General features: G+C 43.3%; 8 protein-coding genes and 1 long non-coding RNA gene across 14 annotated transcripts; 5 read left to right on the top strand and 4 right to left on the bottom strand.

The window, feature by feature from the left end:
* Positions 1-2,268: 2,268 nt before the first annotated feature.
* On the top strand, positions 2,269-12,652 carry LOC309696322 (uncharacterized protein). The gene is made up of 5 exons (XM_082517509.1): positions 2,269-2,372; positions 6,391-6,518; positions 8,475-8,609; positions 8,698-8,922; positions 11,800-12,652. The coding sequence occupies exons 2-5, from the start codon at positions 6,392-6,394 to the stop codon at positions 12,078-12,080; spliced, it is 768 nt and encodes a 255-aa protein (XP_082373635.1). The 5' UTR covers positions 2,269-2,372; position 6,391; the 3' UTR covers positions 12,081-12,652.
* A 1,678-nt stretch (positions 12,653-14,330) lies between these two features.
* On the bottom strand, positions 14,331-33,719 carry tfe3a (transcription factor binding to IGHM enhancer 3a). Its single transcript, XM_082517508.1, has 11 exons — positions 33,372-33,719; positions 31,167-31,265; positions 30,997-31,056; positions 30,711-30,882; positions 30,121-30,300; positions 24,387-24,485; positions 20,602-20,722; positions 19,363-19,419; positions 17,966-18,041; positions 17,489-17,636; positions 14,331-17,385 (listed from the first exon to the last, which is right to left on the bottom strand). Exons 1-11 carry the CDS (start codon positions 33,512-33,514, stop codon positions 16,984-16,986), a joined length of 1,557 nt encoding a protein of 518 aa, XP_082373634.1. The 5' UTR covers positions 33,515-33,719; the 3' UTR covers positions 14,331-16,983.
* A 3,176-nt stretch (positions 33,720-36,895) lies between these two features.
* On the bottom strand, positions 36,896-80,087 carry fgd1 (FYVE, RhoGEF and PH domain containing 1). 2 transcript variants are annotated; one of them, XM_082519560.1, is made up of 18 exons: positions 79,584-80,087; positions 55,635-55,958; positions 55,351-55,549; positions 54,474-55,272; positions 52,956-53,045; positions 52,542-52,690; positions 52,306-52,462; positions 51,985-52,123; positions 49,595-49,653; positions 47,880-48,026; positions 47,696-47,788; positions 47,258-47,337; positions 47,072-47,102; positions 45,241-45,342; positions 45,001-45,129; positions 44,441-44,599; positions 44,133-44,279; positions 36,896-43,359 (listed from the first exon to the last, which is right to left on the bottom strand). In XM_082519560.1, the coding sequence occupies exons 1-18, from the start codon at positions 79,726-79,728 to the stop codon at positions 43,084-43,086; spliced, it is 3,225 nt and encodes a 1,074-aa protein (XP_082375686.1). In that variant the 5' UTR covers positions 79,729-80,087; the 3' UTR covers positions 36,896-43,083. The 2 variants fall into 2 exon arrangements, with proteins under 2 accessions (XP_082375686.1, XP_082375685.1); XM_082519559.1 differs by lacking the exon at positions 79,584-80,087 and adding an exon at positions 63,917-64,218.
* LOC309697570 lies at positions 72,619-82,819 on the top strand. Its single transcript, XR_014273856.1, has 3 exons — positions 72,619-76,792; positions 82,270-82,341; positions 82,730-82,819. It is a non-coding gene; the product is annotated as an uncharacterized lncRNA (long non-coding RNA).
* Positions 82,136-87,431, bottom strand: LOC309697567 (uncharacterized protein). Its single transcript, XM_082519563.1, has 11 exons — positions 87,345-87,431; positions 86,849-87,225; positions 85,800-85,973; positions 85,562-85,719; positions 85,258-85,456; positions 85,054-85,150; positions 84,801-84,972; positions 84,478-84,530; positions 84,244-84,370; positions 82,712-82,902; positions 82,136-82,281 (listed from the first exon to the last, which is right to left on the bottom strand). The coding sequence occupies exons 2-11, from the start codon at positions 87,118-87,120 to the stop codon at positions 82,240-82,242; spliced, it is 1,485 nt and encodes a 494-aa protein (XP_082375689.1). The 5' UTR covers positions 87,121-87,225; positions 87,345-87,431; the 3' UTR covers positions 82,136-82,239.
* Positions 87,432-90,855: 3,424 nt separating this feature from the next.
* mecp2 (methyl CpG binding protein 2) lies at positions 90,856-118,566 on the bottom strand. Its single transcript, XM_082519561.1, has 6 exons — positions 118,410-118,566; positions 102,445-102,631; positions 102,108-102,316; positions 101,788-101,981; positions 101,544-101,680; positions 90,856-98,811 (listed from the first exon to the last, which is right to left on the bottom strand). Exons 1-6 carry the CDS (start codon positions 118,439-118,441, stop codon positions 96,391-96,393), a joined length of 3,180 nt encoding a protein of 1,059 aa, XP_082375687.1. The 5' UTR covers positions 118,442-118,566; the 3' UTR covers positions 90,856-96,390.
* Positions 118,567-124,803: 6,237 nt separating this feature from the next.
* Positions 124,804-138,834, top strand: irak1 (interleukin-1 receptor-associated kinase 1). Its single transcript, XM_082518359.1, has 15 exons — positions 124,804-125,139; positions 128,968-129,135; positions 130,720-130,866; positions 130,955-131,028; positions 131,143-131,319; positions 132,697-132,761; positions 132,926-133,037; positions 133,546-133,667; positions 134,496-134,700; positions 135,505-135,573; positions 136,130-136,217; positions 136,308-136,402; positions 136,680-137,304; positions 137,415-137,513; positions 137,604-138,834. Exons 1-15 carry the CDS (start codon positions 125,028-125,030, stop codon positions 137,681-137,683), a joined length of 2,238 nt encoding a protein of 745 aa, XP_082374485.1. The 5' UTR covers positions 124,804-125,027; the 3' UTR covers positions 137,684-138,834.
* A 76-nt stretch (positions 138,835-138,910) lies between these two features.
* On the top strand, positions 138,911-159,163 carry hcfc1b (host cell factor C1b). Its single transcript, XM_082518358.1, has 32 exons — positions 138,911-139,068; positions 143,496-143,708; positions 145,713-145,861; positions 146,160-146,320; positions 146,403-146,605; positions 146,802-146,886; positions 147,889-147,995; positions 148,195-148,374; positions 148,460-148,783; positions 148,871-149,016; positions 149,248-149,418; positions 149,511-149,735; positions 149,838-149,951; positions 150,256-150,454; positions 150,765-150,880; positions 152,083-152,221; positions 153,049-153,215; positions 153,376-153,541; positions 153,662-153,939; positions 154,186-154,311; positions 154,417-154,500; positions 154,582-154,648; positions 154,745-154,881; positions 154,961-155,137; positions 155,210-155,408; positions 156,074-156,229; positions 156,728-156,933; positions 157,019-157,126; positions 157,213-157,398; positions 157,493-157,802; positions 157,888-157,948; positions 158,507-159,163. Exons 2-32 carry the CDS (start codon positions 143,528-143,530, stop codon positions 158,544-158,546), a joined length of 4,968 nt encoding a protein of 1,655 aa, XP_082374484.1. The 5' UTR covers positions 138,911-139,068; positions 143,496-143,527; the 3' UTR covers positions 158,547-159,163.
* Positions 159,164-163,826: 4,663 nt separating this feature from the next.
* On the top strand, positions 163,827-197,135 carry ccdc120a (coiled-coil domain containing 120a). Of its 5 annotated transcripts, none has more exons than XM_082519554.1 (12): positions 163,827-164,059; positions 189,309-189,447; positions 189,689-189,874; positions 190,028-190,145; positions 190,237-190,364; positions 190,710-190,823; positions 191,041-191,182; positions 192,882-192,938; positions 193,716-193,812; positions 193,981-194,771; positions 196,080-196,356; positions 196,942-197,135. In XM_082519554.1, exons 3-12 carry the CDS (start codon positions 189,827-189,829, stop codon positions 197,045-197,047), a joined length of 1,878 nt encoding a protein of 625 aa, XP_082375680.1. In that variant the 5' UTR covers positions 163,827-164,059; positions 189,309-189,447; positions 189,689-189,826; the 3' UTR covers positions 197,048-197,135. The 5 variants fall into 5 exon arrangements, with proteins under 5 accessions (XP_082375680.1, XP_082375682.1, XP_082375681.1 ...); XM_082519555.1 differs by lacking the exon at positions 163,827-164,059 and adding an exon at positions 180,974-181,221 and having other exon boundaries at positions 189,309-189,432; XM_082519553.1 differs by lacking the exon at positions 163,827-164,059 and adding an exon at positions 180,974-181,221.
* Positions 197,136-203,750: the final 6,615 nt, after the last annotated feature.

The raw sequence follows: 203,750 nt of genomic DNA, 5'->3' as shown, positions 1-203,750 counted from the left end.
CCAGTTAATAAGCTTCACTTTTTTCTAAAAGTTTCTGCTTGTTTTTATTTTAATTATCAAAACATCTGCTTCGTATTGCTTTTGGTAAACACAGCAGTGCTGCCACAGCATCACTTCAGTCATTCATGGGTGTTCAGCAGAGCTTCTGGATGTTTTATATTCTTTATTTTTAAGCATTTTTATATTTTATAATGTCAATAAAAAGTTCCCAGAAAAAGAAATAATTTATTTCTAATTGTAAATATGTTTTAAATTATTATGAACACTTTAATATCTGATTAATAATAATGATTGGAATTTTTTTTTTTTAAAGTAATTTCATTACACCAGAAATTACAATCAAACATATATAGATGTCCAGATGGCATCAGCTCGAGGGTCGTCAGGTCCTGCGCGGACCAACTGTGTGGGGTGATGGAGCACCTCTTCAACCTGAGCCTGAGGTTGGGAAGAGTCCCACAGCTCTGGAAAACCTCCTGTGTTGTACCAGTGCCAAAGACTTCACGCCCCAAGGACCTCAACAGCTACAGGCCGGTGGCTCTGACATCCCACCTGATGAAGACCCTGGAGCGGTTGGTCCTGGCTCAGCTTCGGCGCCTAACAAGCTCATCACTGGACCCACTTCAGTTTGCCTACCAGCCTGGCATTGGAGCGGATGATGCCGTCATTCACCTCCTACATCGTTCCCTCGCTCACCTGGAGACCGCTGGAAGCACTGTGAGAATCATGTTCTTTGATTTCTCCAGTGCCTTCAACACCATTCTTCCCTCGGTTCTAAAGGACAAGCTGGTGAACTCTGGAGTGGACCATCACCTCACTACCTGGATCCTGGACTACCTCACCGACCGACCACAGTATGTGAGGACTCAGGGCTGTGTGTCGGACAGGGTCGTCTGCAGTACGGGGGCCCCACAGGGAACGGTTCTGGCTCCGTCCCTCTTCACCATCTACACTGCAGACTTCTCCCACAATTCCACCCAGTGCTTCCTGCAGAAGTTCTCTGATGACTCTGCAATAGTCGGCCTCATCACTGATGGGGACGACAAGGAGTACAGAGGTCTGACCCAAGACTTTGTGGACTGGTGCCAGCTGAACTACCTCCAGATCAACGCCAGTAAAACCAAGGAACTGGTGGTAGACTTCCGCAGGCACAAGCATTCTCCACTGCAACCACTGAACATCCAAGGTATGGACATTGAGGCTGTGGACAGCTACAGGTACCTTGGTGTTCATCTGAACAATAGACTGGACTGGACTCATAACTCAGACGCCCTCTACAGGAAAGGGCAGAGCAGGCTGTACCTGCTGCGGAGACTCAGGTCGTTTGGGGTGGAGGGCCCACTCCTGAAGAAATTCTATGACTCTGTTGTGGCTTCTGCTATCTTTTATGGTGTGGTCTGCTGGGGCGGCAGCATCTCTGCTGGGGACAGGAAGAGACTGAACAGGGTGATCCGAAGGGCCAGCTCTGTTCTAGGATGCCCTCTGGACCCAGTGGAGGTGGTGAGTGACAGGAGAATGGTGGCTAAGCTGTCATCCCTGATGGACAACATCTCCCACCCCATGCAGCAGACTGTGACAGCACTGAGCAGCTCCTTCAGTGGGAGACTGCGGCACCCACGGTGTGGGACGGAGAGATTTCACAGGTCTTTCCTCCCCACTGCTGTCAGACTCCATAATAAAGACTTTAACTGATCAAGCACACACATCCATACATATGCAATAATACTAAGTGCAATAATCCTTTCTGTCATCGTTGTATTTTCACTCAGTTGTATATAGTATTTGTATTTGTATTCTATTTTTATCTTATTGTATATTTATTTTATTTTATTCTACTGTATATAGTATTTTATTCTATTCTGTACAGCTGTGTACTGTATTTATTCTTATTGTATTCTAATTTTTGCCTCATAACTTTTGCACTGTCCACTTCCTGCTGTGACAAAACAAATTTCCCACGTGTGGGACTAATAAAGGTTATCTTATCTTATCTTATCTTATCTTATCTTATCTTATCTTATCTTATCTTATCTTATAATTTTATATTATTCTGAACATTTTCCCCAGGTCATCTGCTGATCGTGGGAGCTCTTCATTTCTACAGAGCTTCTGGAAAATAATACAGAGTTAAACAGGGGCCCAGCAGCTGACTGCTGCCCCAGTGACCCTGAAGAGGAGAAGCCAGCCCTGCTGCGTGTGTGTGTGTTTGTGTGTGTGTGTGCTTTTAAAGGAAGCGGAGGAGGCGGTGGTCTTCACACACATGTGAATGCTGCACACAGAAAGACAGCGAAGTGTTTATTCAGACGCGGGACGACATAACTGACGAAAGAAAGAAAGAAAAAAGAAAGAAAAAAGAAAGAAGGAAGCTGCAGGTGAGAAACTTCTCTTTATTTGTCTGTTTTCTCTCTGCGATTAAGTAACTTCCAGGATTTGATATTTAATAGTTTTTTAAGGTGTTTTAAAGACACCTGCATTTCACTGAAGTGTGTAATAATAACAAGATGGATACGTAAATTTATTTAACATCTCAAACTGAGAAATCATTTGAAAAAACGGGAAATAAAATATCTTAAACAGCTGAGTAAAGCTGTTGTTTTCCTGATGTACATCACAAATTAAACAGCGAATACATCATTAAGGCAAAACAGAGGCTGGCTTTGGGCTCTTTATGTGTATGAATGTTTGCAGCGTTCAGGTGACGCCTCCTGCAGACTCACCTGAAACATAACTGTACCTGAAGCTGGGAGCTAGCATGAACTCATACTGACGTAATCCATGATTATTAACCTTCAGGTGATACTAGAGCAACTAAAGTGACTGTGGTCATCGATGTCTCCACTATATTATACAGGTATATCATTGTAAAGGCTCTTTAAAAGTGTTTCTCATGCCCATATAAGTTTCCTTCATCTATGACAGACGCTCTGAAAAATTTCTGAAATGTTGTTTATCGCAGTTTTTCGACTCATTTCCACGAGCTGAGCTGCTTTTATCGTCACTCTGGGTCTTGGTGTGTTAGCCATGGTTCACTGCAGAACATCACAGTGTTCTGATTAGAGGTGGAAAAGTAAACTCAAAGCTTATAAGGTTTTTTTTTTTTTTTTAACAGATTTCACATAACCTATCCGTATCCTTGCCACACGATTGGCCACATTTCTGTAAAGACATCTGTAACAAGTTGTGGGAGAATTTGAATCCAGCTCTCAAAGGGTTGATGATTTTGGATTACACTCACCGCTGTTACGCCGTGATGTTTAAAGGATGTATGTCATCAGAGAGTTTCAACTTCGGTGTTTCTTTCATCGAGCTCTGATGTGAAACTGTGAGCAGCCAGCGTGAGATCATGTTGTTGTGCTTGGATGGGTGGTGCAGTGGTTGGCCTCACAGCATTAAGGTCCTGGGTTAAAAACCAGCAGCTGGGGCCTTCTTCTCGTGTCTGTGTGGCTTCCTCCCTCAGACACGCGTTCTATTAACTGGTGAATCTAAACTGGCCACAGGTTTTAACGTGAGGGGAAGGATTGTCTGTCTCTTGGTGTTAAACTGCCGACCTATCCAGGGTGTATACCTGCTCGCTCTGTGACAGCTGGGACAGGCTCCAAGAGGTGAAGAAAGTAGATGGGTGGATGTTTATATTACAGATATTATGATACTGTAAATATTTGTGTGATTGTTCTCTTGGTATCTGGTTGCAGAGTTTCCACCTCCTTACAGTCATAAGGAGTTTCACTGATATTCATTTAACCACAATAATTGTGAGGTGAGAGTCTGATGCTGTCTCCAGCCTCGTCGCTGATCATGCAGTCTTTTGATTATTAGCAGAGCGGGACTTTCCCACCGTCCTTGGAGAGCCACATTCATATTCACATCATGGCTGGACTGAAGGCTTTTAAGCACCCAGTGCGTGCCTGGATCACTGAGTTACAGACCACTGCACATGGATGTTTCTCACACACACACACACACACACACACACACACACACACACACACACACACACACACACACACACACACAAGCTCGAAATCATTACAGAGAGCGCTGGAGCTCATGGGAAAATCAGAGAAAACCCACAAAAAGTCTAAAAATATCTGCTGATAAATGATGCCACTCAAGCTTATTTAAGATGCTTTTTATAAGGTTAATATTCTGTTTGATGCTAGTGTCCTTTTCCCATCTCTCACTCTTCTCCTCCTCCTCCTCTGTCTTATCCTCGCCTCTTTTTTCTCCTTTTGTAACACAAAAAGTAAAAAACAAATTACAGGTGTAGGATTTGCCTTGAAGAGAAAATTCTGCCATTGTTTCTCAAAGATTTGTTTTTTTCTGTGCAATAAAAAATAAGATAAAAGCTCATAAATAAATAGAATAGAATTTATTTTGAACATGTAAATATAAAATAACAAGAAAAACAAAACAAAGACATCCAGTTGTCATGAATATCTCTATATCCAAACAATGTTTGTGCTCATAAAGGAGCAGGATGAAGTTTACACCTGTCTGTTTTACGTCCTTATTTCAGATTCTATAATTTGTAAATTAATGAGTTCGACATATTTTCCCAATACACATGTTTAACTACATACAAGCCTACACTCATATACACTACACACATAAAACTATTTAAGTTCACAAACCAAAACAACAAACAACATTTTTACGTTGCTAAACACCCTGTGGTCAACACCCCAATAAATCTCTGTGCCTCGTGAAAATAACCTCTTTTATATTTGTTTTATATGGCGTTGTATCTATGCGACAAATACCTTAATACCTCGGTTACTCTCGCCTTGATCTATAACAATGAAGACGAGGCTTCAACAGAGCATAGAGCAGCTGATTTACTCTTTAAGACATCCCCTCTTACAGCAGGAATCTTAATCCCTTCACATCCAACTCACTTTTTTTCTATAAAAAGACTAAAAACTCGGCAGCATTTAGACTTTTATGGTGAAAACAGTGTTTAGAAAGCCGGAAGACATTCAAGAAGCTTGTGATGGCAGGAAAGGTCAGCTCTCCCAGTAAAGCTGCTGTGGCAAAGTTGAAACTGCTGGGATGGTGACGCTGGTTTAAAACCAGGTACGGGATCAAATTCAAAGTACACCCGGGGAAATCAGCTGATTTTTAATTTTGTTTGTGTGTATTTGTTTGTTTTTTCACGTTTGTTGAAGGCATTCAAACTTTTACCTTCATAAAGTTGCAGCCTGAGGAGAGAGGCCACTGCAAAGACTCCTGGGATGTTTCACGTTGATGTTAAAGTGTTAACTTACGGGGTCAATGCCCATATTGTGGTTATGTTGTGTTGTTGTTCATTTATGATGTGAACTGCGGTGTTTTCTTGCTTCTGGTTAGGTTGAATGTGTCCACCATGTCTGAGGCTGTGGCAATTAATGACCTCTGGTCACTTTTCCTGCTTCTTCATGCGCGTTACTGCTAACACACCTGCAATCTTGGAGGTTGAGTAGAGTAGAAAACACAGGAGTTTGAAATGCAGACTGAAATCTCTGTGTCACATTTTGTTTTTCTTGTTGAGTTCGTCACAATATTTTTTAAAAATTTGCAATATAGGCCATGAAAGTACACAGAGATTTTTTTAGCTCTCAAGATCTGTTTTTGAGCACCAGTATCATGGAACTAATCATAGTTTCACCAGAAAAAACAGTTTAATCTGTGACATGGAGGAACACACAACAGTTATTATAGTTTAACTGAAACTAAACTAACAACTAATATTTTCAATATTAGACCTGAAAAATGTTTGAACTAACTGAAACTTAACTAAATTAAAAATAATTAGACAAAACAAGTATGCTAACAAGAAATTCTACCCTGGATGTTTGATAGTTGTTTTGCTGATAATTCACTGGGGAAAATCTCTAAAAGTGCGCTCTGGGTACATTTTAAAGGCCTGTCTCACCAAAAATAAGCCGTAGCAAACGAAACGTCTCCTTCTTCCCGACTCCTTTATGCCGGGGTCGTCCCTCATGTGCTTAAAAATGAAAGTCAACCAGGAAGAATAACACAAATTAATAAGCTTTTAAAGTTTCCCTTTCCTTACAGGTACTTTCACTCCCTGTAACTCTGAATACGTCCCTAGTATGGATGTGAACATTTCCATGACCTCAATAAATATTATTGTACAAAAAAATCGTCTAAGTGGAACTTTGGGAACTATTCTCAGATTTTATTTATTTAAATGAAATTAATTGGCAGCAGAGTTTTAAAGGATAGAAAAGACTCAGTTGAGTCGAAATGAGGAGCAAAATCCAGTTCAAATCTGTATTTAAATGCTTCCACATTCAGTTATCTGTCTAAATTTCTGTTCAGTGCTGTTAATGAAATTCTCCCTGATCAAATTAGTCACAATTATTCTCTATGCTTTATTTTCTCTGACAGGATGGATGTGACATCACATTCTACTGCATCTAACGCCACTGAAGGCGGCGAAAACAAGTCGGAAAACCAGTCAGAATGCATCGTGATCCAACCGACAGCCAACGGGACGCTCCCGCATCACAGCACAGGTGAGACAATTAGAAGGTCTGATGAGGTGAGACAGGATGAACTCAGGGGCAGAGACGGATGTGTAAACATTAGAAAGTCCCAGATAACTTTAGAAAAAAGAAAAAGAAAAAACTGCAGCAAGACAGAAACCATTAAGAGACACAAACAGGAAGAGATCTGAGCCATGTGGTGAAGAGAGACCGTGGCATGTCTCAGACAATGGCAGGAAAAATTGGCAACGAGCAGTGGGAAGAAAACAAAAGAAAACTGATCACAAATAAAACCTGAAGGACACTGTTTACCAGCTGGATGACCGGGTGGGAAGTATTCAAGAGCAGCGGTCCCCAACCCCCGGGCCTCGGACCGGTACTGGTCCGTGAGTCGTTTGGTACCGGGCCGCGAGAGTTGAGGCTCAGGTGTCAAATGTATAGTTTTCAGGGTTTTTATCGGTTTTCAGCGTTATTTTGTTATTGTTTTTATCATTTACTCGGTTTTATTGGTCTTTTCACGTGTGTTATGAATAAATCTTCTTTTTTTCGGTACCGGTACTAGTTTTATTTTGTTGTATTTATCCGCGACACCTTAAAGGCCGGTCCATGAAATATTGTCGGGCATAAACCGGTCCGTGGCGCAAAAAAGGTTGGGGACCGCTGTTCAAGAGAGTTACCTCGAGTCTGAAATGTCTAATCACAGCTATAAGAGGGTACACTGAAGCCAGTGTGGAGAGCCAAAACGACAAAGGCCTTGTCAGGATGGCTCCAAAAGCAACTCTACTGCAAAAATAAACATTTTACAGCCTCAACAAAATGCATTTTGGTCTGTTTTTAAAAAACAGCTAAAAACTCATCTTTTTAAACTTGCTTTTGGTTGATTTTGATTTTTAGGTTTTAGCTCCTGTGAAGCACTTTGTGATTTTTATCTTGAAAGGTGCTATATAAATAAAATTTTACTTACTTTTTACTTACCCCTAGTTTTGAAACAGCTGTATGGGGTTTAGTTTTCTTACAGCACCACCGTGTGAATTTTACTGTTTTACTTTTGTCCATGACGCGCTTACCTTCAGGGTCATACTTCACATGAAGACCAAAATAGTTCCAAACGCCAGATCTGAATGAGGGTGCAGGAGGTTCAATTTCGGGTAGAGTTGAGGCAGTTGCCATGTTGTAACGAGCTTAGCTTCTGTCTTGCTAGCTTGCGCTGCGCTCAGTGGATCTGCACTCGACAGTGCAGCCTAGGCGGAGTAGTCGAACGCAGATCCACTGAGCGCTCAACACAGACAGCATCGTCAGAAGAAACATGGCAGTAGCTAACAGTAGCTAACACTAACAGTGACGCCTCAAAAAAGGGGTCCAAATACCACCGAATGACATCACAGCAGCTACTTTCATCTTTCATATACAGTTTGTGCAAGCATCCAGCTGTCAGCTGCTGAATGTGTGTGACTGTGTGTGTGGGCGGGGCTTAAGTGGGTGTCTGTAACCTCAGTGTAGCAGAGAGTTTTCAGACTACCTCCATGTTTCTAATGGCATCACAGAGCCTCTTAAACTCTGACCTGAGGTCAGTTTAAGAGCTTCCGTCTGGATACGCATCCTGTCTGAGAGGACTTCCTGTTTCAGAACGCCGCTGCTCTACTTTTCGCCCTGAGATGAGACTTAGAGGCTGGGTTTCCTCCCACTCAATAAGTTTGACACATAAACAAACCAAAAAGGTCAGTTTCCCCAAAATTCTCCAAACAAGAAATTCCTAAAAGAGCAGCCATATGAAGGTTTTCTGGTGCTTCGGTCTGAGTGGTTTACAAACAAGAACAGATTCTTGTTAGAGACACAGCTGACTGAAGAGGTTTGCAGCAGGATCAATAAGGAGAAACACCAGGCTGAACTAATGTAAAGACTTCCTGTGAATCAAAGGTTAAGGTAAAACAGTCCGCCCTCTCACCTACACCCAGCTCACCTGGAACCGCTTGTTTCTTCCTGCAGATGAAGCTCCTCCCCCTGCCTCTCATAGGTCAGACCCTGACAGCAGTGATGACTGTTCGACAGATGGCTCCTCCACCAATGACGTCTCTCGTCTCCTGCCCGCTCAGCCCTCATTGTCACCGTGGAAACAGAAAGGTGAGTAATTGTATCTGACCGAGTGTGATGTGGCTCAGTTTGACGTCTTCTGTGATGTCACCCGTGATGTCATGTCTCTGTTTCTCAGGTGTGGACAGCTCATCGTCAACATCCCCTCCCCCCGTCTGCACTCCTCCATCTTCCTCCATGAAATCTCCTCCTCCTCCTCCACCTGCCTCTCGGTCATCCACCTCTAACAGACATCATCATCATCACCACCATCAGAGCACCAAGCAGAAGCGTTTATCCTCCACTAAAAGCCAAGCCTCCTCCAAGACAGACGCCACCCACATTAAGGAGGTCGCTGGAGATGGTGAGACAATCAGCTTTATAGTTTTATCGTTGTGATATGTATCCGATAATCATTTTTTTAAAAGGCTTTAAAAGAAGGCACTACCTACAGGCTGCAGAGCTCATTACAGCCAGCCTGCAGCCCTGATGGTCCTCAGACAATCAGAGCCGTAAGTCCTCTTCGTGAAAAGGGTCCTTTAGTTCATCCACTCCCTAAAACATGCTGTGTTGTGCCTCCTCCTTTTTTATCTTCTATTATCTTATTAGTACACTGCCCATGAACAGATGTAACAGTATTTATAGCACAAAAAATAAAGGAAAAAATCCTCTTTAAATTAAAAGCATGTTAATGTTGGGACGGTCTCCTTTCTCTGAAGTATGGTGGTACAGATGTTCAGCCACTGGTTTGTGGACCATTTTGCAACTTTGGGTTTGGTGGTCATTGTCCTAGTTTTTATAACCAGAATTAATTGTATCTGGATGAAATTGGCAGGTGAAATGTAGCTCTCTTTTTTTAAGTCGAGCTTTTGAAAGTAGGACTTATTAGAAGGAGTGAATGTAGGTTATGGCATTAAAGCAGGGGTGGGGAACTCCAGGCCTCAAGGATCGGTGTCCTGCAGGTTTTAGATATCACCCTGGATCAATGAGATGCAATGAGAGGCATAGTTCGTTACCAGTTCTCTGAAAAACACAAGACATGTTGAGGAGGTAGTTTTAGCCATTTAAATCAGCTGTGTTGGATCAAGGACACATCTAAAACCTGCAGGACACCGGCCCTTGACACCTGGAGTCCTCATGCATTTCCCCCAGAAAGCCAGAAGAAGAGCATAAGCATCACAGGTATTGGCAGTTTTTTTACTGTCTGAAGTTCTTTGCCTAAAGGACCAAAATCAGATCAAAGAGTAACACATACTAGTGGTTTTTCCACTGCCCTATGATGACAGTGCACAGCTGGTGGTGCAGATGTTTAAACTTTAAGCCAACAGAACCAAAGAGCAGCTTCATGGCTAACATGTTTACTCCTCCTTAATCTTCCAAATCGAGATCTTGTTTTATTTCATGATAAATTCATAAAGGTGTTTTGTTGGAATGAAAATACATTTGGCTTGATGCGTAAGGAAGAATGCAATTTTTGAAACATACTTTTTATGATAGTTTTAATGAGTAGCACATTAAACTACTGCCAGATTAACAGGAAGGGCTGCTGAAGAGTCTTTGTAGGACGATAACCGTTCCAAACTGCTGCTGTGAGCCGACCTTTGCGCTCTAAATGTGATGGAACAAAAACAGATCACATATCAGAAAAATGAAAACACTCCCATCTCTGTGTTTATCAGCCGTGCACCTCCAGCATGGAGGTTTGCTTATCTCTGCAGAGCACACACGGGCCGATGAACCCTCCTGCTCCTCCCAGCATCAGGCGCTCTGCTTTCTACCAACCGACTCCCCGCAGGATGACAGGGTGATAGCAGCGCCCAGTGGTCATCAGATCTGTTAGAAGCTGCTTGTTTTCTCACAAAGTTTAAATGCCAGAACGTCCTGACTCTGCTCGTATGAGGCCACGTGACGAGAACTTTCTTGCTGCTTCCTGTTCATAACGGCTAAAATTCTGATTCCTACTTCTGATTCTGACAGTAAGAAAACCCACCGCTTGTCTTTACTCTCAGCTAAAAACTGTCTGCTTAGATAAAAACCCTCAGATGAAACTCAATAAACAAACACACAAAGACAATAACGTGCTGAAAAATGAAGCTACAATATTTCAAGAATAGAGTCACAATGTTGCATGAAAGAACAAAAAAAGTCATCATCTCTTAAATCTGTGAAACTAAAAGTCATCTAGTTTCATTTTTTAGTTTTTCCAGAGTTTGTATGCAAAAACATTGAAACAATACAATGTGAAAAAAAGTTACATGGAGAAAAAGTTGTGTTAATGTAACATTAAGCCACTTGAAATTCATTGAAAATGAATGTTGTTAAAGATGTTAAAGAATTAAAATAATTCAATTACACTTATTTTCTGTCACCTGTATACAATTACAATGTTCATTCAATGTGACAGTTATTCGAGGATATAAAGGATAAATGTGTCATGCTTGGTATAAAGGAGGTATCGAGAAAAGCCATTTAAAAAGCCAATTTAACCAGGTCAAACTACATTAAAGGCACATGGGAACAATGGTTAAATAAAGAGACGATTTAACAAAGAAAAGGGGAAAAACTACTAAATACAGAGAGGTTTGATTGGGTAATTCGACACAGGTGGAACTAATTAAGGTGCCGCAAACAATCTTGAAAGGAAGAAAAGCAGGAAATAAAACCAGAATAGGACACATGAGGAAACTCAACTTTAAAGTGAAACAGGAAGTGAACAAAACACATAAATCTAACACAGAAACATGAAGATAAAAGGCAGCAGAAACTACAAATATCAAGGGCAACTACAAAACTAGCTAATATAGTAGGAACTGTGACAAGATAGGGATTATGTTGACTTTTGATTCAATTCAGTTCAATTCAATTGAGGTTTATTTATAGTGCCAAATAACAACAACGGTCACCTTAAGATCCTTTATATTGTAAAGACCCTGCAATACTACAGAGAAAACCCCAAAACTCAGCCCAGCCCCTGTGAGCAAGCACTTGGAAATCGTGGGAAGGAAAAGCTCCCTTCTAAGAGGAGGAAACCTTGGGCAGAACCAGGATCAGGGAGAGGCGGCCATCTGGCACAGCTACTCTACTAGAATTCAAGAATGAGAATGCCGAGCACGAAAGGAGTATTAGAGGTCATTTGAAAGAAAACGTTGAAGTTTAAAAAAAAAAAAAAAAAAGGTAACTGCTAACTGATCACCTCAGTGACTGGTCACCTGACTTCCTATCCAATCGGTTGTCTTTACAGACTGTTGCGCTCACTGTCTCCTCGCCTGTCTCTTCTGCGAGCTGCTGTCCATGTGTTCGGCTGTGGGGGACTGTCTGGTGTGTGGAATGGGCGGGGCCGGGTGCTGCGACGCTGCGGCTGGCGGTTGCTGCTGCTGCTGCATGGAGGCCGCAGGGGAGGCAGCCTGCACCGAGGAGGCGTGTCAGGCAGTGTTGGATTGTGGGATAATTGAAAATTGCTGCGGCTCATCCGACTGCTTGGAGATCTGTTTAGAGTGCTGCTCCATCTGCTTCCCAACATAGAGCAGCCAATCAGCGAAGGACTACAAAATGATGTCAAGGTGTGCTAATGATGTGGACTCCAGCACACTTCACTGACCAGGAGGCCGATTACAGACTGCACTTAACTTTGCCACAGCTGGTTTTGTCTGGTTTGGTTCTCCAAGTCTACAGGAAAAAAAGATTATTTTGAGTTTTGAAAAGACACAAGTGCCTCTGAAAACACATGATCACCTCAGGCATCCTACGACTCCACAGACAATCACAGATAAACTGACAGAAAAGCAATCTTCAACGATTCTGAATAATAGTTTAGGACATTTGTCTGATACCAGAATGTTAAATGGGAATATCTGACAGCTTCTCATGACAGTAAACTCCACATCCGAGCATTTTGTACTGTTGAATGACAGCCAGGTGGACTAATCACACACCCTGCTCATGATTTGTCCTGTGTTACATTGTCACAGCTCCTGGGCTTGCTTAGGTAAATGATTTCTAACCTTTATCAGAGTTACAGTAGTTTTACATTCTCTGAATTTTGTTTTCCTGCTGAGCTGTTGAACACTGCACAAATAAAACTGAGAGTTTCTAAAGCCAGTCCCATCGTGTCTCTGATTGACAGCTCAGCGGGGGGGAGCAGGGCCGGGTGGAGCAGGAAGTAACTCCTGTGGGGACAGGAAGCGGGTGTGTTTGTCAAAGCAGCGTGCCAGGACGTCCAAACAGGAAGCAGGAAATCACTGGAGAGACAATGGTACCTGACCTCTGACACCCGGGACAGGCCAACATCAAAGAGAGATACATGCACACGTTTGTCCGTTTGTCCTAGTGAGCACTGTGATCAACGTACCGCTTTCCCCGGCCCCTGAACCAGAACGTGGATCTAATCTGACCCTTTAGACAGCCTCTGGAGCTCTGACCCACACTTTTCAAAGAGTGTCCCCATTTTCCAAAATGTCCTCACAGCATTTGACCCGGATCATTGTCCCCACAATGGTAGTTAAACCAGAATAAACACATGGTAACCAAAACATTTGTGACATTTTCCCACAGACTGCTTCTAGATTCAAACATATCAGTGTTTTTTTCACTGGTAGGTTGATCCACATTTGCTGCTGTCAAATCCACATGTTTATATAAATCAGGACCTGGAGCCAGATTTATATAAACATGTGGATTTGAGTTTAATTAAACTCGAATAAATTTTAATGTAGGTTATAAAATTAAAGGTTAACTGTTTTATCTTTACTTTTTGTTTCACCTCAAACATTCAGCATTTTTATATAAGTAGGTTTTTGGCTTTGTAATAGCCTGCTCGTAAAACTATAATAATCAAGATGCATTAGTTTGCTTGACTAAATGATTTGATGGTGAATCAATTTTATATTCTTGTGGAAATTTGTATTTTACAATTCAATTCAATTAAATAAAACTTTATTGATCCTGAAGGTTGACCCCGAAGGAACTTGGGACATGCTTCAATATTATCCAGAGCATTTTCAGGGACAGTAAATTTAACACAAGTCATTTATTTAAATATTTAAGGCCAGTGAACAAATATTCCTGCATTTATGAATTTTTGATTGCTTCTTTATCCACATTACACTAAATCCCTACAGCCACTCTTGTGGGTGGTGGAACCACAGGAGAGCTGGCCTCAACTGGCCTCCAACCCACTCCACTGAGGTCTTGTGAATCACACTTCATCTGGATGAGGAGGCTGAGGCAAATCTAGGACTTGAGAGTTTATGTATCATGCCTCCTATGATTTCCTGTGAAATCATTGTGCAGGGAGAAGTTTAAGTACAATTTTACTTCCGGGACATTTTTGTAATGGAGGGTTTTTTTGTTTTGTTTTGTTAACAATGCTATTATAGAAATTTTACTTCATTAAAGCTCCTGAGTACCTCTTGAATAATTCTTCCAATTTCCTGGCATATAAATGGATGTTTGTTATGGACTTACATAGACTGGAATGATGTTGTTTTGTTAATCAGCAGAATGGCTCCCCCTGCTGGACATGAACAGTGTGACTCCTGTCTGGTCTAAGTGTTAGATGCTGTAAAGAGACTGTGTTTTTCTCTACATATTACTTTATTGTAACAATTAGCAGCTTTCAGAACACTTGCACACCTTTTGCTCAGAGTTTTCTAGATTATTTAAAACAATTATATTATTACTAGTCTTTACAAAGTTATAAATGTTGTGAGATTTCTTGTACAAAAAGAACTTTTTTGCAGTAAGTGAGCAAACACAACACAGAATGAGACAAACTTCTGTTTAATGATTTATTTCTCTATAAAAGTTGGCATGTGAACCTTGATGGATCTATAAAACAAACTGTTAACTGAGAATAAACAATGACAAACTATATGGTTGTAAACATATGATAAACATAAATGACATAAACATAGATTTAAAAAACAGCAATCCCTTTATGCAAGAATCACCTGATCCTCATAACTGAACACCTGACTCTGCTGATCATTATTCAGGTATTAAATCTCATTTCTAGCTGGATACAGACAGGTTTTCTCTGGCTTACACCTAATGCAACATTCAGAGATAATTGGTATCGCAACAATAGTTATCAGCTTTCTTCGTTACATCAGCCTTTCTTTATCAAACCGTGAGCACAGTAACGCGTTTGGCGCGTCATTCAGCACCAATCAAGCGACACTGCCTTCTTCTGTGAAGAAGAACGGGTCACAGAGAGCTGTGAAGGATCTGACAAAACTTTAGAGTGGCTCTCTAAATAAAACCAGAGAGGCATGCTGTCGAATACTGCTAATCTGGTTCCTTCCTGTGAATATACTGTTTATCTATCTGCCAGAAATCGCTTTGACCAAATGTAAGTGCAGTTCACTTCATTTATTAAACATTCTCTGAGATAAACACCAACAGGACTGCAAAATTACCCTGGCAGAAAATCAGGACCAAGCATAAAAACATATTTGTATATTTCCTGTATCAATAACTGAATGCAAGTAGGTTCATACAGTCTGTGTTACTGTAACTTGCATTGCTAACAATCCATAACAGCCCAACAGGTTTTACTGGCCACATCAAGCTCAGTGCTTTTTTCCTGTAATTAAGTTCCTCTTTCCCGTCTTCACCCTTCCTCCATATTTTCCCTGGTATGAAGGCCTGGTTCTGTTGCATATTTTTTTACAGTTATAAAGGTAGGTTTTTTTCCCTACTGCTGCCAAGTGCTGATCATAGAAAGTTGATGGCTTGTGAACTCTGTAATATACAATGTATAGTGCCCTGAGATGGCTGTAGTTATGAATATATGCTATATATATTCTTTCTTTGTAGTACACGGCACAGATGACATTAGCAGGAATTAATACTATTGCTTGGCCATGATTTAGTATCACCTGGGAAATTCAATGAATGACATCAGCCCAATAAATGGCCATTATCAACTGTAATAAGTCACTTATACATGACTAGTCGGCACCCTCCACCACCTACTCAAAGTCTTAAAAAAAGTATCATCCAATTACTGATAAATAGAAGAAAACAAAGATTCCAAAGGTGATCTATTAGATGTCAGATAAACAACAAAAACCAGCATTTTAACGTGGTTAATGTTGGTTTTGGAGCCACAAATGTGGCAAACAGTAACTGAAAATGAAATAAAACTAGACACAAACACAAAGATCCCACATGGCACATGAACCGCAGTCTGCAGGCTGTTGTCTGCCATATTTAAGGGAGCGATGTTGGCAGCCATTTGGGCTGATGTTGTGATCGTGCAGTAATAAAGTAACAGAGATCAGCAGAGATCTCATTTATCTTGTGTCTTGGTGTCTCTGTTCCCACATCTTACTAACTTGTCTGCAGTCAGTATTATTTTTCCTAACCAGCATCACCAGCAGAGCACCTTAAATTTCCAACAAAACCCAGACACATTTACATCGGCGACTGTAACATATGAGGAAATCGTTCCACAAACAAACATAGCTGCTAAGATGACACGATTTTAGCTAGAGCTAATTACATCAAGCACAGATAGCAGCTAGCTCTGTACAGTAGCTAACTAAACTAGCAGGTAGGAGAATATGAACAACAGTATGTAACTAGTTAGCTTTTAACGCGAGCACGTTTTAACATTAACAGCTAACTCGACAAGTTCTTGTTTGGTAACCTGTCTGTTATAAGATAGGAGGGTTCCTGAAGACAAAACACCTGCAGCTAAGAGTTAGCTTACAATTAGCCTCAAGCAATGGAAACTGTAGCTGGTTTAATTGAAGGCTAACGATTATAAACTCATCAGCAAGAATTGATTGAAGCTTAAAATGTTAATTTGGCTGCTGTATGAGAAGAGTCTCAATGCTAATAAAACATAAAACTCTAAAGATGAAACAAACTGAAATGAACAGTTTTCTTAAGGATTGGTGGCCGATTACAAAAGTTTCCCTTCTTTTTGCTCTGGACATGGTTTCAATCAGGCAGCGCATATATTAAAAATAAAACTGAATCAAAGTCCTGAAGCTATGCAGACTCCTCTGATCCAATAAAAATCTCTACTCAGTTTTCCAGCACAGTGATTATAGATTCATTTATATTTACAGGAATGAACTGAGGCACAATCAATGTCTCAGTATTTTGACTACTTTATAAAACCTCGTAAATCCACATTTAAGTCACTTTGAGTCTCAGCAGTTCAGGTGAGTGCGTGTGAGGAACCTGAACACAATTTTGACACTGGGGTTTGCAACAACAGCTGTGACAACAACACTTCAGGACAAAGGGGAGTCCCCTGGAAGACATGCTGATGGTTTCTGTTACACTGCATCACCTTGGTGTGTTTTTTGCTTTGTTGATGTCACAGATTGAAAAGCAGTTCCCTAAAAAAAAATTAAAAATGAAGTCCCGCCTTCAGTTCTGGCCAATCAGATCCCTGTGCGCGATGGGGTCATCAAAGATCCTCATCCATGCTGAAGCTGCTCCTTCTGCTGCTGGTCTTCGAAGCTCCGCAGGACAGCAGAGGGTCGGACATCACTCCTGCCCCGCTCCCGTCCTCCATCAGGAGGCCCCCCAGGCCGTTCAGGTCAGTCAGCCCCATGTCAGACATCAGGTCTGGGGAGAAAACAGTGGCGACTCCCTGAGGCTCATCCAGGTCCGTAAAAGTCAGAGCATCCAGACCCAGAGAGGGAGTCACCAGGGAGGAGGAGGAGGGGGAGGAGGAAGAGGAAAAGGGGTGAAGCAGTGGAGGAGAGAGCAGGGTCTGGGGGTCCAGAGAGGAGGAGGAGGACTTCGGGGGAGGTGAGTTGGAGGAGGAAGAGGAGAGGCCATGGACGCGAGCCTGAAGCTCCAACTCCTGCAAAACAAAGAAATTAGAGTTTGTGAAGCTGCAGCTACGTCCATGTGATGGACAAGGACAGTAAATCAGACCACCACCACACCCCGCCCCCTCTGCTCACCTGTATGCGGAGCATCAGCGAATGGTTGGTGCTCTCCAGCCTCCTCTGCCTCTCCTCCATCTCTCGGGCTCTGTGCTGTTCCTTCTGCAGCTTGCGGATGTAATCCACCGACGCCTTCAGGATGGTTCCTTTGTTCCACCTCGTCTCACTAAAACACCAATCACATTCAGTGCCTCGTTAACACACGGCAGGATAACGAGGTGCTGCTGCCAACACGTACAGACATGAGTGCTGAACTAAAAGTAAAGTCTATGTAACAATATATATCAAATTTCAATTTCAAATAAAACTTACAAAGATTATTTAAATGGAAAAAGTCAGCTGTATCATTTTAAATAAGCCAACATCTCACTGATTAATCAAGTGCAAAATCTGTGCCATTGTCTCTGTAGCCTCTTTATGTCTCTGCTTTTGTTGTACTACTGGTACTAGCAGGAGTGTAAGTGTACAGAGTGTGAGTGTGCAGCGTTTACTAACGGGTCAGAGGATTTAGGGATCAGAGCTCCGAGTTCTTTGATCCGGTCATTGATGTTGAAGCGCCGCCTCCTCTCGACTGTAGGAACACATCGACATTATTTTAGCGTGCAGATGTCAATGCATTCGGCAGGAGTTATACAACTCTGCACGGGAAAAATGTTGCAATAAAAGCAGCAACAGAAGCATTTTGAAACCAAAGGTGACAAAAAACAGGAATAAGAATCAGACAGTCAGCAGATCTCAGGCTTCAGTTAGGACAGATACGTGCCTTCAAATCATCTGCATCAAATTTGAATTTTTACATCAAATATCAAAGTTTTCCTTTAGCAATACTGATTGTTTCTGACCCTTAAAAGTTCACTTCATGGCGTCACGCACCTCCCCCCCACCCCACCTCCAACTGGTGTTTTTTTTTTTAATGAAATGCTCCCAGTCACCAGTTTCACTTCTTCAGCTATGAGAGAACAATCAGATGAATGAGGCTGGCTCCGAAAGTGAGCCAGTTCTCTTTAGACTTCGTATGGGGGCGGGAGGATGCTAGGACTTCCTTCTGCTAACTGGAGTCAATGAAGTGGAAGCCTAAACTGTTTGTGCTTTTGGAGCATTTAAATTATACTATGTGACAAATATACGACTTACTGTGAAGTACGGATCATCCAGGAGGTTTGTGATATAGTTTTAGGGAGTCACAGTGTTTTATCAGTCTGTGCTGAGCTGATATCTCTGCCTGTGCAGGATACCTGCACACTTCATTGATGCAACTTCCTAACAAAGCTCAGTGTTCACACTGACAATAAACTGGGCTTCACTGCAAACTCTGAAGCCCTCAACAAAGACTGCTGAGGATCTTTAACATCTGCTGGATGATGCTCAGGATGTTTTATGAGTCTGCAGTGGCCACAACAGACTCAATAAACAGATCCACAGTCCAGTAACTTTGTGGATGTGGAGGTGACAGAAAGGACGTGTTAAAACATAGAACGTCACACCTGTGGCCACCTCCGCCTCGTAACACCGTCATGACTTGTATTTTGTCTATATTGAACATGATATTTATGATGTGAATATTTAAACTGAATTGAAGATTTAGTAGTTTAATTTGTTTTTAATAATCTTTAGAGTTTACGTTTCTTACTGCTTTTCTTTTAAGACACGTTTTCCAGTCGGCTCAGACCGACCAACATGCTGCGAAGTAGCCAAAGATTTCTCTCTATAGTGGAGCGTGCACGTGTGTCGGCACAAGTATGTCAGTCAGTTTTGTAAAACTGAAGCATGTCAGGAATCAGAAACACCTGAAACCTGCAGGTTCACATCTACCTCTGAGATCTGCTGAAAGAATGCCACACAGTAACACACAAATATTTTACTGGCTGGTGGAGTAATACTGCCGTACTCACTGAGGTTGTGATTGTCCTTCTTCTGTCTTTCTTTAATCAGAGCTTTGGACTCCACCTCTGCAACAACAACATCAAAAATCAATCGCAATCAATATTCGATTGATCAATCATGAGTTCATCGTGAGTGACTTTTCTCTGCTGCAGCAACAGCTGTCAGTTCTGTTTCATGTGTTTTTTTAATGTCGCTTGTTTTGTAGCGTAGAAACAGCAGAATGTCAGTTTCAGCTTGGACAAAAAGTTCATGTTGACTGAACAGGAAGTTGGAACTGATGATGTGGGAAAATACGAGTGGCTGCCGTGGCCGTGTGTGCGTGTTCAGAGGAAGTCGTGATGTTGACTCATCAAAATTAAGAACACATTTTCAGCCAGGAGGAACAAGAGGGAAGCACAGAGGGAAACACAGAGCGAAGGGCCTCGCTCCCGGCACGCTGGAACGATGCAACGCGACGACAGACACAAATCGTCGTGAAGGAGCAGCCAATCACAGCAGCTCACTCCTGCAAGGAGTCTGTGTTTTACAATGCTTTCATCTGAAAAGCTTTCACGTAAACTGTGTTTGTGGTCACTGTGACGCCCCCTGCAGGTGATTTAATGCACTCGGAAGACCTCAAAGTCTAATCAGAGGCTGCATATTTATAAGTTTCTGTCTGCAGCTCGAGCTCCTGGAAATCACGTATGGTGAAAATGCTTCCTTGTCCAGCTGACAAACATCCTCTTTGATGAGAAGTCTGCAGGTTCACAGCCTGACTGATGCATAACTGCCAAGTAGCAACTCCAGGGCTGAAAACTGAAGCCAACACAGCAAAGCCCAAAATTGCCGTTCCCCTAATGACCACTTAAAGCTGGCTCTAAAAGCAAGTAAACCCTACAGACCTCCGTGTTGAAATGTCCAGCTTCAGAGCAGAAACAAACATCTTTACAGCCTGAAACAACAAATGATGTTGCTGCGAATTGCACTCGCTGAAATGGAATAATACTGTGCAGTGTGGTACTACCCTTCTAGCATTTTGTTCATCTGTTAGCGCCAATTAACAGCTCGCTAACCAAGCTTGCTAGGTTTAAAACTTAGCACTCCCTCCTCATATCCAAGTATGGTTGCTTCTGGCTCCAGAAAGATAGCAACCCAACGTGATGAAGCTAAAGCACAAAATGCAGAGTCCACAAAGCCCAACTGTCCATCATCTTTCATCGACAGTCTATGGTATCTGGTAACATGTAACCTGAGTGTGTGATATTTACCAGTCAGCTCTCTCTTGACGGCATGCAGGTTGGCCGGGCAGCTGTTACTAATGGTAAGCGTAGGCATGGTGTTCCCGACGCTGCCACCATACCCGTCCAGCAAGTTCTCAGGATCAGGGAGCTGCATGGACCAATCAGAGCACAGAATCAGATGAGTGACAGGTAGATTATCCCCCCTCCTCCTGTCAACAGCGAAGTCCAGAAAACACACATTTATGCACAAACACACACACGTCACTCTGGTGAGTCTGAGCAGCTAACCTGCTGTCACAGAGGTCAGAGGTCACAGTTTCTGCAATCAGCTGCGGTTAGTCAAACCACCACCGTGGATGGACTACTGAGCAACTGGACACTGAATCAGGAGCCTCCAGTTAAGTGTTCCGCGACAACTTTAAAACCACGCTGAACTAAAACTGTTTTTTCCTGAGCTCTGTGTAGCCGATGAACTGTGGAGCAGAAATGAAACGTGTGCTGGTTTAAGGTCTGACTTTTCTGTCAGCTCTCATCAACTAAAGTCAGAAACTGAGGAATCTGCTGATCGAACAGGAAGCTGTGCTAACAACTGGCTCGCAGATAACAGGGACAGAAACAGAAACCAGCTCCTCCCGGCCTGGACGGTCTGTTTGGGGACGAATCTCCTCTACGGGCACATTTTTAAGAGCTTCATCAACATTTTAGCTTCTTTATATTTTCATTTGAGATCAAAATACAAAAATGACAGTAAATCAGGGCCTGGCTATGAGTTTTATTTCATGCTATTTTATACAAATAACCTAAAAAAAATGTGACAGACTAATTTATTTATTTATTTTTAACCTTATTTTATTGTCATTTTAATTGTATTTGGTTACTCTTTGGAACTAAATCTTTACTTACTATAATTATGCTGAAAAATGTACTGTGTCAAAGTTTACCAAGAAAAGAGATTTTATAGCGACATTTGAGGTTCAATCGTATCTGAAGTCAAAGGTTTCCAATCATCATTTCCACTTCTTGGACTCAACTAAAGTAGCTGTGACTGCTTCCGTCCAAATGATCTAATAATCCACACTTTCTTCTGACTGGCCGGCTTCCAGCAGCCTACAGAGGGGCAGCACTGAGTGCTAGCTGTACTTGGTGGCTGTGCTTTGTTTTTTGTGCGTGACCGCATAAAATATATAATATAAAATAACTCGAGCAATATGAATCTCGTTCATAATTAATATGAACATCAGGCTTTGTAACATTACATATATGACAGAAAATACTGGACGAGTGGAACAATTCCTCTTTAAACTGGGATTTACTACAAATTCAGTTCCCTACCACACAAACCCAGTTAGAGATATCATTAGTTTATGGGTACCCTCGATTTTAACTAAAAGATTTCTTAAAATATGGAATCAGAGCGCATTAAGAGCACAGCCAAAGCTAAAACAGCCTGAAAGAGGAAGAATTGCAAATCTCGCCAGACCACAATACAAACCAAGAAGTTGATCTTTATTAGAGAGGCGGGTGAAATGAAAGCTAACGGCTGACATAATTCCAGCACAGAGAAAAGTATTAATTTAGATTAATACATTTTAAATAATAGCCGAGCACTTTCTTTTACTGCAGCGACTTAAACTGTAAGTCAGACAACAAATCAGCCGCTGAGTTTATCTTGTGTTGCAGCCTGTTGAGCAGAAACTTCAGTTGAATGAATGCTGACTGACTACCGTGCGTATCGGCACAGCCCTGCAGCTCAGAGCTCCTCTTATCATCTTTCTAGGAAACGCCAGCTTTCCTTAAGAACTCAAATTTAAACAGCAGGCACTTTCAAAAGAAAAATCTGATTCTGGGCACCAAAGGGAGCAGGAAACATCTGGAGGCTACAGCCAAACTGCAGCAGATTTATAGAGAAATTACAAGAAAGGTTTCCAGAGAATGAAAAAAGTTAGGATTAAACAGATAAGCCTATAAAACATTTAAAAAGCAGCTGAGAGTGATGTGTTTAAAGTATAAAAACAATGCAAACCAGCAGACACGGCATCAATCTGGATGAATAACCCAGTTTTAATCGGTTTTCTCTTTAAGGCGACTATGCTGCATTTCCTCAATGAGCAGCTGCAGTCCAGAGGTCAGAGGTCAAACTTTCCCCAAACTCAAAAAATACAAGCTGGACATTTTACCTCTGATTTAATCCTCCTCTTCTCATGGTCGGGCAGTAACACCAAAATCCTCATCTTGCTAATTGCACACAAACACACATGCAAACAAACACACACACACACACACACACGGACAGACACACAGCGAGTCGCTGAGCTGCTGCTGAGCTTCCCCTTTCTGTTCAGACAACTGTTTAAAAATGAGGAAACGTCTCTTTAAGAAAGAAAGCAAAAAAAGAAAACTCCCAGAGAGCTTTATTATCTGCCTGACACACGCACCGTGTGTCTCCACCCACAAAAACGAGGAAGTCTGGAAAGCTGAACTGATACTCTGTGACAGCCTCTTCCACCTCCACTGTCACTGCAGCTTCACACATACGAAACATCTACATTTCCTCCAGGTGATGGCCAGCAGGGGGCGACAGAACCCACACAAAAAAGTCAGGCTGTATTTAGATTACCTTAATTCTGCCTTGATTCTTTGCCTCAGTAATGTTCCTGATGAGTTTTCTAATCTGACATGTTGTCAAACATGTGGCTCGGGGGCCAAAACTATCTCACCAATAGGACAAATCTGGCCCACAGCAGCTGTACAGCAGTCATTCATAACACCAAAGTCTTTCAGCTGTGAGGACAGGAGTGAAAATATTTGGATAATGAATTAAAACTGAAGTTAATTCATTTAAATGAGCTTTAACCATGGAGTGAAATAGTATTATTGTTTGTTAAAACTTTAAACCAGAATGAAAGCCAAGGGCTGACGCTGAAATGAAACTGGGCCACTGAGCTGCTCACAACATTGCTGAGATCCTGATTATTTAATATGATAACCCACAGACTTAAAAACTTTATTAAAGACTTAATAAAATATATAGAAATATACTGAAATTTCATCAAAATAAACTAAATTAAAAACATGTGTGAACTGAATTAAACATGAGTCAGCCTGCAGGGAAGTGAAACTGGACTTTGTATCCGAGTATGTAATACCAACGTGTACCACAGGAGAGGTCAGCCAACCAGTGTATCATCCATCCAATCTGCCCTGAGCACAACATGAGAAACAAAGGAAGCAGCAGCCGTAAAGGACAGGCGTTTGAGTGAATGGCACATCAAACAGTGACTGAAGCACCTGGAAAGAACTCCTTTTCACCACCAGCACAAACTCTCAGAAAGAACCCACGCTCGATTGCAGAGAAGAGATCAAATCTAGAGCGAAACAATAACAAAAACCGGAGTAGTTTTCCACAGCTACACTAAAAGCCTCTGATATAAAAAGCTGCCCCCTGGTGGTGAAAGCTCAAGTTACATTTTTGCAGAGGGTAATTTTAAAAAGTTCCTCGTTAATAACTGAACAAGGGAACAGGGTTGTATTTCCCAATGTGACCTGATGGGGGCAGTGTTGCTTGAGCTCAGACACGATCATCAGAAGTGGGTTTGGTTTGTTTTATTGTTACAGTAACACGTCACAGCTCCAGCCGGTGTGGTGTTTTCCTTCATGTTGGAGGGTATTGAGGAGGCGGATGATGATGATGATGATGATGATGGGGAGGAGTTTGTTTCTGTTTGTCGGTTAGTCATCACGTCGTTTAAAAGTAAAACCAGAGAATGCACCGTGTGATGTTTTCGAGTGTGTTTGTGCACGTGTTGCGTTACCGTGTTGGCGAGCTGCAGCTCCGAGTCGATCAGCGTCAGAAACTCGTCGTTCAGGCTCGAATCCAGGCTGATGATGTCATCAACGATGATGTCTTCTACCTGAATGAACCAATCACAGAGCAGATGAGCATTGTGTCACCTCGGGTAATTAGTGTGAATGCTATTTAAGCATTAACAGTATTAACAGTATAGCTCCTTTGATCGGCTCCATCACCTAGTGGGGGTGGGGGGTCATAGTTTGATCCCGCCTTCACTGTTGTGATTGGTGTGGGGGTAGGGACAGGCTTAGGGCGTCGGGGGGGGGGGGGGGGGGGTTCCCCGGAGGCATCTTCCTTGGGGGGCTCAACCCGGGGTAGCGGTCATGTCCGGTTGGGGGCTCTTTTGGCTCTCGGGTGACTGTTTCCTCGTGGCTGCGTGCAGGGGGCTAGGGGAGGGTCTGTGCTGACGGACGTGGGTTACTTACCTGGTAGCCTGTCTGCCCCTGGGTGGGTCCGGGATGGGCGTGAGGTTCTGGGGGCGCTCCGTCTCTGGGCTGGGGCCCGGGCTGGGCCTCGGGGCCTTGGGTCCTGCCCCTCCCTTCCTTCCCTCCCCATCTCCAGCTGCCTCCCTCTTCCCGCTCCACCACAACCAAATCAAATCAAATCAAATCACTTTTATTGTCACATCACATGTGCAGGTACATTGGTACAGCACATGTGAGTGAAATTCTTGTGTGCGAGCTTCACAAGCAACAGAGTTGTGCAAAATACAATAATGTAAACAAGCAAAATACAAGAATGGCTACATCTGAAACTAATAAATATATGTACAATATATAATAGTATATGCATTTCTGGATGTGTATACTAAATATTTTTCTACGTGTGTGTGTGTGTGTGTGTGTGTGTGTACACATATTTTACAAATTAAATAGAGTAAACAATGAATAGAATATATAAAATAAATAAAATATATAAAATATACAGAGTTGAATATGTGCAAAACAGTGGCATTACTGTACAGTATGGAGTGCATAATGTTGAAGTTCCAGTAGTGAAGCTGAGGTGTCTATGACGTGTTCAGCAGTCTGATGGCCTGATGGAAGAAGCTGTCTCTCAGTCTGCTGGTACGGGACCGGATGCTGCAGAACCTCCTTCCTGATGGAAGCAGTCTGAACAGTTTATGGCTGGGGTGACTGGAGTCCTTGATGATCCTCCCCGCTTTCCTCAGGCAGCGCTTCCTGTAGATGTCTTGGAGGGAGGGAAGCTCACCTCCAATTATCCGTTCAGAGCACCGCACTACTCGCTGGAGAGCTTTGCGGTTGTAGGCGGTGCTGTTGCCATACCAGGTGGTGATGCATCCAGTGAGGATGCTCTCAATGGCACAGTGATAGAAGGTCCTGAGGATGCGGGGGCTCATGCCGAATCTTTTCAGTCTCCTGAGAAAGAAGAGGCGCTGCTGCGCCTTCTTCACTGTTTTGTTTGTGTGTACTGACCACGTAAGATCCTCAGCCAGATGTACTCCAAGGAACCGGAAGCTGCTCACTCTCTCCACAGCAGCGCCGTTGATGGTGATGGGGGTGTGTACTTCTCTGCACCTCCGGAAGTCCACTATCAACTCCTTTGTCTTTGCGACGTTGAGGGTGAGATGGTTGTCTTGACACCAGTGGGTCAGGGCGCTGACCTCCTCCCTGTAAGCCGTCTCATCACCGTTGGTGATAAGACCCACCACTGTAGTGTCGTCCGCAAACTTCACAATGATGTTGGAGTTGTTAGTGGCTGTGCAGTCGTAGGTGTAGAGTGAGTACAGGAGAGGGCTCAGTACACACCCCTGTGGAGCACCAGTGTTCAGTGTGACGGGGGATGAGGTGATGCTGCCCAGTCTGACCACTTGGCGTCTGTCAGACAGGAAGCTAAGGATCCAGCTGCAGAGGGAGCTGCTCAGTCCTAGATCCTGCAGTTTCCTGTCCAGCTTCGAGGGAACGATGGTATTGAATGCTGAGCTGTAATCTACAAACAGCATCCTCACATACGTGTCTCTCTTCTCCAGGTGTGACAGGGCAGTGTGTAGTGTCAGGGCTATGGCATCATCAGTGGACCTGTTGTGGCGGTATGCGAACTGTAGAGGGTCCAGTGAGGGTCCACACATGCAGGGCCTTGGAGTAGGGGTATGTCACCAGGGTGCAGAGGAGGCTACCCCCCCGTCCCCTTCTGGCTGCCTCTGCCTCAATTTTATCCCACAACTTAAGACATTCACATTACTCACACTCTCATTACACATACATATAGGATCTTTGGGGTGGGCACAATACACGGAGTCCAAATTACCATCAGGGTGTACACCCCACCCCTGGCGTCGTTGCCCACCTCTCAATTTTGAATACACTTAGACATTGAGGGCTAGCAGGAGGGACCATGCGCTTACCTGCTGCTCTCTGGCAGGTACCTCCATGCCCTCCTGGGTTTTAAATGCACCTTAGAACACACATGCATCAACACTACAATGAGCGGGTGGAGGGAGGTTTGGAGTCTTCTCTCACCCCCGTTCTCTGCGGCCTGCTGGAGCGGGGGGGCTAGGAGGAGGAGTTGGCCGTCCGACTGCGGTCTGGGGTGTGGGGCCTCCCTGCTGCTGCAGAGTCGGGCGGTCTGCCTCTCCCCACCGCAGGGAAAAGGGTAACACCACCTGGGTCTGGGTGCAGTTCCCCCCCTCCAGGGGGCAAGGGTACCTAGACCCAGTTCTTAGAGTACGCTTGGGGAGTGTGATCGTGTGTACAGCGTCTCTTTATGTCTGTCTCCACGTTGGTTGAGTGTGGAGTAATTGCATATGAGAGCATGAGGGTGGGAATGGATGTTTGTGTCTGTGTGTGCCTGTATGTCTGTGTCTATATGTCAGGTTGGGTATCAGACGCCACCTCTCTGTGGACACCTCAGGCCCTCCAAGGTATGGAGGCCTATCTCCACCCACCACCACTTCCCCTGCCAGTGGCGGACTCCCTCAGGTGTCGGTGCGTTGGTGGTTCTTTGTGTCTGGGGGTGGGCGTCCGGGTACACACCGGCTCACTCCTTGGCGGCCGCTTATCGGGGCCTGGAGCCTGGGGCTCGCTCGGGCCACTTCGGAGGTGGGGTGCCCCCGGCCTCTCGGCCTGGGGCTCAGTCACTCAGGCACAGCTGGCTGCCGGCGGAGCTCATGGGCGCGTCACTGCAACTCCCCCTGGCTTCTGCTCCGCGGCTGCTGAGTGAGCCCTCATCTGGGACTCTCCTCAGCTCTTACTGGGACAGTGGCGCGGCTGCCCCTCTGTGGGTCTTCCTTGGTCTCTTGTGTTCTGGGGACCTCTGGATGTCTGGAGTTTTGATCTCCTCCATACCTGCTTCATACCCTGGAGGACGGGGCTGTGGCTCCCCCACACCCTCTAGCAGATCATTACATGGAGAAACCTTTGGAATGCAAGCATGCTGATCCACACAGGTATGCACACAGGTGTACACACGGGTATTCACAGACGCGGACTACAGCTTTCTTGGCTGCTGCCTCAAAGCACATTGTACGCTGTCTATCTTGCGTGCTGCACAATATCGTTTATTATTTAGTATCTACTGATATCTACTGCTAGCTAGTTTATTGTGATGGTGCCGTTTTTTTTTATTATGTTGCTCTTTGTTGTTTGCTTTCTCTTCTGTTTTTTTTCTCCATACAGGTGACCCAGGTGTTTTTTTTTTTTGTTTGTTTGTTTTTTTTCTTTCTTCCCCCCCTTCTCACCGTCTCTTCTCCCCTTTGGTTTTCTTTCTCTCCCTCTCTTTCTTTCATTCTTTCTCCCTGTCCTATCCCCCAGTCATGTCTGTCCCGTTTGTAGCAACTGAAAACAAAATAAATTCATAATTATAATAAAGGTCAATCAAATGGACCAATATGGCAAGGCCATGATGATCCACTTGGTAAAATAAATCCGCTTGGCATCTTTCTTGGCCTTGAGACAACAATTCTGATGGCTATAGATCCAAACGGGACACAAAAATAAATAAATAAATAAATAAATAAATAAATAAATAAAGCATTAACAGTATTGAGATCCTAATCTTCATTATTATACACAATTTGAGTTAATCTGGTTCAGCTTTGCTCCACTGGTCAATGTAGAGTCTGCACACCAGGCACTCTTTAATGTCTTTTGCCACTTCTTTCTTGGTTACCATGGTGACACCTCTCTACTTCTATATAAATACACATATTTCGTGCTGAAAGCTGCATATTTGTGCTCAGCGTCAGGAAACATCTAAAACAAAGTCACGCCCTGGTCGCTCCTCCTGATGATGAAATCAGTTTTTGCTGAATTATGCCAGAAGTCTCAAACCCAACACCGTGCCTCAGAATACCATATTTTACTTTTCTGGCTGCAAAGAGGCTTTTTTTTTTTTTTTTTTTAAATTAAACTAGTTTTTAAAAATCTGTTGATCTCTGAATAAAAAGGGAGGATTTTGTGTTTTAAGGTGACTCATGTTTTAAAACTGACTCAGATCCTCTGGAAGAGTCGACTCAGCAGACTCAGACGGGAAGGCTGCTGCTGGCTGACTGAATGAATGAAAACAAGTGAAATGCTCCTTTAAACTGTCACTGCAGGTTTTCTTCTTATGTCTCTATTTTGCCCTCTCTCTTCCTTCCTGCTGCCTTTCATCCAGAGATGAATCAGACCCGGGGGGACGATTCAGTGCTCAAAATGCATCTGGAGGAGAGAGGAAGATGCTGAAATGTCTTCTCAGACGTGACACATAAATGAGGCGTGAAACACGGCGAGTATAGAAGCTATGGTGGGAAATAGAGATGCTCTTATTGTATGTTGAAGGGATTTAGATAAAGCTTTCAATGATGGATAAACAGAGAAATGAGAGTTTCAGAAGCTGTCACTGTGTTTTTGTAGAAACCCAAAGCACATGACAGCCTGTTTACCTCATTGTGTGTTTCTCACTTTCTAGGTCTGGGTGTCAAAGCACAGCAAGCTAGAAACATTTTTACATAAGACACAGGAGGCGACAGCACTGATATGCTTTGATGTTATATAAGGTGTTTCTTTAGTAAAGCTGTACCTGTGTTTGCATCTTTCCTCTCATTGCACTCTCCACGTTGCAAAGCCGGGACTCAGTTCTCCCTCAGTAACCTCAAGCTCATTCTCAGAAATCCCCTGCAGCTTTACCTTTGTAATAATCACATGTGTGCCAACAGTCAACACATGTGTTTGCTTATGTTTTGTGGAAATCTATACAGAGGAAATGGCTCCTTTTAGAGCCACCAGACTTTACTTGCGAAAACAATCATTTTACTGTGCACAGAATGGGATTCACTCTGAGTGAGCTGAGCATGTTATTTCAGATCCAGGCTAACCCAGCAAAATACCAAAGGCACACACAAACTGCAGTTCCTCTAGTGGCCACTGGAGGCTCAACCCAACAGTGAGTCAATCTCCATGAAAATGTCGAAATTTACAGCAGAAGTTTACAACCTGAGCAAACACAGTTTTGGCCTCTCTGGATAGTTTGTTTCATAGCAACTGTACTGTGGGTCAATTCTTTCATAACTCATCCAACTGGATGCCAGTAAGACAAACCAACCAGTAAACCTTCTACTTCTGATTATTTTCACTTCATTTTTCTTACAGATGTTTTTAATAAGAGTTGCTGATACAAAAATACCAAAGTATACTTCACATAACACGATTCAGTCTAAAAATAAAGCCTGTTTGTTTGTTCACATATTTATTTCTTACTTCCTGTTTGGGGCTCCCGTCCATTGGCTGTCCAGGGGTGGAACCCAGCTGGGGGGAGTGGCTTGCCACTGCAGCCTGCTGCTGATTGGCTGTCTTGGTGGTGGACAGGTACTGACGGACCTGCTGCCTCTGAGCCTGCTGGATGTGATACCTGGTGGGATTCTCCAGGTGAGTCTGCACCTGAGGGCCAAGAGTGAAGATTTAAAAGACTTAAAATGTTGCAAACGATAACTGTTTACATATAAAGCTAGCAGGTCGCGTCCATACATAGCATTTTAGCACATTGTTGAGATTTAGCCAATAGATTTTAGGGAAAGGACTTCAAATTGCATCTGCTAATCAGTTTTCACAAAAGCAAATAAGATTTATAAGCTAATAAATCATCAGACAATAACAAACGGCTATCTGAAGGGTGTGCTATGACGCGCTGATTAAAGGGTTAGCCAGGTGTGTTTAGCTTTAAATACTTTTTATATTTGTTTGCATATTTAAACAATAAATGTAGTCAAAGTCGATATTTAATTTTTTTGTGCAGTACGTTCACTGGCGTCCATTTTCTGACACCTCTCGTTTCAGTTTACTCCACGCACCTTTAGCACCTCCACAGGGACCTGAGCAGGAGGTATGCAGGAGGAGGGCACCGAGACGCAGATGGGCGAGGAGGAGTCGGAGAAGCGAAGAAGCTGCTGTTGCTTCTTCTGCGTCTCTTTATGCTCCTCCTCCAGAGCCTGCTGACGCATCAGATCCTGACGCATCAAAACCCTACAGGAGGAGTAAGGAGGTGGACGTTATCGACAGTGCTTGTGAGAGCGCCCTCTGGAGGACAGAGAGATGAGCGAAGACAGGAACGAAAGAAGAAGTGGGGGAGTTGTATACCTCGATGACATCACTGACGGCAGTGAAGAAGATGAAGAGGAGGGAGCTGCTGCTGATGAACTGAAGACAGAAATGACAGCACACTTTAGTTATCATAATCAACAGGTGGTGTAGGTGGTGTTGGAGGAGTCACCTGTAGAATCCATACTTTGAGGTCAGAGCTGTGTTACCTGATGCTGATTGGCTGACTCTTGATTTCATAGAAGGTGTCGCAGTCAGATGGCAGCAGACCGTCGACCTCGATGTCAGCAACGATCCCAGACTCCACTCTGAGGGGCAGAGACAGAAATCAACCAATCAGCAGCCTGAGAGACAGACACAATTATCCAATCAGCATTTAAACCAGCATTTTTCAATGTACAGGAAAGAGAGACAATACATTTGATGCAAGAGCCATCGTCATTTCCACCTTGTTACAATGATTACATTTAAATTGTGTGTGCGCTCCTGCTTATCTGATGTTTACCTCCAAGTTTAACAGCTGTTGTTAAACTTCAGTTTGGAAATAAACGAAAAAAACCCTGAGACATGGCAGTAAAAAGTCCAGCCTTTCACCACAGTTATGAATACACTGCAGCGTTTGTTTGAGACTCACTTCTTAGAGTGATATAAATATTTTTATACAGAGAAGTAGAATGTGGAGGAACAACATCTGTCAGCTGTTAGGCTTTACCACTTCCTGTGTTTGGGTGCATGAGCATGAGTGCTTGTAAGGCTGCTTCATGGGGACCCAAATCAGACTGAAGACTTGTGAGGACATGTCTGCTCTGTGGATAAGCTTTATCAAGTTGGGACAAACTTTGACGTCTCACAAACCTTTAAAGAAAGACATTTTCAAAATGGAGACAAGTTTTGCAAAGTAGGGACATTTGGCCAGAATGGGGACGTTTTCATGAAAGTGTGAACAGCTGTGAGACATTCAGACAACTCTGGAAAATGGTGATTTTTAGTTGCAAAAATGGGGACATTTACACAAAGTGGGGACATTTTACGGAATGGGGATGTTTGCATGAAAATGCGAATCACTGTGAGACATTCAGACAACTCTGGAAAATGTTAACTTTTTGCCGCATATTTTTGAAACATGTATTTATTAATGTAAAGTGGGGACATTTGTGAATTTGGAAAGATAGAAAATTTTTAAATAACAGGATTTTAAGGGCTTGAAGGCTTCTTCGATAATGGAATGTATGGAAAACCTTTCAGTGTACATTTTGCAAACATATTAGATTCTGACATGGTGGGGACATTACAACAGGTCCTCACTGTCTGCAACACATGATGTGACTGATGGTCCTCACAAAGACAGAGGGACAAACGAGTGTTTAGAGAAATTCTTCTGCTGAGTCACTTCCTGCTGTTCCATGCTCATACACAACCCCACCCCCACCATAGACACATACCAAGACCCCCACCCTTCTCCACTCTCCTCCCCTCAGACAGTTGGGAAACACTCCTGCTTTCTCTCTCACCGCCAACATCATTTCTGTGTGTGTGTGTGTGTGTGTGTGTGTGTGTGTGTGTGTGTGTGTGTGTGTGTATATTGTGAGCTTAAGTGCTGCTTCTGTGGTAAGGGCAAGCCAAGACTGAACATGTCATGGCGCTTAAACCTTTTCCAACTATCATCAACACAAATCAAGAGAACACAACAAACTCCATTCATGACTTCAGCCATTTAAAGTTTTTCTGCACCTCAGAAAACCAATCGGAAGACAACCTTTGAATTTTTAGGGATGGCATATGACATATGTATTTAAAAATAAATATAGATTATACACAAAGGTGAATTTTCTTTTGTGTGTGTGTGGATATTTTATATAAGTTGGGGAGGACTAGGCTGGCCCTATCTGTGTCTCCTGGGAAAATAACAGGAGCTGCAGCAGCTCCATAGATGACTCAATAGATCAGCAAGCAAAGAGGATCAGAGGTCGAAGGTCAGGCAGTGCAAACAACAACTTGATGATCATCATTATCCCATCACACACACTCAGCACTTTACACGTTCAGAGCTGAGGTACTCGGAGAGCACTTCACACCAAACTTCATTCATAAACTGTCAAATTTAGACTTTACCTGGCTACAAAATAATAGTGAAACGCGTTTTAAACTCTTCCAGTTTTACAGTTACACCGAAGTATTTCATAGGAGGCTTTAACAGCACCAGTCTGTAATAAACGTTAAACAGTAACTTGTTTACAGCACAGGTCATGAGTGTAAGGGGGGAAACTGCACGCCTGAACTCTCCCTGCAGTCTCTTTCACGGACATTATTCTTTTATTATGAGTTAATACCATAGATTTTAACCCAGGAGCTTCTCCCCGCGGCACGAGTAACGGTGTAAAAAAAAAAAACAGAAAAAAAACTTCCTGACTCACCGGACCACGTTGAGAGTTTCCGCCGGGTCTAGGATGACAAACACGGTCTGCGGCTGCAAGACGCCGGCCTCCGGCTGCTCCGGCTCGGCTCCGCTGCAGCTCCCCTGCTCGCTCCGGACCTGCTCCGGGATAACGGCTGACATCTCTGCGGACTCCGAAGAAGAAAAGGAGAAGCTCTTTATCTCCCAGCAGCCACTGCGAGATCAAAGTCTCAGAGGGGCAGCAGAGGAACCTCGATCCGGTCCAGACCCTTTGACTCCACACGGAGGAGAAGACGAGGATGATGAAAACGAGGACGACTCAGGTTCAAGTTCTCAGTAAAGATGAAGAGACAGACTGAATCACAGACAGCTGTCAGCCCAGAAAAACACCACATAGAACAGACCCACACTTCCGAGTAAATAAAACTCCGCAAAACAGTCGAGTAGGTGCATTCATTAAACAGAACCTGCAATATGCAATCTGTGTGTCTATGCCTGTCAGCGGATTGAAGATATTTATCTCCTATAGATCATCTATTACTCCAGTAATTCGTCCATAAAAGTCAATTTATGCTAAAACATTTTCCCCGAAACGTATGAATATTTTGGGTGATTTTAAACCAGGTGAAACAAACATATTTGCACATATTTTCTAGTCTGGTGCCCCATTTTTATACTGGATATTTTTTCTTATAATATTTATTTTGTGATATTTATTTGTTTAAACGAAATTTAAATTTAACGAAATTAGATTACTGATGAAATTATTTTAGTTTAATTTGTCAATTAATTAGTTAAAACCTAATTATTTGTAATATCAAGTATAAAAGGTTCAGGTCCTTCTCCACAAAATTAAATTAATATGTAAATTAACAGAAAAAACCCCAACTGTGGTTATTAAAAATAATAAACAAACCAACAAAAACTATTTTAAATTTTGCAGTAAAAATAGTATTGATTAAAAAAATTACTAAACAATAAACAATCTGATAAAGTGTCTGTGAAGGTTCTCAATCATCCAGGTCGTCGTAGTCAAAGGAGCTTGCAAAGAAAAGCGTCTGGACTTCTTTAAGTTGCTTGAAGACGTTTCACCTCTCATCCGAGAAGTTTCTTCAGTTCTAAGGTCAAATGGTGATAAAATAATGATAAAATAATGTTTTGTTTTGTTTTTTTAAATTGAAAAACGTTTTCATGTATTTTCTACTCGTTGTATTTCTATGTTTGGATGGGGCAGGTCTGAGCGGCTGGACTGATCTCCCGCTGACCAATAAGCTGCTCCGCTGCTAACCGCCAGCCAATAGAACTGCTTCTTTGCTTGCTGCCTTACCAATCAGGGGCTGCCGCTGAAGCTCGGCGCTTACAGAACAGAGGAGCAGCCGCCATTTTGTTTGTTTTTATCTCAACTGTTACGGGAAGCGGTAGTGGGGAGGGAGCAGGGGGGGTAGGGAGGAAATCCCCCGGGTGACGTTAGCCTAGCACGTCTTATCAGCCGAGCTCAGAGTGGCAGGACAGTGTCCAATCAGAAGGCCGGAACGACGCGAAGCGGTCAGGCGGGGAAAGTTAAGAGAAAATGATGACTAAATCTTACATCAGCGTAGGATGACGTAAGAAAAACATTTACAGTCTCTTTAAAAAGAGACTACAGCTCACCTTAAACATGAAAGTAAATTAGACCCGAAAATTAATAAATTGAGAGAAGTCCAGGTATGCTCTCTGCTGCTGGAGGTCACCTTGTTTCTAGACATGCAATCACAACAACTGACACTGCGTCATCGCTGTCCTGCTACATCTAATCAGAAGTATTGATTGGAGATTTGTTTTGTAGCTTGAAGTCAGTCTGTAATTGATTTATAGAAGCACATTTGTCTTATTAAAATAATTTTTTTTAAATGCACAATTTTGAAGTTTTGTCTGGAATTTTTCATCAAGTAGGATTTTCTATCCTGATTTTATGACTTTTTCAAGATTTCATTTTTAACCTTGGAGTTGCTTTTTGTCATTATATGATTTATTTATTTTTATGTGGTCATCCTACAAACAATGTAGCATGCAGAAGCTGCATGTTGCATATAATGATGCGATGAGAATCCTTTGCAGGATACCTAGAAGTGGTAGTGCCAGCCAGATGTTTGTAGCTGTGGGTGTTTGGACTTTTAAAGCACTTTTAAGGAAGCTAATGTTCAATTTTAGAGAACGACTGGATGGTTCGAGTAACAGTATAATTTTAGCACTGAGTGGTTCCCGTTACTCATCCAGTCTCAGAAAGCACTGGTTAAAGTGCTTGTGTATTTATTGATTTATTTTAAGTAATTGTGTTTTATGTATATTATGGTTTTATATTTTTACAAATGCTTTATATACTTATTTATATACATATATATATTTAATGGTTTGTACCTTGTGTTGGGGGGGGGGGGAGTGTTGTGTGTGTGTGTGTGTTTTTTTGTCTTGTTTTTATGGACATGAAGTCTGCCAATAAAGATTGAATTGAAATTGAATTGAATTTATTTAAAATGTCTGATTTCCACAGTGACATGATTGCGTCATGCAGTGGCTATAGATTTGTCAGCAGATGTCCATCGTGTGTCGAGAAAAATATCTTCACCCCTTTGTAAGCTATTATGCAGGATAGGTTGGATCCATGCTTTCACGTTGTTTGGACCAAATTCTGACCCTACCACAGAAGAAATCGAGACTCATCAGAGCAATTTTTCTATTATCCAGTTTCGGTGGGCCTCTTTTAACGGCAGCCTCGGTTTCCTGCTGTTATCTGACTGGAGTGGTGCGGTCTTCTGCTGCTGTAGTCCTTCTGCTTCAAGGTTCACTATCAGAGATGCACTTCTGCAAAACTCGGTTGTAACGAGCTGTTATTTGTGTTCCTATCTAATCAAAACAGTCTGGTTATTCTCCTCTGACCTGAACATTTTTACCCAAGAACTGACACTATTTTCTATTTTTTTAGACCGTTATCGGTGAAGCGATGGTTGTGTGGGAAAATCCCACCCAGAAATGCTCAGACCAACAACAATGCCACATTTAACATCACTTCACTCCCCTTGTTTCTTCATTCTGAGGATCATTTTGAACTCCAGCAGGTAATCTTGACCATGTCTAAATGAATTGATTTGCTGTCACGTGATTGGCTGATTAAATATTTTACTAACAAGGAGCTGAGCAGGTGAACCTAATGATGCAGTCGGTTAGTGTACATTTAATTTCTACAGCTAATGTGACGGGTCTGGCTTAATTAAGCACTTTTATGAGCTGACCTTTCACTAATATAACAATTAATATGTATATAATTCATCTTAATAAACTTTGTAACATTTACAACTCAATTTTTATTCCTTTTATTCACTTGTTGTATTCAATGTTTTCTGTTTTCAACTCCCTTCGCTGTATTGCTCTTTGTCATCACTAGATGGCGCTGTTGTTTTTGCTGTTGCTTCAGCTGTAAATATTTGCCCAACATTTCAATAAAGTTTTCTGAATATGTCAGCAGTAGTAGTGACAACATATGAAAATCCAGACAGACATTTCACATCAGTTTTTATACTTTTATTTTATTTATAACACTTGTCATTTTATCTTCTTACAGAGGGGGCATGATGGGAAACAGACATCGACAGCATGGAAGGCAGTGGCCGGCCACTAACCAATAACCTGCAATCAATCAATACTCAATCAATAATAACAATATACTTCTAAGTACAACATGAAGGAGAAGAATACACAACGGTGCTGCTGTTACACCAGAGGTGTGGGAACGTCAGCCATTAACAGTCCACAGCACAAACGCCCCTGTGATCACATCAGAACTGCCCCAAAGAAAACAAAAAAATTAAAATAATAATAATAAAAAGAGCAATAAAAGCAGTAATAACACCTTTGGAATAAAATAACAAATAAATATAAAGCTGCAGACTGAAAGGCTAAATACTGACACCCATCTGAATTGGCACAAAGAAGAGTTCAGAAGCTGTAAGGCAAAAATCAGAACTAGAGGAGTTTTTACACAGAAGCCAGTTTCTCTTCTTTGGACAGAATAACTGATCCTAGACCAGCACCAGCATTTCACTGCTCTGAAACTATAAACCGCATCAGGGGCTGAGGCGGATACAAATATTTCTTTAAACTGCTTCAAAAACTAAAATAGTTCAAACCAAGCATGCTTGGTTTGAACTATTTTAGTACCCAAAAAAGTACCCATTGTTTTTAAACTGCAGTTCCTCACCTGGCCACTTGAGGCGGCCTACAACAGTGAGTCTCCCATGTTAAAATGTCTGAGTGTACAGCAGAAACAAACATGTTTACGCCCTGGTCCACAACATGGGTTTGGTCTCTGTGGCTAATTTAAACCTTTATAAAAACTGTAGTGGGGTGAACTTAGTTATACTCAAGTTGTCAGTATTAGAGGCGTCCCTACTTTGATTGGCAGAAGAATCTCTACAAAGACGTTACAGCCAACAAATTCAAATCCAATGAGTGAACCAAATTGACAGTTTTCATGTAATAAAATTATCTTATACATATTATGACTTGTTTTTTAAGTGAAATTGTACTACTTTAATTTGCTATTTAGCATTAATTATCCAGTATCTATGGATTCCACACAAACCAATGGCTAACTTCATGGTGGCTATGTCCATCTTTATATACTGTCGTCAGAACCAGTGAGGAACAGTTTAATCCAGTCTGCAATGATCTCTGGCAACAGAAAAGATTCAGTAAAACTCAAACAAAAAGAAGCAACTTAAGCATTGACCACGCAACACATTTTTCACCACATCAAAACAGTTGATGATGATGGGAGCTATATAAGGCTGAGTTACTGGCCATTTCCTTCCATTATCACTGCTTTGCATGCCAAAAACACGCTAAAAAACACACTGTAGCAACCAGAGCCACGTGCAGACTGAGCACCAGATAGCGAGGCGGTGAGGTAGAAGCTAAAGAAAAGCTTCCACATTTTGAGAGGAAAGTTTGTGTAATGCAGAATCACGAAACGCTTCCCAGAGATTCTGCTCTGGTTAGCATGTAGCTTAGCACAAACTGTGGAAGCAAAGGGGAACTGTTAGCTTAGCTTTTCCAACCTATTCATTTGCATTTTACATTAAGAGAAAGCAGCTGCGTGTCATTAGCTCGATAACTAACACAAGTTTCATGATTTTGACTGATTTTTGATGAGTAGCTTGGCCTTTAAACTGTGACGGTCCAGCAGAAAGTGAAAGGAGGAGCAGGAACAAGCACATCTTTGGTATTTTAGCTTTATCAGCGACCACCAATAACTGATTAACAGTCTGTTAACGAGGCAAAGCAGCTGCATGCAGCCTGTTGCAATTACTCTTCAACTTCTTTTAACTTTCTTCACTTGTATTTCTTCCTGTCCAATTTTACAACTTCCACCATCTTGAGCAGAATTTTGATCAATTCTGACAGAAAACTTTAGAAAGCTGTCCTGGAAAAGCGTCGTCTTTTAAACTCCGCTCAAAGATAACCACCACATCGACATACTGCACTCCTCTCTACCAGCCATCTTATAAGTTTATCCACTGCCAAACCAAAAAGAAAGTCACTATCTAGAGTTCAATAAGCAAATGGGCAAGAGCCATCCTCTGTATAATTAGTCCAGTGATTAATATGAGTAGCTTCTTATTTTTTAAAAACTGTGTCAGAAGACGTATCCTGGGTCATGGAAAACACGTTACTTTCTTACTAGAAGGTCAAATTATTGCTTCAAGCAAAGGAGATACTGAAAATCATAGAACTGGGTTAAGAATTATCCAGAAAGTGTTGAACCATCATCTTTAAAAAAGATACGTGGTCTGAAAAATGTGTTGAACGATTGGGATCGGCTGTCACTTTCAACGTTTGGTGAACGTGTAAAAAAAATCTATTTCCACACGCAGTGATTGGGACAAAACATCTGTGTCCCCTTAAGGAAAACAATTATTGGTGAAGCTAATTGAAAAGAATGGCTTTGATTTGTTAGGGAGTATGAAGATCAGACTCTGGAGCACTGGACAAAGGTCATGACGACTATGATCTGGGGTTTCTTCAGTTGGTCAGGTCATGGTTCAGCAATGTTACGTGACCTAGAACAGGTCAGCTGACCACGTCAATGATTGGATTTGCCAGGATGCATCGGGCTCAAATCAGATTGGCCACCACAGAGTCCAGACCATAACCGAATCTTTAAGACAGGGATTCGAATCTTCAATCATCAAAGACCTTGCTGTCAATAAATGACCACAACTCTGGATGGAAATAAGTGTTGTGACAATGCACAGGTTTGTCGACACAAACCACAAATTTAAAGGCGGTCCAGAAAACCATAAGAGTGTGTGACGTTTCTTTTTGGCCGGGCAGTATTTTCTTTTCCTTTCTACGCTAACAGGTTCCCCCTGCTTCCAGTGCTCGATCTCACAGCTACAGACGTCACTGAAACGTCAGGTTGTTCCTTTAACCTTCACCCCATCAGTCCTCGAACCGTCTGCGTGGCTCTGGCTGTGCGGAGGAACAGCAAGCGTTAACCTTTTAACCTTTACACAGTCACATGACCTGACAGGGTCACGGGAGAATAAATTATATATTTACAAAATCTTTACTTTGTTTTCTTCTTGCATCAACTTGCATCAAGCAAACATCAACACAATCCAGACTCATAAACACAGAAATATCCAACAACAAGTCGTTTCAGTTCATCGTAGTGTAACAATAATATTCATAATATCTGCTTTTTTTTCCACTATCAAAACACTTTGTCCAAAATGTGTTTATAGAGACAGAGAGAGAAATACTGAACCACTGCAAGTCAAAATAAGAAAAACAACAAAAGCCTTTCGTTTTTCTTTTGATTTCTGTTCAGATCGGCTCCATCTAATCGCTGGATTCATTTCAGGAAACAAAATACCGAATGGGTCAGACCCAGAGAGACGTGAAGGTCCGCAGTCCGGTCCAGGACCTGTTAGAGACTCTGTCCTTAAAAACATCCAAACTTTATACATCCAAAAAACATCATCGTAAGAGTCCTTTCATTGGACGATTATTTCCATTATTATTTTTTATATCGTATAAATCTTCTGGTCAATAAAAGTCAGAAAACGTCAGTTTCTCAGAGTCCAAGTCTTCAAATGTCTGAATCAACAATCTAAAAATCCAAAATAGTCATTTTACTGCCATTAAAAAAAAAAACACAAAAATCAGACACTGGGAGCAGCTAGAAATTCAAAATAAATCCTTTCTGCTCCACATAAACATTTTCTTCTTCCAAATTATATGTTTGACATTTTGCATTCACAAAAGCAAAGTATTTTGGAGGTTGTAGTTTAACAGGACCACATGACTTACATACCTAATAATTATAAAAACTGAATCATATTTACACGAGAACCTCCTCGAAAGGCTTTTCTTTCCTGAATGCAAAGTGTTACATTAAAATGTTGCCGTTTGTACCGCAGTCAGATTAAATAATGAAACATTAACAGAACTGTCTATTAAATTTAGGACATTATGTCAAAATCAGAACATGTGAAGTCAAAATGTTTATTTTTAGTCATTTTAACTGAGACTGTATCTGCATCAGAAAGAGTTTCTTGGTCAAAATCAGGAGATACAAAGTCCTTTCATACCAACCTCTGAAGATCAAGAGCAGAAAATCCTAATTTCAAAAGAAAATCTGAAAATCAATCATCAACATTTAACTCATTATTATTAATAATATTATTATTGTGCAGAAGACTGAACAGTTAATAACACCTCTTCAGTTGTTAAGCATAAATAAATACAAGAAACTTCCAGTTTGTCTGATTCAGCTTTTTTTTTTTTTTTAGTCGGACTGAAGAAACTGTTTGAACTCTGAGAAACAAACATCATCCTCTCAGGAAATAAATACATGAAAAAATATCTCAGACTGAGAAGTTTAAATAAAACTTCAAACGTTGAGCTACTTTCTGCAGGTCTGTGAGGAACAGGATCAGGGATTTTTTTTAACTGCAGTTCCGGACTTTACCAGCAGAGGGCAGGAAAGCTTCAGCTAAAACCTCAACAGCAGAGGCTGCTGCGGAGGAACTGCTGCTTTCCTCCAATTGGTTGAAAAGTTGAAAGCCAGAATTTCTTCACTGGGGTAAATTGGCGGTAAAAATCCAAAAGTCATTTAAGTGCATTGATGAAGGAAACATCGGTCCAATTCTTCCTTTGTGTTTTTCAAATCTGCTGTTCCCACCATCGACCTTTTTTAGCACAGCTCAGCTTCTTTTTTAACGCAGGGAGGAAACCTGCTGCTTATTCACATCCTCACCTTACATTTGGGATTCACACGTCTGACCTTTGGAGCCTGTTGTTCTCAATCAGGACCTGAGTCACACTTCCACAACCAATCAGCTTTCATCTGACTATAAGTGGGAGTTTAAGGATGCTCGGATTACTCGCTCCTGACATTTTCTCTGTTTTGTCAGATATTTGTGTTTATACAAAATAATAACTGTGTTTTGAATCTTCATATGGATTTTTTTTTACTTGCAGTTTGTGGGTTCTTCCTCTGCTTTATGCTGGAGCACATTCTGCATGTTCTGTGGATGCTCAGGAGCTCATAGAGGATTAATCCAGCCGGGAGACGACATCAGGAGAAGACTAACGTGGTTCTGAAACGTTGTTTTTGCTGTTTGACTCAGACACATCACACTTATTTAAAAGTCGTTTCCATTTCCTGTGACGCCTGCTGAGGAGCTCAGTTCTTCTACCAGCTTTTCCACCAGATCTAAACGAGGATTTTATCCCACGCAGGGTTAAATTTCTCAACATGAGTCCCTGGAAGTAACACCTCTGATTACTTGAGGAAATGTGACTTTATTTGCTCCCAGTCACCAAACCTGTTACAAACCAGCGAGAGACTCTCACCAGAAATCCGGTTACATGAACTTAAAGTGTGGGCGGCGGAGGACTTGCAGTGGGGTTGGTTCGATGTGCTTTATTGTTGATCAAGTCCAGGAAACGTCCAATCAGAGAGCTTCGGGGTTTGCAGCAGCTGAAAGTAATAACGCTTGTCCTTATCAATTCATGTGCGGATCGTTTTTATACTGAATTTTTATTTATTCTGTGAAGTATCAAAAAGTGGCCACAAACAAGAGGTGGCGTCTTCTGGTTTATCTGCGCGACAGCAGGGAGAAAAATGTTGAATTGTTACTATAATGACTTAAAAACCAGCGAATGAGCGGTGCACGTGCTCCTTACGGCTCTCATCGTTTCACTTTCGGGTCTTTGTGGACGAAATATTTCAAATAGGACGCGACGGTGATGTCATAACTCCGGATGAAGCTGAGGCTCGTGGGAGTGCTGAAATCAAGAAAATGGTGACGCAGGACACTCGAATGAGTGTGACGTGATTGTTCAAAGGAGACACAACTGTCAGAAGAGGCTCCGCCCACTACGCCGATTCAACACTGGTTAGAAAAAGGTGAAGTGAGACAGAGAGAAAGAGTGAGAGACGCCAACTCGTGTGGACAGCCGGGAGGAATCATGCAGACGAACCACGCAACTTTAAATACACAGAGAGAGCAGAGTGTGTGTGTGTGTGTGTGTGTGTGTGTGTGTGTGTGTGTGTGTGTGTGTGTGTGTGTGTGTGTGTGAGAGATATTTTAGCTACAACAGTTTGTTTTCTTTTCTGGTTTCCAACTGATCCTCATTTAAAGGCCCCCATCTTCATCATCGCCATCATTCCTTGTCCTACAGAATCACGTGTTTTCTTCCTCTGCCACAGCTGCAAACTCCTCCCCCTCCTCCTCAAGACTCTCCACAATTGGTCGGTGGAACTGAAGCTCCTCCCCCCTCCCAGCCCTGGACAGGATGTCCATCCATCGCCGCTGCAGCTCTTCCCCGTCGGCGCTGAAGTAGAGGGTCAGGTGGCTCTGGGAGATCTTGAAGGCGTGGCGTCGCTCCAGGCGGTCACATGACTCGGGCAGAGAGACCTCGAAGCCAATCAGAGGCACGCTGCGCTGCGCCTTCACATCCTGTGGGAAAAAGAATAAATTGAGTTCATTGAGGGTGTAATTCGATTTCATCCCAACGTCAAAGACCAGACCAGTCAGAACAGAAACTGGAAGCCTCCATCACCATCATAATTTTCTGTCTGCCGTGTTCTGATTGGTTGATAATGTAAACAAAGAGTTATTCCCTGACCAGAGTCACACAAAGTGGAGGAACTTTTAGTGTGATTTTGCTTTTCAAAGCTTCCTCTGTGACCTCACAGAAGTATGGAAGCTTTTTTTGCCACTGCAAATAAATCATCCATAAATCAAAATTATGGGATATTATCTCCAAACTTCATCTTAGTAAATCCGACTTCTGAGAAATAACTTGAAATTCTGACTTACAGATGGCAAAAAAGGTTTTCCTCAGTGGCAGGAACAGGCTTCCATACAGAAGGCACCATAGGACGAGGTGCTGATGTTCCAGCAGGACAGTGTTTGCTAATATTGTGGCTGTAATCAATAAAGAAGCCTGTAGGGGGCACTAGCAAGGTTGCAGATTGTCAATGCCACCAGAGAGCTTCTAATACAATCCAGAACTCCCAGCATTTCCTGTTTTGTATAGAGCGCTCACAAGAAAAGGACAGAGGTGAAAGGAGGTGCAGCTAAAAAATTTAACTGTATCTCCATTCCCATCCAGGGATGCAGCGACCTCTACTGGATCCCTGTATGAACTGCAGCCGGTTCCTGTTCAATTGGATTAACAGGAAAGCGCCTTCTTATATATTTGACATGAATGTAAATTTATAGCGTACCTGTGGAGCTCCATAGATGTAGAGCACCAGCGGCTCGTTCTCGGGGATGACGAACCAGGCTTTCTGCCAGCCCCGCCCTCCTCCTTTCTCCATGTGATGCAGAAAACTACAAATCACACTGTTCTCTGCTGCCAACGAGGCCTGTTTCTATAGCAACGAGAGATGGATGAGAAGAGAATCAGCTGTCTGCGACACTCGACCTGTCGAGCATCTTTGAAAAGAGAAATCCTGAAATGTGCAAGCGGCTCCATCCGTGGAGATCTGACAGAGGCAAACGCCGGGTGATGTCAGAGCGTGGTCACACTCACCTCCAGGATGGAGCGCCTTCTGTGGCTGCTGCTGGTCAGCCCGGCGGGAGACGGCGACACACCCACGAGCGTGGCGTAGCAGTCGATGCACACGCGGTTGGCTCGGTTGTTGTCGTACGACAGGCGAGCGCGGAACTCCGAGCATTTCCCACAAACCACCTGGAGTCGACATAGACCATCACACAATTGGTAACTATGACAACGCTGTGTAAAGTCTGAAAATGTTGTTGTGCCACAAACGTCTGGCAGACACGTGCTGCAGATACTACAAATATCCAGGTGTTGGGCTACGACAGATGTTCACATCAGCTCATGTATGACATATACTGATATGCTGGGTACAATAAATGTGAGCAGCAGGTGGAGGTGTTGTGGATGCTGCACATGTCACAGACACTACAGATGTGGGCTGGTGTTGGGAACAGTCTGAATGTGGAGAGCGTTGTAACACATCACACTGGCGTTGCAGACGCTGCAAACATCAGCTGGTGTCGTCCAGTGCTGTGGATTTTAAATTGTCTGTAGGTGTTGCAGACAGATGTTATGGATGAAGAACGTACGTGTCCACAGGCTTTGCAGTGGTGGCGCCTCTTGGTAATGGAGTTAAATGGCTCCTGACACTTCATGCACAGAGTCACTTCCTTCTCTCTGATGGGAGTCGGAGCTCGTTTCCCCAGCTCAGCACAGCTCTGAGAGGCAGAGACGGGAGAATATGAGTCACAACTGAATGATTTCTGGGATTTCAAGAACTCCACTCTTCATGTCAGGGGGTCAATTTTGTCGCTGAGTGTTTGTGTTACCGGAGAGTGAGGCGGCGTGGAGTCATCATCTCGGAGTGAACAGTTCAAGTGTCGGAAACTCTCCATCGTCTGCTCGTGCCTCTGGATGGTCGCCTGGATGGCCTGAATGTAAACAAAGTAAAGGGTGGATTTCATTAAAAAAAGAAGAAGAAAATCCTTCATTACTATCAGTCAAGTTGAAATTTGTCCTAAAGCAGCGGGCCACATACAGCTGGCTTTGGGCCAGAATGGTGAAAATCCTCTTCCTGTCACTTTATCTTCACATTTAATCCCTGTAATATCTCAATATAACAAATTTAAGTGTGATTTCAGCCTCAGTCTCAGTATTTTTGCATAATACATAAATGCTGCTGTAATTATATATAATGAAAGAAATCTGTAGGTACAACTTTTGGGGGTTAAATTGTAAAAACATAAATGTATAAAATTACAGAAAAGTTCAGGCAGTTTGTTACCGAGACTATCCTGTAATCATATTGTATATATTATATATAGTTTATCTGATACTTTAGTACTTTGGTGCATTAAGAGCAGCTGTGGGAGACATCTTTGTGAGTTGGACAAGCTGTAAAATCCATCCATCCATCTTCATCCGCTTTATCCGGGGCCGGGTCGCGGGGGCAGCAGCCTAAGCAAAGAGGCCCAGACCTCCCTCTCCCCAGCCACCTCCTCCAGCTTATCCGGGGGAATACCAAGGCGTTCCCAGGCCAGCCGAGAGATATAATCTCTCCAGCGTGTCCTGGGTCTGCCCCGGGGCCTCCTCCCGGTGGGACATGCCTGGAACACCTCACCCAGGAGGCGCCCAGGGAGCATCCTTGTCAGATGCCCGAACCACCTCAGCTGGCTCCTTTCGATGTGGAGCAGCAGCTGCTCTACTCTGAGCCCCTCCCGGATGGCCGAACTTCTCACCCTATCTCTAAGGGAGAGGCCAGCCACCCTTCGGAGGAAGCTCATTTCCGCCGCTTGTATCCGCGATCTCGTTCTTTCGGTCACTACCCACAGCTCGTGGCCATAGGTGAGGGTAGGGACGTAGATCGACCGGTAAATTGAGAGCTTCGCTTTTACACTCAGCTCCCTCTTCACCACGACGGACCGGTGCAGCGTCCGCATTACTGCAGCTGCAGCCCCAATCCGTCTGTCGATCTCCGGCTCCCTTCTCCCATCACTCGCGAACAAGACCCCGAGATACTTGAACTCCTCCACTTGGGGCAGGAACTCATCCCCGACCCGGAGTGGGCACTCCACCCTTTTCCGGCTGAGAACCATGGCCTCAGATTTGGAGGTGCTGCTCCTCATTCCCGCTGCTTCACACTCGGCTGCGAACCGTTCCAGTGCGAGCTGGAGGCCCTCACCCGATGAAGCCAACAGAACCACATCATCTGCAAAAATCAGAGATGAGATTCTGAGGCCACCAAAGCGAAAGCCCTCCGCCACTTGGCTGCGCCTAGAAATCCTGTCCATAAAAATTATGAACAGAACCGGAGACAAAGGGCAGCCCTGGCGGAGCCCATCACCCACCGGGAACGAGTCCGACTCATTGCCGGCAATGCGAACCAAGCTCTTGCAACGGTTGTATAGGGATCGAATGGCCCGTAGCTGTAAAATCCATTAAAAAATTAAGTCCTCTTTTGTATTGTCCAAAGATGTCTGTTGGGCCAGATTGGAGTCTTTTGCCAGGCCGATTCTGGCCCCCAGACCTTATGTTTGACCCTGTGCCTGCTTCACAGTACTCGCCACTGCTGACTGAAAGCACACCACGAGCCCATCAGGTCCGCAGTTTCTAACGTGCTAGTATCGGATCATCTACGCCCGCTGCATCAGCACCACTTACCTGGATCCAGTCTTTCTTCTCCTCCTCCGTCCTGCAAAGCCAACAGAAAATCAGTCAAATCTTCGAGGAGCAAAACTCGACCTGAGAAACAAACTTCAGTGTGTTTTTATCCTGGGAGACAGATTCTGATTACAGTGAGTCCTCCTGCAGGACTGAGTGTGCTTCTGTCTCTGTAGGTGTTTGTACCTGGCCTGCAGCTCCAGGGATCTCTGTTTCCCCGACACCAGGAACGTCCTGGCGACAGCGACGCTGCTCGTCTCCTTCAGCTGAGGACACAGGCGGGAAATTCTCTGTTAGCTTGTTAAAAATATTCAGGCTAAATCTGAGCACGCTCATCATCATCCTCTCTGATCTCGCTTTATCATTGTTAGTTCTATTCGACGGTTAAAGCTGAGGTGGATGCACGTTTTAATACCGCGTGTCTGTGTCTCTGGAAGACAACACAAAACCCCACCAGGCCAACTTTATGAAGCTCGGACACTGAACGAGTGCTCGTCTAGTTGTTATTAGTCTGTAGATCACATTAATATTCTTGACTTTACTGAGCGCTTAAGGTGTTTGAAGGCTGAATGCAAAAACACTGAGTCTAACAGTGTCTTCAGTGAGAAAAGCCGGAGAGCTCACCTCCATGCCGTCCACGTCGATTCGGGCTCGGACGCTGTACTTCTGACCAATCAGACGCAGCTTCGGGACGCAATACAGTAACCTGTCATTGAACTGCAGAGAGAGGCAGGTGTCGCTTATTACTGTTACTATGACCCTATGAACTCTGTAAAGCACTGAGAAGGAGACACAGACAGGGAAGTACCAGTATCAGGTATCTGTCCTGCGTGGTCCCGTTCTTATTGGACAGCTTGAGGATGTGTCCCTCTTTAATGAGCTCGTTAGTTGGGTTAACAATGTCTTCTTCTCCTCCCAACAACTCGTACACCTTCAACAGCTTCCTCATTCGCTCCTGGCAGAGACATAAAAGAATCACTTAGCGGTTCATGTTCCTGCCGATGCTACATAAGGGTTTTAGGGCATTTTAAGTTCACTGGAAACCTACATTTTAGATATAAGATACAAAAGGCAAACTGTGAGATTACTAGGACAGCTGTGGAGCCTGAAGGCAAAGTTCTAGCGTTTCCAGCGAGTCGTCAGCCGGGAGACGACCTGACATCCTGAAATGAGTTTCTCTACAGGAAGTCTGGATCCCCTCTGAGGTGACTTTACAGATCAGGGTTCGAATGGAGCGCTTTCAGTTTAGGTTTTAAACCTAAAACCCTAAAACACCATGTGACACACGAGCTTTGAGACATCTACATCATCGGTGTGATTTTCTTTAAACCCAAACTCCTTTTATGTTTTTGTTTCAGATGAACAAACTGTGAGCACCAAACTGCAAAACAAGAGCCAGATGTAGCAAAAATGTTACATCTTATTTCATGGTTCAGGCTTTACAGGGTTAAAGTGCAGAGAGGGCACATACTACACATATGTACTGGTCTGGAGTAATCTGCTATCACTGCCTGATGGAAAACACTGTAAAAATATTTGATGTTTGGCTGAAAGGAAACAGCTGGAGTCTGGCAAATCACAGCAAAATGGTTGAAGGAACTGCCCTCTTCTTCTTCTTCTTCTTTCAGCTGCTCCCTTTAGGGGTCACCACAACTCTATCCATCTTCTCTGTGGTCTTCCTCATTTCCTCCTGCCTGGCAGCTCCATCTTCAGCAACACGTCCACCCTCCCTCCTCTGCACATGTCCAAACCATCTGAGCTTTGCCTCTGACTTTGTGTCCAAACCCTCCATCTGAGCTGTACATCTCACGTTTCTAAGTTGGAGGAAATGCAGTATATGAAAAATGTAAGCATGGTAACCGTGATCGGGTCTGGACCAATGTCCAGAAGTTAAGCTCTGTCTAACTGAACGCCATGAGCGGCTGTAGTGTATTCTTAGTATTAGCTTCCCTCTAAAGCTTGTTTAATGCCACTCACACGTCCTCGTCTGATTATGTCGCGTTTTCTCACTGCCTCCTGCACAAATCTCCAAAAAGCTGTCAGCTGAGTGAAACCGGCTCACATCAGCAGCAGCGGCTTTCCTTTAATCAGTCACAGCTGATTAGAGACGACGGCAAACATCCCGCTGAGAGGAGGTGGAGAGGCTCAGACCTCTGAGTCATTACAGCAAAAACCAGCCTGAACTCCATGAATCCACATTTCTGCTTCTCATGCTCTTGTTTACATTAACCATACTAATCACGCCATCGCTGAGAGACCTCTGCAAACCCACCTGGGTACCCGACGTTCTTCAGGCAGACTCGAACCTGAAGTATAAACCAACCTTTGAAGCAGCAGTCGTGTTTACCAGGAGCTTCGGGCAGTTAATGAGCGTAATCAGGAGAGTTTAATTAAAGATGAAGTAAAAGTTGAGCTTTAATCTATCCCGGGCAACATTTATCTGAGTGATGTGGTGTGAACAGCGGCAGACGGGGGTGATTATGGCTCACAGCTCCGGGTGTCGAATGTGTGAGAGTATCTTACCATCTTCCTGATGGCAGCGTTGGAGTGTTCGGCTGCTGTGGCGATCAGCTCCAGAGACTCTGCAGGAGAGAGAGGACAGTTACATGAGCCAGTAGCTCAGACACACAGAGACCCAGGAACCAATGAGGGCGAGGCTACCAAATACTCTGGCTTCTAGCTTCTCTGTGCAGCAGCGCTCCCTGAAGCCCAAAGTTTGCTCCGTAGAAGGAGCTGATGAACCCAAACTAAAGTCTGCAGTTACACTATATTGCCAAAAGTACTTGCTTGTCTGCTTTCACACACACGAAGTCGAGTAGTGTCCCATTATTATTCCATAGAGTTTAATATAATGTTGTCCCACCCAGAGCTTCAACTCTTCTGGGAATGCTTTATGAAGGTTAAGGGGTGCTTATCTGAATTTTTAATTGTTCTTCTAGACGAGCATTTGTGAGGTCAGACACTGATGCTGGACAAGAAGACCTGGTTCACAGTCTCTGCTCTAATTCCTCCCAGAGGTGTCTTGTTGGGTTGAGGTCAGGACGCTGTGCAGGCTCTCTCGCCCATGTCTTTATGCACCTTGCTTTGTGCACTGGTGCGCAGTCATGTTGGAACAGGAAGGGGCCATCACTCCAGAGACCATTTCTCCATGCTCTACAGTCCAGTGGTGGTGCTGCATCTGTTGCTTTGCATCGCACCTGCTGATGTAAGGCTCAGCTGCAGCTGCTCGGCTGTAGAAGCTCATTCCATGAAGCTCTCCACGCACTGATCTTGAGCTAATCTGAAGGGCACACAGAGTTTGGAGGACTGTAGCGACTGACTCTGCAGAAAGTTGGTGATCTCTGTGACCTTTCTGTGATTTTACCTGGCCTACAACTTCATGGCTGAGTTGCTATCGTTCCCAATCACTGCCACCTTGTTATAATACCACTATCAGCTGATGTAATTTAATTTGAGGAAATTCCACGACTGGACTTGTTGCACAGGTAGCATCCTATCAAGGTACCACGCTGGAGTTCAGTGAGCTCAGAGCGAGTTGTTATTTCACAAATGCTTGCAGAAGCAGTCTGCATGTCTGGGTGCTTGATTTTATACACCTGTGGTCCTGGAAGTGATTGGAACACCTGGATTCAATGATTTGGATGGATGAGTGAATACTTTTGGCAAGATAGTGTATCAGAATTATTACATAAACTGTTTGAAGTGTGATCAAAAACATTCAAAAGCTTTACTCGATTCATATTTGCCTGATCTCATATTCAGGTTCACGCTCTGGTACAACTCTGGCCTGTTTTCAGCACAGCAGCTCTTTTAGATCTTTCAGATCTTTCATTTGAAGTCCTACAGTGTGTGGAAACAGCGATCCTTCTACCTGAAGGTTTTATTTTATAGCCAAAAAGTTCTTGTGTTTTCGTTCTGCTCTGAATCGGCATGACAGCACCACGGTTCAGATCCTCGGGCACCTCAGGACGTTACAGCTCTTAAACTGGAAATTTCAACTGAAAACTGATCAGTCACAGCCAAACATGCAGCTCTTATCAGTACCGGCGATCCTTCGCTCTCAGTTTGAAACAGAAGCCTCTGAACATGTCTGAGATTCACGGTGAAATCACAGTGCAAGCGCTCAGAACGGGACTTCCTCTAGGGATCTAATAATGTCCGAGAGGACGACGCTGCATGTGCAAACAGCCAAATCTAATCTAACTGGGCCTTTTGGTTTTCACTGGCCTGTTCTTTAAGGTTTTTAAACACACTTGATCGCACACAAGTGTCTCTGTTTTATAATCGAAGAACATTTCAAGACTAGAGCCTGGAACATGTCCGAGCTCTCATTTTTAGCCTAAACCAGTGTTTTTAAAATATTTTGTGCTCAAAAACAAAGCTGACGTTTAAAGACACACCTGTAATCAGATACGCCGTCTGGCATGTTGACAGTTCTTTTGATTGTATCGTCTTGTGGGTTTGGGCTTTGCAGGAAGCTCCATCACATCAGTTATATCAGGCTTCCTGAAGTGTCTGTTTAGCTTGTTTTGCACCACATTAACCAAATTCCCCAGCAGATGATGCACTCAGTCAGAGAGCTGCTGACAATTGCTTTTCTTTTTTTTTTTTTACACTTTTGTTGAGGTGCTGCATCCTGCTCGTGGGTAGCTGTGATTTCCTCCACATATTAAAGTGGTTCATTTTTCCTACTCATAAATTCAGTTATCCTTTTCATCTCGTTTCTAGCAGAGAATTTCTGTTTCTACAGGTTAAGGACTTTAATATATAACAGAATAACAGGCAATGATAATAGTAAACTAAAGAAAATACAATATATTTTTGTCTAGATTCTATTAATAATGCACGGTTGACACTATTTGGTGGCCTAGAGAACTCAAGGCAGTCGTGTTTTTGTGCGTTTGTTTTCATACTCTGGGCGTCCCTGTAGTCCGGGGCGTCCTCTGGCAGCCTGTGGAGGTAATCTTTGAGCAGCAGCTCATAGCGAGGAATCCTCTGAACCGGCTCCAACATGTGGTGCTGCAGAGTCAGGTTCCCACAGCGCTCCTCCCTCTGCACAGAAACATCAAGCACACGTTTGTACACAACAACGTGTGATGATCTTAAACTAATGAGCCAAAACAGGACGCCCTGAGCAGCCTGGAGGCTGCAGACCTCTGAAGGTCCCTGTGGTATCTGGTGCAGAGCCGTCAGCAGCAGATCATTTATGTCCTGTAAAGATTTGGATTATGTACCTGTATCTCCTGAACGATGGTCTTGAACTGAGTCGATCTCTCCATCCAGATGTTCACCAGCTCCATGGCTCGGTCAAAGTTCTTCACGTACTCGCCGTACATCTTCAGGAAGGGGGCCAGCTTCTGTAAGATGTCACCGATCCGCGGGTTTAAGTCCCTGTGGGAACAAAGAGGAAGGGAGTGAGAGGAGCTCCTGAGGAGGAGCAGGAGAAGAGGAAGAGGAGATGGAGGCTCACCACTCCTCCATGCGTTTCTGCAGCGCCGGCAGCAGGAACTGCTGGTGGAAACAGTAGATTGAGCAGATGTTGGAGAAGATCCCCAGAACGACATCACAGGGGAAGGAGGAGCGAGACCGAGCCTCCTCCAGGAGTCTGGCACAGAAAACCTGTGGGAGGAGATGGCTTCAGTCGGGCTGATATTTCTCACAACAGGAAAAAGTTCACACCCGCCAAGCCTGCAGTGGGAATACTGTGGGGTTTCCATGGCAACAGTGACAGCTCAGTGACGTGAAAGTCGGCTAACAGACAAACTGATTCTACCAGGAGGAGACGACCTGCGAGCGACTGACAGCTAGGTAAGCTAAGCCTAGTGTGGTGGGCAGCTCCTCTTCCTATTGGCTCACAGGCTGAGGAGACTCACTCTCGACTCACCTGGTCCAGCAGGTGGAGCTTTGAGACGTAGGCAATCTCTGTGTGCAGCAGCTCATTGGCGATGTTGAAGACCCTCTGCTGGACAGACATCTGGACACAGAGACAGTTAAACGAGTGAGTGCACAGTAAATATTTTCCTCTTTTAAAGGCAAAAACGCCCAAACCTGGAGAGTTTTCATTCATTCGCATTGTTATTATCATTATTATAACATTAAACGATATAGCTAGGTTTAGGACATAGATATAATAACGATGTTGAATTATTATGGATGGCATCATACAATAAAGACGGTAGCATTACTATGACTGTAATGCTCTAAATACTACTCAACGACCTTGAAACCTATAAACTACTTAGGATACCAAGATTCATACATTCAAATATTTACTTCAAATAAAAGTAGTTTCTTTTTCTGTGTATTTGCAAACAGTGTGACTGCCTTTGATTTCCATTCAGTTGTAAACACCCCAAATCATTTTTAACATATTTAGCACTAATTCAGCCACTTAGGCTTATGATTTATAGATCCCTGCTTACCAATAACAATTCAATTCAGTTTTAAATCACAACAACAGTCACCTCAAGGCGCTTAATAGTGTAATGTAAGGGAACCTACAGTATTACAGAGAAACTCAACAATCAGACGACCCCCAATCAGCAACCACTTTGGCGACAGTGGGAAGGAAAAACTCCCTTTTAACAGGAAGAAACCTCAGGCAGAACCAGGCTCAGGGAGGGGCGGCTATCTGCCGCGACCGGCTGGGGGTTGTTGTGGTAACAGAAAACACAGATATAATAATAGTTACCATAAATATTTGGTGATGATATGAGCCGAACCACATACAGGACATTGTTGTCATTACATCTGTTCTTCCTATTGCGCTTCTAATGGTTCACACCGTTAGTAATTAAATTTGTTCTCATATTTAAATATATTCTCAACTGTAACTAAACTAAAGCAGGTGTGGAAAAAACCACCCATTGGTGGGTTTTTAGTAGCGTAAGTAAGTGAGATCATAACCAGAATTGAATGCATTAGAAATACTTATTATAATAATATAATTTATTATGTTATATTTTCCCGTGTTTTTATATGCATTATATTAATACTTATATTATATTTATATTTTGATCCTGTACTATTACTTTAATAAAGAGTCTAAATGCAGATATTCAACACAAACCAGTGTTTGAAGCCTGCAGCTGCGTCGATCATGTAAAACATCTGTATGAGGACGCGGGCCTGCACATGAACCTGAAACATAGCCCCGTGTTTTCCAGATCAATCTCCTCTGTGTATTTATTGACCCCTGTCGACCTCTTTAAACTCCCACATGTTGTCCAAGATTCCTATTGGTGGAACAGTTATTTCCATGAAAAGTGAAAGCGTCTGTTCTAAAACCCATCTTTTTGTAACCATTTTCAGTTTCATCCAAAACGAAATTACAGATGTGTAACGGCTCACGAACATCAGCCTGAGGATGTAGACCACATGGTTAGACCACCTGAATCCTCACCTCAGCAGAGTCCTGTCGGTCTGTCTTGGGAGGGGCCAGCACCAGAGTTAGCTCCGCCTCCTCCTCCTCCAGGTCGCTGTCTCCCTCCTCTGAAAACTCCCTCCTCCGCCTCGCACCTGCCCTCGGGTCCCCCTCTTCCCCCTCCCCCTCACCTCCCTCCCCAGCATACGAGGATGAGCTGGAGAGTCTGGGCAAAAGGGCGGGGCTGCACTGATAGGCCACGCCCCCATCATCCACACCCGCGAAGCAGAGCTCCTCGCTGTGCGAGGGAGAGCTGATGCTGTCGATGCCGCTGTCTCGATTGGCCAGCTTGCCGTCCGTCTGCGAGGAGGGGAGGGACAGACGCTCGGAGGGCAACTCTGATTGGTCAAGCAGTGCCGGCTGCAGCTGCTGCTCCCTCATTTCCACGGCAACCACATCATCCTCTACATGTTTCTCTGAGGGGCTGTAACCCGACTCCATGGACAGACGCTTGTGATGGTGATCGTCCCGGCAAGCAGCCGCCAGCTCTTCATCATCATCGTCTTCATCGTCATCAACGTCATCGCCATTATTGTCATCTTCCTCATCAGGTAGATCACCCACTCCCCCCTCATCCTCACCCTCAGGCCCACCCTCATCCCCCTGTGTGATGTCGTCGTGGCTCGTGAGCTCACAGGACGGCTCCTCTTCAGGGAGGGGCGGGGCCAGTGATGATGCTGGTGATGAAGGTCGGGAGGATGACAGAGAGGAGGGGGGGTCGGAGAGGCGGGGACACAGCGCCCCACCGGTGATGTCAGGAACCACAATGATCTGTTCCCTGTAAACAAACAAACAATAAACAAACAGAAAAGACTCATATAATGACATCACTCCTCCTTAACCAATCAGAACTCACCGCTCAAACTTCTCGATGAGTGACAAGACACAGGTGGGGGAGGCGGTGCCGTCTGCACGAATAGGTGGAGGTCGGCCTGCCCGAGGGTCCGCTGGGAGGGGTTTGCAGGGGGGTGTAGGTGGGAGGGGCTTTTCTGGTGCTCGGGGGCGCGGCCTGGAAACCCCTGTCTGCTGCTGGAGGTGGGGGGGTTTCGGTGGCACTGTGGAAGGCGGAGTTACAGGTGAGCGATGACCTCATGGATGTGTTAAAAAAAAAAAAAAAAAAAAAGTGAATCAAATTCTTACCCTGAGGTTTAGGTCCCGGCAGCGGCGGCCTGCTCTTGCTCGGTGGTGTAATTGTGGTAGCTGGCAGCTCCGGCGGCCCCGTGTCATTCACCAGCAGGAGCCCATTCGCAGAGCCACGGCGTTCTGCTAGCTCTGCCCCTCCCTCCAAGGAGGCGGGACCTGATGTGGAAGAGCTTGGCCCCGGGTCAGAGCTCGGCCCCGGGTCAGAGCTCGGCTGCTGCGAAGAGTCGGCATCCAGCGCCCCCAGGTGGCCGCACGGTGAGCAGGACGGCTCCAGAGAGAGGCTCTTAGTCAGCAAGCTGGGACTGGAGGAGGAGGAGGGACCTGAGGAGGAGGGGACAGGTAAAAATATACAAGGGTTTGTGTTAGGTTGTTAGCTAAAAATATTTGTAAAAAAGGGATTTTGGTTAGGCTTTCTGTCTGCAGATCCTGAAGCTTCATCAAACTCTCGGCAGGTTTCCTCTAAATCCAGGAGACATTTTCTCTGCTGCTCTTTGTTTTCAGGAGCTTTTACTTCAGCTGTCCTTCACACACTAACAGCCTTCGTATTCAATCAAAGCCAAAAAACTTTCTTTATTAGATTTGTTAACTTCCAAAGAAGCGAGGAGACGGGACTGACTCAGCCGAATGTGTTTGTGTGTTTCACTTATTTTGCTTTTCACTTTCTTTTTCTGGCTTTTATGTTCCACAACTGTGTCTTTGAACCTTTGATTTTCAGTATTTTAAATGTGGTTTATATTTTTCATAGTATTGTTGGCTCTTGTTTTATAGATCCACATTCCTCAGACGGGGTGTTTTTATTGACTTTTTATATTGTTTTTGTATTCCATTAATTATTCCATAAAGAAAAGAAGTCATAAATACTGGACCGCACTCTTTATAATTTGTGAAATAGGGCACTGGCCTTGGTGGCCCTGCTTGTGCCTTGATGGTTTTATTGCTGTTTTATCAAAGTGTATTTATGACTTCTCTTCTCCAGCCTTTGACGATGACTTGACCTCATGTTTCTTTGTCCTGCAGTTAATTTATTTCATTTTTAGCTTTGTGCACAAACAGATTTATTCTGTTTGTTTGTTCTTGTTTCTGTTTGCTTATTTCATGCAAATCATCTTAATGTTTCTGTGTCAGAGCCAATAGTGACTGCTGCCCTTTAGCAACAGACACATTTCCTGATGGTCAACAGTGAACTTGATTGGCGATAACAAAGGAAACCGATGGGTTGTTCAGGCTTGACTCTCTCCGTGTCGCCATGGTGTGTCCATGCAGCTTTCTCAGGGAAGTGATGCAGTGTCACCCGGCTGTGCATAATAAACGACCAGAAGAAAAAGGAAAAGTGTGTAAAAAAGGATATCCACAGAAATCTATTTGATGTTAAATAATGAGTCCTTAGTAGAAACCAGGTCTACCCAAGGGTTAAGTCTTTTCTAAATACTTACTTTATGTTGTAAAGTAATATTTGGGATATTGAACTAATTACCTCATGCTTTATATAAATTGGTCCAGTTATCCTTACTTCCAGGTCTGAATAGTGAAGCCAGTGTGGATGTGTCTATAGGGAGGCGTATTCTCTGTCTGCAAAAACAAACCCAGTTGTGTTGCCTCTATGAGAAAACGACCCTTCTGCTCTTTTGATTTACGAGCTCACTAAACACTCTCCGGGTGACTTTACAGCCTCAATCGTGAGTTTAAAGTCTTATTAAACAGAACACAATGCTCGTTTTGTAAGTTATGGACCAGTTGAGACTGAAATAGAAGGTCAACAAGTTTTGCTTTAGGGTGGTGCTAACTTGCAATAGTGATTGATTGCAGTGTCGCTTACTTTCTCAGTCACATCCACCCCTTGCTTGTCCCTTCTAGTTTTAAAATGTCATGATGGTGAAATGGTAAAACCTCAGTGACCAGTGGCTGACAGCACAGCTGGTCATGAATTTCATAATTACAAACAGTCTTTAAATTATTCATCATCTTAAAAAACTTGTCTGGCAGGGTTTGGCAGGATGTAGTATAACATAAAGGACTTTCAGCTGCTGCCTGATTAACAAAGAGTCGCCATGGTGGGTAGCTCAGCATGTTTGATTTTGCAGATTTTTATGCCAGATGTCCTTCATGATGCGATCTGAAAAGTTTCATGTTTCCCACCAGGATCGGAGCTCTGAGATCTTTTACCGTTTAGGTCACTGTGTAAACCTCTACATTACTATTAAACAGCTGAAATAAAAACATGTTAACAACTCAAAGAAAGCATAAAGATGGACAGCTGCCGTCACTTAAAAGTGAAGCCAGTGGTGAAGCGCCTTAAACCTGCAGTCTATTAAACAGCCACCAGGGGGCGATAGCTGTGGATGGCAGAAGATTTCCGGTCCTATAAAAGTCTGCTGTTAAACAGCTCTTTGCTCTGACCTCAGTCACAAAGTCTATTTATATTAAGTCTATGTTGTACATTTTCATAACGTAAAGAGTCAGAAAGGAGGATCCTCATTGGCTAACAACCTCTGAATGAGAAGCCGTTTCATAGGTTGTTACATCCCGTTTCAAAACACCAAGAAGGCGATGGTGAAAACACTCAGCTCAAGGCTTCATAACAGGACTTCAGAAACCGTTGGGTCACAACGGCTACATCCATCTTTTACACTGTCTATACAGCTGCCAATCACCAGACCAGTGTGGTGCACAGAGATGCTACAGTAGAAACAAGAGAACCAATCAAAGACTTCTACATCTAAAAAGCCTCAAAAATAAGCAAAAACGTGGTCGAGTCCAAACACTGATGGGTACATCTAACATAAGTCTGCTACAACAGGGCGACTAAAGGAAAGTCCAATAGTTTCCAGCAAATATTGAACAGTATTTATGATTGAAATCCCCCCTCCCTAGAGTAAACATCCGTTTTTTTATACAGCCCAAAGTCTAGACTTAGAGATTTGTATGTGGTATGACTGATGCATTCCTGCAGAGCATGTGGGTTTGTTGAGCAATTCCACATTTTTGTTTCCTCCCGGATTTAAAAAAAAAAAAAAAGGTCTCTAAGATCTCTAAAGTCTCTAAAGCTGAATATTTACCCAATGAATAAATTGTTTAATATTTCAGTGGAGCACGAAATTAAAGTTAGCATACAAAATTAGCCGTTTGAGTGAACAGAGTGGCCTGTGATGGAGATCTACACCCGGCCTGCGGACTTTTAAGATGACGTTACGTTTCTCAGATGAAATCTCTGAAAGCAGAGCAGCAAAATTATGAGTTGCAGGAGCTGTGAGTGTGTGCAGTACACACAGTAATTAAGTTATATACGGCAGGGAGTGTGTGTGCAGATGTGAACGTGATGGGAGGTCATGGGAAAACATCAGCATGCTGATGTGGAGCAGATGGCGTCTCAGTTGTTTAGAAAGCACCGTTAAGAGCAGCAGTCATTAAATCAACAGACTGGAAAAGATTTACTTCAGGCTAAACTGACCACACACACCATTTCCCACAATTCCCTCCAACATCGGCAACAACTTCCTGTTTGAAACGATCCCGATGTTCCGCTCATCGTTGAGGGAGTTCAACAAACCTTTTACGCGATTTTGACCTACAGTCAAAGTCCTTCTAGAAGCAAGCCTCGCCACTTGGCTGCCATTTTGAACACCTCAGGGCACCAATCTGGGCAAATATGTTGAAGCGTTAGCTCAGTTAAGTTAAACTTCAGCGCTCACCTGCACATACAAACTCCACGACCAGCCAAAAAAGTTCATAAGATTTTCTTCTCCTTTTGAAGTTCCTTCAAAACTCTTGGAGCGCTCCGTCTAACGATGCCTCTGCTGCAGTGAATTTCTTTGACTAAGAAGGTTCTAGTTTTGGGGATTTTTTAAAAAGCTGAACTATTTGGCACAATTTGGTCTGTAGGTGTTTCTGTCCTGGTTTCAGTCTCCGGTCGTCTAGGTAGTGGGGCAGCACCTTAGGCGTGGCCACCATGTTTGGATGACGCCTTGGAAGTCACTCTCTGACCTCATGAATCCACGATTTCACCACAGAAATCAAACTTTAATTGGGCCCAGTCGTGGGTTTCAGGTCATACTCAACAAAACATTCAGCCTATTTTATAAATTATGGTCATTCTAAGAGTTAAAACATTATCCAGGATGTGCTAATGACTGATTGGGTAATGACTTTCAGTCACCTAGTACCCTCTCTCTCTCTCAGTTAGCTCCGCCCCTTGCTCATCACATCAAGGTTTAAAACAATAAGAAGACAGAGAAGACTTCAGCTCGAGGCTTCATGAAAAGGTCCTGACTAACCGATTGGTAACATTCTGCTGTCCACCGACGTTCACGCCTTGATTTTGCTCCTCACTCAGACCTGCCAACACCCTCAGTCTTCCCGGGTTTCTTCAGGCTCGTTTCTGCCGCTTTTATCACAGATATTTTTCTTTCAAGGCCATCGGTGAGTGTAGCTCGCCTTCATCCTTACACAAGCCCCTCTTCACCACAATGGACCAGCGCAGCCTTGGCATAGTCACAGTGCAGAGCTCATGCAGATACAAATATAATTGACTTTATTACTGAAATTATTTGTGAACCTTTTGGCTATGGGTCGCTACCCGTGAACATCCTCAGACTGCACTACATTTGGTAATCAGAGTTAAATTCTCAAGGAGTTGAACCTCCAGATTAGTAAACATGCCTTCCCTCCCTCCCTCCCAGCCACCCAATCAATAAAAACAAGCATTGACAGACTCAGCCAGAAGCTGATAGCCAGTATATTGTAATCCATCTCTTTTCTTTCTCTTATCTAATCCAAGTTTGGATCGAGCGTATCCCTGCTGTCATGAGGCAAGACTCAAGATAGGAAAAGGTGTCTACCTTCTTGCATGTCTTTGGACAGTGGGAGGAACCCAGAGTACCTGGAGACAATCCATGCAGTAACGAGGAGAACATGCAAATTCAAAACCCGGACCTTCTTGCTTTGAGGCAACAGTGCTCGCCACCACGCCACCCCCAGTTGCTTAATCCTTGTAAGGGTTTGGTCTGTGAGTTGTGTGTGCAGGTAGGTCAGCTGCTGGAGAAAAGCTTTACAGGTCAGTCTATCATCACTCACAGCTGGTCAGAGACAGGTGGGTCTGTAAGCTGATTAACGGGTTTGTAGGTCATCTTTTTTTCAGCACTGTTGATACTTTTTGACATGTGAACAGTGAGACACAAAATCCTCAGTTTCCATTTTAAATGAAGCTCACGCATCCGTCTGCCGAGTTTCATGTTCTGCTGCGGCGTTCTTTTGAGTTACTCGTGTCGTTGTTTTCATTGGTTGGATTGAACTGATGTATATTTTTACTCTTCAAGCTCCTTCATTTGACTTTGAACATTTACAAATATAGCCCTGTAAAAATCCAAAGGAACATCCACCTCGCCGTGATCATAAAAATCATATCTAAATATATACCCTCCCTGTCTAAAACCAAGTACACCTTTGTTTAGTAACATATTTAGGAAGAGCAGCAGTTTGTTGTCATCTACCCAAATCCTCCATATTCCAAGCCAAGCTTGACACCTTAATAAAACCTTTAACAGCAGAGATGTTTTATAATCCATGTCTGGAGTGATGTTTCAGACCAGAACCCTAAAACAGGGCAAAGCATCCAAAACTGACGTTTTTTTCAGGGATATGGACTCTTTAAAGCTAGATGTGACAATATGGTACGCCGAAGGTTGGCACCTAGTTGCAACACAGGCCAAGAGCGTGGTTGGAAAGCCGCTGGCAATGCCAGCCACTAGGGAAAAAACTGTTTTACCCAACTGTCTGACAAGTGGCTGCTGGAGGTCGGTGGCAATTACTCAAAACCGGGCACAATGAGGACGATTCGCCGAAAACCTCGCTGCTTTGCTCACTAGCAAACTGTCGTGGTTGTCGGTAGTTGTCTACCAAGCAGAGGTGAAACAGCAAAAGGTACGAAACAAACCGGAAATGGAGGCCATCTTTAATTCAAAGTTTCACTACCGCTCTGTGACAAGTTGGCAACTTCAACACAAACTGCAGGGAATCTGTTAGAGCCAAAACAATCACAAGGAGGTTTTTGGTTAGAGAACTGAAAACTACTTGGTTATAGAAAATAATACCTAATGAGAAGCCAACAGTTTCTTTATAATTATTGGTTAGGACTGAGAGCCCAATGCCATCATCGGTGTAACCTGGTGCATCGCACATCAACCCCACAGGAAACCTTTTGGTTTCTCTGAGATGCCAACAGTGACAAAACTGCAGTATTTGATGTCCTGGGAATGAGAATGGTCTGAAAGCTGATTCCTGCTCATACTTTTGTGCTCGCTGGCTACTCAGCGAGAGAGCGCTGGTGGGAATTCAACAAACAAAGAGACAAGAGAGACAAACTTGGGTGAAGTCCTTCAAAAAGCCAACAGTGTGGAGCCTGACGTCAGTGAGCAACGTGTAGGTGGAGCGATGATTGTATGAAAAGTTGGAACAAGAAAGGGAACAACAGCAGGTGACTACAACGAGGAAGAAACCCATCACAAAATGGCTACAAAAGAAAGACGGTTTTCAGTTTTAACGCAGAAGTTCTTCGTCTATGTCAGACTCCTGTCTCAGCAGCAGGGCGAGCTAGAGGAGCAACAGCAGCACAAAGATAACCTCGAGCAGCCCACGTATTTTTGGCACTGCCCCCTTCAGACAAAATGCAAATACATCATATAGAGGGCGGCCGCAAAGCTCTGCAGCGCACCTACAGACCATCGGCACACAACCAAACAGGAGCCTGGGATCGTACCACCAACCTTCTGATTAGTAGGGAACCCACACCTGAGCAAAGATGGGGGCTCTGGAGGTCAGTGTGGGTTTCAAGTCATCCCTACGAGTCTTATGGTTATTATGGAGACTGGTGAGGCTCTTTAACAGGTTTCGCTTATTGCTGGCAAGGTTTTTTAAAACAAACAAACAATTCAAATGCAAAATCAAGCACATAGATGACTGAAGCTCCATGTAATTTGGGGTGTGGCATAATTTCAAACAGACTAAAGTTTCTAGTCATTTAAGTCAGCGATTCATAGGGATGCTGGATGCCTTGATCACCAGGAAATCGCACTCGGATTCAGTCCAGGGCAGTTCTGTCATTCCATAGGTGTTTAATTTGATCGCATCAGAGGCCCTGGGAGTTCTAATATGTGTTGGAAATTGGAATATTCATATTAAATACAACTCTTAAGAGACTCTCTCCAAATGCCTGGACAACTCTAAAAAATGTGAAGTGAACTGGGAATGATGGATTCATTATTAACTCATAGACAGACGATCAAAGACTGCTGTATTCAGGCTGGAGACCTATTGAACCACTCAGCTGTTTATTTAACTTCATTTTGGGGTAATAAAGAGAAAAAATGCATTCTTGAGACTTAACACAAGCTTTCTAAATGATATGAAATGTAAGGAACTCATAGAGGTATCATTTAAAGAATAAATGGATAACAATAATATTGGGGACGTGTCGCACAGAGCTTTAGGAACATTTAATGCTCGACCTGCCCATTCTGCTGAATTCACCTTCATCATTTTACCACTATGAGGCTCAGTGTGTGTGTGTGTGTGTGGAGGGGGTGTGTCCGCGTCTGTCTGCAGAAACAAACCAGCTCAGACAGAAACTCAGATCACACCATCTCCATCCTGCTGTGCAGCCACATCAGCCTGGGATGAACAGCCACATTTAACATCGATGGATCAGGAGCCCATCAATAAATCTCACACACACACACACACACACACACACACACACACACACACACACACAGCGAGTCTGGCTGTGATGGACTGGCTGTGATGGAGCCTCCTCATTGGTTCCTGTCTGTCTGATGTTTCTGATTCAGTGTGAGTGATGATGGAATAAAGCAGAGAATCGATCAGATGACATGTGTCGGATATCGACACATGAATGAAGCCTGTTTCAGCTGAGCTGAGAGCAGCAGCAGCCTCACATCTGGCAGACGCAGTATCATGCAGCCATACTAGCCTACATTCACTGCAGCGAGATGTCGGTCAGTGTGTGCGCGTGCACGACAGCCGGAGTGAGCGCGCGTATGTCACCCCCAAACACCCTCCCCCACCCCCACCTCCCCCATCATCAGGATTATTCTAGTGATGTAAAAAAAATATTTATCCGAATAAAATAAAGGCAAACGGGACGCGCCGAGCACGGCGAGGCTGCAGCCGTGCGTGTGCGCGCGAGCCCGTGCAACGCCTGTCAGCAGGTATATGGAGTGTGTGTGCACGCGGTGCAGATGTATGTGATGCTGCCGGAGACTCACCCCTGGTCAGGCTGCTTCTGTCCATGTACATCGCGCAGCAAAACACAAATCCGGTCATTAAAGAAAATGTTGGTGCGGGGAGAGAGCGGCTCTCCCGGTCCACAGCAGCCGAAGAAACCGGGTCAGAGCCACGCACACGCACGCACATACACACGGGAACCCACCGGACCGGCTCGGACTCACAGACACACCGACGGTCCGGACCGACCGCAGACCTGCAGGCTGCTGCTTCGGGATGGATAAGTAGGTTAGATCCGCTCGGTTTGATTCAGGGGGCTGCCCGGTGTGTGAGCGGCGGGCGGCGGCACAGCGAGTGGAGGAGGGGAGAGAGCTAGTGAGATAAGGGGGAGGGGGGGCTCTCAGTCCTCCATTTTGGTTTCCATGACAACAAATTAAGAAGATACAGAGAGGGGGAGATGGGGGTGTGATGGTGGTGGTAGTGAAATGCAGAGGTGGGACCAAGTCATTGTTTTGCAAGTCTCAAGTAAGTCTCAAGTCTTTATCCTCAAGTCTCAAGTCAAGTCTCAAGTAATGTCAGGCAAGTCAGAGTCGAGTCTCAAGTCACTGGTGTAAAAGTCCGAGTCAAGTCACAAGTCTGAAACTTTGAATTTCAAGTCCTTTCGAGTCTTTAAAAAAAAAAAAACAACGAAAAAATAATGTTGCAGTTATGCTAAATGTAAATATTAGACCATGTAATTTTAAAATCTGTGTTTTTCTCAACACATGACAAAATAGTGAACTTAGAAAATATACACAAATTGTGAAACTGCACCTCTTTAAAATGCAGCTCAATTAAACCTAGCTCCAAGAATAATTTTCACCGACATTTCTGAGATAAGCTGCATGTCATTCTTGGATGCGGTTGTAGGACCGGCTTTAAAATCGCATGACAAAAATATCATACACATTAAAAAAACTGTATCACCAACGTAGCCTGGACAACATTTGCTAGTTAGATGAAGTCAGCTATCTCATCGTAGCATATTTATATGCATATTTATAATCATACGGTTCTTGGAGTGAGTGCATACACTCATGAAGTTTAGTAACTTCAGGTCACTGCAACAAGTCCAGGTACAGTTTACCGACGGATGGGTGCAGGACCTTGAAATGCACCGTGTAGAACGAAAGACCATCGTACGTATCATAAGTTTACCAGTCTCACAAATCGTCGTCATAAATACACATTCCTTAACCGTTTATTAATAGGACCTTTGAGCTCAACGGTAATTAATTAGTAGTGGAAATAATTTCTGGTAGCATCACAGAAATGTAGCAGTGACAATAATATTGTATGCTGTAATCGTACTGGGCAATTAGTGATACAAAACAACTGTTTTATCCTGTGAATAAAAGTATATGTTTTTGTCAATGTACCATAATAACAGAAGCGAAACGCAATATTGTGTCAGGACAATTCACTATTTATGCACAATAAACAAAGGAGCATAGCGCGACAATTTCTGTTCAGCGCCAGACTTGCTTGTAACCTATATCACCAGTTATGTTATGAAAGTGACGTATTAACTACTAAAAAACACTGACCTTTGTGTAAATGCTTGGAGCAGACTAACCTGTGAGCTGGAGGGTTCTGGGACGTTATATTTGACCTTTGAATGGCTGCAATCCAGGCCATCCGTCGCGTCTTTGTTACTTTGGAAACATGGCTTGAACAATTTCTCTTCAACGACGTAATCCGATAACAACCGATCTCTTTACCCGTCGGCTTCCCGTGGCTGTCATGCGACCGGCTATTGCAGTTAATAATACAACGGCTTCTTGTGTTTCTTTTTATCGCTGTATAACTGATTTTAATTGAAAGCCTGCGTGCGCTAGTACCGCTTGCCACGAGTTCCCAGAATCCTTTGCGGTTCTACCCGTGAATGACGTCACATTTTCAATCTCTATATAATATGCATGTTAGATTTTGTATTTGGGGTAAAATATCAAGTCTTTTCAAGTAAACCGGTTCAAGTCCAATTCAAGTCCCAAGTCATTGGTGTAAAAGTCCAAGTCAAGTCACAAGTCTTAGAACATTTTTTCAAGTCAAGTCTAAAGTCATAAAATTAATGACTCGAGTCTGACTCGAGTCCAAGTCATGTGACTCGAGTCCACACCTCTGGTGAAATGTGTAAATACATCAGACTGATTGACAGGCGAGGCCTGATCACGTGGGTTTATGGAGCGGAGGCTACAGACAAACTGACTCAGATTAATGTGAAGCTGTTTCTCTTTCCCTCTTTCTTTCTCCCCTTCTTTCCCCCAGTCAAGTCTGTCCCGTATTCAGTAAGTGAAAATAAAATAAACAATAAAAGGTGAATCAAATGGACCATTACGGCAAGGCTGGGATGGTCAGTTTGGTAAAGTAAATCCGTTGGGCATCTTTCTTTGCCTTTAGACAACAATTCTGATGCAAAAGAGCCAAACGGGACAGGCAAAAAAACAAAAAAAAAAAACCCAAAAACATTCATCATCTTAACTTTAATTTAATGGACCAGTATGTCATCAGTGTTTAAGAATTCTGAGGAAGTCACGTAATTTCACCCTTAAATGCTACATTTTGTTTTATGGAGGCATTTTCACTGCATAAATCAATTTGTGTTTACATTTTTTATTAATAACAAGCATTTCCACCACACGTAGTTTCACTGTCTGGAGAGACACCAGAGACTTTCAGAGCACCTCTAAACTTTATCTTTACATTACAACAAGATGCTAAAGTTTTGATGATTTAGATCAACAGCAGCTAGCTTAACATTTTTCAAGAGCTTCCAGAGATGTTGTGTTGTAGTGGACTCTCCTCATTTGCCAATGCATTCTCATCCTGGTCCATAATACAGATACCTGCACCTAACCCTTATGTGCCCAGGTGTCCTTTGGTGGTGGTGCTCTGATGTAGCACCAACACTGTTGTGTCAATATTATTCACTGAAGAGTAAAAGTCCTGATTCGCAGACCTACAAAGTGCACATTAAGATGCTGGATGGATTGGAAGCAGTAGCTTTAAAAAAACAAAACCATCAATGTCTTGTGTGTGTTGCACTTTGGTGTCATCATGTATTTGCTTTTTACTTTTACTTGCAGAAAAAAAAACTTTTTTAGGTTTAGGTGGCAAAAAAATAATAATTGTGGTTTGTGTTAAGACACACCCCTTCACGTAGTAACCAATGGAAACAGTGGTTTCTATGTGACTGCAAGTCTCTTTATGTATGTGCATCCCTTTATGCCGAGGTACGATGTAAGATATGTAGCTTTGCAAGCTCAAGTACAGATCAGCTGATTGGATACATAAACAAATGATCTGTAATCTAATTGGGTAGAACACCTGGGAAATGCATCGCCCCCCAAACGACAGCAAATTTAAGTCTGCTGTCATCTCATAAACTTTGAACATAACTAGTTTAACTAAAAAGTGTAGGTTGCTTCTGTTTTTTGTTTTTTTTTTTTTTATCCAGGTTTGTCTTTAAGAAGGAGGGGGAGGACAGGAAATGAATCACTGAGAGCTCAACTCAGTGTATGCACCCACAAGGGCTGCAGAGAGGAGAAAACAAGCTGAAATTAGCATGTTTTTGAAGTAAATTCCTCCATCCTGTTCCTCTGTCTGTTTTCGCTTAATAAAACAAGTAATCCTGACCAACAAAGAGTTGATCTAACTCAACCCCACAGCGAGGTCACTGGATGATAAACAAAAACAAACACACCCCTGTTATTAAGCTGCTGACACACAGACAGACAAACAGGCTGATCGAAAAGGATGTACCCCCCGGGTCTTCTGGGACTAAGCTTAAAACAGCACACCCACATCGGTGTTACATAAAACAAACACACCCTACTTACTGAGGAGGACAGAGGAGGAGAGTCACAGCTCTAGAGTAACAAATCAAACACACCCTCAGGTTAATGTGCCTTGAGACAGTTAATCTCCACCCGTCTGTGGAGACTGAAAGACAAATGCACCCAAACACACATAATAATGGATTGGATTTATATAGCGCTTTTCAAGGCACCCAAAGGGTCCACTATTCATTCACTCTCGCATTCACTCACTGGTGGAGGCAGCTATGGTTGTAGCCACAGCTGCCCTGGGGCAGACTGACAGAAGCGAGGCTGCCATATCGCGCCATCGGCCCCTCTGGCCCACACCAGTAGGCGGTAGGTGAAGTGTCTTGCCCAAGGACACAACGACCAGGGCAGAGAGCCCGGGGATCGAACCGGCGACCTTCCGGTTACAGATACGCTTCCCAACCCCCTGAGCCACGGTCGCCCCTACATTACTATTATTATTATTATTAAATTCACCCAAACACACATCAGAGAGGAGAAAAAAAAAAAAAATCAAACACACCCTGTTATTTTCTGGCAAGTGAGGAGATAAAGCTACAGACTGACCTCTGACCTCACACACTAACACACCTCCCCTCCCCCACAGCAGCAGTGGATGACCCGGTGACCTACAGAGACTCCAGTTCCCTCATCCATGCCCCCAAGGACAGATGAATGGACAGAGAGCATTCAGCTGCTTTAAAGCTCAAGCAATGGAACAGCTGACACACTTATTTATTTCTATTTTCTTTGGGGGGGGGGGGTGCTTTTTTAAAACAGCTGAAAGTAAAGAGCCAGACAGGAAGTGAGGGGGGGTATATGTAACACTGGTCGATGGCGGATGTGAACTAGCATGAACCACTACAGTTTCTAAAAGTAGAAACACTTGAAATGGCAGTGCAGTCAATAGAAATTGTTTAATTAAGAGTAGAGATACTAGAAAGCGGGAATAATATCACCAACAGAAAAAGTAGAAATAGCAGAAAAAAACAGAAATAACAGCAAATAGTGACAGATAACATAAATAAAAGTAGAAATACTAAATCAAATGAAATGACAGCAAAATTACTAGATTTAACACGAGGCTGATACATTTAGAAATACTAGATTACAATAAACAGAAACGGTACAAATAAAAAGCAGAAATTACAACACAATAAGTAGAAACAGATTTTTGGCAGGAGGTGTTACGCAATATAAATACGCCTTTTATTAATTCCCGTCACTGTTTAATTCAGTATAAAATTGTACATAGGTTACATTATTCAAGGGAAAGACTTCACAAAATGTACCCAGACTGCTCTCCTCTCTGTGAAAAATGTATGATACATTATGGAAATCTGTTACATAGTTTTGCACTCTGTCCAAGGCTTCAGGGTTTTTGGTGTGACATTTCTACCTACCTGTCTAAGATTCTTAAAAACAAGACTGAGCCAAATCCAACAGTAATTTTCTTTGGGATCTCCAAAGAAATACAAAGTTTACAACATTCTCAAAAAAGGTTTATATCATATGCATTGATTATCGCAAAGAAATTGATCCTGCAGCTTTGGAAAGGCAAAGAGGTTCCTGTGTTAAAGATGTGGCTTGCAGAACTCACAAATACTCTTCACCTTGAAAAAATAAGATATACCATGAATGACAATGTGAAAGTTTTTGAACTAACTTGGCACTCTTTATTTGCGTATCTTGGGTAAATATAAATTTTTGGCAGTCGGGGGATTGGGGCCCATAGAGGTTTTTTTCTTTGTTTATTTGTCTGTCTTGTTTTGTTTAGAGAAAAAGGAGGCATAAGTTCTACTAATTTGTAACAACTGCGATACCTGCTTCTAATAAAACATATATTTACAAAAAAAACAAAACAATAAGTAGAAACAGTATAAAATATAAGTAGAAATAGTAGAAACAGCACAATCAGACATAAGTAGAAACATTAGAAACAACAGCGCAAGAAAGATAAACAGCAGGAAATAAGTAGAAACAATGCAAACAACAGCAGAAAAAAGTAACAATCAATAACAACAGTAGAAGTAAATGTGGAAAGATTAGAAACATCAGCAAAAATAACAGCACAAGTAACAGTACAAATAGAAACAGTGTCAACAAAAAAGCTCAAAGTAAAAATGAAAAAATGACAAAAATCAATAGAAACAGCAGAAATACCAAAGCCAGAATACGAGCAGATGAAAGAATAAAGAGCAGAGGACGTTCCAGCAGCACAAGCATGAAGTAGAAACTTGAGAAGCCAGAGGGGAAAAAAAACAACCACAGAACTAAAAGTAGACAAAAGTAAAACTGAATAAAGACCATAAAATGTTTTCCACACTGATAGAAACAACAGTAAGTCCCTTTTTCCCTGTTTAACTGAACAGTTTGTTTCTGCACGTCAAACTGTGTGTGATCAGCAGAAAAGTTAAAATCTGACAAAATCATTAAAGTGGAGGAACAGAAGAATCATGCAGAGGCAAAAATAACTGATGATGTTAACAGTACACTAAAAAAATTAGAAGTTGGCTTCACTTAAAATTTCACTTAATAAAATGCATGTAATGTCACTGCTTGAAAATTGTGGGCAATACTTGTCTAGTTCACTGAGTATGCAGACCTATGAACTCAATATAATATGAAAGAACTGCTTTATTTGACCTCAGTTTAGCAACTTTTAGATTATATACATTTTGAAGCTGTTATGGATGCTCTAGATTTCTTTTTATGAAGCTAAGAGTACTGCTGTGCACAGACTGTACAACAGATGGGTGTAGCTACCTTGATGTCACCCATTGCTTTCAGAAGCCTTCAGATTAGCATTTCTGTTACAGCCATGTTGGACACATAAACTGGCTAACAACTTGTGCAGTTTCATGTAATTCCACAGATAATCCTCGATTCTGAAACCTAGCATAACTAATATTTAGAAAATTAAGTTATTTATTTATTGAATGAGACCCAAAATGTGTCACTGAACCCATAAACTCAACATGAAAGTGTTTACAGAGGTCAAAATTAAAAGCTGTTTTCCACTAGACTTCTATAAAGCCAGAGGTCTTTGTGCAACGACAGCCGGTTCGTCTGGTGGCTTTCATACAGAATCACGATGTAAGGCACTTCTGCACTGGCTTGGTTTTTTCAGCATGGAAGTTACGTCCATGTTTTATGCTGTACATGGTTTTGCACAATATGTGTTAAAGAAAGAAAGTGGCTTTATTAACATTAGAATGATCCAGGAGTCTTAGTCTCTAAATCTACACTAATCTACTGTGACAACTAAGGATGTGAAGGAGATATACTTGGACTCTTGTCTTATACATGTAGAGTTTCTAATGCTAACTGGGTGTCCTGGTACTTTAAAGCACCCACATGCTTGCAGCAGACAAAATAATCACTTTCTTTTTCTTTTCAGGAGAAACAGTTGTAGGCAACACTAAAAACAAACAAACAGAAAAAAACCAAAAGAAAGTACAAACTGTCGTATCAATCTCAGTTCTACCTGCAGCTTTCAGTATTTCATTAACCAACTCTTGTTGGTTCATAAAAACGTTCATTTTAACTGTGTGAGGACTTGCAGTGTCATGATGCATTTCCAGGAAACTGTTTTCCACCCTGAATCCAGGTGTAGAGCCTCAGACAGCGTCCCAGAGTGAAGCCTAGACGCTGTGTCCCCCACAAGGTATCAACTTAACATAGGTCCCCGCAAAGTTACTTGTACCGACACACACACACACACACACACATTTATCATTCCCATTCACCCACAGAACTTGATGTATTTTTAACCTTCAGCTCTTCATTCATATCTGCTCATATCTGCCTGCACACGTCCTGTTGTGAGGCATGTCAGGAGGGGGGGGGCGTGCTTAACATTTAAACTGTCTGCAGTGAAGCTGCAGAGGGACACAGATCACTGCTCTGTCTTCACTTACTAACATGCATGTGACACATACCGACATGTTCATCTGTCTGTGTATATAACAAGCTTTCCCCAATCAGCTGATTCTGGTCCAGCTTCAGTGTATCCATCCGTCATTATACAAGAAATCGTTCCAGCACATCAACCGCAGTCTTCAGTGTCAGTAGCAGTTCAGTGATGCTGCAGGAAGTGGACAGAACCAAGCTAGGAGTTTCCTCCTGCTCCCAGTCTTTGCACTAAGCTATGTTAAACACGCACAAGCTGTAATACTGACACCAACACTGTCTGCTGTGTAAAGCCTCATATCTGGAGGAACTATTCCTGTCCACGTTAAAGCCTGCAGGTAACATCAGCTGCTTCTCTTCTCCAGCCGCCACTGATCCTCGTGCTGATGGAGGAAATCAGCTGCAGGGGCCTCATTCACAACCGCGGCGAAGGCACAAAGTAAGGAAGGCCTAAACGAGGCACACACTGCTTCCCACGCTAAAATTAGAGACTGTTTAAAAACAATAATTAAAAAAAAACCTTGAGAGGAAAATGTGTGCACTAGTAAGGAAACTCAGACCCATGCAGACAAACATTTTAGACTTTACACTTCATTTGTACCTTGAAGGTCTTGCTGGTTCCTGGTATTAAAAAGGCCCTCAAACATTGCAGACAAGCATTTTAACTTTACACCTATCATCATTATTTGAGCCACTAGATGGCAGCGTCACTGGAACGTATGTGCGTTTGTGGTCTGAGACAGAACCATCACAGACGGTAAAAGCAGTAACTTTTCTTTTTTTATGAATTATAAATTCCACATTTACAAATGTTTGAGGAAAGTTTGTTTTTTGACAGACCTTTCACAGAAAAAGCACCAGATCAGCTACTCTGACCTCCTCTGTTCTCTTCGCTCCCTTTTTCATGCTTATTTGAATCCAACTTTACAGAAAAGAGAGGGGGGGGGATAGCGACCCTCAGCCACTCTTTCTCTGCCACGTTGTCTGTGGTTTCCCGTCTCGCTCGCTCACGCCAAACTTCAACACTTTGACTAATGAACAGGAGTGGTGACATGAACCTCGGAGACACACGAACAAACACTTTGTTCTCCTTTTGAAGCTCATTTCTTTGCCATGACTGGCAGATCAGGCCTGACGTATGTGATGTGTGAGCAAAGACGGCAGCCTGCTCAGTCTGAACTAAAAGCCTTGAATATTCTCAGACAAGTTACAGGTTTTAATCGGCCCCCAAAACCCCCGAAATGACCCAGAGAATAAACATAAAACTCAGGAATACAGAGGACTGGACATAAACAGAAGCTCTGGCAAAAGAACGAAAGGACTATGAATACAAGAAGAAGTGTTGGGTAACAACAGGAGAAGACAATCAGGTAATCAGACACAGGAAGTAAAACCAACACGGGACATGAAAGAAAACTAACCCTGAAAAGTAGGTTAGAAGCAACTCTAAACAGCAACAAGCATAAACTAGAACTGAAGCTTAATAAAAACTTCAGAACTAACAGTAGAACAGTAAATAACTCCTGAATAATAAATAAATCTAAAATCCAACAACTGAAGCTCAAAATGAATAAAATGATAAAGTAAAATCAGGAATCAAAAACCAAACCTAACCCAACGAGCCGAAGCCTAAAGCGCTGGAAGAGCAGGAGAGCTGCACGCAAATTAAAACATAATAATAGTGAACAGGTATACAACACTACAACACCACCACAAAAAACAACTTTGGTGGACTGCAGAGCGGAGTCGCGTTATCAGTCCATTAAATATGGCTCACATACACCAAAGTCTTCGAGCTCAACTTCATGATTCATTGGTCAGAAATGGACAAAAAGTCATAAAACTTAGAAACTATGATGGTTAAAAGTTTGTTTTGTATTGTGAACATTTCAATTCAATTTTATTTATTTCTACAGCGCCAAATCACAACAGTCACCTCAAGGCGCTTTATATTGTAAGGTAAACCCTACAATAATACATACAGAGAAAAGCCAACAATCATTAGACAGTACTGCATGAAGATGTAAAGTATCACATCATATTTGACCTCAGTTTTTCAGGGTTTTTTAGTAAAAAATAAATAAATAAAAAAATCACATTGATAATGCAGAGATCTGAGAAACTCCCAAAAGCTGATATCAAATATAATACAGTTTGCATTGCTTAGGCCAGCGGTCCCCAAACCCCGGGCCACGGACCGGTACCGGTCTGTTAGTCGTTTGGCTGCAAGAGTTGAGGCTCCGGTGTGAAATTTATGGTTTTCAGGGTTTTTAATCATGATTAAATCATTATTAAATCATGACTGGTGATGGCAGCTACATTGTAGCCACAGCCACCCTGACAGAGGTGAGGCAGCCGGACACTGGCGTCACCGGGCCCTCTGACCACCACCAGTAGGCAACGGGTGAAGTGTCTTGCCCAAGGACACAACGACCAAGACTGTCCAAGCCGGGGCTCGAACCGGCAACCTTCCAATTACAAGGCGAACTCCCAACTCTTGAGCCACGATCACAACATCTTTAAGGCCAGTCTGTGAAAATATTGTCTGACATATTCCGTGTTGGTTTGGGGACCGCTGGGTTAGATTACATTTTAAAAAAATATAACCCTATTCCATTAAAAGTATATACTGGCGTTAGCTGCACTGGCGGAGGGTTGCGCTCTCAGACTGCTTCTGGTTTGTGATGCGTTTGAGATGCGAATGATCATACAGGAAGTTGTGATGCGCAGGTCCAGAGTTTGAAGGGATAAGATGAGATGGAGATGACACTTTGCTGAAATCGTGTAATCTTTCCATGTCATCTTCAGCTGATCCAGTGATTTCCTCACTGATTACAGCTCCAAGTATTTTAACTGTCTCACAGTATCACTATCAGGAGGTCCATCATTGCGTCCAGTCCTCTTCTTGAAAGTTCTGCTGGGACCTAGCCGTCTTATTGCTGCCTCATACCCAGCATGCATTTCAACATTAAATAACCATCAGCTGGCGGTCTTCGTTAGATAGACGGTTAAAAGAATTTCGTTAAAAACTTAGAGTCAGTATCTGCTTGACGTACTTCTCGGATGTGTTTGTCTGTAGAAACATTTCCAGAAACAAAAACTTTGTGTTTGAGAACTCTTTCATGGTTTTCGTGACATCAAAGGAAGGTGATAGTTGTCACAGTCCACGCAACGAATTATTCTTTACATGTACATCAATGTCTGTGTACACTGTAACCAATGATCTGACAGAGATTTCTCACTTAGTAAGAGATGATTTGACCTTCTACGTGAAAACGTCAAACATCCTCCACGGTTCAGATTTCGCCACCACGCTGCGACCACCTTTCACAGACATAACGCTGCTGTTTCAACCGCGTTTGCAGTGACACACGTAAATTCATTTAGGAAAATAAAAGCGCAGCCACAACTCCAGATTGCAACAGCAGGTTTGTTTGATTCATGCAAGTTTCTGCAGATGTTGTGCTCTAAACATGAAGTATTCCCTCAGAGTGCAGCTGCTGCATCCCTTCACCACTGCTGGGAAAATCTCTCATGATCGTCTGACAGCAGAATGAGTCATTACTTTAGCAATGAGTTCCGCATTAGCTCTGCAACAGCTACTGCAGCAACTCTGGGACCCTAAACGGGGTTCATCAGACCGGATCTGGACCTGTGGGAACCCTTAGGATACTTCCCATCTTTGTGTGGACTCTCAGTCATCCCACTAAGCCTGAACCTGGCTTTAACCCCCCAAAGTCAGGCCTGAACTCTCAGGAGAGGCCCAGATTAAGGACTGGACCCCGTGTCCTCAGAGCGATACAGAAAACAGTTGACACGCCGAGCTGCTGTGGTTCTGTTCCCCTGATTGAATTATTCTACAAACAGCACCACATGACAGCTTTCAACCACTGAAGCTAAACGTGGAGGTGTCATGTGACCTGTCTGACCTCAGCTTCACCAGAGAGCGAGCGAGCGAGCGTCACATTTAATTAGATTGAGTCTAATGTAATGAACTATGTCTCTCTGACCTTCAGCCACAAACCTCTGGAATCCCAAAGACCTGAGCACGAACCACATGCTGCTTTGGTCGGTTGTTCATGGGCAAGTTTCATAAAGCAAACAATCAATAATACAATCAAATCAGCTCCCAGATAACGAGGCAGCAAAGCAAACACAGCCTGAGAGAGACCCCCTCTCTCAGGCTGTGCAGTCTGGGCACCAGAACGACCCGCCAGAGAGTGCAGAGCGGCTCACTGGATACGGATCGCTTTGCATAGTGTGGCAACAGTTGTATTTTAACCCAAAACATGATATTTCTCTAACCTAACCACGTGGGTTTAATGCCTAACTAGAGCTGGGCGATATGAGATTTTTTCATATCACGATATGTTTTTTTCATTTCAGGCGATAACGATATCTATCACGATATAAGCCAAATAACTATATTTGTAAGATTTAAATGTGCCGTTGCTCACAAGTAAAATGTGAAATAATCAGCAGCTTGTTTTTAAATATTTATTTCCCATAATAAGTTCAACAGGGTAGATGTACTTAAGGAACATGAGACTTTTTCAGATAAATAAAGGCAAATATTGCAAACTACACAAAAGGCAGCCGCTAAAGCGTTTAAGTTTCAAAATAGAACAAATGAAACAGACTAAATTGTCAATTCCACTTAGAAATAAAGTATTAATTCTAAAAATAAATCTTAGTTTGTTTTACAGAAGAACAGACAAAACTGACTAACTTTTGTCAATATCAAATAAACTGAGAACTAAAAGGAAATTCTCAATCTCTCCTTGTTGTATAGCTGAGCTTTTCAAACAGTTTTAACAGTTACTTTAGTCTGACAAAAGCCGAATGACGAATTAGCGCTTCCAGTCAGAGACTGAGGCTACGTCCACACGTACACGGGTATTTTTGAAAACGGAGATTTTCCGTTTTCGTTTTAAAAAATAATCCCGTCCACACATAAAGGCAGAAATGAAGGAAAACGCTGCTATGAACATGCCAAAGCAGCAGGTGGCGCTAGATTCCTAACCGTGCAGAAATGTTGGCCAATCAGAAGTCTAGAAGCCTCGGTGGGAAAAAGTAAACAAAGCTGGGGCATAGAAGCAGAACCGAGTCGTATGTGTGGACGGACAGTAACTGTGTGTATATGTAAGCATTTAAACACTGCAGAGAGTAGAATTAACAGTAACAGTATTGTAGAAATTCATTTCACCGAAACAATAACGTGGCGCACAGTGTGACGCATGCACCAGTTTACTGTATTTCCAGACTTGCTTTCGGCACAATTTACAGTGCACGCTACTCTGTTTTTTGTCAGACTTGAAATAGCCGAAATACCTTCACACTACGGAACTTCTATGGCTCTCCCGTTCGACAATCTCTCCGGCGTTGGAACCATCATCTGTTTTCTCTTCGGTCACGCTCGGTTGATTTTTCTAGTCGGCACACTCATTTCCTCCATTATGCACTGGCTCCATTACCCGCTGGCTGCTTCCCAAACAAACACGTGCGGCTTGGCACTTGTGCTGTACGTAACAAGTCACGCGACGTGACGCTGCGGCTGTGATTGGTTCGGCTCTGCGCTACTGAATTTGGATCGGCTGACCTTTTTTTTTTTTTTTTTTTTTTTAAGAGAACAAGAGCGGCGAGGTCTATCGCGATAGCTTAATTTCTCTATCGAGTAAAAGTTATATCGCGATACATATCGTTATCGTTCTATCGCCCAGCTCTATGCCTAACCCAGAATATTGTTAATCAGCTCATATCAGACCAGATACATGAAGATTCGTATGCAGAAACAGATTCTGTTGTGAGACTGTCCGAAAAACTTCACATGGTGCATGACAAGGAAAACACAGATAAGTATAAAATAAAAATACTGAACTATAAATGTTGCACCAGCTGCAGGACAGTATAACTGCACAGAATATAAGCTAGTTCCTGGACGCCTCCCACATGGAGGCTGGGGCAGACCCAGGACATGCTGGAGAGATTATGTCTCTCTGCTGGTTTGGGAATAACTCTGTGTCCCACCGGATGAGCTGGAAGAGGTGGCAGGGGTGAAGGAAGTCTGGGCTTCCCCATTAGACTGCTGCCCGTACCCGGATAAATGGCAGAAAATAGATGGATGGATGGATGGATGATCTACAACATATGATGGATATTTAATTGTGACGGCTTTCAGAGTGTGCTGCTTTATGTTTAAAAATAAAAGCAAACTGTCATACTTTTGCTGCTCAGAGATTAGAGCTTTTATGTTTCTGTTTGTTTAAAACAGACGAGCAGAAAAATGAAAGTAGAGGCAGGACATGGAGCTGCAGAGACCAGCCGCAGCATCGCACCAATCACCACCATGACTGTAACTTTCACTGCGGGCAGCAGCGATGAAGGTTAAATAAACTCATCCTGCTTTCAGTGGCCATTCAGTGAGTCTCTACAGCCATGGCTCAAGTTTAAATGACAAAGAGACAAACACTCAGGCTTCTGACGGCAGACCTGTGTGATGTCACAGAGATGACATATACCTAATATGGTCATCTCAGGAGCAGAAGCCCCACCAAACACTAAGGACGCCGTGGTAATTTAGCGCTTTGTGAATCACCTTGTTGGTGCAAAAATATTATTTTGTGCCTCTCAGATGTGTTATCTTTGGAGTTTTTTTAATAAATGTAACTAAAGAAATGCAAACAAACTGTGTTCTTGTGACAGGCAGAGAAAAATATTTCAAAAATTTCCAGAATTTGGTGTAATGTGCTGGAGCCAGACCCTGAACTTCAACAGGTAACAAACTGATGAGGAGTCAGTCTGCAGAGTCCGTTTGTACCTGTTAATGTTTCTACAGGAGAATCACCATGGCGATCTCATCTAAGTTTCTTTGTGAAGGTTTTCATCTTTGCTTTGCGTTCATACCTAAATACTAAGAGGAAGCGCTTATGCGTGTCCTTATTAGGACACGTGACGGCAGCCAAAGGTTTATATTGTTAAGTGCTGATTATGACGCAATTCAGGTCATTTTACGGAGAAACTGGAAAGTAATGTAACAAATTACTTTCCCCAGTGAGTAATTAAAGTACTGCATTACTTTTAAGAAAAGTAATAAGTAATGTATAATGGCTTGAGTAATGATCCCAACAATGCTGATGTGTAGACACATCACTGGTTCGTCCATTGAGTTGGTGACTTTTTATGCTTGAATGAGTCACAGGTCAGTGTTAAGTGGTTCCACAAACAAACAGCCTCTGAAACTGGTCAGGTACAAGGATCCGACTGCAAATAACTGAGAAAGTCCAAAGGAAAAAGTTTTAAATACTTTCAGAAAGCCTGGAGAAGTACTGTTCAGAACCACTTTTTTTAAACTACAAGGAAGAAATTTTGGCTCACTGGAAGCAAAATGTGAAGAAATGAGGCCGACGCAAGACTTCTGCACAGCACTTTAAAAATTCCAGATATTTTATCTTCTCGGAACCAGCTGCTGACACCATCCCTATAAAAATGTGCAATTTCTGCTGAGTTAAAGGCACTTTTTGTAATTACCCTCTGCAGAATGCGTCAAATAAGATTAACCTCCAGGGGGCAGCATTTTACCAGATGTGTTTACAGATGTGTTGTTTTTTTCCCCCCCTTCTATTCTTTTGACATTTCTTTTTACTTTTTCCTCCATTTCCTTAAGAGGCTTTGGCATTTCCCACGCTGCCACTTTAAACAATGTTTATGATGACTCACCTGTAAAGGTTACGGTGAATCGCTGCACCATCTTGTGGTACAGTCTGGCATTACATGAAAGTACAGCCCAGCCCTAGTTTAACTTCAGCTCATTGCTCAATAACACAACATGCAGACAGAGCTGTGGTTAAATCTGGAAGCTTTCAAACATTTTAAAAACACATACATTCACAGTAAGTGCCTTTAAACAAATACACAAAAGCTGCAGTGCACTCACCTGTCCTGCAGGTGGCGCTGCGGCTGCCATGTGGTGGCGTGTTGAGGTGGTAGGAGAACCTCATGGTGCTGAACTGACTGGAGAAGGAGGGAGCAGGAGGAGCAGGGAGGCTGAGCAGAGTGCTGCGAGGTCGGTTCAGCTGCATGCCTGCACAGGTACGTCACTGCACACCTGTACGCAGGTCAGGGTTTATTCAGTTCATTCTCCACTCATGAGATTTTTCCTTCTCTTTTCTCTTTTTATTTTAAAATATGAGTGTTTGTTTTTGAATCAGTCACTTTCTGCTTGTTCAGAGTCAGTTTTGCTCTCAGAGAAATCCACACAGGCGCACTCGGCATCGGTTATCTGCTTCACTCTTTTCTCCATTCAGGAAAATGAACTTCAGCTGCGACTCTCTGGTGGTTCACTCTCTGGCTGAAGCCATGTGGAGGTCAAAAATGTCTCACCCTCCTTCATCCTCCCCCTCTCGCTCCCATCTTTTCCTCTTTGTCACTCTTTCAGGAATCTAAACGTTACCAGTCTCCGTGCCTCCATCTCCACGTCACGTATCCGCAGAAACAATCAGAGGAATCCGGCTGATGTGGTTTTCAGATTAAAAACCTTCCCCGGGTGTGCCGACTGAGGGTTTCTGTCAGTCCAGCTCCTCCGAGATAAAGCTGAGGAACAACTTTTGAGGATCCAGAAACCTGAAATCAAACACGTCTGTAGGAGCTTTAGAGCAGAATGTGCAGACTCAGCTCTCCTCCTGCTCGAGTGCCTCCACTTTTTCTGATTTCTGCTCCTCCTGCTGCTTCGGTTTGACTCCCTCTGAAGACTTTTTGCTCTTTCTCTTCAGCGTCAGTTTGTCCAAACAGACAGACAGACAGACTGGCTGTCGGTTGGCCGTCTCTCGGCAGCTCCAGGCTTTTGTGTGAAAGTCTGATCTGAGCTGCAGACCGACACCACAACTCCTCCTCCTCCTCCTCCGTCCAGACATCTGATCCCAGAGCAGCTCCCCTCCTCCCTCTCTCCTCTCCCTGTGGTCTGGTTCTCATTTTCTCTGTTTTCTGAGGCTGAAATTTGAAGCAAAAGGAAAACTTTGGAGAAAAATTCCAGCAGGATATTTTAAATTTTTCCCCTTTACCAACACCAGAGTCTGAGCTCCACTTACTCTCCACCACTCATGACTCTGCTTTTTCTCTTTCTAACAGAAGCACAGATTCAAGTTTCAGGATGATGTGAGCAGCAGCTTTCAACCACCAGGGGGCTCCAACCCTTCATTCCACATGTCCCTGCTGCGCTCGGAGCCTCAGTCTGAGATCGTAACAAAGGTCACATTTCAGTGGTTTTAAGATCCGTCCACAGACGGGAGCAGACTCCCAACATGTCAAAACATTTTCTTCAGGCAGAGCAAAGATCTGCTGCCACCTGGTGGGACATGCTGACATATTTAAATATCCTGCTTATTATTTTGCTTGATCAGCTTTCCGCAGCATATGCTGCTCTGGCCTCTTTTCTCATGCTCCGTCTGAAAGCCTCTGTTTTAGCTCCCGTCACTTGAAAGGACTGAATCTGGTCTTTTTGGACTCTTAACTGGGAACTTGAAGCTTTAAGTGCTTTTTACCCATCATGCACACACATGGGTTTCATCATCAGTGTCGTGCATGTGGAGTCAAACCACTGACCATCTCCATGAAAATTGCCAGAAGAAAGTGGATCACCCTATGATGTCCATTCATTCTAAACTATGCCCGGGTAATGTCAGGGGTTCTCTTGTGTGACCAACAGTAGCTGTTACTGTGTCTCTGTATGGATGCTGGTGCAGCGTGTGAATGACACACAGCCAGGACACACTGAAGAGATCATCTCTTGGCTGGTTTGGTATTACCAGATGAAAATTGCTTCTGTTTCTGCCGGTTTACCATGTTGGCTAAGGTACTGCACTCCACACCAAGTGTTTTTTTACTGTTATGAGTGCAGTATCACAAAGCTGTGGATTTCCCTCTCATCTACCTTAGAGACTAGATGAGGAGCTCGTTCAGGAGAGGAAGAGTAGAGCTGCCAGCAGCCAGATGAGGTGGTTTGAGAATCCTCCGAGGCGCCACCCAGGTGAGGTATTCCAGACATGTCCTAATGGGGATCGGGGGGTGAGGTGTCTCTGTTGCGGACCCAGGACGCGCTGAGAGATTAGATCTCTCGGCTGCCTTGTGAACACCTCACTGTCCCCTCAGACGAGCTGGAGGAGACGGCTGGGAGGAGCGAGGTCTCGGCTCCTCAGCTTAGACTGTTGCTCCTGCAACTGTAGCCATACTTGACAGTTTGGATGCACTTAAGCACTCAGAGCGGTGAATACAAGTAACAAAGTATGTGATTTGGGACACAACATGTGAGTTTATCAAAACTCTGAAGTTCAACACAACCTTCGTACCAGAAACTACCTTTGCCAATTTTTTACATGCACTAAAACAAAAAACAAAAAACAACGTGTGTGCCGTAAACTCCAATCAGCTTCATCTCAGAAAACATTTCAAAAACAGACATTTTACATCTCATCACTTTGAGATGTTTTTTTGTTTTAAATCTAAAAACATTTTATTTAAATTTACGAAAACAGACAAAAACAAAAAAATAAGTAAAATTATGTTTCCAGTAGAAAAATGAGAACATAAATGATGAGTCAGTGAATGTCCGACCTTCTGCTCCTCAGGCTGTAACGAGGCTGAACATCAGGGTGGTGATGAAGAGGAGGACGGACAGGAGAAGAGACGCGAGAGCAGAGGTCAGCATCACAACAAGGAGGGAAATCATGTTTCTAATGTTTACATCACACAATATTCCTAAAATGTCCAAAAACAAAATGTTTTTCCAAAGAAAATGTAAAAACACTAAACATCAAAAAATGAATAAGAATAGTCAAATCAGGCCCACAGAACGTGAACATAATATTCTGATAGTTGATGTCATGTTTAAGAGAAAATAAAACGCGACATAAACTCTGGTTTCTAATCGATCAGATTCACAGCTCGTCGATATTTCCCAGTCCGTGTTTGCCTCTGTGAGTTTCCGGGTTTACAGAATCAATATTTAGCTTTGAAGAATTTTGGTTGTTTAACCCTACAGATCAATACTCGATAATCAGCCCTCCCTACCTGTTTGTCCTCCACCAGGATGCTGTACACCAGCGGGGAGGAGGGGGGAGACCGAGGACGGCGAGAGGATGAGCGACGAGGACGCCTGCCTGGACTCTGACGCACTGAGGCGTTGTGGGAACCGTTCCTGAGGGTGGAGTTGGCTGATGAGGCGTTCTCGGTGCTGCTGAGGATGCTGTCGCTGCTCCAACCTGCAGCACAAAAAGACGTAGAAGAAGAAACCATGTGGACAGCTGTGCCACATCTGCATCTCGCTAATTAAACTCAAACTGTTTAAGTTTGAAGCTAATTGACTAAACTAACTCTTTAATTATAGATTATTGAGATGTCACAGCTGACATACGTAACACCAAAAGCAGTTACGATAAACTCAGCTTAAACTGACTCTAGGTTCACTTTCACACAGACTTCAATACAACTTTTGAGTTATTTCGCCCCCTGCTGGTCATCAAGAAGGATGGTTTTAGGCACATCCACACCCGCATCACTGTTTTAGACACAGAAGCTTCAACACCAAAGAGCCACAACAGCCACAGCGCAACTTCAAACAGCTAATAAATCGAGTAGTTTTGTTCTTGATATAAACAGAAGACAGAGTCAGTGGTGCAGAGATAACAACTTTCTCCTGAACACCTCCCAGGCAAAAGAGCTGATCATCGACTTCAGGATGAAATAAATCAATAATTAAGCCTTTAATAACGAGCAGGAACTCCGTGGAGAGGGTCACAGACTTCCAGTTTCTGGGAGTTTAGATCAAGGACGACCTGAGCTGGGCCAGAAACACCACAGAGCTGTTTAAGAAGGCATCGCAGAGACGCTACATCTTCCAGAGGCCGAGAGATTTAAAACATACTGTTCTGTGTGTGCTTTTCCCGTGGGACAGAAAAAGGGACATCATTGACACTGGACGTCCTCTCGCTACTCTGGAGGAACCTGCGTAGTTACTGCTGTCGGAAAAACACAAATTCAACATAATAACATGATAAAGGATCAATCTCACTGTTAGCATCAGACAGTGTTGAAGTGTCCTCATGAATGTGCTCTTTGCACTAAACGAGTTGTGTAATTTGGGAGAATGGAGAAAGATAGTTTGTCTCCTTTGTCTTTATCTCTTATATAGTTTAATATCATTTATACACCATTTTTATTATTGCTGCGAGTGATCATTGCGCTCCTGATTGCACTTAATTTCACTGTACACGTTACAGTGACACTAGAGTTATTTTATTCTTTTGTTGCATCAGTATTTGCAAACCAGAAGGATTGCAGAGGAGCTTAAATGGCACACTTTATGTGACGTCTGCCAGCTGGATGTGTATCAGCTGAGCCTGAACCAATGCTACAATGGCCAAGAACAAAGTCGGAACTTATTAACCATTTTCCTTCCTCTGTGAGTGTGCAGACTGCAAATCCAACTGCAATCAGATTCAGTCCTGACACAACACAGACAAAGACAACTTTCTCGCCCTTTGGCAGATGGATGGATGGATGGATGGATGGATGGATGGATGGATGGATCAACAACTACTGACCGAAGTGCGAGAGGTTCGATGGGTCTGAGCCACCGGTGGTGGGATATATGTCCTCCCTGTCTTCCTCTTCTCTTCTTTCCTCCTTCCTCCTCAGCATCTCCTCTCTTCTTCTGCTCTCTGATCTCATCTGGAAAACACGACACAGCTGATCTGGAACCAGTGGAACGGACTCAGAGCGTAACCTCTCCTCTGCTAGCAGGCGTGTACACCTGAACTGTCTCCTGATGTTCTCACCTTCACAGGAAGCTGATCGTCCTCTGCCGTCCTCCGTCGCTCCCCTAAACTCTCTGCAGACAAAGTTTTCTCTTCAGTAAATTATCTGCGCCAATCAAACTCACTGGAATCTATGAAAACCTCCAACCAGTTGAAGACATCCACTGTGACACCACCAACAGCTAATCGAGCACCACCATGTTGGCTTTTTTGGATCTCAACGTCCCGTTATGCATTCATAAAGAAATCACAGAAATAACCTGGGTGGCCTTCATAGTGCCTACTTCCATCTTTTGTATACAGTCTACAGTTTTCCCAAGTGTCTGCCTGCTGGCTGAACTCACCTGCATGCTGCAGCGCCTCCTGCAGGCTCCTCTGAGTCTCTCTGAGCTGCTGCAGCACCTGCAGACTCTGCTGCACCGGGTCCCTGTAGCGCACACACACCACCAGCAGAACACACACTCCAACACACACCATGAATCGCCTCAACGCACTCACGTACACAGTGAGCAGCTCCTGAACGCAGGAAAGAGTGATGAATGTGTGCATCATGTCAAAGGTTAAAGCATCAGGTGAAGCTCAGGTGAGCATACTGACCATGTGTTGGTGCTCAGGATTATCAGAGCTCAGCACAAACTGGTAGATCTTTCTCTCCAGGTAGAAATTCAAACATACTAAACTCAACAACACCAACCTAAACACACACACACACACACACACACACACACACACACACACACACTATCAGTTACACGTTAAAACCCAGCTCTGTGCAAAGGCGGGGAAGGGCGGTGGCGTTACCTGGCTCTGGAGGAGCGTGGGGTGGAGGTGATGAGGAAGGAGGTGCAGAGGGCAGCGGCGTTGTAGCAGCAGGAGCTCAGGCTGTGAGTCTCCATCAGAAGGAAACTCTGCAAAAAGGAAACTCTGTTGAAGAGTTCGGACAGCGCCACCTGCTGCTCCCTCGAGGTGCTGCTGAGCTCTGAGAACACCGACCGCAGACCTGAGCAGGGGACAGGTGGAGAGAGGCGGAGGAAGTGAGTCTTTCAGGTGCTTGAAACATTTCGAAGAGGTGTCTGTGTGTCTCAGGCCATCAGTGTGCGTTTACCCCGTGTTGAGTCTCTGAGTGTGACTCTGAGCTCCTCGCCATTGGACAGGATCGCCTTCTGCGCCTGCAAGGCAGCACTCTGGGCCTCGATCAGGTCCTCAGCCATCAGCCTGGTGGACTGAAGCTGCTCGGCTACACCTGCCGAGCTCTCAGTCAGCCTGACACACACGCACACACATCTGTTACACACACACATGCACTTCCTCACCTCAGCATGATGTCATCTGTGCTTGCTCACCTGTAAATGGTGTTTTCTGCTTGGCGCTGCCAGGCCTCAGACTGCAGGAAGTGGCACATGGAGTGAGTGTGTGTGAAGAACTCTGTGTAGCTGTTAAACGCCACTGTGTCCATGCCAGCTGTACATCTGCTGACCTCTGACCCCTCAGGGCATGCTGGGAAATCCCTGCCTGAGCTGACAGATGGACAGACACAGGTTATGGTTAAACTGAAGTATCTGCGAGGCAGCCATGATGACAGCTGGTTTAAACCTGTAAGGAAAGGTGACTCGATGCCTCCTACATTACTTCCTTTAGCAGAGGATACAATGGACTATCTTTTATCAGAGGAAAGGAGATGATGCCATCTGACAAACTGAAACTTTGAGTCCAAACTGATCATTCATGAAAGACTCATCACCTGTGAAGCACTTTGATGTCTGATGTTATAGAAGATCAAAATAAAGACAAGGGGGTATACTTTTTGAAGTGGTTGTGGCCTTTGGGGCACAGACGTCTCTGATTTCTTTATAAAAGGAAAAAGTTTACCTCTTAACATCTGCCAGGTCATTGGTAACACACCCACGGTTTGAGCAAACTGATGCCTCAGCTTTAAATGATAGTGGTGGTTGGGTTAGTCACTGAGGTGAGGTTTAGGTTTAGGCTTCCACCTTAAAACAATTTGAAGTAGCGAGTGAACCCAGGAACCCCAAACTAAAGATCCAAACATATCAAAGTACATATGTACTCCCCCTTTACAGAGAAATTTAGCCTGTTGGGAAGAAATAAAAATTTAGGATATTTACAGATTTAGAATATTTAAAAGCGGTTCTGGGATTTCCCTCGTTTTTTTTTCTTCCAGCTGTACTGCAGCTCTTGAATCGGCCACATGATGGAAGTAAACGAATGCGAATAGGAGATACAAACCCAGAAAATAGCAGAGTGCTACAAACACCAGCTGCTTCTTTTAAATGCAATCTAATCAAAAATATGATTTTGATCGGGATTATTTAATAAAGGCTCGCAGTGCAGGACAGCAGCGCGAGGAAACACCTGTTTTTCCAGTTGTTACCTGCTCAGGTGACAGTGGGTGAACCGCAGCGCGATCAAGCTCTGGCTCTCCGACGTCAAGTCCCTGCAGCTCGCGTCCAGGTGCTCCAGAGCTCGCGCCCAACACTCTCCGTACCGGGACTGAGCCGCGAGGGTGCGCACGCGCCGCAGCTCCATCCTGCCGCGCTCAGAATCCGGAGCCGAGGAGGAAGAGGAGTGTCCGGGACCGGCGGAGAGTCCGAGCAGAACCGAACCACTCAGCAGCAGCAGCAGCATGTCAGCACGAGCTGCCATCCTCACCTGTCTGCAGGTCGACCATCAGCCAATAAGAGAGCGGGGTTTTTACCCGCATGGAGGTTAACGGGAGGTCACGAGATGTGAGTTTTCTGATCAGTTTACCTTTGATCCAAACAGACGAAGCCCTTTATTTATTTTGAGTACACTTTGTGAGAGTTTGTGTTGTTGGTACACAACTTATTTAAACTTTAACAATGAGACTCTTGTACTCTGAAACTCACCCACAACACCATCACGTCATCATGGGTTCGATTTTAGCCCTCAACCTGAAAGCATTGGACTTTTGTTATCACCCCTCTGGCCTGGTGGTGTGGACATCCAACTGCGTGAAGCAGAAATATTGTCCTTAAGGCAGGGGCGTATGCCGTGGGACGGGTTGGGGACCGAGAATAGGTAAACGCCGCTCCCTCCACAGGAATTCAGAATATTTGATAAAAAATTCCCATCTGGGAAGCAAAACTTTATCATGGTGGACAAGTTTGCAATCGTTTCTCTGTTTGGCGTCTTCCAAGGTAAACTGGTTCTGTGTGTGGTTCAAAAGACCCTCTATGAAGAAAAAGCTGGACCACTTCGCCCTGCCCGGTTAGGGTTACTGAGGACCCCCCCAATTACTAATTAATTGATGTCTATATTACTTTAATGTTGTAGCTGAAATAATAATAATAATACATTTTATTTAAAGTTAGCTTTCAAAACACCCAAGGACACTGCACAGAGCAAATAAGACAGGCATAAAAACAGGAAATAAACACAATAATAAAATAAAGTTTAAGAGCATGGAGAAGTTATATAGAGTAGGCATCTTGAACAGGTGGGTTTTGAGGGTGGACTTAAAAAGAGGGAATGAAGGGATGTTTCCGAGGTCAGGGGGCAGAGCGACTAAAAGCCCTGCCCCCCATGGTAGTAAGACGAAAAGAAGGAACAGAAAGAAGACAAGACGAGGAGGATCTGAGGCACCGGGATGGGATGGAGATCTGTACCAAATCAGAAAGGTATGGTGGGGAGAGAGAATGAATGGCCTTAAATGTATAAAGAAGTATTTTAAAATTAATGTAAAGTTTAACTGGGAGCCATAGGGGGTAGGGGTGATGCGGTGGTAGAGGGAGTCCTAGTAATAATACGGGCAGCAGAGTTATGGACACGTTGAAGCTTATTGATGGATTTTTGTGGCAGGCCAAATAAGAGTGAGTTACATGGACGAGAATGACAGCGGCATGCTGAGTGAGGAAGGAGCGGAGGCGATTGATGTAACAGAGTTGCAAATATGCTGAGCGAGTGACATCATTGATGTGCGAGTCAAAGGATAATGTACTGTCAAGAATGACGCCAAACAGATTGAAACTGACGAGTTATTGATAGTAACAGAAAAACAGTTGGATAGCGATAATTTGGAGTCAACCAGGAGAAGTTCTGATTTGTGACTACTTTGAGTAAAATGAAATGATTTGATTATTCACACTGCTCTGTAGCTTTATGTATAATATTACTGCACCATAGATAGAGATTATTATTATATTTTATTATCTCCAATATCTACAAAATAAAAATAAATGGTATGGCGCATGAGGAGCTGTGCTGTCGTGGCAGCGCTTGCTTGGTAAGGTCTCTCAAGGTCAGTCTGATGGTGATTTAAGCAAACTTATTAAGAAAAAGTCCAAGACCTCAGCCTGGAGCCATGGGTGCCGTCCAGGTTCTGCCCAAAAGAGTCCCATTGGGACATGACCACTGTGCCACCGACCCCATTCTGGCTACACTTCTGCTTACAGTTTGTGTTCAAACTCATGTTTTTGCTCTTGGACTCTACTGGAGCAGCTTTTCATGATCCAAAGTTTTAAAAAGGTCCTTATTTATGTTTATTTTCTGGGCTGTGATGCAGTAAATTGGTCTCCTGTCCCTTTAAGATAACTTTACTCTGTTTGGCTGCCACTCACAAACAGAAGGTCTGCACAGCAGGTGGGTGGGGCTTCTCCGATCTCTTTATCATGTATACAAGAATAGGAAACAAAAACTGTGTTTAGAGCAGTCTGAAGGTTACTTGTAAATACACTAATCTCGTTCTTTTAAATTTTGGTCACGAGTAATGTCGACGTCCAGCATCGCAATAATAAGAAGGAACTTGTGGAGAGAAACCTGAGAGTCATAAGTAACTGGACATGAAATTACATGTTTATTGGGGAGCTGTGAGCTATTAGAGCTCAATCCTCAGAGAGCGTCACTCAGTATGAGGAGGACAGACGAGGGCAATCATGACTCAAGCATGACTCCGGTGACGGAGGAAGTCCCCAGATGACAAAAAGCCAGAACATCACAGAAATTAGGGAAAGTCCAAGATTGCAAAATCGCTGCACATGCCCAGGCAAGCTTACTCAAAGTAGTCAGAAAATGATGTGGTTGATGCTCACTTATGCACTATTTTACTGTTTGCTGACTGAACTGGAGACATTTAAAAACAAACAAGACAGAAAGAATGAGAGTTAAACCAGTCGCTCTAACCTCGAAATGAAAACATCTACAGTAGTTAAACTGAAATCACACCTCAGATATTTAAAGGTTAATTTTCTGTATAAGTATTAATTAAATGCTTCGGGAGTTTATAAGTAGTTTTATTCGAACCCTCGTAGTTTTATAAGCATATTTTATATTTCTTTAAAGTAACTAAAAACTTTTAATAAACTCGAATCTCGGCTGTCTTTATCTCAGGTCACTCCTATGTATGACAGAGAAGCTGTTTTTGATTTAGACGGCCCTCAATCGACACAGGTCAAAGGTCAGATGACAGAGGAGATCTTGCTCTTTAGGCTGAAAAAGCCAGGGCTTTTGCTCCCTGAACTTTGTCTCTCAGGTTGCACAGTGTGACATCACAGACTGTGCAAACAGCCGAATCTAACGAGGCGTGATGTCAGCAGGTGGTCTGAATCCGGGCTCGCAGCTCTGCTCGGTCACTCTTACCTTCCAGGTGAAGACTGCGACATCTCAAACATCAGAAGCTCGTCTTCTCTACAAACATAGACTGCTCCACACGTGGCTCCTTTTAGCTGCTGCTGTGCAGCAATAAAACTAAATGTTTAGGTTTATGTTCTATAATCTAACGGTCCAAGTGTTTGTTTTACACAGCTGTGAAGGCCCCGTTAATGCTGAATGACATGTAAAAGTTTCAGAGCAGGGGGGTCAGAAATACAACCAAAGAGCCGGCTGAAGGAAGCGTTGAGTTACAGGTTGCTCCAACCCAGGACTCTGAATTATTGTTACTTTCACAGCTTTTTGTTTTGTGGTTGTCCTCATTGGGATTTTTAATCACGTTTTGTAAATACATGGTTAATTCATTTTTAAAAACTTACTTCTTTAAACTGAAATACATAAATAAATGTTTTTTAAATAGCTTATTGAGCAGCATTATTACTAGTGTAGTGGAAGTAGTCTGGGTGCTTTGCAGCGTTATGAAGCAAACAGTACAAGAAAGGAAGTCCTTCACTGGTGAGCAGCTAAAACCCAAAATCGAGTAAGAAGATTGTTGCAACACAAGGTGAAGGCATCAAATTCAAAATAAGCTGTTACCAGATTTCTCAGGTTTAACATGTGATATGTCCTGTATGTGCTCTTTGGAGTGATAGGATAATCGACACTCCTGCAAGAGCCACTGTGAAGATGAGGATGTTTCAGCCATTGGCTCCTCGTCCTCTGAGGTGTTTGTGTGAAAAAGAGAAGCTCAGGCAGTCAAAGAGACGACACAGATCAGGGGACAACAAACGCTTTTAGTTAGAAAGAAAAATAAGAAAACAGGTAAAAACTAGTTTGTCTACAGCGACAGTGTATTGGAGTTTCCACTGAATTCCAACCAGAATAAAAGCAGAATATTCATCCTCAATATTAGCAACTATGAAGTCACCACACACATCACTACTAATCTAGAAACACAACATGGCTTGGCTGACATGGTGGCTTCTGGCAAGACGCACAATATTATAGGCACTAAACTCTGGAACATGCAATATGGTGGCTGGTTACTGTAGTTTGTGCCGGGTCGAGTCCTGTGGAGTGAGTCCGATTACAGCGGGACGTTTGATTTCTGCAGCAGCGTGAAGGAAACGGGTTCGCTGCTCTGGGCAGACTGGGTGGCGCCACCTACGCAGAGGGAGGCTTCGTCACAGCGCGAGGACTTTACAGAGCGAGGCACGTTTATTTTGTCCAGGACGAAGACATTCAGATTCCCAAAGAGAAAGGGTTATGAGAGAAATTGGGCTTCCTGACAGGATGTTTCAGGATGATCTAAAAAAAGGAAGATACTTTATAATTCTCACGGTTTTAATTACTCTTTTAGTTCACATAAGTTTGTTTTCTGTACCCTTCAGCTTGTTTTATTTATATTTTCATGAATAAATTTATTTTTAGAATCAATAACGACGCACACCATCCTGTTAATGGGTTAACACCTCGATTCCATTTTAAAGGTACTTTTTGTAGTTACCCTTTGCATAATTTAACTCAGGCTTGCACCACCAGGGGGCAGTGTTTTGACAGTGAGTGTGCTCTAAGATGCTTTTCTGTTTAACTTCTTCTAGTCTAGTAAAATTTATATTGAATTTTTAAATATAACCTGATGAATTCCAAAATAGGGTTAACTGTTCTTTTTGGAGTTACCGTTTAAAAATTTTATGAAACCTTTCATCACCAGGTAGGCAGCGTCTTACAGGTGAGATGCTTTCACAACCATAGTATATTTGTTTAAACATTGATCTTCTAAGCAAAAGATCCTTGGTGTGATTCGAGGAAGAGACACAAATCCCTTTGGGGTTGTGTCAGGAAGGTAAAACAGGCAGAGATAACTGCTGTGAATGAAGAAGTAGCTTATTTATGCGTTTTAACATTAAATTCTTTTTAGCCGCTCCTTTTTTTTAAGGAAGCTTTGCCCTTTTCTAGGCCACCTGTGTGAAGCAAATATGTTTCTATATATATATATATAACTTGCGTACTTACAGAAAAAAAAAGGCTACATTGCTGCACAATCTTGTGACATTACTCAAAAATACCACCTGTTCTTTACTTCAGTTGGTATCTCTTCATCCAAGTATAAAAGACTTTGGAAACATTCAAAAATTAACTAAACAGTAATTTTCTTCAAGTACCTTTAAACAAAGAGTACGGAGGCTTCAAACAAGCGGCAACCTCCAGGGCTAAAAAAAAAGACAAGCAAACATAGGTGAGCAAAAGTTAGCAGCTAAACTTACTGAAACGCAGTGAAGGCAACAACCTGCCCAAAAAAAAAAAAATGCAGTTCTATATTTTTCTTTTCATTCAAGCCTCTCTTATTACTGTTGTTTTTTAACATAATTTTGTCTCCTTTTATGTCCTGATTTTAAAGTTTTTGTTGCTTATTTTGCTGCTGTACTTTTCCTATTATATTTTCATGTCACAATTCAGAGCTGCACACTTAAAAATGAACTTCTTCCTAGTCCCCCTGGCCTTTTTTAACTTTTGCATTCAGATTGCTTTGTTCTTTTTAATGAGTTGGAATTTTACATCTGTGAGTTTTTATATCAACATGTCCAATACCCAAAGGTCTCCGAATGGATCCAAGCATGCTCATTATTAACCTTGATCATTTGGTTATGTTTTAAGGCGAGGAGGAGACTAAAACTTCAGAGTTAAGAGAAAAATGGAAGCGTTTGTGCTGCTCCTCAGCTGCTAATGCTCAATCAATAGTCAGGTCCCGATCAGATCACGCGTTTTACCCAAGTCTGATGTTTTGAATGCCTCCAGTAAACACAGACTGTACAAAAGAAGAGAACATAGTCAGTGCCGGTCTGCGAAGCCTTGGGTTTGGCATTGTGGTGCCAGAAGAGTCCAGATTCGGAAGAAGCTTATGTGCACTTATTTGGCGCCTTTCAACCTTAGCAGGTCTAGAAAACGGCTTACAATCTGCTTGTCATTCACACATTCACATACTCATCTACAAGGTGCTTGCCTGCCATCAAAACCAACTCTGGATTACAGTGTTTTTGCCAGGGATACGAGGCCTGGGATCAATTCACCAACCCTGAACCATGGCAGAAGGTCCAGGAAGGTGGGTGGTAGACTCGTGGCTGGTCAATGATACGGTAGCCACGAGCTAAAGCATTCCCTTCATACTATTTATTTATATGAGAGGGAAACCAATTTACAAAATCATGGTATGTTGAGGAAAACTTCAAAGTTGCAACTGAGAGCATAACCTCATCAGGAAAGTGCTTACTGAGGACATCAATGAAGTGAGAAGTAGGGTCACCTTCTCACTGGCCTCTAAACATTAGGACTTGGAGTTCTGGCCATTAGTAAGAACACAGATTTAAGGCACTTTCATAATGGTTCCACTTTTCAGACTGGGCAGCACCGTCCTTCTTTTATGCAGTCTGTGCTTGGAAAACGAGGCGCCTGGTTCAGTTGTGACAGTAGAAAGTAAGGATGGAAAATTTGACTTTTTTCTATACTGCTAGGATCCTTCAAAAAGACTCCAGGGTCTAAATTAGGTTCCAGAGAACTTAAAAGGTCTCTGCTCATGGTGTAGTACTTTCTGAAAGTTAAGAAACTCTGGAGTGAGGCTCAGATTGCTTAACATTTGTGGTTGGCCAACCCCTGAGGGAATGCAACCAATCAGTCTTAGTCATCTGACAGTTATCTGTCCCGCATGTAAAAATCAGCACGCTTTCTTTAAGGTGAAACTGTCGGTAACGGTTTGTTTAAACAACACTGATGCCTGGTTCAATGGGGGCATCAGAGTAGTGTTCAAGCAACGTCATAAACAGAGGAAATAATGTATTTTTTGCTGCCAGAATCTGTGTGTGCGCCAGTAATGCAGGCTTCATCCTGCACAGCGATGGAAAAGGTTGAAAACTTTTTGATAAAGCTGTTCTTCTCTTTCACCTTGACCCCCAACCAATCACAGCTGTCCCTCCCTGAGCCTGGTTTCTGCTGGAGGTCTCTTCATATTAAAATTTAGTTTTTCTTCTTCCACAGCTGCTCATTTGAAGGGATCATCAAATCGTTGAGGTTCTCTTCGTAACATCTGCCTTACAATATAAAGTGCCTTAAGTGTTGCTACATAAATAAAACGGAACTGAACTGAAACTGAGATGTGAACGCAGCAGGGATGTAACCTTGTCATGACTTTTTTCACAGCTGCTGCCATGTCAGCGGACTAATCTGTCTTATCTTTGCAGAAAACCAGCAGTCTGAAGCAACATTTTACTTCCTTGAAAGAAGTTTATCTGAGCCTAAACCTTGTTCATGTTTACGGATTGTGAGTGTTCATATCATCAGATGTCTGAGTATGATCCTTACTGCAGACTCAATAAACAGCAGCAGAACTCAAAGGTTAAATTTCTCCAGAGAAGCTCAGACAGCCCAGCAGCTGTTTGATAAAAACATAGAGTAGCTGCTTTTCAGGGACATTGATAACTCAGAATGAGGTTGTTTTACTACTGTTGGAGAGTTAGAAATATATATTTGTTCAACACTTTTATCAGCAGGCTGCCTAGTGTTTGATTTTGCTATCACATCTCCTTATTAGGGCTTAGTCAGATCTATCTGAGCTTTTGGTAAAGCTGAGTTTCCCAGTTTTTCCAACATTTCTGTAAGTTAGAAACCGTTAAGTAGAGTAGCTCTGATGTGACATGCGCCCAGCATTTGGAAACATAGCCGTCTACTGATAACAAGACTGGCAGCACAAGAGTGTTAGGAAAAGAAATAAAGGAATAAATATAGAGTACCTCTGGAAATATAAGTTAAATAAATGCGGCTCTTATTTGTACCACATTTTTTCTCTTTGCTTCTGTTTTGCAGATCAAACGACCAGAGGTCATCCTGGACCTAACTTCACTAAGTTCAAGTCCCCCTAAGCGCCCTCTGAATCACTCTCAGAAATGAATTTGCAGACTTACAGCTAAGATTTCAGCTCAATGAACAGCTCTGCCCATCTTCGGCACAACTACACCCACGTGAAACTGAACCAGACCTCAGTCCAGGTTTTAGACGACAGTAAAACCTGGCAGGGTTGACCTCTGCGTAGGTGCGCTCTGGTTGAAGGCCTGCAGGGTCTCCGAGCGACATGCAGGCGGTTGATTGTACAAACTGGAGGAGTGCAAACTGTTCCAGATATTCAACACGAAGACACAATAAAAATAAGTAATTTCCCACTCTTTCATTAAGACTAAAAACTAAAATAAAGCTACTGTGAAAGTGGGTTTGGTTTGACATTAAAAGTGCTTCCTTTGGAAACAAAAGACTACGGAAAACAGATTCATCCTGGAAGAACAACTTGCTCTGTTGGACATACTTGGAAAAACCAATGAGGAGGCTTTTTTTTTTCGCCAAGCAACTGACTCTGCTAAGAGGAATCAAGAACTCCTCACACTGTTCAGACATTTTAGACGGTATTCAGAATGACTCAAAATCATGGCCGAGTACAGTCACGAATTGGGTATAAATACTCACAGATTAGATTCACTACTTGTAGGAGGCATTCTGAAAATGGATGGAAAACATTAGTGCCCCCTCTCCGTTTATTGTTAGCTTAATGGAAAATGGGGACGAAAACAAATGATGAGATTTCCGAGAAACCAGTTTAAGGTGCAAACCGCCGCCTCACATCATCTCTGAGGCTTTCAGTCGAGGACTAGTTTCAGTAAGGGACAGTCAGTCAACAGGAGGAGTTAAGAGCAGGTTAAAAGTCAGGGACTGTCAGTCAGCAGCACAGCGATGAGTAAGGGACTGTCAGTCAATAATATCAGACTTTAAAGCTGTATAACAGAGACAAAACAATAAACTATCAAAATACTAAATAAAAAAAACAGGTTATATTCCGGAAGCAACGTTTCGTTCAGAGTAATGTGTTGTTAAGCGTTGGTTTTTAGTTCCAAACTACTCCCCCCCCCCCCTCCCCACGGAGACTAGCGGGACACAACAGCTGCCTTTTGATTATATATACACACACACTTTTTATCGGTTTTTCCTTTTCATTTGTTTTTCCTAGAAAAAAAGATACTATCCATTTTCCACTCGAGGTGTCCCTCAGCGCCAGGTTGGTTCTCTAATCCAGAACTTTACAGAGTCTCCAGACAGAATCAAACAGAGAACAAGCTGCGACAGTCCTTCCAGCTCTGTGTGACGCTTTCCTTCTATCTGTAAACGGTGTAAAAACCATTACAAGGACATCCCAGTCATACTCCTCTTCTGCCTGGTGCTGATTCAGTCCGTCAGGCTATTGGTAGACGGCAGGTTCATCAGTCCAACCAATCAGCTGACTCTTTCGCTGACAGCAGTCCGTGACTCTACGGTTTCTTCTCGGCTGGGACAGGGAACAGCAGATTGCGGGACAATGTCTCTGAGCTCCCTACCCTCACCTGCTGCCTCTGGCTCTGCCCGGAGCCTAGCCCTACCATCTGCCCCAGGCACGTGACCAGCCCCAGATACTCCAGGAGGTCCAGGAGGCATGGAGCTGGGAGGCCTCGAGGTGCTGTTTGATCCTCTGTCTCCTCCTAAAACCTCTCTGCTTTCAGATGGCATGGCTGGCTCCCCTCTCCCCTCTGTCCTAACCCCTTCCACGCTGACGTCTCGGCTCGGGATCAGGCTCCCTCTGCCAGGCCTTGTGGTGCTCAGGTCTTGTGGCTGTTCGCTCTGGTTTTGCTGAGCAGGGACGAGGTTGGTCCTGGTTAGGCTGGAAGATGGTCGGCTGGATGAGAGGTGCTGCACGTTTGGCCTGGTAAGCTGAGAGTGTGGCTGGGAGCGCAGCTGTGGTTGGATCCGCTGAAAGTGTGGTTGTGCTTGGGACTGGGGTTGGGACTGGGGCGGCCTAGGCTGGGAGAGAGATTGACTGGATTGTGGTCTGTATTGAGTCTGGAGTTGATGTTGTGATGGGGGCCTTGTCTGTGGTTGCACTTGGTGTCTGGGTTGCAGGTGAGGTTGAGGTTGGGCTGAAGTTCTAGACTGGGCTTGTGGCTGCATTTGGGTTTGAGGTCTGGGCTGGGATTGAGGCTGCATTTGGGCTAGGGTCCTGGACTGGGATTGAGGCTGCATTTGACCTTGGTTTCTGGACTGAGGTTGAGGATGAGTTTGGGTTGGGGTCCTAGCGTGGAGTGTCGACGGCATTTGGGATGGGGTCCTGGATTGGGGTGCTGATTGTGATTGGGCTGGAGTCCTGGATAGGGGTTGCAACTGGACTGGGGTTCTGGATTGGGTTTGAGGCTGCGTTTGGCCCGAGGTTCTGGGCTGCAACTGAGACTGAGGTTGGGCTGGAGGCCTGGATTGGGACTGACTCTGAGCTTGAGTTGGGGTCCTGGCCTGGGATTGAATTTGAGGCTGAAGTGACTGTCGGGGCTGGGGCTGAGATTGTTGTTTGAGCTGGGTTTGGAGTTGAGATGGGTGCCTTGACTGGGTTTGAGGTTGGGGTGCTGTGGGGGATGTAGTTTGTGGATGTGGATGCCTTGTTTGGTGCGGATGGATGTGCAGGATGGAGGGGCACTGAGGAGGATGTGACTGAGGTTGCGTATGCTGACTCTGAAGCTGGGTTCGGTGTTGGGTTGAGGAATGAACAGGTTGTGAGGGAACTTTCTGGTTGGCAGCCTGAGGCTGACTGTGGGTTTGGGATGGGGGCTGTTGGGGCCGTGGTTGTGTCAGGCCGTGTCGGGTAGGAGAGGACTGGGGTGCTGGGTAACGACTCTGGGCTTGGGACTCATGGGGAAACTGGGGCTGGTAACGTGGTTGCAGGGTAGGATGTCGAGGTTCGGGCAGGGACTGTGGTGCAGACTTGGACTGCGGTCTGGGAAGAGCTTGCTGGGTGTGCTGCGACTGTTGGGAGGTGAGCTGAGGCACAGTCTGAGGCTCAATGTCAGGCTTGGACTGGCTAGAAGGTGCTGGGTGTCCAGAGGGTGGAGGAGGAGGAGAAGGTTCATCCAATGTTGAGACAGTGGATTGTTGGTGGCGATGCTGATGATGGTGGTGGTGGTGATGGTGGTGCTTGTGAGGTGTTCGCTCCTTCCTTTTGTGGCTTTTTGACGGACTAGTGCTACTGCTGCTACTGCTACCCCTTCCACCCAATCCCCCCTCTCCTCCCTTATCGCTTACATCTTCACCTACTTCTTCCCCTTTGGTTACACCATCACCTGTTGCCTCTCCTGATTTGTCCTTGTGCTTCCGCCCTTTATGTGTCTTGTGTCCATGTGGTTGGCTGTCATCTGAAGCAGAAGGCTGCTTCTGTGATTGTGACTGGCTCTGCTCAGAGGGGGCGGGCTCAGGCTCTGAGCTTGGACCTCCTGCCATTGTACTGCTCTCCTCCTCGGCCGCTGTTGACTTTCCAGTCTCTGTTGTTGTAGCCATTGGAGTCTGCACACTCTCCCTTTCCTCCACTGTCTCTCTCGTTTTACGTTTTTTGATTGGCAGAGCTGTTTCCTGGACAACAGGTTTGGTGGAAGACTCCTTAGCTGCTCTCCGTTTGGCCTCAGCAGCCAAGATGGCAGCTGCAGCGTAACTTCCTGCTGTTGAGCTACCAGAGGCTGATGCAGCGGAGGTGGATGCTGTGGCGACTGATGCTGCTGTGGAGGCTGACGCTGGTTTCCTGCCCCGTTTCTTGGGGGCAGTCTGTGGTGGAGGCGGAAGTTCTTGTTCTGATTTCCTCTTTCTGCCAGGGCGGGACTTGGTCACCAAGGCAGGAGACACCACCTGCAGGGGAATTGCCAGATCAACAGGAAAAACCTGCATTAGCATTGTTGCTGGAATTATAAAATCATATTTAAGATTTTAAAGCACTGACTAGACTGCTTCCTGGATGTCTCCTAGGTGAGTTGTTTTGGAAATATCCAAATAGTAGGGACTCCAGGGTAGGCAATAAACATGCTGGAGAGATCATGTCACTCAGCTAGCTTTGGAACACCTTGGTGTCCCCCTTGAAGAGCTGGCTGAGGAGAGAGAGATCTAGGCATATCTGTTTAGACTGCTTCCACCAAGATCCAGGTCCAAATAAGAAGCAGATAATAGATGGATGAAAATACTAACCATACTTACTGCAACCACATACTACAGTCTATCTACTTTTACTCATCATTTACCTCTGTTTGTGAGGTGCTTCTCCAGGTAGAGCCTTAAGTTTCGAACCATGAAAATCATAAACACTAGTGCACAGCCAAGTCCTCAGTATCCACTCTCAAGACATTCTTGGCAGGACTACTGCCAGTCAAGATAAGTGTTTTATTTTTAACTCCTAATGAAAGTCTTTTCTACCTTCCAGATGATTTGTGGATCTCTTGTGTTGATCAATTGCTTAAGACCTTATTTCAGTGTATGTTAGCTGTTTTGCCCATCTTCAGGACACAACTCTACGAAGGTAAACAAAGTCTTCCATGAATTCCCTTCCCATTCTTTTCACTGGGATATTCAGAAGGTCTTTGTAAAGATGGAACTGGAGACACACACAGGATCCTTAGCCATGTCTCTAACTTTGCTACAAATGAGGATTTACAATCTTTCATTTCCTGTAACATGATTTAACTATCTCTAAATAGTTATTTGCAGGCTAAAGTTGATCAAGGTAAAACCTTGGGTTGCCTTTATTTGCTGTCACGCACAAAAAGAAGAAAAAAATACAAGCTGCCACCAGCACTACCCCTCAGATTCCAAGTAGATACACCTATGGTCTCAATTTGAAAATCCTAGATTATTTCCGTCTTGAATTATTGAACTCACAAGATTTTAAGAAAACTTGACCTTGACCTTGAAGTCAAGATCACTGAGATTTGAACTTGTCCAATGTACAGGCAGCTATGGTATCAATTTCAAAATCCTATGTTGCCTTGTTCTCGAGTTATCACACTCACAAACTTTGGTGTCCATGCTGCCCACCCGCCCGGCAAAATGACGGCAGTACTAGGGCTGCCACGATTAGTCGACTAGTCACGATTACGTCGACTATCAAAATCGTCGACGCGTCGTTTGAAGCTTTGTAAGATCACAAAAGACGCAGGAATAAGTGGCAGGATTTAAGAGTGTAATAACGGACTGAAACAGGAGATGGCAGCACTGCATGTACAAGGATGCCAGCTGCCGTTAAACCCAGAAGAAGAAGTAGCTCTGTCCCAGAATTCATAGCGCAGCCCAGCTCAGTTTCCAACAATGGCGGCAGCTAGTTAGTTTTAATATTACTCTTATTATTCTTTCTGGGTCACAAAATAAACGTTTAACATATTTTCATGCGAGAATGTAGCTGTGTAAACCTCAAATATCTGCTCAGTTTATCAAGACACCACATATTTTCAAAAGCGCTCCGACGTTTTCGGAGGCGTCTGTTACCCACCAGCTTGATAGCTAGCCGGGGGCAAAGCTCACTAGAGCCCGTCAGAACACCGGACTCCCGGCAAATCGTTTTCAAACCCACCGCCATCTTTCGCTACTCAGGTTAAACATATATAAGTCACTTAGATAACTTAAAAATGTTATTGTTTGGCTTTTTTCAGTATTTTATTTGTTCCTGAGTAAATTGGTTTGGCTGAGATTAAAGTTATAGTTTTTACACAGCTGAATAAACGTCAAGCAGACAACTGATTATCAGAAGTGTGAGATGCTGGAGAATATACTCTGGTGTCCTGTTATATTTTAGATAGCAAGGAGCAGACGGCGGAATTTATTAAACTCCACTGAAACAATCTGCAAATTTCATTAAAATTTAATAAACTATCATCTTGTATTTATTTTTAGTTAGCACATACCATAAACACTTAAAGCTGTAAGCTAATGATAGTTATATAAGAGCAGATGCTGCTGGTGCAATAAGCTGTACGTTTTACGTCCAATGGATGATGATCTGATTAGTCAACTAATCGCAAAAATAATCGGTGACTAGTCGACTATCAAAATAATCGTTTGTGGCAGCCCTAGGCAGTACCCATCAGCCTTTCACAGCTGAGGGGTAAAAATTACAGGACGCCTCAACTATCCTTGAAGGTAGTGAGCCAGAATGGCAGGACAGTATGACCCAATGTTACTGGTTGGGAGTTGGGTCTTCAGTCTTTCCTGTCTTGCCTGATATAGGATGCTCTTTACATTACACCTGTAGGTCAAAGGGGGACCAGTTTGACTCTCAAGAGCTGCTTTGAAGGTTACTGAAAAACACAAGTTAATCAACCTCAACAAAGTGGTGATTCATTGGATGACATTATGGTGTAGAGGTGTGATCATTTTAATCAAAATATCTTTAAATGATTATGTTTATACGTGTGAACATCAGTTTTGGAGAGATGCATATTTTCTCCTTGAAGCATATTTCTGTTAGCTTTCCTGGACAGAAGAAATGAGGAAAGTTGCTTAGGAAATGCATGTTTGAGTTATTCAGCTTACTGCGACAATCTCAACACTGTGCTTCTCGAAAATGTACGAACGACTAAACGACAGAGCAACCATACCTTTGAGGTGGTGGTCGTGGTGCCAGTGGAGGTCTCTGCTTTGCCGAAGGGCATCTTGACCAGCAGTTTGCCCGGAGTTTTCTCAACCACACGTTTCATTGCCACTCCTTCTGTAGCCTGCCTCATCTTCCCACTGCCTACAAAAACACAAATAGATACACAATTACAGAAAAAATAAATACTCAAATAGAAATACTCAGGAACAGCTTTCCAGTATAACTTCTAGAATCACATCATTTAGTACCTTTGGGCCTCCCACGACCACGCCCCGATGGTTTCACCACCTTTGGTTTCTTGGGTGGGCGCTTCTCACGGCGGGAGGGGCTCCCACGCCCAGTAACAGTAAAGTCAAAATCATTAGGGTCGGTTGTTGTGTCACCAACCTTTTGGAAGTAGGCAATAAGCTCCACCTTGGAACGAAACGCTTTCCCCTCCGAGCTAAACAGCAAAAAAAAAAAAAAAAAAAGCAAAAAAAAAAGCATCACAAATGTTCATTTGGGGGTTTTACTCCTCTACATCCTGGAAAACGAGCACACTGTCAGGGTGGCTCAGGGCATGGCTTACTTGATTAGGTAGACATCAAACTTCCCAGCAGAGCGTCCAGACTTTCTCTGTTTCAGTTTGCGGGTCCAGCCTTCGGGCAGAGATGGGTCATCATACAGCGGCCCTCGGTCCCGAATGATGGAGCGCCGCTGCCTGGAAGATCCGGCAGACTCGCTACCACCTGCAGACTCTGACCCTGGCTCTGAGGGACCGGCCACTGGCTCTGACATCTGCAAGGAAAAGGTGAGCAAAAACTTGTCCTTCATCCTGAGCAAAATGTGTCATGATGTTCAGCAGGTGATGAAATTTGTCCCTCCATGATTCCACTGTTTCTACTAACTTCTAATGCAGTCTTTACCTGGGTCTGTTGCTCCAACCCTGTCTGTGGCTGCTGTGCTGTTGAGGTTGAAGCTGAGGCCATGGTCTCCGTCCCCCGCTCAGCATGACGACGTTCCCTGCGGGGTTTCTTGGTCTTGGACCTGTCTTTTTCCTTCCTTGGAGGCTGGGGTTCAATAGGTCCTTCATCACCTTCTTGCCCCTCCTCCCTGCACAAAAAAGAGAGAAAATCATACTGTTGACATTATGACCACAACCTGTTAACTGCAAGAATCCAAATAACTTCATAAATATAAGTTCATCCACATAGAACACTTTCAGATCAGTGTTTGACTGAATCAGTAAGAACACGTTAGGCTTCCTTTAGCTTCACTCTAGGGCTGCCACAAACGATTATTTTGATAGTCGACTAGTCACCGATTATTTTTGCAATTAGTCGACTAATCAGATAATGCATCCATTGGACGTAAAACGTACAGCTTATTGCACCAGAATGCATCTGTCAGTTCGCTGTTCTCACCAGCTCTAGTGAGCCTTGAACCCTGGTTAGCTATCGAGCTGGTGGGTAACAGACGTCTCCGAAAACATTGGAGCACTTTTGCAAATATGTGATGTCTTGATAAACTAAGTAGCTGCCGCCATTGTTGGAAACTGGAATTGACTGGGCCGCGCTATGAATTTTGGGATAGGTTGGGCCACGATGGATACACCCGACCCATCCTTCAAATCTGGGGAAATGAAGAATGCATTTTTTGGCCGCGTTTGGGGGAGTCTTCGAATTTGGACAGGCGTGCCACGTCCCTGTAACGTAATTGACCTACAAATGCAGCCTCCGAAGGATGCGGCCGCTAAATTTGGACACAGCTATGAAACCCGGACACTACTTCTTCTTCTTTGGCGTTTAACGGCAGCTGGCATCCCTGGACATGCAGTGCTGTTCTTCTGTTTCAGTCCGTTATTACACTCTTAAATCCTACTATTTATTCCTGCGTCTTTCGAAATCTTACAAAGCTTCAAACGACGCATCGACTATTAAATTAGTCGTTGACAATTTTAATAGTCGACGTAATCGTGACTAGTCAACTAATCGTGGCAGCCCTACTTCACTCCCATCAAATGTTTGCAGAACATTTAACTCCAAAGATCCTTCAGACCTGATATTTGAGTTTGAACCATGTAAAAGCTGCATGAAGGCAAATTACGTGCCATTTTTCTAACCGCCAATACAAAGCTCTGACAGACTTCATAAAATCTAAAGCAGGACCTTCTTGAAGTAGTCAAGTGTCAGTGATTCTCACTGTATTACGTTCTTTGCATAAATGGTTAACAAGACCTGACCCTGGACCATTAATAAGCTGTTGCAATTTTGGCTGAGCAAAAAGTAGTTAAATAAGAAGTGTTATGTGTTTGCCACATCCATGGAGGACAGGTTGTGGTGATTGATTTAGGAATGAATTCTGATTAATTCCAGCAAATTATGTATGTCAGGGCATCTGTCCACAGACTGTTCCTTAAAAGAAAATGGGTCAAGATACAACACGACACCCTAAAACTCACAAGTCATTCCACCTAATAATGTTCAATGAAGACTAAAGATAATGGTTTAACAATGTCCAACATAAATGTTGTGAGAAGGCCTGTAGCGAGGAAACCAAGCAGCAATCACCGAGGCTAAAAATGAAGTGCCAAAACCTCCACTTCCTCTAATGGCCAATTGAGGCTGATTCTAAAAGTGAGACAATCTTCATAGACTCTAATGTTAAAAAGCTTTGGCTTCAGTGGATATCTTTACCAGCAGCACCGGCTAATCAAAATATTGTCACTACTTGCTATACACACACTATAGCTGCCACACTATAACTGCCAAAATGCTAACGCTTCATTTAATGCCTTTAAATGAAGAACCTGAAACCAATGGGTAACAAGGTGACTACGTCCATCTTTTATGTACGGTTTGTGAAATCTTACTTATATAGTACCTTGCCTGACCCTTTACTCCTAGTTCTGATTGTGTAGCACTTTGTAGACGTCCCTGTGCAGCACTTATCTCGCAGACAGCTACAAATGCTCTCTAATGCCTTTATTTGGCTATTGGTGATTTGGTCTTCTATTTGCTAAAGCTAAAGCTGGTGAGACGCTGTGACTCCCTCTCCATAATCCTTTGTCTGTTTGCTAAATCTGACTGGTGTTTGTAGATTACAAAAGCAAGCATGCGATCGCCTAAATGTTAATATAAAGTCCAACATCAGTGACACATGTCATGGTGGCTACTTCCATCAATCACTGAAAAGGAAAAAGTGGGCACCCAACATTATACATTATAACATTTTTATTACTTTTAAGACTTATTCTGTATTTATGCAGAATAAAGCAAATTCCAAAGGATTTACAAACTTTTTCCTGCAACTGTATGTAGTGAATGTTGGGATATTACACTATAAACCATGCATGTGATTGATTGGATCAATATCAGATTTCGGACCTTTCCAGAAATAAAGCCCACGTTAACAGTGGAGCTAAACGGGGTACAGACCTTTTTTTTTGGTGATGGATGGTAAAACTCCCTGCCTTTGTGTGTGGACCTCATAGTGAGTTTATCAGCTCAAGCAGCCTGGTGCTCTTATCCGGTCTTTAAGTCGGACGTCATTAGCCGTGCCTGGTCCCAAACTACGCTGCAGGTCCCAAAGTCAAACGAACACTGCGGCATCACTGAGAGTCGAAAAAGTGTCTAAATATGTCCACCTGTAATAAAATGATCAGTGTGGCTGCTCTACCAGGTGTAACAATTAAGTTTAACATCCAGGCATCCATGAAATTTTTTTTATAAAATTTAACAGAGTTAGAAGTTTGCAGGGAGTAAGCTCGCTAGTTTCCATCTAAATACAATACAGCATGTTGTGACTGAGGGATTTCTGAAACAAATTAAGACGTACAGCTCTGCTATCACTTCCGACACAAATGAAGACAGAAAACTAAACAGCAGTGATGTTTATAGGGTTACTGAAGTTGGACTAGCTGGGATAAAATGGCGTGCTACGTGATCACTAGCAACACAGCTATCTTAGCATAATATAAACAGTGAAGCTGGAGGACAAAAACTAACTTTTTCACTCGATTAAAGTTAACGTGAGGGTTCCTGATGGTCAGGGACAAATGCAATTAAGATAACCTGTATTAGTCCCACACGTGGGAAATTTGTTATTGTAATCGCATGGCAGGATGCTATAAACGGACCAAACTTCAGTCAGAAGAACAACTGAGATAATCCATCCACAATACGAGGTTAGTCATTAACACACTGCTGCATGGGCTGGGCTGTAGATACATCTTACACAAAACTGAGGTGTGTTAAAAACTGAGCTTTAAAATAATAAGGATAATAGAAACCAAGAGAGGCCGACAGTGATCACTGAATGTTTTTAGGGGCTTGTAGATTAAATAGAACAAAATGCAAAGCATTAAAACCTGTTAAAAACACAACAGCCTTATTAAACACAGAGTGGTTTGGGCCCGGAAGCAGGACTCATCACGTCATCACTTAAAGACAGGATTGTGAAGCAATTGCAGGAAGTGCTGAGTTACAGTGACTGACTACCCCTGAACGCACCAACAGGAAGTCTTCAACTCACGCTATGGTTCGTCTTTAAGTTACTGTAGGTCACTGTGGTGTTTTTTACCCACTGCAGCAGCTTTGTAACAAAAAGAGATACACATCTAATGTTAGATTAGATAAGCATGAGCGGTGCATTTCCCCCTGATGCTTCTTGAACTTAACAAGTTTCGATGTAGTTTGTGTCCTTTGCTCAGCTGAATACAACTACTTTATCTAAGAAAGCTTTGGATCAGCTGCAGCACACATTTTCAGTGCAGATTAATCAGTTTTTAATTCCCTCAGTACACCAAATTAGTTTTTAAAGTTATATGAAACTGTGATGGTTTTTATCTTGCTTTGACCGACCATCTTTATTTGGTGCAAAACGATGTTGAATTTCCTGTTTTTCTAACGGGGAGCAGAGGCTGTTTCTCATCATAAGTCTGACAGCTGGAACAAGATTAACCTTACTAAATAAACTCTGACAGAAACCAGAAGAGACCAAAATCAGAGTCACTGGTGGAACTGACAGCAGAGGATAGATAGCTCTCTTCTGATTAAAAGACTAATCAGAATTTCTCATTAATATTTATGTGTTAAATGATTATTTCAGCAGCATGAGGGCTGAAGACGACTCGGACCGGTGTTTACTTCACATTTCCAGTTAAATGTCACATTGAGACTGAAAATGTCAGACCCAACAGAATGCCTGTGTTTTCTTAAACTTTAAATCAGTCATTTAAAAACTTCAGTTCATAAAATGAATAAACATTGCTTCTGAATGCATGAAAACAAAAGCTCTGAGGTGGTTTTGAGACATTGAAATCTGTAATAGAAAATTCTTGTCTTAAATTGGCTGCATTCACGAGCACTTCCTCTTTTTCATATTCTCCTTCTCTTCTGCTTTAACCTGACAGATGTGTACAGATGGGTGCAATTGTTCTGTTTCTGAATGTTAATTGCTGGAACTAGATAAATCTGTGTAACACCAACTACTTTGTCTTTGCTGGCTATAAAATAAAACCTGCATGTTATAAAAACAGATTTATATATAAATAAAATATTAAAGTATCTGTGTGTTGTGTTTGGGTGCATTAGACATTCAGATTTCAATCACATTTATGTAAAAGCTTATCTGATTCATTATCTGCAGCACAGCCAAACTTATAGTTCACAAAGTCTATACATTCATGTGTTAACTTATGAGGAGACGGATGTAAACTATATATACCGTATTTTCCGCACAATAAGGCACACTTAAAATCCTTTAATTTTCTTAAAAATCCACAGTGCGCCTGATAATCCGGTGCGCCTTATATATGAATTCTGGTTGTGCTTACTGACCTCCAATCGATTTTATGTGGTACACGGCGCTCAAAAATCTGTCAAAAAATGTTTTAGTACCACTTTGCTAAGCTATGAAGCCGCACCGCTTGATGGATTGTTGGATCAGGTAGTCAGGAGCTTCGCGGAGTAATCTGGGTCCAAAAACTCCGTCTGCTTCAGGTCCTAAAGTCAAACGAACACTGCAGCGTCACAGAGTTAAAACTGTCTAAATTCTTTCATCTTTAATAAAATGATCAGCGTTGCTGCTTTACCAGGTGTAACAATTAAGTTTAACATCCAGGCATCCGTGAAAACAGAATTTATTAAATTTAACAGAGTTAGAAGTTAGCAGGAAGTTAGCTCGCTAGTTTCCACCTAAAAATGATATAGCATGTTCTGACTGAGAGATTTCTGAAAGAATTAAGATATTCAGCTCTGCTACCACTTTCAGCATAAATGAAGACAGAAAACTAAACAGCAGTGACATTTGTAGGGTTACTGAAGTTGGGCTAGCTGGGATAAAATGATGTGCAATAATGACGTATAATGACGTGGGATATAGCGACACAGCTATGTTAGCATAATATAAACAGTGAAGCTGGAGGACAAAAACTAACTTTTTCCCACTTGATAAAAGTTAACATGAGGGTTCCTGATGGTTAGGAACAAATGCAATCCCAAGGCAGGATGCTATAAACAGACCAAACTTCAGTCAGGAGAACAACTGAGATAATCCATCCACAATATTAGTCATTAATATACTGCAACAACATGGGAATAAAGCAGCTGCAAGAGAATTCAACATTAATGAATCAATGGTACGGAAGTGGAGGAAGCAAGAAGAATGAGTTGAGTCAAGTTTGACTTATCATACTGTTTAGTTACACTTAATGCGCTTTATAATCCGGTGCGCCTTATGGTCCGAAAAAATATAGTAAGGATTTGCTGGAGAGAGGAACAAAGCACAGGAAGCACAGGTAGGTAAACAACAGAACACCATCCAAAAAGGCCAAGCCAAGAAAATCCCAAAATACTGAAAGTCAAGTGAGTAAAAGTCCAACAAATATCCACAAAGAGGAGCATGAGGAAGAAAGACACAGACAATCTGACAAAGGGGAGGTCAACCTCAGTGTGTAGAATACAATACAACTGAGCAACAAACAGGTGAAACTACCAGGTGAAGGCAAGTAGAAAGGAGGGAAAACAGCAAAAGTGGGAAGGAAGCCCATGAGACACCTGGGAAAAATTGACCCTTCAATATAAAACAGGAAGTAACAACATGAGCACTCACAGAGCTTAACTCTATTAAAAGGGTGTTGTACAGCTCTTACTATCCCCTTTCATATGATATATTACTCGATATGGTTTCTTTAATTTTTTTTCCAAGGTAAACTTTGACCTGGGTCAAATACTTAGCCTAGGTACTAGGTACTCATGTTCCCCAACGCCTAGTATACTGTTGTGAAGTTTGAAGACAATCCATAAAAAAATTGAGGGTAAAATAAAGTTTTTACCCAGGCCTTGACCTGAGGCACACCAAAATAAAATCAGCTCGAGCTGTTATTGATATCTACTGTCACACAAAATTTGAAAATGATATCTTGAAAACTGGATGCTAGACTGCTAACAGACACACAGACAGACAAATGGAACCTATTGCACAGTCCCTCCCTTCAGGGGAAGAAACATGAACAACAGAAACATGAACACTAAAGACAAACAGCAACAGTGTCTCCCTGGTCAAAAACCATAGGTTGAACAGTTGTGATAGTCACGACACTGCAATAAAGAAGTTAAAGGCATGCGTCTATTTTTAACACTACACTTGACTGACAACTAATTTGGTTACTAAAGCCACACAGTGACCTCTCATACACAGACCAGTATTATCAACACCTCTTATTTTTTTCATGTAAACAACTTTACATTAAAGGTTGTCAAACCGTCATGTGAAAATTCTGACTCAGTTGCTGCATGGTGAACTTAACATGTGCAGGCTATCACAATGTCAGCATTTTAAAATCGGTTACTGCGTAAGTGGCTAACAGTCACCTCAGTAAGATAAGAGCAAGAGGTCAAACGTTTGATATTTTTATTTGATATAAGGATATAAAATGCACAGTGTTTATAATGGCAACTTTTCTTTTTTAGAACGTCTAGAGAGGTTGAAAAAACACTTTGGTGAAACCTTTGTTTTGGTACTGTTTCAGTGGTCAAATGCTTAGTCCTATTCTGAAAGCAACACAAACTGTAATAGCCGAGATTCAACAACCATGGACATAAATCAGTACATATTAGACCACACAAATCAATAGAAGTCAAAAGTATTTCACAAACTGTTAGGAGACTGTGTTAAAGTATTAGCTGGGTAATGAGAGAAGGTGGGGGAGGTACAGGAAGAAAATAACAGCAGAAGAAAACTATAAATGAATGGATACCACGAAGACCATGATGAGGCAAGAGTAATCTTAAAACTAATCTTTTTTGGTCTTCCTGTCATTCTACCACTTCCTTTCCTCTGCTTCTTCCTTTGTCTCGCCAACCACCTGCATGTCTTCTTTCACATCAATAACCCTCTTGTTTGGCCTTCCTCATCTCCTCGTTTGCCTCATAGCTCCTCCACAGCATCCAACTCCCATTAATTCTCAATCACACTTTTCTAATTTCCAACAACAAAGAACCTATAAGCACCATCAGAACTTTAATATTTCACATCCTAATGTGATGAAGCTGGAAGAGTTTCTCCAAAAGCTCAGTTCAGATGTGACAGACAAGTCTGAGCAGCTGACTGATTAGTCTGATCTTCATGGGGCTTCAGGCTGCGATGTAAACACAAAAAACAAAAAGCGCTTTTGGACCAAGTAGTTCTCTAGGTCCTTTTGGGCAATCTGGGAATCCATCTGCTAGTCTGCTGACTTAACCCCTGGAGGCCAATATTTTAGGTCCCCCAGTTTAGCTGGAGGATATCCAAGCCAAGATGTCCTCTTCCATCCAACGGCTATTGTTTACAAACTCAGAAACATAAAAAACTAAATAAAAATAACCTGATAAAAAGTTAAACCGTCATCAGAAAAACCTGTTCTACCCTGTGATTGGTGAATAGCGATGACACTAGGTTTTAAAATCTGATCCCCTTATTCTCCTTAAAGACCATTTTAAATGTATTTATTTGATGTTGAGTCTTTTAAATTTAGCCTTGCATATTTTTTGCAGTGGTTATTATGTCACATCACTGAACTGCACTAGCCTGCATCTAGGATTACCCCTACTAACTTTATATATGTTGCTAAGACTCACATTTTACTTTAATTACTTGTATAAAAACATGAATATTTGTTTACATGAACTGTATGCTGAAAACTCTCAAATGTCTTGTTTATATCCAAACTGTGAAACACTCTGTGATCCTTACAATTAAAATGAGTATCATCATTATTATTCTCAGTAAGGCTGTGGTATTTGTGATAGAAGCTGGAATGAATGTTGGTTAACCTCACTTACATACTGATAAATGAGTCAGCCTGTAGTGAACATAAGTAGACGGATATCAGCTGAACAACAAAAGGTAAAAAAAATAAATAAATAATTTTTTATACATATTTTCACTAACCCCTTCAGAGTCTTTTTAGGTTTAAAAAAGTAAAATACATTACCTAACTTAAATATTGCACTTTGTGTCGCACTGGCAGAGACTAGGCATTGGTAACTATCTTTTTCTTAGTCTATGAAAATAGGAAGATGTGAGTTTAATGACAAATTGCACCTAAATTAACAATTGCTCTTGCTGGTTAAAGCCAGTGCTCAGAAATGCTTACAAAGGTAACTCTGATGTACATCTGAGAGGTTTCTTTTTTCCTTTTAACATTAATAAACACATTCTTAAAATTGGCCAGATGCTTTTAGTTTACTTTACTGTTAATTCTGAACTGACATCAACCAAATAGTTTTAAATTTGGTTTATATTTCCATTTTAACTTCGGTAGACACAAGGCAGACATGGTTAAAAACGTATCATTTTCTGACGCAGAGCAAACCACCAGTGCAGACAGGCCACTGCCTAATGAAAAGGGAAAAAGCATGGGAAAAGCTACCCATCATACGACTTCAGCTAGACCGAGGATGTTCCTTCAGCAGTCAGTTGGTGGGAATAGTTTGTTAATGCTGACATGATGCCAACACTTCAAAACAGCACTATATCTGGACCAGAGGCAACCAGGCTGTTTGAAAGGCAATGGAGGCAAGGTGTATGGAGGTATGTGGAAATGGAGTGTCAACACGTCACATGACACCATGCTGAGTCCAGATAATGCAAATAGGCTAAAATAACAAGAGTCAAAAAAGAACCGGCTGGATGACATATGGCAAAAGCGAAGGCCGAAGTAAAAGCTGACCGGACAAGTCATGGAATGAAAGTCATCACATACAGTGTGGTTTTATTGAGCATTTAGGCTAAATAAGGTCTGGTTTTCAATATCAGTCCATTACTCTAGATTATGTTCTATTTTATTGCTAGAATTTAGAGTCGTTTCATACAGCCAGTGTTTTACCTTTTTTACGAACAACTAATATCATCCCTTGTCCAACAGTGCGCATATTTTTAAAAAAAGGTAGTATTTCTTCCAAGAATCTAAAGTAGTATTACACAGCTCCTACCTACTGACTTTTCAACAGGCATACGAAACCAGAATCAGCCAGCTCCAAGGACATTCAGAGAAGGGATGGGCGATGTATCGAATATACTCGGCGTATCGCGAGTTTTTTCACGTACAATGGCTAAAATGGCTTTATCGTAAACATCGAGAATAAATTGACATAGAAATATTAAGCTGTCTGCCTGTAATTCAGAGGTTTTTTCTCCCACACGCTGCAAATGCACCATTCGTCCTCCCCTCCCAACCAGAAAGTTTGCTACCCACACTGCACTGAGCATGCTTGTTTATATACTACCAGATAGGGAAAAATATGACGACAGCGGGATTTTCAGATGAGGAAGGGAACAAGACGCGCTTTCGTTTGGATTTCACAAGGAGATTGTTGAACAAAATGCATCAATTTGCAAAACATGCCCTAAAATTATTGCTGCAAAAGATAGCAGCACCACAAATTTATTTATTGAAAAGTCATCCACTGCAAAATTAAGGATGTTTTACACTGAATGTCAACGTCCCCCCACACGCCAAAGAAAACATTAAATAAACCAGCTGTGATACCTGGTCTTGGTCAGTCGTTTCTATGGTCACTATCTAGACTTTTGTTTCTGTAATTTGAGGTCACCACATTTTTTTATATTACTATTTTTATATTTTACAGTCATTTTTAGATTTACTATCACAGTATTGTCATTGTGAAAAACCTCTGTGTGCAACTGATGGTTAAAAAATGGTTAAAACAAAACATTTCAATTCATTCAGATTTTTTGTATTCAAAGAAGAAAAAAATATTGAATGATCCTTTTGAATGAGTATAGCAGTGCAATTTTAAGCACTATATAGTTAAAAATAACATTTGTTTTTGGAGGCTATTTAAACATATCACGATATATATATTGTATTGTGATATAGCCAAAAAAATATCATATTCGATTTTCCTCATATCACCCAGCCTAATTCAGCGTGTGTGATTTCACTGAGTCTGCTGTCTATCGAGCCAGAACAGCAGACAGGAATCCAAATGTGAACCTGTTGTCTGTTCCTGAACTTGAAGACCACCATCCACCACACGACACCAACCTACCTACAATGTCCTCTATAATGCTCAGGTTGTTGAAAGACACATTCAGAGATGAACTGTTGTTCTAATAAATTAACAGAGGAGGAAACTTTATTGGCAAAGAAAGTTATCAAACCCTCAAAGGTGCAAATACTTTCGGATTCATTACCCTTATCACAGACAACTATCCAGCACCCGAGACGAACCTGGGGACTAAAGCTACGTCTACACTAATCCGGTTAAATTTGAAAACGGCGTTTTCATCTAAAGACGCTCCATGTCCACACTATCGTTTTCAATTGTTTTCATCCACATTGAAAAGGCTGTTAATGTACTGCGCATCCGTGAAACGTAAGATGATTGACTTGCGTCACTTCCATATTTACTTTCCGGCTCTTTGAAAAGTCGCAGCAAAATGCAGAGGAAAAGTGCCCAGTTTTATCTGGAGCTATATGGAGCATGTACAAACTGACATTAACCTTTAATAGAGCTGTCAAAATTAGGAGCAAACAAAATGACTCCTCTACAATGTCGTCCGACATCTTAGTTGAATTCTTCACATCACTGCATCATATGACTAAAATGCGTCATCGTTTTCGAAAGCCTCCATCTTGGCAGTCCACACGGCGATGCGAAAACGGCTTTTCAAATTTATCCACTTTGGAGAGCGTCTTCAAAAAGTTCAGTTTCCCTTGACCAAAAACGCCGTCTCGGTGAGAACGACAGGCCAAAACGGAGAGAAACAGATGCATTTTCAAATGAAAACGTATCAGTGTGGACATGGCCTAAAACACACACACACACACACACACACACACACACACACACACACACATATATTAATTTCAGTATATTTTGTTGAGATGATATGGTATTAGGAGCAAATTCTAAATTTGAATATTAACAGAAATTTGCTCTTTGTTTAACTGTTACATTGGATTTGATACCAGGTATCATAGCTGAGGAATATCATACTGAAGCTGAATGAAAATACGTTGGAGTTTTTTGGTTTTGCTTTTTTCCTTTTCAGGCTTTAATACTTGTGAAAACATTCATCTGATTTGAAGCAATTTAAAGAACATTATGTGCCTTGTATATGAGAAGCTCTGAACTAAAATCAGTCCCCTACCTCCAAACCTGTGGTTTCCACAGGCCTCCAAATCTGCTGTCAGAGATCACATAACCAATCTTTCTACGTTAACCTGAGCTCCACTCCCGAGAGTCCATATTTATAGAGACATGTCATGACATGTCTCTATAAATATGCTATGAATATGCCATTAAACAGTTTTTTTGTTGTTGTTGTTGTTGTTTTTTGTTTTTGCTTTTGAGAAAACTAATACAGTAGGGGTTGGGAATGTTGCATAACTCCTATTAAGACATGAATATTTCCACTGGAACTTCTTCAGGAATCTCTGAGATGGTCAGGTGGGAGGCACCTGGTAAACTGACATGGAGTGACCCACAGGTTGTGTCTGAAATTATCCACTGATTCATTCTTCTTACTCCCTGTATCGAAAGTTGCTCTGGTCATTTTAATTATGCTGTCACAACATGACAGATCAACATTAGCTAGATTAATATATATCCAGGTGTATTTCTGTCATAAATTATATCATACTAGGGCAGGAAAATATGGCCAAAAATATTTATCACGATATATATTTGAAAATTTGCGATAACGATATAACTGACGATACCACAACTTTATTAGTGCAAAAAACCCCATCAATTTATTTTCACCTAAACAAGCAGCTGTTTATATTAGTTTAGTTCATTAGTTAGTTCCCCCTAGTGTTTGCTGCTTTTGTCATAAGGCGTGCAGCTATTTAAAGCTACGCCGATTGTTTGTTGAGTCAGCGTCTTGTCACCATGCTAGTTACAAACCAATTCTGGTTCATCTGTTTCACTCAACGATCCGCTTTTGCCCTTCTCATTCTCCGCTGCCGCCATGTTTTTTGTACAATGTGCGTATGAAAACAAAGGCACTGCGCATGCGTGTTTTACCCATATTCTATCGTGATATTTCATTTTTTTAACATTGCCTAAAATTGTACTGGTATTACCGTGAAAGGTATAATATGGCCCAGCCCTATATCATACAGCAGTATTTTCCTTAAATTAGTAATTACACCATGAACATCTAACACTGGTTGTTATTTTGAGATACTTCAAGTGCATAAATAGGCTGTATAAAGAATCACTATGAAATGGTGAACTCACCAAATATAGAGAGCTAACAGAAAAGCAGCCTGAAATCAGACAAAATTATCACCTTGTTGCACTTTCACTCTGACATTTGAAAACAGTTGGACACAAAAGACAACAAAAAACATCCAAACATGTGTGCTGACTCAGCAGGGATCATAATAAATGTGAAAAGTTGAGAATACTTATTTTAAAATGCCACAGAATGTCTGATAGTTGAACTGATGTCAAGCATTCATCTGTGTTTTTCATCATAATTCAATGCAGAAAACATCAGACTGCAGGAAGTGAAGTGCATAACCTCAGAATTTCCTGGAGGGCCTTCAGACCCAGGGGTGTGTCCAGAGACGGGGCATGGGGTGGCACTGGCCCCCCTTAAGAGCTCCTTTGAAAACATTAGCTGCAGCTGTAAAATTTAAGATGTAAGTCAAATAAATAACTTAAATCCCTAAAAATCCCTAAACACTGAACACAATTCTTAAGACACACATAGTTTTGGTTGCACTACAGCTGCAACCAGTAAAATGCCATGACTGTAGTGATTCAAGTATTTATCCCCTGACTCATTCATCAAAGTACGCATTCAATATTTTAATACTTTATTTAAGACCCTTTTTTTCCTCTGCTACTGTGGGTGAACATTCAAGGCTTCGTTGATCCGGGATTTATTTAAAGTTTATCTTGAATGTGAACTTTACTTTCACGCTGGTTCTTTTGTTATGACAGTAATATAAAATCCTACAAAGCCGGTCCACATATATGGATGTCAGTAAATTATTTCATTAGCACAAGTAAGAAATACTCCCAGACTGGCATTTCTCATTATACAACTTTAACAAATGAATTATATTTCTTGCACAGATTGGAAAAGTTCTCATTATGCAAAAACAAACAGATTACATTACTGGACTATAATTACTGAACCAATAATATGTGTATATCGTTTTAATGGGAATGATTTTAATTAGTGTGGATGCTGATTCAGCAAATTAGTCTTTAATTGATTCAAATGGTCTAGCTTTTGTCAGATTGGTGTCATTTGGTGAGTTCAAACTGAATATTCCAATTGGCTGATTCAATTAGAGCCTATTCAAGCCCCGTTTCCTGATTGGTGAATTACAGTTCAACAGGCAGCTGATGTGACCAGAGTAAGCAGAAAGAGCCAGACAACCACAGGCTCTCACTACAGACATCTACAGCCAAGTCCTAAGTAAGATAAAACTTATTCAGAAGTTTGTCAGATTTTCCCAATAAAAATTTTCAAAAAATTTTTCTAAAATAAAAAACTCCAGTTACTCACAGGAATATTGAACTAAAGCATTAAAGTGTTCAAAAAGAAAGTCACCAGTTATTTAATTACAGAAATTTACCAGGCCACTTTAAATGTGTCTCCAATTACTTTAGGAAATTTAAAAGTATGCATTAATGTGTGCTATTTTCAAAGTAAAAGCTTCCTGGATAGTTTTAGAAAGTTATCAGCATAGTCAAAAATAATTTTAGAAAAAATTCAAAATAAAAGGACACTTGCATGAAACATTCACAAGAAAGAAATTTGTCTGTTCACGGAGAGTGACTTTTTTGTGCTAGCGCAAATATGAGACCAGTGTCTTTCAAAAGGAAGTATATTCTGTGTCCGCAGTATGTATGTTATCCATACAAAACAACACATCAACATGGCAACCAGGACAACAGAGCTTTAAGAGTAGCAGTGACCGTTTTAGCCCCAAACCTAACCACTTCATATTATATATATATATATATATATATATATATATATATATATATGTAATTCACCAATCACTGTAATTCACCAATCATATTATATATATATATATATATATATATATATATATATATGTATATATATATATATATATATATATATATATATAATATGAAGTGGTTAGGTTTGGGGGCTAAAACGGTCACTGCTACTCTTAAAGCTCTGTTGTCCTGGTTGCCATGTTGATCTGAGCCACACCCACTAATGTGTACTAATTAGTACAACTGACTATTAAAACAAGCCTACAGTTACAAAAAAAAAAAAAATCACCCTACTCATGAGTTGTTATGACAGGAGATACTATCCATAATAGTCTACAATGTATTTTGTACCAAAGTCTAAATATGATTTTGAATGCTGTAAAGTTTGGCATTTTAACACTGGACTCTAAGGAGATGGCCTCACTTTTGGACAGGCTCAAGTGGCCATTGGAGGAACAGCAGCTTGTAGCATCTCTTCCTGCGAATGTTTTTGGTTTTTCTTCAAGGGGGTGGGCATGGCACCCAACCCCCAAACTTTTAGACACACCGCTGGATGAGTAGGAAACCCATGTGTTTTTATTTTGATAAATTCTGCCATTGTACAATGTGTGTGTACATTTAGTGCATGATGGCAGTGATGCTGTTGAGAGACAAACACTTCAGTGAGTGTTGGTGCTGCTGAAGCTGCAGGTGGAACAGGAAGTGAGCTGCTGAAGAAACTAGGACACACAAACACACGCACGCACAGGTGATGGGTTCTACTCCCGTTCTGCAGTTATAAACATGTGCAAAAAGTGGCAGACACTCTGTATCTATGTGGCTCAGCGGCACTAAGGCAGCTGGCCGCTAACAGGGTAATGATCTGTTTCAGCCCGCTTTGGGTAGGTGGTTGGGTGGAGGCTGCGAGTGCAGTGAGGGAGGTTAGCCCAGGTTACTGGTGAGCGGGGTTAACCCGGGTTAGTGATGAGCAGTGTGAACAGCCGGACCCTCCTCTCATGAGAACACTGTGTTTGCTAACCAGCTAGCAACCGTTAGCTCCTGCCTGTCAGACGGCGCGCGGGAGGAGGGGTGCACCGTCGCCGCTAAGCCGCGGCTGGGATATTTGTGACAACTCCCCGGCCTGACTTCCAGGAGAGTTGTGGTAAAGTCGGAGCGGCCCGGTAGTGCGCGGAGGACGGGCTAAGCTAAGGCTAAGCTCCGCAGCTAAAGTACAGACTGAGCAGTAAGTTGGTGACGTATTCCTGCTAACCCCGCTCCGCCGCGACAGGCCGGGGTAAAAATCAACGCACTTTCACTTCGATAAAACAAACGACAGAAATGGCTCTCAGCCGTCGGAGCCACGGTAGCGGCGGCACGGTAAGGGAGGATAAATGTAAAAAGCCACTTACAGTCTCTCCTCTCCGCTCTCCACGGCGGCCATTTTTATTTAAATAAATAATTTTATATTAAAAAAAAAGCTCCAAACATCTCTGCTCCCTCCTGCTGCACCCCGCCCCCTCGGACTCCATCTCCAACCGCCGTCAACCGCCAACACCGCGAGATTTGCTCCGACATGGGGTCAACAGCACGGTGCAGGGGCGGTGTAGTCCCGCGAGAAGACGGTCAAAGTGAGACGTTCTCGTACCGCTTTGAATATATCTGTAAAAATAACAAACGTCAAAATATCAGCGTCAGTAACGCAAAAAATATATGCAAAACCGATATAAAATTAAAACAATACATTTTAAAGTATTTAAAGTAAGTATTAAATATGTAACTGTTTACAAGATACACTGTTAAAATGGTTCAAAACAATAAATACGCCAAATCTTAAACTTTTATAAAATGTCTCATAATGTTTTTTATTACACTTTATTTTATGTAAATATTTTCTGACACACATCTACACTTTAACTCACGCCTCCAGAAGAATTTCTATTGCAACGGAAGACAGGGAGGCATGCTTAAGGTCTCCACTTTAGAAGGAGCTTTTTTCCAGAAGTTAGGTCAGTGCCTGTTGTGTCAGAAATCTAAGGACTTTCTGGTGGATGCTGACGGTGAAAGAAGCCGTCAGGTTAAAGAAGGAGGCCTTTGGGCTTAGTTCAGCGGTCCCCAACCCCTGGGCCTCGGACCGGTAACGGTCCATGAGTCGTTTGGTACCGGGCCGCGAGAGTTGAGGCTCAGGTGTGAAATGTATAGTTTTCAGGGTTTTTATCGGTTTTCAGCGTTATTTTGTTATCGTTTTTATCGTTAACTCGGTTTTCCTGGGTCTTTTCATGTGTGTTATAAATAAATATTTTTTTCGGTACTAGTTTTATTTTGTTGTATTTATCCACGACACCTTAAAGGCCGGTCCGTGAAAATATTGTCTGGCATAAACCGGTCCGTGGCGCAAAAAAGGTTGGGGACCGCTGGCTTAGTTGATCTGTTGGATTCCTGAAACACTGGAAAGGCACTGGAAGGCTAGAAGAGCTGAGAGTTTGGCTGGTTAATAAGCAAAAGTGTGGATGTTGGAGACGTTTGAGACAGAAGAACCTTTGGTTAGCCTGAAGGAGCCACTCAGGAAGGAAAACAGAGAGTTTCTCAGACTGTTTGCAGCCATGGAGGATAGTTTTTGACCTGGGCTTGGGATGTTCCTCAAAGTGCATTAGAATGAGAACGCTGAAGAATCCCTGAACGGTTCGATCTACGTTCCAATCCTCACCTATAGTGATGAGGTTATGACGAAAAGAATTACATCACAGATAAAAGAAGCTGAAATTAGTTTTCACCACAGAGTTCAGAGAAGCCCCCCCCCCCAAATCATCATCAACAGCGCTGCTGTGGAGAGAGTGAACAGCTTCCGTTTCCTAGGTGTACATCTAGCAGAGGATCTCACATGGTCAGTACAGGTCAGTACACATAAACAAAACAGTGAAGAAGGCGCAGCAGCGCCTCTTCTTTCTCAGGAGACTAAAAAAGATTTGGCATGAGCCCCCGCATCCTCAGGACCTTCTACCGCTGTGCCATTGAGAGCATCCTCACTGGATGCATCACCACCTGGTATGGCAACAGCACTGCTTACAACTGCAAAGGTCTTCAGAGAGTGGTGCAGTGTGCCGAAAGGATAATTGGATGTGAGATTATCTCCCTCCAGGACATCTACAGGAAGCGGTGCCTGAGGAAAGCGGGGAGGATCATCAAGGACTGGGGAAAAGACTGTCTTGAATACCCTGTTGCTGCCACAGTGACCCATCTTAACCCTTTATTTAAAAATGAAGTGAAAGTTGTTAAGAGTAAAAGCTTTTTTGGAGGCTTGTTTAGCACACATTAAAACCAGATTACCTGCAGAAGAGCCAAACACAAACACAATGCCCCGGCAATCTGGCTGCACTGTGGGTAGACCCACACGGTCCATTATTGGCAGCCCACTGTAGCAAGTACTAGCATAAAATGAGGGCACATCTGGACCCCACTGTGGGTCTGCAGCATACCCACGGTGTGGACCCAGGTGTGCCCCACATTTCAGACTGAGACCCAGTGGGCTGACTACCTGGCCACCACAATCCAGGGCACATTACCACCGCCAACTGGTATGGAGTGTGACTCTTAATTTTTCAATGAATATTAAAAAAAAGCAAATTTTAGCCGCTTCCTTAAGTATAATTTCTGTCTTGAAATTGTGTCAGTCTGCGTACACATTTCCGTTTGAACTGAGAGGGGTTTTCACTCACCACAGATGCGCTCCTGTGCAGTTCTCCAAAATCTCCACTATCCGTAGGCGTTGGATCTGCCAAATCCTGATTGGTTGATAAGTGGGCTGGAAGAGGGAAGAGAGCAACAGCGGCGTTCACCAGGAACTGGAGACACACAAAGCAAACACTGAAGCTCAAAAATAAAGCATGAAAAGCACAGATAGTGTCTGCAGTGGACACTTTTTATTATTTTTAAAACTTGATTTCATTTCAGCTCTTTGTAACTTTGCCCTTTTCCTGGGCTGGCAGACAGACCAACAACAGCTGACGAACCAACAAAGAGTGAAAGTGACCCACAGGCCAGCTGTACCACATATTTTGTGTGCTGCCTCTATCTATAACAGAGCGTGCTGTAGGTAGACGGGCCATCCTCGAGCTGCCAGCGGCCTGTGAACGCATTCCCTCTGCTGAGCCATAAATTCCACTTCATTCACATGTAGTTTGACCTATCAGCCTCGACAAAACAAGCGATATAAAGGCATAAATCAATACAGTTCCAGCCATTAACAATTGTGAAGCTGTTTTGGAAACTACTAAACAACTTATAACCAATCCCCATCCCAAGGTCCAACCCAATATATATTATTGGCTGTGGCTACAATGTAGCTTGCCATCACCAGTGTGTGAATGGGTGCTTGAATGTGTGGATGACTGGTTGTGTAAAGCGCTTTGGGGTCCTTAGGGACTAGTAAAAGCGCTATAGAAATACAGACCATTTACCATTTAAAAAAAAGATACTCAAAATTAGGCAAGTCCAGTTGTTTTCAAGGAATTAAAATAAATGATAAAAAACTGCCACATCTGTAAAAACTTATTAGTGTTCCCTCTGAGTCTGAATTAGATTTTTTCCAGTTTTTATAAAAAAAAACCAACATATTTCAGCCAAAGTGATGTAGCTGCAGGATGAAGAGCTTTCAAGGACAGCAAAATTCTACAGTGCACCAACAGTGACTGCATGTATAAATGAATGTAAACCACTTCACTGTGGATCCACTTGCCCTCAAAGGGGTGAAAAAACCCAACAACAATAAACTCAAATCCTATCAAACAAATAAGCCTGACTTGAAAATATGAAAATTGGACATTCTCTGATATCTTTTACTTCTTGCCTGTGTGGACCTATACAGGATAAACAACAGTTTTGCCTGTTGGGGTCCCTTTGTGGGTTTTCTGTGGGCAAACACACTATGGGTTGACCCACAGAAAACCGTCATGGGGGCCCTGTGGGCCCTGTGGGCTAAAAACACCATGGCACCCACACAGGATGACCACAGGGGGGCCAATGAGCGTTTTTGGTGGGCAAGCCAACTGTGCAACGTCACCCATTTATGTAGTATAACATGAAACTAGTGGTCAAGCCCATAAAGTCAATGAAATCATTCACTGAGGTCACAGGGCGGGGAATTATAGGGACATTTTTTTCACAATGTGCTTCCACTTGAGTCGCCCCCTGGTGGTAATTATGAACATTGCAGATTTTGTCTTTAACATGGACAATATCAGAGTCAGAGAGGAGGAAAATCCAGGGTATTCTCATTGACTAATGACCCCGTGGCATGCTCACTTTCACAGTCATATCCACGCCTCATAGTTTCAAAACACTAAGATGGCAAAAACACTCTGTTTGGCTTTCAGCAGTGGGTGGCGTAATGGGGGCACATTTTTTAGTCTTTTTTACCAATCTGTCAAAGAGGTAACTCAGAGAGCCAGACAACCGTTCATGCTCATGATCACACAGTCAATTTAGAATCACCAGTTAACCTAACTCAATGCATGCCTTTGGGCTGTGGGAGGAAGCGGGAGCATCCGGAGAGAACCCATACGTACATGGGGAGAACAAGCAAACTCCATACAGAAAAGCCCCAGACTGAATCCAAACCCACAACCTTCCTGCAATGAGGCGGCAGTGGACTGAAATGACAATTATGTAGGGACCTCAGCATTGGAGGGGACCCACAAAAATTAATTCATGCTAATTTTTTGAATTTGTCTCAATGTCCTTTAGGTCGAGTCAAGACAGCCACATAAAGGCAACGAAGACCGGAAAACAAAATCTATCACCCCTATTTTTTATTTATTTTAAACTTTTTTCATGCAATTAAGCATTTCAGTTCACCAGTGTCATGAAAAGAATAAACTGTGTAACTGTAGTTTATAGAAAGTACCTTTAAAAAACAATCAAGAAAAATCCTTAGATATGAGAGCCCAGCTGCACAGGGTGAACATGAATCCCTGCGATCTTTATGCAGTCTCATACCTGACGGATTATTAATCTGATGACAAAACCAGATTCTTAAACCTGGAATTTTTTCAAATATCTCCACTGAGGTCAGCAAAACTACCAAGCTTCTCTGTTTTTCGCCGAGACGTGACCCAGTCCTTCGGTTTCACGGTTCTACTTCATGCTGTTATTCTAGCTGTATGTGGTATTAATAATAACAGTTTGCTGTTGTTAATCCTTTGACACAAACAAACTGAACTGAGCTAATGAAGCATTCAGGCGTTTCATTCAACGACTAACATTCAAAAAAATAAGGTGAGAAAAAGGAAGTGTGAAACGTGTGTGTGTGTGTGTGTGTGTGTGTGTGTGTGTGTGTGTGTGTGTGATGTAATGCAATGCAATGCAATGCTTCACATTTGTCATAGTTCAGACAGGAAAATGACTCATTTTAGTCAAAGCCACAAAGAAATACTCACTTAGGACTTCCTGTAGTGAAATGAAAGTCATACGAGGTCTTTACACACATCAGTCCTGCAGGATGTAAAACAAGTATAAAATGTGGTAAGCATAAAAATTAATATAAAATAAGTTAAAATATGATGAAATCTCTTAATATATTACAATAAAGTGTGTCTTTCAGGTGACATAGCTCAATGCATTGCAGGAAACATTAATTGCAATGTGAAAATGACATTTTATAACCATAATACATCTACATGTTTTCAAAACTCTGTTTGTATTTGGATTCCATCACAGCAATCTCAGCACTGACCAAAATAACTGTGGTTTAAATCAAGCAGCTCTAGTTCTAATAATATCCTATTTTCTGACTGATAGTTAAAACAAAAAACAACAACAATCTGGAGTTTGTCATGCAGGAAATTATATTTAACCAGGAAACGGTCACAGTGGAGAAGCTGACACTTTGCATGTAAGAATGACCGATCTGATGTAATACACTGTTACAAATCATGGTATAGAGAAGAGTAATATTTGGATTTCCTGGTTATTTTTGGTGATTTAATAATCAAAAAGTACATTTTATGCTTGAGCAATTATCATTAACCCCCCAAACAAAGAATTTATATTATTTTTTTTACTGAATTTTTACTGGGCTTCATAAATAAAAAATAATACATATAAACAAAATAAATAAAATAAATGGAAATTTGGCCAAGCAAAGACTCGAATTTGGCCCCACTGGGCAGCTTTTGAAAATGTGAAGGAATAAATTTCGGACTGTTAACTGCATTTTTCTACGTTTTACAGCTGTATTTTCCACAGATAAAGACCTCTCCCATGGCCATTTATGCTTAACCAAACTAATTAGGTAATAGGTAAAAAATTAGAGTGATAAGAGATGTTGCTGTTTTTACTACTACAGAAATGTCTGTTTGTTACAAAGGATGCACAATTTTGCCAAATTTGTACCATTTTCTGCAAAAAGCTTTCTCTTTTATAATATCAGGATAGTCGATAAACTACCAAAACTTTTTTTCCAGTCATTTTACATTTTATATCTTTATGTCTTACAATTTAAACTCGGAGTCATGCTGACAGATTTTTTTCATTTACCACGACAGCTTTTCTTTATCATGTAGAAAACCTGAGATGTCCTTTTATCTGTCGGTCCGGTCCTAAGACATCTCGAGGATTAAATGTGTAATTAAACTGATTTAAACTGTCAGAAAGGGGAATTTCACTGGTGTGGTCCACTTGTGATCAAATGGGAGTGTATGTGGCTCACGAGGTAAAACATTTGTTCAAAAAAAAAGAAGTAAAAAGTGAAGAAAAAAAGTTTTAAAACAGTGCATTTATTTGGGCTTTTATTTCGGTAGTACGGAGCGGAAGCAGCTAGCTTGTTTTAGGCGGAAGCGCTGAAAGACTCAAACCTGTAGTTTGAGAGAGTTTTTGAAGTGATTGAACAGGTTCGTTCCGGGCGGTTCTGATGTGATCCAGGTCCTTGTGTGAATCTGATACCCTACAGACCACCCAGAGTTCCCCGCGGTGGCCGCTGTCATCGGTTAGCCTATTAGCTTCAGCGTGGACTAACTTGTAGGAGTTAGGTAAAGATGTCGGGAGGAGACCCGAGGGCCGTATTGTACTACAACCTGCCCGCCTCCGTTGACTGTGAGTTCTGCCGCATCATGGACGGGCTGTCAAACCAGGACTGGACCCGCTTTGGTGAGTCAGAACCCGAACTTTGACTGAGAGCTAAAGGCCAGCAGCTTGGGGTAGGAGGGACGGTGGAGTCCACCGTTAATTGGGTGGACTCCAAAATAAACTCTAGCGTGTTTATTCTGTGTAACAACTTTAACTGCTGCCATGTGAAATCACTACAGAAAATGAGAATTAAACAAGCTGTGAGAGCCTCAGCTGTGATCCATCCTTCTCAGTCTGCCCTCAGGTACAGGCTTACCTGTCCCAACTATTTCCACAAAGTTGTAAAATATATAATACTATTAATAAAAGATTGCTTTAGCGTGAGTGTCAACTGAGATTAAATCAGGTACAGTTTTCTTCCGATATTAGGTCACATTTTGACTACAGTTAGCCTAAATATAGATAAATTCACCGGTGGCTGTTTTGAGGAAGTCTCTGGTAGACGTTATCTGTAAGTGCTCTTGGTTAATATTGAGTAAATACGGAGCACAAGAATGTGACAGAAACTGAAATGCCTGTGTGTTCTGACGCATAATGAAATGTGATTAGAAACAGTTTGAGGTTTCTCAAAAAATCCAGAAGTTTTCAGTTTTACTGTAAACTCTCTTAACTAAGGTTGTGCGGGTTTTATTTGACTAAAAATTAGGTAGAGCTCTGTTATGTTGGTGTACTATATTGAGCTCAGGTGACTTGAAAATCTTAAGTTTTCTTCGAATGAAATACACTTTTAAAGTTTTACATTGTATAAGCAGCATTTGGTGATGGTGGGGAGGAAGACCTCTGGCAGCTTCTCTTCTACTGAAATAGAAGTTTTACAGAAAAACGACAAAGTAAAATTTAAGCATTAGAGAACATTCACAGCTGTCAAAGTGGAACACTGAAAAGAAATACTAGAGCAGTTAGAGTTGGGAGAAAAGATGATTTAAAAAAGATTTAGCTGTAGGGCTCAGAAACTGTATACAGATGATGGAGCCAGGCATTGTGATGTTATTTTGAAGCCTCACCTTTAGTGTTTTGGCCACCTGCACCTTTTCTCTGATATCACCATCAGTTCCAATTTGCATCACCCTCACAGTGATCCCCGAGACATCGCGCCTTATCCTGGTCAATATAAGCCACAAAGTTTAAAATGGTAAATGGCCTGTATTTGTATAGCGTTTTATTTAGTCCCTAAGGACCCTAAAGCGCTTTACACGTTCAGTCATCCACCCATTCACACACACATTCACACACTGGTGATGGGAGCTACATTGTAGCCACAGCCACCCTGGGGCGCACTGACAGAGGCGAGGCTGCCGGACACTAGCGCCAACGGGCCCTCTGACCACCACCAGTAGGCAACGGGTGAAGTGTCTTGCCCAAGGACAGAACGACCGAGTCCGAGCTGGGGCTCGAACCGGCAACCTTCCGATTACAAGATGAGCTGCCAACTCTTGAGCCACGCTCGCCCCTAAGGAAAATCAGTTTTTGATACTCGTTTTTTTGTTTTAACCGTGAAGGTTGGCTTGTTGTAGCTGTCAAAAAAGAGAGACAAAGTACCACTAATGTGGGCTGTTCTAGCTCATATTTTTTGCTGTTGCTGGTAATTTCATTTTTGCCCTGCTGTGGAGACGGCAGAACAAGCACTTCTTTGAAATGAAATGAAACCAGTTGTTAGAACAATAAATTGCCATCGCCCGTGCTTTTTTCCTGTTTGCTCCTTTGGTCTATGTTGGGTTTTTTGCACTTCCTCCTTGTGGTAAACTCTGGTCATTTTTTTTTTTCCAAACTGAAAAGCATCGGGCCCAGTTGTTGTGTATCCCACCCACATCAGGTGATGGAGTTGTGGTTTGTGGTGGACAGCACGTGCGTTGATTATGTCCTTGAAATCTTTCAGACGAACTCTAATGCAACACTGCAGATGAAGCACGAGTCACAAGTGTTAACCAACAGATAAAGATGTTAAAAAAAAAAAGGGGCAAATGTTGCACGCTGAATAAGACAAATAAGATCACATGCCTCAACATACAGTATGTGAGGTTACATAAGTATTTGGAGTAATTTTTTTTTCTGTATTTTTGTGTTCTCGCCTCTGTACACTACCACGGTGAAATTTTAAAACAATCATCAAGATGTGATTCTGGTGCAGACTTTCAGCTTTAATTCGAGCGCTTTTAAAAAAGAACTGCGCTAGCTTTCAAGGAGTTACAGCCATTTTTACCCCTCAGCCGTAAAAGGCGGACGATCTGATATCCTCGTGTTGGTGTTGTTCCCTCGTCATCATAAATAATGTTGTTCCAGGTTCAACTATGCAAGTGACCAATCACCTTCTCCTGACGTCATCCGCGACCTCAAAAAACAAACGCCTTCAAAAAATCTACTTCACTTGCGAGAAGAGAAACCGCTTCTGTAAGGACAATATGTATAATGTTTACCGTTTATTAAAGAAAAGAATCCTGAAATTCAAAGAATTCAAGTTCCTGGATCGGCGGACAGAAGCGGTTTCTCTTCTCTCAAGTGAAGTAGATTTTTTTTAAGGCGGTATTTTTCAAAGGCACAAAAGGGGGACGTCACAACTATGTGATTGGTCACTTGCAATGTTGAACCTGGAACAACATTTATTATGATGATGTGGGAACAACACCGACACGAGGATATCAGATCATCCGTAAAAGGCTGATGGGAATTGTCATTGCCCCGACCAGGCGGGTGGCGTGGACACCCAAGTTTATGATAACGTTAACTTGAGAACAAGGCAATGTAGGGTTTTCTAATTGATACCATAAGTCCATCTACTAACAATCTTAGACGAGCTTGAATCTCAGTGACCTCAAGGTCAAGGCCACAGGTCAAGTTTTCTTTAATCATTGCATTCAGATGATTTTCAGAAGGAAGTCATCTAGGATTTTCAAATTGATACCATAGGTGCACGCTAGTGATTCCTGAATGTCTCTACTTTGCGAAGAACCAAAACAAATCTTCTTTTTCCTCATTTCTTCTGGAACGCCCTAATTTCCAAGTTCCGACATCTGGATTCAGAGGTATCTGGAATGCAGCATCATGCACAGTTTTAGAGGCTCAAAAGTGATTGGACAATTAACTTGGAGGCCATGTCTTGGCTAAGGGAGGCTCGTTCCTTTGTTATTTCATGACAAACTAAGACGATAAGAGATCTGGAGTTTATTCAGAGCGTTGAAATTTGCATTAACTCTCAAAAAGAGGCACAAAGAGGTTAATGAGGGAAGCATTATTAGGCTGACAAACACAAATAAAGCTGTTAGAGAGACAGCAATCGGCATAACAGAATGGATACACTGGCAACACCAGAAGGCCTGAAAGATCACAGAGGACCGCTAAAGTGTCACAAAATTATCTCTGAACCAAGAAAATCACAGAGTTATCTCCTTGGTTCAGAAGATCTTCACAGCATCTTACAGAGTCAGAAACATCCTGTGTTAGGTCGATGTATCGTTGTCAAAGTCTACAGTAAAGGGATGCCTTTCTTGTACACAAACCACTGGTTACACTCAAGAACAAGAAGGCCAGATCTGAGGTTCCATGAAAACATCTGTTAAACATGTTATGGTACGGTTGTGTATGGCTACCAGTGAAGCCGGGTCACTAGTTTTTAGCAGAATGATGAACTGTGACGTGTACGAGGAAATTCTCTGTTCGGATTCAACCAAATGCTGTTTAAACTTTAGGTTTTAATATTTCACATGTTCTGTTTGTGCTGTTTTTATATTATTGCATTTTATATCTGTGATTGTTTATAGCGAGCTAGTTTTTGTCCTCTGAAGTCTGAGTGTCTGTAAAATCAGTTTACTTCATATTTCTGCAGTTTTTGATTGTACTGTTTCTGTCTCACAGCCTCGGGGATGCTGATGGATCAGAACGACGTGCGATTGGCTGAGAGGCAGGAAAGGCGGACCCACTGGGTGATGGTCAAATGCTCGAACAGGAACGTTCAAGTCGGAGAGCTGATCGACCTGCTGGAGGATCTGCAGCTGTTACGCCCCCGTGATGTCATCTTGAACTGTGAGTTTACCTCCAAACACTCATGACCTTTGACCCCGAGGGATAGTATATTAATGTTAATGCCACGGTGCACAAACTGGCTGCAGTTCAGCCGCGGTGCTTGTGAGATGGCCCTCGATGAATAGGAGTCAATAAAGAATTATTTACACCTGCATCTAGAAAAAAAAAGACCATATATTAAAAATTCTTAAATATATTTGTTCCCAAGTGTCTTTTAAAAAGGAAAATAAGGTTTTAAAATGTGTTGGATTTCACAGATATATGCTGTAGGTGTTTACAGCTGATCACAACCAACATATGGTGCTTTGTTTTGTAAATGTTTTTTTTAAGTTGTTGGGTTTGCTCAGAGTTGTTGTCCTTTAGTTATCACTTCATCTTGAATATGCTGCCTGTTAGGGCTGCTCGATATAACGATATATATCGGATGACGATATAAAAACGTCTTTACGCTATTGTTTGTTTTCATGTTTCTGCAAGACTATGCAAAGATAAGAATAAACTTGCCTCTTATCTTTGTGTAGTCATACCACATTAGATATTAATCTTGGACAAACAGTGCTAAACAAAGCAGCATTCGCACAATAAAACCAGCACCAAAAATGAATCAATTATGAGTCTGATGAACAACTGTTTCCTCATTTCGACATGAGAAACTGTTTCTCTTTGTTTCCTTTGCCTTTCATGGAAGTTTTTATCAGTTTCTCAATCTTAGACTCTGAATTTGCTGTAAGCGAGCCAAACCAGGCTGTCATCTCATATCTAATCAAACTTTCAAGTACTGAATTACAAAAAAATACCCATAACCACAGAGCTCACTTCAAACAGCCTGAGTCTACAAACACAGTGGAGTCTTTGAGCTAATTTTTCACATTTAAAAATCAACGTATTCTTCATGATTAAAGAATTTGTCCATATAGATACTCAAGTACTTATATGTGCTCTATTGTACAGACATCAATTGCCACTGGGTCGTGTGCACATATACCCTTTTTTTTTCTTTCAGTTTTATCACTATTCAAAATGAGATGATCACAGTTACATCACACTTTGAAATCACTGATATCCCTGTGGGATAAAGACGGGCAGTCACCTGCATGTAGGATATATTATAATAACAATAACGGGGTTATCAAATTCTTTGATGAGAATTTGATAACCCCATAATTAGTCCAGTTACCTCAACAGCCAGTAGTATACAAGGTGAAAAGGAGAGGGGAACTCATGGAGATTGAATTGTTTAACTTGTTGTGACCGGCTTGACAAAAGGGATAAAAACCAATTTATAATTAAGGCATTTCTAAACTTAAGAGTTTTTGGAGCTGCGGGTGTGGACGAACAGTCAAATGCAGAACTAGAATCAGCAGATGGAATCTGATCATAAGCTTTTGAATCTTCTGAATGCTTGCTTATTAAAAGAGTGACACTTAGCACAGCATCCTCAGTGCTGTACCCCTCCCTGGTTTGATCATATTCTCCTAAAACACTTCATCACTATACGTTAGTGCAACGTGCCTGAAGTCCACGTTTTCAGTAGAACCTTTTGTATAGGACTGACTTTTTCTCATTCTGTCTCTCTGTCTGCAGGGGTGAGAAGTCTGGACCTTTACTCCTATGTTCCTGCTCCTGCTCGTCATCTTCCTTCTTCATCTCCTTTTTCTGACTCTCAGTTTGTCCCCCCTCCCAAAAAGCCTTGGGCCACGCCTATGCAGGACACCTGTAGACTGGGCTCAGGTAACACAGCATAAACAGACATTTACGTATGTCCAGTCGGCTTGTTCTGTGACGCTGATGATGTCACTACTTTATTCTGTAAATAAAGGAATAGGAGGTCCATTACCCAGACCTGCATCGCCCCCCCCGGGCCTGCGCTCTGAAGTGCAACAACGTCACCAGGTCTCTCTCTCACACGCGCATACTTGCACACACATTACACAAGGTTTGTTCAACAATCAATACAAATACATCACTACAACAAAGCACGATGATGGTGGTGATGTCATCCCCCAGCCCCAGGTGATGGTGGCGGTGAGCAGCAGCATCGCAGTGATGCGCCTGTCATATGAAGAGGTGTATGCTGGGACAAATGGGTTCTCCCCCTGCCTGCAGATAGGGGAGGGGGGGTTTGGAGTCGTGTACAGAGCGACTCTGAAGGACATGAAGTGCGCCGTCAAGAAATTCAAAGAGGTCAGCCAATCACAATGCAGTTCAGTCTTGAGGAGTTTTCAGACAGCGAGCGGTTTTCAGGCAGCAACAGGACTGGTACAGAAAAACTCTGCTTACAGTTTACGCTGCAGTTCGAGTAAATGTATGCACGATCCCAACCGTCTGATTATTTCTGCGCTCGAGCTAGAAAGTTAAAACTGTCGGGCACCAAAGAAATAAAAGGAAATGAGATGAAATACAAAAAAGTCAGAAATGGTGTTGCACACTTTTATTTTGAGGAAAGGGCCCTTTAAGTCTTTATGTAACCAGAGGAGTCGCCACCTGCAGGCCATGAACAATGAAGTTTAAGCAACACAAAAGTTGGAAATAGATCAAAAAGGCTGTGCAGGCTTTTGTTTTGGCTTGTCACAGCTACGGACCCTATAAAAGATGAATGTAGCCTCCAGGCCATTTGCCATTGGTTAGTCAAGTCCCCATGACGACACCTCTAGCTAATCGTTTTAATGAGTGAGTAGTTGTTAGCCAATTAGAGTATTTTTTGATTCTTTATTTTACAAAATGATCTTCATGTTTTATTCAGTCTGACCTGGAACTAGTGACTGAGTCAAAAATGTTAAGACGAAAGGTCACAGAGCAGAAGAGTCGCCCCCTGCTGGCTGTTAGAAGGCCAGTTTAGGTAACTTGTACATTTGGTTGACGTTTTAGAGCGACCTGGAAGTCCTGCGATGGTGGTCAGGTTGGGTGGTTCCCTTCTAAAGCCCGTCTCCACACAAAATATGAGCTTCAATTTTAGCTTCTGGGTCTAAAAAGTGAAGCCATCGTAGAGGTCCTAAAGTGAGTCTGTGGGAAGACGGCGCTCTGTCAGGACCATAGTCGACACTTTACTGCTGATGTTATCATCTCAGCTTCTCGTTTCAGTCACACTTAATGAAAAATTCAGTCCATTTTGTAAATTTGGGTCATTCTAAGTGTGAGAGAGGATTTTCCAGGAAATGCTCATTGCTCATCAACATGTGTGTGACGGTGAGTGTGCACATCCTGTATCAAAACAGCAACATGGTGTCAGCAAAATGGCTCATCTCGAGGGTTCAACGGACTTCACAATCCAATGGGTGCTGTCACGGTAGCTGCCAACATCTTTAACGTACAGTCTATGGTTTTGTCACAGACAGATTTTTAAAAACAACTGTCATTTTCGAGGTTTTTGCCGCCATGGAAACGGAGACAAAATTAGTCTGAAAGAGTCTTTTGGCTCTTTTTAGAAAAGTTAAAAGAAAAACATCGACTGATAATTAGAGAGGGGTCGACCGCTCACTGTCTGAAAAAGCCTTCTCATTGGTCCATTTTACTGCCAGGAAGTAGATTGTGATTGGTCAGAATTGCTGCTGTTTTTGACAGGACGGGCTGCTGGACTGGGCTCTGCTGAAGAAGAGCTTCCAGACTGAAGTGGAGCAACTGTCAAGGTGGGTGAAGTTCCTCAGTGAGATACAGCAGATTTCATCTGTTCTGATTAAAGTCACATGGTTGTTATAGTGTGTGTGTGTGTGTGTGTGTGTGTGTGTGTGTGTGTGTGTGTGTGTGTGTGTGTGTGTGTGTGTGTGTGTGTGTGTGTGTGTGTCCTCCTCAGATTCAGACATCGCAACATTGTGGATCTTTTAGGGTTCAGTGACGGAGGAGGGTCATTGTGTCTGATTTACAGCTACATGGAAAACAGATCTCTGGAGGACCAGCTGCACAACGTAACACATACACAGATGCACACGGCTCAGATAACTCCAGGGTTTTCACAGGTTTTCCCAGGACTCGGGTGCTTTCTGGGTGTCATAGGTGGTCATTGCTGGGTCTTTTCAGTGTTGGCTTTTGCCATTATCGCAATATTATTGCAATATTACCGAAAGAAAGCTGGCAACACTGAAACCTGATACACCCAGTGTATCGGCCTTCATCTGTTGCTCCAAGTAGATGTGAATAAAAGATTGTGATATACAAATAAATAAGATCCACTGATGGGAAGTGATTATAAATATGAAAGGCTTGTTAAATAATGATGGTAGCTCTTAAGTGTTTATTAATCACCTTTACCTCTTCATGTGCATTCTCCATGATGCTCTGTAAAAACACTCAGTCCTGCACCCGAGTTTCAGTGCTTGGGGAAAACCCCGCACACTACATAATTTACAAATGTTTATTTGTTTCGGAGGGGTGTTTATTTCCATGGGTGTGTTTATTTCCGTGTGTGTGTTTCAGGAGTGTGCGGTGCTCTCGTGGCCTCAGAGAGTCAGTGTTGTTAAAGACGCATCAGAAGCTCTGCAGTTTCTCCACTGCCCCCCTGAAGGCGAAAAGCTGCTGATCCACGGAGACGTGAAAAGGTGATCTTCACCCTGGAGCTCTTCAGTGTATTTATGAATCCATGTGTTAAATAGATCAAAGTGAACAGCTGTATTACAGTCTTTTATTTGACATGAGTCACTGAAAAGTGCAGAAAGCAGAAGCTATACTGGATTATTTCCAGCAGGAAGAGAGAAATGACTGGAAACGATGAGTAACTAATCTGAAAGTGAGAAATATTATTTCTGCTTATAGGTCATAAATTCCCTTATCAAATTCCAGCCTTGATGATGAATTTATTTTTATTTATGTTATTGAATTGGAAGCTGCGCTAGTACCTATATAGCACTTTTCTCATTGAGCAGTCGAAGCACTTTTTACTACGAGCTACAGTCTTGCTTGTTCATACACATTCAAGCCCCTCTTCTTCCTCTTCTGCTATCTGGAGGTCGCCATCATTTTTGTTTTCCTCTGAATTGTGTGTAAAACACGTCAGCGTAGGCAGACCGTCGGGTAAAGTTTCAGTTGAAATTCATGCCTTCATTTCACAGTTCATACAAAGGTCACAGGAAAAAAACATCAAGATAAAGTTTCCGTTGAAGAAGTAATGAAATGATTTGCATGAAGTGTATTTACCGCCACATTTACTCATTTATCACAGTTGATGTGGTCCACCTGGTTATAAGGCTGAGTGATGTCAAAAAGTCATCTGTGATGTGTTTGTTGTTTTTTTTTTTGTTTTGTTTTTTAAAAGTCTGTTAGTGCGAGTATTTGCACTATGGCGACGCACTGGCAAAAACACAGCCTCTGCTTTCACCTGGTGTGTTAACCTGAACTCTTTTTCTTTATGTGCATCGGTTTCTCTCCAGCTCCAACATTTTGTTGGACAGTCACATGACGGCGAAGCTTTCAGACTTCGGTCTGGCTCGGTTTGTACCCACCGGCACCTCGGCAGCTAGCACGACATCCGTGGGTAAAACGACAACAGTGAGAGGAACGCTGGCTTATCTGCCGGAGGAATACGTGAGAGGCGGAGAGCTGGGACCCAAACTGGACGTTTACAGCTTCGGAGTGGTGAGATGTCGCAGGGCCTCAGTGCAGTATGGGAGGACTCTGTGTATTCATATAGTCCTAATTATAAAAATATTTCTGCTTTTCCAATAACGTTTTGTAGTTTGGTACAGAAACAGGCCCATTTCTATTATGACAACAGTGGAAAATTGTGTGAAACATGTATGTTTTTAATATTATAGGACTTGATTTTTAATGCAGTTAATTCCTAATCACTATGATGTGATGCTTCGATGTGGACCATGGCTAACCGTTGAGGAGTAGCAAGATTTACAGCTGCAGGCCTCAATTTTGATTGTTCCTCTAGAAAATATTTTAAACACCACAAAAGATGTAAACAAGAAGTTGTAGATTTTGAAACCGAAGCACGGAAGTAAAAAAAAAAAAAAAAAAAAGTACCTGGAAACAGAAAGACTTCAAGTATGACGGCGTTATCGTTTGATCTGTAATACTAGTATACTGTAAAGCATAATTTGCACCCTAAGCTTCAAGCTTTTCCATAAATACGTTTGAAAAGCATAATTAAATACACTAAAACATCAGCCATTAAACCATAAAAAATATCATAAACATAATAATTTGTAGGTGGTTTTGTTTATAAAATAAGTTACAACCATCTATTAGTTAGAGAAACATCTTCGTTAGTTGTAGGCAAGTTATAGAGTTGGCAACAGGAAATATCCTGTTTTAGGAACTGACGTGAAACTGAACATTTTTATTCTGAGACCAGAAAACAGAAGAGAAACACAGCAAGTGTCTGAAAATGGTGCGTGTGTGTGTGTCCACACATCCGTGTGTGTGTTTCAGGTGCTGCTCGAGGTGCTGACTGGACGTCGAGCTCTGGAGAAAGATGGGATGGGTCGAGACAGATACCTGGTAATAGCACACACCTGCTCACACAGTTGATTTGCATATTGGGTTGTTTTGAATCTGAACAGCGCGGTGGCACGGTCGTGAGCACTGTTGCCGCACAGCAAGAAGGTCCTGAGTTCAATTCCATCATCAGGCCGGGGTCTTTCTGTGTGGAGTTTGCATGTTCTCCCCGTGTTTGCGTGGGTTCCCTCCGGGTACTCCGGCTTCCTCCCACCGTCCAAAGACATGCAGCTTGTGGGGATAGGTTAATTGGATAATCCAAATTGCCACTAGGTGTGAATGTGCGAGTGAATGTGAGTGTGAATGGTTGTCTGTCCCTGTGAGTAGGCCCTGCAACAGACTGGCGACCTGTCCAGGGTGTACCCCGCCTCTCGCCCTATGACAGCTGGGATAGGCTCCAGCGACCCTGAAAAAGGATAAGCGGAAGCGAATGGATGGATGGATGAATCTGAAGCTTTGGAAAATGGCAGAATCCTTCCAAACCCGGCTGGTGTGTTTCCTTGCCGGTAACCTGGTCTGTTTGAGTCGGGCTTACCCTGGTTTTGATTCTGGTTTGCAGAAGGACCTGGTGGAGGACATCAAGGAAGGTCCGGGTGGCTCAACTGAAGCAGTTTGGAGGAAGCATCTTGACAAACGGCTGATTTCAGGTCAGTGTTTGAGCTAAGACCACAGTCCCTGTCCTTGTTGTGCCTGCTCCATGTCCTTCCTGTTACCTGTTGTGTTCACTTTCGTTGCAGGGGGTACTGCTGAGCTTACTGGTAGCCTGCAACTGGCGGATCTGGCCTGCAGGTGTCTGGCAAAACTCAGGAGGAAGAGACCGGTAATGAAAGATGTAAGAGCCAGCCACACTCACTTGGTTTCCTCTTAAACAGTTTTGTTAATCTGGACTTTGTCAGATGTAGTTTCAGTCTCTCCAGACCTCCTCAGATGTAGTTTCAGTGGTTGCAGACTTCTTCAGATGCATATCCTGTCAGTTCAGACTGGTTGTGGTGCAATTTAATTTAATCTGGACTTCTGTGACTGCTGCTTAGAGCACTCTGGAGTTCCTCAGGGCTCCTGTTTGGATCCTCCTGTTTTTCACCTCAGTGTGTTGTTTTGTTTTTTCATAGGTGTGTGCATCTCTTGAGGACGTATATAAAATGGTGAGGGAGCCTCCCTACCAGTCCTTCCCCAGACCTCCCCGCTCTCTGGACTCTAATATACAACAGCTTTCCAAAGAGCTGAGTAAACTGGGACCACTGGAGGATACCTACCAAGTGTCACAGTCAACCAAATTTTCTTCCTCTCCCTCTTTGTTCACCCTCGCCACTCCTGACCCACTTCACTCATCATCATCTCTTCCCCCGTCATCCATTTTCCCTCCTGTGTCTTCCTGTTCATTCGCTGGTCCATGTGAAACCGACGAGAGTCGAGGATTCTCCCAGTACGACCTTCGCTCTCAGCTGAGATCAAACGGGACCAGCTGCAGGTCTTTATCTCCTTCCACCAAAGCCCAGTATCGCAGTCCAGCTAGGCTCACAGAGGTTGAGTGCAACCAGCCTTCGGTGCCCACTGAGGACCAGTACAATTTCCCTCCCCAGCCCAATAGCACCAGTTTGAGTATAGCACCCGGAGCACTGAGAGGGGCCCCAGCAGGACCAGAGACTAGAGGGCAAACCACGGCAGATGCAACTGCAAGGCTCTACGGCTTCTCTCCTGCAGGGTCCCTGAAGTCAACATCTCCAGAGCCTTCAAGTATGTGAGCAACTCATTAAAGGACCACACCTTAGTTTCTTCAGACATTATTGAACACCTGTCCTAAACTTTTCTGAAACTGAAACTAGATCCATTTCCTGTTTGTTCAGTTCAGATAAATTCCAGCAAACAGCGACTCCTGGAGAAGAAAACTCAGTACGAGGAAGGAAGGATTCGTACTCCTGAGCTGCTGTCATCTGAAAACATCTGTATGTAAACCACACTCAGGAGTTTTTATGATACCTGTTGGTTTTGTTTGTTTTTGGTTCACTCATTGTGTTTCTCCTGTGTCTGATCAGATGAAGAGAAGAGTTCTGGGGACATCAGAGGACCAGAGGAGAGCGATGAGCTGGATTATCTTCCCACTAAACACAAGTGACTGCGGTTATCTATTATGGACACAAAGTAGAGGACCAAAGATGGACAGTTTCTGGAGTGCAGCTGTGGATTTCATCATCACTAATGTTACAGAAAAAACTGCTGGATGGTGGAGCTGCTGGTGTGTCACATTTCAGACTGCTGGTGAATCTGGGTTTCATAGATTTCTCCAGCTGTGCATTTACCAAAAAACATCACTGGGTTCAAACCAAGTGATGCCCATGTCAGCGTAACGCAACATTCCTGTTGTTTTCATCCAACTGAAATTATTTATTCATTAGTCTGTAATAATTTTAAAATTCACATGGAAATATTTTAATATTTGTAATTGTGTCATAAAATTCTGAAAACAGAGTACATGCTATATGCTTTGAATGCCGCAGAGTTTGAGACGATGTTTTATGTTATTGAGTGCCAACAAAAACCTGCATCTGATTGATGGCTGTTGTTGTTCAAGGAGCAAGACAAAGATAACATCAGAACGTAGCCACTGCGATCTCACAAGTTCTGCATTTTGAAGCTGTAATCTTATTATCGGCGGAGCCAGAAGATGTCATATGTGGACAGGAGGGTGAAATGTTATCAGGTACTGCTATCTGGCTTTGATGGAAAACTGCATCTATACACTGTACAGGTGGAACACTGAGACAATGCTACCTGTGAAATACAATATTAAATTTTCAGTCACCAAAACTGAAGCACAGAGAAAATATAATCAGATGACAACATTTTTGATTTGGAGCAGCCTCTAAACATGTTTATGTCTTCTATTTCTTGTAAAATTGGGCATTTTAACATTGGACCTTTTTTACTAACTTCAAAAACTGGCTTAAATTTGATTTCTCAGTGTTCCTTTTTTCTGTCTTCATTCATCAGTTGCTTGTAGCAGATGTGCCCTTAGCCTGATCCTGGAGGGGCCTAACTGAGTTCTTCTTCCCCACTATTACTTAGCCTTGCTCGCAGGGGATTATCTGATTGTTGGGGTTCTTGCCCTAACATTTATCTTACAGTATAAAACTCACTGAAGCAACTATATAACACTGAAGATAATTATTGTTAATTAACTGGTTTTACTAGTTCTTCACTTGAGACAATTTATAAAAGTAGTTTGGCTGATTTAATTAATTTAATTAAACAAGTTTTTAAAACCCAGTTGTTTCGTTCATTGATTTTAGATTGCTTTAATGACATTTAGTTTCCATTTCTACTGAAAGACTGTAGCTGTGTGTTTGTGTATGTCCTGAGGGGTGCGCTATTGCGCCGTGAAGTTGGGGAGGAAATGGCGTCTCTTTGAACGGCATGTCGAAGATGAAGATGAGCGTTTGAAGCTACTGAAAGATTGCTGTGAGTTCAGTCTGACTGTACACGACAGAATCCGCAAAGTGAGTAAGTACTCCAGACCGGACCGGGCAGGACCGGGTCGAATGCTACTCGCGACTTTTCAGCCTGTTTGAGCGGTTAACGGTACTGCCGCCATGTTTGTTGAGGGAAGGGACGTCAGTGCTAACAGCCGTTAGCATAACCAGCTACTTATTTAATGCAAGCTCGTTATTGAGCTACATTAACCGTTCCAGAGCTACTCAAGCCCGCGGGCTAAAGAATCATTTTTAACAGGAAGTTTGGTGAAAGCTCCATCAGTTAACCACTATTAACTTAGCAGATGCTAATCATTAATGAAGCTTCTGTGCTGGCTAAGCTATCCGTACGGCTACCTGCAGCTCTTTGTGGTCATTTCAGCTAATGTTGGACGCTATCTGATACAACGATGATAATCTTTGGTTAGCACGAGAACGGTCTGCTAACAGCACATTAATAAAGTAGACTAGCATTAGCAGCCCTGCAGAATTGCTAACGTCTGCTTTTACGCTCAGTTTCCGGATCAGAATGGGCAGATAGCCCGCCGGCTTCCCGTAGAGAGAAAATGGTTTTGTTTTGGTTAGGTGGACAAATACTTGTTTCACCCAGGGGATCTAAAATGTCTCATAGAACAGCTCCTAAACGTTTTGATTTTTCTCCAGGTTTAATTTACAGTTGTGATAAAGAAGATACGAAATAAATAAAACATTATACAAGTTAGCCGGTTAGCTTTGTGAGTGCAAGCTAACAGCTTTATCCTAGCGGTGGGTTTTAGCATTAGCTAGCAAATAGCTGTGGCGCTGGATTCCACTTATGTTGTCATGAATGTTACTGAGCAGCAAATAAAAGTGCAGCCAGGTGCGTCGGTTACCTGCCGAGCTAACCGGAAGCGGAGAACAGCAGGTGTACCGGAGCTTTTAATTGTTCCGACGTGAAACAGCCCGTGTAAGGTTTCAATGGGAGTTCAGCTGGCTGTGTTTGGATTGTCCACTTGGTCACAGCAAGCACTTCCATGTTTCTGAAACAAACAGCAGAGCATTAGCAGGACACGGTGAAAACAACGATACTGATGTTGTTAAAGTATATGTGTCCAAAAAATAAATATCTAAAATACAAATCTGTGTAAAGAAGCTCAGCTGTAAATTTTACACTATAGTAATGTAAAAAATTCTCTATGAAGTTAAATGTAATAGATGCAGGACATAATACATGTGTGTGAATGAGAGGGAGAAAGGTGTAACAGTGAAACTGCAGCTTGATTTGAAGGTAGATGAGTTTAAATACCTGGGTTCAGCCATCCAAAGTAACAGACAGTGCACAAGAGAGGTGAAGAAGAAGGGTGGATGGAGTAAGTGCAGACAAGCGTCATTGGGAACTCGTGACAGAAGGATAACCGAGATTGAAAGGGAAGGCAAGGCTGAGATGTGCATTCGAGGGATAGAGGATATATTGGACAAAGGATGCAGGATGAAGATAGAACTGCCAGAGAGGAGGAAACGAGGAAGACCACAGAGAAGATTAATGAATGTAGTGAAGGAGGACCGTGCTAGCAATAGGGTGAGATGAAGAGCCATAATTTTCCTAATAGAAAATTAACAGTTAATTACACAGTGATGTGGTACAAACAGTTCAGGGGTGGTTTCATATGAAATACTTAGCAAAGCTTAGGCAATGGGGTGAATTTGATGCAGCTGATGAGAATGTGCCTGTACAAGTGAAAAATATTTCAGCTTGAGCAAAACGTGCTGCTGCTCGGATTATCCTGATTTTTAGGACACTGGAAGTTTCCGGTCAGTGATGGTCTAAGCTGATAGATGTAGGATCTTCCGTATGGTGTTGTAAAACCATGATAGTGCTGCTGTAGAATCCACAGTCTTGTGTCAGCAAGAATGAATTTTATTCGTAAAGTTACAGGACATAGACTAGATGTCCTGGGTGGAATGGGTAGAACTTTTCAACCTATAATCCTACATCTGTGGTGGAGGCCGCTGTTGCCATGGAAATGTTTAAACCTATGATCATCAGGTTGCTTTGAGAGTGTGAAACTTTAGAAACCAGAAGAGTGCTGATTGCATCAGGTGCAAAGCTCTGTGCCAGATCAATAAGGAGGCGATACTTAAACATAATGCAACACAAACTACAAAAATCCATTCAAACTGTTATTGTACAACATATTAACCATAGAAGCCCTACAACAATGAAAGCATCGCATTTAAGGGGTTTACGGCCATTTGCTGTGGAGTCTTGGATTTGCAGTTAATTATGTGATGAGTGATTCCTTATATAATTATGTAATTATGTACACAGTTTTGAACCTTGTCTTTTTTTCCATTTTCCTTTTTTTTTTTTTTTAATACTAATGAAATCTTTTTATGGTCAAAGGTCACCTCTCAGCTGGTTGTCTCGGTTCAAGGATTAAAACTCTTTGTAAAAGGATTTCCTGAAATAGGAAATTCAATTCTGGAAACAGAGACCTTATAAAAAAGTAGCTGTTGAGCTCTGTTGTGACATTTACTGTAGAGAATGTCAATAGCGCTGCAAAATGGCTGATTAAATATAGCGTGTTATATAATGGGCGAGGTCAGGGTGAAGCTATCCAAGTGTTCACAAAGTTATTTTTAAAAACAACTTCATGTAAACCGTTCCTTAATACAATTTTCTGTGTTTATTTTGCAGTTAGTCTGTTAGTTTTTTGGTGTGTTTATCACAGAAGCTCCGGTGGGTTGTTCTGTTTGAGTATCTAAAAACGTCGATGCTATATTGGGTCTGCTTGGAGGGACCCTCCGCTTTGACTGGTTGTTGTTAATGGTAGATGACGGCAAACTCTCAGGGCCATCAGGCAGAGGCAGGCGCGGCACCAGGCCTTGAGAATTTGGGTCACGTCCTGTTGAAAACATTCACGTTGTGTGGCATATTTAACTCTTTCACCCATAAAAACAGCATTTGAAAACCACTCCAGTAGGTGTCTAAGATGGAAGGTTAGGGTGTTTTGACTAAATTCGGGCCAAACGTTTAGTTAATGTAATTATAAATTTTAATTAAATATAATGTGCACTGAAAAGTGTAAGAATCCCAAATTTGCAGCTTTTCCTCTCTGCAAGGTTGAAATTTGTGTTTTTCTGTTGGGTGGATGAAGCAGCACGGCGATGGCGTCACTTTTAGCTCTGGGCCTTTTACGAATCCCTCCAGTTTTTTCGGGTGACACAGTCAGGGGGGAAAATCCCAGTTTGGAGGTGAAACATATTTATGCTACCTGTCAGCAGCAATGCTGTTTAAACAAACATTCAACAACCAGCTCAGTCAAGTCCACAACTGTCAGTTTTCCTGTGTCCAGAGCATCATCAGTCACCCGACAGGGAGGCAGCCAATCAGAGCAGGCCAGAGCTCCAGGATCTTCTGCATCCTGACTGGAACTGCTGAGTTTAAATGCTGCAAGTCATTCAGGCACAAATAATGACTTAAAACAGTCATTCAAGCAAGTTTTACACATTTCTTTCAAAACTCACACATGAAGGTTAGCTTTTTTTAATTCATCTTTTATATTAATCTTTTATATGCCTCCGGACTCCAGTGTAAAAAATTATTATCTAAGAAGGTAATCAAATACATTCTTGTAATAAGTACACAATAAATTTAAAAAATGCAGTAATAAGATTAGTTAGTTCCAGGTTATTTGAATCTGCCAGCGGTTTTCTGTCATTTGGGGTCTATATGAGCAGATGATGGCTGAACTGATCAAAGTTTTTGATTCTGTATTCAGATTGTAAAGTGATTTTGAATTTTTCAGCAGACTTTTAGAAATGAAGTAATTATTTTTTAATTAATATTTATTCCCACTATTGTAAATGTACAGATTAAATTAAGTTATAAAGTTTAATACAGTAGACTGAAAGCTGCTCACGGAGCTAATAAGTCACTGTTTTGTATACAGAGGTTACTACTGAGGACAGGAAGTTGTCTGTTAGCTGCTAGCTGTTAGCCACCTAGCTTACTGCCATTTTCAGCGGCTTCTGCTAGCAGCAAGATGGCGGCTCCCGCCCCGGCCGCTCTGCGTGTCTGATAGCAGCCTGCTGCCTCCGGGGCTCACAGCGCTGCACGCTGCAGCCGTATGCTCATTTGTGTTAGCCTGAGCTGCTATTGGCGGCTTCCTCCCGTCTCCAAGCAGCGCCTACTGGGCTGGATAGCACCCCAGTGGTCTCTGTCTGAGCCCGAGTCTGCGGCTGGATCTAGAAAGGAAGGCTTTTTTATATAGTAGGTCCAATAAAAGGGGACGGATCCGGGTTAGACCGCAGCTCACAGAGCGGCTCTTTAATCCTGGTAGCAGAAGCTAGTTAGCCATACAACAACGTCAGGGACATTAGCCGGCTAGTTAGCTTCTGGCGCTAGTTAGCGGGCTAATGCCAGCCGCATACCGTTTTAAACTCGCGACTGAATTTTGATCTTTGTCTGTCATTGAGGACCGAGAGGAGCGCACCAAGAGAACAGCCCAATGGAAGCCAAACCGAGGAGGCCAGCGGTGCTACAGCCCCGCTGGAAGCGCGTCGTAGGATCGACTGGTCCAGTCCCACGGCCCCGGCACGGACACAGGGCCGTAGCCATTAAGGAGCTGATGGTGGTGTTCGGCGGGGGGAACGAGGGGATCGTGGATGAGTTGCATGTCTACAACACAGGTACGATTCATATGCTCCATGTGTCCAAATAATTATGAATATGGTCTGTGTGGCTGCATGCTAAATTAATTTATATGCTATCTCGAAGCTAACTGTGCTAAAGAGCTAAGAGAGCGGAGATGTGTTCTGCTTGTGACTAATGAGGCTGAAATGCTAAATAAATAATAACCCTTAGCCTGCTAGGCTAGGCTACGCTAGGCTAACCTCAGACTACCAAATAAAACCTACTAGCCCCGCTCCGCATGCTAACAAGGTTAGCAGACAGCTAGCGGCTAACCGGGCGGCTCTGGCAGAAGCACAGAGAGAAATGGCGCGTTTTTACTGAAAACATTGCTGACGTCACATGGACACACCCCCACGTTGCTGCAGAAAATAAAGAAAAACACTTTAAAAACAAGCCAGTTTAAAGACACTTACGTTTCAAAATTAGTTTTTAGTGTTTTTGTATTTGCGTCCAAGTGGTTTGTGGGGTCGTTATTTGTTTAATATGGTTGTCTTTATTTTATCGTTCTCTATCGTGGTTCTGACCTGCAATCGACTGCGGATAAAAATCTGCATATATCACAAAATTTTACATATTTACGACTTGACTAAGTTATTCCGTTTACATCGGGCATTTTTAATAAAATAAGCAGAAAGCAAAGTTACTATTTAAAAAAAACAGTTATCTAAGAAAATCTCCAAAAAGTTGATTCTGTTCATCGGGACTTAGCGTTTTGTATGGTACTCATGGCTATTGATCAATGGTCATGAGAATTTGCATGATTAAGATTAAGGAACTGACCTCCCAGCCCATTGTTCCCTCAGTGGGCTGGTTTCAGTCATTATGCCAATGTACTGTTTATAATGATTGGGGAAACCTGCAGTCAGCTGACACAGAAGAAGTCACTTGGTTGAGTGATGAAACGTTTCTCCCACAAAACGCTACATCCAGATGAACAGAATCAACTTTTTGGAGATTTACTTTCCTGGATGATTGAGAATGCATCAAGACGTTATCTAAGAAAACTTAATTGCTGTGTGTGAAGATTGTGTTGTTGATGATTTCCTAAAGCTTTAGGTTCAAAGCACAAATGTATTTTGAGCCAATTGGTGTCAAGCGTATTTGTACTGTTTTATTTCCTTAATAACATTCTCTGGGGCTGCTGTTCATACTTGTTGAATGTGTTTCTTTCAGTTGATGTAGATTTAAACGTTTTTGTATGTAGTCTGTGTTTTCATGCCAAGTTCACATCTCATTGATGTGAACTTGCAGGCTGCAAATGTTCCAAATCTAAATGAGCTTTTTTCAGGAAAACACAAGTTCTAATAATATCATTTCTAAAGTTTGTAATGGGGATTTCTCTCATTGTCCCTGTTTAAATCTCTTGAAATATTTGTATATTTGTCATGAAAATTTGTCACAGTGATCATTAAACTCTGTCAATAACATAATTTAATAAAACTTTCCAGCAAGTGTTAGACCAAACCAATGACCTTGTTAGGGTCTACCATGTAGAGTGTGTAACTGTATGTTCCACGTATCAAATCTCTCTGACTGAACATAAGACTCGAGCGCCTGGATCATCTTCCCATTCGAGCTTTTCAGTTTTGTCAGCGCACTTTAACCACAGTTTGCTGTTAACCAAAAGACATTTTGCAAACATAAAAAGAAAAGGTGTTGTGTAGCAAGCATGAAAAACCTCCAAACTGCTGACACTTTGCTGTCAGCTTCCTCCACACCCACTAACTGCTGTCCTGCAACAAATGAAATATGGAGAAATTAAGCAGGTCCCGTTTTCTGAGTGGGGGGTTGATCCGATGTTCCAACCAAATATTAGATTCCTGCATCCCTACTCGTAGTGTGTGTGGTGTCAGAGCATGTGTTAAGAGGTTCAGTTCAGTCTCCCAGATTTCACAGTGACTCTTTTAATGGTCCCAACTGGGTCGAGAAGTTACATTGCTATCATGAAACACTGAAAATCAGGAACATCCTGAATAACATCTGACCGATCTGACTTTCAGCCACCAATCAGTGGTTCATCCCTGCAGTCCGTGGTGACATCCCCCCCGGCTGTGCCGCCTATGGCTTCGTGTGTGATGGGACGAGGCTGCTGGTGTTCGGAGGGATGGTGGAGTACGGCAAATACAGCAACGACCTATATGAGCTGCAGGTCAGTGATGCTACTGCAGGGAGCGGGGTCTCTGGATGGTCAGACGCTAACTATCACAGATGACGATTAATGGTGTAGACAGCAGTGTGTTAGCCTGTAGGTACAGAGCTGATTAGCATGGCTACGCTTCTTTCTGTCTTTCTTTCTTTCTTTCTTTCTTTCTTTCTTTTTATTCATTCATCCCAACTGTAAATGTAGTAAAAAAACAGTAATGCAAAGTGTCTGCAGAGCCTGTAAGTCTTTATGAAGCTTTATAAAGCTCATGAAAGTTTCACTATGTAACACCTTATACCTTCAGGCGAGTCGCTGGGAGTGGAAACGTCTGAAGGCCAAAGCGCCAAAGAATGGCCCACCCCCCTGCCCCCGTCTTGGACACAGCTTCTCTCTGATTGGAAGCCGGTGCTACCTTTTTGGTGGACTTGCCAACGATAGCGAAGATCCCAAAAACAACATCCCCAGGTAGGAAACGTCGGGAGCCAGAGCAAAAAAACTATTGGTCCAGATACAGACCTTGAGCCTGTTCTTTGACCTCTGCCCTCAGATACCTGAATGACCTGTACTGTCTGGAGCTGCGGCCGGGCTCCAGCGTGGTCGGCTGGGAGATTCCAGCAACGTCCGGCCCACCACCACCACCCAGAGAGAGTCACACGGCGGTGGTGACGACAAACCACGGGGCCAGCAGGTTAATCATCTACGGAGGCATGAGTGGCTGCCGGCTGGGGGACCTGTGGGTCCTCGACATAGGTGAGGTGGTGTCATTGCTGAGTGTTTGTGTAGTTCTGTGGAGATGAGGGTCCTGGTTCAACAGCTGTTAAATTTACAAAACATCTGGTCTGAAGTAAACAGAGCAAAAAAAAAAAAACAATCAAAAAATGGGACACTCGAGTCCAAAAAAAGCTGTACTGACTTCTCATTGGTTCCTGTCTTCTTCATAACACAGACTCTCTGGTGTGGAGCAAACCAGGCCTCGGTGGGACGGCCCCCCTACCTCGCAGTCTGCACTCCGCCACCACCATCAACAACAAGTACGCGCAGCCCCCCACACACACGCACGCACGCATCCATTCAAAAGACTGGATTCACTTTGAGATCTCCTTGTTTATTTTTGATTTGATTTGATTGTATTTCAAATAAAGTGTCAGCATCCCAGAGCTTTTTTTTTCTCTCTTGAGGACTTTAAACAGCAGCGGTTGAAGGGACAGCTCTGCTATCTAGCCATCAGGTTGCCACTGTACTGAACTTGCATATCGACAGTGTGACTTTTACTATTGTATTAATTGCAAAAGCAGAGGTCACTCACCACACGCCTGTCGTAAAGGCCTAAGAGCCTTTATTATAATAACTTTTCTGTCCCTGAATGGCTCTTTTTGTTGGCAGTCACACAGTTGTTGGCTGATTTTTGTTAACAGCCCAAATTTGAAAGAAGCCAGCTGAGGTGGTCCTGGTGCTTCTATCTGGAGGTTATCTGGGGAAACCTGGAACTGGGTGGGAACACCGGGGAATACCCAGAAGTTTCTAGAGATATTGAATATATGATCTTTGAGCACTTCAGGTTTCAATAAGAGGAACTGGAAAACCTTTCTGTGGAGAAGGATGTTTGGAGTACGCTGGTTATTCAGCTGCTGTTGTGACTGAACTTTAGACGAGGAGCAGATAGATGCCAGAGTTAGGCTGTGTGACGGAGAGGAACTACGGCAGGTTAATGTGTGCGTTTTAGATGTATTTTGGTTACTTTGGTGACGGAGTAATCTATCATCTTGAGCACTGCTATAACTGAAGAAAAGTGAAATCAGTCTACTTGATGAACTTGGAACTTGTGGGAGAACTGAAGGCACACAGGAGAGATTATGTCAGATGGCTTGGAGACACTGTGTTTCTGCTTAAACTGCTGCCCTTACAATCTGGACCTGCATAAGTGGCTGAAAGTGGATGGGGGTCAGATATCTAAACAAGGACTCTTAAGTGATCCCAGACGTCTGAGCTGTATTCTACTACTGCACGCTGAAATCCCGACTGTTTTCTTTCAGGATGTATGTTTTTGGAGGTTGGGTTCCTCTGGTGATGGATGATGTTAAAGTGGCGACTCATGAGAAGGAGTGGAAGTGCACCAACACACTGGCCTGCCTCAACCTAGGTACAAATACACACTCAGATACACAGCAACACTCACAGTGGCTCTTCACATGTGTGGTGCTGAGTGCTCATGTTCATGCCGGGTCATGTAAATTATATTGCTGACATAACAGATGTTCTACATGTGCATAAATAACTGAAACTAAAGAGGAATTCATCACACAAACGACAAAACTGTGAGTTCACTTGTCTGCCTCCAGACACAATGTGCTGGGAAACGGTGCTGATGGACACTTCAGAGGAGAACATCCCCAGAGCTCGCGCAGGTCACTGTAGCGTCGCCATCAACTCCAGACTTTATATCTGGAGCGGCAGAGATGGATACAGGAAGGCCTGGAACAACCAGGTGTGCTGCAAAGACCTCTGGTACCTGGAGACCGGTGAGTGCACTAGCAGAGGTGTACTAGTGCTGTTTTACCTGAGCTGACAGTCTGACCTGGTATAATTTGTCTGACCTGTTCTCAGAGCGTCCCTGTGCCCCCTCTCGGGTGCAGCTGGTGCGGGCAAACACTACGTCTCTGGAGGTGAGCTGGGGGCCGTCACAGACCGCAGACACCTACTTGCTACAGCTGCAGAAGTACGACATTCCTGCCACACCTGCGGCCTCCTCACCTGCCACAACCCCTTCCCCCACTATTGCCACACCTGGAGCCAGCTCCCCCAAAAGCTCTGCCCCCGTCACAGCAGTACCAGCCAACCAAACTGTCCCCCTGTCCGGCATCACACTCGTCCCTACTCCCACTGCATCTGTAGCTGGAACCCCGTTGGCTGCAGCTGCTAAAGCACCAGGTGGGTCTCCACACTTGCACAGGTAGATGTAGTGGTGGTCGAGCAGGTACACATGAATGTCCCTCACCTATCTTTTTGTTTCTGCAGCAATCTTGAAAGTGCCATCAGCTCCAGGTACAACAGGTGGAGCCTCCATCGTCACAGTGAGACAGGCCATGCCCAAGTCGCCAGTTGGTGTGACGACACTTCCTGCAGGTGTTCGTATGGTGGTACCTGCTCAGCCCGGTCAAACGGTAAACAGAACTTTCTTATGAGCTTTCACCTCACCTCCCACCCTCCTCAGTACAGGTGTCACACTTCGCTCTGCACTGTTTCATGTCGTCCATGTAAGCGTGGATAATCTGGTAAAACGGGATTTGTTCCTGTAACAAACACTTTGTATACTGTCATAAACTTTGATATGGATTATCATTCATATTTTTCAAATGTTCCTGTTATCATGGCTTAATCCTGTCTCCCCTCAGCCAATCGGCAGCAATCCTCAGATGAGTGGCATGGCAGCATTGGCGGCGGCAGCTGCAGCGACTCAGAAGATCCCTCCATCTACAGCAACGGTGCTGAATGTCCCCGCAGGAGCAACCCTAGTGAAGACTGTCGCTGTCAGTCCAGGAACGAGCAGTCTGCCTGTCAAAGTGGTAAAGATAAAACTCGACTTGACGCCTCCAAGACGCAGGATTACATCAGAACACGCGGCAGGTGACGTGTAACATCTTGCTCTTTTTCTCAGGTGAGTAACGTGGCCACGGGAATGTTGAAGACGGCTGCAGCCCAGGTGGGTGGGGCCTCTGTCTCCAACCCTGGGACCCCCAGCAGGCCAATCATCACGGTCCATAAGTCGGGCACGGTGACCGTCTCTCAGCAGGCTCAGGTGGTCACGACGGTGGTGGGTGGAGTCACAAAGACCATCACTCTGGTTAACAGTCCACTGAGCATGGGAGGAGGCGGGACACTGGTGAGTGATGTCAGCTGCAGCGCTGGTTTAGATGATAATTTATCTGATATCAGCATGTGGGTCAGAGTGCTGTTTATGACATCATCCCTCCCTCTGTATCAGCTCAGTAACCTCAGCAGCCTGGGCAAAGTGGTATCATTGGTCCAGACCAAACCAGTTCAGAGTGGTGCCGTTACGGTCCAGGCTGGGAGCAACGCAGTAACTCAGATCCTCCAGGTACTGGTCCCAGAGTCCTGATGAGTTTGAACCCCCTCTGTAAACGAATACTGAGACACCCCTGACTTCAGTTTCAGTTCTCACTGGGACGATTAATAAACAATGTTTAGAATCACCAGTCAAATCCATTTAAAAACTGCTTAAAGTTTGGGAACTCTTTTTCTTTTTTTTCTTTTTTTTTTATGTCATTAATTTATCTGCATGGTGTTATACAACGTTAAATGTAAGTTTCTTCTCTGACTAGAATTTAAAAAATTTAAAAAACTCAGTAACCCCGATTCTTCCTCCTCCGGCTTCCTGTCAGGCTAAGGGCGGTCTCCCTGCAGGAACCATCCTGAAGTTGGTATCGTCTGCCGATGGTAAGCAGACCACCATCCTCAGCACGGCACAGGCTGGATCCTCAGCAGGGAAACCCACCATCCTGGGCGTCGCGCCGGCAGCCTCCAAACCCGGAACCACCATCATTAAGACCATCCCAGTGTCAGCTTTGCAGGGAGGCGCAGGTACAACACCAGCACACACACTTCAAAGCCTTACATGATTTAAAGAGCCAGTAACACATCCAATAGCCTCACTTCAGTGTTTCAGTGTTGTAGGTTCTGCCTGGTTAGAACAGTTGTTTCATTGGTAAAGGAGATAAAAAAGCAGAGAAACCTTTTGCTGCATTAAGAGAACTCGACCGGCTCTTATTACGACTGCCACATTGGGGTCATTTCACTCCCCCAGGAACATTCCTGAAAGAAAGTCGGACCACTGTGAGTCCAGTTTAATGTTTAATGTGGTGGATGACTGAGTGAAGCTCCTCCCTTCCAGGTGGAAACAGTCCGATCACCATCCTGACTACCAAGATGGTGACTCCAGGGACCGCTGGAAAAATCCTCACCACCGTGCCAAAAGTGTCTGCAGGTGGCCAGCAGGGGGTCACACAGGTAATGCACACACACACACACACACACACACACACACACACACACTGTAATGCGTGAACATGCAGACAGTAAAATTCAACTTTATTTCTAACACTAATACAGCAGGCTGAACGAATCAGACTGATGAGACTTGTTGGTTATAGAATATCAGGAAAAAAACTTTAAGCTTAGAAATCTGCGAGAAACTGTCAGAAAACAATCCTCGGAAGTCTGTGTTGGTCGTGTGTTTGTTTAATAGACGGTAATCTGATGTATTCCATGTATCAGCCACATTAGATGCCACATCAGTTACATTAGACACCAACCCACAAGTATTCAATTAAAAAAATTATACCCAATGAGACACTTGAGGCTCCTTTACATGAACCCTCTGTTGCCACATCGCTGTCATCTTTATGCTCTTTTATCATCAGGTTAAAGTGGCGTGTACAAAGTGCAGCAAGGAGGCCGCAAAGCTTTTCTCTTCAGTTGTTCATGTTATTGGCTCACAGTCACCATGATCCGCCTGTCATCACAGTTATTATAGTTTTGTTTTTTCTCATTTAATGTTTTTTAATTGATTACACATTAAATTTTAATTTGTGATATTGATATTTAAAATGGCTAAAACTATTAAATTCAGTGCATTTGTAGCTCAACCCTCATCAGGCTGGTTGTGCTGACAGGTTTTAACAAAACTGTTAAATATTAAGACTAAATATATTTTCTTTTCCTTTTAGTTTTCTAGTTCTAGGTCATAAAGTTTTGTTTTTTCCAAAAATCTAGTACTTTTTGTTTTTTCAGTTAACTACTTTTTCTTTTCTCCACTCTCAGGTTTAAACTTTATTAATTTTTTAAAACTGTAATAGCCCCAGTTCAAATACTGTACAGGCAGTGAGTTTTTGTGTTTGTTTGTTTTTGATGGAAACCCTGATTAACAAAGCTGTGTCTATTGATTTATTTATTTTTTTGTTCTAAGACTGTTTTCACACCTGTAGTTTGTTTACTTTGGTCTGAGTTTGTAAACTTGTTGCTGGTTTGTTTTGTTTACATCACTACAAACCACATGAGAATATTCAGTCTGCTCATTGGTCAGGTGTGTCTGGGGCGGGACAACAAGAGTAAATACAGGAAGATGATGCTGTGTTCTGGACTATAGGAGAACTGGAGACTTCTCCCACAGTAACTAATGTGTGTGTGTGTGTGTGTGTGTGTGTGTTCAGGTGGTGTTGAAAGGAGCTCCAGGTACGCCGGGCACAATCCTCAGGACCGTCCCGATGAGCGGAGTCAGACTGGTCTCGCCAGGAGGTGTTGGCACCAAGCCCGGCACAGTAACCACGCTGGTTGTCAAGGGAACCACAGGTAACCCACCTGCACTGACCCTCACAGCATGGGGATGCTGTCGCTACGAGGCTACAAACTAATGCCTGACAATGTGTGATTTGTCACGTTTGTTTTGTCAGTGCTGCAGTGACATGTCTACCAATCACACTCATATCAACTCCCATTAGAGCAACATTGAGTTCCTCCAGACTCTAATGGCACCTTTTTTCTAATAACACTCACAAGCAGTATACACAGGGTGTGATGTTGAAACAGCTGTATGACGTAGTCCTCCTTATCAGCCTGAAACATTTTGAATTTTCACACTTTGTGTTTTTGTCTGGCATTATTGACGTGTCTTTGTTGCCTCTGCTACTATATGTGTCTGTGCTTTAATATCCAGACAAACGCCTCCTTTCACTGCATGAGACGTTCTGTTTTTGGTATGAAGAAGATTATGGGACATAGGCCTCTAAAGAGCTTGACTTTTCACACTTAAAGCTGTCCAGTGGGCTACACTAGACCCTTTAGTGGGTCGGTTCTGGCACCAGGGCTGCATGATTAAAACTTCTCTTCTACACTAAAAATATGTTACATGTATAAAATGTCTCACCAGTGAAACATTTGCATGCAAACTACAGCAACAGCATCCATCCTACATTATCCAAAAGTAGCAGGGTTAAAAATCTGAATCAAATTTGAGGTCAGAGATGATGACGACCAGCTGGCTCACGATTTTGCAGCAGCGATCATAGTGCTGTCCAAAATGTTCCAGCGGCTGCTGCACTGCACCCCCGCGAAGTCTGTTCAGTGTCAGTGGACATGTGACCAGTCCAAACACAGCACCTGTGATTTTACCTCTGCAGGTGTCTCCAATCTGGGGACGGTTACAGGAAACATCTCCACTACCGTGGCAGGAACCGCCAGTGCTCAGGTTAACGCCTCCTTGGCAACGCCAATCACCACCCTGGCAACTGTTGCCACACTGGCTGGCCAGGTCACGACAGCCACAGCTGCCACTGGACCTAAGCAGGTAATTCATCAAATACTGGAGAAATACTGGAATACTTTACTGTAGTACTGCAGTTACACTGGACAGGACATGAAAAAAACTATCTAGCAGAACTTGTTTTTAGTATTTACAGTTTTCTTTCTCCATTATTCTGTAGTAATACTGTAACTTCTCTCTGTAGGTGACTCTCATCACAACACCAAGCGGTGCAGAGGCTCAGCCGGTCGTCCAGGATCTGCCAGTCTCTATCATGGCTTCTCCTACTTCAGAGGAACCTGGAAGTACTACGATTACGAGTACAACAACTACTGCACAGGGCGAGACTGGGGAAAGTGCAGTTGCTGCAGGTACAGAAACCAGTACCACAAGTATTCTATTTAGCTGCTGCACGAAATAAACTGTAATGCACGTTGAACTACATGATCGTTGTTTCAAAGTTGTTTATGCTGTTATTAATGATGCTGCAGTGACAATGGTCTGCTCCAACCCGCCCTGTGAGACGCACGAGACAGGGACGACCAACACCGCTACCGTCGCCAGCGCCAACATCAGCGGTAGCAACCAGGTGTGCTCAAACCCTCCCTGTGAGACGCACGAGACGGGAACGACCAACACCGCTACCGTCGCCAGCGCCAACATCAGCGGTAGCAACCAGGTGTGCTCAAACCCGCCCTGTGAGATGCACGAGACAGGAACAACTAACACTGCCACGGTGGCCTCAGCGAGCATGAGACAGGAGCTGCAGGTGCGTTCATGGAGTCTAATGCCTCTTTTTTTCTCTCCGTAGTACCAACTCAACTTGAGTCGACTCTCCTCAGTCATTCCGTTACAATTGAGGACCAGCTCACTGTGCATGTGGTTGTTATAGGAGCGCATAGTCAAGTCTGTAAAACGGTTTAGCTAACAGTGCAGGAAAAACTCAGTCCTGTAAGGGCTTGCAGGGTTTTTGCTGATTCTGTATGACCATCATGTTCCCGCTTCTCCTCCTCAGATGAGTTCAAACCAGCCTGCAGCTCAGCAGTCAGCTCCACCTGCTGTCATTCTGAACACCTGCTCAAATCCACCGTGTGAGACCACCAACACCGCCACCACTGCTGGAGTTGGTGGGCTCCAACAGGTTAGAGAGCGCTTGACTCCTGACACATGCAGGTTACTGGTGGACAGTCATTGGTTGAAGGTGTGGTGATGTCTGTAGTTAAACACCAGCTGTTTGTGTCTGCAGGTGTGTTCGAAACCACCATGTGAGACCCACGAGACCGGGACCACCAACACTGCCACCACTGCTGGAGCTGGAGGGCTCCAACAGGTGAGTCAGCTGATCAGAAGGTGAGTTGTGGCAGGTTAAAGACTTACAAACAAGAGTAACGGTGCACGTTTCTGGTTTCAGGTGTGTTCGAATCCACCATGTGAGACCCACGAGACTGGAACCACCAACACCGCCACTACTGCTACAGGTAACCTGCTCACACCTGACTTTTTGAAGACAAAGAAAAACGAGAGCTGAAATTCTCAGCAGGAACTGACCTCATTTCCTGTCCTGTGGTCTTCAGCTCAGCAGGGTGGAGACAGCCAACAGGGGGAATCCACAGAACCTTCCACATCTGAGCCCCCCTCCACAGCAGCCAATCAGAGCAGAGCTATTACTACTGTTACACAGGCCACGCCCACACCAGGACCATCCATACCTGTAAGAGGCAGACACGAGGACACACACCCGTGGCATCACTATTATGACACATTACACCAACATGTCTGTGCCTCTGCAGGAGATCTCGTCGTTGGTCGGACAGCCACGGGAGGAGTCCTCAGAGGCTGTTGCTATGGACACAGCAGCAGATGAGGGGGATGAGCCTATGCAGACAGACAGCCAAGCAGAGGATGTGATGTCATCAGCAGCGGCAGTGTTACACGTTCATGTTGAGGGCGGTGATACGGCAGCACAGGTAAGACGTCCACACACACACTTGCACAAACACTCACCTACAGGCAGCTGATTGGCTTGTCCCCACCCTCAGATGGCGTCCTCAGACGGTGGTCTTCCTCAGGAGTTGATGTCGTCTGAAGGGGACGGAGGCGAGGACGTCTCTGGGACGACGACAACCCTGATGGTGACAGGGGCGCTGATGCCGGATCAGCTGGCTGTTACCACGGCAACGGAGGAAGCGGCCCAGCAGGCGACGATACAGGCAGTACTGCAGGCAGCGGGACATATCGGTGAGAAGATGTCATTATTTTAAAGACTCGTCTGGCCGTAAGTGGACGTAAAAACTCCATGAATATGAAAAGCTGTTACTTCACTTATTTCAAACTTGTAGTTTTTTCACCAAAAGTGATACTTTCACTACCACTGCAGTTTCACAACGTCACAGCTTCATTAATGTCTTGGTTCTGATTACTCTGCTCATCCCATAAGAGCACTAAAAACCAGCCAAAGATTTCAAACAGCTGGAGCTATATCTGTGTCCTTGTATGTTTCCAGTTCCAGCTGTTTGCTCTTTGGGGTCAGGGATTTGATAAGCCAACTGCAGTGTTTCCCAATTCTCCCCTTTATTTGATCAAGCGCCTCCTCGGGAAACATTAAGAGTTCAACGGCTCACTCCCCTTGCTAGTTTCAGGTCATACTGATTAAAACATGAAGTTCATTTTGTATGCTACAGTTTTTGTAAGAATCACAGAGGGGGGATTATCCAGGATAATCTCATCAGCTAATGACCTGCCGACCACAAGTCATTAGCTGATGGGTGTGCGGGTTCACAGTCAGGTCCACCACTCACTCATCACATCTCAGTGTGCAACAAAAGTAAAGGTTTAAAAGCAAAATGTGTGGATCAAGTGTGACATAGTTGCCTTCATGACAGATGTTATTCTGTCTTGTGCAGGTGACGCTGAGGGCTCGGAGCAGTCTATTCCCATCGTTCTGACTCAGCAGGAGCTGGCAGCGCTCGTCCAACAGCAGCAGCAACTGCAGAGCATCCACCAACCAGAACCTGAGCCTGAGCCAGAACCGGAGCCACAGCACAGCAGCATCCCTACAGGTACACCTGCTGTCAGAAGTCTAAACTTAGTGTCATTATTGTATATTTAAATGTTGTCATTGTTGCTAGGCTGTTTGTTTTAGCTACAAACGAATCTCTACGGCCCTTACGTCTATGAATTTAGGCATGAAAACAGAAAAAAATAAAACTGACGAGGAAATAAACAGATCAGTTTTCACTTGCAGTAAAGTAAATGGATCCCAACTCTGTGTGAGGAACAAATAAGTCACCTGTGAAGCTTTCAAACTCACCTGTCCATGGATAGATTCTCATTCAACGTCATAGAGCGTTAGTTAGGAGACAATCGAAGGACAGGCACACCAAAAATATTTTCTTCATTTCTAAGAGAACTGAGTTTGGCTCTTTTTAAACTTGATCACTTTTAATCTGCTCACAGGACTGATAGCTGATCAATAACTGATCAGACCTGATCAGCTGATGACTTTGCTGCTGCTTAGTTTATGAGCCTTATAAGATTTTATGTCTTGTGTTTCCCAGAGGGCCTTGCTCCCGCAGACAGCCTCAACGACCCGGCAGCCGACACGAGTAACGGACACGAGCTGGCATCATCGGCGGTAACGAGCGCTGTTGCGCGATTGGCCAGCACGTTTGGTCCCGCCCCCACTCTGACATCAGGGCAGGTGAAGAATGAAGCACCTGCCGCACTGCCAGAGGCCCCCAACGGCATCGCACCGACTGCGCCGGTGAGCGACTGAAAAACAGGCTAATGACATGCTAACAAAACCGTAACGTCATGCTAACAAAAGGCTAACTGTGTGCCCCCTGCAGGTGAAGACGTCGGTGAAGGAGGATCGGTGGTTCGACGTCGGCATCGTTAAAGTCACCAACATGGTGGTCTCGCATTACTACGTCCCCTACGACGACAACACACCTGACGTAAGAACGCCGCCTTTAAATAAAGTTTTATTCAGTTTACAGGGATGTTCCTGTTGATCATGTCTTTGATGACGCCAATCCTGCAGGACGACTCGGGCGTGGTCCCAGACTACAGTCGAATGAGAAAGGTGGAGCTACAACCGGGGACAGCCTACAAGTTCCGTGTGGCAGGCATCAACATCTGCGGCCGTGGCGCGTTCTCAGAGGTGTCGGCATTTAAAACGTGCCTGCCTGGTTTCCCCGGAGCACCCTGTGCCATCAAGATCAGCAAGGTGAGATGCAGGCTTTATGGCCGCCAATTATCCTGCAGTGTTACCAGTAGGGGGCGCCGAACCTCATGTTTTCATGTGACCTCTGCTCCTGCAGAACCTGGACGGGGCCCAGCTGACTTGGGAGCCTCCCGCCGTCACGTCGGGGAAGATCACGGAGTACTCCGTCTATCTGGCCATCCACTCCAGCCAGGCTTCCTCCTCCTCCTCCTCCAGTTCAGGTTCTGGTGCCACCCAGCTGGCCTTCATGAGGGTCTACTGTGGCCCCAACCCGTCCTGCCTGGTCCAGTCCTCCAGCCTCGCCAACGCACACATCGATTACACAACCAAACCCGCCATCATCTTCCGCATTGCAGCTCGCAACCAGAAGGGCTACGGTCCCGCCACGCAGGTCCGGTGGCTGCAAGGTGAGAACCACCAGGACCAGGATCAGGTGTGCTGATGTTTTTCAGAGAAAAATGGAGCTCATGTTTGTTTTTCTGTCTTCTGTAGAAACCAGTAAAGACCCCAAAGCAGCGGTGAAGAGACCAGGATCAGGACCCGCTGCAGACCTGTAAGGACATCTTTGACACAACTTTATTGTTCTATATTTCAAAAACAAAAGGGAACAACCCAACATTCATTTGATCATGTGAAAGTGTACCAGTCCATTTTACTGACTTTACACAAGTAGACTCCGTTTGTGTTTCTCAGACGGTTTCCTGTTCTAAAATATTTTAGTTGTCTGTCATTTTTATGCAAAAAAAAGAGCGAAGCCGACTCCCTTCAGTTATTTTCATCGTGATTTTAGACTTTAAATATCAGCCTCAACGCTTCGACTGCAGTACATGCTGCCCCTCCACAGGGCTGTAGTCACCATGACTGCAGGCCGCCTGACCTGACGGAGCGGATAACAGAAAGATCCTGGATATGTTGAAGTTTCCCAGCAGGAAATTATACTGTAGTGACTAGAAGGGAAGAAATTACAATAATTAAATTAAGCTTTTTTTAAATTAAGTTTTTTTTTGTTTTTTAAGATAAAGAAGGATTATTCTGAGCTGTGAGTCATGCAAAGCTGAAACGAGTAGAATCATTCTTTAAATCTCACTGAACCTCTTTGTTTTGTCCCTAGTAAATCTGCTGGACCAAAGAAGTTCAGAACCGACCAATAGGAGGAGTCGACTTTCTCCTGAAGACTGTGATTGGTTACTGTTGCTTGGTTGCCAGAACCAGGAGGAGGCGGGACTCTGGAAACAAACAAAACAAAAGACTTGTAGGATATTTGTACATTTTTTTTGACCAATCAGAACTCTTCTTCCTTTGTTGTTTCTTTCTGCTGTTGTCATGGAGACAATGTTGGACAGAGTCAACAGCATTTCTCCAAATGGGATTAAAATTTGAATTTATTTGAGTTATATGTAGGTAGCTCTCTCTCTCTCCCCCTCTCTCTCTCTCTCTCTCTCTCTGAATGTCTCTCGCCCTCTCTCTGTCTGAGGTCGTTTTAAAGGTCACAGTTTATGGTGCTGTTTGTGGGCGGAGCCTCTGCAGCAGAGAGGGGCGGTGTTTAAACCAGCTCTATTGTAAATTATTTTCTCCCTGTAGCGTTGAAATGTTTTCATTTTTATAAACGTCTGTTAGGTTATTCAAAGTTCTTCTTCTGTGGTTTCTGTTTCTTCTTCTGTTGTTCACAGCATTCACAAATTGGTCAGTGAAGGAAACTCGAGCTGTTTGAAAATCAAACCAGATGTTTGTGAATATTCTCAGAAACAATAAAGATTTTTAGAACATTTCCTGCTCTTCGAACAGAAATCAGTGATTTCTCCACCTGACCCTTTCAGAATCAGCTGATTTGTAATCTACTGTAACTTATTCATATCTGAGCAGTGTAGCTTTTATGTCCCTGATGTCAAACATATGGTCTGGCAGCTAATGTTGGTCCTTCGAAGGGTGTTGGATGGCCTTGAAAAGAAAAAAAGTGTAAACTTTGGAGTTTTCTATTAAATAAAATAGGATCGTATAACAGGAGTAGGAACTGTTAATCTAATCTGAGCCGAAGGTCTCGGTCACCATCAGTTTTCCCAGTTTTCTTACATACCAGCCACCACCAGGCTACACCAATCCAAGTGCTGGATCAAGCATTAAACATAGTTTGGGGCTTTTTGAATCATTTTTTAATTTGTATCTCAGAAAAGACTCAAATTATGCAAAATAGTCTGCAGTTAAGTGTTTGCAGAACATAGAGAGGCTGATTGAAAGGAAGCCTGGCTCCAACAGCAGAGCTGTAATAATACAGAGAATTATACCTCCTTCAAAGGAGGAAGTCCGGCATGGATATTGGTTTTTGGTGTTCAAAATCTGGAACAAGAACAAACAAAATGTGACAGACACAAACAATCAACAAAAAGTCAACATGACTATTTAAAGTACTTTGTTTCATCTGTTTTACCAGGACGAAGAAATATTGAATTGCTTTTGAAGTAGTGCCTAAACCCGCCCTGGGAAAGAAGACACAAATTATACTGTAAATACTTTTACAGTATAACTGCGTCATTTTTACTGCTGGAATGGTTTATTCTTGCCTAACCTCAGGAAACCAGGAAAGGAGATTCACCTTTAGAAAGTTTTGTTTAAACCGTGATTGTGAAAGGGGTGAAAAAAGGCTCCATCGTTACCTGACTTGTTACTCGTGCCTACCTTTAAGTATTTGTAGGTAAACATGATTAAATTGAAATTCAGTTTAATTACGGGGCATTCACAGCCTTACTTGTGGGCCTTATTATATAGTGTTACATTTTTTTCCTTTTTGTTCATCACAACTAAAAAGGTATACTGTAATATTTCTAGCACAGTCATGAGGAAGCTGCTAACGTGAAAGATGATGACCATCAGTGCCCTCCATAATGAGGTTAAGCCACTGAAGGTCACTGCTGAAAAGGCTGGCTGTTCACAGAGTGCCGAATGGAAGCATATTGATGGAAAGTTGGGAAAAGTGTTGCAGGAAACAGTGATGTCAAGACAAGTTTATTCAAGAACGGTAGAACTTCACAAAGGGTGAAGTCGTTCCATAAAGAGCCGCCACACAGACGTCTTTAGGACAGGAAGCACACCTGTCACATTCCAGATACTCCTGAGCCTGAGACCACATCAGGAGTGTCTTGGCCTGGCCTGAGGAGAAAAAGATCTGGACTGTCCTCTTTTCATTGAAGTAAAGTTTGCACTTAATTTGGAGATCAAGATCTGGAGCTAGAATAGAGAGGCACAGACTGAAGTCTTTAATGTTTCCACAGTCTGATGGGTTGGTCTGCTTGATCGTGCCGGTGGTGGTCGGTCCAGTGTGTTCTATCAAGTCCAAAGTCAACAAAGATGCTAATTTCCTTTTCCTTTTTGGGCGTAAAGCACCAAAACAGCTACCTGTGTTTGAGCGGGCAGTCAACTCACCTGCCTGACTTGAGCCCCTCAAAGAATTTGTGGAGTATTTTCAAGAAGGCGAAACATCTGACCCAAAACTACAGCCGAGCTGAACACCTCCATGTATCACCACACGGGTGCAGTGATTTGTGGTAAAGGAGCCCCAAATGCTCTGTGTGCATACACAACTGATCAGAAGTTTGACATTTCATAATGGAGATCCTTTTTTCAATGATCGTAGGAAATATCATAATTCAAGATACTAGATGTCTGAGCCATACGCGATAATCATCAAAATTTAAACAAAATAAAAGGCTTAAAATGTTTTACTGTGAGTTTACCTGTTTTAATTAAAGTATAGCTGCTTTAATGAAATGAAATGTGTTTTAATTAAAGTATTAACTACACAACTTTTTACAGTATTCTAATTTTTTGGAGAGATGCACTCTTAAAGACGAGAGCCTGAAGAAGAAGATGCTTCCTTCCTCCCCACAACCGCTCACAAGAGATGGCCGCTCCTCCCTAACCCTGAGCCGGAGGCTCCTTCCTGTTGAAAGGGAGTTTTTCCTTCCTACTGTCACCAAAGCGCTTGCTCACATCATCAGACGCTGAAAGTCAGTCAAATAGTAATTGGAGTACAGTAGAGAGGAAGCAGCAGCGGATTTAAACATCATCTGAGCAGAAATCAGCGGAAACAGGAGCAGCTTAGCCTGAAGCCTCGTTGTGTTTCTGCACATGTGGGTGGTGGTGGTGGTAGGTGGGGAGCTATTCTTCTGGATTCGTCCCAGCGGCAGGATTATTCTCTGAATTAACCCTTCAGATGTGCTGCTCCGAGTCAAACTGAGATGCTCGGAGAATTTAGATGCACATTTGATTCACAGTTTGCCAGATGTCACCAGAGTTTCTGTTTCCACGTTTTCTGCAGGTCACCTTCTGCTCATATTCATGTTTTTAAATATTGCTCACTGAGTAAAGTTCAACCTAAAATGATTTGATGGGTTTTTATATTTTTTCAACAACATATTTATATGATTAACAATCAAAACACACATTTAGGTACGTACGTATTCAGACAGTATTTGTAATTTTGGCTCTGTAGACCATCACAGTGGATTTTAAATCCATCAGTCACTGAATTACTTTAAAGCCTCTAACAAACAGGGCGGACGGTGTTCAATAATGGCTTTAATCCTCGTTCAGGAAATGCAGCAGTTTTGTTAAACCCCTGGAAATAAAGCTGGAAGTCTGCACTTCAATCACATCTCGAGTGTTTGACTTGAAACTAGAGATCCAGCCTGTTACAGAAAGCTGGTTTTCATGACTTTATCACTGAGTGAAGTTGATTTTTCGTGATCCCTGTGGTTCACGTAAAGGTGAAATGACTTGTTTTCCTTTGTGTTTTCAAGCTTACATATGATTTTTCTTCACCAGCTGATCACACAGACCTACTGCCCCGGCCTCCGTCAGAGCTGGAGCTGTTCCAGCATTCATCATGTGGAATGGGAGGGTTTCCATCAGAGTGATCGTCCCTGGCTTCAAGTCTCTTCTGGCACACAGACATTCATCTCAGTAAAAGGAGGAAATGTGAAGAGACTGCACTGGTTGTGATGGAAAGTGTTCATATCATTTTCACTGATGCCTACAAGAAATCGGTATTTATGTATACAGTCTCTTGGAACACGTTCCAGCTTTTACGTCAAAGTCAAATGAGAAAAGGAAGCAAATTAAAGGAACACTTTTGCATACCTGACAACATCAGGGCATGCTCCTAATGAGGCTTCAGAGGTTGGTGTGTGGGATCTCCTCCCAGATCTGGACCAGGCCTTCTCTGAGCTTCTGGACAGTCTGGATGGCACTGTCCCAGAGGTGAACTATTGGATCTAGAGGATGCCGGGGTCTCAGCCCACCCTCATGAAGTCTGTTGCTGATTGTTTTGTGAGAAACGTTCTCACCGGTGGCCTGCTGGAGGTCATTTTGTAGCTCTGGAAGTTCTCATTGTTCCTCCTTGCACAAAGGAGCAGATACTGGTCCTCCTGATACATTAAGGGCTTTCCACAGCCCTGTCCAACTCTCCTAGAGTAACTGTCTGTCTCCTGGAATCTCCTCCATGCTCCTGAGACTGTGCCACAGCAAACCTTGTGGTAATGGGTGAAATCCTGGAGGAGTTGGACTACCTGTGCAAGGTCCAAGTATCGCTTCATGCTACCAGTAGTGACGCTGACCCTAGCCAAATGCTAAACTAGTAAAATACAGAAAAGATGAAGAGGGTAAAACCATTCCTGTTTTTGGGGTTGTGTCATTGTTGCTCCGCTGTTGTTAGTTTCATTAATGCCAAAGCAGATGAAACTAATTAACAACCCTCTGACCACATCAATATACCTGGCAGTTTAACTGACCTGATGCTAAACTCTGATTAAAAAGTGTTGCAGTGTATAACACTGACAGATGAGCACTGGTCAAATACGTTTCATCGCTCCGAAAAGAACAGAGCTGGAGACAAAGCAGTTATTTTAAGGCTGACCACTGTTACACATTATAGAACTGTCCAACAGTGCAGTCTTATTAGTCAGACACAGTAACATGAATAAGAACAATTAAAAGGTTTTTCTTTTCTTTCTTTGAGAAACCAGATGAGTCGCCCCCTGCTGGTCACGGAAAAGGAAGGCACTTCATCCATCCTTTATATCCAGTCTATGACCTTCACTAAGACGTTTTTTAAAACTTAGTTTTTGGCTGAAACGTGTTTTATAAATCAAGTTGTGAAAAAAGCGTGGTGTAAGCAGACTGATGTAGGTGTGCGGATGGCTCTACATCAGATACAGTTTCCTCTGATTATCGTCGCGGATGGGAGGTGAAACATAAACTTAAAGAAGTCCAGAGGCTTCTCTTTCCAAGCTCCTTAGACTACGATGACCTGGATGACTGAGAACCTTCACAGACACGTCGCGTTGTGAAACATGAAGGGACCTCCTGCTGGAGTCGGGCGAGGGCGTGCGCATGCCCGCCGCATGGTGCTGGCGTCGTGAGCGCGCCTCGTGCTGCTGCTGCTGATGGAGCTTCACTGAGCACAGAGAGTGGCCGCCGTGTCGAGGAGGAGGATGAAGAGTGATGAACAGAGTGTCGACCCTACATGACTGATCGGATCGCTGCACGCGCGAGGCGACCGTCGGCGTCATCAATCGGCGCGCAGAGTCCAGCTGATGTGAGGCTGAGCGCGAGCCGCAGCGGGAGACAATCAGCTGAGCGGCACCTGGACGTTGTGACGGAGGAGCTGCAGGTAAAGGGTCAGGCCAGCAGGTAGGAGCTGTCACCCGCCTGCGCACACGGCCCCGGCTGGCTCCCCGCCGCTCCGCCAGACTCCATTCAAAAAATCGCTGTTTTTAGTCTGCATGTCTGCGGGCTGCAGCCGAGCTGCACGAGGCGGTGCCGCGAGTCCACCTAGCCTCTCTTTAACAAATCGGGTCACAGTTCAGAGGGCGGCGGCGGGAGGAAGGCTGGGCCGGGCTCGGAGGTGTGCTCTGCAGCTGTGCCAGGTTTTTCCGCAGAGACAGAAAAATCCTGAGTGAGGCTGATTTTAACACCGAAGCCGCTGCGATGATGAGATCTGACAGCAGTGTTGTTGTTGTGGCTGCGCGTCACACCCAGCGCCACGTGCTGCCGCCGCTGCTGCTCCTGCGCGCGATGTTACATATCGGTTTGTAATTATTTATTAATAATTATCTAATGAAAGGTTGGAGGGTTTTCCCAGTTTTCCTGCTCAGGATCATAAAACACTGACTTGACGGACAGACCCAGGGTATAGTGTGTGTGTGTGAGAGTGTGTAGGTGTGTGTCTGAATGTGTGTGTGTGTGTGTGTGTGTGTGTGTGTGTGTGTGTGTGTGTGTGTGTGTGTGGTATATGCATGTTTGTACATATATGTCGGGGTTCATCTCCTGTTTTCTCTTGAAACCAGTCCCTGTCTTAAACATACATTCTCGCGAGTAGGGGGCGACTTACCTGGTTTCAATGGAATAGAAGTCTATGAGAAAACTTCTCCACTTCCTACCTGATCTACGAGCCCAGCAAACACATTCTTGATGAGTTTATTGGCTGTATCACTAGCTTTAGGTCTTAATAAATAAAACATGATATTTGCTTTGTAAATTACAGCCCCTGAAAGGAGCTGGATGTGCTTTAAGCCATAAGGACATAAAGACAAAATCATGATAGGGCCTCGCTTTGAATATCTAAATTAAAATGTGACACACGCAAAAAACCTGAATTACTCCAAAAGTTATTTTAGTTAACCAAAACTAAATTAAAAAATAATTCTGAAGAAAATATCTTTAGTTTTATTATTTGTTACTTTGGTAAAATCTGTTATCTGCCATATATGTCTACAATACTGAGAGTCAGCTGCCATAACTCTGCAATAAATACAGTAATAATTCAAACAGAACTATATCATAAAATGTGCAAAATAAGAAAAAGTTATGAAAGCTTTAAAATAAATTTTTACGGAGTACAAACATTTGCATCTGAAATATAATGAAGTTGCAGCAGAAACCGTCCTAACACAGAAATACTTAGAAGTACATGAAAACTGCACCTCTGTAAAGTACTTTCTCCTTCATGCTCTCATCCAATGGCGTTACTAGTACTCTCTACAGTACTGCAGGTGGGCGGAGCCCCCACGGCTGTGATGGCGGTAGAACCATTATTTTGACCTCCTTCTTTCTTTTCCCTTATTTTTCCTCCCTCGGATGTGCTCCCTGTGCAGTCGCTTTGGGACACACACACACACACACACACACGCACGCACACACACACACACACACACACACACACACACACACACACACACACACACACACACACACACAGCTATTCTTGCTGTCCTGCCTTGTGTGAGGCTCAAAATGAGCCTTCGGGGAGCCACTGTAAGCAGGGCTGGTCCACATATAGACACAAATACTGGTTTGTCTGCCTGAACACAAATCTGTGCATCCTGAGGATGAACAAAAATGTCACCAAACTGAAGGAAAACCAAAGTCATGTCAGTTAGATGTCCTGATGTGTTCCTGGTTTGTTCAGAGTATAAATTAAAACCAAATAGACCAATCAGAGAGGAGGTAGATCCGTGCTGCAGATATTTTTTCCCAGACTCTTTATTAACGTTTATTACAAACAAGCAAAGAAACAGTGTCCTGCTTCAGTGTTGATGTAAAACTGAGATCAGAAGTCCAGCAATGAGTTCAGGAGCAGCTCGGTGACTTCATTCATCCGATGTGAGGAAAAAACTCAATGAGTGTTGAAGCAGATTAATTTAATCTGAGGAGATTTTCTCACATTAACTCAAGCGGCTCAGAAGTGGATTAGACTCCTCCTGAAGCTTAGGCACGAGCTGAAGCCCACAATGAAACAAAAACCAGAGTGAAGAAGAAAGCCTGACCTTAACACAACTGACATGCTGAGGCATGACCTGGAGAGCTCTGTTCAATTAACACATCCTAGAAATGTCGATAAACTGAAAGGAACAAATCAAAGTTTTCAGTAAACTCTAACAGAGGCTGTAGCTGCTAATGGAGCTTTATTCCTTTTAAAAAACTGTGTGTTTAGTCAGCTACAAGCTGCAACCTCCACATCAGAAACATGAACTGCAGTTCCTCGAGCAACACATGAGGCTAGCTCTAAAAGCAAATAACTCCCCATATACTGTATATAAAAGATGGACGTAGCCACCTTTGAATTACCATTAGTTCTGGAATCCGGATTTTGAAACCTCAGTGTTACTGGTTGAGATCATGTTGGTCTTTTAGGGCAGGAAGTTACCATATTTACACCACAGGGTGGAGTGAAGCTATTAGCTAAAACTAGTTAGCTTAATTAGCAAGCTGCGTCAACAAACTGTACGCGTACGATGCAGAGATAACCGTTAATTAGTTCTAATTAACCAAAAATGAAGCATAAATGCTTTGGATGAACTGTACCACACAGCAGGACACTATGTTTGTACAATAAATGCATTAAAACTGCAGTGAACAGGCTCCATGCAGCACCTCCAGCTAGCTGCAATATAGCTATGTGAACAGTGATTAGCCATGCTCCCTAGCTTAATTACACAGGTGTATGAGAGGTAAAGAAAAAAATTACACCTCTTAGAGTTGTTATAATGGGGGAAACTATTCAAATCACTGTACTGGGCCTTGATACTTTCTGCTGTTAGCACCACATAACAGGGACATGCATGTTAACATTACTGCATATACATCCAGCTCATGTAGGACTTCTAGCCTCAGCTAATGTGTAGACCTCGTCTCTGCTTCTGCCTTTAAGACACAAAATGTCAGTGAAACAAGCAAACAAACAGTAACGGAGACAACAAAGACAAAAACCGGCCTGCATGATCACGCAGCACTCCGCCCTGTTGTCCTGATTTTGTCATCACTACGGGCTCCGATGCTGAGGCATCAACATGTTGAGTCCACTCACAGGCGGCGTGACAGTGGCTGTGTTCAGCTTTTACAGATGACATTAGATCACATTTTGAGTAATCAGTGGGGAAATCCTGGTGATTCCAGCTGGCTCACTACACGTTTACGAGTTTGCAGATTGACTGTGACACCGAGTAAGCGACTTTATCTTGTTTCGTGGATGGAAAAGCGTTGCAGCAGTGTAGTGTTGTGTAGAAGTGTTGGTAGCAGGCTGAGATGTGTGCAGGACGCTTATTTCTGAGAGCAGGATAATGGGAGCTGAGGGGGACAGACTTGTTGTTTTGCTGCAGGAGCAGATGGATGTTTGTGTGTATGTGTGTGTGGTAATCGTTGGTGTGTGTTTCCTGGAGTTTGAACTCTCTTCTTCTGCTGTTTGTCTGTTTCTGTGCTCGCTCCATAAAGCAAATTAAAACTGAGAGAGAGAGAGAGAGGAGGATTAGAGGATTTAACGTGCTGGTCAGAGCTGAACATTAAATCTGATGAATTCAGATTTTTCTCTCAGACTCACGGCCCATGTTTACTGTATTAATGAGGACCTTCAGGCTGCATGTGGAGCCGGTCCTGCAGAACACCAAGTCTGAGTCTGATCACTCTGACGGGCGTTTGCACCTGCACAGAGGTCGGTGTGTCCACGTTCGAGTCCGGTTAGGGTCAGCTGAACCAGCCTTCAGCTGTGTGCTTGTTTTAGGAGAGCCTTGAAGCTTCTGCTGGAGACAGTCAGCAGAAAGCAGGCAGCTCGAGGCTTCTGCGTTTGTTTTTCACCGACAAGAAGCTGTCAGAGCAAAGTGATGCAGAGACTTTGCAGCATAGAGCCATAGAATAAAATTTCACCCAATTCTTTCTTGCTTTTGTTTAGATCTTTTTCTTCTTTATATATTTTGCTTTTCCTCTTTCTTAATTTTTTTTGTGGCTTCTTTCAAACTTTCTTTTGCATGTTTGTTCCTGTTTCCTTGATTTTTCTATTTTTCTTCTTTTATTGATTTTTCTTTGTATACTTTGCTTTTTAATTTCTTTACACTTGTTTTTTTCTTTTCGTTTTGCTGTTTTGCTCCTTTTTTCACTACTTTTCACTCTTTCTTTCCTCCTCTCTCTCTGTTTTAGTAAAGCAGCTTATTCCGTTTCAGGCTCATGGCGGCATCGAGGGAGCCGAGGCACTCAGGCTCCTCTCTCTCTCTCTCTCTCTCTCTCTCTAGTAGCCTCCTTCAGCTCCTCTTAGGGGATCCCCTGCCACTCCCGGCTCAGCGGCAAGTGTAATCCCTCCTGAGAGTCCTAAATCAGCCGCGGGCACCCCGCGCAGGTGGCTGGAGAGAGTTATACTTGTGGTTTTATTCTTTCAGTCATTACCCAAAGTTCATGAACATGGGTCAGTGTGGAACATGAGCTGACATGACTCGCCTAACCGAGCTTCCTTTACCTTCTCTTTATTTGACCTTTAACCTTTTTATCCTGTTTAAAGTTCCTTTTTGATGCTTTGCAGTCGTTTCTGTGTGAACTGATATGTTGCTCAGAGAGATTCAATAAGATGGCCTTAGTTTATTTAAACAGGAAGTGATGTCAGATCCTCTGCTTCCTGTCCTTCCAGATGTCACCAATTCACTCGGACACCACAGATGTTTCAGATGCATAAAGCATATAGTCATGTAGAAGAGTGGTCCCCAATCCCAGGCCAGTCAGTGAGTCGTTTGGTACCAGGCCGCGAGAGTTCAGGCTCGGGTGTGAAATTGATGGTTTTCAGGGTTTTTACCATCTTTACAGTTAACTCGGTTTCCCTGGGTCTTTTCCTGTGTGTTATGAATAAATCTCCTTTTTTTGGTGCCTGTACTGGTTTTATTTTGTTGTATTTATCCGCGACACCTTAAACGCCGGTCCATGAAAATATTGTCGGACATAAACTGGTCTGTGGCGCAAAAAAGGTTGGGGACCGCTAATGTAGAACATCTGCAAACATCTGGTTTGAGATTAAATGCTGTTTCGTTGATTACATTATTGATTATAATGCAAGGACACGCGGGGAGAAAGGAGCAAATGATGCAGAAGGTTACGGTGATAGGCGGGGATACGGAAACACTCATCAGCTGATCGAAGGTGCACGTAGTGTGAAAAGTGAAGGTCACGTGGAAGCGCATTGAACCTGCCTTCTTTCCAATGACCAGCAGGGGGCGACTTGTCTGGTTGTAAAAAGAAGTTTGATTGTATTGAAGTCCATGCAAAAAAGACCCTGCAGCTTCCCTGGTCTCTTTGAACTCAGTAAATTCTTTTGGTCTAGTTTATGGTCCAAGTCGCTTGTTTCAACTCTTATTTATTACGACACGAGGTTTGTGCTCTAAATTATGGTCCTCATTAATCCCAAGAAAGACAATAAGGTTTGGTATGCTTTAGGGTCAGCCGCAATGAGAGTGCAGCATTAATCACGTCCACAGTAAAAGCTGAGAAAAATTTTCAGCTTGAGGTTTTGAAGTCATGACTGTGCCTGTGTTTGTTTCTTATATTCAGTTTGTGCAGAGTGAATGTGTGCTGCAGAGTGATGGGTAACAAGTAAACTGCTCTGAATGCGATCAGGACTTCACAAACCAGAAGTCCTCGGCTGTTACTGAGCGATCTGCAGGTGTGATGGTATTCATCTCTTTGCTGTTGCTCCTTCTTCTATCCCCAGCTCACGCCTTCATCGCTGTCAGCCGCAGGCAGCAGTGAAGAACATTTCTCAGGCTTCATGTTTGTATCTGTGGCTGTTTTCCGTTTTCCTCTCTCACGTGCAGAATCTCTTGTCTTGTCTCAAGCATGGTCAGAGTAGAGGTTCTTCCTGTGTGTGGATCTGTCTTACCTGCACTGTTCTCACATGGGCAAATATCAGATGTGTTAAAGGCAGTTTAATATGTGATCATATGTCAGGTAGTCTCTAGAAGAGGTCAGGGCTGCAGTGCATGTGTGAGCCAAGAGGGGCAAGAGTTAGACCCCGTGTTTGCCCAGAAAGGTGCAGGTTTCAGTGAAGCACTCGCTTTACTACGCTGTCATTTCAACGCGTCCCCCAATTATTAATTTTAGTTGTTTCCATGTGTTTATTTTAGATTAGCATGTAGCATGTGTGAGCCAGACGGGAAGCAGAAGTTTGTCCTCCATGCTGTCCTGAAAGATGCAATAAAGCTAATTCAAACTGGATGAGCGTGTTGACAGATGGAGAGAAGAGCAGCGCCTCTTCTCCTCACTAGCCCAATTAGATTTAGCTAAACTTTGCCTTCACCAGTATCTTTAAGTTTCTGGCAGGCAACGTCTTCTACTACTACACCCACTCATGAGGACATCACCGTCATTTATCCTTAAACCCTGCCGATGTTCCAGGTGTCAAAATACCAATAAGACCCAGTGACAGTGCTGACAGACTCCACACTCAAGTCCTGTTAGGATCAGCAGAGCTCAGCCTTTCCCAAAGCTTCAGCAAGATTTAAAGAGCCTTCAAGCTTCAAGGAAACACCGTGGTGAGTCTGGTTCTCCCGGGAGCAGATGATGCAGGTTTAAAATCAAAATATTTTGGGTCAAAATGAACAGAAAGTTAATTCAGGAAGATTCAGGGCAGCAGTGCATGTGTGAGAGCAGCTTGGAGGGGCAGGAGTTTGTCCCTGAGTTTGTCAGCTTCAGCACCGAGCCCACGCGCGCTCCGGCAGTTCAATAAATGTTATTCAAACCGGATGACAGTGCTGACAGATGGAGAGAAAAGCAGCGGCACTGAGACGGCTCTGCTGGCTTCAGTTCAACACGAAGATGTCTCAGATTTTATTGGATTTGTTTTATAGATCCGAGTCTTTTCTCACTGACGGGAAGCAGCGTTTGGTGCAGGAATGTTTTTTTGGGAAAACAGACGCTGGATGGGATGATTTCATCCCGACAGAAACCGTCTCCTCCGTGTTTCCTTTGTCTCTCCTGTTGAACTGATCGGAGAATTGTGTGTGCACGGCGCTCTAGTTAACGCCGTCGTGTCCCTGCCTGTATCAGCATTAAAGCCATGTGATGATCTCAGAGAGCGAGGAGGTTTGGATGCTGCTCGGCTTTGTGAAGGACGCGTCCCGCAGCTCAGCCCGGCCCTCACAGAGACACAACAACACACGCGCCCTCCAGAGAATACACACATGTAGTATTGATGAAGCTGGTGCCTCTGTGCCTTTGAGCCAAACACACACTGATTCACACACTCAGCACCTGTGTGTGTGTTTCTTACAGTGCGTGTGTTTGTGTGTGTGTGTCGAGGATGAATGTAGGTCACGCTGCTGATTCTCTGCACAGCAACAATGCACAAAATCCCAACTCTGAATACTTGCAGTGGATTGGTTGAGAGATCCAGCCAGGCAGCCAATAACCTTTCAACCCCCAGGCACTGTCTGTGTGTGTGTGTTTCTGTGTGTGTGTGTGTGTGTGTGTGTGTGTGTGTGTGGATAAATTTCAGTTTAAAAACCGTGGTAGTGAGGACACCTCTGCCTGACGGGGTCAGACCTTTTTAAAGACTCTTTTCAGATTCAGAGTTAGTGTCCTGGTTTTATCCGCTGAACGATACAGCGTGGCGTTCAGGTGATGTCGCAGTGACATCGCACATACAGCAGCTCAGAGGGCGGAGCCACGGATTGACACAGAAGACCATTTACAACTCCCCGAGACCCCTGCTGTGACACACGTCCAATCAGAGAGCTCAGCCTCTGTCTCTGTGCTGCTGCTGGTGAGGTTACAGGTTGACCTGAAAGTAACACAATCACAGGTCCTGGATCAGTTTTTCAGTTTCTTGGGTCAAACGTGCTCGGAGGACGGCCTCAGATACTTTTTCTTTATCGTCACAAGTTATATATCTCTTCAGTTCAAGCTCTGTAGCAAAAAAAAGAAACAGATTTTATGTCATGAGACGTCAAGTGTGTTTTTTTATCCATTTCTCAGCAAATTGTTTGAGTCTCCTAGAAAACCCGAACATATTTGGTGAAGTTTGGTTTTAGTCATTGCTAACTTGTCTCGCTTGTACAACTCATCACTGCTTCAGTTTACTGAATTCTCAGAACACAATAAAGCAGTGTATGCACAGCGTCAATGTCACCCTGCCGTGACTGCCTGATGCTGACCGAGGCCGGGTGGGCTGTTGGCAGGCTGCGTGTCCCAGCTGTTCCTGCAGACTTGCATGGACCAGGAGCACCACCTCTGATCTGATTACTCGTGGTGCAAATCTGACTCGACAGAGATGAAATGCTCCAAGCTGTATTTGTGCCATTCTTGCAGCAGCACCCCGCCCTGTGGCCCTGTCAGAAGGACGGTGCAGGCGTTCGTAGATCAGAAGCATATTAAATCTCTTCCTTGGCCAGTGTGAACGCCTGGGACTCTCCCGGTCAGCATGTTCATTCCAGCAATTCCTCAACTACAGATCTGGACAGTTACATTTTTTCATTGCATACTTCATATTTAGCATCCTCTTTATACACATATTATAGTGTTGGTCTATAAAATCCAAGCTAAGCTAATTAAATCTGCAGCATGCTGGTCCGGTGGTTAGCGCTAGCACCTCACACCACGAAGGTCCTGAGTTCGAATCCAGGCTGGACTTTTTTTGCATGCAGCTTCTTTTCTGTGAACTCTGGCGTCCTCCTGGAGTTCAAAGACGTACATGGCGTTACGTTCATTTGTGCTTCTAAATTGAACATTGGCGTGAACAGCGACCTGTCTGCGGGATGTACCCGGCTTCTCAATCTATGATAGCTGTGATAGGCTTATCTCTGCTGTAACATTGGACATTTTAACCTGGGACCCTAAGACAACTTATTTGGTTTTGGAGTCTGCCTCAAGCGGCCAAAGGCGGAACTGCAGTTTTTGGTACTCGGGCATTAGCTACTAAAGGGGGGCTAGATGGGTCCAAATCAATTACTCCAAATATCTATACTATTGATACCAACGCTGGTATTGATATTGGATTGATAGTAGTGAGATATGATCGATATTTTGTTTCTATCCTTGAAGTTCAGATGTAGCCACTGAATTGTGTTAAATAAATATAAATAAAATAAAATATACCTCAAACATACACTATGAAAAATGGAATTTGGAGAAAATTAGTTTTATAAAATCACACTTTTATCTATTCTGATATCAGAGCAGATTCATCTGAAGAAACAAAAACAACACACACACACTGAAGTACACTGGTCTGCTGTTTTATCTGCAGTTTCATATCTCATCTAAACATCAGCTGTTTGAAGTTCTCTCTCTCTCCCTCTGGGTCAGAGTCTCTCGCCCGCTCTTATTTTCTACCCCCGGCGGTGTCAGACACAACAAAACAGAGACCCTCGTGGGGAAAAAAGATGAGGGTCGCGTCCTGTCACCAGTGTGCAGTGTGTGTGCATTTCCAGCAGGGGGCAGCGGCTGCATCACCTCGCCCTCTCTGACCCCAGTTAGTGCAGGGAGCCTCAGGTGTGTTATGGGAAATGTAGTACTATGATGACCTGACCTTCACAGACAGAAATGTAGCGCTCAAAGCAAATGAGGTCCATCTGCTTCATGCAGGAGACACTAAAGCTGTGCAAAGAGTTTATAAATAAAAATGCTTTTAAATACCAAAAACCACAGAGTGACACTGATTACAGCATTTCTACAGTTAGTGTGAGGTCACGGCTCCTCCTTCCCACAGCATCTGCATGTGTGCCCTCTGTACCCTCTGTGTGAATCCAGTTTCTCATCCACGTTCTGTATTTAGACGCTCAAAGTATTTGAAATCTCCGCAGTGAAGCCGGTGTTTATCTCTCTCTGTCTCTGTGTTTAATGAATACTCTCTCTGCTCCTGAATTAGAAGCCGGCTCTCAGCAGCTGCCCTGATTGGTCGGTGCCAAATTCCACTGTGTTGATTCTCCAATGGACCAACTTAACCACAGCTCCCCATAAACCACCTTTATCCAACAGTGTCATCTGACTTTTCCTGTTAGAAACATGCTCAGTTCAACTTTGACAGACCGTCGAAAAGCAATAATACAATTCAGTGTAACGCTTAAGATTCTTCTACAGGAAGCAAAAAGTTGCTTACTTGTTTTTATCTCATCATTAACAGCAATAAAAAGCATCAGGTTAGAGTGGCAGGGGTGTTAAAATTGGGGAGGGAAAAAATAATTTTGTGGTTAAAGTCAAGAAAAATCAGTAGAAAACCGTCTAATGTCAGTCAGTGGTGTTCTTCACTCTCAGTGGTAGTTGCTCAAGTTGCTGACCTGAAAGTTAAGATGTTTACCTCAAGTCCCGCCCACTTTGTGTTGTTATTTCACCAACAGTTGCTTAAAGTGGCCAAATATTGTTTACTTTCTCACTGCCATGTTGCTCCGAATCACCTCCATTGTGCTAGTTAGTCAACATCAGCTAGCTTAGCTCTGTCAGCCACACTATAAACAGAGTTTACTAAGAGTGTGGCTAAACTATCTCTGACTGTTTGGCTCAACAAAGCAACATGTGATTTCCCAGCAGGGGTGAAGGGGATTGGCCACCTCTGGTCCACATGAGCCTAGATCTGCTAAATTATTTTGATCCCTGGGGGGACTAAAGATGTACCCCCAGTCCTGGTTTTTAGAGCTGCTTGAAACAGTCTACAGAGCAAAGAACAGTTAAGGGCCCCTTTATACCCACCGAGTGGTGAACAGCACCTTACGACAAAGGTTATTCCAAAGTGACGCCATATTCACTGAAATAAGAGACTTAGAGCTTTTTATTGTCATTGTCATTATTTGTATCTTAATTGCCCCTTGGGGATAAATAAAGTGTCTCTGATTCTGATTGTGCAGTTTCTTGCACAGCAAATTTGGGTAAAAACTCGAGGAAAAAGGGGGTTCCCATACCGGGAGTCGAACCCGGGCCGCCTGGGTGAAAACCAGGAATCCTAACCGCTAGACCATATGGGACAAGCTGCAGTTTGTGCACCAATACTTGCCAACACTTATTTGTTGTGTGAGATATTTTCTAAGCGGTGACACCTAACATCCAGGAGAATCTAACGGCAAACGAGATGATACTGGGAAATCATCTGATTTGTCATTAAGCCACTAAGCACCAGTGTTTCAGTGTGAAAACTACTGTCAACCAAACAAAAGAGAAATTGACTCACTTCGAGAATCAGTAGACTTACAAAAGATCCTGGACATACTTGTGCTGCGTGACTTGCCTGATTGGTGACATCGAATTCCCTCCAAAGGTGAGCTCTACAGCTTCGTCTTGTTGGGCTGACAGAGAGGAGCAGACGCACTCCTGTATGAACGAATGAATCCTAAATAAGCAAATGAAAAGTCCAAATAATCTATTAATAAGGTGCCGATTTACAAGCACAAATCCAGCCAGTTCATTTCAATAATCACCAATAATCTACCACAAGCAGCTCAGATTTGTTAGTTAAAAAACAAAAAGGCCTGATGAAGGAGCAAGAAACTAAAATAACATAATATAAACATGTTTTCTCTCTGAAAGCTTCAATCAATGGGAGGTAGCTGAAGGAGAACCAGTTTCTTCTGTTAGAAGTGCTAACCATTCTGATATTAAAAGGCACTGTGGGTTTTTCATAAAGGTTTCCTGATTAAAAGCAAGTCTGCCATAAAAACCTGAAATCTGTGTTTAACAGCTGACCCGAGACTTTTTACTGCAGGACTCTGAACGAGTTAGCGTGTTATTAATACAACTCCACGTGTGTAAATGTAGCTCTGGTTTTCTTTTTCTTTTTCTCCTGCATGCTGTGGGCAACACACGAGGAGAGCTGACACAGATTCAGACGTCATTTTAACAGGTTTAAGTCATGCTAATTGCTGCATTTGGACAGACATGTCAATATGTTATGTAACAGACCAGTGCTAGAGCAGATTTATGATGTTGCAGAGCCCTGTGTGCATGTGTGCGTGTGTGTGTGTGTGTGTGTGTGTGTGTGCGCGCACTGCTAAGTAGAGACTCTGCAGTTCTCATTATGGACCGATCTCTGTGAATCACCCTGTAAACATCAAACTTGCTGTGAGTAATAAGTAATAAGTATTCATGGCACATGTGCAGTTACTGGGGAACTAATTGTTTATTAAAACCTAACAAAAGTCATTTCACAAAGATGGCTGTTAATCTGTTTCTTAAGATTTTGCTGTTTTTTAGCAGCTGTTAAACTTGTTAGTGAACGTTAAAGCATCAACTGCTGGCCTGAAACAGCTGAAGCATGTTTTTCCAATCAGTGTTAACTCTAACTCTGCACCACCGTCCTTCACTTTTAGATTTCAGCCTGCTGTAGAATCACGTTTGATCATTTGATAAAGCCTTTGACATGTTTCATGTTTTTTTAATCAGGCAGCTTGAGTGAGATTAAAACCTTCGGGAACAATGAACAGAAAAACAGCAGAAGAACACAATAACCAGAGAGGTCATAAAAAACAGATGCAAATATCATTAAAATCATTTAATTAATCTCCTTGAACTCCAGGGGGAGTGCAGATCTGCAGTTTGAGGGCGGTAAAAATAAAAGGAGCTGCTTTTCTTCACTTGTGCCGCTGATGCCTTTGCCAAACAAGGAATAGCACACCCACATGTGAGACAAGACGCTGGTGTATGAATGCAGGAAGCAGCGATATCCTCCATCTGTGTGGTGGGTTGTTGTCCCTGATGCTTAAAAGCTGTCAGGTCATTCGATTCAGTACATTTTCCTTCTTCTGTATTTGCCCCATTCATGGAAATATCTCTTCAAAGTCTGATTGCTCCTGATGATATAGAGGTTTTATGCTAAAATCAGGGTTTTCTTATTAATCAACCAGATTGTAAAGTATCAACTAACAGGTGGCTTCAAAGCAGGACTGCAGAACAAACACACAGTAGCAATGTGTGTCTTTTATATTTTCTGTGATCCAGGAAGATTAATGTAAAAAGAAATCATGCCTTGTATGCAGGGCCGGCCCGTGGCATAGGCCGTATAGGCAAATGCTAAGGGCGCCGTCCATCAGGGGGCGCCACGCCAGTGCCACAAATGTTGAAAAAAAAAAGTTGGTACTATTATTTCTAAATACAAAAAATAATCCCACGTTAATTAAAATGCAAAGTAAAGCTTATTTAATAGAAATATTATTTGTTACAACATTACACTACACTGCTGATGTAGGGGGGCGCCACCTAAAATCTTGCCTAGGGCGCCAGATTGGTTAGGGCCGTTTCTGCTTGTATGGATGTTATGAAGGCAAAAATTATCCATAGACGGCAAAATATTTTTTGCAGTAGGATCTAAACTACAGGACTGACTCACTTTTGAGGTCAGCCTCAAGTGGCCGTTACAGGAACTGCAGTTTTTGGCACTTGCAGCTTTACCTTAAGTTATTTGAATTATCTGATAGAGTCTGCTTGCTTTTAATGTGAAGTAAATATCTTTTACATCATTTACTAGCTTGATTTCTTGGCTGGGTGTGAGTTGCTGCACAGACTTGCTGATTCATGGCTTCAGATCTTCTCAGTCTGACAGACAGATTGAAAGTACAGCATCACCTCTCAGCTTTGATGGCTGCTCTTGATGTCATGTTTTACAGTTTAAATACTGGGCAGTACTTCAGTCAGCGACCCTTGTTTGTGGCTGTGCTCATAAATACTTTAACCAGTGTAACCAGTAAGCACAGTAGAGCCAGTTTGTGTGGCTTCTGGGCTGTTTATGTATGAATAATGAGAGTGTGCTGAGGCACCGGCTCCAGACAGGCGCTTGGTGGGAAAAATGGGAAAATCTGTGTATGAGAGAAAAGCCGACCTGCAGGAAGTCTGTAAGTACACATCAGGAGGTTTTTATTTCCCAGAATTCCCTGCTTCTGTCCTGCTGAGCTGGAGAATGTGAGAACAGACAGTTACAGGAGGAGTCTCAGTGTTTGTCTGTCTGAGTGTGAGAATGCCAGTGATTTATGTGTTTGTGTGTGCCTTTTGTTCTGCTAATGTTGGTGGGGGTGGGCACAGCGCTATCAAAACAGCTGGAAGCAAAGAAACAGTTTTCTGATGAGCATCAGCTCTTTGTCCTCTTAATTCATTTATTTTAATTCAATAAAAAAGTCTCACACATGTCCAGCAATCAATACACAAAATATGATTTCATCACATGAAGAAATTGTAGAAAAATGTAAAAAATAAAGTAACAATTTGACAAAGAAGTTCAAATTTTATTTATTTACTTTTTTAAATAAAATAAATATTTTTTATTTGTCATCATCACAGCTTTTTTTTAGGATCTTCACACTTGTAGTTATTTAATTTTTTATGTAATTTTTTTATTTTTTTATGTAATTAAAGTTAAGTTTTATGTAATTCAGTTTTTTCACCATAATTTTTCAACGTTTATAATATAAAGTATCAATGAAAATGACATAAATTTTCATATTACTTTTATTTTTAATGAAAGATTTTTTTTTTGTCATGAGCGTTTTTCATAAATAAACCTGAATATAGAAAAGATTAATAAAAAATAAACTGTCCAAATGTCAGTAATAGATTTTATATTTTATGTTGATTAAGTTTTTATTGACACATCTGTTAATTTCTGATGTTTCTGTGTTTCTGGGGCAGAAATCGATCTTTGAGTTTTGGCAGATCTCACAATCTCAAAATACAGTCCTCCAGCTTCCCGTCTTTAATGAAAATAGACCCACATTAGAATCAGAAAACCTTCATGAGGCAGAAAAGAAACCTTCAATCTGCTGCACTTCATCAGGATGTTGCCACTTTCAAAATAAGAGCAGCAGGACAGAGTCAGGAACAGCAGGAGAAAAAATGGAGCTCGTATGAGAATAAAATAAATGTAACGTGAACAAATGTTTTTATTTCTTTTTATTTATATCATTTATTTTGTCTAAAGATAACAGACAACTTACCAAACAACCAACTTTAACTTGTATCTTTAGGCACTTACTGGCGGTCTGACAGGTATAAAATTATATTTTTGTAACAACAAGGTGACTCCAAACAGCTATTAGCTGAAAACTTTGCAGTGTCCTCAAAAGATTTCAAATCGTCGGCAGTGTGTACAGAGGAGGTCAGCAGAAAATTACATTCAGAGTTTGATCCACCGTGCAATACCATTTGGAAAGCATCTGAATAGCAACAGCTCCATTTTTCAGCATGCGAGTGATCCGAGACACATCGACAATCAGTCATGGATTGGCCTCACCAGAGCTCAGACATCAACACTACTGAAGCAGTGTGGAGTCATCTGGACACCAGAACAACAGGCAGACAACATCCAGAGAAGAGCTTTGAATGTCCTTCAAGAAGCCCGGGGAAATAGTTCTTAAAACTACTTAAAGAAAATACAGGAAAGCTGCGTATGAGAGTTCAAGAATAAAGGAATAAATAAATAAATAAAAAAATGCCACATACTTGCTTCAAACTCAGTAGAATTGTACAAACCCTGTTTTAGCTTTACACTGTGCTTTAGTTTATGTTTGGTTATGTTTCAGTAAATCCCCGGGTCTCATTTCAGTAAGATTTTAAGATCCTCCATCATCTCTGCTAAACTTTAAAACACTCATTTGAAAGCTTAAGATTAGTATCATCAGTAAAACTGATCAACCACCCCAGGCAACAAGGTTTGCACCTGGTGGCGACCGAATTTTTATCTGCCGTTAAATGTGTTAAAACCTTTCTGACAAAACTGGTCACCATTCTTACCATGAGATAAACCAGTGCCCGAAACATCTGAGTCCACATGGAGTCATATTCATGCTGTGTATGAAATTTAAGCGTATTTGTTGTTGATCAGGATTCCCAGAAGGATCCAAACACCCTTCCAATCAAAAGTAGGGTTAAGCTTCAGGATACCTGTCTGCCAGACTGACTCTAGTGGGAGTGGGAGGTATGTTTCATTCAGAACATGCCAATGTAACCGGGAGATGTTTCCCCTGTTCCAGACACCTTAAGTAAGTGTGGTGTTAGCAGGGTTCAGAATTTGGGGTCACCATGTGTGTCATGTAGCCTTCAAATAGTTCCCGTGCTTAGCATACAGCTGGAATGAGTGCTTATGACATATAGACTTGTTTTTAAATTCTTACCTTTTAAAAATACATCTCAAACTTCTGTGCTGCCATAAGGCGCTGCTGCTAGCGTACGTTGGACTTTTATCCGGTCTTAAGTCTGACGTAATTAGCCGCCCAAACTCCGCTTCAGGTCCCAAACGAACACTGCGGCGTCACTGAGAGTTAAAAACTGCCTAAATTTTTTCATCTTTAATAAAATGATCAGTGTGGCTGCTCTACCAGGGGTAACTGTTTAACATCCAGGCATCCATGAAAACAGAATTTATGAAGTTTAACTGAGTTTGAAGTTAGCAGGGAGTTAGCTCGCTAGTTTCCATCTAAAGAGGATATATCACGTTCTCACTGAAAAATTAAAACGTACAGCTCTGCTGTCACTTCCGACATAAATGAAGACAGAAAACTAAAAAGCAGTGACGTTTATAGGGTTAGTGAATTTAGAGTAGCTGGTATATAATGATGTCCTAGCTACACAGCTATGGTTTGCATAATATAAACACATTAGCACAGTGAAGCTGGAGGATGGATGCTAACTTTTTTCCACTTGATAAAAGTTAACGTGAGGGTTCCCGATGGTTACGGACAAATGCGATCGCATTTGTAAATGGACGCAGTTCATGACGTACGCAGTTCATACGTCATCGCTTAATCGAATTCCCGCGGAGATGTGAAACGACTTCCTTTTGTCGTTTTATTTTGACACGGCAGAGCGGAAGTGGAGGGGTGGTGACAGCGGAGAGCTTGTTGGTGGGACTCAGCTGAGAGTCAGAGAGAGCGAGTCAGAGCTCAGAGACGCTGAGAGGAGAAAAGCGGAGTTTAACTGGCAAACGGGCGGGTTGATCCGCGGGACGGAAGCTGTTTTAATTCCCTTTTCTCGGCTCCTGTTGTGGATGTGCCCGTCCTGAGGACAGCTGGAGCTGGACCACACCTGGTCTGCAAACAGGATGGTTCAGACTCGCAGGTATTTACAGCCTTTTCACCGCTCCTGGTTCGCCTCTGGCCTTACCTTCGTTACTTTCCTGGATGGACTTTCGTGCAGTTAAATAAGTTATGAAGTAAATAACTGATAAAGATGAAGGTCCCGGTATTATAAGAACTTTAACGCCAGAACAAAAGTAGGAAAATCAGAGAATAAAAAAATGGAAAAAGTTAAATGAAAATAAATGTCTGCACTTTCTTTAGAGAAGGTGCTGACTCCCTTTAAACGTCTCAGAACAGCTAATAGATCTCAATAAATTAGCAGATTAATTATTCAGTTGATGCTGAGATTTAGACAAAATATAGAATACTGATTATCTAAACCCGACATTTAATTAAAAATTGTGCAAGGAGAACATAAAAAATGTTCTTAAGGAAAAACTGTTCCTTTTCAATCTGATGACGTTTCACACAGCTGGGACAGGAGCAACAGAAGACTGGAGTAAGATTAAAAAAATCTATTTACTTTTTTTTTTTTAGATAATTAGGTAACATTGGTAAAAAGAGAAGAGTGTCTATTGTGTGGTTTATATGTTCACCTAACAGGCGAAAGCTCCCCAGTTTGATCCCAGGAGGAGACACCAGTCTCTTGAGGGTCACACTGGGAAGGAAGTCTGCTGGGTATAAAACGAAACACAGAGTAAGGTGAGGTCCTTCATTAGAACATGTGTAATGAAGCTACATGAAGGAAACATTTCATAAACTTTGGGGGTTTTATTATCTACTGTTCATGACATTGTTAAAAAACTTCATTGCTGACAGAGACGAAGCTGAAAACCTTTGCTGTGATCTTCAAGCAGCATTACAGACACACACGATTCTGAAGTGGAAATCAATGCTCGTGCTCAGGAACAAGCCATAAACGATCTGAAGAAACGCCGCTGCCTTCTTTTCATTAACGATGGACGGAGGCAAAGTGAACGCTGTCGCGCTGCCCCATCAAAAACCTGCTGGAAGCAGCTCATCCGACTTGTTATCGGCACAAAGTTCAAAGCCGGCATCCACAAGGATGCAGGTATCACCACATCTGTGAGGGCAACATTGACGCTGAACAATATGTGCAGCTTTTTCAATCTTTTTTTTTTTTTAGAGAAGGTGTTGCTTTTTTCAGTAACTCAAAAACCAAACCGCATTCTGCACACGAATAAGGGAAACTGTCCGGCTGCTAAACCGGCCTGCCTGCAGTCCGGACCTGTACCAGCTGGAGGATTATGAAACAAAAAACTGCAACAAAGGAGACCTGAAGTAGAAGAATGGGAGGCATGCAGCGAGCAGTGTCAAAAGGGAGAGGTGATGAATCACAGCGGGGAACTTGTTCCGACTTTACTGGAGCTTGTTCCTGGCACCGAATTAGAAATGGGCAGATTTTTATTTGAAAGTAAAAACGTCCAAGTTTAAACGTTTCCTGTGTCACCTTTATGCAGTAAGAATTGGGCTTTAAAGAGTTTCAAATGAGTGTGTTCTCTTTATTTAGTGGACGTCTGTGGCTGTGACATGGTGTGGAACAAACCTGTGGTCCTTCTGGACTCTCCGTCAGGAGTCAGCTGTATGCAGGTGAACGTGTGGCGGATGTCTGAATTTTAAGCCGGTCCGTGACTGAGCTGTACTCAGACTGCTGGTGACTTTTAGAGGAGAGTTGATGGTTGATGTGTAGGTGGGGTGGACAGAATAGCAGGAACAGACTCGTGTGAACCCGCTGCTGCTGCGAGGACACGATCGGTGAACTCTGGGCAGCGTGATTTATATGTTCGCCGTGTTTCTCTGATTTCCTGCCTGAGTTTGGTGAGATGAATGTAAATGCAGCCGAAGCCGTGGTCACGCAGCACCGATCCGGTACTGGACCGGAGAGGGTCTGAGACGTGGTTCAGTTCCTACTGAGAGTGTTCGTGATAACAGGATTAGTGCTGCTGTGATCTCCTGGTTTAGTGTGAGGGCAGAGAGAGGACACGCACAGAGCATCCATCTCTCTCTGCTGAATATTTAAATCCTGTATTTGCATCTCTTTGTCTGCAGCTGCAGCCTTTCATCACCAACTCTCCCCGTGTGTGTGTGTGTGTGTGTGTGTGTGTGTGTGTGTGTGTGTGTTCAGTATGAAGTGCTGAGCCTCTTCTGTGCATTTGATGTGTTAATCTCTCTCATCTTTAAATGTTCGATTTGTTGTTGACTTGTTGGGCTCATGAGCTCCTCTCTGTTTACATCATGTTGCTGTTAGCGGCGAACGGCAGATCCTGATTGGCCCGATGTGTTTCTTCTGGTTCTGGTCTTGCTCTGTGGGCGAGTAAAACTCCACAGTTGTGAGTCTGAGCAGAATCTGGAGGACGAATCCTGGAGCACGTCCAGCATGCTCAGGATATCTTTGCCTTATCTGGCTTCACTTAACCTAAGATCAGTAGTCAGCAATCACATGAAGGCTGTTATCAGCTGGATGTGTCAGCTCAGGGTTTTCAGTCTAACTATCAGCATCTTGTCACAATCACAGGAACAGGTCTGCTGGCAGCGTTTCACAAACAAAGATCAAACTGAAGTATTGGAAAAATATGAATCGGCAGCATGTGAGAGGTGGTTAGTTAAGCTGTAGTTCATTTAATGCTAGAAACAGTAATCAGGTACACTGCTCCTTCATTAATACAAGGGAAGAAATGGCTTCAAGTACAGATGTGTAGCCTGTTGCTTGAATAAAGGTTATTATGGTTATTCAGCTGCAGCCTTGTTGGTTTTAAACGGTCTGAGAGCAAGTGAAGAATTTTACCTGCAAGATGAACAAATACAAGGTTTAGGTATCCTGTTTTAAGGAAAAATGGCAATTATTAGGCTTATAAAACAATGAAATATACTTGGAGTCTTCTGGGTCGTGGTGGGGGAGGTGGGGGGTCACGAGTGAAGGAATAATTTGCTTCTGTGAATCTCTTTTTTTATTGGTTGTCATTCAGGAAAGACAAAAACCTTTGATCCTCTTACTCCCTGAGCATGGAAGTCTCCAGGATTTTTTTCCAGAGGACTGATTGGCTGGTAGTTTTACGCACGTTATCTCGAGTTCTCAGCTCAGTTAGGTCTGCAGCATAATTTCCAATAATTCAACTAAAGTTTTATTTATAGAAGACCCCAACAATCAGACAACCTCTATGAGCAAGCACTTGGCAACAGTAGGAAGGAAAAACTCCCTTTCAACAGGAAGAAACCTGTGACAGAACCAGGCTCAGGGAGGGGCGGGGCCATCTGCCACGACCAGCTGAGGGAGGAAGACGGGACGAAATGACAATGATGCGCGCTGATAAGAAGTGAACCAACCATCTATTTTCTTAACCACTTGACCAGTTCACGGTTGCAGAGGTGCTGGAGTGTGTCCCAGCTGTCATTGGACGAAAGGCAGAGCACGTCCTGGACAGAGTGCCAGTCTGATGCACGGCTAAGAAGTGACCCACCTTTGTAACGTTGAAGGCGCAGGTTAAACCTGAGGTTCAGTCCTCACAGTGCAGACCTCTCGGCCCAGACGCATTGAACTGTAGAGATTCATGACTAAAAGTGCACAAAGGCAGAAACCTGTGCATTTTCTGTTTGACTTATAAAGCTTCACGTGTGCTTGGTCCTCTTTTTGTGAATTCCAATCATTTTGGAGTGTTGTGCATGTTCACGAGCATCATTCATGTTTTCACATTTAGCTGTGAATGAATGTCATGTTAGGTCAGCAGCAAAGAAGAAGCACAATATAAAGGCGAGACATTCAGGAAAAATGAGTTTTGGGTAATCTCAGATCTGATGCCACAAGCGGATGAAAAACTACCGAAGGCACAAAATAAATGGAGGCAGCAGCTGTTAAAGCACCACGACTGAAACAAAAGAGACGACGAAGTGTGAATCTATCAAATTAAATCCGTTTAATTACAGTTATTAAATCATTTACAGAAGAAGGTAAGGGTTTAAAAGAAGAGCTGCATCGTTTTTAGTCTTCAGTGCTGAAAATTGGATGTAGCTGTAGTTCTTGTTCTGGATTTCTGAACTTTTAACACAAAAAGCCGTGTTTGTGTGTCGTCTGTGTGCACGCATCCTTCGTATATCCGACCCCTGGACTGTGACGTGGGCGAGCGGCGAGGCTCTGAAAGCGTTTGCTCCTCGCAGTGATGATGGAGGCTGTGCTGGTTCAGAGAGATCAGGGCAGGCACTCAGACTGGAAACAGATTGGCCTCAGCGGGCTGTTATCAGATCAGCTGTTCAGGCCTGCAACACCTGAGAGGGGGGAGGGGAGGTGAGAGTGACACCCCAACCCTCCCCCAAAACACACACACAGACAACAAGGTCAAAGACCAGGCTGTGAGTGTGTGAGAGTAGAAAAACAGATGTGAAGCAAACCTCCGGTGACGAGATGCAACAAAACACCAAAGGACGCCGACGGTAAAGAGCACATGTCGCCCTCGCAGCACAAACCACCTGTCTCGGAGACTTCACCTCATCACAGCAGCGCATCGCGGCGTGAGGAGACGGACGAGCTGAAGCCGATCAATCGAGCCGCTGATGGATGAAGGGAGGAGCTGCAGGTCTGGACTCGACCCGGCAGGACTCAGGAATGTAAGAGGCGGAGGAGGGTGGAGGAGGACAGAGAGGAGGGGGAGACCATTTGACAGAGCATTTGGTGTCAGAAAACCCCGTCAGTAAGCTCTGGCTCATCTCCACACTTATTTGTTTTTCCTTGAGGGAAAAACTCCTTGATTAACGTTAAAGTCCAGATCCAGTGTTTCCCACAGATGTCGATCAGTGCTGCATCTGTGCTTTTATAAAAGTCCCCTCTGTAATGTCATGCAAATAAATACCCGAGCAGTGAAAGCCGTGTTCGAACTCCATGGTTTCGGTGAGATCGGTGTAGTTCGTGCAGCAGATGATTTCATATGTCATGAAAATTGCTCACAAGTGGATACAGGTACCAAAATTGGTGCACACACCCGTTTTTTCACAATAGCTGCCAGCTCGGGCAGGAAAATGTCACGTACAGCTGCTCTTTTTCCCTTTTCAATGATCTTAGTGTCAGATTGAACATTTTTCTTTTTTTTCTGTAGTAGTAGAGGCTGTAATTTTGTTTCTCCTCCGTCTCCTGGTGGACTCCTGGCACTCGTCCCTGCATGCCTGACTCACCAATGGCTCCAAGAAGCAGTCTGAAAATACTGAAATAACTTCAGCGTCCGTACACGGTCGACAAATGAAGCTTTACTGCAAATTAGTTCTTGTTTTATTGTCCTCCTGGGCAGCTGGGTCAGTAGATGTGTTTTACTGGTCACAACAAAAGCCAGTTTAACGTTTTATGAACATCTTGCATCATCCACCCTGACCTCCTCCCTACACTGACTCTTTGCTCTACAGGAAGCTTTCCAAAGAAACAGGACGTCAAACCATCTGCTGCAATCTTCCTTACACAGTTTCAACATCTGTGTGAAGAAGACGGTGATAATGCTATAAGCTCCGCCTCTCTGATCCTCGCCATTTCTACACAAACTTGAATTTTATCCTCCGCTGCTGGATACTGTGGCGTGAATCACACCAGTGTTACCAACCATTTCAGCTGTTCCCAGTCAGTCCTTCCCATCCCCCCCAATTTCCCCCTTTTTTTTCATCACTCATTTCCTTCTTCCTGTTTCCTGTTGGGCTCCACTTCCTGTTCTCAGGGCTGTGCTGTCGGAGGGCATCTCGTTCTCCTCCAGTTGGAGGATAAAAGTGCGCAGAGGTTTCAGACTCCTTGTTGTTTTGTGATTAAGTAACACTTGTTGTTTTCTTCGTGTCTGCTTTCCTCTGTTGGGCTGGAACATTTCCAGGATGGGAAGTGACGTCGTGCTGTGGTTTTATAAGATTTTCTGTAGTATTGAATCCCTGTTAGGAGGCAAACGGACAGGAGATGATCAAATCTGAACAGATCTAAAGCTAGAAAAACTACCTTTTGCTCTGGTCTTGATTGCCTTGTTATAACAGATGCTCAAACAGGGAGGTAGATGTTGCATGAGAGAGGCTGTATGTGCACAACGCAGTCCTGTAAACACTACAGAAAGACATCTGCAGTGTGGATTCTCAGAGATCCATGAACCTATTTGTGCTTTTTACTAAATATTGTTAGGTTTGCTGTTCAGGTTCCTCGAGGAAACGTTTGCAAGCTCCGGACGTGCAGTCTGCCACTGACAGCATTTAAAATGTAAAACCTCTTTATTCTTACAAAGAGGCTTGCATGGTGTGTTTTTATCCTCTGTGGGCTTTTGAACTAATTAGGTTTAAACGCAGTGACGCTGTCATCAGTCAGTGTTGCACATGTGGTTGGATTAGAAAAAACTGTTGATGAATGTTGACTAAAACCAGAGGAACAGCTGGAGACGGTTAAAGTTTACATGTAAAAATGTTACAAAAGCTCAGAGCCCGTTTCCATCGCGCTGTGACTTTGCTGCTGTCTGATGATGCAGATGTTTCTCAGTTTCACTCCTCCAACCAGCAGGAAGAGATCAAACACCTGCTCCCAGCCAATCACAAGGCAGGATACTACTTAAGCTCTCACTCTCTCTTTTTTAAAATTTGGATTTTCAAAGGTCCAGATAATATTTCTCCAGACAGACACGCAGAGGTCACACGAGCTTCAAACATCTGTCGCCTGACCACGCTGTCACTGTAAATGGGCTTCGTGTGTTTTGGTCTTTCTCTGTTTTGGCTACAGACTGACAGATAAACCTTTGTGTGTGTGTGTTGTGTGTCTGTCTTTTGTCTGAGGCATGTCAGTACTCGCCGTTCTCTCCACATTTTTCCTTTAAACCCAGTAAATCTGGAGCCAGCTCTCTCTGTCTGCAGCTCCAGCACACAAACCTGCGCGTTTAATCACGAAGCTCCACGAGAAAATACTTCATTGTTTCAGATCCATTTAAATCGTATCTCTGCTCATATTGTGCGTTTAAACCCGAGGATCTTCAAGGCTTTGCCTTTTCCAAACTATTAAAGCCTCTGAGTCATCCTTAGTGGCTGACATACTTAATTATCACCATGAACTCAAAGTATTTGTAGGTTTTCTTTGTAAAAACTCTCGCGAAAGCACCAAATGTGATTGTCTCATTCTCTAATGAATGCAACATCCTCTCCTGTTTGCTTGGTAAAAATGCAGAGACCGGCTACTTTAGGGCACGTTGAGCTTTTAAAGAATAAAACTGTATGAAGCATTTATGTAACGTGTGAACTTTGTCTTTATTTTGCAGTCAAACAGAAAATGGGTTTAAGGTTTTACCTGCACTCGGTCAGCTTTCTTTGCATGTAAAACAAATCTGCAATTAAAATGTGAATCCAAACGTTTTGTTGGTGTTTGGGTCGAATCAGGTGGGCGAGATTGATGCTTCTCTGTTGGCCGCTGAAGGCTTGGAAGCATCTACAAATAAGCCACAACTTCAGATTTGTGAGAACCAGGTCAGGATATTCTCCACAGTGTCCCTGTGGGTGCAACACACTGGCACACCTACCTGCTAATTGGTGCTAATAAAGACGTTTGTATCACAGAGCAAGCAGTGTTATTTGATCCTCCATTAAAAACGCAGCACAAAAACATTGGGGAGGTCCAGTTCAGTGACTGCAGTTAGCTGAGGTGAGACCCTGCAGACACCGAGCTGCTACATCTGCTTCACCCGTATGCAGGTGGATCAGTTATTAAAAATCCCCCCTGTACACCTGTCCACAGACACCAAACCTTTCTTCCTACCAGCCAATAAACGTGCTTTTTAATGCTGAGAAGTTGCACATTTTAATGAGAGTCTATGGTGAGCTACTGGCTTTTGCAGCCACCAACATGTGGCCAAACAACTGCAAGGTTTGATGCTGCTTGAGTGTAACAGCTCACTTAATGCACAGATGCAAACATATAGAGTCATATGGAGTATACATAAATTGGCCAAATCAAGCGTGCAGAGCTACCTGCCGTGGCGAGCGCTGTGAATAAAGGAGCAGCTGAAAGTGCACCTACATGTTTCACTATTTAAACATTTGTTTGTGCTGTAGTTTGCTAATGAGACCTCGTCCTCCAGAGTTGGTGATTTTCTTTCTTTCTTTCTTTTGGTCTTTATTGGACAGGACAGATATAGAGGAGAGTAGACAGGAAAGAGAAAGAGAGGGCAAGAGGAAATGTGTCTCAGGAAATGGTCCAGGATGGAATCAGACCCAGGCAGGGTCGCCTGCTCAGCCAGAGCCACTCCAAGTATTTCTTAGAAAGGTTTTTTTTTTTCTACCTTTATTTTTTTTATTGGTAATTTCTTGTGTAAATGTATTTGTTAAGGTTCTAAGTTCAAGCTAACTGCACGTAGTTTTTACATTTTAAAATGTTTACTTTGATAGTATTTGTGACTTTTTGAGAGAAAATCTGTTGTTTTGAACTTTAGCTTATAATCTTTTATTGACTTCCTGATTGGTCCTCACTCTACCACCTTTTTCTTCTTGTGCTTTTGTTCTCCTAGGTCAGGAGCGCTGAAGACTGTTTGCCTCCCTCTTCAGGCCCATTTTGGAACTGCAGCTTCACCGTCAGCTAACAGCTAACCGAGCAGTGAGACGCCTAGTTAGTGAAGCAGTGCTGTGGTTTGTGTTCTGACTGTTGGATGGCCACAGGAGTGAACTACTGGAACTCTTATGAACCCAGTCGCAAGGTGAGAAAGTCCCGAAGGTTCTGATTGGCTAATTGGTCAAAACATGGCGCTGACATCACACGAGCAGCAGGGTTTGTCAGTGTCATCAGGACTGCAGGAAGTCTGTGCTAGCTTGCAGTACTAACCTTTATTTGTGATGACAACGTGTTGCAGGTGAGAGAGAGTGTGTGGGGAGGTGAACAGGAGTCGAGTAGTGAGGAAGGAGGAGGTGGAGAGGGCATATGGGACACACAAGCCATGGAGGTCAAAGGTCAACTCATCTCAGCACCTGGTGAGAATAAACGCTGACATGTGGTGATGCTACACTCTCGAGTGTGTCTGTTAGCTGTCTCTTACGTGTGTGTGTTGCTTGCATGTTGCAGACCCTCTCACCTGCCCAGACAGGAAGCAGAGAGAGCGAATGGTGGAGCTACAGGAGAGGAGGCGGAGTCTCCAGGCGCTGCTTAGCAGCCGATTGGCTGAGCTGAGACGCATCTGTCTGCAGGAAGCTGTAAGTGATGTCATAAAAAGAGATGACAATATGACTAAGACACTGACAGTGCATTCCCACCTAAACCAAAGTCTTCTTAGCTCTGCAGCTAACTAGTCTTCTTCACTCTCCAACTAATCCTTTTATCCCTCTCTGCAACTAGTCCTCTCCACGTGGTCTTCAGATGTTTTTATCTGGTGCTTGAACCTCTGCAGATGCTCTTTTTATGTCTCTAACTAGTCTTCTCTATCCAGTCCCCAACCTCTGATTACTTCAGCCGACTCTACCTTAGTTTATACTTTAACAGTGACTAAAGTAACTGCCAGATAGCTGTAAGTTGGGTTTTCCTGTGTTTTCCTGGGTCAGGAGCTGACGGGTGCAGTGCCCAGTGATTTCCCCCTGGAGGCAGGGGAGAAGCCCCCCTGTGTTCGTAGGAGAGGTGGAACGTCCCGCCAGGGAAACAGGAAGTGTCGAGTAGAGGTGAGGAGCTGAGGAGTGATTTGACTCTAAATAATTTCAACAGTGGTGGAGAATTTTACTGTCCCCCTCTGTGTGTGTTTCTGTGTGTGTTGTTTTGTTGTTGATGGAACAGTTTTGACCTTCATGTGTGTTTCAAGCTGAGGCAGTCTCTTTGTATATCCCTGTGCGTGCATGTGTTGGTGTGACCTTTAGGTATTTGCGTGTGTTTTTTCTTTAGGAGGAAGACGCTCAGCGTTCGAAGCCGAAGAAAAATTTATTCAGCGGAGCTCTGAGGAAACACAGCGACTCTGAGCACAACGCACACACGCAGACACACACACACCACGGGAAGAGGACTGTCCACAGAGGCTGCCACACAGGTAACACACACACACACACACACACTCAATACACATGCATTCCCTAGGCGCTCTCCCTACCCCTAACCATCAAAAATGAAAGCCTAATCCTAACCATAACCTAACTGTAACCCTGACACTAAAACCACATTTTGAGCCTCAAAATCCCTTCAAAGTGGTGGGCATAGCAGCACGCCAAATTTATGTCCTCACAAAGATGTCTAAACAAGTACAGACACACACACACACAGTATCCGGTTTCTGCTGCCATATTCACCTGGCACACATTTATGATACAGATGGTACCTGACCCATCTCGTTCTTCTATAGGGGAGCACTTGCAAAAAACAACAAAGACTTCACAGGGCAAGTGCTGTTATGCTCTGGTGCTGTATAAATAAAATTAATACTGTCATCCTCCAGTTGAGAGGTTTTCAGGTATAGTTGCTATGTCATGTTTATAAGGCCTAATCAAAAACGTACATACATGTATCTCTAGAAACCGAAAGCCTGATTGAAGTTTGGGTACTATCCTCTTCAGAGTAGTCACCTCACTCAGTGATACACTCGGGTCACCCTGGAAACTCTGTCGGCACATCAACAACAACATCAACACGTCCTGCATCTCGTGACAGCAGGCCATGAACTTGAATTTGGTTTGCATCAAATAACCTCCCGCAGATGTCTCAGGACATTATGAAGCAAATAGTATTAATTTATGCAGCACTTTTCACAGATAGGAGGCACAAACTACTTTGTACTTTACTGATCTCTTTAGAAAGTTATTAGACCTCTTAAACTAGTTCCTAGACCTGTGCAGTGTGTACTCCGATCTCTGCAGGTAGTGTTATTACCGCTCTAACTCGTCCCGCTACCTCAGAAGTCCTCATACATCAGAAAGCGAGTCCCCAGAACCCTGCAACGAGTCTTCACACTCTGCAACTTATGCATCCATTTTCTAAATAATGCGAGGACTGGTATGTATCCAGTTTGCCAGGCTCTGGTCAGATCGCCTGGTTCACCAACCTCCAAAACTGGTCCTCAGATTTCTGCAACGAGTTCAAGAGGTTTAAAAAAATGTTGCTAAAAATCCCAAGTCAACGTAAATGTTTCTGACTGACTTTTAAAAGTCTACAGAATACTCCTGCCAGGGATTCAGAAACTGCACTTCACAGGTTTCTGACATTACCTTCGCATCTCACTCATGCCCAAACACACTAATTCCTTCCTAGGTGAGGAGAACTTTCACATCATGGACATGGAAGGCCTTTCTTATCTGCGCAGGTTTGTTCACATGCGAGTGGTCAGAGGCTGGGACTGGTCAACGTGAGGAGAGAAGGGGGATACAGTTTATGCTTTTTGTAATCTCATCATTACTATCACATCTCACATGTTTTCATTTGAGTCCATTATGTAACGTTCGCGCAGTGAGTAAAACCCTGCAATCAGCTCTAGTCAAAGATATGAGTTTGCATCACACTCACTGACCTCACAACTAAATTAATCAGTTTCCTGAAAGCCGTCCTCTTTGGAGGGTCTTCAAAGGACTAAAGACGCAGAAGGCGCAGTCAGTGCGATAGATGTGACATAGATACACATGCATACATATGGAGACACTCACAGCTGGCAGTAGATGAGAAGCCATTGTTTCAGGAAGATGAGGAAACCAGCGTCTTCCTGCTTTTATTCTTACTCTGTTTCTGTGTGTGTGTGTTTCCAGACGACACAGTGAGGTCAGAGAGCAGCTCGACATCAGACTCAACAGGACACGACAATGGTAATGAACACACGCGCGCGCACACCCTTCTATCTGTACGAGGACCATCACTTAATGTTTTTCCAACACTCCTGAGCCCGAACATAAACCCGATTCTGATGTAATCCTGAAACAGAAGGTCTGTGCTGTGGACCTGCTCTCACTCTGAAGCTCTCAGTGGTCCTCGCAAAGATGGATGTACAAGCAAACACACTGTAAAACTGGTAGTGTAGCTGCAGCGCCCTCAGCTGGCTGACAGGAGGAATAACAGTAAAAGTTGAATGCAGTTCTGGTCTCGTTTTGGAGAACTGCACGGCTGCTGGCAGTGAATAGGCGAACAGACTGATTCGGCATAGGATGTTTTGATTATTTAGCGTTTTTTTTATTTTTAACACGTTTTTATTCTCTCTCTATATTTTTATCATAAGACATTTTGTATACTAGACATCAGGCAAACACTAGACAGTTAATCAGTTAATTATTTTATCTATTTCATAATGTGCAGGTTTATCGATCTTTTTAAAGGGCGTGTTTATGAATGTGATGTTTTCCCTGCTACACTGTTCCGAAATTAAATGTCCTTAAATTATAAGACCTGCTTGTCTTACAAACATCGTGATATCTGACATAATCTTCATTGTGTACGGTTACCATGGTTACAGCTGTCTTTATCCTGACTTACAATATCATAAGGAAAATATAAGTGATTGACAGCTTTTATAAGTTGAACTGAGGTATAGATTTCAATTAAAGTTAATATTTCTAGCACAAGTAAATTTCTGTCTATGTATCTGGCAGATGACGGTGTGTCTCAGTGTCGCCCCCTGCTGGTTTCTTCTGGGTCTCCGGTGGAGGTTTTCTATCAGAACAGAACCAGGAGGAACTCCGTGCACAGGTACAGCTCAGAGCACGTCCACATTTGTGTCACGGTCTGTGATCTCATGATCGGAGCTCACAGATTTCTTGAGGTTTCATGTTCGGCGTCACCTCATCATGTTTGGTTTTGGAAGCACGAACAGCCCCTCCCCTCTGTATACTGAAAATATTTCCTTTTGTCTTTCAGAACTGAGCATCTGGACAGCCAGAAGCCCCTCCCACTGCCTCCCTCACAACCTCCTCCCCCTCCCCCTCGCTCTCAGGACTCCTCTTCCTCTGGCCCGTCTGACCCTGGAGCAGGAGGGGAGGTAAGACTCAAGGCTAATGCAGCTCGCCGTAGTAACAGCTCTGATGGCCTCCTGGACCGCATCACCCCTCCTGAGGATGATGTTGGGGTGCAGCAGGGGGGATTGTGGGTAAACGGGCTGCCGGGGTCCAGAGGAACAAGCACAGCCGGCGCGTATTGGAACTCGGAGACGCTGACAGACGGACGGTCGAGGGCAAATAATGGAGTCAGCGATGGGAGAGGAAAAGGGGGAGGTGCAGGGCGAGGAAGGGGAGGAGGAAGGGGAGACAGAGGAGGAAGAGGAGCGGGGTACAGCGATGTCCTGCTGGACTATGTTTGGGGAAAACAGCAGCAGCTGCAGAGACAGCATTCTCAGCCCCACAGACAGCCAATCACATCGCAGCAGCAGGTAGTCTACAATGGCTACTCCCAGCAGCCATCAGGAGCCCCGCCCACCTACCGCGGCCCCCAAGGTGACCAGCGGCGGGTCACGGTAACCCGAACCAAATCGTGCGGTCCGTTCCTCCCGGTGCAGCAGAGCCAGACTGATACCCACAATCCCCCTCTGGTCGCCATTCAGCCCGACCCCCACCCCCACCTGCTGCCGCCCCGACCCCCTCAGCTGCCCCCCAACCAGGACTCCCAACTGGAGGAGGCCACCAGGAGCCTCCACAAGGCCCTCGCCCTGGAAGGTGAGTATTGTTACCCTTTAGCTGCTCTGCACTTCCTGTACGGAGGCTTTGGGCTCATTAGCTTACAGCTCAGCCTCTCTTACCTCCTGATGTTTGCTGATCTGTGAAGCTGTGAAGCTCAAACGTGTTGAATGTTTCATGGGATGGAGATAAAACTGGGTCAGTGCAGCAGAAACTGTCTACTGGTGTACTGCAGTGAGGAGGTGATGCCACCTGGTGGAAGTCAGACAGAATAACACAAATATGTTTGCTTCATCCATTCATTGCTTACCCACGCTTGCATCTCTGGGTAATCATCTAAGCAGAGAAGCTAAGACTTCTCTAGACCTCACGTGATTCTGCAGCATGTCCTGGGTTTGCCCCAGGGTCTCCTCCTGGTAAGACTCACCTAGGAGGTGTCCAGAAGGCATCCTATTCATCCTGAGCCACCGAGCAGGGGCTCTACTCTGGCTCTCAATCCCTCTGTCCGTCTCACGATCCACTCTCCCTTCACTTATTTAAATCCCAAGATATTTAAACTCTTCCACTTGGGGCAGCAACTCATCCTGGACTCCATAGTCCCGGAGTTGGAGGTGCTAATTCTATTCCCACTCTTTCCCACTTGGCCGGAGACTGCCTCAGTGTAAACTGGAGGTCACCGCCTGTTGTTTGTTTCATCACTCAATTTGTCTACACTGCATCAAGTCAACTTTATTGTCTGTTATCAAGTCTCAGGCGCACTACCATAGAGTTTAAATAGAAGGGTAAACGGCGCTCACTCCTTCTGTGACCTCATTTCTAGTTTCACTTCTTGTTTAATGTAACCCGATGTTCATTTATTGAGTTAGTAGATAAAACGGGGTTTGTGTATTCAGACAGATAAGTTGTTACCACACGAGCGTGTGGTGACACATAATGACACAGGTGGTTTAAAAACACCCGGATTGTAACCATCAAAAGAATCAGAGTGAAACCTCAACCCGTTCATGAAGCTTAGCTAACCAGTGAGTGATCGGTTAGCTAAGTGACTTCCTCTATTTATTTTTTTTTAAATGTGTAATCTAAGGTTCAGTACACGTAACAGTGCAACAGACCACTGTGGTTTGATGTGGGTGTCATTAACAACTGTGGTTATACTGAGAGTCTTTAAACCATATCTTCTACCTAGACACAGCTAAAGTCTGCAGGGGATTCAGAGGTTGGACTGAACCTGCTGAGATGGCTGACGATTAAAGACAGTCAGCTCAGTGAAACTTGCTCTGAGTGTGGTGATGGGAGAAGTTTCCATGGAGCAGAAACTGTGATGAGCTGTTGATGTGTGATTGACAGGTCTGAGGGACTGGTACCTAAGGAACACCTTAGGCTCCTCCCACCAGAACCAGGCCAATGGAAAGGTGACCGCAGGGACCAACGGCAGTAAGATGAATGGAGGGGTCAAAGGTCAGGCGGGAGGAGGCGGGGCTCTGCAGCGGAGACGGACGACACACGGTGTCATTCAGCAGTCGGCCTATCAGACGGAGACGAATCATCATCATCACGCTGCGCCGCATCACAAACACACGCTGCCGCATTCAGCCACGTTCCACGGACACCCGCTGCACGGCAGGTATGGGTCAGATGACCACGCCCCCCTTTATACTCAGATGTTTGTTACATAGTTTAAGACGCAAATGTGTCCGGACTAAAAGTAGATTAAAATCATAAAAACCTGCTAAAATCTACTGGATCCTTTTTTCCAAGCACGGGTTTTCTTCACTTCTAGTCTTTGCTTTGAAAGCCGGAGCGTCCGACTCGTCTTTGATCACAGCAGGTTCTTTATTCCAGACACGGCAGCAAAAACTTGCTTAGATCTTCCAACATGACTATCCTCAAGCTCGATGATGGTAATCAGTGTAAATTAGTCAAAACGTATTCAGCAGAGAGCGCTTCTCCTCAGCTTTGAGCCTTGAAGCCTCCTCGTTACAGATCCGCTCCAACCTGCTGGTCACCGCGGTCGGTCCGAACCCTGAAGAACTCTTATCCTCTGTTCAGCAGTAATGTTTGTTTTGAAGCTGCAAGAGTGATATTTAAAATGAGAACAAATGTTAAAGTACCTAAAAGGTCAAACAAAAGCAGCGCAATGAGTTTGAGGCGACTTTTAGGAAGACTTTCCTGCTGTGTGGGTAAATATCCATTTCTGTCCTTCCTACAGGTCTGTGGATGGCTCGCTCTACCACGACTCGTTTCCTGCTCAGAAACAGGAAGTCCCTCTCAGAGATCCGCCGATGGACCAACCGTCTCCTGGGACTCTGGTCTGACTCAGCAACCAATCACGATGCTGAGAGGCAGGCAAAGGGACTAATTCCAGGCTGGCTTCCTGGGATGAGCAGTATGAAGGAATGCGTGTCCAGGATGGAAAACCCCGCCCGCCTCGTCCTCGTCTGCCCTCAGGGTCGAGCTTCTGTTTGTAAAAATGAACCAAACCCCAGACCAGGTCCAAGGAGGGAGGAGGTCCAACCCTCCTCCCTCCTTGGACCTGCTCCTCGCTGCTCGGGTCACTGCTGCTCTGCTCGGTGAACTTCTTCTATCAGGGATGGACTTTAAGTCAACAGCTGCTTTTCCACCAAACTCTCCAGAAACATCAGTTCTATTAGGAACTAATGACAGGAAAAAGTTCCTGCAGCAATCTGTGTTGCAAAGAAGAAGATTGAGCGATTTCCTCTGACAGTTGTCCCCTGCAGGCATTAAAGTCTGGATTCAGAAAGTAATCTGTCTCGTTCTGCTTCGCCCTGATTACTGCCACCAAAAGTGTCATCTGCTGTGGAAGATGCTACATTTCTTGACTAATTAGAGATGTTCACATGCACGACCTGCCCTGAGATTTCTCAAACTATCCTAACGGCTACTTCACTCTGAGGGATTTTAGTTTCTAACATGTAAGCGACGTAAATGGTCGTGGCCAAATCTTTGGTTCTCTTCGCTCAATGGAGTCGCAGTTCTCAGAGAAACGAACTCAGCCCGATGATCATTGGCCAAAAGCAGCCGTAACTGTTCAGAAAGGAAGGTCCGGGTTCCTACGGTGGCATCAGACTGATGCTGAAACACCAGCCACATGCTGTACGCGTCTTTTCCAAATACATTTTAAGATTTATTGTTAAAAGCTGCAGATGGACGAGCCGAAGACGATTCTCTGCTTTTGTGGAAGTCGTTATTTCTCAGGCGTTCAGATTGAAGATGGAGATACGGCGTCTCTCACAGGTTCCTGTTTCTGGGATAGCTAGAACAAAGACTTCTGGAGTCCTTTCAGAGATGCAGCCATTTTCTGAAAGGTTTTAGATTAAAGCAGAAACTGAACAAGGTGTCCGTGGCTCTGTTCCTACACCCTTCAGACTGTGCTTAGACAATCAGACTCTCAAAACACCAACGAGGAGGACGTACCTCCTCTGAAGACAGATGACATCACCAGCTACCTGCAGCCAACCAGCAAAGCGCAAAAAGAACTTTTTGGTGACTTGATCAGGTGACCTGTCGATCCCTCAGGTGAGTCCAGGCAGGGAGCGTCGCGGTGAGGTTCTCCAGCGTTCTCCCGGTTTGGACTCAACATCTCTGCACTAAAACTCGAGCACCGAGTTTACTGACACCAGCTGAACTGTCGCTGCTGCTGTTTGTGGCTTTAAGCAGCTGCAAAGCCCTCGAGTAGAAACCAAACGTGAACAGAATAAATCCTCTGAAGTAAACGGAGCTTCCCACCTCACTGCTGCAGAGGGACTCACAGAAGCTGACGTACTCACGAGCCTTTCCTCCGAAAAGGGAAATATTTTCTGTACGCGTTAATTTATCTGACAACTTTAGATACTTGGAAACGAGGATGCTTGCAAACGGGACACTTTAAAAGCCGATACAAACTGCTGAAAGGTTCATTTGGTTTCTGAAAACTCGACTTTTTAACCGAGTCGAAGGATTTGAAATGTGAATATCTGACACTTTTCATTTTAGTAATTCACTTCTAATCATTTTAAGGTTTGGATAGTTTGTTGGTTTCCACTGCAGGAACACCGGAGAGGTTTTATGGTAAAGTTTTTACATTTAGCAGCACTTTGCAGTGAGAAATTACAAACGCAGAAAGTTTATTTTTATTTTAACCCCTGGCAGCTGTTTCTTATCAAAGAGCCATTTTCACACATGCAACTCACACAGCTTTACTATGACTTCAGCCCATGTCCAGCTCAGTCAGATCACAAATAAACCAGTATTTAATTCCCGAGTGCAAAGTCGACGCTTTAGCCGATGCATGAATTCTGGTGCATCGTGGCCTCCGAGCTGCCCATTCCAGGCAGTTTAACCCCAGAGAGTAATTTACAAATGTGACAAAGGAAACTTAAACTCTTGTAGTCTGAACCTAGAATTTGAACGACTAGCACATATTTTGTCAGAACCACACCTGGAAGACTCCTTTCAGGGCAAAACAAAGGCACATGGTCGGTAAACGCCTCCTTTAGGGAATGTGCTTGAGATGGCCCACAATGAGTGGGGCTCTATGGCGCTCTTCCACAGGTCACTGATTCGGTTTAGAGGATCCTTTTTAGAAATGTTAAAGGGGAAGTCTTCAGTTTATCATTAGACATCAGTAGAACACCAAGACATCACAAGAATCCCCTCAAAATGTTCAAGTACTGTTCCTATAAAAAGCAAAAGACACTAATTAAGTTTGGCTGCCATCCCCTTTGGTGAAGGCTTCTCTCATTTGTTTCCAATACTCTTTTCTATGGAGCTGAAACTTTGGATTGTGGTAAAATATCTTTTTTTAGTTATTAGGTGTTCGGCAGCCTCCTGAGATGAGTCGCCTTCATGCACCACAAACAGCTGCTTCTAGATTTTCATAAGGTCTTAACAGACCAGTTGGCACACATTAGCAGAGTGACAGCTGAGAAAGTTGTTTGCATTTGTGAAAATTACAGAAGAAGAGTTAATAAATATTTAAGCGATTTGGCTCCGGTGACTCCCATTCATTGAGGGTTTTGCATTAACAGGAAGTGTAAAGGCTCTTTGTTGAATGAGGCACCAATTCAAGGAAAATACCCCACAGCTACCCGTAGTTCCTGCACTGGAAACCCCTCCCCAGTTTTTGTTGTTCATGTTTTTTTAAACAGTGAATCCAGATTATGATCAGCAGATGAATCCATAATGAAACAGTCATCAGCTGCGACACAGTTTATTCTCGCAGAAAGACGAAAATAGTCACATCTAAGGGAACCAGGAGTTGTTTGATCAGACACTCGATTGATTAAGAGGGATCGCTTTGGAGGTTTCTGTATTTGTGGTTTAAATGAGATCCAGATGTGGAGAAACAGCATCAGCAGCTGGAAAGCTGCAAGAACCACTCAGACCTTCTGCCCCATTCGGAGCCCTCAGTGAAGCCATTGTCCTGCTGAGCTGACCGGGACTCCAAGTCCAGGACGACTGAAGCAATAAGAGGAGCTGTTCCAAGTTTCCCTTTGCAAATTTTATCGCTCTTTCAGGAAAAAAAAAAGCATTTGCAGCGACAATCAGGAAATGTCACAGTCGTCACAGTAGTGACTGTTTAATCGATGAATTAGAATTTATTCTGTTTTTTTCTTTTGTTTTTTTGGTACTCTGCTCCAGAAAAAAGATTTTATAAAAATGCCCGTGAATGAAATGCAGCTTTTTCCGCGCTGTGAAGTCAGTGTTATTAATCCATAAGTTATTGATCAGGATCTGTGTCCACACGTTCCTACTGTCTGTATTTATTGATCGTCTTTCAGCGTGCGGTTGTCTTCATAAGCTGCAGCTTTGCCTGACCCAGTCCCAGCTTTGTATTTTTAAATTCAGCTTCACTGAAACCGGCCTGACCTCCAGCTTCCCCCACAATGAAGCCGCGGTCACATGACCCAATATGACGACAAACTCAGACCAAGTCGGTAGATCAGACTGAGACTTGAGAGGTTACGATACATCAAAGAAAGTTTCTCAGGTCACAGATTCACTTTAGAAGAAGATTTTAAGACATTTTAAAGGTGAAAACATCAGATTTGTGTTCTATCACAAAAGCAAAAATCATATCTGATTTAAGTTTGGCTGTCGTCCCAGTTAATGTAGGCTTCTCCCATTTAGCACTATCCTGTTTCCAGCGCTCTTCTGTTGATTTCAGTGTGGATCTCAAACTTGCTCAGAGAGCAAACGTCAACTTTAATTTTGAGGATCGAGAGAGCTGGATCTCCAGTTTTCACACATGACCTGTAGCCCAGAACTGTTCCAGGACTTACCCAAATACATAAAGTGGTCTTTAATCTGCTCCAGCTCTTGGATGTCTGGTGTCATGTAGGAGAGCCATCTTTGAGACAGTCCAGAGTGATTTGGTGCCTTATGAAGCTGAAGCTTCAGGCTATTTTCTAATACTGTTGAATCAGACATGAATGAGTATTTAACCTGCCAGCTGCTTAGGAAAAGTCATCGATAATGGGTTGTGGGTATGGCTGAATAGACCAACTAACAGTAGGGTGCATTCAGCACGAGAATAAATCTATTTCCAGCAGTGTAAGAATAGTCCAAATAGTGTCTTTACTGGAAGAGCCCACAGTGTTAGGAGGATGAGCTACGCCTGGTTTTCTTTAAAAACTAACAGGCCTGCCCATATTCTCTCCAGTCTCCAAGGATCATATTTTATCAAGCGTTGTTGAGGGAGAACATTCAATGGAAACCAAATGAATTTAAGGAATTCAGCAGCAGGTGATTCGGAAGAGACTGGGAATGTTGTATTGACCTGGGAGTGGGTAATGGCCAAATCCAAATCAGGGCCATTTGTTTGCATTTTTTAGGCACGTTTGCAAAACGTTTCAGTCATATTTTGCATAAGCATCGCCGACCTCCAGAGATCCAGGCAGGGTGTTGGATAGTTTTATTTTTCTGTCTGGAAGTCTGGTCATGTGACCCTCCGGCTTCAGAAAGTCTCAGCATGCCCCTCTCCTCACTCCACGCTCACACCAAAGCAGAAACATGTGAAGATACGATGTAAATACAGCACGCGTGTTCACGACTGTTCGAGCTGCCGTACTGCTCTACCTGTACATAATACTGCAGCGCCACTAAACATACTGCAGTACCAGGATATAATGGTGTGGTACCAGTCTGAATATTTGTCACATTCTGTACTCTCCAGTACCAGTATTAGCTTGAGTGCAGTGCTGTACTCCTGCTGTAGTACTGGTAATGTGCAGTGCTAGTATTCAGGGACCAGGACTGCAGACGTGCTGATGTCCAGGTTCAGTGGAGCCTCTCTCAACCAAACCCTGTACAGTATTTTGATGATTTAACATTTCTTTCTTTCTGTGTCTCAGTATGAGAGAAAATTTCCTCCAGCTGAGTTAAGTACTTGGATTTTTAGGTTAAAGCTCTGTTTCCTGTACTGCTGAAGTTGTACTAGTCTCCAGTACAGCTCTTTGCTCTGGGGCCTCCTGCTGCCATTCTGTGTCCCAGTTCAGGTCCAGGACCAGCTGTAGTACCACTGTGTGGACTGTGGCTCTGCTACGATGCATTCAGGTGCACTGTGTACAGTCTGTTTTTTCTGCTGTACAGTAACTCTGTTTAAAAAAAGGTTTTCTATTGGTCGTTTGTACTTTTTCCACTCTGAACTCTTTCTGATGTTTCATGATGGAAATGAAGCTTGGTGTAAATAAAGCCTGAGGCTGTCAGCAGGTGCTTTTTAAATAAAGATTTCTCTTCCTTTAGATCTGCAGTGTTTTATTGTTGGATTTTTTTTTTTTCAGCGCAGTCACACAGGGGAGTAAGTGTTAGATCCTCTTGTTTCCTGGCTGTTTGTACTCGTTTCTCACAAGTAAATGCAAGTGTGCAAACATCACGATGCCAACAATGATCTGAGAAAAGAAAATTCACTGACATCTGTAGTTCAGTGTGTCTGAAACAACTTTACTGCGCGCACAGTAAAATAATACTGACAATGTAGGGACTCAAAAAATGTCTAAGGACACAGTCTTACCTGCCTCAAGGAACTTTATATTGTAAAGTAGACTCTACTATAATACAGAGAAAACCCAAACAATTACATGGTCCCCGATAAGCAAGCGCTTTGGCGACAGTGGGAAGGAAAAACTTGCTTTTAACAGGAAGAAACCTCCAGTAGAACCAGGCTCAGGGCGGGGCAGCAATTTGGTTCAAACAGTTGGGGTTTGTGGAGGAAGACGAGACAAAAACATGCTGAGGAAGAGAACCAGAGATTAATACTACCTAATAATTAAATGCAAAGTGGTGTAAAAACACAGTGATTAATGAAGAAACACTCAATGCATCAGCATCCTCGGCCTATTGCAGCATAACTAAGGGAGGATTCAGGGTCACCTGATCCAAAGGCGCTCTGTGCCATGTACAAAGTCACTTCAGCCATCTTTCCTCCCTGTTCTGATGCTCTGTTCAAACTTCAGCAGGTCGTCTTATCCACATCTGCTTGCTTCAATAGATTCAGCTGCTGCCATGTGATTGTCTGATCACATATTTGCATAAATAACCAGCTGAACAAGTTTGCCTGACAAAGTGCTGATGTGTTTAGTGTGCGGTCCAGCAGTAGGAAGTAATTGTGACAGAATATGCAAAGCAGAAACCAAATGAGTTCATTGTTTGAACAAATCTTAAACCCTTTTAACTCAAACTAAGGTCTGTTTAATACAACTAAAGAATTAGCAGAAGACTATGAGCTACCTGTAAATGAACACTCAAGTTCATTATTGCTGCTATTTGTAATCACTATGTTATAAACTGTATACAAAGGATGGAAGACACCTCCATGACAAACATGTTTTTAGGTATTGCTGAATTGTGGATGTGGCGGTTGCTGTTTTTGTTATATTTGAATATAATTTTGCATGTGCATTGTTTTCATTATGATTCAGTGTATGACTGCTACTTTTGAGCAGGTCTCCTGAGAGATTTTGATCTAAATGTAAGATCCTGGTGAAACTGGGTATAAATTCATGTTCTTTCTATCAAGTG

Source organism: Aulonocara stuartgranti (assembly GCF_965226115.1).
Source record: "Aulonocara stuartgranti genome assembly, chromosome: 20".
Classification (NCBI taxonomy): Eukaryota; Metazoa; Chordata; class Actinopteri; order Cichliformes; family Cichlidae; genus Aulonocara; species Aulonocara stuartgranti.
This window is presented reverse-complemented; position numbering and strand designations above follow the sequence as displayed.

What these genes read in the sequence shown, in the direction of transcription:
- LOC309696322 (XM_082517509.1), top strand. Translation starts at nt 6,392, where the DNA reads ATGGATGTGACATCACATTCTACTGCATCTAACGCCACTGAAGGCGGC. An exon ending in GTCACCGTGGAAACAGAAAG is followed by an intron (nt 8,610 to 8,697) that starts GTGAGTAATTGT and finishes TCTGTTTCTCAG; the next exon opens with GTGTGGACAGCTCATCGTCA. An exon ending in TAAGGAGGTCGCTGGAGATG is followed by an intron (nt 8,923 to 11,799) that starts GTGAGACAATCA and finishes TTGTCTTTACAG; the next exon opens with ACTGTTGCGCTCACTGTCTC.
- tfe3a (XM_082517508.1), bottom strand. Translation starts at nt 33,514, where the DNA reads ATGTCAGCCGTTATCCCGGAGCAGGTCCGGAGCGAGCAGGGGAGCTGC. An exon ending in AGTCAGCCAATCAGCATCAG is followed by an intron (nt 31,057 to 31,166) that starts GTAACACAGCTC and finishes TTCTGTCTTCAG; the next exon opens with TTCATCAGCAGCAGCTCCCT. An exon ending in CGTCAAGAGAGAGCTGACTG is followed by an intron (nt 19,420 to 20,601) that starts GTAAATATCACA and finishes TTGTTGTTGCAG; the next exon opens with AGGTGGAGTCCAAAGCTCTG.
- fgd1 (XM_082519559.1), bottom strand. Translation starts at nt 64,064, where the DNA reads ATGTGCGTGCGTGTGCGTGGCTCTGACCCGGTTTCTTCGGCTGCTGTG. An exon ending in ACCGACAGGACTCTGCTGAG is followed by an intron (nt 53,046 to 54,473) that starts GTGAGGATTCAG and finishes CTCTGTGTCCAG; the next exon opens with ATGTCTGTCCAGCAGAGGGT. An exon ending in TCCCTGGAGCTGCAGGCCAG is followed by an intron (nt 47,103 to 47,257) that starts GTACAAACACCT and finishes TTGGCTTTGCAG; the next exon opens with GACGGAGGAGGAGAAGAAAG.
- LOC309697567 (XM_082519563.1), bottom strand. Translation starts at nt 87,120, where the DNA reads ATGGCAGCTCGTGCTGACATGCTGCTGCTGCTGCTGAGTGGTTCGGTT. An exon ending in GCAGAAAACACCATTTACAG is followed by an intron (nt 85,720 to 85,799) that starts GTGAGCAAGCAC and finishes CGTGTGTGTCAG; the next exon opens with GCTGACTGAGAGCTCGGCAG. An exon ending in ACGATCAGCTTCCTGTGAAG is followed by an intron (nt 84,371 to 84,477) that starts GTGAGAACATCA and finishes CGTGTTTTCCAG; the next exon opens with ATGAGATCAGAGAGCAGAAG.
- mecp2 (XM_082519561.1), bottom strand. Translation starts at nt 118,441, where the DNA reads ATGGCCGCCGTGGAGAGCGGAGAGGAGAGACT. An exon ending in GAGAGCGGAGAGGAGAGACT is followed by an intron (nt 102,632 to 118,409) that starts GTAAGTGGCTTT and finishes TTTTTTGTGCAG; the next exon opens with GGAGGAGGGGCAAGAAGGTG. An exon ending in TGGTCGTGGGAGGCCCAAAG is followed by an intron (nt 101,681 to 101,787) that starts GTACTAAATGAT and finishes GTGTTTTTGTAG; the next exon opens with GCAGTGGGAAGATGAGGCAG.
- irak1 (XM_082518359.1), top strand. Translation starts at nt 125,028, where the DNA reads ATGTCGGGAGGAGACCCGAGGGCCGTATTGTACTACAACCTGCCCGCC. An exon ending in CCAGGACTGGACCCGCTTTG is followed by an intron (nt 125,140 to 128,967) that starts GTGAGTCAGAAC and finishes TCTGTCTCACAG; the next exon opens with CCTCGGGGATGCTGATGGAT. An exon ending in CACCTGTAGACTGGGCTCAG is followed by an intron (nt 130,867 to 130,954) that starts GTAACACAGCAT and finishes CTGTAAATAAAG; the next exon opens with GAATAGGAGGTCCATTACCC.
- hcfc1b (XM_082518358.1), top strand. Translation starts at nt 143,528, where the DNA reads ATGGAAGCCAAACCGAGGAGGCCAGCGGTGCTACAGCCCCGCTGGAAG. An exon ending in GAGCTGGAGGGCTCCAACAG is followed by an intron (nt 154,501 to 154,581) that starts GTGAGTCAGCTG and finishes TTCTGGTTTCAG; the next exon opens with GTGTGTTCGAATCCACCATG. An exon ending in ACGACGACAACACACCTGAC is followed by an intron (nt 157,127 to 157,212) that starts GTAAGAACGCCG and finishes CCAATCCTGCAG; the next exon opens with GACGACTCGGGCGTGGTCCC.
- ccdc120a (XM_082519556.1), top strand. Translation starts at nt 189,827, where the DNA reads ATGGCCACAGGAGTGAACTACTGGAACTCTTATGAACCCAGTCGCAAG. An exon ending in CCACAGAGGCTGCCACACAG is followed by an intron (nt 191,183 to 192,881) that starts GTAACACACACA and finishes GTGTGTTTCCAG; the next exon opens with ACGACACAGTGAGGTCAGAG. An exon ending in CAAGGCCCTCGCCCTGGAAG is followed by an intron (nt 194,772 to 196,079) that starts GTGAGTATTGTT and finishes TGTGATTGACAG; the next exon opens with GTCTGAGGGACTGGTACCTA.